Here is a 288,358-nt window from a genome sequence, read left to right on the forward strand (position 1 = left end):
TATCTGTTTCTTTGCTTTCATATACTGGGGTTTTAATGCTGAATTACTTTAAAAGTAGTACTTGTTCTTATTCTTGACACATTCATCTTTTAATGTTACAATATATTATACATTATTTATAATGTTACAATACATTCATATTTATTTTCACTGGTATATTTGGACAGGAACAGCTATTTTTAAAGTCAGTGGTTCATATCAGACTGAGGCTGTATTTAACTTAGTAGAGTGTGTTGCATTTAGCGGTATTTTTTGCCCCTGCAACTTAATCCTTTAACTTCAAAAATCAAACAGCAGGGTGTTTTCTGTGAAACAGAAATGTGAGAACAATCCCTCCTTCCCATAGTTACACTGTGTCAAAGGGAGGTTCATTCCCAGCATAAAGCATGCATTTTATGAGTTGGGAAAAATCATTTAAAAGTTTTGATCATGATATTTTCTTAGAATGAACATTAAATCACCCATTCCAAGGTATAGTTTAAAATGAGCTGACATAAATTCAGTACTGAGACAGAGTCCCTTCTGTTCAGGAACAGCAGCAGCCATGGCAGAGTGGCCCTTTAAAATTATTTTCAAAAGGTGTTTTTTAAAAAGAGTGATGCATCAGAGCCAGTGATGGAGATGATTTGTCTGGGGGTGGTCATCAGTCAAGAGGTGCACTTTCCCTGGAGGGGGAGGTGCAGTGGTGATGGGAGGAAGGGGCTGGAGTGAGGGAGTCAGTTGCATTTTCTTTAGTAAAAATTTTCATGTGCAGTCTTCTCAGCATATTTTTGTACTTCTCTCCCTTTCTCCAAGCCAAATGGGTAAAGGGGTCTCAGCTTTCAGCAGTTTAAAACCTGAAAACATGTTTTAAAGCATGGTTCTAAGCCACTTCTCAGTGTCCTCATAAATGTTTAAAATTAGAAGTCTTTTTTTTATGAGCCTGAAAGCATTCTTATGTTTCAGGCTATTGCAATTATGGTAGATTATGAAAGGTCGGGTTTTTTTGAAAATAGCTTTGCATTAAATACAGATGTGCTCTTTGTTTAAAATGTTTGTTTGGCATTTGTGTTCATTTTGATAAGATTTGGAGGCCCGAAGTGAGCCTCATATACTGCAACATTTAGTAGTATGTGTTTGCTGTCCAGCAGAAGGGTTGTTATAAATACAGTTTGCTGTTTACCTTGAAGCTGGACAAGTTAACATCTGGTTTTGCGCACAAATTATGTTTTTAAATTGTTAAACCGAATGTCATTGTTTTTGTAGCTGTAGTTTTGTTCCCCTCTGATTTTTCATTAAGTCTCTCTTTCAGCTCCACTGTTCAACTTTAAAGCCATTCCTCACATGGAAAGTTGTTCCTTCATCATCACACCATAAATAACCAAAGCTGGAGGAGTTCCATCACTTTTCTGGCTTGCAGAGTATTGCCCTTCTCCAGCTGCAGAGCTACAGTTTCCTATGTCTAACTTGACATAGTTGCTGGCAGTAAATGTTTTGCTTCATTTATTTATTAGAATTCAGCTTGCTGCTTCTTAGCTCAATTGGAGTTTCTGTCATACCTCATTAGATTCTTATTTTATCTACTATTCACTGAGCTCTTTGAAGAAAGTGTCATAAGAAGGAAGATAAGAAGGAAGAACAGGTATTTAAAGGAGCAGAATTCTGCCCATTTCATGCAGATGATGCTGATGTTTGAGGATCACCAGCTTATCTAGGCTCAGCCCTGTACATACATTGTATTTCTACAACACATCCACCTACCTGTGCATCTATTTTGGAATGAAATGTATACTTCAAATTCAGCTGTCAGTTACTATTATCCAACCTGTGCAATGCAGGTTTGGGATTGTTATGCATAAAGATTAAAATGCTATTAACTCTAGTAGGTTTACTTGTCAAATTCCTGTAGCTCTGAAAAATGAAAATCGCTGTGTGCTGAGTATGACACAGAAAAAATCTGGTCTCATGAAGAAAAAAGTCTTATGGCTTAAAGGTTGTCCTCATTTCAGTGTGCACTTTTATAGCTGATCTGTCACATTGCAGGATTTTCTCCACTTTTTATTAAAATTGCCATAATTTTTCTTGGTGAGGAGTACTGAAGAAGACCTGAGTCTGCAAGCAAGTTTCAGTGAAAAATGTGTCTCCTTTTTTCTAAACAAGCAGACATGTTCCATGGACTCAAAAGTCTTGGATTACATACATACATATACATATATATATACACACATATATGCACAATGTGGGGAAACATGCAAGGTTTGGGGTTCAGTGTATGACTCCATGAGGCTGAGCATTCTGCAGTTTTCAAGTTCTCAGAAACTAGAAATTTCAGTGCAAAAATAACTTGGTTTGCAGACTTGAGTGAATTTCTAATACCTTATTGACAAACCTTCAAGAAATCGTGAAAAATGGCAATAACATATTTCTCTACTTGTGCTTTGTTAGGCAATTTTTTGGACGTGGTGGTACCAGAGGTGGTGTAAAATATGATGCTGCTGATGCTGTCGAGTACAAAGGAAGCTTTCTCCCTTTCTTTTTTTTTTAAATTTTATTGACTTTTCTGTATAAGCATTAGAAATGATGGGATGAATTATGATTTTTGCTGCTGACAAACCCAGAAGCATCATTCTGAAGTTACTTTGCAGAAACCTCCCATTTTCATCTAGAATAGCAGTGGAAACCAGAAAAAGCAAATTCTATAGGAAAGAGATATGTGAGCAAAGTGTTCCATATGAGGCTTGCTCTGCACCCTTACACTGCTGTAGATGATGTTTATAGAAGACAGGTTTTCTGCTGAGAGGTATAAACAGTTTGTTCTTATCTAGAGTTACTTAGCTTGGCCAAGGGAAATAAGAATTAAAAAATGTCCATGCCTTCTCTTTTACTTTAATTTTTCTGCTAAATATTTCTGCTGTTGTGCCAATCCAGATTGTGGTCCAAGCCATGAAGACATTCAAGCACTTTCTAGGAGCCTTAGAGCAGATTTCAGTGGAGGAAAGGGAAGAGAATGTGTGAGGGAAGGAGTGATGATGGAGGTTGGCACAGTGTTTTGAATGTAAGTTAAGCTTCTCTATGACTGGCCTTTGGTGGAAGTGTCCTGGAGCCTTAAACTTCTCCATTCCACCCCCTTTGTTCCATCCTTCCAGACTCTGCTTCCATGTAAGGTACCTCAGTCTGGAGCACCCTCAGCTGCCTTAGGGATGAGCTTTTCAAATGGCACAGATTCCTTTGCCAATGTCCTCTCCATTTGGTGTCTCAGTTACATGCAGGTATTTGGGTGAGCCACATCCTGGCTGCTGAGACCAGCTGCTGCCAGATGTGCAATGTGGTAGTTCAGCTTTCTGAGGAAAACATCTTTTAGCTTTAGTCCATAAAAATGAAATCAAAAGCTGTATCTGTGCTTAAAAAAGTAGGAAAATGGTTCATTGCAGATGCAACACTGGTAAGTAGCAGGGTAGAAAAAGTGAAGTGTTGCTATAAGAAAAAGCAGCTGCTGAATGTGATTTGGGGTATCTATGTGCCATTGTAAAAGACTAGAATGTCCTGTCACCCGGTTGGAATTGAAGAATGGAATCAGAGAAGTTCCATGAAGGTGTCTCACACAGATATGATGGCATAAAGCAGCAGTTCAGACACACTGTGAACTGTGACTGAGATCTCGCCTTGCCTTGCCTTGCCTCACCCTGCCCCTCTTTTTCGTCATCCAAAGCCTGGGACTGGGTAGCTCTGACCACTCCTTTGCAGAATGTGTCAGGAAAACAGGTTGCAGGGGATGCTGGGCCAGCCCTCCTGCCCAAAGCAGGGCTTAGCACCAGCCCAGGAGCAGAGCAGTGGTTTTTGCTTTTTGGAAGCCACTTCTGTTGCAGTTCCCACTGGTTCACTGCCAGTATGAGAGTCATGAGTGTAAACAAGGCTCCAGTGTGTGAGCTGACACTTCAAGCACTGTCACAAGCAATTTTTTTACTTTTTTTGAAGAAAACATGATGTTTGAGACAAAAACATCCCCACAACCCCAAATAAAGTCCTAGTTTAGGCCAGCAGTCCTTCAGAAGGTGTGAGTTTCTCTCAGCACAACCCCCTGGCTTTGTTGCTTCAGGCCATGGCCAAGCCTCTTGTCTGCCCATGTGAAGCAGCTCACACTCCTTTGACTCTGCTTTTTCTGGCACTATAGGCTCCCTACTTTTCACATGCAGTGAATAGACTACTTTTTTTTCCCCTACAGTTGATTTAAGATAAAAATAAAGCATTTTATTTCCTGAATGCTCAGTAATTTTGGTGCAGGTTCAGGTTTAATCTGGCTTTTGAACATACACCTGATCAAGGAGATCCATAAACTTTCCTATTGCTAGGAGCAGTAAGTGACACAGTGAGGGAGGAAAGAAATAAATGTCCCTGGGACAATACCTTTGAAGTAATGCAGTTGCTTGCCTTTCACAGGAAGTTTAATTTCTTCATGTTTTTAGTTAAAAGCTTCTAATAATTTTAACTGCAGCAAATACACTCCTATACTTTGCTATTCAAATAAATCCTTTTTCAGCTCCAAGTCCTTGGAGTTTGAATCCTGTCCAGCCATATTCTGCTATCTGCCAATTCCTTGCTAAGTGCAAACCTGACACACTTGCCAATAAATCCACCTCTGTGCCATTTAAAGTCATCTGCTCTCTTTTCTCTGGAGCTAATCAAAGTTTGCAAGAAGACTTTTTTTTAAGGGGAACCAGCTCTAGGATTCAACCAATTTGAATTGCAAGGTAATTAAAAGAAATGGCAGTGAACTATAAAATAGAGAATTGGTACAGACTGTTTGAAAGCTCACTTATTTTTAATCTTTTTAATGAATATTTGGAGACAAAGTTTTCTAGGGTAGAATTTTGGGGGTTTGTGCTGTTTTGCATGCTACTCTCCTAATCCACTTTTTAGACTGCCAAGCCCAGTACAGCAGAGCCCAGCCCTGCTCCTTAAGTGGATTGCAGCCTGTTAAACTGAAAGCACCATTTTATTTTTACCTTGTGAGACAGCTGGGCTGATAAATGGATGGGCTACCAGCACTCCAGGAGACAACTGCAATGTCTGCACAGGTTAATAGTCTCTCATGTCTTTCAAGAGCAGCGTTTCCAGTGTCTATACAGGCATGCACACACAATCACACACAGAATTATAAAAGGATTAAGTCTCTGGAACACTTCTAACTTGTATGTTAATTTCACACTGGACAATATATTCTAATAATTTTGATTAAAATGCAGTAACAGTGTTATTATTGTCTTGCTAATATATGCATGGCTAATCTGAACCCTGAAATAGACAGAGTTCACACAAGTTCTTCCAGGAAATTGGATTAATTGTTGCATTGTTGGAATTTCTTTTTAAAAAATGTGCCACTCCTGCTGGTTAACACCACTTGTAAGGTTGAAATGATATTTCTGAGAGTGATGTACTCCAGCAGAGAAGTCTGGTGCTAAACCTTTCCACTGGGATTTGCTTACATTAGGAAGCAATGCAGGTGGCGGTCAATTTCAACACAGAATGGATTTTTCCTCCTTTCTTTCTGATAAATGAAGTGCTTATGTAAGGTGAGAGATTGAAAAAAATGAGAAAGCTGCAGCCTTGGAGGATCCATCTGAAAGCTCCACATGCAGGCAGAGGGCACAGGGAAAGTCTGCTGCAGTTCCTGCTCCCCTCAGGTGTGATGGGAGCCCTGGGTGAGGCTTGGCCAGTCTGGAAACGCTGCTCAACAAAAGCTCCTCCTTGCAGCCAAGGGTTTGGGGTTGGAAACACTGAGCATTGTGTGCAGCAGGAGAGGGCTTGCTGACAACAAACTCATTTCATCCCTCACTTGGTGATAAACTGTTCCCACATCTTCATGGTAGGAACTCTTCATCTTTTGAGCTTTTGTCCTGTGTTCATTTTGTGCATAATAAATAGGATCTGGGTTTGGGTTAGTGCTCAGCAAAGTCTCTATTCTGAAGCCTCATTGTATGCCAGAGTGCTCCCTTTGGCTCCTGCTGGTACCATCTTCCAAATGATTCATTTGCTGTCAATGACAAACATTTGATGGTTTTTACTGTCAAGTATCATATGCAGATCTCCTAACAGTGTCATATTCTTAAATTATTGTAGCATTTGATCAAATTAGCCCTTTTGAAAGGGATCTGGGTACAATAATAGTGGTTGCTCTAGTACACATCTCTGGAGAAAACTTGAGATCTGACTTTAATAGTCAGAACCAATTAGGCTCATCCTTTTTGCTGCCTTCTCTCTGCATTGTTCAGATGAATTGCATTTTCCGGGCATTTTTCAGGCAGTTCAAGAAGACTGTCAGGTCTCTGGGGCTCTCTGACTCCTGGGCTCTGCATTCTCACTGTCAGCTGTGAAAAATAATTCTGCTTTTGCAGTTGTGTCCAAGGAAAGTAAGATGATAAATCAACAGGTTAGATTTAAGAGGGGAAATGCATTATTGTTTACTCAGCACTGAATAAGGTTTTGTTCTAGGAGATATGGTTGACATGAGGCATAGGGAAGCTTCTTCTGTTTTAAAGTTTTCCAGCACATGAAGGTTTTTAGGATTCATTCTCACTTGAAAGAAAATTTAGGGGTTTGTTACTCAATATCTTTTCAGAGTCCCTGAAATATGGCAGTGATTTTGAAAAACACCAGGCTGAAAAAATTAAGACAGGAAAAAGAAAGTAAACTGTAAGCAGAGAAAAAAGCTTCAAAAAAAACTCAACAAAAATCCCCGACACGCGCAGGATCTCAGAGTGCAAGTAACTACATTCAGATAAAATTCATAGTAGAGTGGTCTTGCTGTTCAGCTACTCTCATGAAATTGCAATATAATTGAGAACAACTTCTGAACCAAAAGAAAACATTAGATCTTTTTGTGTTAAGGGGAACTGAGAAGTTCTCCCTGAGGCGAGGGAGAGGTGCAGGTATGAAGTTAACTTGGAACCACTGTTCAGTTCTCTGTGCAGCATCTGATTGCAACCTCCTTTCTTTGCCATAATGCCATAGTAGTACTTTTCCATGGAGAATAGGTTGTAGAACTTTAATCACTGCTAAGTCTGAAAATTGATTGAATCTTCAGTGTTTGGCAACAGGAGTCTTCAGTATAAGAAAAGGCATTATAATGAAGCTCCAAGTCTCTCTTCATTCGCCTTTTCACCTTTCAAGTTTTCTGCCTGTTATATCACTCATATATATGATCAGCTCCCCACAGTTACCCAGCATCCTGCTCTGAACAGGCAAACCCTATTCTAATAAACCTCTAAATGTATCCAAGTGCTGCTGAAGACTCGGACAATAGAGCAGATAGTGCCTTGTTTGCTGTCGAGTGGAAGTGATTAGTTTATTTCCAAACACCAAGCTTCTGAGAAATAAAGCAGTGTGGCAAATCCAGCCGCCTTCCTTCTTTAACTTGGCTTTGAGAACCTGCTGCATTGATGGCCAGAGCTGTAATTGGGTGGGAGAACTTTGAGCCGCTCCATAACTCAGCTGGTGGAATATTCATAAAATACACTGGAAACATTTTCACAGCCTCAGAGGCAGATCTGTCTCAAGAGCAAGATTCACTCAGGAGGGGCTGAGGTCACCGTGCCTGTGGGCTTGCCAGCTCCAGGTGAGCCAGGCACAGCCCATCCTGTGCCTCTTTGTTCATCCTTGCCTTTGCCTGGTCCAGGCTGCTGTGGCTGCCCAGGGCTGGGCTCACTCTGCTGTTCAGCTGGCACAGGGTGGGCAGGGACTGCTGCTGCCCCAGCCAGGGCTGCCTGCAGAGGGGCGCCCTGCAGCAGGGGCTGCAAACACTAAAGCAGCAGATTTAGGCAGCAGATCCTGCAAAGGAGGCAGCAGATCCTGCAAACACTAAAAATTAGATATTTTGGGAATTTCTGTGGCAGCTAATAAAATTTCAACTGCAAGCCTCTGCAGGACAGACAGTCATGATGTGACATGTGACAACCAGCCCCTGCTGGCACGTATTGTTGCCTGCTGGCCTGTCAGAACTCAGTACATCCCCCTGGGTGTCCAGAATTGCCAAGGACCCCGCCGGGGGGCTCGGAGACCCTGGCATGCTGCCCAGAACACCTGGGGATTTGATTTTGACCCCTGGAGCAAGTTGCCAACGTTGTATGAGGATGTGAAAGTCACACCGGTTTGAATGGTGTAATAACAAAATGATCACAGGGTGAAAATGTAGATTTTAGGATTTTTGGTGTGGGGGTTATGGGGGCAAGATGGAGGAATCTGGGCGTGTCCAGCCTTTCGTCTTCTTCTTCTTCTTCTTCTTCTTCTTCTTCTTCTTCTTCTTCTTCTTTTTTCTCTGTTTTCTGCTGTGATGTTGTCGCTTTGGGATTGGTTTAGAGTAGAAGTGCACTGTCTAACATGGGTGATGGGTATTGGGAATTAAGTGTAAATATGCTGTATGCAGTTTGTAGTATAAAAAGACAACACTGCCCCGAGGGCAGTCAGAGTGCCTGTGGCTGCCCTGCAGAGCGGATCTCCACTGGGCAGAAAGAAAATGTCGTAGATAAGAATTAATAAACAACCTCAAGACCGAAAAGTGAAGAGTCCAGACAGGTTCTTCAGTCACATGGGCCGAAGCAGAGACATCCTGCACATCTCGGGGCAGCAAATATCAACAGCAAGCTGAGACTGGGCAACAGCCACAGCACTGGGCAAGGTTATGGGAGGGTATGGTGAGGAGGGAGAATTAAGTGAATTATAGAGCAACGTATCTCTTCTCATTCATTCATGAGAAAATTGAGTGTGAACCAATAAAAGTCCTGTTCCTCGTGCTGATTACAGCAATCAAAACAAAAGACAAATATCAGTACAAGAACCTTGGATTTCAGTGCATGTCCTCACTGGTAGGTTATAAGTAGTTATGGGACGAAGAGTGAACCTGACAGGAAGACAAAAATGAGGAAATACAAGGAATAGTTGTATTTACATAGTTATGGAGAAAGATGTTAATTGCTGTATACAATTACAATATAAGCTGGAATAGACTGGTCTGAACTCACCCACCAAATTGCATTTTGTAAAAGGTACCAAATCAGGGCAATAAAAGCATGTGAGGACGTGAAGAAATTTTAAAATATTTCCAGAGCTAGATATTTATTAAGAGTGAAGGCAAGATAACTAAAAAGGTACTTTATGTACAATTTTTAAAATGTATTTTTAAAATCACTGCAAGGGATTAAAAGGAAAAGAGTACTTTAGAAGGAAATTAAAAGGAAAGTGTATTTGGTTCCCCATTTCAGGTTAAAGTCAGGGAGGAGCTTTTCCACCCTTCCTGTTTTCTCTTTCAGATATGGCACCAGCCCCTCATCAAGAGCCTCACCAAGTGCAGGTTCACTGGGCTCCCTGGGCTCCTGTTCACTGCAGTGGGGGTTGGCTGCTCAGGCAGAAAGCAGAAAAATTTCCTCATTGTCATTTGTGTAAAAAATCTCAGTCTCTGCAAAGAACAGCAGCATCCAATGCCAAATAGAAATTAATAAGTGAAAACTGACTAGCCACGGGTGGCCACAGTGATTTCTTGCTTTGAAACTCAAAGACCACATGGTTTGCTTTAGGTTTTTCGTCCCTCACACAGAGTGTCTCATCTGTAGCACTGGTTATTGATTGATGTTTTATAGACAGTGTAAGAAAATTAATGAAGACAAGCAGGTCTGGAGGTGTTTTCAGGGATTTCAAAAAGGGTAAGATTGTAATGTACTTTCAGAAGTAGCCATGAAAATGTAACAGCAGTTTGGTACTCTCAGGTGTGCTATGTTAAGCAGTATTTTTTGTTGTCCTTCTATCTGTACCCTCCTCTTCTCTGAATATAGAAGTCCTTTCCAGCAAAATCCCTTTTAGTCATTCATTGTATAAGAAACTTTCAAAAGGTATTAGAAATTAGCAAAAACCTGTATATTTTTTTACCAAGTGGTGAGCATCACAGTTGAGTGAAGTGCACCCATGGACACACAGTGGAATCCCTTTCCTTTGGGGGAGATATGTGAACAGGGAAGGGGAGAGGCACAAGCACACCAAGCCTCTCACTCTTCAGTGCTTCCATCACAGGCTCCATCAGTGCCCAAGTAAGAAAAACATGGCTCACTGCTGGAAACAGAACACTTGTCTCACATGAAATGCTTTGCTAGTGAAATCTGGTACAGGCTTCATGTTAAAATAATCAATGTGAAGCTCAGCTTGGTGCATTAGGATCCTTCAGCCCTCGAGCACTGGGGTTGAGGAGCAGGGCCAAGGAGCACACGGATCTCTCCTTCTCCACTGAGCCCTGGGCCAGTGCAGCAGAGGGGGGAGGATTCTGCAGATGGTGGCAAGCTAGGGAGAGCAGAGCATCTCTTTCACTGCCCAGCTGCAAGGATGGCTTACAGTCTTGGCCAAGTTTTGGAGAGTGCAAGGGTTCACATTATTTAATTTCTTTGTCTCTCGTTCACCACGTTTGGTGTGAGTGCCCTGAGCTGGCACTCAAGGAGAGAGTGGCTGTCCCTGCGGACATCCCCGGGAGCTCTGCCATGCTGGGAGGGCTATGGAGCTCCCACAGGAGCTGCAGGCAGCAGGGAACTATGAGGCTTTTCCAGCCCCTTGCAGAAGAAAGCATCAGTGGCTGTGCATGAAGCTCAGAGCAGTAGGAATAAATTTCTCAGGTCCTAGAGTTTGATCTCCTTCCATCCTGCCTCACTGTGCTGGTAGCTCATAATCCTCTTGTGAGCTAAAGCTCTCCCCTTTTGATGTCAAACCAAGTAAGCCCCCATGTGAAAGCTACAGTTCCACTTAGGGGTCTCCAGGTGTGTGATGAACAGTTGGTGCAGTCAAGTTTAATCTGTTTCTAATATTCAAACCCACAAAATCATCTAGGTCTCATGCATGGGATTCCAATCTCCCTTATTAAACGAATTAACTTCTGTCAGATCCACAGATTTCATTAGGATTCTCCTACCTCATTAATAAAAGGTATTAAATAAAATACCTTGAAATGCTGATCCTTCAGAAATGGTGGTACCTTGTCTTTCCTGGTGTCTCCTCTCTCAGCACAGCCCAAGGTTGTTTTCCTCTGGGCCTGTCCCTGCCCATAACAGAAGTGCCTGGTTCAGTGCCCTGGCCCTGTAGGGCACCTCCTCACTGAGGTGCAGGATGTTTACACCCAGTGCACCCCACTCACAAAACATCACTCACCTCACTGAGGAATGGTGGGAGATGAGCTTGAGGGTTGACAATTTTGGGGTGTATATTCCAACCTTCCTGTCTTTCTTTTTCTTTTGACTTCATAAATGCTTCCAAATCACAGTTCAACACCGACAATGGACCAAACCATCTGTAATCATGGAGATTATAGCTTGGGTTTCCCTCTGTATGATGCAGTTCTGGCTCACATACCAATGTTCTTCGTTTGATAGAGGTTTGGCAACAGAAAAAAGGGGGTCATTCCCAGTTTCTGTGCAACAAAATCTTTTTCAGGTGGTTTTTCAGGCACTTTCAGTTTTGCATTGCCATTCACTTTTCTCAGTTTTCTTGTCATGGCCCAGCTGGGTTTGTTCACATTCCTACATTTTCTTTCCTGTACCAGTGAACTTTGCATTTTCAATCAGTTTTGTTTTCAGTGACTCATTCAGTGTTTACTCCTGCTGAGGTGACAGGATGAGGCATTTTCCTTACAAGTTGCTTTCTCCTTGTTTGGGGTGCTGGTTTTTAAACAGCATTTTTGTGTTTATGGAGAGAAATATTATACTTGTACCACACTCCAGTGCTTTGGTTCAGAGTTGATGCCATTAAACTGTTCCACCAATATCTTAAAGCCTGGCATTAAAATGAAAATCTGATTCAAATACTTACCCCAGTTGTTTTTTTCCCTGTCTAATTTTAAATAAATCATATTATAAGGAAGTGGGTTCGATATCTTATCTAGACAGGCATCAGCTAAGACAATTTAGCTCCATTCCACAGCAGTTTTTGGCACATGGAGCAAAACTCTTCCAGGCTCAATATCAGGTGGGTGCAGAGACCCCACTGTGGGCAGTGAAACCACAGAGCAGAAGGAAAACATTAAATGTTTTGAAACAGTTGTGAGAGACCCCGCAGGATTTATGGCCTTTGGGGGCCTGTGAGAGGTTTATGAGGCTGGAAGGTTTCTGGGGAGCATTTTTGTGTGGGCTTTTGCAGGTGGCTCCCCGAGATCACACAGCTCTGCTGGCTGGAACTAACGTGCTGCTGGAGCAGGTGCTGCTTTGGGTCTCTGAATGGCAGCTCACATCTTTCTGGGGAATTGGGCAATTCTGCTGCAGAGCAGCAACCATGTTCTGTGATCCTCTGCACCACCAGAGCACAGGCAGGCCCCTGGCACACAGCATCAGGATGGCTGAAGATCGATACACTGTTGTGGAAAACAACTGTTTGTAAAATGTCTGTGCAAAGCCAGAAGGAAAAAAAAAGAACTTTTATTCTCGTCAGCCTCAACTGAACAAATTTATTCCTCCAGGTGGTTTTATTTCAGTAGAGCTACTTGCAGCAGTGCAGAAGGCAGTGAGTGATGTGCTGCAAAAGTCAAGTTTCGTGTGTGATCTCTCTGATTCTTCATCAAAGGCCTATTGGATGTTTTCTGATTATCAATTGTTACAAATGTTTAAATACCAACAACATAATTTTAAGTGGTTTAGTTAGCATAAGGCACAAAGACTGTAATGAGCCAGAAACATCTGCAGGAATGGTGGCCATGTCAGAGCCTCCTTTCCTGAGATGATCTTGGCAGTCCTTAGGAGCTTGCTAAAGCTATTGAGCACAGCTGCAAACAAGTGGCCTTGCCAATGTTTTGTGTGCTTTTCATCCACAAAGGCTACAACTGCCCATCTGCCCCGACTCTCCCTGTGATTCCAGTGGGAAAGCAGCACATGAGCCTGCAGCTCCACATTTGCTGCCCACAGGTGACTGCAGAGTCACCCCCTGTGTGTGACCCGTGCCACACAGGGGAAAATGCAGCCACACAGGCACCTGGCTGCTGTAACAAATGAATGACAAGTCAGTTCTTCTCACAGACTGCTGGGTCTCCCCCTCGCAGGATTGGAGGCAGCACTTCCAGGGAGAGAGAAGCTCCTGGTGTCTCCCCAGCCTGCCTTGGCAGAGCCAGGTCCCAGTGCTTTGTCCCAGCCCAGGCTGGAGAAGTTGGGAAATTCCCACCCTGGTCCTGGAGGATGGAGGTAACTTTGATATCTCCAGGCTTGCCTCACTGGCCACTCCTGCCTCTCAGACACTTTGGTCTTCTGTCTTTCTTGTTTGTATTTAATATGTGCTAGCTTAAAACCCATTTTTAATAGCTTTGGCTGCAAAGGAAAATGGAGAAGAGGGGAAGCCTCAGCTGATATTCTACATGCCATGGAGGGTTCCCCAATGCTTCTCAGACAAGAGCATCTCCTAATGCATGTCCCACCTGCAAGATGCCCGCTGCTGAGGTGAGCCCAAACATTTTCTCTGCTTCCAAAAAATCCCTGCTGAGGCTGAGAGTCATGAGCATCTATAGTATTTCACTGAATCATTTATTTACACAATTGGTCCAAGTATAAAAGAAAGATTACTGCAGAGGGGTGGATGAGGATTTTCTGAAGTGGATTTCAGAAAGAATATAGGAATTGATAATTCAGCTTTCTGAACCACAAGAACCTGGCAGCTGAAACTTAAACAAGGAGCTATTTGGTCACTTGTAGCATAACCTGCCCTCCCTATAAAGGTATCCATCCTTGGAGAGGCTGTGCTACCTGTGTTTTAAGGGATATACCTGAACACTGTTATTTCTTGGGTTTTGTTCCCCATATAGTGTTAGCAGCTGGGGAGCATGATTTATGATCATATTTTGGTCTTATTTTTAATTCATTTCCTCCACCTTAAAGTATTTATCAGCTGCTGTAAACCTGTTGTTTCAGACAGCTGCTAGATCCTAGGTGATGGAGTTTATTGATTTCTGACTCTGATCCTGCAAATCTTATTTCAGATCCATCACCTGGCAGAGCCGTGCTGGGGGCCGGAGAGGAGCAGCAGTTCTGGATCAGGGAGTTCCCGGGGCTGCCCAGGGCCGGCTGCTGCTGCTGCTCTCCCTGCCCAAAGCTCGGAGAGGTCCCGGAGCATCCCGAGGGCAAAGCCCGGTCCTTCCCCGCCTGAACCGCGGGCATGGCCGTGCCGTGCCCCGGGGAGGGAGCCCTGAGGGGCTGGCACAGCACATGGCAGCCCTGTGCTGGTGGCACAGCCTGATAGGTGGCACCCCACCCTCCCCGTCCCAGCCACCTCCAGCCCTGCTCTCCTCACACACAAATTATGATCCCGTGCTCCCCACTGCAATGGAAAGGCTGAAAACCTGAACCAGATGCACGGCCCCACCTGAGTCTGCAGACGGGCTGGAAGCAATAACTCCGGGAGGTATAAACTGTGCCTTTCATCCTAATAGGATGTTAATGGGGGGAAAGCTCTGCTGCTCCAGGCAGTGGTCTGTTAATGCTGCTGCAGCAGCTGGGAAAATTGGATCTTCTGGATCGGTTTCAGCAATGCCCACACCTGTGCATCCCCCATGCCCATTGCTCATTCAAATGTGCCCACGATGTTGTGTCCATCCCAGAGGCACAGGGTGCCTGCTCGTGTCCTCCCACCCAGCTCAGGTGGGTCCCCAGGTGTTTGCTGAGGGCTGTGGGCAGCAGCACGCAGGGCTCCTCCTCAGGGGGCTCAGCTAAACATCTGTTTGCCATTGCTTTGGGTTGTTTATAGCATTGTGATGCTCTCTTCTGCAACATTTTATTTGAAAGGGCCTTGTGATACTCGCCTGCAGGGTGCATTGGAAGTGCAGCTTGCTCCTGGTTTATGCATTTCATCTTAGGTCATCTACAATTTGGGATCTTCCCTGGGCATGTGCCCCTCTGATGCAAGACCACATATGAGAGCATCACTCACAGCTCATCACAAACTGGGATGCTCTGCTTTTCCCTTTGTTTTCCATGGGAAGGAATGTTTGGGCCAAACCAAACTTCCCCTTCTTTGATTTAAAGTAACAAATGACTTTAGAAATCAGGCTGTAATTTCTCAACATGCAGCATGGGATTAAAGAAGCAAATCCAGCCAGTGCCACCCTCTGCAGTGCTCTGTACCTGTTTTTCAATCATGGGAAGTCCACAAACACAGGACAGGGCTCAGGTAGTGTTGAGGTGAGGAGGAACAGAGGGGTGATGTGTTTTCTGCTGGGCAACCTCATCTGCTCTGATTGTGCTGGATTTTCAGCTGAGAGGAACTGTGAAGGATAATTACCACCATGGGTTACCTGAGATTACAGGGTTGCTTTCCAACTAATGACACTAGGAGAACCAAGCTGTTGTTAATATTTAATCAGACTCCTGGCTTAACAATTGGATAAATGAGCTGTGTAATTACACAATTATAGAAGACATTTCAGGTAGGAACTGTGCTGTTATTAATAGTGAAGGTGAAAGCTGGTGAACATGCACCGTTCAGTCCCGTCAAGCATGTCATTAAAAAAGATCTTCAGCACGAGACTGTAACAACATGTCCTGTGAGATGGTAAACAAAGGTTTCAGCTGCTTTTCAGATAAAAATTCCAACTGGCCAAGAGGCTTCAATGCAAGAAAAATACCAGAACAGGTGTTTTGTTGATGTTGCAAGATGTAATCAGGGGTAACGAGGGAACATTTAAATACATACACAGAGTATATAATGCCTTTATGACTTTGCATTATGTATCATTTCTCAGCAGTCAGGCAATTATTTTCCCTAGGTTATTAATTTCAAATCCTATAGGAAATGAGAGACACCTTTTAATCCAATGTAGTGCTTACCTGCCCAGTGGAACTTTTCTTTAAAATTAAATGTTGTCATATATCACATACAAGGGGTTGTGTTTGACTGCAAAGTGCTGGTCAGAATGAAAACGCAGATCCTGTCTATAATGATTTTATTAGCCTGTTCCTTTAATCCTGTGCTTTATCTCAGCTCCTCAAAGCCTTTTTTTTTTTTTAAGGTTGAAACAGTTGTGATTATTCAGTGTTCCACTACACTGACCAGTAACTGTATTTCTCTCTATTGAGTCAATTAGTGGGACAGTGGCAGTTAACATCAGAATCAAAGAACTCATTGACCAGCATGATTGCAGTAGTGATATGAATCAGAATAATGAAATTGAGTCTTAGAAATGCTTTCCACAATGAGATATTGTGAGGTGTTAATGTGTTTTCCAAATGTGAGATGGTAAAAAAAAGAAGCAGGTTTGTTGGCAGATGCTATGGGCAAAAGTCTTTTGATTCCCTCCTCTTCCCATGAAAAGATTGCAGCGATTCAGATCTGGATGGACAGATATTGCTGAATTTCTGTGTCCATTTCTAACTGTGACTAGATGCCACCACCTCTGGAGAGCATTTTGAGACCAGGGGAAGAAATGTCCTGTTGAAGGCACTTTTTTTCCCCAGAGATATGGACATTAAGAAGTCATGTAATTAGAAGTGGCGTGCCTGCTCCCTGCTCCCTGAGAGCTGGTTCTGTGCCAGTGCCTGAGCTGCCCCACGCGCTGTCAGGCCCTCCCAGCATGTGCTCACACATCAGCTCCTCTGTAAGAGCAATTTGTTCTCAGTGAGCTCATGCTGAGAGAGGAGCAGAACACTTCAATTATAGTGAAGCAGAGCCAACAGGAATAATTGGGAAAATAAGATTTACCTATATGATACGCTGGGACGGAATTATAAAGGAGACATAAAGAAATGCACAAGCAGAATAATTTCTTGTAGAATGTTACCTCGTGATCCAGTTTAGTACAACCTGGTTTTCCATCTTTCTTCTCTGCTTCACCTTGGGTCTGCCAATCCTCTTACCAAAACTGGTCTCACTGAAATAATTTTCCTCTACTCTGACTTTGTCATGCACCTTCCTACAGATGCACCTCTGCGGCTCCCAGCGTCACTCCTGAGTTTTGAACAGCCACAGACTCTGCCCTCCCTCACTGTTGGCAGACCTCTCTTGCCTGTACGTGATACCCCTGTCCTTGTGCTCCCCACGTCATGCAGTGGGTGAGCAAAGGGCCTGTGGGGTGGGCACAAGGGATTACAGCAAATGGGGTGACACCAGACCAGTGACCTGTCACTAGTGGGGTTCCACAGGGCTCCATCCTTGTGCTCTTCAACTTCTTCATAAATGACTTGGACATGGGACTGGAAGTTTGCAGTTTACACAAAACTGGCAGGAGCTGTTGACTCCCTTCAAGGCAGGGAGGCCCTGCAGAGAGAGTCCCACAGATGAGAGGTTTGGGCTCTCACAGACCAGATGAACCTCAACGAGGCAAAGTGCTGGATTCTGCACCAGAGATGGGGCAGCCCTGGATGTAGAGACTGGGCAATGAGAGGATGGAGAGCAGCTCCTTGGAAAAGGACCTGGGGGTCCTGGTGGACAGAAAGTTGAACCTGAGCCAGCAGTGCCCTGGCAGCCAGGAGGGCCAACCCTGTCCTGGGGGGCATCAGGCACAGCATGGCCAGCAGGGCAAGGGAGGGATTGTCCTGCTCTGCTCTGCTCGGGAAGCCTCACCTTGAGTGATGGGAGCAGTTCTGGGTGCCACAATATAGGAAAGATACAAAACTGTTAGAAAGCATAAAAAGGAGAGCCACAAAGATGGTGCAGGGCCTTGAGGGGAAGCCGTGTGAGGAGCAGCTGAGATCGCTTGGTCTGTTCAGCCTGGGCGAGAGGAGACTGAGGGGAGCCCTCACTGCAGTTACAACTTCCTTGTGAGGGGAAGAGAAGGAACAGGCACGGTTTTGTTCTCTCCTCTCTGGTGACCAGTGACAGGATCCAAGGGAATGGCCTGAAGTTTTCACAGGAGGTTTAGGTTGGATATTATAAAAAAATCCTTTACCCAGATGGTGGTTGGGCATTGGAACAGCTCCTGAGGGAAGCTGTTACAGCACTGACAGAGCTCAAGAAGCTTTTGGACAATGCTCTCAGGCACATTGAGAGGGTGTCATTCTTGGGGCTCTTCTGCGCCAGGCCAGGAGTTGGACTTTGGTGATCCTTCTGGGTCTCTTCCAACTCATTCTTATTCGGTGATTTTGATTCCTTCTAGTCTTTCATTACTGAAATTTTTTGATTCCTTCTAGTCTTTCATTACTATTTCATTGTCACCAAGAATATCTTTGATAAAAAAAGGGATTTGAAGCTCTTGTTCCTTTTCAAGACATGATTCCTGTACCTTGCTGTCCCCATAGGATACCTCAGAATTACTGATGAAACATGGTTTAGAGACTGAGGAACTGGGAGTTACATTAGAACATTGCACAGACAAGCTAAAATACATTGAATCTGTTTGTTTGAGAACCTTCCTTCACAGCAGCTCCATCCCACGAATTTTCCAGGCTGTATATTCCCCAAGGAAAGACCACATATGGCACTTGGCTGTGAAGCCCTCCAAGCCTTTACACCCCTGGGTATCAGATTCAGGGTATGGAAATCTGCAGCGTGCAAGGCTTTCCACTCCCACCCTGCAGGCCCATGCCAGCAACCTCTGAGGGGCAGGAGCCCACGTGGTGAAATCCCTTTGGGATTTTTCAGTGAGCAGCATGGAAGGTGCCTGGGTTTGTGCTGGGGTGGGCAGAGAGCTGCCTGTGAGGTCCTGCCTGCCGGCAGCATGGGCTGGGTAATCCATAACTTCCTGTAACAGTGTCCAGTCTCCTCTCAATGTCCTGCTTCAGGAGGATGGTTTCATTATCTATAAAGCTTTTTATTGCATCATATCCCCTTAGTCAAGACATGATCTGTGCCCAGTGCTGCTGCAGCAGTTATGATAAAGGCCTTTGCTGTTGGCTTTGGGGGAAAGTCCAAGACTGACAGGACATTTCTAGCTAAGGCAAGCAAAATTCATTTGTTAATTAACATTTGTGGCACCTTGAAAACAGAAAATGCTGCATATGTACCTAAGTATTCTTCTAATGCCAAAGTGGCTTACATTTAAACTTTTTGAAGCCATAATGACTTGGCCTGTCAATTCCTGATCAATTCTATCTATAAAACTAAAAATAAACCAGAAAAATATTGAGTCCTGTCATCTGAAGAAGACTCTTTTTCTCCTGTATGTGGGGTGTTCCCTTTTCTGCCTCTTTGAGGTCTGAAGTCCAGAAGACTGCAGAGTCAGTGATCATAAAGTACTTACAGCATGAATACATTAAACATCTACTTAATTAAAATGTTAAAATATCAGCAATGTCTCAAGCATGCTGCTTTGAAGGTTTCCGTAGATTTGGCTCACCAGTAATTGTAATTTATGCACTGTCTGGCTTTGCATGTTGCACTGGGCTACCTCCCTTGTCCTCAGCTGAAGCACGGACCATGGCAGCCTTTCCACCCTGTGCCTACCCTGGTGACACAGGACACTCTGCAAAGGGAACACCCAGGGACAAGTGCTGCACACAGAGATACTCACGGACAAGCAATTCCCAAAGAAAGAAGAACTGCTGTTATTGTGGAGCTTGGGAGCAAATTTAGCTTTCTGCAAAACTGGCACCTCTGTTTCTCCAGTCGTCATCTGCAAAGGCAGCTTTCATGGAATTTGTAAAATCATTTTGTTGCTGTCTTTTCCTTTGAAGAAAGTCAGTGTCACCCAGATCTCACAGAGCTCACAGCTGGAAGCACATGCTGGCTGCCCTGTTGGATTCTCACTGAGTTAAATGTGTTTGTTTGCATTTAACTTACTTGAAGGGAGAGAGAGTGTCACATGTACAATCTCACTGCAGAGCCAGGGGAACCCTTCCATGGGTTCATCTCACAGCCCCCAGAAGTGGTATTCAGGGCACTTAATAAAAAGTTAGAGACACCAGCTATTCCTCGGTGTAACAACTCCCAAAAGAAAGAAATAAACAGAGGCTGCACAGAATATGGATAAAATTCAGGGCACATCCTAGCTTTTAATGAAACTCTAAATATCAAATCTGCTAATGTGGGTGACACAGTCAGTGGAGAGTAACCAAAAGGCTTACTGAACTTGCTTTGAAGGTTTGAATAAAGAAGGATTTCTTTGGATGCTTCTGGTCAATGGGCATGTTAAGTGAAATGCAGTCACTGGAGTGCAGAGAAGCAGGATGGCTGGGAAGCCCAGGCACAGGGAAGATGAGCAACGAGCTTGTATTTTGGCAGGGAGGTGACTGCAAGCCTGAACTCATTTCAGCATAAAGAGACAAGTGAAATAAGGCAGTGTTGGGTTCTGCATGATCCACTTACCTTTTATCTGTAGATTTTAATTTCTATTTGTAAAAGAATAGATGGATGTTTGTGGTTATGCAACATTTTTCTAATACTCCAACTGTGGAAAACAAACCACATCTGGCACATAAAATAACAATGAAGTTATCTGAAAGATGTACTGTTCTTAAAAACAGCTACAAGTATGTGTTCAAATAACTTGCTGGAAAAGAACAGATCCAATTTGTCAGATGATAATTCATAAGCTTAGAAGGAGGGAAAAATTAAGCCAAGAGAAATATTGCACTTCAGAGAGTTCAAATAAAGAAGTTCCTTTCCACCAAACTTCTGTGGGTTTGCAAGGCATAAATTACACAAACAGCATTTAAAAACAGGAATGCAAAAATCAAAGAGCAAAATTAAAAGCTCTGTTCATGTTCCAGCCATGTAACAAGTGTGCAGCAGATGTCAGAGCCCTATGGTTAAGAAATGCTCTGGTCTGGATGCACAATTTCCAGTATGTCCTGCTGGCACACATCTGAAGGTAGGCTGTAACAAATGCACTGTCAGCTGTGTAAAATACACAGTCTGTGAGAGGGGGAAATAGTGCAAATCTGGCAATGATACTTTCCCTTGAATTTCTCTAACAAAGCTGTTATTTCATAGAATGAGGAGGCACCAGTGGTCTGAGGGCTGTCACAATCCATCCCTGTGAAGAGCCACCTCCTTTCCCAGTTCCCCTCTCACACCAGTGCTGAGGTTTCCAGTGAAGCACAAGGTAACTCACTGCACCTTAGAATGAAGCAGTTCACCTTAACTGCTGCTGACATTTGGGTTCTGAGGATGTATCCTGCTTTCATGGTCCATTATACCCTATCTGGTTGAAAAGACCTGTGTTGCCAAAGGCTGAAAGAAATAATAAAAGTAAAAATAGCATATTGGAATAGTTTAGCTGAGGGAAATTGTCAAAAGACTATGGATTTATTTCTTTGGTTTTTTATGTTTAAAGTGATTTCTAAAGCTGTAGCTTGATCATGTTCTTAAAATACGTCAGACTTTACACGTTAAGTGGTAGAAAACTACCCTGCCTCCTACACTCACAGCAGCAGCAGAAGCATGTTGTGATGACTATATAAAGCCCTTCCCACAAATGAGTTGTGCTCAAGTTAAATATTTTTATCTACCAAACGGCAATAAAACATCAGCCAATACCATACAGAGATCCCAGATGAATGCAAGACTGCACATTAAAGGCTTTGCTACAGCCCAGACCAGGGTTTTTCCATGCAGGTTTGCAGGCTTAACATTGTTTAAACAAACTCTCCTTTACATCACCTCCACAACTGCAATGGACCTCACTGTGGGAGTAAATTACACACCTGCCTAATCTGAGAGAGTTTAGATTAAATGTGAAATGTCACTGGGGGGTGGAGGGGATGGGCTGGCTGGGGAGAGGGAGGTGGCATGGGGAGATGCTGCATTTGAGCCCAACGTGGAATCAAATTAACAAGTTCTGCTCTGTGTACATTTCATTCCTCAGAATAGCTGTGAGTCTGAGCTGAATCCTGTGATGGGAAATGCTGTTTGTCAGCACCCTCCTTTTCCTACTACTGAATAGATTAGGAAAAAGCATGTTCACATTCAAGTTTCCAATATGTTTATTATAAGAAAAGCACACAGGTTTTGGAGTTGTGCACTGCAACAGCAAAGCACAGGAAGGCAGGTGTAAAATGTACTGTTCCATGTTGGCAGCCACAGTTTAATTTTTGTGACAGAGTGATAAATGACAGAAATTCACAACATTGTCCTGACTCCCTTGAAGATGTATTCTATAGAATGGAAATAGAAGCACTGAATTATTAAGAATCATCCCATCTACATATGAAAATGGTATGGTGTCATGTTAAATACACCATATCAAGAGGTCAATTAGCGACCTATTTTGAGTTAATGGAATTAGTTCTTTTTTTTATTTTACATTTTAAATGCAATATTTCAAGGTGTAGTGGAGATCAAAGGTGTAGTGGGATAGAAAGTAGAGTAATCCAGTAAAAGGCTGTTAATGCTTGTGGAGTGGCTGAGAGCAATGCCAGCAGGTGAAATGGTGCAATGGGGCAAGGGCTGAGCAGGCAGTGACCTTTTCTTCCCACCTACGCTGGCTCCTCTGTGCATGGGAGTGAGAAATTCTATTTTTTAAAGTGTGTTCCCTATATCTGAATAGACCATAGAAGGGAAAACACTTGAGCCCTGGCTCCAAACATAACCCTCATTTCACTAAATCTTACAGCACTTCTTTAAATCCTATTTGGTTCAGTGGAAACAGAATATAAAAAATTCCTGAGTGCAATATTGCAACTGGTCAAGGTACAATTCCTGCATTAGTCACTGAACAGTTGTTCAGATGCAGATTTGCCTTGGAATCGGCTCCAAGGGGAAATAGCTAGAAAGAGCTTCTCTACCCTTCAAAGGATTTGCTGCTCCTCTGATGCCCCTGGAATGCTAATGCATATGGAAATTGGCCCTCTCTATGTTAGAAGAGAGAAGATGGCAGCAAAAGGGGAAGCCTCTGGAGTGAACAAGTCAATAAAGGAGGTACTAGGAGCCTTTGGACACTCAAGGACAGTTCTTGCCCACAAGATCCAGGACCCTTGCTAACCCTCTCCTTCCACAGTGCCCAAGCATACATCTATTGGCAGTTGCACTGGTGACCTGGATTCAGCTGGAGTGGAAAGTGGAAAGAACCAATAGGATGGCTTTCCTACAACTGGCATATTCTTGCCCATGTGGCACTAATTGCTGCCAAAATATACTATAGTCTTCTTTTTGCCTGTTCTCTAGATAAGGTGCAGACTTAAATATTCAGCATGCTGGTAATGGTACATGCATGCAGGAAGGCAGTTCTGTCCCCAGAGCTGCTACTTAGCTAAAGAAATGACACATCCAGTGCACAAAAGAGGACACATCACACTGTCCAGAAGAGCCAGGTGGAAATTTAGCTCACACTCATCCCTATGCACAGACACTGCTGCTGCAGTGTCCCCACAGAAGGGATCAGACCCCTCTCCCATCAGCACTGCTGTACCAGTGAGGTGTCACAGCTTAATTTCTGTAGCAGACCAGGCACAAATTCCTCTTGATTCATCTTGTCTGGTCACAGTTCCAAAAAGTTTCCAAAAGTTTCCAAAATAGTTTGGGTCAAGAGGGGTTTTTTAAATTGTTATTATTATTATTTTCTTGATTTCTTTTTATTTTGGTGAAAACCACCATATCCTAAGGACTCCAATGCTTGTACAATGATAATTTGGAAATTGTATTGGGCGTAAGATTAAGAAGGTTGGATTTCCAGCTGGTTGAATTATGTAACTGGGTAGAACTCTTCTTTCTGCACCTATAGGACTAAAGGATGGATGTAAATTTTAACATTAGGAGGGAAACTTTTCATCCAGTGCTTTGCCACAGAGCCCACATTGCTACCTCCTTCTACTGCAGCAGCCAGATCCTGGCACTAGAAAGATGTCAGCAACCAAGGCAGCTATCCCAGCTTGGGAATATGAGCCACTCACTTTCCTGTAAGCTGGGCCACAAGACCACTCATTTCCTGGCACTTTATGACTCTTGATCTTGTTCCACAGATTTTTCCTTTACAAACAACAGGAGGAAAGCTGTGGAAAACAGAAAGGAGAAATAGGTCACACTAGAAATTCTGAAACCTCAGCAAATCTCTTGTTTAAAGTGATTAATTCAGTGACCTCTGACCACAAGGCAGACCTTCAATTTGCCAGCAGAGGATAAAAGAGTCAAGATCTGAATGAGTAAAAAGGGAATGAAGGGTGAGTTAATCCAGTAACTGTGAAGGAACACTGGAAATAAAAGTACTTAACATATATGCCTCTTCACTTTAGTCCTTCTATTGCATGCAGTTTATTTCTGGATATGATGGAACATCAAGTACATTTATATTCTTTTTGATCTCTACTGTTTGATCCAGATCCAGCCAGTGGAGCAGACTGATGCTCTTAATGCTATTAAGTAGCACAGTCTGCATTTATTTATTTTTTGGAATAGAAACTGCAAAGGTGCTTGCAAAACAGTACATGGTTAAAAGAGAATTAGGTACTCCAGTAGATATTAAAATTTGCAGCTTTCTTTGCTGAGGTTTTGTGTACTAAAATATAATTTTTTTTTTTGTAATGGAAAGAAACAAACTGGTTAGTGACATTGAACACTTTTGCCCGAGTTCCCTGCAAAACTCCCACACAGAATATAATCTTTCATCTATAGTTATAAGCCTGTAAGCTGCTTATACTATTTTTAGTCTAAATTCACCTTTCATTTGGTTAGTCTCCAGAAATCCAGACCAAATTTGCACTCGGAAATTTCCTAGTCACTTCCAGTTAACACCATTAAAAAGTGAGAAAGGAGTCTTGCAGTAAATTGCCTCAGCAATGCACACATTTTTGCAGCTGGATAGTAAGCAGACACCTCAGCATCTCCTTTGTATGATAGCTTTAATTGTACTGTTTTCCCCCAAGTAGAAAGGAAGACTTGTGGGAAGCTCATTTTGAAAATGCTACTGCCCAGCAATGCCAATGGCATGAAGACTTCCCCATAATTGTTTATGCCAGTAGCTGGCACTTTAAAATGAGAGAAAGAGTCCTTGGAGTGAGATAAAGTGCCCAAGCAGCACCTCCTGTAGTCCATTACTTAGTTAAGGCTCAATCACTAAAGGTTCACATATTGCTTGAATGATTTTCCATTTTTGTGTGTGGTTTCGGTTCCATTTGACACCAAAATATCATCTTATTACTGATGATTTGATTTTATTGTGAGAATAAATGAAGAGGTGAAGATGAAATGTATAATAAAACCCTGTCTTCCCACCATCATAAATGTTTTAAGATTCAGCCAATAATGTATTAGACTTCAGTCTTTTCCTCAACTAGAAAAACACTTCTTAAAGTGTGTATTAACTCTTATTTCTTAAGTGTTGGGATTTTATGGTTCTCAAAAAGGAGTCCTGAGAGAGCCATTAACTCTGTTTATGTCCGCACAGCAAAACTGCCATTTGAGTTGTCTTTGATTAAATCATTATCTTCTTTTTTTAATGCTTTGTTCTTTCTGCAGACGTAAGAACCCATTAGTAGCAGAGATAAAGCTGTTGAAAGTCCAAGAGACAAAAAAATGGGAGATTATTTATATTCAACTGTCTGGTAAAAGATTAGAAATATGAATCATTATTTTATAATATTGTAATAAAGGATGAGGTAAAGTTTTGGCTTTTGACAGGTACAGTGTAATAAAACCAGAACTGCCTATAATTAATATTTATTATTATTTACTGACCATGCCGAAGTGCATACTGATTTACAGGAAAATACACAGATAGACCTCTCCATACAGGAAATTTATGTAGCAAAATTAATTGTGACAAAGCTGATGATGACAAGGGGAGTCCACATGCCTACCTCACTTCCCAAGCACGAGCCTTGCAACTTCATGGAGAGCAAAATTTTCTCACCTTGTGGTAATTAAGGCTATTGGTGATTTAGTGTTTGCTCTGCTAGATCATCAGCTGCATTTTAATGCTATTGCATTACAGCTGCAAAAAATAATCTGCTTAAACTGAGAAAAAGATGCCAGTATTAGGTGTAATAGACAACAGTCTCCAGATGCAGTAGCAGGAATTACACTGACAATAGCTGCAAATTTGAGTAACAGAAAAACATTGACTCTATCAATCACAACCGAACCACGGTGGCAGTTCAAATTTATGATGTCAACCTTCTAATATAGATCTGTTACTGAAAATCAAAGATTGAAAAAATGCTGATTTATTGGGGAAGGCTCATGAAGGCTTTAATGAGAGCATCTTCCTTATTGAATAGCTACTTGGAACAATACTGTTCCAATATTGCAGGACCTTCAGTAGTTACAGCCCTTGCACATTGCCACTGCTAGAATTTTAAATGGAATTTTGAAAAGTTTAAGTTTTCCTCCAAAAAGGATATGAGACTGCTGATCTTCTAATACTAGTTTTGTGGTCTTAAAATTAATAGTAAAAATTACAGATAAGAGGCATAGAAGGTCCATTAATGTCTAAAATGTGTGGTGTTTAGGACCAAATTTAGCATGAAAAAACTGGGGGGAAAATTAATCTAACAATAAAGAAGCCTTTACTTGTTTTTGCCAGCAATAGAATCACTAATGTCTGTCATTGCATGGGGCTCTATTCCCAAGGGATTCTTCATACCCTTAATGAAGGAACAGAAGTCAAAATACCAAAGCCAAAATACGCAAATGTCCTTTTCCTTCCTTAAAAACTGTCCACCTCCAGGAAGCTCATGAGCAGTGAAGACCACTGCCTGCCATGCAGGTCACTTTTCCCTGGCCATCTCCCAGACTGGCTGTTTGAATCCATGGATGGCTTCTGGCCATCTCCCACCTTGGCACCTCAGGTACCCTCAGCCACTGCCAAGGAGCAAGGAACAGCCTACAGGAAGGGTGGGCGACTGGAGGAAGACAGTAGGACACAAACCCCCAAGCCTTGTGCTTGAAAGATTGTTTTTAAAGGAAAGTCTATCTGGATCAAGGACTGAAATCTTTCACCATTCCTCCCATTCATTACGGGCACAGCAATCATGTGCCAGCAGACTGGACCCTGTTATGCTTGGCACATAAACGGAGATATGTTGCTCCACCTCCTGGTCTCCATCTCAGATTTGAAGTATTTCTTCATGATTCCTCTCCTACCTTTAAAAGGGTTGTGGCCAATCCCATTTTCTGGATGTTGGCTGTAGCTCTGTGTGAAATGTGATGCTACCTTTATAAGTAGATGAGCCACAGTTAATGACTCCTTGCAAAACTGGTGCAACATGCAGGTGTCTGTGCTATAATCTGCATTTAACAGCTGTAGGGATCAAAGCTGTAAGGGAAGCTGGAAGGGCACATGTAAAGGACATGGAGAAACATGTAGCTGAGATTAAACTTCAGGAATTCCTTCTTTACCAGCCTTAAAATTAGTTGTTGGATCAGGCACTACTCTCCAACATGGCTTTCACATTCTTCATAAATACACAAATTTTCCAACTGATAAGCCAATAATTCATCCTCTAAGATTTGAGCCCAAGTTTAGGCAGCGTGACTTGGGGATTGAGGTGGATTGATTCCTCCTTGTCAGCAGTATTTACAAAACTGACTTTGGTTTCAAGGCACACACCTAGTAACAGCAAAGTCAAAGGGTGGTCATAGCTAGGAAAAAAGTGTTTCACATTTCAGCGCTGTAAGTACTTCTATTTTAGTTATATTATACCTTAGTTTGTTTTTTCAAATTCCCTTTATGTTAATATAAAAAGGAATTCAAGCTGAAATAGTTACCATCTGTCTGAAAGAGGGCAGGAAAACATGGTTACTAAAGAATGTTTTAAGAGTGGAGCAAAATACAGTCCTGCTAATGGTAAAATTTCTGTCATTAACATTAAAGATTAAAGGCTATAATTTACAGGAAAATATACTGCATGGCTTATCACATTTTTAATGAAGGGTTCAGAATTATAGCAGGCAAGTGCTGAGAAGAAAAATGTACCTCTTGGATTTTATTTGCTCTCTTGGGACACTATCCTATCATGACTGTAGCCCATAAGATCAGCCAAATGAGCACTAGGCAGTAAGTCAGCAGCCCCCAAAAGGTTACCAGAGCCTCTTCCTAATGTTACAGCAATGATTTGAAAAATTAGCTCGCATTAACGTTTCACCTTTTGGTGTATGGTTCAAATCTAGTATGGGTTTGTAGTGCCTGAGAATGGTTCCTATGCGTTTAATGGTGTTTTGGTGGTTTATGCAATGCCAGTGGGTGGTCCCATGCTGTGCCCCAGGGCAGGTGTGTCTGCACGAAGAAAACCCCCCAATAACTTGCCTCAATTGGTGCTAATTGGAAACCTCCCTGGCAATTTCAGCAGGGACTTCCCTCCCTGTGGGCATAGGCACTGAACAAGCTGCTACAGACTATGGCTACAGCAGTGGCTGATCTTAGACACTCTGGCTTCATCAGCAAGACTTTGAATATCTGAATTTTTAATTAAAGCAGCTTTGCCCATCTTTTGTGCTGAGTCTTCCCAGGACTTGCTCTAGCTTTAGCCCCTTCCTTCACCCCTTTCCTTCCCCACATTCCCCAGATCCTCCCAAGGGTGCTTCCTAACTCCTAATTCCCTCACCATAGGACTGACTAGACTTACATGTGTGTGTCTTACTGGACTAAGTCTGGGGACCAGGCCTGGCCCTGTTAAATTAGGGTCTGCATTTGCCCTAGAGTCATTGGCAATTAACCCATTCACCCTCTGCCTTTGTGTACTTGATCCACTTCCAGACTGTGTCCCTTGCCCACTGCCCCAAACCAAGATCCACAGGATGTGTACATGAGGTGAGAGACTGCAAACAAGGGTTTGCCATAAAGTAATAGGCATGGTGTTGTGGTTTAGAATGATATTCCCCAATTTGTTCCTCTCACTAAAATGACCATGAGCCACTCCCCTTGCTCCCTCCAATGGGAAGCCTAAAAGGCAGAGATTACAGGTTGAGATAAGAACAATTTAGTGGAAACAGCAATGAGATAAGAAAACCAACAATGGTGGACAACGCTGCCATGTTTTTATGACCAGAAGCCACCCCCTTCTTTTTGGAAGCCAGAGTTCCTTTCCCCTGGCCCTGGCAAGGATCTGAGGTGGTATCAGGTAACATTATGATCCAAACTAGGACACACAGAATGGCCCAAGAGCGTGGAGGTCTGGCCAAGTGATGTGGGCTCAGAAACACAAGGTCCAGTGCACTCCCTGAGGATCACCACAATGACTAAGACAACATCACACAATCCCAGGATGTCCTGGTTCCCTCTGTGCCTTCAAACCTTGTACCAATGGTAAACACTTGTCACATGCACAAACACAGCTTTCTGCAAATCCTGCTTGTTTTTCTGTGAAAAATCCTCTACTTGGTCTAACAAACTACTCCCCTTCCCACTCTGTGGTATTTTGCAGCTAGAAAAAATTGTCAGGCTCTGGCTGTGTATATTTCTTGGGTGAGGGAGAAAGCAATCAGCACTCATGATTTTTTTCCTTTCTTTCTTGGGTAAATAGTTCTGGTTAAATCAACCTAAGCAAGGTGATTTGCAGTATGGATTTTTCCCATCTAAGTTATTAGAATAAGTTCAGTCAGCACATTCAAGCCTAGTCTCTAGTGGTCCATAAATTTAGAGCAACACTCAACTCCCCTTCAGTGTTTTTGGTGTACACTTGAGTTTTTCTTGGCACAGAAAGAAGTGGCAGGTGGAGCGATCAGAGACTTTTTTCCCGTCAAAGTGAGATTAAGGGTTTTTTTAGGATCCTTTGTTCTGTAAAAGCCCTGGTCTAATTCACTACAAGCTATCTACAACTGAGAATGCTATTTCTTTGCTAATTTATATGTTTGGTTTAAAGCCATTCACCAATCTCAGTGGATTTTCTCTATTTATAGTATGCTTCTAAGAACTTTTTACCAAAGGGTTTTATGGACAAGAAGGGAAGGTTTTACTGGGATTTCTTTATTTTTGCATTACACTATCAAAGGCAAACAGTTTCTTCTTTCTTTGCCCTAATAACTTTTCTCAGCAAGAGAAAGTGGGACACCCAGGCTAGCTTGAGGCAATGGAAACCCTCTGGCATTTGCTCAGGACAGCACTGATTGACTTGAGCCAGGGCTAAGCTGGGTATGTAAAAGTTAAAATCCCCAGAGTGAGTGAGCAAGTGTGCTTGGGAAGGAGAAATAGGAGAAAGAGGATTTGCAATGAGTTGTCTTCTCCAGGAATATACTAAATAGAATTCACCTGGCAAAGAAAATCAGAGAAGGCACGCAGCTTTCTTGGCAGGTACAGAGGCAGCCTGTGACATGATTTAAGGGTATTTTAAAAGGCAAGCACTAGAAACAAATGGGAGTGCACTGGGATGAATTAGATGGATTAAGATTCAATGTGATAACCTAATGACCTCTGGAATAACTAATGACCTACCCTAACAGAAATGTCTGCTGGGTAGGGAACAAGGCAAACCTGTTCACTTCAATGATTTTGCTGGCACTGAAACCTCTCATTTGGGACATTCAGCAGGAACAGCTTATAAAAAGTATTGGCTGAAGTCCTCAATTTGTGCAAATTGTCTTGGTGCCTTTGGCATTGGATATGTGACCCTCTGCCCTGCTGAAGCATCTGCCTCATTCTGGTAACAAGATAGAAATCAATGCAAGCCTAAATGTGAATGATATATTGATGGCTGCTGAGACACTCTGGTTTATAGAAATGCTTTCATAGTACCAGGAACAGGACAGCTTTAATTTACACCCAGATGTGCTAGGGACTACCCCAAACTGTTTTATGTGTGAAGAAGTGACAGCAATAGTTAAAACATCTGAAAGGGTGACTGTGGTGTACAGGCATTGGTCTGGCACCCAGCAAGACTCCCTTCCCCTGTAAAAGTGAAGCTTTGCTCCTGTGACATTAGAAATAAGAAATGAATGATAGTGTACCCAAACCTCTCCTTAAAATTAGCACTTTGCCTCAACTTCTTTTCAGTCTGATAATTATTTTCACTGCATCAGTTCAATAGGAAAATTATCATGATCTTGGCTGAACAAACTAAAAAATCTCCTGGTGAATCAATCAAGAGATTGTGTAGAACATTGCAATTAATTTGTTTAATTGAAGTCCCTACTTCTTAGCAGTGGCAGGCCGATTTACTGCCTTGAAGGACACAGACACTCTTCAGAAATGAAGAGAATGCGCTGGTCACTGGAATGGAAATCCCCTTTCTGCAGCCATTTATGAGATGAGAACACCAAGACAAGTGTCCATAAATCTCAGCTTGGCCACTTGACTTGTCAGCAAGTGAGAGCTACAGAGAGCCACCTGAAGGCCTCAGTCTGTTAACTCTGCAGTGCATTCAGTGCAGCTCTGAGGGGCTCTGGGTGCCCTGTCTGGGGAAAACATGCACGTCTGCACATTCACACTGGATGGTGCATGTCACAATGGATGACATGGCCTAACTCTCAGCTTTCCATGGGATTAGAGCAGCTCTGAGAAGGCTTTGAGAAGCAGTAGACAGCACCACACCCAAAGGACCGTGCAATTATTCCAAATTCAGGTGGGATGGGGTGAGATCAGTTCCTTTCTTTTCTTATGTTCTTGCCATGTATATGTTCTGTATCAGCGCTGGCTCATATTCCCTTGCACAACTTGTTCTTTCTCATTGGAAAAGGTGTTACTGAGCAATGAAGAGCTGCACAGCCATGAAGCCCTTGAGGGTGAAACAGCACATACATGTGGGTGTGCGTGTGTGTGTGTGGCCAGCTGACTGCAAAGTGTTACCGTGTGCAGCACATGTAATTCAACCCAGTTGGAAGTTCAGAGCCTGACCTTCACAATGGCTACATAAAAATGCTTCCCATGATCAAACTCAGCTCATGATTTCATCTGTGGCACCTCTGGGCACTGCCCTGGGTGTGGAAGATGTCTCTGTCCCACCGCAAGGCCCTGGGGGACGTTGCACTCCAACAGCTGTTATCAGCTCCTTTAATTACTAACAGGTATGTTAGAAAGCATCCAAATTGTAATCAGACTGAAATAGAGTTACAACGATATCTGATCTGGGAATTTAGTCCAAAGCTTTCCTTTTCCATGATGGTTTTCATTTCCTGTAATTTAGAGCTGGAAGCATTTATGGAATATCACATGGTTTTAGTTTACACAGGAAATCAGCTGCAGTTGTGGGAAGATACTGACTTAGGGCTTTTAGGGTTTGTTTTGTTGGTTTTTTTAAGAAACGAAGATTGCTTCAGAAGAAAACATTGCAGACTTCTACCTCTGCTGTTTGAGGCCTGTGTTCTGCAAAGCTATCTATGATTATATAGGAACAAGCAGTTTATTTCTGTTACATGATGATCTCTTAATGTGAATGGAGCAATAAATGCCTTTCCTTTTTAGAGTGAAGAGAAAAACCAAATACAGGACAAGATATGGAGGAGGGTGAGGGAAAAAGATGCTAGGCAGCTGCAGCAAGAAAAACCTTTGAAGCAGAAGTATCAAATAGAATCTGCTTGAAAAGTCCAAGCTGACCAAAACACATTAAAATGGGAAAAAGTGGTTATGTTTCCTGAGTCACAGCCTGCCCATTTAATTACTGTCTGTGTGGCTCCTGAGGAGGGGATGTGGAATAACACTGCATGATGCCGCACCACCCAGACCATGCCACTAAAGCTTTCTCCACTCCTAGTTGTGAAAAACTGGTTCTTCCAATGGTGCTGGACATGCTTCTCTTTTGGACTGAGGCGCAAGAGCTGAATTTTCAGTGTAGGAAGGGAAAAACCCCTTTTGAACTGCATTTCCACTGGTAACACTTCTGAACAAACTACTCCTCTGAAAGTGCCAGCAGAGCAGCTTGGTGTGCTCTGGCTAGAAGGCCTGGACAGGGTGGGCTGACATCCCTCAGGAGGCAGGCTGTGAAATCCCAGTTGGGAAATATCAAAGTGTAAGAAAGATGTCAGGAAGGGGGGTGGAAGCCAGCAAAGTGCAATAAAAATTCATCTCTTCCCAACGGCAACCCTGTCTGCTCTATGGGTTCCTTTGGTGCCAGAGCAGAGGGAGAGGGCAGACTGTGAGAAGAAAGAGATGGACTGTGTAAGTCAATAGTGACTAATGAACCATGTTGGAAACGCTGTCACAAGCAAAGGGCTGGATTTGCAGGACAGCAAGAGCAGAGCAGTGCTGGCTGCTTGCTTTTAGCACACAGAGGTATATTATGATTTTAAATGAATCCAGAACAGCTGAGGCATTTGTGGACTAAAAGCCAACATAACCATGACCATCTTAATCATCCCCTTGTAAAACGAGCAGCCATATGCATGAAATCAGCTCATACATTTTATGGAATATCTCTTGTATGCTGGACAAGTACTTGGACTGAGGTTTATTTTCTCAGGACTTCAACTCCTGAAATATTCACTATGTAACCTTTCTCTTCATAAAACCAGAATTCAGAGAGGGGAGGGGGAATTCCCCTAAGCTGCGCACTGCATGGCACTGCCTCTCATGTTGCTGCATTTGAGTGTGCTACTGTGGATGCTATAAACAAGGATTCCTTTAGCATCTTGCATGAACAGCCCTTGTCATGACAAAGAAAGGCATTTAAACAAAGGTGACATGGCTTACAATATTTGTTAGTGAGATATCAAAACATTCGTGGGGACAGTATTTCTTTGCTACACTTCTCAAAATGCTGAGGTTAATCAAAAGGAACCTGTTCCTTGTCTTAAGCAAAATCTTATCCCAAGATACCTGCTCCTTAATCCCCAGAAAGGAATATTGTATTTCCTTACTGATTGCTCCCCAGCCAGTTCAACATCAGAGGCATTGTTGCGCTGCATTAGGACTGCTCAGGGCAGGAAAGCTCCTCCTTGACCATACCTCTCCTGGGCTCCGGCTTTGCAAGGTTTTGTGCATGTGTTCAGCCATCTGCACCAGAGTAATTCCTCAGCCCTCAGCAAGACCATCCACATACATAGTCTTGCACATACATTGGTCTTTGCAGGACTGTATTTTATGTTGTATTTTATGTTGCATCATATCCTGTATTTTATGTTGCATCATATCCTGTAATGTATTACATTGTCACTGGCTTACATTTTACACCTTTCTTCAGCTCCTGGAGCAAACAGGATGGTTCATGATGGCCAGAGAGCATTACTTGTGTTCATGGTCTCATTTTGGACTTTTCCACTCATTTCTCTTTAATCTTCTTTTATGATTCTTTAGTATTTCTGAAGACTCCAGGCTCATTTTCCTGTCTTCTCCTCTCTGAGATCTGTATAAAAGCACCAGGGAGAATTCCATAGCCTGTCATCCATTGTCCCAGCTGCTGTGTTTATAGCTGCCAGCTATAAGCAAGACAGCCCTAGAGGTCTGCACAAGATGGAGGCCAGGGTGATGTGTGGGAGGTCAGAGTGAGGTGGGGTCAGTCTCTTCTCCCAGGTAAGAAGTGACAGAATGAGAAGAAATGTCCTCAGGTTGTCCCAGAGAAGGTTTACATTAGATATTAGGAATTTTTTTTCACAGAAAGTTTTGTAACACATTGGAACAGACTGCTTAGAGAAGTGGTGGAACATATCCAAGGCAGTGTTCAAACAACATGCAGATATGGCACTTTAGGATGTGGTTCAGTGGTGAGCCTGGTGGTGATGCCAGGTTGATGGTTGGATGCGATGGTCTTATAGTTCTTTTGAACCTTACTGATTCCATGATTCAGGGCTTCAGATGTGGGCAGAAGAGAGGAAGGAAAGGAAAGGAAAGGAAAGGAAAGGAAAGGAAAGGAAAGGAAAGGAAAGGAAAGGAAAGGAAAGGAAAGGAAAGGAAAGGAAAGGAAAGGAAAGGAAAGGAAAGGAAAGGAAAGGAAAGGAAAGGAAAGGAAAGGAAAGGAAAGGAAAGGAAAGGAAAGGAAAGGAAAGGAAAGGAAAGGAAAGGAAAGGAAAGGAAAGGAAAGGAAAGGAAAGGAGAAAGAAAGAATACTTAGGCAGGAAAATCAGTTTGTCTTCTTTATGGTTTTTGGCTGAAAACCCAGAGGACTCCCCAGTGCTCCAGTTTTGCTAGTTGTCTTCTGGAGCACACAAAAATCTCTGCTTCCAGCTGTATGGAACCATAGGCTATTTTCCCATGACTGCAAAGAATGAAGTGAAGCAAGTTGGAGTTTTCTGACCACTTTCCTGACCTGCTTGTGAAGTTGTCTAAAAGCATGCACAGCCCAGAGCTGGGACAAGCAGGATTCTTTCACTGTGTGAAGGCAGGTCAGCCCAGCAAGTGTAGTCCTGAGAGAGGAATGAGGCAAAATGCAGTCTACACCATCCCATGAATTGTACTGGAAGGGAAATGTAGCCAGAGGGGAGCTCACAGTGCCTGTGTGGGAGAAGATGGGATTCAGCACCAGTTATTTGGAGAAAGGGTTGTTTTTGTCACAGTAGCTATGAGCAGCTGTCTACATGGGAACAGGACTTGGGGAGCAGGCTGATTTAGGAGAACAGGTGCTGACTCTGGTAATCAGGAGAGGAATGATTTCAAACTTGTGGATGGTGAAAGCAGGCCGCCAGGAGGGCAAGGAAGCCACCGACAGACCCAGCTGCCCCTTCCAGAGAAGAGATCTTTGCTCTTAGAGAGGTCAGCAAAAAAAATCCTGCTGAAACGAAGATTTACTTTTGGGCAATAAGCAGAAAATTATTTGATCAAGAGAGAAAAGAGCTGACCCAGATATTATGTAACTTAACTATTGGGGGATTTTTGAGATGTTGGGGCCTCTAGAGCATCCCTCACTGAACTTTTGTGCTGGATACATGCTTGCAGCAGCAGCTGCCTGTAGCACGGGGTATTCCTTGCCTGCAAGGAAGAGCCTGGGGACAGAGGCTCTGCACGAACAGGGTATGCTGGGGAACAGGACATAGACCCAGGATGGAGATCAATATTATTTCGTGGCTGATCTCAATTTCAGTTTTTCTTTATCTAAGGGAGATTTCCTGGATGCTGCAAATAAAGATAGACTCATGGGAAGTTTAATCACAACTTCTAAAGCATGAATTAGTTCCCAAGTTTGGTCCTCTCTTCCCCTCCTCTTGGGATCAACCTGAAAGCTGGAGCCAGGAGTACAGGCAGGACCTCTGTGCTCTTGCCTCTTCAGGTCCTTTCAGAGCACCTTATCTTAAAACAGTCTGCGTGCAAACAGTGTCTGTTGAAACATGATGAATTTGTGCAGATGTATTTACCATCCTGAACCAGATTTTAAACAAATTGACATTTTAATATGCATTTATTCCTGTCGCATTAGAAGAACCTGCTGGTATTATGCCAGAATGTGATATATAATGATGCTGTTTAGCAGCAACTCTGTCATTTGCTGTTGTTGACAGTAAAATAAATTAACATAATAAACATAATTTGTTCAAAAACAGCTAAGTAAAAACAGATGGTTAAAATATTTTGGCAGGACCCGTTAGCCCAGGTTTGCATGTGTGTTTAGACATTAGTTCTGTTTGCAACATATGTTACATATTTTCTTGATCCCATTTAATATGCAAATACACACCCTCTTCCACAGTTCTGTAAACAGGTCCTTTACAGTGTGAGCGATGGGGAGGGTGGGGGGAATAAGAGGTTTTTCTTTTTTTTTCTGTGTCAGGACCAACTCTCAGCTACGTCAGTGGGAGAGGAAAGTAGCCATAGTACTGTAAGAAACAAACAGGACAGAGGGTGGAGCATAACAACATATTTGTGTACTGACACAATGGCTCTGTTAGCGGCTCCTGAGACCTCCTTGTGTAAGATGCTGCTTTGTTGCCTGTGCTCCTGACCCCGCCAGAACGTGCTGTCCCCACCGGGCTCCACAGCCTCCTGCTTACCTAATTGTCACTGCACTGGCCTGAACCCCAGCAGGATTAATGGTCACATCTAGTCCCATCCTTCCCTCCCTCCTGTTTGTGAGGGCAAATGTGGGAAAAAAAAGAAAAAGAGAGAGAAAGCACACTCCGCTTTTAAAGAGAACCTGGCATTGGAATGGAACAAGCTGGGATGAAGTTCATTTTTTTAACTATTTCTAAGCTGTGGCTGGACTGCTATAGGAATGTGAATACTAAGAAATTCTTGTTAAGAATTGCTTTTGTTAGTGCTCATGCTTAACATTTATATTAATATTAATGTTTATTCCTAAAGGTTACATGTCTGTGAGTCATTTTCAAGGTATAGGGACATGGTTTAGTGGTCACCTTGGCAGTGCTGCATTAACAGTTGGACTCAGTGATCATAGAGGTTTTTTCAACCTAAATGATTCTATGATTCTATAGAAATAAAAGTAATCTTTGTGTTACAAGAGAAACTAAGAACATCATACCTACAACCAGCTGCATATTTTATATAAATTGTATTTACATGTGCATATGTACTTAATATGCCTGTAAGATGCACTTTTTAAACCACAGCTCCAGAACAGAAGCAGCACAAGACACACAGGAGAAAGAGGGACCATCAGTGCCTCTCAGTGCAGAGCTGCTTCTGGAGAGCCTCGAGCCAGCATGTGCTCATACCAGACTGCACCAGCCACACGAGGTGAGTTTTGTTAATATGTGGACTAGAGAAAGAGATGGCAGGGCAGGAAGTGCCAGTGGTGTGAGCTCTCTCCTGGAAGCCAGTAGAAAACTGTGTACACTTTGGGGTTAGGTGCATATGCACACCTCAATGCTAAGTGGCCTCAAGTTGTCCATCTCCCCAGCTTAGTAACCCTCTTTCTCACACACCTCACACTTCCAGAGGGAGAATGGCTGTTCATATCCCTTTCTCTGCTCATTGTCCCCCACACCTTCTGTACCCCTCTGGAGATCTTCCTCTACCCATCCGCTCCAAACTCCAGAAAATGTCAGTGTCTGTTTTTCTCTCCCCACACTGGCAGCTATCCCCTCCTGCCCCACATCCCTGCTGGCTGCAGCACTTTCCAGCACCCTGGAGGGCAATGCTGGGGAGGGCCTGGGACAGCTTTGTGCCCCTAGGGCAGAAGGGCACGAGGGAGAGTGGGAATAATGCCATTACCTCACATACTGTTCATGCTGCGCCTTAAAGCAGTGAATTACAGCATCCACATCATAAGCGCCCAGGGCCTCATCATGCAGGGATGTCCAGGAAGCATGGGATGCTCTCCAGGGACGTATGCAGTCCATTACTGCAGAAATACGCGGCACAAGGGAGCATTTCCAGAAGGTCCTCAAAATGTCACTGTCCCTTCCTTGCCTGGCTCTACAACATATCTAATATAAAATATTATTTGTGAAACTTCCTTTTAATTGCTGTTTAATGGCTTCTAATATATTTTGAATAGGCATCTGCAAGTTCATTTTGACATTTATTAGAAGCCATTAGATATCCATTTAATGGTGATTTTATGACAAATGTCTGACATAGTTAAAAATGTGATGGTTGATAAATTATAATGTGATGTGCTTTTGAGCATCAGGAAATTAGACTGCTTCCAAATGTGACTGTTTTTGATGTTGTAAATTAAATTTTATTTCTAAGTGAATTATGTTTGTGGGCTCTGAAAGTGAAGATAATCAGTAGTTGAAGAGGTAGCAGGGAAGCAGATTCTGATGACAGAAAGTGTGGTCAGTCAAATCAGTGCAAGTCCTGATCACTTGATTTGGGTAAAGGAAGATGATATTTGGAATAACTTGCTTTTTAGAGGAATTACTTGATCTTTCTTACCAAGGTTCTAGCAAGAACTTCCCCCTGCATTAGTCTGTTTATTTGTTTATCACTTTTATTACTGTCTCATAGAACATCACTCATTGTGGACCATCGTCCCCTTGCACCAAAGACAGAACAAGTGTTTGTTTTGTCCACGCAGTTTACAGCACAGGCAGGCCTGGGTCTGAGGGAACTGAGAGAGAATTAGCATTATAAACAGCAAAGAGTACTTTCTAGAAGGCTTCTCCTTGGCAGCATGGCAGAAGAGAGTTTTAGACACAACAGACAAATGTTTATGGGAGAATGAGATGGTGAGTGGTAGAGGAAAGATCTGTGCAAACAAACAATGAGCGATACAGGCTGCCAGGAGAGCACTAAGCTACAGGGTTAAGGCAGATCATGGCTATGGTTACCAAAGGAAATCTCTGTCTCAAGTTTCATGGAATTCCCACATTCACATGAATATGTGCACAAAGCAGAGGAAAAGAACCATAGGTATATCTCAGATTTCAAAGTGAGTACAAAACATGCAGATGTGAGAAGAGATGCTTTCTCACAGACAGCCTCTGGCTTTAAGGAGAGAAAAAATTGCTAAGACCAATCTGCATGCCTTGATGGAAAGCAGGACTTTTTGGAGATGAAGATACAAGTCAAAGGACATGGTGTCAGGCAAGGTCACCTCATTCTCCAGAGGCAATAAAGAATCTGGTTATGGTGGAGGAGAGGGTGTCTTTGGAATTTGTGGTGTTTGGGATCAAAAACATGAAGCAGACCTGGGCTCTGATGCAACTCTGGGGTCTCCTGGCCTCCCCCACCTCCTAAAGTAGAGTCAAATGCTGACAATCCTGAACTACTCTGCTGCTGGAGGGCTGAACCATCTCTGTCTGATGGCCTTGTGCTTAGGGCACTCATCCTGTCTGTCTAGTGATCGTGCCCATTGCCAAGTCCATTACACCCTCATGCAGTGGCACAGCTACCACGAAGAGCTGCCTAAAAGAAGCACCTGGGAGCTGACAGATTACATTTCAGTCTGTGTTTGGGAAGAATGAAGAATGCCCTGAAAAGAGACTCATCTGAGGGCCAAACTCCTTGGAGAGCTTAACTTTTGTCTGGCATGGTCCAACAGCTTGAGAGCCTGGTAGGACCGCCAGGCATATCTGAGTGAGTAAAAGTGCTGATGGTATGACAGCATCTGGTTTGTCACCTGTGTCTGCAGCCACTTGGGGATGCTTGATATGGTCCTGGGGAGCTATGCCTTGTTGAAGGCCACGGCACATCTTCAGTGGTGCCTGTCTGTGTCTGCCAGATGAAGGCAGCTTTTCACATTGCCACCATCAGACCACGGTCTGTCTGACAGCTCTGCACAGAGCATGCCATGGCTTCCATCAGGACATCAGGCATGGCCTCATTTAATTCCTCATGTGTGGCTGAAGACGATGGTCACATCACTTTGCAAGGCAGGGGAAGACGAGCAGGGTGTGGCATCCACTGATCCCAAATCAGCTATACTGCCTGCTCCTGCACAGGCTCACTGCTCCTAGAGGATATAGCCCTGCAGCCGTTTGGGGCGAGGGGGCTCATCAGATCCTTCCCTGCACTGTGGAGTCATTTTCCAAGCCTGGGATGTGAGCTCTGCCCAGCTACTTCACAGCACAGTGCATGGTGTACTTGCATTTTAGTTCTTCTTACACAGGCCTGGAGTCAAAAAACCAGTGTCCTCAGTAAAACTGTGCATCTTCCCAGCTCTAACATTTGGCCACTGGCTGCAAGCATGAACTAGAAGAGCTCTGTGAAGTAATTATACAGGGTCAAAACGTCTCCTAAATTTTTTCAAATCTTCCTAGATGGTTTTTTTCTAACACACTGAATGGGATCTATTTTTCAAGTCTTCAAAGTTTTTGAAGTCTTTCTATGAATAAATGTCATTTTGCCATTGCCATAAGGGCCAGGGTACTTAATACAGGTCATTCTGGAATGACAAAGGCTTAAAAAAAGAATACTTTGCATTTCTACCACCACAGTGCACGTGAGGGTCTTCAGGTTTGATAAAGCTGAGCTTTGCTCTTTTTGCCTAAGGGCTCATGTCTGCCAGGACCATTGTATGAAGTACTAAGGTGGGACTTCACAGTATATTCATCATGCCACATATGGATGGAAAGCTGGACATGAGACAACAGTGTGCACCTGCAGGCCAGAAAGCCAAACCTGAGCTGCATTAAAAGAAGCATGGCCAGCAGGTCAAGAGAGGTGTTCTCCCCCTCTACTCTGCCCTTGTGTACCTGGATATACTGGAGCACACGGAGTACTGCACCCAGGTTTGGGGATGGATCCAGGTCCTCAGCAGAAGAAAGATGTGGACCTATTAGAGCAGATCCAGAGGAAGGCCATAAAGATGGTCAGAGGGCTGAAGCACTGTCTGGTTACAGGTAGGGTACAATTAATTTCTTCTCAGTAGCTGTTACAGTGCTGTTTGCAGCGTATTTTGGACTCAGAATGAGAATGGTGTTGGTCAGACACTGATGTTTTGGCTTTTGTTAAGTCCTATTTATCCTAAGCCAGACTTTTTTTTCCTCGATGTCTCATGCTCTGTCAGTGAGGAGGTATGCAAAAGAAACTGGGAAGGAGCATAGCCTGGACAGGTGACCTGAACCCACCTAGGAGTATTCCACACCACAGAACACCATGCCCAGTATTTAAACTGCTGGGAGTTACCTGGAAGGGGGATTAATCTGGGATCAGGAAGGGGGTCTGGCACTGGTCAACAAGCAGTGAGCAGTTGCACTGAGCATCACTTGTTACTTCCTTTTTATTACCATTATTTAGCATTATTATTGTATTTTATTTAATTTTCAATTCTTGAACTGTTCTTATCTCAACATACCAGTTTTACTTCAGTCCTCTTTGTTCCACTGGGGGAGGATGCAGAGAGAAGGGAGGGATGAATGAGTGTCTGAGTGGTGCTTAATTTTCATCTGGGTTTAAACCATGACAAAGCATCTTTCCTATAAAGAGGAGGCTGAAAAAGTTGGAACTTTTCAGCCCGAAGAAGGGAAAGCTTCAGGAAGACCTTATACAACTTCTAGTACCTAAAGAGTGTTTCTAAAATGGAGGGAGAGGGACTTTTTATATGGGCAGATAATGCCAAGACAAGGGACAAACAAAATTCAGTTTTAAATGAAAGAAGGCATGTCTAGATTAAATGTAAGAAAGAAATTCCTTATTCAGAGGGTGGTGAAGCACTGGAACAGAATCGCAAAATGGTCATGGATGCCCCATCCCTCCATCCCTGAAAGTGTTCCAGGCCAGGCTGGATGATGCTCCAAGCAACCTGATCTAGTGAGTGGCATCCCTGCCCATGGCAGCAGGTTAAGTCCCTTACAACCCAAACAATTCTATGATTCCATATATCCATGATACTGTCACAAACTACCTGTAAGCAAGAGGTCTAAGAGCACATTTGGAATAGCCACTCACGAGTGCTCTGCCTTGCATTTGGACTGACCTGGGGAGTTAGCTCAAGGCAGCTGGCCTTGTTAATGTTAAACTTGCACTGTAAAAGACCCTGCCAAAGTTCCCCCCAGTCTGGTAGACAAGCCCTTAAGTGTTAAATGGCTTACTTGCAGAACAGAGAGAAAGTAGAAGCAGACCCAAGCTGACCCCAAATTCCATCACCAAGCCCTCTTATTGTGTGGCTGGGTGAAGCCCAGCCCCGTGCTGCCAGCCTGCTGGTCTGCCTGCTGTTCCACCAGGCACAGAGCACCTCACAGTCCTCCACAGGCTCCTGTGCCTCTTCCTTGCCTTATATGGAGATCCTCTGCACAAGGGAACCTGCCTTGGCTGTGCTTCTCTGGTCTTTTTCTCTCTATCTGACTTCTCAGAGAGAGATGCTGGCCAAAGTCGAACACACTATTCCAGGAGAGGAAATTCCATTATACTGGCATCATGAGCAAGAGGGATCCTAGTGCTGCATTAAAATGAAGCATGAGCCTGGGTACATCTGGGTTGTGTTCTCAGTCATGCTCCAGGTTTTCTCTGAAGTTTGGCCTAGTTAATCAGAGGCTCTATGCCACAGCCTCTCTCCCTGTGAAAATGGCTGTAATATTTTCCCTGCATCTTAAAACTATTGGGGTTGTGAAAGACTTGGTTTTTTAAGTGCAGACATAATTAAAAATGCAAGATAGGGTGGATTAATTATACCCCAAGCTTCTGGTAAGAAAAGCCAAGTATCTTGTTCTATGTTTTTATAAGGAAGAAATATGTGTTTGAACCAGGCTGTGTATCAGAGTCTGCTCCCCAGTGCTGATGCAAGGGGGCTGAAGCAGGGCTGGAGCTGGGAAAGCCATGCTGGGGAGAGCAGGAATGGGAGCTCCCCTCAACCTGTGCTGGGGCTGCTGGTGCTGCTGCTGTGATTTAGTTAAACATGAGGGTCTGTTTTGTCAAGATGCTGAATGCTGGAGCTAGAACCAGCTCAGCACCAAACACCCTGCTCTGGTGTATGGGGCAGGTTTGGTTTTTTGTTATATAGCCATACACAGCAATCATGTTCTCTCCATGCATGGATGAGTCTGCATGACTGCAACATGCATGCCCTTCTTGGCCTTGGGGGGGAAGGATGAACCCAACTGCAGATTTGATATGCTGGGGTTAACCTCTGACTCACTGGCAGATGATGCAGCTCCAACCCTATTTGTTGTTTTGAGTAAAGAGAACAGAAAAAAAATTAGCCCTGTTTGATTTGTTTCTGTAGTAGCAGCTGATCTGGATTGGACTTTATCCAAGTCTTCATGTTATTATACAGCCCAATCCCCACAAAGCTATTAAAAAAAGATGAGACCCTTTAAAATATTGTAAAAACACTGTATAAAGGCCTGCTTAAAATGTCAGAAATATTGAACTTCTGCCAGGGATTTTGGTATTTGAGCAGAAATTCAGATCCCATTACAAAATTTGTTACATAATTGAGCAATTAAAGTATCCTTAGTTAAATAACCAAAAATCCCCCAGTTTTACTGTTTTGCTAGTGAGTTGTCAAGCAAAAATAAAACAAAATATGCCAGTGTATGAGCAGCTGAGCAGAGTTCCTGCAGGAGGGAAAAGCCCACAAGCAGACTGATGGTGGTGCTGTATCTTTCTCATAGTAACGTGACCATGTAGAGAAAGGAGAGGATGGGGGAGCTTGTGGTGTGTGTAAGAATTGGCTAAGCAGCAAAACCCTTATTTTCTCTGGATAATTTTTTCCTAAGTGAGCAAATGCCTACTATAGAAATGTCAAATATTTTCCAAGCAAGGTTCCAGGTAGAGAGTGTTCACTTGCATATCTGAGAAATCATTTAAACTTCAAACTTCACAAACAGATGTCAGTGTTTTGAAGCTGCTTGACATTATTAAAGATGCAGGTGGCCCATTGGCACTACTGACCTAACTTTGGGCAGTGATGGGCGTTGCCTGGAGGTGCAGTATCTCATCACTCTTCCCAAAACTCTGGTCACGCTCAATGAGAAAAACCAGGCTAAGATGAACTATAAATCCCAAAATACATATTTTTAGTAAAAATTACGTGTGAAGTCCTATTAAAAAAATTATAATAATATTGATGTTACTGGAGTGTATGTCATTTTTCATGTGTAACAGGAAACACAGCAGATCTTTCATGTCAACTTAGACCAAATCCAGCAGACTGTGAAACTCTAGAGAAGAAAGGGATTTAAAAATTGCAATTTTGTCTCCAGCCTCCTGTTTTCCTGCTGCTCTCAGATTTCCCCAGGTGTCTTCTCATTTTCATCAGCTTCCAGCCGCTAGGACCTTGACATCTAATATGTTTTTAGAGTGCATTGCATCCAAATGACCAGCACTCAATGACCAAAACATGCCTGATCAAGACTGCCTTGCAGGGTGCAGGGTCATGTTTCTATGCCTGGTCCAATCCTGCAATGTGTCCAGCACCCTCAGTTCCCCTCCCACTGGCACTCTGCTGCAGTGGCTGTAAGAATCACAGCACAATTTGGGTTGGAAGGACCTTTGGAGATCAACTAGTCCAATCCTCCTGCCATAGGCAGGGACATCTTTCTCTAGATTAAGTTGCTCAAAGCCTCATCCAACCTCACCTTGTACACTCCCAGGGACAGGGCATCTACAACTTCTCTGGACAACCTGTTCCACCCTCATCATAAAAATTTTCATCCTGATGTCCAGCCTAAACCCTCCCTCTCACTGTTCAAAACTGTTGCCTCTTGGGCTGTCACTACGGGTCCCTCTTCTTTTTTTTTGGCTGCCACTCCACAATACTGGGAAAAGGAGCATGATGGAACATAATGTCCAAAGGAGCATTAATTCCCTTCCCCTGGGCCTCTGGAGCACCTACCCATGAGGGTGCACTCCTGCTCCCCCAACCAGGGATGCTCTGACAGAGTGCTGGGGGAGAAAGTCTTTACAATTCCTACACCCATGGTTACACTTAACTCCTGGTGTGTCTAAAATCAGACTTGGTGGGGTGATGGGTTTGTTTGAATTTTTTTGGTTTCCTTATGGATTTTTTTTAAGTGTGAGTCCTTTATGTCCCAGGTACAAATGTCTGCAGGGGCAGCAGAAGCTGTAGTGGCACCATGCCTTGTGTCTAGCTGATATCAGGTGAGGTAGATACCTGCTTGCCCTCTGCTGCCTGCACAGGACACTGCTGCTTGGCCTGCAAGTGAAGGTGGCCCAAAAGAGAGAAATGAGTGGCTGTGTGCTGGGTCAGCTTCACACCAAGTGACAGCTAAGGGGCTGGAACTTAATCTGACTAGGGAGGCACTTTCCTTAGAATTTATTTTGTCAGGCTTTTGGGCCAATGGAACTGGAAGGGATTGTTACAGGAATAATGCCAGGAGAAGCTCTGGAAAGCAGAGTCAGGTCCCATAGATTTAATGTGAACCTTCTCAAACTGTGCGAATTTGGCAAGTCGAATTTCCAAGTTCATCTGGCTGAGATGCTGATGAATCAAAGAGAGAAATCTCCATTTCACTTGGGTCCAGGTGGAGCAAGGGAACTTGTTCTGGCAGAATTCAGTGTCCCAGAAATCTGCAATGATGTATGCTGAAGTGTGTGCCCCTACCCTATGGGCAGAGTGCAGTATCTGCAATAAACTTGTACAGCCTAAACCATGTCCAGAACAAGACAGTGCTTTTCAAAAGAAGCTGGCAAGTTCTTACCATAACCTTCAGCAGTTGCAGTTCAGCCAGCTGATTTAATAAAGGACTTCAATCTATGTTCTGCTTCCAAAAAACCAGATTTCCCTTTACTGTCCAAGAAACAACAGTCGATTTAGGGGGAAAAAAAAGTTTGTAAATATGAGTGTTTCCTTCAAACTGTGTGTTAGGCTGCTTTCCTGCTCAGCTGGCACTGCTTTGAAATGCACATGTGATTATTTAACATGCTAATTAAATGTCTTGTGTCACACATGCACTACCTCTTTTACCACTTATTTGACAGCTCTCTAAGGACTTTGTGTCCATGCCTGCACTGGAGCAGCACTGCTGCCCATGCCAGCCCCAGCCTCACATATGTCTCTGGTGCAGCAGAAAATGAGAAATGAAGTAGAAACATTACCACTTTGCTTTTCTTCTGGGAAAACACTGCTCTTTGGCAGTACCCTGGAAAAGTAGTTCATGTTTGGGATACACAGAAATGCTGAGCAGCTCTTTCACACACAGTAAAATATTAAAATGATTTATTATATCAGAAATATTTTGACTGTGTTTCATGAGCTTCTATTATATTGGTTTATTAGGAGAGAGACAGTCCTCATTAAAATAATTTCCAGAATTAAACTAGAAACATTATTAGACATATTTGGGGCCATCAAAGTTTCATCTAGGGGCAAGGCATGTATTGTTCCAAATGCGAAAGTACAAAAATCCTTTTAAATGTGAGGAAGGTGACAGAGCACAAGAGTACAGTTTTCCAAACTGTGATTTGCCTCTTATCAAATCTTATTTTCAGGCTGTGCATTATTTCTGTGAGCAGTCTTACAAATAGAAATACCTTAGATAAGGTTTGGAAGCAACTAGGTAAAAAACAACAGAGTTTGCGGTAGCTGCTTACTCAATTCTGCAGTCTGAAAATAAGGGAAGGAAGGATTTTATCCCAGAGAAGCTGAGTGACACCTTTGTTGTGCTTGGCTTTCAGTTCACCTCAGGCTTCTCTCAGAACGATTTATTTTCCACTTTACTGTGTATTTATTAAATGGTTTGTGTGATGCATTATAAAACCTGGAAACATAGCAGCAAAATCCATTTTACTCATGTTTTACCCATCACCAACAACACAAAAGCTTTGGCACAGCTCATCAGCAGAGCACAGGTGAGTGTCAGACACGTTTTCTTCCCAAGTCACACAAGAAAACTTCCTGAAATGTTGTGTGCTTGTGTTAGACTGGACAGCCTGACAAGTCTGCTTAATGACACTAGAGGAGTTTTAACATAATTTAAAGCTACTTTGATCACTAATCTCACCATAAAGAAAGTTGTGGGCTTTTTCTACTTCCCCAACTCCCACCAATTTCATTGCCCATTGATGTCAATAGGAATGAGCATCCTGGGTGTGCAGTGGCAAGTCTGACATTTTAATGAGCCAAAATACAGGATCTGAACAGCACTGAATACCCTGGCCTCTATAGATTACACAGATTTAGAGGAAGAGAGAGACAGAGTGGGAAAAAAAGGCCCTTTTCTGCCTAGCTTTCTACTGACTGGAATGGAGAGAGCAATTGGCAGGTGATAGGATTGCATCCAAGTCCTGATTTTTTTTTTTTCTTAAAATGCCTGTACAAGAGAGAGCCTCCAAAGGTTCTGAATAAACATGAGGTAAAAAATTATGCCTCACTTCTACTGTGAAGAAAAATTAAGTGTAGAACAGGAATGACCCTTCCCTGGTTTGATTTTCACTGCAATCCCAGGAAGTAATTACAGCTTGGCCACCAGATACCTGGCCAACAAACACTCCCAGTATGTTGTAGGTTAATTTCCACGGAGAATGTGGTGTGGGATGAAGTCACCTCAGCACTGCCAGCATGCTGCCAGTGACATAGGTGATAGCTGAGAGCAGTTAACTATCCCTTTTTATGTCCTCTGGGCCATCCTCCACAAAACCCACACAAAGCAGGATGTCACACCTCCTTCGTTGTGCAAGCAAGGAAAGTTCCAGATTATGATGAGCAATGTTCTTCACCACTTCAGAAAAAGAGTCTTGATACCTATTTTTGTACTCAGCTTGGTTCTGGTAGGGACTTTAAGCAATATGATGAACATAAGTTTTTCTTTTCTACAGAACAAGCCTCACAGCAAAAGAACCTGAAGGTAAAGGCTACCTTATCCACTTCTTCTTTGCTGAACTATCCCAGCAGCACATGGCCTTGTTTCCTTTTTCTACCTGGAGCAGTTTTGTGTACACCAATCAGACTTCTCCTTTGGGAAACCACCCTCTATTAATTTGTACCTCTGTCCTTGCATAGAACACATTTTACCCTGTTCATACATTTATCCCATTACATCTAATCTTATCCCACATGAGCCTCACTTGGTGTTTATAGCCTTCAAATACTTGCAGAGGGTTATTAGATCCTCCTCCTTTAGTCACTATTTAGAAAGTTGTTTATGCCAAATTCTTTCAGGCTTTCCTCATCCAGCTGTTCCCTCCCACCTTTCATGTGATGTGGTGCTCTCTGAAAGCCTTCAGCCTGTCTGCATCACCCCTGGCATGGGGTGCACAGTAACGATGGCAGCAGCCCTGCTGCAGCCCCAACACACCCCACTGCACTAAGATACCTCAGTGGGCAGCCCCAAATCACATGGATCTGTCCTGGGTCATAGTGCAGCAGTGTCTGCTTATTGATGTTCCTGCTTTCCAGATTTCTCTGTCCTGTTGAGCAGTAGAGTTTCAGACTATTTTCCTTATTTCAGACTATATCAACTTTGGTTTTCCCAGGTATCATCTAATTCAATTATTTCCTGCACATATTTCCAACATCTCCAGCTTGCCCCATATTATTGCTACATCCTCCCTCATTTGCTTTTCACTGCTTGGGCCAAATTACAGTGAAAGCAGATATGAGCCAGGATGTGTATCCAGGCTCTCTGCCAGCTATTTTGCAAAGAAATCATCCAGGCCACAAGATCTCACCTCTCACAAGTCACAGTGACAAACCGTGAGTTACCAAATAGCTTTGTTTTTTCCAGCTCACCTGCTTACGTGGGCAGCACCAGCAGCAGTCACCAGCTGACCCATGCACTCACAGGGGCTTGAAGGTTTCCATCTCCTACAGTGACTTGCAAGGTGCCCTTAGGTCCTCAGGGGAGATCATCAGGTATTATTTCCAAGCAATTATTTGAGGTTAGATACAAAAATGAACGTGTCCTGATTTTCAGATGCCAAGTGTTTATAGTTTCAATTAGGGGTTTTGGCCACTGTGCTACCTAAGGAATGAAGTTCTGGGCATCATGTGACCAAGAGTGGAAAGGTTCACCACCTTTGAAATTGCTTTTGTGTTGGTGAATGAATCTTAGCAATTTGGGAATTGCTTGCATGTGTGAGTGCACGTGTGTGTGTGTATTTTAGCTTTGGAAGCAGAGATCAGGCAGAGGAGCATTATTATTCCCAGAGAGCACAGGGCCTGAAGGAGCGATGACAAGTCACTGAAAGTCTGTGGCCTTACTTGGGAGTGGGGTGGCCTGTGCTTTAGCCAGGAAGCTGTTGCATATTTTCCCTCTTCACAAATAGCCTGAATCATCTCACACCTACATAAGTTGCTTTCCAGGAGGTGACCTGCTTTCCTGAATCCAACCATATAATCAAACCGGGCTTTATTTCTGTTTTAGTTCTTTATGTAAAGTTACCCCTGGTTCATGAACACTTTCAGCAGTTGTTCGTGGCCTTTTATCATTGCACTGCTCAAATTCCTTGGGACTTTTTCCCACTTAATGACTGAGGCATTGTGTCTGCTGGGGCAAAGTGAGTGTTCCTAACTTCACCACCCCAGCTTTTAGAAAAGGGGCTCTTTAGCAGGAACCTGCTTACATTTCACTAGATCACACGTGACTCTGAAAACTAATATTTACTAAGTCAGACTCCATCCATGCAGCACTCCTGATACCCAGCTGCCTGATACTGGGCAGGCACGGAGTGGCTGATGGGATGTGGCCCACAGACCACTAACACACAGCACTGAAGTGCCTGATAAGTGACACAGGAGTCACCTGCCCAACTCCCCCTGCATGAGCCTGGTTCCCTCCAGTGTCCCCCTGCCCCAGCAGACTGACACCAGATGGTCAGGAAGATGACTGGAAGATAACAACTCTGTAGCCTGTCAGTTCAGACATCACCCCCAAATCTCTCCTTAGCTGCAATAACAGTGTTAAAGGGCAAAGGCAAGAGAGTGCTGCCTCCACCAGCCTAATCACAGCCAGGTCTGATGCTACTTGTGCAGAGGACATTAGTGGGGACCCCTGTGCCTTGGGTCCCTCAGGGAGGGCAGGAGGATATCCTGCACAGCTCTAGGCAGGAATCTGAGGAGTCCTGCTGCAATGGCAAGGGCTTAGGGTAGACATCAGTGCAGAGCCCTGGGTTACTGAGAAAACTTAAACACCTGTGGAATCCAATGATGGCATTCCTCTCCCCTCACTCTCAAGTGGAGCCATGGGCTCCTTTATTTACCGGTGTAAGGGAAAAACCTTTTGGATACAATTCACCAGATTAAATGCATGCTGTCTTTTGGATGAGGTGACTCCAGCAGCTGAAACAAACAGAGCTAGTTCTGCTGACATTTCATGTGTGATCTGAGCAGAGGTGATTGATTTCCCAGACCTTCCCTTAGCCACTGTGTGGAGCCATGAGATGGATCCAGGTGCAAGATGCCCTGCAAGTGTGATGGCTGAAAATGGATAAAAGGAAGAGTGGGCAGACAGGGCACTGCAGTGGGCACAGTGACAAAGCCATTTATAGCCGCTCCCGTGCCCTCCCTTAGCTTGCTCATTCCTGTCCATCTCCTCTTGAGATGGAGGCAGGAGCAAAAGCTGAAGAACTGCTGGGGCTTCAGCCTTAGTAAGTATTGCAAAAAGTAAGGAAGGGGGACTTTGAATGACGTAACTTTCTTGGCCCTTAAATTGTCTGTGCTTACCCAGAACCAGAATCAGGAAAAACAGCCCAGAGGCACCCCAGCTGGTGGGCTGGGAACCAGTGCAGGTCCCCTGATGTCAGTGCAATGCTGTGCCCAAGCTAACAAACCCAAGGCTTATTAGCTCAGGTGCAATGCCAGGCAGATGTGTCAGTACTGCCATCAGACCCACTGCTAAGCCTGTGTGACAGCAGGCTGCACCTTGTGTTGTTACCAGCTCTCTGCACATGGGCAGCCCTCGGCTGCTGCCTGGCTTGGGGTGTGCAGGGCTCATAACCACTACCTTGCTTCAGGCCAAATGTACTGGACCCACCTCCCTTTCCATGAAAAAGTCATAGAAGTGAAAGGGAGGAAAGTTCAAGCTTGTTTTGGTCATTCATTTGGATCTATGCTTTGGAAATAAGCAAGGAAATTGTCAACAATCATCTGTCACAAGTAGTTCACCCTTACTCCATTAGTTCCTATGCCTTGGAAAAATGTCCTTTCCTTCCCACTTGATGTTAAAGACTGCCTGACTCCTCCTAGGTATCCAAATGTGTCCTACAGGTTGAAAATTTGTGGTCCCAAAATGCTTTCAAGAGACATGATGTATGCAGGTAACTAACACATTCTGTCACTGCGCAGTGGGGCAAGAAGTCTGCTGTTGGTTAGTCTGTTTAGCCTATCCTAACAGTGTTCCCATTGTAAGGTAAAACACACTTGAGCATTCAGCACATAAAGTGCTTAAAAAGAATATGGTTTTTTGGGGACAGTGGTGGTGTTGAGGATGGGAGAGGTGGTCTCTCTGCAAACTGCTGCACTGTGATCTGGCTGAATATTTCAGCAGCTGAAGAAAAGCCCCCCTCCAACTCTTCTGCATCCAGGCACCCAAATAAGGGCGTATGTATTCAGCACAAGCACAGCTCTAAACCCCAGCCCCAAACATGAGCAGGTGCTTCTGCCTCTCTTTTCATCATCTGAGCACAGCTGATGTCTCCTGCCAATTTCAAAGGCAAGTGAATACAATGGGGAAGGGTGTGAAGCAGCTGGGGGGTGGCAGGAAGGGGGCTCTGCTTGGCAAGGTGAGCGGTGCCTGCTGGGGTGGTGGGCAGTCCTGCCAGCTCTCTTTGTGCAGCTCTGTGAGAAAAGGGGGGAAGGAAGAGGCGACAACAAGGGAGCAAGTTCAAAGTCACTGAGGCCAGCGAGTCATGGCTGATCTGTGCCAGCTGCAAGCTGCTGCTTCTCTAGTCTGTACCAACTATTTTGCTGGAGTAGGGAAGAACCACTAGAAGTGTGTGGGTTTGTGGTTGGTGGAGCTGGAGGAGGAGCGATGTGGATCTTCCTTACTGACACACAGCAATCACAAATTCCCTAGCACCTGGCACTAAGGATGTGCCTCAGTGCACAGCCACAGCCTGGGTCCTCAGGGAGAAGGAAAGAGCAGCTATGCTTTTCACAATTACTCTAGAGCAAGAAATGCCACAAAACCCTGGTGTGCCAGGAAGTCATTCCTGGAGCTGCCACATGAAACAGGACCTCAGCACCGGGCTTGCTTTGACCAGCTACCAGATAATCAGCTGTCAGGAAAAATGCTTGTCCTTAAAATTGCCCCCGCTGAAGTGCTGGTGACAGCCTGGATTCAGGCCTCTTCCCTCTCCTTTGTGCCCTGTGCCACGGTCCCCAAAGGGCCACTACAGTTCTCGCAGCCAAAATACAGTTTTGCCTTTTCATGTGCTTCTGGACGGAGCAATGTGATTCATGCCAACCACAGCTCTCCTCCCCAGGCTGGGATACGCCTGCATGGGGAGAAGGTTTGGTCAAGGTAGGTCTGACACCCCGGTGGAATGTCAGAGGGGCAAATGCGGCGGCTAAAGGCTTTTGGTCGGCGCTGTCACACCAAGCTCACCCGGGGCCGTGTGGCGATGGCCGGGGCTGGTCACACCAAGCGCTCTCCCGCGTGGCGACGGCCGGGGTTGGTCACACCAAGCTCGCCCGGGGCTGTGTGGCGATGGCCGGGGCTGGTCACACCAAGCTCGCCCGGGGCTGTGTGGCGATGGCCGGGGCTGGTCACACCAAGCTCGCCCGGGACCGTGCGGCCACGGCCGGAGCTGCCGGGCCCGCCGGGCCCCGCTGCGCACAGCGAGGGCAGCCCGGGCCCGCGGGTGGCGGCGCGGCGCCCCCTGCCGCCCGCGGGGCCGCATGGCGGCGGCGCCCAGGAGGGAAGGAGGAAAGCGGGAGAAAGGAGAGCCGAGCCCGGGCGGGGCGGCCCGCGGGGCTTAACGCCGGCGCAGAAGTTGCTTCCAGGGCCCACGGGGTGGCATGAGGGAAAAGGGCGGTGGGTAGCGCCCAGCCCGAGCGATCGGCTGCTCAGCCGTGCAACGCGGATCCCTCGCTGTGGCGAGAGGCGCTCGGTCCGCCCGAGGGGCGGGCGGCTGCGTGTTCCCGTCCCAGCCCTGCACCGGCGCTTGAAACGCTTGGCCAGATGGGGGGCACCCGGTGCAGTGCCCTGCGGCAACACAACAACAACAAGCTGCGTCCAGCTCCGGCTCGGGCGGAGGAGGGGTGAGCCCCGCCGGGGATGATGCTCTGCCGGCAGTCAGGCACCAGGCAGCCCCGACGGGCAGAGGTGGGAGCGGGGCAGAGCACAGCGCCCTGCTTGCCTCCCGCGGTGCCTGTGCGGCACTGGAGGCACCGTGTGCGCGCTGGCTGCGGTGCAGCAGCCGCTCGTCCGCACAGCCAGGCACCTGCTCCCGCAGGATCCCACGGCTGTGACTCATGTGATGCAGCATGAACACGGGTCAAGGACAAGCTCCCATTAAATTCAAAGAAGGCTGGCAGCCTTCAGCCACTCCGTAATACAAAATGAAAGTACTTTTAATCACTCTGTTCTGGCACTTTTCCAATGGTTTTTCCTCATCTCTTCCCTCCTAAGAAGGCTCAATCATTATCCCATCTACCAGGACAGTTTCCTCATTAGCATACATCCTCTTACCAGCCTTTCCTGGGCTCTGGCTGCTTTCCCACACACAGCTCAGTCCCTTCTTTGGAAAATGGTGCTTTAAAGGTTTTCTAACTCTTCTGGAAGAGTTTGGCTAAAAACAGGGAGGGCTTCGGAAAGAACCAACCCATAAGAGATCCCTCCATGACAGTGGGGAGGCCACATGCGCATGTGTTTCCAGAAGCTCCACTTTCACACTTGGTGTTTGATAAGGACCATCTCATTCTAGAGACAGAACATGGAAACAAATCTGTTGCTACCAGTCTTTCACAGACCACTGCCTCTTCTCTGTCATCAGAAATGAGGTAGATGTGGTAAGATCCTCAAAATACAAAACCACATATTATTCTAGCACTTGGTCCTATGATGAATGAACATCAGCAAGTGAGGTGTGTCGGGACAGGTGGTATCTTGTTTGTCCAACCAATATGAGCTCTTTATAAACCTCACCTTATGAAGTTTTTGCATATATTTTAAAGACAAACTGTAGATATTCTACAGTGACATCTGTCCAAACTGGTACCAAGACTGGCAGTGGTTCCAGAGGATCTCATCTTCACAGGTCATTCCTGAAGGGCTCCAGGTTGTCCCTCTATTGCTCAGACTCAGGATTTTCAAAGTTCATTCCTGTTGCTGCCCTGTGTAATTTTAGTTGGACCTTCTATGCTTTATGTCACTTCCAGCCTTCAGTCCTACATCGGTTGCTGCAGAGACTTGTCTTGGAAGTCTTTGCTTATCCAGCAGCCATGTCTTGGCAGAATGCATAGCTCTATTGAAAACAAAAAGCATTGCAAAAATTAAGTCTGTTTTGCTGGAAATTTTAGTAGTAAACCGGAGGCTTCTGGATGAAGTCAAAACCTCAAACTCTTTCTGGTAGTTTTCCTTTTGTGAAATGTTCAACCTTCCTTAGTATTTATTGCACTGGTGTGGTGCAGTATGGTTCTGCTTCTGGTTTGCAGGCAAATTTTGAAAATCTTTTGTGAAATAGAGAATAATATTTCCAAGATCATTAATAAACCACTTGGAAAGAACTGAGGTGGTGGTGGGGTGGGATGTAGGGGGAAATACACTCCCTACAACTATACAGAAAGGTACCAGCAATCATATTCCTCGAATATGAAAGTTAGAATTGTTTAAAAAAACACCCACATATTTAAATTTTAAAACTTCAGTGAAATGAGGGTAGCAGTCAGAGTTGGAAAAAGAAAAAGCATGAGAACCAGCAGAGATTTTACTTGAAAATGACTTGAGTTCAAAAACAGCTTTCAAAGTGAAACGAAAAATATTGCCTGGGCCCCTGTAGATAAACCAAGCCAAATCAATTACTTTTCTGTCTATAAGTCATGACCACTTTATAAAGTATAGAGTGAGCAAACAGAGGCACTAATAATAAAGTGTTACCACTTCAACAACATTATTATATACAGCATCTGATTTTGGAAGTAGGAAGCAGGTGCCTTTCCTCACAGGCAGTTGCCATGACCAAGGGTAGTGATTGTATTGAGGTTATATGTTTACTGGCTGCTTAAAGACAATTAATAGCCACATGTGCAAACAGTTAACAGTTTAGACAGCGTATTTCTAAATTAAAGGAATTAAACATCAGTGTTCTGCTATGAAGCACAAGTGGCTCAGCAATTGCCAGTGTGAAATGAATGTGCTGGTTAGCACAGCCTGGAACACACGGGCTGCAGAGGGAGATAGGGGAGTGTAAAATTGAAGTTGAGCAGGTATCAGTTAGTAAAATAGCAAATGGGGTCATTACAGATTGCTTTCTCCTGACTTCCCTTGCTCTTTCAGCAGTGCATGCATGCACTCTAAGACTTTTCTCTGGTTCAGTAACTTGGCAATTCCATGGGCAAGTACCTGCAGAGGAGAGAGCAGAACTTTGGGGTGGTTTAGGTAACATTTGCAGCTGTGGTGCAGGCAGCCCCTCAAGGCCCCATCCAGCTTGGCTGGCTTGATAGAGCCAAAAGCGTAGAAATGCACAGCTGCAAGGGTTTGCCAGCACTGGGCCTGGACTGTGTGTGCAGCATATAGAGCAGAGCCAAGGACCTCAGGTGCACAATCAGTACCTTTTACCATGAATCTCTAAAACTGAATCTGTCTTCTGTTTGAATAGATAAAGGAGAGTTTTATTCACATATCCCAGTTCCTTACTGCAATGAGAAAGCAGAAAATGAATGTTTCTTTTACATAAATATCATATATTTTAGCAACAGAATGTAAGAAATTTGCCCAGAGTCTGGTCCTTGCTGTGAAAATATATTCTGTGCTAGTACAAGAGGCTACACTGAGCAGGAGTGATTTACAAAGCTTTATAAAAGTGGCACTCTGTTGCCAAGAGGGAACTGTCAGTGGAACAGGACTGCATGTGAATATGTCATAAGGCTGCCCTTGTGAGAGTTGCTGTAGAAACGGGATGGGGGCATCTTTGCCCCTTGGGTTGTACATCTTTGTGAAGATCACAAGATTTGACATGAAAATGTGGAGATGCAGTCCCTGCTGCTGATCTCATGTGCCTGCTGCCTGGGCACTCGGGCACACTGCACCAATTCTCCAAGGAATAAAGGACAGGGAGCACCCAAAGGCAAAGTACCAGCTGCAGAAAACATGGTGGTGTGCGGAGTGTATGGTACCCCCTCTTTTTCACCATTCCTCTGAAATATGCTGCACTTTAGGCAGAACACAGAGATGATGATTTACTTAGCTTCAGCTCTAGAGCATGCAGCATTATGGGCTGGTTGGGTTTGCTTCTTCAGTGGCTTTCCAGCTCTTGGAATAGTCCCCACATGACTGGCTGCCAGCCCACACTGCTCTCAGTGACCCCAGAGCACAGAGACACGTGGAAGAGGACTGTCCTACCCATGGGAAAGGGCTGCCAGGTGAATGGCTGGTGAAACCCTGCCATATAGCTGTGCATTTCCCACATCTACCCCCGAGTCTCACAAACTGGAAAATCCCACATGAAACATCCTTAATACAGAGCAGGGTTTGGGGCTGCCAAAAAGAGTTTAAGGCAACCTGTGAGTCACAAAACAAGTGGCTGCATCCCTTTTCTGCTGGGATTGGTTGTACTTAACCACTCAGTTATTTGGGGTGTGCCTTTGCTCAGGGACAAGTTTTGCACTTGTTCATCTCCAAGATCAGAAATAAGTGCCCATAAAAATATTGCTAGCAAGAAGCCAGTACAACACACACAGAGCTTAATGTGAAAGAAGAAATATTATTAAAATATTTTATGATTATTATAGGACCAGGATCATTGAATTAAGATAGAGGAAAACTAACACCTGTGACAGCACCATCCCACAGTTACTGGTTTCAACAAAACTTATTCACAGAGCCAGTATGAGTGAGGAAACTGCACTGACTCTCTAGGCTGTTCTTTGGGCAGTTTTAGCTACTACCTCACTTTGATAGGAGCAGGAGTTAAAATTAGCTGTTACTGTCAGATTAGCTGTTCTTCCAGGTTCTCCTCTTACCCCACCAATCAAATTGCATGAAAACAACCCAAATCAGCATTAATCTTACAGGGTATATACATATGAGAGCAGAGGAGAGAAAACAAACCTGGCATTTCAAGCACTGCACCCCAAAACCCTTCATCCCCATCAATTCAACAGTCCAATCTCAGGAGGAAAGCTAAAAGTGTTCATCTACCTGGGGCAGCATCTCAGGCTTGTGTGGTCAACCCCATGCTGCTGCCCTGTGAGAAAGAAAGTGTCCTCAGAGCCAGCACTGACTGGCTGAGCACAGTCCTTACTTACCCTGTGCCCAAAAGGGAATTCCCTGCAGCATCAGCTGTTGGTGACCACATCATACTGGGAGGGAACTGGAGCCTCAGTGGAAAGCGGGCACTTTGGAGAATGTTATTGAGCTATTTCTCCTCATCTACTACCTGATCCAAAAGGGAAACATTGACTGGGAGTTAGAAGCAGAGACTGGTCAAACTGTTCTTCCCCATAGTGCAGCCAAGCAGGGTTGTGGGGAACCTGTCCCACCAGCCGAAACCTCTATCCCAGCAGGGCTGTGCAAACAGTGGACTCACCACAGCAACCTGCCACTGCCCCTTTCCACAAAAGCACCACAGGCTTTCAGAGAAGCTCAGAATCAGCTTTCACTAGTTCTGCACATGGGTCCACAGCTCCTCCTGAGCTAAGTACCTGTTTGGGAGACTGGTGGGACAGTGGTAGGCAAAGAAAGTTCTCCCAAATGATTAAAGATTAGTTTTGGTTTTTTTCTCCTTTTACCTATCTCCCATTTTCTCTCCTCTTCTGGCTGCCGCATACAGGTAGCAGATTTTTCAGACATAATGTTTTATTTGCTGTTTTGGCATACTAATGTATTCACGTTTCCAGCCCATTTCACTGCTAACAAATCCTTATGTGGGCAGGAATAACTGTGTAATCAGAGAACAATACTTTTAAGAGTCAGGATGGGACAGTTTAAAACCATAGGAAATAAAATCATGACTCAATGCCTGAAAGCTATGGGATTGACAGAAAACACAGAATGCCATGTTCAGTGTACTACCTTTTTCATGTGCAGACTCCCCACACCAGAAACTTTGCCTAAACATGGAGTTCTTGGGTGTCTATTTGAAACAAGCAGAGAACACCAGGTAACTCAGGCAAGCAACCAAACTAACCCTGTCCCCCTAACCATACAGGACATGTTTCAGCTCTATTTCCCATGCAGGGCTCTAAAACCTGTTCAAGAATATTTTAATTGCCCTTTGTAATTTCCAACCATAAATGGCATCCCTATAGTGGAGAGGGAAAGTTAAAGCATAATCTACAGGTCTGTCTAAGGCCTTACACTGATTTGCTTTCTGTTGTCAGCTTCACATTTCAGGAAAGCATTTTGATAAGTAACAAGTATATAATGGATAATAAAGTATTTTCTGCAAAACCTTAAAGCTTTCTTAGGCAATGTTTTGATCAAAGCACCCAGGTAGAAAGTTGGGTTCTGTGTCCTGATTCATGGAACTGGGCCATTAGATACGAAAAAGTGTAAAATTTACAGGAACTCTGAGATCTGACAACAGAGAATTGTTTCAGTGCCTGCAGCCCCCTTGCTGGCTCTTCTTGTCTTTCAGCTGAGATTCTAAAGGCTTTAGAGGTGGGTGAATGTTGCCCTTCAGCAGCACTTGAAGGGCTGACAATGTTTTCAAGAAACAAAAGCAAATGATACTACCCTGTGCCAGAGGGAAAAACAAGGTCAATCATGCTATGCAAATCAGCTCTCTGTTGGAGAGAAAAATCAAAACAGAGGAACCTGCTACCCTCATGGTACAGACTGAACATGAATAATCAAAACCTAATTCCTGCTTGATTTTATCACCAGGGAGGATGAAAGAGAATATATGGGTGCAAAAATGCTTAGATGAATAGAGCAGTGACTTTAGAAACCTCTCAGTGATTGAAAAAGAAACTTGTCACTATAAAGCCCTGCATTTTCAAACTAACAGTGTATCACATGCAGCTGAGGACCTCTGAGGAACTGGCATCTAAACAGCTTTTTGCTGGCACGTATGTAAGAAGCATTCTGGCTCTGAATACTGCTCCTAACATTTTCTTGGGTTATTTCGTTTCAGTTCTTGACAGAAACCCATACATGAAAGGAAATACTCCACTGCTGAAAATTCACCTGTAATATCTCACATCAGGTGAATAGTACTTGCGTATTTCTACATATTTAATTCATTTACTTAAGGGCTTGGTTACAACTTACCAGCCCATCTGTCAAAACAAGATTCACTTTAACTCTGAAGCAATACTTATTGCAGATCTTGCAGAAATCCACACCTCACACATTCAAAAATCCCACTTCAAGTCCCTTGGCCTAGGAGAATAACAAGAGCAGCAACAGGCACCACCCCAAGTAAGGCTAAAACCTGAGATATCACCACGAGAAGCTCTAAATGGTTGCAAGGCAGAAGGAAAGCTATGCAGACAGGAATGAAAATGTGAAACCCACTAGGATACAGAGAAGAACCACATAGCTTATTATAGAAATGCCAAATGCCTGAAAAACATTTCAAATCATAAGCAAATATTTACTTGAAGATTCTATTCAATGTCCTAATTAACGGAGTAAAAACAATTTTATCTTCAGTGCTTATTGAAAGAATAGACACAACGCTCATTTTCAATTCAAATTTTACTCCCAATTGCACAAAGGTTGAAAAGATTTTTTCAAATTTTGAAAACCAGCATAATAATTTTGGTTTCATATATAAAACAGGGAAACCCAAAGAATACAGAGTTGTGTGACTGACAGGTTCCAACATTCAGCATTAAAGTTTTCCCAACTTTATCTCATACATTGATTATTTTCTACATTATCTGCTTCTCAAATTATAACTCTGTACAATACCCACAGACATCAAAGGTTAAAATATTTTGAGAAAATACTATGTTATGGGAGGTTCCAATGCTAGTACAGATTACAGTACAAATTAATGACAAGTCAGAGCATAGCTAAGAGTTTATTCAGAAGCTTTTACTTTCGGTTCTTATATCACAAAAGACATGTTCAATGTTTACAACAAGGATTAGAAACTGAGATGTTTTTATTTCTACTATTATAAAAGTAACATAGGAGACCGTTCTAAGCCATCTTCAAAATGCAGACCAATTTTTTTTTTTTGTATATAAACTGTACACAAAAAACAAGGCACTATACATTTTTGGATAATAAAGTATAAAGGTTGATTCGCATAGTTTCTCAAGAAATCCATGCTATAAATACAAATGCTTTGTTCAGTTTAGCACCTGAAGCAGCACTGAGAACAATTCATTAACTATTGCAAAGAGAAACTTTTCAGAATGCAAAGGAGATACATATTGGTGGTATAGCTAATTCAGTACAAGCAACTGCCATCAGCTACTTTTCTGTAGTTTTGACATGGAAGTCTTGAAAGTGAATACATATTGCATTGTTAAATACATACTTGTTCTATGTGTTTATATAAATATAAATTCTTTGTAATCCACAAACTAACAAAATAACACTTTACAAAGAGAACTTCTTTAAAAACAAAAATGGCAAGTATTGGATATAGCCAAAGGACACCTGCAGCAGTAGCTCAAGAAAACTACTGTTTAAGTGCATAGGAGAATGGAGCTTAAAAACATTACCTTTAAGAGTCAAAACTGAATTCCATTTTCAAAGAGTTCTCTTGGCCTTTTATTATAATATTACACACCTCCAGATAGGTAGTCACTAATAACTTCGGATTATTTTTATTTGCTCTGTAAATGGGTACAATTCTTCTAAAGGACACAGAAAGTGAGAATGGACATCCCTTTAGTGCTCACTTCCACAAACACAGCTTAGAAAAGTCCTTTTGCCTTTTTCAGGTTAACTTGCTTCCACGATGGCAGTGCATTGTACTCCTCTCTTGTCATCTCTAATGCAACCTGCATTTAAAATGAAAGGATGTACTATTAGCAAAAACAACTGATGAGTAGCACAACCAGCAAATTACTTTCTTGCATGGTTAGGCATAGATGCACAGAGTAACAGTGCACCTATTCTCTCCTTACCTCAAAGTCCTCATCTGAAAGGTAAATTTCAAGCTTCAGTGGATCAACTCCCTCAGGCAGAGGCCTAGCTAAGAGATCTGCTAATGGATACACTGTTTTACACAGCTTGGCCAGCACGTCCTCTACAAGTATTATCTGATTAGAAACCTCAGCGTCCTGAAAGGAGAAAACAGAGAACAGGATCACAATGCTGAAAGCATCAGCTGTGCCCATGGCCATCTGCAGCTGGCATGGGATAACATGCCCTGCCTGAGCACAAAGCTCTATGTCCAGGTGTGCACACAGGCCAACACATCTGCCCTACAACAATTTCACAGCTAAAACAGGTCTGCACTTAGCAGAAGGACATCCTGTACACGCAGAATCTCAGTTTAAGGCTGAAATCTGTTTTTAGTCATGAAGCCAGCATTTTCTGCTGAGGATATCTGCAGAAGACTTACAAAACAGAAAATGTCATTTGTGTTGAGATGCCCTTTGACTTAAAGAGTTAAAGCAGCCACATGTAATTTGGCTGTGACTCTGAATCCCAGGTGAGGAAATCAGTAACAAAGCCCTTGGACCCAGCTGATCCTTTGAAAGGTGCTTTGTTCCCCTGCATTTCAAATCTGGGGAACAGACCAGGACTGCACATTGCTGCATGACTGAAACAGCTATTCTGTTAAGCTCAAAGTCCAGCACATCTCTTTCTGAGAGATGATTCAGGTAACGCTTTCCTTCTGTTTTAGCAAAAAAAAGAATATGAGAAGTTACATGAAAAATAAAAAAGCAATGCCTCTGATAGACACATTCCCAGTCAGAATTTAGCTGTGGTTGCAGACTCCTGAACTGTGTTTTCTAAGTTTATCCTCTGGATCTTGGGGCTTGACAGTGTAAACAATTCTGTAATTGTTACTGACAACACAAGGCACAATTACTAGCAATAGGAAATGGATTATGCAATGAAAAGATTTACCATTTCTGTGATCTCTGCGATGTCTTCCCTGTGCTCCCAACTTGGGAACATATTAGTGAATGTCAGAGGCTCTAGGCCAGCATGAATTAGATAGGATTTGGGGGGCTTCTTTACATTTTTTCCTAAAAACAGTCAAAATACAAAAAAAAGGATGGAGAAATTACAAAAGGTACAGTATTTTGCAATCTCACCCACTATTCAAAGTTACCTCCTAAGGGTATTTAATTTTTCCTGAAAAGCTGAAGCAGCTTAAGGCAGAAAGAATAAAGTCTCCAGAATTTCTTTTTAATTAATATGGAACCTTTTAACATGTTTTTCAGTATTTTTACACCCGTCTTTTACTGTATCTGACTGCAAAGATTAAAACATATATGCTGAAAATCCCCAACAGCTACTTCTAACCCAAATCCATTCTTATCTTACAAAAGCAGACTTAGAATAGAGTAAGCAGAGTGTGATGGTCTGAAATTAGCCAAATTCAGGTAAATGAAACCTTCTGGTATGCTCAGCAGAAGTGTCCTGCCAAGAACCAACTAAGCTTAAGCTTGGAGGCTTAAGTGAGAATGTTTAAACTGTTAACTTGTGATTCTGAGGTGTAACACAATAAATAAAGCCTTTCCACTGAGAGCAGAGTCAGTAGAATATCTTGGCAATTTGGGAACAACGCTGTTACTAGACAAATGGTTTGCTAAGAAAGAGTGGGGATTGTATCTTCAAATGAACTGATGTTTATTGATAACATTGAGGGAGCACCTTTCAGCTCAGGACAGAAGGCATGGACAGGTGTGACACACTCAGAGCAGGCACAGCAGTCTGTTACCTTTGCAGTACCGCAGCACCGTCTCCATGGCGCATTTCCTGTCTGTAGCCCACCTGATTCGAGCTGATCCAGTGATTTTGTTCTCCACAGGCCACCAGCCTTGCCACAGGTACACTTCATGGTGATTGTCAACAAGGAAGAGTGCTACACAGTCAGAAAATAACAAATCCATCATTAGCCACTTACTAGTTTTTGTAATCCCCTGAAGAACCCCAGTCTTATGTGCTTGCCAGCATCACAACAGGATCATTTCACATCTTACCAATTCCTTTGTTAATTATCCAGCTAAACTTCAGCTGGACTTTGATTCTCTGATATAAGCAATGTATTTTTACAGCAAGTTTCTGGCATACATACATACACTTGATTATTTCTCAGCATCTTCATCATGGAAAAATTACTGTTACTGCTTAGTACTGTATAAGCATCACATGCACACATTTGCCTGTGATATATCAAGTTAGAAGTGCTTACAATTACTAAGACATTGCCCAATGCAGGATACAGTCATCTGTTTTCTTGTTACTTAAGTATTTTAAAGCACATACCTGGCTGTGGGGCAGTGTAAAGATCCTCTTGCAAGAATGGCATGGAATTGATGACAGCAGGGTCTCTTGAAGGGTAAACATACTCAGTGGCTGAGAATTCTCCTGATGAACTACTGAGGCTGAACAGGCGGGGTGTGAAATTAAACTTTCCAGGATCTTTAAAGAACAAAAATTAAGAAGAGTCACAACAAAAAATGTTAAGACTTAATTGTAAAAACCAACAATTCACTTTAAAAATGACTGTAAATTTCCTGGGTTTTGAATAATCAGGAAAGAACACAAGACGTCTTGAGGGACTAGCAACAGCTGTAAAAAGTCGAGCTGAGGGGCTGGCTGCCATCAGTCTGAATCTGATCCTGGTTAGTTACTATCAGCCATTGCATGACCCGCTGTTCTGCAGCTTAAGTGAGGCAAGCCCATCGCAGAGTTAGCTGACAAATTTTCCACTTGGTAAATCAATTCCCCTGCTACCTTTGTTGGCAGTTTCAAAGCAAAGGCTGGATGGGAATGTGAGCAGAACTGCCTCTTAAATCCCTTCAGAAGAGAAGCAAAATATATTTGTAACAGTGTTAACTATTGCTATGTGCTGCCTGAATACAGAGGGGCAGCAGAAGCAGGGGAGAACAAAATGAAACACTTGGTTTTTCCAGTACTTTCCTTCTAGAAGTATTAAGTAAGATTTTTGGAAGCATTTCTCTGAAGAACTCAACTACCAAAAAATTCTTCAAAAACTTTACATTAAGTCTGACGACACCGTAGACGAGTAGAGTAAAATGTGAGTGCCAAATCCAGGAAGGCAGATCTACCTTGCAACATGCAGTCATAGGCCTTCCGATCTCTCCTCCCCAAAGCGTCCCAGAATCCCAGGGGCTCTGACCCTTCATCACATTCATGAATCGTCACCTTGCTGCTGCTGTGCAGCCCTGCCTCCAGTGGACACCTATAACACACAAAGAAAGAGTGGACTCATATTGTTCCTGCCCCAAACACAACAAACACAAACCTGCTGGCCACCCGCATTAGTGGACCCCAAAAGTACCCTATAGGCTTGTTGCACACTTCAGGCCAACACAAGCACTTTGAAAAAATTATCCAAAAACAAGACAGGGAATTTCAACAGCTAATCTTGTAGCATTTGGATCCCATTCCCAGAGTGAAAGGGATGCTCACAGGAGTTCTCAGTAGGGATTGTCACTGCCTGCTTTTGTAATGGCTGCTGTCCTCCTTGCATGCTTTCCCAAGTTAATTTCCCCTTCCTTACTCACAAGGCTGGATTCTAATCCTCCTATCAAATGCCCTTTAATTTGCTATTCAGATGTTTAACATCTCACTCAAAATGGAAAATGACTTTGTTTTTATTGTAATTAGTACAGTAGGAAGAATGTGGGTGCCCAGTCCCTGGAAGGGTTCAAGGCCAGGTTGCATGGGGCTTTGAGCTATCTGGTCTAGTGGAAGGTATCTCTGCCCATGGCAGGGCGATTGGAGTTAGGTGATTTTTAAGGTCCCTTCCAACCATTTTATGAGTTTATTAATAAATGCATTTGACCTCCAGTGAAAGCAATTACAGGATATGAGTTTTCTCCACTCCACCAAACCAACCAACCTTCACTCCTCCTCTTGACAAGGCATGCACACGCTGCATCTGTACTTAGAAGACAACTTTATTTATTTCAAATTTTCTTTGCGTAAGACTACTTCAAGTAAATTGGTAGTCTGTATAATCATCTCCAAAACATAGATCAGACACTCACTGTTCTTTTATTTTATTGGCTGCTGTTCTTCCTACATCCTTGGTGTGAGCCTGTGCTTTGCAGCCATGCCACAGGTAGATGAGAGCTTTGTTGATATTGAGGACAATCATGGATGTCCTGGAACGCAGGCTGCTGCAGTGACATGCTACTTCAAGTAAGTTTCCTTCATTGGGAACTTCTCCTCGCACACAATAAAGCCTCCAATCACCTGGAGCAGACAGGAACAGAGCAGCACTATTATAAAATCACATGGGACTGAAAATTAAAAACCTCTGCTCTGGAACAGTTGTTCTCATACTGGATGAATTTCACCTACTGCATGCCTACATTGTGACAGAATGAACTAGCTAAGCACCGGGTTTGGCTAAAATTACTTCAGAAACCCTGTGCAGAAAGATGCCTTCTAAAACCTTGCTACAAGAGCACAAGTACTGAGAGCTTAAGAGCTTAACAGAGCAGAAGAGTCAAGTTCTGCTGTTTCATATGGTGAAGAAGGGAAACAAACACAGTATTCCTCCTATTCAGCTCCTCTTCCCCTCTGCACCTTAGGAACATAAGGTCACCGTCAAGTGAAAACTGAAGCATCTCCAAGCTACACTTCCACTGAAATTCTCCTTCTGCATTCAAGGAATATGTTACAAAAAGCAATGATTGGTAATAAAAGCTTAGAGCTTTCTTTGGAGCAGAAGAACTACTCATAAAGACACTCTTCTTCCCCAGACTGTGTAGAAAAGAACACACTTTAAAGCAAATGGGCACTTGGCTTAAGTAAAATCAAACTAAAAAAAATTATATGTGCATCAATACAATCAAGTCAACATGCTCTAGGGTGACAAAATCCATTCCCTGCTCAAAGAAGAAAAAGGCTACCTTGAAACAAAGCATTGCAAAGCTGTCTCAAGAGTTTCATGGCATTCATTTTTCTTTTCTACAGAGTAGGGTAGTTGAGACTGAATACAAAGCTCTCCACAACAGCTAAAAAAGGATTTGGGGGCAGAAACTCTTAGCTAACAATAATTTACTTTGTGCATTTTCTTCTTCCTCTTCCCTTCTTCCAGCATGCACAATCATTCCTCCTTGGAAACACTGTAAGAAGCATGGTGGCTCCTTCCCTTGAAGCACTTGTACCTGGAAATTGAAAGCACCACTCTTCATTAAAAAAATAAAGGAACTATACAGACTCAGGAAAACTGGTCTCCATGGATTATTAAAAATTATATAGTTATGGCCACCCACAAAGATGGCTTTCCTTCTACTTTACAACTGCTGACTATTGTTTAAATTACCATATATCAGCATGCAATGGGTTCCATATGTGGCCTGCATATTAAAAGACTCTAGCTGGAATCCAACAACTGAGTTTCAGAGGATAATAGAATACCAAATGAACTTTAATTTAAATTGGTTTAAACTCACCATTTTTTGAATTTTATGAATATTTACAAAACCTGTCCATCTTGACCAATGTTCACCGAAACCATTATGGAGACAACATAGGAACTGAAGTAGGTTCAAAATTTGCTATAAAACTGGTTTCTGTGATAACATGCATGTTCTTTGTTCACTAAACATTGCATAAGGAGTATGAAACTGATATAGCCAATTCCTAAATCAGCTATGTTGCAGAGACTCTCACACTCTTGATCAAGGGCCCTTCTATTTCTCTCCTCTATGAAGTCCTGTCTTGCTGGTCATTTCTATGCTGCTGTTAAAAAACTAATTAAAGCAGGATCAAGGTAGAGAAACTAACTTTAAACCATCCATCTTGCATGCTGGTAACAGTGAAGCCATAGCAAAGCCCAAGTCTGCCTAAAGACAAAGCAAATTAGCCTGTCCTCTCAGCTTCAAACTGCATTTGCTAGAATGTCTGCAAACAATGCAATTAAGATGTAATTACAGAGTAAGCAAATTCAAAATTTCCGAAGTATTTTTTTGCCTTGGCCTGCAAAAAGTGCTTCTCCTTAGCACTAGGAAGACAGTCCTGCTATCTGAACATGCACTTGAAAGGATGGCATGAATCTGTGCAATTATGCTTCATCTATTCCTGCAGGGAAGGCAGAAAAGACCTTCTCCTTCAGCCTTTTTCAGAAATATCCTTAGAAGCAGTATTTGGAAATGACAATCCATAAAGGAGCTTGCGTGTCTCTGGCAATTGGAATAATGTCAAAAGTAATTCTGAGGTCTGACTATGTGTAATGGCAAGAACACGTTTACAGAAAGGGAGGAGGCAAAGATGATTCTTGTTTACTGTTCATGGCTACCCAGACAGGCAGATCTTACCAGGCTGGCCATCTAGGAAGCTCACCTGTGCTCCTCTCTCTTCATCAAGTTCCACTGTCATGAGTGCTGATGTTCCTTTCTCACTCACTGTGGAGTGCCTTCCTTGCCAAAAGAAATACACACATTTCTCTTTTCCAACAGCCCGTACTTGTTGCTCTCCTTTTTGTCTGCTTCCAACTGTGAAACAGAGAGCACATGCTGAAGAAAATATTCTGGCTATAGGTTTAAACAGCACATGGTTTCATCTCATCTGCCAGCTCAGCACTATCCCATCCAGAACAGGAAAGAAAAAATGTGCAATTGGAGGAACATTAAGTCTCCAAGCCAGAGTGTTCCCATGCAGAGCTGGCATTGTCTCCTCAGGTGGATGTAAGCCCACAGGCAGAGATGCCTGTGTTGGCTGGAGAAAGAGATGTAGAAAGACCTGTTACTATCTGGAGAAACATAACTGACAGCATTTGAGCCAATTTGCATGTGAAATGGCATGTCCAGTAATGTTAGCAGAAGAGTGCATTATGGCTGATTTTCCACATTACACACTGTTCTTTGGCAGCAGGAGAGGAGCTGCTTTCTTTTTCTCCTTAAGAGTCGGCATTTACTTGTTATGATAAGCAAATAATGTTTACAGCAAGTGAAATTCACAACACAACCACTTACAAAATATTGCAGTCTTTACAGTGAATAGAGAATAAACAGTTAGAATGAAATCAAAGATTTTAAAAAACCCAAGAGTTTTAAAACAGATTTGAAAAAAACATGTTAAAACATCTGCCTTGATTCCAGCAGTACTGAGCAGCATCCAAGTGAAACACTTAGGAGAAAGCATCCTGTTTTTTTCAAGTTGAGAATACTCAAAACACTACTTACTTTAAAATTTATGGGTTTCATTCTTATCTGTACATTCAGCCCATAAAAGTACTGCCTCCTACATAAAAATTTATTTTGTTTTGGAGTGATGGAATATGTTTTCATCCATTTGGATTAGAAGTCTGTTTACAGTTCAGTACTAGTGTTACCCACTTCTCCCAAGACTTACAAGCTTTCGTATTTTTCTTGGATTTGCCAGTATCTGATCTCAATGATCCTGACTAAGACCTACCTACATTTTTTTGGCTAAAAGCCTGAAGCTGTATAACTGTTATGTGCTTTCAACTGACTTTAATAAACTCTATTTGGAACAATCAGTTTTAGACTATTTGTTTTTAACTTACCACAAAAACCACCTATTCTTAATTTAGTGCCAGAAGGGAGAGTTCCAGTGGGCTTATTGAGCTGACTGGTTCTCAGGCTTTGCCTGCTGCTCTCAAGCTCTTTGTCAGAAAGAACACTGCTGAGCTCAAATCCAGATCAAAGGGTTTCCAGCAACAGCAGAAGGGATAGCAAGGGCAATGAGCTGGCAAGAGCTTTTCCTGTCATTGTTACTGATCTCCATAACTAGCAAAGGTTTTTCTTGTTGCTAAGCCTACCTCTTCTGCGAGACATTCAGACCACTGCCATTAGTCCAGCTGCCTAACTATTTTGGTGTTAAGCTATGGGCTTAATGAACCGTCCTGTGAACATGTACACCACCAATGGTGGGTAAAAGCAGAGATGGAAGCATTACATCTGGTGTACCAAAAATAACTACAACTTCTTTATTTTCTACTGCTTTCTTTTAAACAAAATACTAAACTTTACATTTTAATGACCTAGAAAGGCGAAATTAGCATCCCTAACCTTTCAAACTGTCTCACATCCATGGAAATCTAGGTCTGGATGCCACCACTAACAGCAGAGTTTCAGCTGCATTTCTGCATGTTTCAGCAGGATGAAATGGAATTGTTCACTAACCTGTAGTGCTCACCATGTACTTCCACTTCACCACATATGTGTCTCCCTCGTGGAACTGCCCTATGCTTTGCTTAGGCAGTCTACTATAGTCGAATTCCAGGATATGCCAGACATCCACAGAGGCAGTGATAATTTCAAACTGCCTTCCATCTTCTCCTTCTACCAGTCCATAACCCCGGCCAATATTCATTCCATCCAAGACTGTGCCCACAGTTGTTTGAGGCACAGCTACCATTAGCATGACATCATATGGTTTAGAGTCAGATCTGGATTCTTCCTGTCAGAAAACACAGAGAAGGGATTTCTTTGAGCACAGCATTTTTTTCTCCTTGCCCCACAGTTCCAGTCAAACATTTTGACTTCTGCATATTTCAGTACTTTAGTATCTTGTCATCATTTGAAGCCCTGTCAGAGCCACCTCAGCAGTATTCATTGAGCTGCCTGGCTCATATATTAATAGTAGTAGTAGTAGTAATAATAATAATAATAAAATATAATATATAAACAACACATAAGATATAGTTATATTGTAATCTATAAATAACAATAATATAAAACAACTCTGTGGGTTCACTGTAGGAGGTGATGTTCTGACCCTAGGTCAAAGCCCACAAGATAAAAAATGCCCTCTTGATCCTTGAGCACGAGCTTCCCTGGCTACCATCCCAACTAAGCCATCTAGTTTGAAATACCTAGCATGCTTATTATATGCACCTTCTGGTGAAGGGATTCACTAGAATTCTTCTCATTGAGTTTCTTCAGTTCTGTCCAATCAAGAAATTTTTCTTTGAACAGTATTGTTTCGTTATGTTCTGTGAGTCTGCCAAATACAGCCCAGTCTGGGCGTCCTTGTCCCTTTCTGTGCAAGGGAAGAAAAGATACAGAATCAAAATAAACACTGTGAAAAGAGGGCAAGAAAACTATGTATCTGCAATGAGACTAATTTGAGTTACAATACCTGGGTATGAGGGGATTGCATTCTCCGGGGTCCAGAGGATTTATATCACAATTGGAGTAGTCAAAGGTGCCATTCCACAAGTGTTTTGCCAGCTGGAATGCCACTTTTCTTTGTGCTAAAGTAACTTCTTTTCCATGCCATACATATACTTCACTGCCAAAATCAAACACCAGCACCTAAAATCAAAACCAAACAACAAAAAAAATCGACCTACTATTAGGTTAGGTGATACCCTGATCCTCCAGTTTCCTTGTGCTGAACAGAAACTCCTCCAAATATGAGTTTCTGCAGTGACAGTAACAAGGAGCACTGCAATGCAAGTAAGGACAGGCCAGTGGTCTGCATTGTGATGTCCAGTTTTTGACGATGACTGGAAGCAAGCAGGGGGAATGCTCTGAGGTACATTAGGTGGCTGAAGTCACTAGCAGATTAGAGAGCTCTTACTGCTAAAAATCTGGTTCTTTTGAATGAATGATAGCTGTCCAGTTTCAGCAGCTTTCTCTGACATTTAGACCTATGCCTTGTCCTACAGCCAGGGAAGGCTAACAGAACTTACAATATAGGCAAAAAGGCAGTGACTTCAATACTTTCAAGAAAATGCATCATGTCCTCATTTTAGAAACCTGAAATGGTTGTTGGAAAAGTCAGCTAGGGATAGAAATAAAAGCAGGTTTTATTTTGTTTTGTTTTTCCAAAGTGCTACTTGTTTTGTGCTTCATGACTCTGGGGTAAGGCACTGTTGACAGAAAATATTTACACTTCCTAAAATTGTATTTTACTTTGAAGATAATGTGAATAATAATTTCTTGAGACCTTGCAGCACACTCTAGACGGCAAAGTGTGCAGAAACCTTTCAGAAACACAGAGGACACAGTTTTCAGCGATCCTCTCCACAAGCATTTGCAGTTACTGCAAGGCGTTACCAGTTGCATGTTCCTGCACTTACCACAGGAACAGTTAGTGGCACAATACCTCTTTTGGTTGTAGCAGGGTACATTTTGGCACCTTTCCCCAGTAGTCATCCTCAGGAATGAGTTTATCCTCTACGAGGCGGTAAATGCAATTTGTTTCTATTATTGCGGCTTCGTACATTTCGTCTTCTTCAGGACTTCCAGCAGCTTAAGGGAAAGATTGTTAAAAATAACAACAAAAAAAAATTAACTCCATCTATCTTTACTAAAGAGAACCAACTCTACTATTTTATTGTGGTAGAGCATCAGATACTGTAACTATAACAATGCTTACACTGGTAATTTGTCTGTCCACCAAGGAGTTTCCAGAAGTCTTTGGCTGCGTGGGTATGGGTATTTATTCCTTCTTCTATAGTCTGTATATAAGAAGCTCTACAGCCAAGTTCCCTCTTTGTCTGAATTAAAGTTGCAAGTTCTGAAGCCTAAGAGATTAACAGTTATCTGAACAGGATTGCTTAAGTCTTTGGAATACTTGTGCAATATTCTTGCTCAGTGAGAAGGCAAATGAGATATAATACAGCAAATAGCATAAGAAATTGTTATTATTTATTGCACTAAATAAATAGACACTAGAAAAAAATTTTACATAAATGCATTCATTCTTTCATTTGCCTTAAAGCAAGACTGATCTCAGTGGACATGGGGATGAAAAGGACATCCTGCAATTCAGACTAATTTTTTTTTTAGGTTAGTCTGTATCCTGAGGATATCCTTTTTTCTCTTGCAGCTTCACAAACTACACACTCCTTCACAAATGCCAGCTTTCATTCAGTGCACGACCTAAAACATATTTTCAGGAATCCTGCATATCTCTCTGTCACAGACTATCAGTTACATGCCACTTTTTGAGAGAATTGGCACTAAGGCTCAATTTTATCAGAGACATATACTGCAAAGGTTCTAAAAATAAATAATAAATAAAACCTCACAACAGTACTGACCTTTGCTTTTTCTATGACATTTGCAAACTCTCCTACCCACAAGAAACATAAATGTGGAGTTAACAACAGGAAACAGTCTCCGCTGTTCAGTGATGAGGCTCTTGGTTCAACTAATCTTGTTTGAACATGTCTTCTTCCTAATGAGAAAACAAAGCTAATTATATTCCTTCAGCTACTACTATCAAATGCCACGATCTAATTTGTTTTGAATGAAACACAAACAATCCCAGCACATTTAGCAAAATATGTGGAAACAGACTGTTTAAGAATAATTCAAAGACTACTACTGTGGAAAAAAGTTTACTCACAGGAAACAAAATAAATGTTGTCTCCTATCAACTAATATTTCTATTATTTCCTGTTCTTGCTTTAACAACTCTGTGTCCTTCTGGAAAGAAATGAATTAAGTAAATGGCAGACAGCAGCAAAATTCCAGAACCTTTTACATTTGCTTAAGTGAAGTCATAGCACAATTTCCGTAGGCAGTAAAAAGTTTTAAAAATTTAAGAATTTTAAAAATTTTGCTTTCCAAAACCTAGCTATTTGCAGAATCAGATATGTTACTATGCACTGTAAGGGGAAGTGGAGCAAGAGCACTGTCACATCATTTCCAAATTATATTGAGCACTGGAAGAACAGGACAGTTAAAAAATTTCCACAGGGGATAGACAGAATTTATATTGAAATATTCTGAAATATTCTGCATATTGAAATATTCTGTTTTCTCTTTAGGAAACACAGACCAGTGGACCAATGCAAACTCATTTGTAAGGTTTAACTTTTTTTACACAATTACCGCTTATTTTTTCAGGTTTTGGGATCCTGAAGATTTTGAACACGCTAAGCATCTAAATGTGGTAGCAACTCCCACATGTTACATTCAGCCTATTATTTATGTAAAGTAAAAGCAGTTCCAGCATACCTTTAATTTGCAGGAGCATTAGCTTCTTGTATGGCACAGCACTGTTGTTAGAGTTTTGCTCTGTTAGATTAACACTCCGCAGGCTAATGTTGCTGAAGTTCTCTTTGCTTGCCAGGCCAGCAAGTGCTACTTCTGAGAAATTTGAATTTGTAGACACTTGTACATAAAAAGAAATTGGAGGAAAGACAGACAGATGTAAAAAAAAAAAAATATATATATATATATTAGTTGTTGCATTAAGAAAATAATTTCTGCCCATTATTTCCAGTTTTTCTTCTTCTCCATAGCAACAGTAAAGGCAGACTAACAACTACCCCAAAGATTTGTGGGTTTAGGATTATCTTAATTTCTAGATATCCAAGAGTACACTGTCAGTGTCAGAATTATGCTATTTGGTATGAATACCAGCTTTGCTAGGAACCATCCTACCCAATGTTTTGTGAAGTACTGTGCAGATCTTCAATGCCTTTTAAGTAATTAATAATAAAGGACATCACAGAGACAAAGCTAATTAACTGTAATTGCCTTAAAATTTGGCTGAGACAGTGTGATGCAACATCCATTTACATTTCAAAGTCCTAGCCATGTTTTATTGTAAACTTACAGCCCTGTTTCTTGGTTACTTTTGTTTATTGCTCAACCAAAGACAAGACACTTTTTGAATTTATAACTCATGGAAATCCTTCTCATGAGATGGCAACAAAGTATTACATATATAGTTAGTGTTTTCATCAATATAATCAATAGTTAAAGATGATCTTCCTTTACTCAAGTGTAGTAAGGAAAACTGGTACCCCAAAATGTAGGAGTGGTTGGACAAATCTTTGAATAAATTTTACAATGATGTCTTTGCTGTCCGTCTGGTTGTCAGGAAAAAGCAAATTCACAAGTAAAACACCTTGTAAGCCCTGCCACAAAGCACTGATCCTTTATGGAAATTAATCAGAAGGAGTCAAAGAAGGTTAATTCCACTTTCTGAGAGAAAATTAGGACCCAAAATTGAGGCCAGTGGATCTGAACAAAAATTCATCTACTCTTGCCAGCTCTCACCCCAGCATGACGAGGTTGGATCTGCTTTCCTTGATCTCCTGTCCTCACCCTGCTCACCCTGCAGGCATTGTGGCTCTCTCTGCACAAAGTGACTGTGCTAAAAATAAATAATTAAATCTGTGTACAGGATGTGGCTATAGGTAGCTTTCCTTGAGGAAATCACACCCTTCTCTCCAGGTCTCCTATGCAGTCTACATTTCACTTTACACTTCAATTAATTTACTGCCACTCAGAGAATCCATTCCATTCCTTCAGTTCCATTTTTTTGCATTGGGATTTTTTTTTCTTTTTTAATTACAAAGGCAAGATGGTGTCTTGTACAAATCATCCTGCTAGCTTACTTTTTTCTACTTTCATTCTCTTTGACTCCATGAAGGCAACATTCAGTCTTTGTTCAGTATATTCATGAAGAATATCTTGTCTTGCTGCAAGCATTTTCAGGGGGTTTCTTGAGGACTGGACTCTGCGTGTGGGCCTAACTGCACGTTTGTGCTCTGCTACAGAAGATGTCAACCTGAAAAACAAGTAGTGTTTATAATCATCAGGTAATTTTTCTAGTCAGAATCATCTAACGACAAGAAATCAGGATCAGTTCCTCAATTCAGGCAGGAGCATGATTTCAGAAGAGATGGATGTGCCCAGTACTAAGATACCTACAAGAGGACTTAGAGCTGAACATTTTGAACAGTGCCCTTGTGTCAGCATTCAAAACAATGGGGAAAAGGTAATTCTTACTTTGGTGCATAAGGATCAAAGATGGCATCAAAGTCCTCATCAAGGTCCAAAGGCACTGAGGAGGAAGGGAAATCCACATGGCGATAAAATTTGGAAAATGTTTCATCATCATCCAGCTTCATCACCTCTTTCACAGATCTTCCTGTAACTGTCAGCACTGTCTCTTGCATCCCAGCAACTGCAGGAAGAAAACGTCTCACCCAGTAAATAACCATACTAGAGTTTATGGCTCTAGAAAAGGTAAACATGGCTTGTTTGGTAGTTGCCTGGGTAATTTTTTTTTTGTTTGGTGGTAGTAGTTTGGTTTTTGTTTGGGTTTTTTTCCCTGTTAGTCTTTTTTTAATTGATGGTAGCAAAGTGTGTTGATAAAGAATATTAAAACAGTGTAACTGCAACTCATATGCAATAATCGTTATACAAAAGGGTAGGGAAATAAGGCTAAATGAAAACTTGGGCACTATAAATAAGTTGCTATAGTAGATGATGTAAGCATTTTAGGGTTTTGTATATTCCATCTTGCCTCCAACTGTGTAATTCCTGCCTTTGAGAAGATCTAGAATCACAAGGGGAAAAGTCACTACATCAGACTAGTGAGTGTGGCACAGTTATTATCCTATGCTAGTGTCTCCTGTACTGAAATGTGAATACATTTGTTTATGGTATCTGTTACACTACAAATAACATAAAGATGTAATAAAGATTTTTGTCTTACAAATGGAGGACAGACATATGAGATGGAAACATCAGACAACTCTAGAGAGCTTCTTAAGTAGCCAACAGGCTGTGCAGGGAAGATGATGAGCTGCTACAGAGAGTCAATTTTCAAAAAAGCAGGAAAATGAATGAATTGTGCTTGGGAGCAGCTTAGTATCCTATTTTGATTTTAATAGGACTCAACTACATTTAAAGATGTTTCACTGTATACGGCAATATGGTTCAGACTGGCTGTGTGCTCTTAGGAAATTCTGCCCTACAGAAGGATGTGCACATCCTTGTTCCTAGAGAATTAAGAAAGTTATTTAGGCATATGTGATTTATTCTACTGTACACTTGTAAGACAATTGCAAAAGCCTTTTCTTAAAATTTAGCAAAGACTGAATCACAAAAATAAAATTATCAGTAACTGCAGTCTGAGCAGTTACTGAGGTTTCTGCTACCAGATATTTCAACTAAGGGGCACTTTAATCAATTTACTAAAGTCAGAGGGTGGATATGCTGTCACCCTTCATAACTCTACCAACCTTTGTTATTCAGCCTTCCCAAGAATGACTCCAACTTGTCAAGCTTCATATCTGATTCCAACTGCATATCAGGCCTGGCTTCAATTTCTAAGCAAAGCAGAAAGCAAAACCTGTTAATTGACAGGAAGTAAATAAGCCTGAACATATTGCAGCCATTTTTCTTCCTTACCTTCCAAGGGCTTTGTAACTGGAGTGGTAGACTTCTGCCGGAAAGGGGATGCTGCTGGTGTCAGTGCACTTGGAGAAGCCAGGCCTGCACAGGGACACAGAACATAGGAAATGCAGCCATGAGTCAGCCTGCCCTTCCAACAGTGACGACAGAGAAGCTATTTGGGGAAGGCAGATGAGCCTGGCTACTTCCTACAGGCCAGCACACTTCCCCAGCCATTGTATTAGAGAAGGCAGAGGGCCCTGCCTGCTCCTTGAATCAGCAGTAGCCTCAGAAACCACCCCATTCACAAGAACAAAGCTTCATTTCCGAGTGTTTCTTAGCAAGCTAACACAAGATATAGACTGTCTCTGGAATATATTAATTTTGCTCCTTTTCAAGGTAGCAGCATTTCATTTGGTCTACATTTTGGGCTTCAGTTGTACCACAAGCTACATTTTATAAACATTGAAGTGTTCTGAAAAAAAAGATAAGTTTAGCAGGGAAGTCACCATGATCTTGCTAGGCACCTTCACCTCTACCACTCTGTTACTCCCTTTTTAAAATTTAAGAACATCTCTATGAATACATGTAACAGGGTGCATCTGACTTGTGAATGCTGTCCCTGGATTTCACAGTAGCTCTTGGGCCCTGTTGGGTTTTTAAGTACACATGGAAATTGAATTAGAAATGGAAGTTAGAATCTCTACCACATCAAGCACTATGCTCTCCTTTTGTTGTACTCTCCTCCATCCTTTTCAGTAACTATCATAAAGCAATTAATTCTGGACCCAATGGGTAAAATGAGGATGAATTTTTTAGTTTCAGTTTTCATGTGAATCTACACTGCTCTAGTAAGAGAACTGCACTCTATAGAAGTTGTGGGTTTTATTAGGTAGAAAAGCATACTGAGGCAAACAATTGCACCTATTAACTTTTGCTGCCTAGACTTTCAGTAAATAGAGAAACAGACATTTACACTGTTCTCTATTATCTATTTTCCACTTAGCCATAGTTTACTTATTACTGAACCATGTAAGTTTAAGCCTTTAATTATTTTGATCAGATTAAACCAATACTGTGCTGGGGGAACATATACTAAACATGTTTCCATTATCTTTACTGCATGTTGTAGCAATATAATTGTCATAATCGTTAAACTCCAAGTTAAATTTGGAATATTAGTAGGTAGCTTTTCCAAAAGCAATTTTTTTCCTCTGTTACCTAAGAGACTCAAAATTCCAGCAGGTTTTAAGTCAGTGGGTTAAGCCTTCCTCGAGACACACTCAAGAGGTCACGGCTCCTAAGCAGCTCTACCAGCACATAATCCACAAAACCACACGGAGAACTGCTTAGGAAAGGATCACCTTCCAATTAGGACTGGATAATTTTCAGCCATAAGAAGCAATTAAAATACAGCATCTGTGCACATGTATATAACAAAGATGTTATTTTGCATTGCTTTCTCATAATCTCTTAAATTAAAAACTCATAATGATAATTTATTCTTTCAGGATATAAATCAGTACACATCTAACTAAAATCCCACTTGGGCTACTTTTATTGATTTCACTGTCATTGCATTACCTTGCTTCTTCAAAAGAATCATCATAGCACCTAAAGAGATCCTTTCAAGATAATTATTTTTCTTATTAAGAAGAGCAAATGCTCTTTTTTCCTTCTATTCTTTTACAAAGACAAATCCATTTGCAAAAAAAAAAAAACCAAACAAAAAAAAACCAAACAAAAAAACAACAACAAAAAAAACCCACCTAAAAACAAAACAAAAAACCAAAACCCAAAACTCAAAGAGCAGGTCTGTGGACAACTAAAAAGTTTTTTTTAGTGACCCTCCAAAAAGGGTTACTCTTTTACTCTTTAAATAGTGACCAACTGTCATTTCTAGCAGTAAAACTATGTAAAATGTAAGCAGCAGCTAAAATACGTTACTAACAGAGGTAATTCCTAATACTGTTTATCTGTTTGTCTGCCAACAGATTGTGGCTTGGATTGCAAGCATTAACTCCTGTTGAAGTACTGCCCTTGCCCTACAATGATTTTTTAAAATGGTTGTAATTTAATTCAAGGCTCATTGTTGTTGCATTTAATAACCAAGTCCTTGTAACAACCCAAAACCTAGTAGTCATTAAGCACAAAAGATCAGTTTAGGTGCCTTCTTCCCAAAGCTATCATCTTCCCAGGCATGCTGTGTGAACAGCTGCATTCCTACCATGTGCAGCCTTCAGAGACTCCTGTCCACTTCAGAAGAATGATTAGATCTGGAAACAGTGACTGAATTCAAGAGATCCCAAAAAAGTCAACATTGCTCCCTTGTCATTCCTACTCTGTGGTTTTATGCAGAAACAGGGAATCTTCAGCCAAACATAACACTTCAAGCTGTTGTCCAAGACAGCATCCATAAAAACAATACTTGTTTGCTAAATATTCCCAGTGATCCTAGGAGTGGGGGAAATGCCAGCAACAGAAACAACTCGATTTCACAACTATTCTCTAGACAGTGCAGCTGGGTTTTCAAAGGAAGTAAAAAAGAATAATCTAACTATGTCCTGTGGGTTGTATTAGAAGGAAAACCAAAACATATATCCCTGTACAAATGGTAGATTTCCACTAGCCAGACAGAGCCCAGTGATAAGTGGATGGAAGTGCAACAGTGCAGAACAAAATGGATCAATACCACGCCCACAAGAAACTAAACTGAACAGCCTCATGACACAATTATTCAGTTGAAGATAAACAGTCTTCCTCTTGCTAAATACAGATGCTGCTTCTGCATTGCTTTAGTTTGACTTTATTTTGACTAGACAGATAAGAGGTGTCTTATTTATATTGGGATAATTTCATCACTGACCTTTTTTTACCATTCGGCCAGCCACAGTGAACTGTGTGGAGTCATTGGCTGCTCCTTTTCCCTTGGACTTCCAGGCTTCTTCTCGAGCTGTAATCAGGTGTTTCCTCTCCTCAATGGTCATCTGACTCTCCTGGTTATCTGCCATTCTTTGCTTTTTGGGGGAAAGAAAGGAAGAGATGTTTAAAAAACCTGCTAGAGATATAGCTAAAGACTGGTGGAACATTTCAGCTGCCAGATGCAGTTGAAGGGAGCAGGGAACAAGCTGCTGCAGCGAAGTCACACTCACTTAGTGACCCTGAAGTGCTTCACTGTCTTGCTGCCCCATTACACTGTGAGCACAAGGTTTTGGTCTGTGCTCTTTTACCTCTTCTTGAGACTACCAGCCAGGGCAGATGGCACTCCTCTACTCAAAGCAAACTATTCACTCTGTGTATGAAATAATTTTCCAGGCCGTATTCTTTTGAACCATGACTTGCTACACAGGTGACATCGCTACTGACTATGAGCAGTTGTTTCCAGGTGTGCAAATCTGCAGGTGGCACAGGGAAAAACAGAGAAGTGGTGTAACTTCAGTGGGTGATTCCTAATCAGTCTCTTACAGTAACTCAGCTCCCCAGGCAGGATTAGCAGTGTCTCCAGAGGCTGCTCGTTTTAGATCTTAAGTCAGCTTGCTCTACTAAATATTTTTCCAAGGACTGATCATCTCTACCACTCCCTCTTTCCCCCCCCAGGTCACCCTTAGCTTTCCTTTCTTGCTTTAGAGGTTGGCAGCCAACAGCTGGAGGGATTAGAAGCAGAAGGTGCACTGTCTCAGTGCCCTTCTCACACAGACAGATTGCTGATGGTACTTTAGGTAGGGAAGAAACTGAATTTACATACTCTGCTGTAGCTAGGTCAGGCCAAAGGACTGTTACTTTAATATAGTTATCTTTAAAAACTATCAACATTTCAGGGATTACACTGCATAGAAGTCAAACATAGAAGTATTTTTAGTGCATGGAACTGTCAGCTCTGGAATTACTTTCAAGTTGATTCTATTCATAATTTTTCTTTACAACCTAGCTGCTAGAATTGAAAAAAACAAATTAAAATCTCAAGCTTTAATACCATTCTAGGTCAGAGAACCTCAGAAGGAAAAGTATGCACCAGCTTGTGAACATAAACATTCTTCTCCTTTCAATAAGATATTGGTTTTTTTTTATTTTCTTAAAAATCAATCAGACTAAATAAATAATTCATTTTATATAAAAACTATTGTGACTGCAGGGGACACTCTAATATAGAGATTTTGTAGCTTTCAGCATTTACCAGGATCAGCAGACATCAGCCAGAAGAACGAAGACAAGCCAAGAAAAGGTTTGTACAAGGACTAGGACCATGACAGCCCCCCACTACTTCCCTCTAGTTCCATCTATTTCTGCAGCCTTCTGCAGTAACACTTGCTCTCCATTTATCAGGAAAAGAGCTGGACAGCCAGACAACAGGACTGCAAGCCATGATAATCAAGACTAAATACTCTGAGTTTTCCCTAGAACTCCAAAATGTTCAGTAGAAATAACAACATAAAAGTCTATTCAGTACCATTTCCTCATCTGTCAAAGTCTCTAAAGAATGCTCTAAAGAAAAACACTTGAAGAAGTCTCTTTCATTTCTTCCATTCTCTACCCATTGTCAGCACAGCCACCTCTGGGATGAAAAGTTCGTAGAAAATACCACAACAACATATTAAAGGAGACCTGGGCAGGAAATTAATAAATACCTAATGAAGCCACAAGTAAAATTTAATACACAAAACAAATATTTTTAACTTAGTAAGGATGCTGACTTCCATTATGATTATGAGGGAAGTGAGCGAGAGGCAGAAAGAAATAAAATAATGTGGATTTGGTTTTGGGTTTTTAACCTTAGAGGAGTCTTAATTTTGGATTTTGTCTCCAGCAAATACCTAGATCTTCAGAGTCTACAGAGCTACTGAAAATTCTGAAGATGCAGACCTACAAAGTATGTGAGTTAATCACTACACACATGAATTGCCAGAAAGATTGTCAGTAATTCTGGAGCTGTGTCAAAGGATAAAACGGATAAAAGAAAACAGCTGTCAGACAGGAGAAACAGACTTTTTTTTTTCTTTTTTTTTTTTTTGAATGGAAGAATTCAAGCTGTTCCATTGAGCAAAACATCTTTGGAGTTCCTAACCAAAAAAAAAAAAAAAATCAGACTGGGTACATATGTTACACAATTTGGAGAAATTCCATACTAGATCTCTTCCTAATGCATGAGGACTCCTACCTTAATCTACTAATGAACAAATAAACTAAAAAATTATAAACTAAATAGACACCAAGAAATTCCCCATCAACTTAATTTCCCTTAACAGTTCTGCTGAAAACCAGAACTATATGCCATGATTAAATAAATAATAATTTTATATAGCCAGAAAGCTAATATGAGCCAATGCAACTGTCAAAAGAAATTTCAGAAAAAAACCACCTGCTAGTTGGGAACAGTTTAGAAAGCTTTCAGAATTGCCACATGGAGCATTTGTGGAGGAATTAACTGGTCAAAGCACATTCTAATTGGGAGAACATATGTTAAGAAAGCTAAAACTCAAGAAGCTTCTAAGTTCAAATTTTATTTCTAAGTTTAAAAACCCAAATTATGATATGAAAGAAGAACTTCAAATTTGCATCTGCAAAAAAGTCAAATCAGAAATTAGTATATCAAGAATAAATAAAAATAACATATAAAAACTTAGGAATAAAACAGCTCTAATGCGATTTTTTTAATGAAAAAGTGGTTACTTTAATGAAATATTCTAATTTATTGTGTAAAATAGATGGATGTGTTCATTGACACCTTAGACAAAAAACTGGAAAAGGAGATGCCCCAAAACACAAGAACAAATTTCAAAAAAAAGCCTTTGAAAAGAGGAAAATAAATAGGATAAAAGCTCAGATGTGGACAATATTTAGAAGTAAAACTAAAGCATGTAGGAACAGGGCACACAAGCTGTTGGTTCTTCCAGACACCCATGGAAAGGCTGCTGCAAAGACAATCAATGAAGAATCAAATCACCAGCATGTAATTAATGCCATTCCACATGGCATTATGGAAAACAGGTTTAATCAAAAGGCTAAGTTTGATGAGCTCAAGTGTGATTAAATGTATTAACACTGTTACCTCTGATTTCTTTAATATATTTGAGTTAATCACAGATGACATTCTGGGGCAGTTTTTTTAGAGGAATATAAAAATATCAGAGCAGCTTACAGGCTGTAAACTGGTTAACTGACCAAACAGGGAAGAGCCATGCAGTGATCTGATTCATCCCAAATTTGATCAAAATGCGTTCATGAACATGGAAAACAAAGGATGCAGTCTCATCTCCTGAGAAGACCCTCATGATGACACCAACATAGAGAAGAACGATGAAGATAAAGAAGAGATAATCACATAGATGGTTGGAAAAAAAAAAAAAGCTATATCAGAAAAGTCTGGTAAACCAGGTTTTTAAGAGAAATGTTATTAAAAAAAACTCCAACCCAGCCAATTGGGAAGACAGAAAAAGAAGAGAGACAAAAACTCTCATGGAAAGTTGTTTGGAACAGATAATCTGTACTGGAATAACTCATCCATTTCCAGACTCCATGCTTCTACCCAGGGTGATGACAATTTTGAAAGGTTTGAATTTTTTTTTAATTAACATCAGATTATATCAGATAAGTATGTATTTTCACTGAAGAAAGGGTTAAGAGTTACATTTAACACAGCAAGAATAATAACATATGAAGAACTACTTAATATTGCCAAGAATTTTCTGTAGGCTGACAGTTTAGAATTCAGACTGTGTGTTTTTCTAAAAGATTCTGGTTTTAGTCTGGGAAGGATTTACAGACTCAATGCAAGAACAGTTAGAAACAGGGATTACTTTCTCCCACAGAAACCTTGGCTAGGTTGGATGATGATATTGGTCTTTTCCAGCACATTTCTTGAGGGTATGGCAGGCACTCCCCTGTTTATGCTAAGGAAGGGGCCACATTGTAATGGCAATGCTCCTACAATTTTGCAGTCCAAGTAAGGTCCCCTTTAGGTCACAAGAACTGAGAAAGAGTGGTCTGTTAGCATGCTGATGTGCTGTTTGGTTTTGTTGTTTTTGTTGGTTGTTTTTTAATTCAAGAAATAAGATAATTCATGTTTTTCTATGTAGAAGATCAAGACTACCACTACCTGGGGGAATCCAAACTAAGAATGAACACAAAAAAACCCCATCTGTTTTTCAAATGGGGGTTCTATAAAACAAATACTATAAATTACATAAAAGAAGGATTCAAAAAGTATCTATTTGTTTTTTAATACAAGTAACTTCTGTAGTGTAAGCTCCTAAGACAAAAAAGCATAAGGAGAATCCAACAGTTGTTCAAGTATGGTAAAAAGTCTCCGTGTTGTTTTGCTCTGCAACTTTATATGGGCCTTCATGTAAGACAACATGGAGGAAAAACTCCATGCAAAAATATGCCTTTCTGTTCAGAACTGCTTTGAGAAAAACAGAACACACTCAACTCATGTTTGGTGCAAATAACAAAGTGATTAACTGTGCCAGAAAAAAAACCCAAACAAATCTGCATGTACCTTGACACTGTGCTAGAAGGAAGCAGCTTGCTAAGAGAGAAGGATGTAGCTCACCAGAGTCAATGGAAAGATGACCACTATTTTTGCTGTTTTCCTTTTAAGACAGATGGAATGAACAGCTCATTAAAAGGCCTCCTGTCATTACTGGAGGGTTATTATTAAGTTAGAATATATTGTTCTCTTCTAGATACATAAAGCTGGTGAACTCTGTCACAGCCAAAGTAAATAAGCTATATTAAATCCACAGCTTATAGGAAAGAGGTAGCACTAACAAATTTCAAAATAGTCTAAAATTTAATGTTTAATTTAAAAAACTTACAGTAAAAGATCATATTCAAAACCAGCTATAAAAGTGAATGTGGAAATGGTAAATATGAGTCGCCTAAATGTTTCTAATATATCCAGTAGGCTCTTCTGTATTCATCATCCCAGCCCAGCAGTATCTGCTCCTTGAACTCACTGCCATTACCCATGCTGGTCAGAAAGCTCCCTGCATGCAGCACAGACTGTGGGAATGAAGAACCAATGGATTCCTTGTAGCACAGGAACCACAAGTGTGAGCTGGGAGGCAAGGGACAAGGATGCATAATATAGTAGAATTTGATTTATGTAGATCTATTGAGACCTTCCAGTGAGCTCTCCTTGTTTTTTTTTCAAGAAAACATTCCAAAATGTTTTCTTGAGTTTTTCTGCAGCTCGTTTCTTTGCCCATTTCTACCTTTGCACTTTTTACCTCTGATCACATGAACCAGGTCTAGTTTGCTCAGATCAAGGTCTAGTACTCTACTGCTCAAAGAGAACTTTGTTATGTTGCTCTGGGTATAGGAAGTTTATATTTCTCATTATCTATTAATTCTTCAAATTGTCTAAGATGGAATTGCAGAGGTACAGACGTTGAAGAACACTTCACAAGGAAGCTTCTCTAATATTTACTGCAGGAGCAGCAGAACTCTTCCCAAGCAAACACAAATCAGGAATGTTCATCATCAATCTGAGTGTAATTTTCTGTCTCACTCCTCCCTCCAAAAATGAAATAGAAATTTTATATAGCATTTCACCTTCCATCTCCAAGGATGACGGTCATCAGAAATCAGAGAGCTTGATTCTTTCAAACTAGTACTACAGACCTTAAAGGAAGAAAGAGAGAGAAGCAGGAAGATGGGATAGTCAGAGAATAGAAGCAGGACATGCAAGACAAAAAGTCCTTTACACAGGAACTAGGGAAAAGCACTATGGGAAAGTCACCTCTGAGCAAAAGCAGTTCTTTTACAGTCAGTAAATTAGATGATGTTATGTCTCACACTGAACATGCACATTACTTAAAAGGAGGTCAGGGTACACAGCAAAATTCTACAATAAATGCTGTGTAGTTCCATACTACTCCTTTTATACACCCTTTTTAGCAACTTACAAGTTTTCAGTATTATAATGAATGCAATAATGTTTTCTTCCTTTACTTTCTCATCAATACAGTCTGAAACAGATACAGAACTTTCAGAAAAGCAACCATAAGAGAAATAGTAGCACAATGTATACTGAGGAAGAGTACACACGATAGTGGCATAACATTATGTTCTTTTAAAGCTACATTTACTGAGCTGGTTAATCAGTTAAGAGGATTATTAATTTTGTACATTAAAAAACACTGGTAAAATGTCCTTACTTGAAATTGTTGAGCATTTAAATTGCGCAGACTTTTGCTCACCTGATTAATAGGTAGAAAAGGATGAAATTTATGGAGAGCAGGTATAACAGGAGAGTAAGTAGAAGCATATACAGGTTCCTATGACAAGGACAGAAGCAGAGCAAAGGAATTAGAAAAGAACTGGACTACCAGAAATGGAAACGGGGGAGAAGTAACTCCTCTTTCCCTTATTTCCTACTAAATATTTTGATCTAGAAATGTTTTCACTGTTGGAAAGCAGAGATCAAAAATGCTGTCATCATACAACAGCATGTTTACCAAAGCCATTCCATGCAGGAATTATCCAAGTTAGTAACAATATCACTACAACCCAACACAGAACAAAACAGCGCAGCTGGGAGACGCACTTTTTGTATGCTGATAATTTTTATATGTCTCTGTTTTCATGCACCATTAAATTGATGAACCATGTCAACCACAATGTGAATAACTCTGCTGCAAGTTTAATCAGACCCTGCTAAACAGCAAATCATCTATTCTCTGGATGAAAGGAAAGAATGCTTGCTGAAACTGGGAGACTCAAAAGCCATCTGGAAGGATTTGCTAAGCCCAGAGTACTCAGTGAAGGTGAGTTCACCATTCCAAACGGAGCCTACAAATAAACCCTGCCCCAGAGCTGGGCTTACCCAAAGCTGATTAGACACAGCTTTATCAGCTTTAATTCTTCTCCCTTTCTGTAGGTTAAAGCAAATGGGGAACATGGCACAGTAGATGGATAAATGCAGCTTATTAGAGTGGCTCAAAATGCAGCCTAATAATGAGTTTCAGCTTTGATGAGAATGTGATACAAGCACTTGGTGGATGACATATATGAACTGGATAAAACTCTTACCACAGCAAAAAACTAATATTTTAGTGTCTAAAAGTCACTTTTCAAGGGCTTACCCTCTCTAAGATTTTTACACACTTCATCTCAGAGTAATTTTGAAATGACTGCTCAGCCCTAGCCTTTAACACCAGTGCTGAGCTGCAATTCAAACATAATGTAAGAATTAAGCATTTCAAATGTCAGTCACTGCTTTAATGCAACTGTAGTGCAGCTGGTAATCACATTAATCAGGGACTCTGTTAAAAATGGTTCACTATAAACCAGAAATTTTTATTCCAATAAATCTTCCTATTTTGATATTATGAAAAGATTTTGAAATTAATTAATTTTTCTACTCATGAAGAAATCCAACAAACTGCAAGTGTTCCATCCAGCCTAAGATGATGAAAACAAAGATATGAAATCCAAAATATTTTTCCTAAATAAAAGAGATTTTTTTCCAGTAAGACATTCATCCAGCAAGACAGTTGTTCCCCTGATGTTAGAGCTATTCTTTGAATTGTCCAAATATGTTTTACCATATATATAAATAATTTAGGAAGTCTCACAGCTTCCGAAAATTTTTCCTCCTGTGTGCAGCAATCATCAAAACAGATGCTGGACCTCCAAATAAATCTCAGCTTCCCCCCTCATCTGTATCTGCTTGTGTTAATTCCTTAGTCTCTCTTTTTTTTTTCTTGTTTGAGGTTTCTCTGTCAGCTTTTCCATGAATTTTATGGTGTTTTTCTACAGTTTAGTCTACACACAAATAACTGTAACACATTTGGATAAATATTTCACCATGTAGACACCACGAAGAAGCATTTTGACTAGAAGTGATCAAACAGCACTATTTAATGTAGCTATTTTGTTAAGAGTATGAATCGTTCCACTTTTGTTGTTTATATGAAATCTAAATATACTCTATAAACTTCTAATTTCTGCAGCTATGCTTCAATAATCAAACCTCCAGAATAATTCAGGTAACCTTTTAAGAGAGACACACAAAAAAAACCTAAAAAGGTGTCTGACTACATTAATAGGAGCACCATACTGTAACTAAAAACATCAGGCATTGTTTTGAAGCAGCAGGGCATGACAAGTTTACACACCCATGCTGTTGATGCCATGGTGTTGATGACTGCCATGTGTGGAAATTATCTAACTAGCTCAAAATTCAGTAATCAATACAATTCCTCCATTTTTACTGTAATCCAGCAACAGAAAACACTTAAGATTCTCAAGTACAGCAGAGTCTCAAAGTTCCACAAACAGACTTCAATAGCACAGTGCTTCACGGTCCTCAAAGGATAACAGCCACCACACTGATTGCTTATCAAAACCAGTACTTCTAGATTTAAGGGCAGCTGACATGGTTGTCTTGTAAGTAGAGTACCCTCAGTAAGAGTTTACATATTTCTCATGTATCACATGAGAATCAGCATCCCAAACATCACTATAGTTCATGGAATGGTGTATCTTACACACCCGAATTTTCATCCATAGGCAGACATGAAAATCCTTTGATTTAGGCTTAAATAGCCAAGAGCTAACATGAACTATCAGAGTGGGTGACCCAGTGTCACAGAAACTTCCCCTGCCAGCACTGTCACTTCAAAGCTTGTATCCCTCCAGCACTTCATGCTCCCTTACTTGCTTTAAAAGCCTGACTGTGCTTGCTGCACATGGTAACACAGCAGGGAGGGTATGGGTGCCGAGGGGTGAGGAGAGAGAACAAAGGGTTTGTCTCTGCCTAAATCTTGGCAGCTGTTTAAAGCTTTTTCTCAACCCCACTGTCTTTAGCTAGAGTACATTTGTTATCTGATCTCAACAGTTGTCATTTTGGAGACTAGCCTGTTAAAAATGTGACCACAATTTTGCTTTCCTCCCTGGAACTATTTTTGCTTTAGGACGTCTTTCAAACTAGCAGCTGGATTTTTGAACAAGTCCACAGAGCAAAACCAAAACAAACCCCATAAACCAAGCTGCAAAAATCAGCTTTATTCTTTTCTGTCCAGTTAACATGACTGATGACTCACGTGTTCAGGCACAGATTTATCCTCAATAATGATAAACTGTGTCCTTACTTTTAATGCACTGATGGAACAGGAGACATTTTGTTACTGTTTGTCTATTCTATTTAGTAGAAGGAAACAACGAAATAATTGGATCCAAAGATTACCACCCCCACTAGCAAATTTTGTAACACAAATTTTATTTTCACCGGTCCTCTGTGAAGTACTCCTACAGAAATTAAAGGCTTTTGAGACAGCCTATTTCATCTGACTGAGAAGGGAAACCAGTCTCCATTGGTCCTGTACTCTGAGCCAGGGGACAGTCCATTTTGAAGCAAATCTCTTGGTCACCCTCACTTTCTGCACTTTGGTTCACATTGCAGACTGCACAGACTTTTGCATGAAACCAAGTCCTGAAGTGCACTCCAAGATCCTCATGTAGCACCTCTGCTGCTAAAGGCAGTCAGGCCACAGGTCCAAGCTAAATTTAGTCTGAAACAAAGATTTCACTGGACAAAAAACAAGTATGGCACAGGTAACACATCCAGCGACCATTACTGTATTGAGGTAATAATATATATATATATATATATATAAAGATTCGACCTTGCTGGGCAACCTAATTTACTCATGTATAGACATAATCAGAGTGTGCTAACAATCTGGATCTCCCTTTCCTCCACACCTTTCTACCCATCTCCCTCTTTATTCACTACCTGTTGTAAGACAGATAAAATATTGGTCCTGCCACTTCTGGCTATTCACAAATGGCAAAGATCATGCAAGATAACCAAAAGCCAAATGGCTCATGAATGCTCTTGTACCTGCATTACCACAGTAGCTCTAGGATCCAAAATAACTTGTCAAAACCCCAGTGTATGCACAGAGATAAAACAGTGCTAGGAAGGTGACATTTTTACAAACTCACCCATACATAAGAAAACATCAGAACTAAGTATTAAGGCAATTTCACTGTGGGGGCGTGGAAGGCGGAGAGGGAAGAGGGGCAGGAGAAAGAGCTTAAATCTTTATACCTGTACATGCTGCAGCAGCCTTAAAGACCCACTTACTAGTTCATTATCTTCTGATGTGAAGACACTGTAAGCACTATTACACATCCCAGGACAGTGAAGACCTCCTCATTTAATAATCTCTCATGTTGGGAGAATTGGTTTTTAAACAAGCCTGACAACAAGAGGAGCAGCAGGAGCTAGCGGCTAATATTAGGCATGCCTGTGTACTTGGATGCGTCTTCAAAAAGCAAAAGCATTTCAAGCAAGATGTTTTTCCCAAATAGGGACAGAGTTACCTTCTTCAACAGCTGCTCAACTTCTTGCATCTGCGCACTGCGATCAGTGACGGCCACTTTTGCATACTCCTGCTTTTTGCTGAGCCTGCTCTTCCAATCTTCTTCACCACTCTTCTTCAGCAATGCCAACCTACAAGGAAAAGCATGCCCACAGGCAGCTTTAAACACTGTCCTTCCCATTATCCTCAAAAGATAACCTTATTGTTTCACTAATGCTGCATTCAAGATAATCTGAAATTAGGTTTTCTAGCATTAACTAAGTTACTCACATTTCATACACATGTACAAAGCTCACAAACAAACACCAAGCCTTATACTGTACATGTTGAATGGCAATCATCTGTCAAAACACAGATATCCAGACCTGAGACAGACACTCCAGTTAATTTGTATCATCAGTGGAAATTGCCAATACAGTCAAGGGAGACCAAAGTACAACACAGATCCTCCTAAAGTAGGTGTATAAAAATGTCAGATTAATAACTGCTTTTTTCCCTCCACTCTGTCACTAAGGCACAGCAAGTGAGCAGCTTGGCTATGGATACTTATCCTGTAGATCTCCAAAGTTAAGAATATGTATCCTACCTTTGGTCTTCATTGTACTCATTAAAAAATACTCTTACAATTATTTTCTTTAAGCCCCAAGAAGAAAGAGGACTGTTCAGCAGGCACACAGCAATTAGGTCTCATCAGGCACATCAAAGGATAACTCTGCAGTTCCTGCTTTCACCCCAACTCCAGGGGCTGAGGTTACTTATCAGACTCCCTGGGATCACTTTGTATTCCCTTGCTTAGCCCAGACATTGCTGTGACACAAATCAGCAGCACCAGTGCACTAATAACCTGGTGCTAACTACCCTGCAGCTGTGACATCTATCAGCAACATTCAACTTGTTTAAAGGAGGTCTAACATTTAAAATGTGGATTACCATTAATCTCAGTAAGTGGGATCTTTTCACAGTGCTGTTTCCTAATCTTGAGCAAAATTCTGAATATAATACAAAGTGCTGACTGGCTGCAGTGGGGACAACATGTAGATTAGTTTTGCTAGAATTCTACTTGTCCATACAAACCCTGAGGTGACTACTTTTGGGAACAGGGGAAGTCAGTAAGGAATATGAGGTCTATACAGGCATGATGACCGTCAGTTTACCTTCCTCAGAAATCAACATTTATATGAGTTTTATACCCTTCAGAAATCATTCTCAGTAATCCATAAAATGTATATCTGCAGCACTTTTGCAGATAGTTGCAGTGATCTACTAAATAATTTTTTAGTTTAATTAAGTCTTATGACATACCTTTCTCAAATCTACAGCATTTCAGTAAGAATTACGCAAAACCCTTAACCCTATAGATGTTTAACAGGTTGAGTAGTTAAACCTACTCTGACCACAAGACACGGAAATTCTTTTTCAGAGATGTGATTACTGTTATCCTCACAGCAAATCTTGTTTGGAAACTCTGAGGAGAAGGAAAGGGTAGAACCAAAGAGGTCTATCCAGAAGCCAAGTTTCAGGCAGCTGCCTCCTGCAAAAACCCACGGGGTGCAACCATGCTACTGACCTCTTTGGGGATGATCAATTGGGCCTAAGGCAGTCACTTGAGAAAAACTAAGAATGCAGAAAACAGTAAATCTACAGAATACAATGGCAGTAAGAATGTTAGTATTCAAGAAAGCAGTTATTTCCTCTCTTCCTGCCCAGGCAGGCAGTGCTGGCAGGCTTCACAGTGCCTGGTTGCTTCATACCTCACAGCAAGGGATGAGTAGGGGTGAGAAGGACTCACAACAAGGAGCTGAGGTCATGGTCATTGTTTGCAGAAAGGACACAAGATTTCACTGCCCAGAACTAATCTTCTGGAGTGCATCCATGCATGTGTAAAACTGTGGAGGAGACCAAGATGGGACTGAATTGCCACCATGCAATGAGTTATCTTCAGTAGCTATGTTCTCTCAAGTCAGTTTTGCTGAGAAATGATCGGTGATAACTGAAGCTGGAAGGCATATTGGTCAGCTTTGGTCTAAGCTGGGTTTGTTTTTGAAAATGTTTAGAGCTACTCAGCATAGCAGGCAGGGGGGGAAAAGTGGGGTTTTTTGTTTCTTGGTTTTTGGGTTTTTTTAAGCTAACATTACTGCAGGGTATTTGCTCTAGACCTTTGACCCAAGCAGCCTGCTTGATCAGGGAGAGAAAAATCTATAATTCTAAGAATACTTCTGTGTCTTTGGAGATTTTGTTTTCTTCTCTGCCACAAGGATGGTTTCATAGCAGCCCTCCATGGTTCACTGGTATATGTAATGAAACAACTGACTCCTACAGGTAAGAACACACATTTACCCGTTTTGAGCAATGAAATCACCACTTAAAAGAAACATGTATGCTCTGTATGTCAATAAAAACTTCACTGCTGTGCCAAACCTAAAGCCATGCATTTCTTTTGAACAATGGAAGTGGCAGTAAAGTCAGACTGCCCCGACTCAGCAACAACTGAATGGAGGACACCCTTTAGGATGAATAAAGATGCAAGAACTACTGATTGGTTCTTATAAGTAAGCCCACCAGCTCAGCAGTACAGAGCAGTTGATTCTCTGGAAAATCTTAGAAAATAAGGCAAATATTAGGTCTAACCCTTAGATTTGTTTAAGGCCTGCTACTTACTGGTTTTATTGAATACCTCTAGTTTTCCAGTTTTTATAAATAATGAATAATCATTCATTAGTCACTTTCACAATGTAGACACACTACTTTTGCCTCCAAAAGTTCCTTTTCCAATATGAAGAAAATAAGTTCTACTCTTTTCTTGAAAGAAAAAGCTTTTAGTGTGTCTGCCCATCTTTGACAGCTTGCTCTGCATCCTTCTTTCACCTGCTACTGAGACAGACTATGTGACATCAAGACAGAATGATCCTCATCCCAGAGGTGTCAGGGTGGCCTCAAGGCAAAAGCTTTCAGAGCTGAAGGCAAAATGCAGGATAGTGAATACTGAAGGAAAACAGAAATGCAATGTGAACAATGGTTTTGCCTAAACAAAGCTAGTTGCATGAAAGGCCTTGGCAAAAATCCTAGCAAAAAATCTCCAAAATGACACATCTTGCTTCTGTGGCAATATTTTAGTATCTTAGTTGCTAGTTGTCTCCTTGAGCTAGAATAAACTGGACATAGGTTTGGTTTTCACAAGTTCTCCCTTGGCTGCACTTGACCAGTTCTTTTTGGATCAATCATAAATCCTGGAGAGCAATATGAGATATATAATTACAGAAAGGAAGTTGACTGTTAAAAGACTGCATAAATTCAGTATAGTGGGAACCAGACTATGTAAGAAAGTATTGCTGAGATATCCGTACATCAAAAAAGGATGAAAACTAAGCTTAGGCTAGATTTTTCCTGAGAAAGTGAGAATGATGGTAAGAGGTTCACCAGAAATTATTCAGATGTGGCTTTTTAAAATGGTGATCATGGCATGCACCTGGCTTCTACAGTGGAGCTGACAGGATGGCCTTTGGTGTCAATAAATGCACAGAGGCAAGAGAAGAGAGTATGGGTGTCTTTCCTCCTTAAAAAATCATGATTTTCATTCTTCTATATAATACAGGCAGTTCTGAAAATGCCAGCCATACATTCACTCTACAAGGATAGTATTAGTTCAGTGAAGCAAGTCTTTGTGGAAAATCACTTTCATCCAGACCAGCATTCATGCATCCTGCCCAAATACTATTTCATGTGTGGAAAAGTTGTTGTTCCATAAGGTGAAAGAATGTCTGACACAGCCAGAAAAATCCACTGGATGGGAAGATGAAGTTAGTGAATGTAAAAGGAAAAAGAAATCCAAGCGTAATAGTTAATCTTTAGCAGAAATGCTCTTTGATGTTTATGAATACTTGGCATGAACTGCAGCCAAGCAAAAAAACCTTAGTGGTTGCAGTCTTTTAATTCTGGAACAAGAAGTAGACTACTGTAGTATTTTGGAAGGCTGAAACATTTTGATATGAGCTCAGTCATTTACAGATGTTTGTGGAATCAGGGTATACAGACTCCTGACAAGACAGCAGGTATTTCCTTTTGTCCGCTCTGGGACTGAGTAAACAGTCTTGGAGTCCTAACAAAAGTGGTTCCTGATTGTGTGACTGACAGGCTTCAGTTCCTCAAGATACCAACTCAGCTGAGGCATTGAAGTTAGGACTGAAACAGCTACTAAAACTTGGATCTTCCCTCCAACCTCCTTCTCTCCATCAGGATCAGGGATGGTAGATCATTTACTGCCTATAAACCAGAAGTTATTGGTCTTAAACCTCATCTGCCAAGACAACTGACATATTTACAGGAGGGGATGGGGAAGGGGGATGAAAGTTGCTTTAAACAAAACAAGAGTAAACTGAAAAAGGTAAGTACAGCCTTCAGAAAGGGCACTAAGAGTGCACAGCTGCTATAGCTGCCCCTGCACTCCCTTGTGTAATGGGGTTGACAGGGAGTGGGGATGCTTGTAAATGAGAATGACTCACATGCCTCCTAGAGACACATGAATTTGGGAAGCAAACTTTGGAATTATGTTTAAAAGAAAAAAAAAGGTTCAGAATGCCTAATATCCCACTCCCCTCATTAAGTGAGGGAATACTTTTACACAGTGAAAGTTTAATCAGGCAGTTATTTTCATTTATTGGTTCTGCTTTCATGCAGAAAAACTGGAGCAAAGATAGGCCAAATAATTGTAATTCATTCACTGGGCTGCTACCAGTTTGGGACTGAGTTTATACTCTCAAAGTTTTAACTAAGTTAGGAAGACTTTTACAAGTACTACAGCAGCTATTGGCACTTCAATCCTGAACTCCCACTCTCTGCACAAGTGCAGGACTTAACATTTTGCTTCAGATCAGAATGATCTTGGGCTGGAAAAAGTATTTCTAGTACTCCTATAAACCTGTCCAACTTACTATCCTTTTAAAATCCCTAGAGTAAGTTCCAAGAAGTCAAAATGGCAACCAGGTACTTCTGAAGTAGTGGGGCAATATCAGAGTCTATCTGTGACTCCCTCTAGTCAGCTTATTTAAGGGACTCCTGTAGACCAAGAAGAAATGGTTATTAAAATAAACCAGAATCACACTTTATCTGTTGTATAACTGAAAGCAGAACCTGGAGAAGTAGATTGAGTATATAAGTGTAATTAGAACATGTATATTTTACAAATTTAATTTTCTGAAATATTCATTGATTATTTAGGTGGCTCTTTCAAAATCAGGTTATTATGTTCTCTTGAATGGTAATTCTCATTCACCATCATCTGCTTTATAAGCATGTCAGGCAGATTAGCTGCATGTTTCTGCTGTTAGTAATAATAAAGCCTAGTAATCACTACTTAGCTTTTTTAGAAACAGTTTTAAAGCTTTTTATACTATCATCAATATAATAACTATATTTATAGGGATCATTAAAAAACAAAAGAGAAATTTAAGTACCTTTCCTTAATTGACATCGTTTTGCTGGCATTATCAAGGACATCCTCAGCTGTTTGTGCTTTGCTCTCTCCCATGGAAAACATCTCACAGGAATTCTTATAAAATTTGCCTTCCAATTGTTCAGAGAGCTCCTGCAGTCTACAGGATGCTGCTGCTGCTGTTTGTGAAACTGTCCTCATGGCTGATGTGCTGGTGAGTTCAGAAGAAGGCTCAGCGTGGTCTGCCCATTCAAAAGAGAAGTGCTGAATTAGCTCTATTCTCAAAGACACTTTACATTACTAACACTGAAGAAGCAAATCTGTATTTTAAACATTCACATCACATATAATTCTCACAGGGAGAAACTTCTGGCTGAGCCAGAGCACAAAGATTAATTGTGCAGCATTACTTGCTGCCATTTGTGACTGATGCTCACAAGGAGTCACAGAACATCATGTTCAATACACAATTCTGAACTTCACATGGGTGAGGCACAAACTGCTGCTCCCCTCATCACACCAACAGGAAAAGGAACAGATGAAAGTGACAGGGAACAAAGAGCAGGGGAAGAGAAGCAGACAAAATCTAAACGAGAAAATTAACTATTTGGTAAAGCAGTTTAATGCTTGAGCAGCATACTAGGACATTTAATAGTTTAATAGAGGTGTTATTTTCTAGGAGGGTGTTGGGGGCTCTTTTGGGGTTGTTCTTTCAAGCAGCAATTAAACCACGGGAAAAAACTGCCTTGAAGAAAGATAAATGCACTATTACAGTTATCCTTAAAGAAATATAAGCGATCTTCATTTTTCTTTTTGAAATGTTATAAGCACAACACCCCTCTGATATATGGCTGCTCCTATTATAATCCAGTCTCCATGTCCCCTGCAGTCATCAAAGGCTAATTGGACAGAATGGATACTGCTTTAGAGGAATACAGGCAGAACTGTACCTTCCTATCTATGCCTGTGTGAAGACCATTAAATTCAAAATACATTAACTTCACAGGATGAACACAAAAATGCTTTTAGTGCTACAGGGTAGTGTGATGCTGTCAACCATCACAATAAAACAGAAAAGGAACACAACATCCTTCTAAATTGAGCAGAATAGAAGGACTTATGAAATGACCAAATTCACAGTTTATTTCCTAAATACTTTATTTAAAGATAGGCAAGTTTATTTTTTAAGTTTAAATTATGCTGTGCATATAAAAATTTAATTGCTCTGAGCATTTCCTGGTTTGTATTTCATCACCACATCAAAGAGAAAATAATACTAGTTTTGCAAAAGTAATTATCTGAAAATTATCCACTCCTAGTTATGATGTAGGTAATTCATAACTCTATATGCACAATAAGGCAAAAATTAAGGGCAGATAATTGACTCAAAGCAGCAAGTTTAATTTGTTCTGAATTTTGGAGGGCAGGAGAAAGGGCAAAACCAGAAAGAATAAATCTTAGCTTCAGCATATAATACTACTTCTTTCAAAGTAAATAAATCTGAATAAAACTGAGTCATCTTTAAAGACTGGAAAATAGAAAGAATTAAAAAAAAAGCCCTCTATTTATAAAAACTTAACACTTCACAGATACTTCTGTACTTCTAAGCAGTGTTAGAAAAAGGAAACATAACCAGCCTTGATAAACCTTGAAACACCATTTGCTGAATGAGACCACACCAACAGCAAGCAATTACCACACCTCTTTGCCAAGTCTTGCTTTTCAAAACACTTTCCAAATCCACCTTTTCTTCAAAAGACTGGCCTTTTTTGTCTTCCCATTTACCTTGAATGCCAGTATCAATTTCCTTCTGTTCCAGAGGCTGAAAAAGTGCTTGTGAACCAAACAGTTCCAAGCTGCCCTTCCTCAGGAAGCTGTATGTTGTCTCTTTATGGTGGTCTCCTGTTTTTTCAGGAACAGGATGTGTGGTTTCATCCTCAAAGGAGCTGTACTTTTTAATTTCATTAGCTTCATGGGCTAGAAACCTCTTTCTTTCTTCTTCATGTTTCTTTGATGGTTTTCTGCTTTCTAGTGCTTCCATGGAGGGCTGCCACTGCTCTGACTTGTGTGTGTGTTTTCCTGAAGAGTCCAAGTTTTCTGCTGCAGGGTGGAACCTGGTGGCAGCGCTCCCTCTGCCATCAGTACCTGGTTTCCCAGGCAGGTCCCCAAACAAGGGAGCCAGGGCAGAGGCCATGGCTGAAATCGATGTTGCAACTGCAGATGACAGGGGAGCAATCTTTCCACTTTCACTCTGGACCTATGAAGGAAAAAAACAAACAAACAAAAAATCCAAACCAGCCAAATAGGACTTATAGGCTCTGAAATTATCAATTTCAAAAAGCAGCCTTATCACATCAGTTCATCCAAGGTATGTTTTCATGTAAATATTGTACTCTATCAGTACAGACTAGAACAGGTAAGGAAAGCAACAATGCCCCTGTAATTCATCTGCAGATGGGTTATTCCACTCAAGGTAAAAACAACTGCATGTGAGCAGCAACATCTTTAGTAACAAGGGGTGTGTGTGGAACATGCAACCTGACATTGTGTCGGGGCTCAGGACCTGCAGCAGTGCAGGAAGAATTAGCTCAGGTTCCAGATGCCAGCTGACATGCCATGTGCCCAGGCTAATCACCTCTGCATCTCAGCAGGACTCATTAGCTTTGGCACAGCTCTGCTCTTACACAGCTCTGCAGCTCCCAGCTCTGGTGACCACTGAGTGCCAGGGAGAGACTGTTCCATGCTGTCCTAAGCCAGGGCAGACATTCCTGATGCTCCCTCCACATAAATCACCTTCATGCAGGACTTTTTCAAATATAAACATTGGCTGTCATGACTAAAGTATTTGAGCCTAAGAAGCACCTTAAAAACACTTCCAAACTTATTCTGCCAGCCCCCATGGTGGAACAACTATCTTTTCTAGTCTTCTAACATAATAATTTTGTAAAATTTTCCTAGATGTACTTAAGATGCATTTTTTTTCCCCAACATGCAGAGCTTTGTCCTCTCCAAAGGAGAAGCTATGAAAGCTATGAAAGAGAGTGACAAACATGCCTCATACACATCTGGAGAGGGGTTTTTTCAGTTGTTTTCTTAAACTGCAGAGTTAGCAAACAGTGTGCAAAAGGACAGACAAGATCACACCACTGGGAAGAAATCGGCTCAGAACCTGAAAAGTGCATGCAGATTCCACAAAATTCAAACAGTCATTCACTAACAAAGCTGGGAAGCAGAGCAAAGACTATGTTAGCTCAAAGATTCCAAAACAAGATTAAGAAAATAGTTACCAGTTTATTTTTTTTCCATTGCATCTATCAGAATTAGAAATTTAGAGGAGATCAGAAAAGTGAATTCCGTTTTAGTTACAAGATATTTACATTTTCAAATATGCATTTTGGGAATATAACCTCTAGTTATCTATTTTGAGAGTTCTCTTTTGCTTCTTCCTAGAAAAACCATACCTGCATCTCCAAACCCCCCAACACCCCAATGAACAGTTCACTGTAGAAACTCTTTTTGAAATACATTCCCATTGAGCTTGCTTCAGAGTCAACTCTGATTTCATTTGCTAGGTTCAGATGACACAACATGCTTCCTGTGATTTTCCTTGCTTGAAAAGCATGTCTGCTCTGTAAGGCTGACAAAGTAACGTGACTGTCACTTCTTCCCCATCTCTTTCAGCCCTTTTCCATTCACCACTGGCCCCAAACAAGTTGGTGACACAACCATTAAAGAGGCCATGCTGTGACAGCGATTGGCACATGGAGAGTGGATGAAAAAAGGACTATGTAAGGTCTGGAAACCTTGCTTAAATAAATCTGTCAAGCATTTATTACTACTTCTTGGGCAAGCAAAGTAGGCATAAAGTACAATTATAATCTGAACAGCCTTGCACCAATATGTTTAGAGAAATCCTGCTTTCTTACTATCCTGTTATTATAAAATATGGAAATTGTATAATCATGAATGAAGCATATAGAAAGAAAAGAGTAGGAACTTTCTAACACTCAGATTTATTCAAACACATTGAAATATGACATGCACAGGAGATGTGCTTCACTGTTAAAGTGATTTCTTTCAAAGCTATAGTGCAAAGGGACTGCTGTTTCTGCTATTGTGAAGTGATCTAAAAGACCACTTCTGGGCCACCTTATACTGAGGCTTTACTAAAAAGGCATTCCTTTGCAGTTCCAATTAGATGAAGTATTCCAGAACAGGAAGCCAGATTTCACTGCACATTAAATAATTTCTCTTTGACTTCCTGAATTTCAAAAGTATTCTGCTTTTAGGGAAAAAAATACAGATAAAAATCAATGCCTCCTCCCAGAGGAAAATGACAGGCTATGTCCTCGCTAATAACAGAAATATATTGTGCTTTCAGGAAAGAGCCTGAAAACTGCATATGACAAATCTCCAAAATGCCCTGAAAATACAACTAAAGTAAAATTATGTGAGTCTCAGTTTTTTACACCTTTGATCAAGAATTTACTTTTAGACAACGTGTAATACTCTAGTGGAAGTGACACACACTGTGAAAGGTACAACTTGCACAAGGCAGGAAGTCAATATACTCTCAAATTACTTAAAAAAAGAAGAAAACCATACCAAAAAATTTGAACACTTCAGGGAATGTTCAATGTCAGAAGGCAGCTTCCTGATAAACTTATTCCTCTGTGTGTAGTTCAGAGCAAAGGAAAGGCCAGCCTTTATGGTATCTTACTGAAGCTGTTTTCTCCAATAAAAAGAAATGCAAAAGAGCTGTGATGGCACTTACCTGCTCAACCTCTCCAAGAGTGACTGGCTGAGTCTGGTAACGAGCATTCATCCTCCTGTGCCTCAGATCTCCCCGATTCCTTGTGGAAATGGCCCTGGATACTGGCTGAGACAGTTTGTTAAACAAAGCCATCTTTTCTGCCAAGCTTAAGGTGGAAGAATCTGGTTCCTCAGACTGATCTTGCCCCATCGCCTCTTTGGCTGCTCTTATCTCCTCTTTAGCTAAAATTTTTTGGTGTGCTGATGCCTGCAAGCTGAAGAAGCAGAACTGGAAATTAGTTTTGAAGAAGCCATTGTGCAGTTTTAAAATCTCAATCTGACAGAGGCAGAAGATCTGCACGTGAAGCACAATAGCCAATGTAATGTAGCAGCCTAAGTGGGTGTGCAGTGGTTCAACATTGGCATGATGAATTCTAATTCAACAGCTGAAGATTTAAAAAAAAGTTACATTTTCATTCATGAATTCATTTGATTAGGACACAACATTTTTTACGACGGAACTCAAGATCGAAGAGAGATTTTCCAGACAATCTCTTTATACAGAGCACAGAGCTATGGAGAGACATTTAAGATGCCTTTAAGGTCCTACAGTGCAATTTATATAAAGTTCAATTTTATTGAAAGCAATTTGTGGACCATATATGATAAAAACATTTAAAAGACAGACGTAAACTCCAAGTTTGTGCTGCTTTTAAGTTAGAATAAATTGCAATGACTCTTCTAATCTGAAGTGCAACAGATTTCAGACTGTCTTTTGTTTTGAATTATCTGGGACAAATCAACAGGAAAAATCGGTTTTGAAACATAGTCCTTTGATTTTGAAAATTGACCAATGCTGAAGGCAGACATATTGATTCATAAAAGCTGTAACTGCATTTGTCTCTACAATAATGTATTTTATTCATGTTTACTATAAAAGATTTTATTGTTCAATTTCTTTCACATTTATGGAATTAGTAGTATTCTCTAATTATTTTTTTTCTGTCATGGTCTCTGCTAAAATTCATTCAGAACAGTATTCTGCAACTTTACCTATAGGTGGTGCAATTTCTTATATTTCCTTTAATTTTGCAAGCTAAAAAAATACATGTAGAGACAGACAAAGGACACGTACTGCTTGTGAAATCAAGCACTCAGCTGTGCTATTTTCATCTTAGTATGATATTACCATACAAAAAATTACAAGAGCAAAGAGGGTTCTGCTATGTTTGCCCACATGCAAATTAATTTCTTTCAGAAGAAGAATAAGCTTCTACAACAGGTTGAGTGTGGTTAGAAGGGTCCTGAAAACAGACGCTTGACAAAAAAAAGCTGCATTGCTTTATCATGCAAACATAAATGAAGTTGACGAATGTTTTAAATATTCTTGAAACAAGTATTCACTTGACACATTGAAAAGGCATTCAAGACTTTAAAGATGCATCTGCTATTGAGGAATCTTGTGCTCCATGTAACATGCATGTTTACCCCCCCAGTACCTGGTAGGTTGTACAGTGCTCTTAACTACAGTGGGACTAGGTACTCTTGTCACTACTGTGTGGGTATTCACAGAACGTGAAGCAGGGGTAGTTTCACTTTAAAGAATTGCCAAGGAGGGAAAATTCACAGGGAGAGAGAAGAAAAAAGCATTAAGAAAAGCAATACATTAAGTGTTAACTACAGAAAAGACCAAACCAAAACAAAACAGGAAAAAAACCAAACAGCAATCATTTTTAATTAACTGAGTTATCTGCTGTGACATTTGCAAAGTAATTCCAAGTATCTTGAAAGAACTAAAGACCTAGAGGAGCAAACAGGCTGTCTCTTGAAGTTATTCTTAACCCATGAAGTAAGTTAACATCTGACCATTAGGTGAACATCCATTCAATTCTCCATTGCTTAATTTCCCCCCCCAAAATGATTTTCCCTTTTTCAGGAAAATGTCATTATATACGAGTACAGTGCAAGAAAAGCATTTCCAAAAAGTACCTTTGAGATTTCAGGGTGTAAAAAGTTTTCCCCAATACGTATACGTTCCATAAGAAATTGTGCAGATTTCCCTCAGCACAAACTATCTTATTCATTTGGGTTATGAAACAATGCTGTGATTAATCTCGTTTACCTAATCCATAGGCTCCTAAACTTCCTGCCAAATTACAGTTCATACAAGTTATGCTTTACTAGTCCCTCTACGTTTAAAAGGAATTTCAATATAGTTTCCCCCGTGGCTCTCAAGGCCCTTAGCAATAAATGTTTTCCTCGCTACAAAGTTATAAGCACTGGAGATATGGAGCTTATTCGCAGGTTTGAAAGCAGGAGCCAGGGGTAGAGCCAACAGCAGACTTACGTGGCTGCAATGACCACCTCCTCACTGGTGATGGGCTGGGTGTGAGACCTGTCCTGCAAGCGCCGCAGCCTCCTCTCCACTGCTGAACTTCTGCTAGGTGGTTTGGGAATATTTTTCATTTCAAACGATTTTTCCATTTCCTAACAGGACATATGTCATAATTAAAACCATGGAAGAAAAGTTCTGAAACAATACTTTATCCTTAGCTTTCTTGCATGCACAGCAGTGAAGTTCCCAAATGCCCACCTCTGAATTAGAAGCACGATGCAACTACATAGTATGCACTATGGAGTTAAAACTAACTACACACTTTTCCCTAAATGACACTCTTAAAGCAGGCAACAGGTCTGTGTAGGCAGGGAATGAAGTAAAAAACAGTTATGTAGCTTGAACTTGGTTAACTGCATTTTACTTCATTCTAATGCACTTTGGGTTCCTTCAGCATCTTCTATTTGAAGTGTTTAATTCAGTGCAATACTCACTCTAAAAAGGAGTCTCTTTGCAGCTACGCTTAGTTTAGCTCGGTCATCCAATTTTTCTTCATCTACACAAAGAGAAAAAAAAGGAGGCTAAACATAATGAATCAATCTCATATTAAGAGCAATATTCTTTAATATGAATAATTACAAACCAGCAAATAAGCTGGCTGTTTCTCACATTTAACAAAAAACTTATTGTGAACACAGCTGTGTAAACTTCACCTGTTTTTACATGAATTGCATCAAATGAGCAATACAGTCTGACATGTAGTCTAACATGATTTGCAAACAAAAGACTTGTCTTTAGGACAGTTCAAGTCCTTTCAAACTATCTAAACAACATTTGATGAATAATCAAACTTGTTGCATCAGTCTGTGAGAACACATGGACTAAGAAAATAAAGACTGCCTTAAGGGTGAGTGAAGAGAACTGAACATCTGTCGTCTACTAGCTGGCCATTCTGATTATCACCTTGTGTCCACATTTCTCAGAGGCTAAATTGGTATCCTCAGGAGCTGAAATCAGCATCCTCCAGATCCAAGAGCCAGCATCTCAGAGCTGCAAGGAATATCAGCTTTCAAATAGCATAAGGCATTAAATCTAAATATAGCTACTCATGAGATTACCTACTTAATTTGCGCCAGACTTGCCAAGGGTGACAAGAGGGAAAGAGAGCAAGATGGCAGACTAAATTCTGTAATTTAATAACCTGTATTTTGCAACTTCCTTAGCCAAAAAACAAGTTAGCAACATCAGTTTCACAATATACTACAGGCTTTCTTTAAATTGTAAGTCCTAGACCAGTGATTAAAACTGACCAATGACTAATTTTTTTCCCAACAACTAGCTTATTTATTGTCTAAATTAGGATAAAACCCAACCCCAACTATATAGAAAAGTTTCAAGCCATTCTCTGCTTGACTCTCATGTGAAGTTTGGTCTCCACAGACAGATTTTGGACTGAAAATGAGATTGAAATCAAGTCTGTAGTAGATATGGCCCAAGGAAAAGGGGTATTTCAACTATATATCATAGGCAAAGATATTTTCAAGTGGATTTTGTTTTTATTATCAAACAGTTCTTTAGTTAAAACAAAATAAAACACATCAATGCCCATTTCTTCCTTGGAAAACAGTACAGCAACATACCGTCAGCAGTTGGTATTTCTGCATACAAAATTGACCTAGTGAAAAATTATCAAACAGAAAAAAGTTAGCTGGAAACAAGACATCAAAAATGAAATTCAAATTCAATCTGAAATAGCAGGAGAATTTATCTGTTTTTCAAGTTTCAGCAGTGTCCACTTGGGAACATCCTTTAATAAAGCATAAATGCGAGCAATTGTAGCCAAACTTAAACACAGTCAAGGAAAATTATTTCTAGTTCACCTTGCAGAAAATAAAAGTCTATGATTTGCTACCAGCTTTTTAACATAAAAAGGTACCTTTGGTGGTTTACAAAGAGAGTAAAAGATAGAGCAGAGTAGATGAAAACGAAACCCTTTATATGAAACCAAAAGCATTTAACATTCAAACCAGACAGCTACAGTACTTTATGATGATTCACTGTTCACTATTTCAAATGGGAGGAATTTGCAACAAAATTGCTTTTGTTGGGGGGAGGGGTTTGGATTTCATTTTGTAAGAAGGTACAATAAATTGTTTTTTAAAGACAAACAATAACCCTGAAAACGTTTATTTTAATATATGGATAAATCTTGTCCCTTGGGACAAGATTTGCTTGTGGTTCTGCCCTTGTTAATATCCACCTGTGCCAGAATGCTACACAGAGCTACGTACGTGCCTACCTATCTGTCTCCTTTCGTTCTGCTGATGTTATAGGTTGGGTTTTAAATCTCTCAGAAGTCTTTCTATTTTCACCAGGAGTAAAATAGCGCCTTGCCTTTCGTGGCCCACGGTCCCCATTGGCAGACACAGTACTACCTGCTGCCGACATCTCAAACCGAGACTCGCTTTCAAATCGCACCACAGAGAGCGCATAGGAAAGAAAATAGGAGAGAGAAGTAAAACATAGATGTAAGCATCTCAAAACTCCCCAGAGACCACTCTGCATGCTCCTCCGGGTCCATGCAGACGAACACATTCCAGCTACCCCACATCACAACTCGCACTAGCAAGCAGAAGCACAAAATCAGGGTTCAAACCATCTCAGCCTCCAGTACACTCTGGTGAGAGCTAAGCTGTGTGCTTTAAGTGCCGAACAACAACTGCTGTTGAGTGGGTGTAATTTTGCCAAGGACGTGCAAGTTTCACACGAAAATATGAGTGAAATGTCACCTACACTTCCGTTTTCTTGTTGGCATTAGCAGACTCCAGAAAGACATTACGGAGCTGGGCAACAGAGACTTTTGTGTCAACCATGCCAATCTCACCATTTGGTGGATTTGCTTCCATGCTCTCCTTACTTTTAAAAGGTTCTAGCTTAGTAGTCACAGTATAGTCAGACATGGAGCGAGTCAGGACCTTATGCTTTGTTGACACTTTCCAAACAGGAGCCTTTGCCTTGTCAGGCTGCAGTACAGATCCGCTCTGTATGTACATGACAGCTTCACTCCTTTCTACGTTCTCAGGGCTCTTAAACTGCTGCTCTGAGGCCTGCCTCTTATTGCATTCCAACTCCCTCTGAACTTCTGAGTTAACTTTCGGTTTGCTTGCAAAGGAGGAGCTCCCCACAGGGGTCTCCAATTCTCCTCCACCAAAGAGGCCTTCGTGGTTCTTCCCTTGCTTGCGAATCTCAGATGGCAGAATGGGCCTTCTGCCTTTGGAAGCCTGTTCCCCCTCCAAGGAATCTTCTTCAGCAGGTTTTGCTCCGTAACCAGGTGCTTCCTTCTTTTCACTCTCGGAGGCAGTGGCTGCTGAGGACTTGGTGTCTGTGGGCAGGAGGCTGCCAGCAGGGCTGTTTGCTGGTTCTTCTGCTGCCATCAGCTGAGCTGTGTGAGCAATGCCAGCAGGCTGGATATAGCCATGGATTGGCTGGCGGACGGAACTGACGGGCTGATTTAGAACCCTATCAAAGGCAGACGTTTCTGTCTGAAGAGGCATGTAGTGGGCTGGCACTGGATGGGATTTTCTCTGAGATACTGTGTCTGTGACAAGTTCAGGGCTTCCACGAGCACTTTCCTCTTTCACCAATTTCTCTCTAACTTTTACTCTTTAAGAAAGAAAAAGGATTAAAGCTGTGAACAGCAATACCCAATCTGGAAAGGAACACAGACACCTACTGTGGGTACAGACAGCAACATTGTAGTAAAATAAAAAGCAATGCATCAAAATAAAGCAATCTTATGATGCAACCCCTTCCTTCCCCAGGTCTTAGCAGTAACACTGCTCAAAAACAGTCAAGTGGTTCAGGGGCCATGGACATGCATGACTCCTGAGAAGGTAACTGTGCAAGCTCTGGGAACATACAGTATGTTCTCATGAGATCACAAGTACGTTTGCCAAACAGCACATACCCACAGTCTCAAACAAACAAGATGACCAAAACTGCTTTTTATATTATCAGAGTGTTGGGTTCAGCCTGAAATTGCAAATTCCACTGGCAGTTGTGTAGGCAGTCAGATGTTTGAAGATGTCTAAACACTGGCAAGCTTAGATCATACAAAGATGTTGTTGCATTGAGGGGTGAAAAAACACGTTATCTCCACCTAGCCCTTCAGATATTTTGCCAGAGACTGGTTTACTTGTGTTTTTGTATATCATTTAAGACATCTGAAAAATCACATGTACTATAACCTGTTTCAGTATGTAATAAAAACATTGAAAGGGCAAGTCCTGAACCTGAAAGCAAAACTATGGCATGGCTGTTGCTTTTCAGAGAGCTTGCAGGGAAAAAGGCATTTAAAAACTGAAACAGGCATTCTGTTTTAAAATGTTTCATTACATTCTAACATGCAAAACTTGCAAAAAAAAAAAAAAAACAAACTTGTTCCCAAAAGTTACCTTACTTCACTGTGTTTTCTAGAAACACCTCTGGACTTGTGCAACATCCATGCAAAACAGAGTTTTATTTAACCTTTCTAAATAGAATACAGCAGCACAGTGGGAGGCAAGCACATGCAGCCAGGGGCAGCCTTTGCCTCTCCAGCACTTTCACAGCCTCACCAAGGCTCAGACACCTCACAGGGTGAGTGTCTGTAGATGACATACACAATATTAAAAATGAAAGCCCTGTACTTCCTCCCCTCCCAAATGGGCATGAAAAAATAATTTTAGTTTTGAGGAAAGAGAGCCAAACTAGGAAACTACTGTTTGAAAGTAAGTAATCCAGCTCAAAGTATATGCAATTCCAGGCTTGCTACCAACAGACTTTTTGGAGTTTACATCATTAAGAAAAAAGAAAAAAGTAAGATTTAGGGGGAAAAAAAGGCAAATTATCTAAGAGAATACTTCAAAATATCCAAAGTTATTTGAAACACCACTCTTTCTAACATTTTGCTGCTTCTTACCTCTGAAGATTGATGCACTTGTCAGGGAAAGTTGCTTAAGCACATAAAGTGTGTTAAGTCTGAAGAAGTATGCTTTGAACTACATGTACCAAGCACTCTCCAGAACATACACACCAATGTTAGTACTGTGTTATAGGTATTACTTTAATCAGGTACATGAAAAAAGAGTCTTCCTGCAATGCTTTTCATGGTGGGCTTACTGTAAATGTTACCAAACCAGGAGAAAGCAGCTGCCTGTAGCTTTGATCATGATTTCGTTTTACTTTTCCATGTAATTTTTCTTTTACTTCTCTTGTACCATCTCCTTTGGAATTCAAGGAGTTACTTGTAGGGAATGCTAAGATGGAAGGGTGTACAGTATAAAAATGTGCTGGTTTGCAGAGCACAAAATGAGATAAAATAAGAAGTTATAAAATCTAGTGGAAGCCAGAATGATAGTAGCTGTGGAAGAAGCTTGGAGAATTTGTGCTTCTTCACCAAAATACCAATTGGTTCTAAGTTAGAATAAAAGCAGATGCTTCAGAGAAGTTTCACAGGCTTTTTATTCACAAAAAACACCACTTTCTTACTTGCTGCTGTTAAAGGAAAATTAAGGGCAAGTGTTAAATGTAGATAGTAAAAGGAAGGAAGGGGGGTTTGCAGTCTGATTGTTAGCCACACAGCTATGCTTTATGATACCTGGAGGGCCAGCTGATAAGTGAAGGTGTGTCCCCTTCTGAATCTTTCTGAAGAAACCATTCAGGTTTTGCTTTCCCTGCACTACTACAGAAAACAGAACTTCAGGTAATTTCTGAGATCTCAATACATACTCCCATTATTTCTCCCAATCTCCCTTCCCCACTGTTTTTTATTTTGATTATTCAGCTGCAGAGGACGGTTCTAGAAAACAAAAGCAATGCACACTAATCCAATTCAAAGGTGATAAACTGGGAAATAAATTATTATATAATCCCACAAACATATACAAAGTATGCTAAGTGGTAAAGATTCTGCAGAGGTAACTTTACCAAGGCACACTGTCCAAAAATTGAGAAGTGAAAGCAACTACACAATCTTATTTTTGCATTTGCCATAGCGGGTCAGTTTGTGTAAAGACATCTGTAAAAGCTGTTAAAAACATCCCTTTAATTTGTGATTTAAAGTGGTAAAGACTGCTGCAACCAAAACAAAGGAGCAATAGGAATTTAATGAAGTGAAAAATTCACAATGTTATATCATATTTCCTAAGAAATTCTCAGGAGCATTTGGAACCCCTCTGTCCTCTTGTAACCCTGTATCATAGAACTTCAGAAATGCCCACCTGGCTAGCATAAGCCAAAGACACTGTGTCACTGGGTGACTTGGCAAAGGAAAAACTTAGGGAAAAAAGTGACTCCTAATTTAATCTTGCCTTGACTTTACTCTGTTCACATTTTGGAGCTGAAAGCATGAAAAGAAAGAAGAGCTTTTAAAAGCCCTGCAGCAGCGCAAGAAAGGCTGTTTGCTTCCTATATAGTTTCGCAAAAACTTGCCTAATGCTCACCTACAATCCCTCACCAACAGTAGAACACATCAAGTACTTTTAATCTTGCAAGCACAGCCTGTCCTGCCACATTAATGTTTACAAACTCACTCCCCAGAGGTGACAAACATCCAGGATGCTTTCCATGACTTATAGCTATGTCTGAAAGAACTTTTCCATTGGAGAAGAGCCATTTGGGATAACAACCCCAAATCAAGCTCTAGGTCATATACTTCAATTTTTCTTAGTTACTCTTTTATGAAAAATAGTTGGAAAAGGTTAAGTCAACAACTCTTCTGGAGATAACAGTGTATTTGATGCAAGTAAGTTTAAATTTGAGAACTCACCTACTGTTGTCATTTAATCCAAATCTATCTTAGAACAGCAAACACCAACTGTTGAAACGCCTTCTGTTTTCCAAATGTTTTTGAATCCCTAATGGAACTGACCAAAGAGGAGGCAAAACCTTTTCACAGAAGCAGACTAGAAGCAGCTAGCTGGAATTGTTTTGAAGCACAGGAACTTCCTTCTCTTTTAATGTGTACTTTGGCACAATTTTATAGTGGGCACGGCCCAAGCAGTAATTATTTGTACTTGATCATTCATCCTTTGAAGAGTGCAATCAGAAGAACGCAAGCCACATTTTGAATTTAATCAGCCATTGCAGGAGCCAAATGCAGGCTATGTCAAATGATACCTTCTCAGTGATGGGTAACTGGATTAATTATTAAATCTTATTACTGAAGGCACAAAACCTTTCATATATATTCCAAAGTGAGCTGCATTTATTTTCCAATTTAAACTCAGGAAATTTAAATTTACCGAAACCAATTTTATAGCCTGTATATAAAGTGGCCCTGACTTCAGAATAGCAGTCACCTGAAAAACTGGAGTTAGCCTTTTTTCTTGTGTGCAAATAGCTTTATAGGGACCACCACAGAGCAACTTTAAATGGACTGCACGGACACAATGACTTTTTTGCCACTCAGAATCAGGGACAAGAGTTTCAGAGAGGTTATTCTCACATCTCTGAATATTATACAAGGGAGTACACACTGGCACTGAAAGTGTCAGAGATATTAAAGAATGGGCTCTTGGCAACATGGCCTTTAAAATACCAGCTACTGCCTACATGTGTAACCAAGCAAGAGACCAAATCACACATTTAAGCTCTTGGCTGCTTTAAGTACTACACCACATCTTGGTGGGTGCAGATGGTTTCCTTCAAAAGACAGACAGACAGAATTAGGGGAAATTTGTTTTATGCAAACACTGACCCAAGCCTCATCCGGAAAAAAATCTGAAATTAGAGATAATGCAGTCAGCAATTTGTATTATATTATTACTCACAGAATAGTTTGAGTTGGATGGGACCTTTAAAGGTTATTTAGTCCAATCTCTCTGCAATGAGCAGGGACCCTTCAACTAGAGCAGGTTGCTCAGAGTCCCATTCAATGTCACCCTGAATGCTTCCAGGGATGGGGCATCTACCTTCTCTCTGGACAACCTGTGCCAGTGTTTTACCAGCCACCTTGTAAAAATTTTTCTTCCTTATATCTAGCATCAATCTACTCCTCTTTTAGTTCAAAACCATTTTTCCTTGTCCTATCAGAAAAGAGGGATGTCTGTGTTAAAAAGTCCATCCCAATATTATAATCACCTCCTGCAGCACTGAAAGGCTGAAATCAGATCTTCCTGGAGCCTTTTCTTTTCCAAGCTGAACAACCCTAAAACTCTCTCAGCCTTTCCTCATATTAAAGGGATCCCATTGCTCGGATTATTTTTGTGGCTCTCTTCTGGACTTGCTCCAAGACTCCATGTTTTTCCTGTGCTGAGGATTGCAGATACTGTATTCCAGGTGGGATCTCACGAGAGTGATGTAGGGGGGGCAGAATCATCTCTCTCAACCTGCTGACCATGATCCTTTTGATGTGGCCCAGAACCCATTTAGCTTTCTGGGCTGCAGGTGCACATTGCCAGCTCATGTGCAGCCCCTCATCCACCAGTTCCCCGAAGTTCTTGGCAGAGCTGCTCTCAATCCCTTCAACCCCAGCCTGTACTGGTACTACTGGGGCTTGCCCCAGCCCAGGTGCAGGACTTTGCACTTGGCCTTACCAAAGCCCTCATGAGACTCTGATAAGCCTACTTCTCAAGCTTGTCCATGTCCCTCTGGGTGATTCCCATGTCCATCTTTCAGGAGTGCCAACGATACCACTCATCTTGGTGTCATCTGCAAAACTACTGAGGGTGCACTCAACCCCCTTGTGTCATTGAGGAAGACATTAAATAACCCTGGTCCCCACAGAGACCCTTAAGGGACACCACTTGTCCCTGATGTCCATCAGGACTGAGCTGTTGACCATTACTCCCTGGATGCAGCTGTCCAACCAATTCCTCATCTACTGAACAATCTATCCACAGCTCTTCAGTTTAGAGAGAAGGATGCTGTGGGGAACTGTGTGCTCTTGCAGGAGCACAGACAGAGACATCTGTAGCCTTTCCCTTGTCCCCTAACATAGTCACTCAACCACAGAAGGCCACTAAATGGGTCAGGCAGGACTTGCCTTGAAGAAGCTGTGTTGGCTGTCTCGAATCACCTCCCTGTCCTCCGTGTCCCTTAGCATAGTTTCTGAGAGGATTTGTTCCATGATCTTCCCAGGCACAGAGGTGAGGCTGACAGGGCAGCAGTTTCCAGTATCCTCCTTTCTACCCTTTTTAAAGATGGGTGCAGTGTTTCCCTTTTTCCAGTCACTTGGGACTTCACCTGACTGCTCAGATATCATGAAGATATATCAGACAACTCCCTCGAGACTCCAGGATAAATCTAATTGGGTCCTGTAGCCTTATTTTTGTTCAGTTTCCTCAGGCAGTCAGGAACATGATTTTGTTCTTATAGGGGAAGGGACTTTGCTTCCCCAGTCACCATCCTGATGTCCACCCACATATGAGGCATGGAAAGAGAGGTTGCTGTTGAAGGCTGAGGCAAAAAAGTAGTTGAGCCTTCTGCTCCATCCTTTGTTACCAGTTTTGCTTTGACCTTCCATATCCAGCTAACATACCTGTAGAAGTCCTTGCTGTGCTTTGCATCCCTTGCCAAATTCAGTTTCAGCTTCACCTTGCCCCTCCTAACCTCATCTCTACACAACTGGGCAGTGTCCCTATACTCTTCCCAAAACACCTGTCTCTGCTCACTACTGTGCATTCACTTCTTTAATAATCCATGTTGGTGTCTTTCCTTTTTTTCCTGATTTCTCACAACTGGGAACTGAAAAGCTCTTGTGCTCTATGGAAAGCATAAATGGTTGAGTTTATACCAGTTACCTCAGTTTCTTAAAACCAGTCAACACTGTTCAGCATTATGCACACATGTATAAAATTAAGTTCTCATTTACATATTTTTTAGTTGCAACATTTTAAGTTAAGGTTTTACAGTTATTATTTTCTATCTATCCACCTACCAAGAAATTAAAGACTCACACTTAGAGAAAATCATACTTCAAAAAAATTCTTAGTCACACATTATTTTCAGTCAGCATAAGAATTTGACACCATTTCTATACCACACTGAGAAATTGTAATGCAAAATTAGTGGAAACTGATTTTTTTTTCCTTTTGGAAGAATCTGGTTGCCCTATTACGTTAGTAAATTTGTCAAGTCTAAAGCAATTTAGCACGGAATTTTAACTCTCCCCTCTGCCCCTTCCCACACATATATGCCTGACATTATCTGAAAAATTGACTATCACAGTTCAAAAGTGTTTTTACACTTTGACACCAGGAAAACAAATCAACTATTATTCCAACTGACCCAAGACACTCTCCAGCTTTTAAATTTGCAAACTGTTTTATTTTGGCAGAAGCCATAAAAAAGATTAGTCAAATCTTCACTGAGAAGCAGCTTGCCTCTACTTGAAAGCTCCCAGACAACAATTACAAGGTATAGAAGAAAGAAAGTTAAGGACTTCCTCTAACAGGTTATTAAAAAAACAAAAAACAAAACCCAAGGGGATTTAGAACCATAATTCCTTCAATTTCTATTTTATGTCCTCTCCACTAAGGGCCTAATTTTAGCAAAAATTCTATAAATATAAAGTGAAACCAAGGACATAGCTAATTAGAGAAATACATAGCCACTTCCTTGTATCAGACACACACTGTGATACAATAAACCGAACTAATCTAGCCTGAGACATCCAAAGCAACTAAATACATTCTTCAAGGGTAATAAATACATTATCATTAATACTGTAGATGCTGATGCAGAAGCTGATTAAGATAAAGGAATCTACAGCAAAAAAAAAATTAGAAATCATACCTACCTTTGTCTGCTGTTACTGTGCAAGGGCTGGTCATTCTGCAAGTGGGTGGGTGAGGCTGCCCGCTTGGGTGAGGAGAGGGACTCTCGGGGGGCTGGCTTTGGTGGCATTGGCACTTCGTTATAGCAGGAAGAGTCTCGTCCAGAAAGGGAAAGGGAGACAGAGCTATCCAAGGTTGCTGAAGGCTCAGAAGCCTGTCTAATGGCACTGTCATCTGCTTTTCTAACACCCTTTTCATTTGAGAGGTCATCTTTATCTTCACGGCTGGAGTACTCTTTGGAATCAGAAATCACACTCTTTGATGACTTTGTCTCAGTCCTGGAAAAATAGAGGGTGCCATAGTCCTTGTTTTCATCATCTTGCCTTTCACTTTTCACTCCCTTTCTTTCCACGCTGTCGGGATCTTTCCTTGCCCGTGTATATCTGGATGAGTAGTCAGAATCCAAATCAGACTCAAGAGCTAATCCATACTTTTCTGCCAGCTGGCGTCGCCTCTCTGCCTTGTACCTGGCTATTCTCTCTGCTTTTGACTCTAGTTCCTGGACATCCATGTTTGCTGTACTGTACAAGGGCTCTGTATTACCTCCTGTGGTTTCTGATCGATATCTGGATGATCTGGGGTGTTTCTCTACAGAAGAATCTGAAGTTTCCTCCTCTTCATTTGATCTTCCTGTCAAAAGTACAACATATATGAGCAAGTCCTTCCCAAAACTCCAGGTACCCCACCCACCCCTCAAACTGATTGAACTAAAAGCTTTCCATTTTCTTAAAATCAAAGTGACTGCACAGACACATTCTATTTTTGCACTTTTGTCTCCAAAAGGACACACAAACAATTAAGAAATATGTATTAAATAATTCTTTAATAAGTAATAGTTCTCCATTCAAATAGTTATTTTAAAGCAATAAGAAAAATCAACATTTTTCAAGTAAGACAACTGGAGACTTAAAAGGCAAATTAAAAAAACCCAAACAACCTGACAGAGCTCTTCTGTAGAAGAGCTTCTAGGCTGATAGTGTAGCAAACATGAAGTAATTCAGCAGTGCAAGACAGACTGCCATGTGCCACTTACCTAGGTGGGGGCTGTATGGGTCAGTTGCTCGCATATATCTCGGTGTATCTTCCTCTAGCAAACGGTGTGTGACTGATCCTGGGCAGTTCTGTAGGAGCATAGGCTGTGTATCATTCTCAATTCCCTCTAAGCGCCTAGCTATTCTTTCTTTTCTGAAAAATATGTGAAAATTGTGAAAACAGGCATCTTGAAGATTCGAGGGCAGAGTTTCTACGAGGAGGCAACAAAACAAGCTGTGTGTTTTGTTTTATGGGCCAAACACTTTTTTCCTTTACCTTTTCATTTCCAAAATATCTCGGTTGTTTGGTTCAAAGAGTTTTCTTAATTCTGAAACTGAGACAACAAAACATTATGTAGCTTATAAAACAGTAAGTTTCAGAAACTTGTTAAAATGCTTTAGAATAAGAAGGAACAGTCAAATAAAGTTCAGTGGTTTGAAATAGCTTTTGTGAGGAAATGAGCATTTTCCTCTTGTTTTCATAGTTTATTAAGATTGTGCTGTCAAAAGCGCATTAGGCACATAGGTGTGACCATCAAGTACTCCTCCCCTCCACATATACTTCCAGGCTAATCCCAAATCTGCTATGCCCATCCTAGCAGTTTTCAGGATGTAGTATATACTGGACAAGTTGTATTTTGATTAGCTAAAGTCAAACTTATGTGCCCTAGTAACCCATTTAAAAACCAGGTATTATGGAAAGTCTGCTTATCCTGCCTACTCAAAGGTCAGGGACTGACCATGTTTAAAGAGAAACAGCAAGGAAGAGGTCCCCTCTTCCTTACTTTCCTCCACACCCTTATATTGATCAAATCCCAAGAATCCTAGTGACTCACTGCTGAAGTGAAAATTACCATGCACCATTATGGTACTCTTGCATGGTTAATAACTTGCTACTTTGCTAACTTTCCCTTGTAGTTTTAACTGCACATACTTTCCTTCTCTTCCCCTGAACCCTTTGCTGGTGTTAAGTGCCAGCAGACAGCTGCCACAGTCCACAAAATTGTAGTGAACCAAGGGGAGGCACGATAGATGAAGTAATCCCTATATATACCCACATATGTGCATATGCAGACCACACTGCAGCAGTGAGTGCTACACAAATAAGTGCAGTGTGGCTTCTTACCACCAGGAAGAGAAACTGCCCAGGCTGTCCAGGGAAGCAGTGGACTGGGGTGGGGTGTGCCTAACATACAGACATGCACATGCACACCTTGTAACCTTGGCAAACGTGATGCTCAAAGCTGTGTGCACCTATTCCTAAACCAATGCACATCTGGGGCTCTAATCCTGTTGACCCAGGGATCAAAAGTTAAAGCAAGTGAAAGTCTATGCCTGCTAAACTGGCAGAGATTGCCATCAGAAACACCTGATGAGTCAGGAGTGTCTAGCTGACATTGTTCCACTGCACAGGTAAACCTATCAGCTTACTTTTCTTGCTACCAGATCTCATTGCTCCAGATACTTTGCAGATAAATATTACTGAAACACCGCCCTTTTAAAGGTCAGATGCACCTTTTCTGCCTTCCCTCTACTGCAATAACTTAACATGCATGGCTTGGCCAGGGTTCCAGCTGAGCTGACTCATCCAGGAAGTTTGCTGTACTAAACACCAGTGCTCACATCTCACAGATACTGTTGACATTGACTCTCACATCAACCTTACATGCTCAAAAGCCTTAAAGTAGGACTACAGATAAAATGTGCAGGATCAGCAAGAATTAACACATTCTGATCCTGAACCAACACCAAAGCAAAGATGAGCCCTTATGTTGTGTTTTCACAGACTTTTCTCTCAATGCATGAGCAGTTTCCACTGTTGCCCTGTCTACTCAAGCTGTGCTGGCAGTGAAACTGTATTAAAGAGAGAACTTGCCCATTTGAAACCAGCCTTCATTTCAGATCCACACCAAAGGAAATGATTTCTCACAAAGACTTTGCTCTCACCTCCCCAAATCTACTGTTTCATTATGTTCCACTAGCTATTAGAGTTTTTCTGTTCTATCTGTTGGCTATATAGACACAACATTGTCAAAGCAAAACCCGTAATTGTCCGTCTTCAGACAAGTCAAAGGCCTCCAGAGCTCAGAGTTACTAAAATCACATTCCATCCAAATCCTGGTCCTTTTTTTCCCCTAGTCACCAATTTATACAGTCACCAAATCCATCATCAGAGAACAGGTCTTTTACAAGCTTTAGCAAATCTCTAAAGCACAGCTTCATTTATTAGTGAAAGTCTTCTCTCCCCCCACCCCCAGAAAAGGAAACTTGACTATAAGTTGTCCACATACAAGAAATGTGGAACATCCAAAGAACTCCTAAAGCATTAGCTCAACACTCTCTTGCTACATGCTAGCTGAAGTTCCAGAGATTCTACTACCACTTTGCAGTCCTAAAAAGAGCACTGGTCTCATGAAAAATGTCTCCCAACACCTCCCCAAACAACACAGGACAAAAATAGCATGGGACTACTCTATGCTGCCTTACACTTTTTCCAAGGTTGAGATTACAGAAGTAATTTCAGCTAGTTTGGCCAACATCTGCAGAATTTTTTGGGGGAAAGCAGTTCCAGCAATATTCTCGTTTTAGTAAGGAGGGAAAAAGAAGCACAAAAAAAGCAAAACCAAAAGAAGAAAAAAATTAAGAAAATCTTCTAGTCTAGTGGTTTCTTTTTGATGAATAAAATATTTTACTTCAAAATGTTAAAACCAGTTGGAGACATTTCACTCCCATGGACACTGGTTGGCCCTTGCAAATTTAGGTGACCAGGTGTCTCCTTTTTAGTTTACAATTTGAGTACGTCAGTGCCAGCTCGATCTGTCCATGGGATGTTTTCCCATGTGACCATCACAAGCAACACCATGGGAGTGCTTAAGAACAGCAATACTTCTACCTAAAAAGTACAAAAATCTGATTCAGTGCACAAGAAAACACTAAGAAGCTTAAAATAATTAATTTCACAGTAAAAGCTCCTTATCTAGATTACTTCATGGCAACACACTTTGTAAGCACCACTGGTCAGTTAAGGGCAAGAGGAAGAGCAGCCACAGCTCAGAAACAGCTCTGAACTTGAGGCTTTATTTTAGGATGTTGAGCAGGATGCTGTGGTAGGACACCCTCTGAGGTACACTGTCAAGAGGCATCTTAACTTTGGCAACTGTAGACCTTTGAAACAAAATTTACTTTGGAATACTTTTATTTAGGAAAAGCAGTATTGTTCCATATGTTGACCCAGAATGAAAACCAAAAAGTACATTTGGAGAGCATCTTATATTTTAAAAACTCCTTAAATTAAGGTGGAATATTTCTTATAGAAATATATATTCACAGAAATCTTTCAGAAACCTGCTGCAGAACATAAACATGTTTATACTGAAAGCCCCCAGCTGCAGAGGGGACATGTGAATAAAGCTGCAGCCATGTGACAGCACTCTTCTTTTTACAATACAGAAGCTGTAAAAACTTGATTAAGCCTTCCAAAAGGTCATAATAGACGGGGAGCATGTACACTTGTGAAGCCTGGGTAGACATGGACCAAAAGGTTACCTGCCAGAGGATTAAATTCTCAGAGATGGCAAATAACCATTGCAACAGAGGTACCACACATTTTCATTTTGAGGAAAATTTAACAGAATAGCAAAGCCTACCAGCCTCATTCCTACTTCCTCCTCTCCACAACTGGAAAGGTGATGGTCTTAAAACTAGACTGGAAAAGCATTTATCTTCTATTTATGTCAGCAAAGGTGTTCAATCCCCAAGTGCAGGCCTCAGTTCAGTCTGTATCAGTTGAAAAGTAAACATATTCCTTTAATTTCTCAACATATGCAAACCTGGATCAAAATTAACTCTAGAAAGGCTCTAGAAAATAACCTGGATTTTCAAAAAGCCCTGGACTTTAAGTAGTCCTGTTGCAATGCAACCAAAAGCTCCCAGTGCCGTCTCTTAAGTCTGGTACACACCAAATACGATGCCTTCATTATAAGACTATTTTTTTTGAAAAATAGAAACATCTTGGAAAAGAAATTAGTTCCCTGTGAAGCAACTTACAAATAAAGTTTCTCAAGTGAAGGCTCAGTTAAGTTGCTGGCCATATGACTGTAAGGCTAAGTGTAAGGAGTAATGAGGGAGTACGGATTATTACTGTCAGGTGCTGTCAGAAGTCTGTATTGCTTAAATACACATCACTCTATTCCATCATTTTGCCAACAATGTTTCTTTCTGAACATCTGTAATGATCATATTTAAAAGCAAGCATGTCACTTATATAGCACTTAAATGTTATGCTGGAAGAAGTGATCCTTTCCAGAGGAACTCAGCAACAAATGATATTAAAAGAGCAAGCCAGCTCCTTTATGTTGGAATTAGTGCATTTAGCCTTGTAGCTTGTTTGAAAAGAGTAAATACCACCAGAACATACACACACACAATTTTATTCCAAGTTCTGATGTCTGTTTCATTCACATCCTTGAATGAAAGGAATATCTTTGTGTCAGTTGCACATATTCTTCAGTTAAATGTCACCCTTTGGGGGTCAAGCACATTACGATTGTCTCTAAATAATTCAAGAGAATTAATTCTTGCCTCTACCTCAACTGTGTCAAATGATAAAGATGGAACTGCTATTTTCTTCAGAAATTACTCAGACTAAGACAGAAGTTTGGAAAATATAAAATGTCCCCCAAACTAAACTCCATATGTACTGCAGGCCTTTTAGCATGCAAGACAAAAATTCAAGTGCAGTCAATTGGTCATGCAAGCACAGTGACTCCACCAACCATGAAAGGGGCCTGGAAAGAGCTGTGACTCTTAACAAGTCAAGTTAATATTTCTGAACTCAGCATTAATCTATCTATAAAAATAAACTCTGTGAAGTTTTGGATTTGGACTACTAACCTATTGAAACAGGTAAACAAAGCTGAACTTTATACAGCAGGGATGCAGGAAGGTTTCATAAAAGAGCATTGTGGTTCATCCCCTGTTTCATCCTTCATGCATACTTCACAGGGAAAACTCATTTACAAAACATCTGTGCCTAAGTGATTGTAACTGTGCCTTGTACTTGCATGGATGAAACTTCACATGCTGTTAAATTACCACTTGTGTTCACAGTATGTCTCCCTTACCTACCTTTGGGAAGTACTGCTAAGAGATTAGCATCAATATCCTTTGTGCTGTTCGCAAGTTCTTCTTTATCTTCAAGTGAGAACTCCTTCTGAAAACTGAAAGCAACATCTGGTTTACAGAACTGTGGATGTCTCTGCTGCAAATCAAATAAATCCAAGACATAACCAATTTACTGCATGATAGTCTTATAGAGATACCAAAGAAAATATTTTCCCTAAGAATGAGCTAAGAAATAACCCAAAGAAACTCAGGAAGCCAAACCTAACATAATTTGAAACTTGTTTGGAACTGACTGTGACACATTTTTGCATTAGATTACTGACTGCCTTCAAAATGCTCTACTAAGCAAGTACATTTAATATAATCTATATTGAATGGTTCTTCATAAATATTAAAACATGTCATCAAAGGCAGTACTGCATGTACACTCCACCTAGAAACCTTCTGCACGACTACTCTGTTGTTGTTACTGCACTGTTCTCTGGATCTTACACAGTTTATAATATGCTAATAGGAGTACCAGATCATTTAATTTTATACCATGTCCTTTCAAAACAGGTATACTGCCCATTTAGATGAAACAAAATACTTCTTTAAATATCTTCATTAAATATGCAGATTTTAACTTTAAAATGTGGGTGTCATAATGGTCTAAAGTAGATCCCAACTGTTTAGAGAGACTTTTTTGGAGAAAGTGCTCCTCCTTGTAAGCAAGATTTTTTTTTTCCTCCAATCAATAAAAATAGAGAACAAATTATTGTATTCAGCCATTGTGACTATCCCAGCTGAGCATAAGAAAACTTACAATGGTCTTAAAGCCTTTAGTAAACTGTATAGACAGGTGTAACAGCTATAAATCCTCACAGTGATCCCAGGTTCTTCATTTTGTCACAGCAGCGGTGTGCTATATGATTTAATGTCATTCTGATAAGAAAAACAGCACAATCTTACTATTGGAAAATCCTTCCTGAGGACACATTTTAAATGGCTGCTTTTTTTTTCAAGGGTATGAATTCTGTACTCACTATTTCCAAAGAATAATTCTCATTGGAAAGAGTTTTAAGATATATTGACTAATATGTTTCATAAGTATTCCTGTTTATAAATATATTGTTTATAAATAACATCCCTTTTTAAGATATTGAGGGGAGAATAAAACCCTTGAAATGACAATGAAGAAACTGGGCTGTGTCACAACCAGGCACCATGCCACCTGCTGCAAATTGTCTCCAACAACTGCACTTAAAGAAATTATTCCAGGTACTGCCAAGAAAAGCAATGTTAGCCACTACAGAAAATAACAAATAGAAGATGGAGAGCTGCAATAAGCTGTCCATTAGAGAGAACTGTGTGTCCTTACACAGCAAACACATGGTAATTGAACTAAACACAAATCAAAACACAATAGCACACAGCAGCCACAAGCAGATGGATCCATGTGTCATCTGAGACTAGGCAGAGACTCAGAGAGTTAACTGGATGTTTTTCTATGCCTGACCCCACACTGCCAACACTTGTAATTCTTACTAGTCTCACAATATATTATTTTCTTACAGACACACTCCTGGAGAACACTAGATGGAGAGATAGCCAGTTCCCATTTGATAGCAGACTTTAGTTGAGGATGATTTTGAAAAATGCAAATAATATTGGCCTAAGGCTATAAACCAAGCCCAAATTTATTTTGCCAAACCAACTTAATTACTTAAGACAAAAGTGCTGAAGGATCCAGCTCATTTGAATGAGCTTCAAAGTCATTCTGACTTTTGAATACCTGGGCTTTATTTAGCAGTATCTCCACTTGCTTTCATAATGCCTATGACAATGCAGCACCTTAAGCTTCCCTAAACAAGGGGCTTTGTAGAGAAAAGCATTCACTGAACAGCAAAATCCTTGTTTAAATGAACTGTGTGTGAACACCCACCACTATGCCTAATTCCCACGTGAATTTCCAAGGGTAAAATCATGGAATCAGGACTGGCACTAGCCTGATGGTTCCATAAACAACCATATTATTGGATTGCTTGTAAACTAGTTACATTCCCCCTGCTCCTCCCCTCCAGGGAGTTCTAGTGACTTTGAAGGCAGAGCTCCTTTAAACCCTGTTTAAATGTCTGTCACTGGGTTTCCATCCATTTGTTCTTGAGCCAGTGTTGTCAGGTACCTTGCCTATTTTTCTTAAAAGAGGCTATCTGCATGTACTCAGATTTCTCAGGACAGGCTCTCAGTCTTATTGATTATCTGTTACAATGTCCTCTACTTATTCCAGTCTTAAGTAATCTTTTTTTGTATATGGTGACCAGAATTGGGTAGTCTTGATTCCAGACTTGGGTCTGAGCAGTATCTTATGAAAATATGATTTTTTAATAGAGAAAGCATTATTATATACCTAGCTGAATGCTGGGATCTACAACACATTTGCTTTTTTACATATACACTGTATTGGTTGCTCAATCCTGCATGAGAAACTAATATGCAAAGTGACAGAAAAATTTATCAGCCCCCAATGCACAACTGTGCACTTAGTATTATTACATTACATCCTTTTTCTATTACTCCTCAAGGTCATCCAGTTCTTCCTGTATGGGAGCTCCCTCCTCCTTTATACAGAGGGTGGCTTGCAGCCTTTGCTCACTGGCAGATTTCATTAAAATTCCTTAAATAACCACAAACTTCCTAAGCTTAACCCTCGCTGCACTAGACAGCATCACAGGTTATCTGCTTTGTGAAAGTCCCTTCACAGTTTCCCTTGTGCTCTCATTTTCCACTTCCCTCTGGACAGACTGTCAACCATGACTGTCTATTTTTTAAAGATTAACAATTGTCATATACTATTTAATCCCCAATTTAAGAGTTTTATCTCTTCAGAGACTTTTTTTGCTCTCTCTTGCTAAGCTGCAGGTGGAATTGCTTATTTTAAATGTTTGCACACGAGAAACCGCAAATGTTTTAATCCAATGCATAATTACATTGCTTTCCTATGCACAGAGGATTCAGAGACAGCACTGCTCTGAAGATGACAGAGTCAAGCCAAACAATTGAGTATTTATAGACACATACATCAAATTAGCTCTAAAAATTAAAGTAGGCATATTTAGGACATGTCACAGCGTTCAATAAGAACATTTATTAGGAATCTAAATTGAGTTGGAATGATGTTAAGGCAATTTCAAATAAAAAAAATATTACAGGAGGCTACTCATCGCCATTTATAAGTATTTTAAAAAAACAAACTCATAAGTAACTCCTTAAAAAGACTTCCCTTTCCTTTTTACTCAAAGGGATATTTCCAGACCTCTCCCTGCTTTATTAGTTTCTCTGCTGGAGGAGTGGAGGAGCAGTCCCAGCATCAATTCAGTTGCTTAAGCAGAGTGAGGTAGTCAGACTTGGATTGCCAAATATACTGTACCTTCAAACTCATCCAAAATCCTCTTCTAGAAATACCACAACTACATCTCGTCATGCTGTAAATTTAGGTGCAGATTCTGAGCAGCAGCACTATGAATTTCTGCACTTAATAGCTAGTCTGTGCACAGTTATTATTAAAATAATTAGGAAATACATGGGTTTCTCTAAATAAAAAAGATATAACCAGACGTTTGAAACAATTCTTTCTTGAAGTCCCTGATAAATCTGGATATTGAAAGAGGAACTTTATGTCCTTTCCTTGCTTAAAATATAGCTTTTGATCATGACTGCATTCAGGAAATGCAATCAACAGCATGAGGTTCCACCAGTTTGTTTCACACAGGATTTGTGTGTGGCTTGGCCTCAGGTCCCCAACAAACTCATTACACTCTCCATTGTTCAGGAATTCAGATGATTCCTGTTAAAACACAGGCCACAATATTTCACAATCTCAATAGTTTTTCTTTAAAAACAATGTAATGCAGGATTAGTAGAGTACTTGACAGTCTCAGTAGTTGTACTGCTCTGGCACCTTCCAGAGTAAGTGTGAGCTGCATGCTGTACATCAGGGATTCCAGGCTGAAACCTTCATCTGCTGTTGCAGCAGCAGCATATGGCTTCTAAATAGCTGTCCCACTAACCTAGTTACATCCTCAAAAGCAACCAGAAGTTTGATCCAAATGCCACTGGTAACACTGACCTGCCATCCCAATTAAAGCTATGGCATATACTGAGATTTTATGATTGAAGTACAAAACCTACTTGTACACCTGCCAGCTAGGTGCTGCTGTTCACTTTTCTTCTCTTTCTCTACTTCCAGGAGAGCTTCCTTCCCTGGACTCTGATGTAAAAGGTCCATTTTACAGCCATGTCCTTCTCTCCTGCTTTCATAGCACAGTGTGTCTTCTACACCATTTCCTCCATCCCTCTGCAGGACCTTAGAAACAACATGGCAGGGAGCCAGGTGTGCTCCAGGTGTGGGCACTGACTGAAAAGAAGCTCACAAAGATGTGCCTATGCACCTGTGGCAGGTGGGTTCCTGCGCAGCTGAGCCAATGAAACAGCTGGTTCCTGGGGCAAGGGTCCATTCCCAGCTCCTGACCTCCTCTCTGTGCCATTGTGGATCAGTCCAGCAAGCACAAATGTGGACACCTAAGGCAGCTTAGATTGGAAGAGAGAGGGAATGTGACCTGCCTTCTTGCTTAACTGTTAATTGTATCCCCTTACTCAGCCTTGTGCAAGTGTGCCCTAAGAACACAGACCACAGCCACAGCCTTGCATGGAAGCAACACCACCGGTCCACTCATCTCTGCAGTGTCCCCCTCTTCTCTCTGCTCCAGACTGCTCCTCCAAGGATGTATAATTAATCCACCCACTTCAGCCACGTGATTTACAGACAGGTAAGTGTTCCAGGCTGGTTCCCACTGGATGTCTGTACTCTGTCCATGCCATGCAAGGAAAAATGGGCATTAAAATGGGCATTGCAATGGCAGGAAGCTCTGGGCACAGTGTGACTTTCCCTTTAGCAATGTCAGCTAGCAAATTTAACATTACTTTAGAGGCAGTTGGTGTTTTCAATGCTTGATCAGAGCATCTGCTCTATGCAAAAACTTGGTCCTGTGAGAGGACCAATAATCACTTTTCCTGAGAAAGGATAAATGTAGATTCAAGCCATGAAAGTTACTGCAACTAGCCATCTTCACTGGGCTAGAAAAACTCAACCTTACCTTAATGCTCTCTTCCTTAGGAGCAGTCGTGAAGGCTTAAATCTGATTGAGTTTCCTTTGGCAAAATCTGTGAAATGGAAAAAAAAAACCACATCAGTTTGAAGATCCTGTAATGAATGGGGAACTTTTGGTACACTAGGTTATAGTTTCCAAGGATAACCTTTTTCCCCTGCAAAAGACTGTGCAGAGGCCTTCTCTCTAAGCAAAGGAGCACCAGCTGTCCAAGATGGGGAAAAACCAAAGCTTTGCAAAAATGAGTACAGATAGTAGACACATCAAGAGCATCAACATTTTATGGAACTGCCATGTTCTATTCCTAATATTTGTGGTGTAGCAATACAGCCTGAGGTGGTCATTTAAACTCACTGTTTCCCAGCTTACAAAATGGGCAATGGACATGTTTATGAAGCACTCTGCAAATGAGAAATGCAGCAAGCAGCAAGAGCCTTTTTGGCTGCAGCCTGGCAATACCATAAAAACTGCATATTCACTGCAGAAGCCAAGAGATGTCCAGATGAGGATCTGTTGCAACAGTATTACACCATCCATGACAGAAATGTTTCTGAAGATTGTCTACTGTTTGGAAGCTCCCTTTTTTTTTCTGAATAGCCTTACAACATGCATTTCACAGAAGAACTCATGTTTACACTGGGAGCAAAATTGCAGCCTTATGCTAAAAAAGCATGTAATACAAAGCCTCTGGGTTCCCAAAACTGTATGAACCATAACAAACAATGGGCAATCTCCCCACCCTCTCCTAGATTCAACCTTTTCATTTCTGCAATTAAGTGCATCACCAGAAGGTCTAAACGATGACCAGTGGCAAGAAGGAACAGCGTTCCAAGCACCCTCTCCCTCCATTCAGTGAGGATGCAACCAAGACACCCCAGAGCTCTGCCAGCCAGGGAGCAGCTCCTGGTCTGGGACTGCTGTGCAAAACCACATGGAGCTACTGACAACTTACTCCCAATGAAAAATTGCCTTCCATCCCCATCTGTCTTAAATCTACTACCCAAGACCCTACATTATAAACAGTTGGTCACTGACACAGCAATCATTTTATTTTTCAAAACCAGACCCAGACTTTAGAACACAGTCCAGACTTTAGAACAATTCAGTTGCAGCTACACTCCTATTATTCTACTTCAGAGCTGAGATTTAACTATTTCAAGGAAGACCTAACTGCAAAATTTTTTTTTTTTGCTTATGCACAGTATTTTAAGTCTGGGTAGAATGTCTCTTATTTTTGCAGAAAGGGTTTAATGAAACTTATTATAGGTGACAATATGGGTCTTAATTTAGAGAAGGTACATTTTGTCTAAGCATTTCAAAACTTCTTATCCTCTTCCATTTCCTTCTGCCACCCCTACAGGTATAAAGATTGAAAAAACTTTTAAAAAGTAACAGAAGAAAAGATGATTTTAACGACTTGAAAGAGAAGCTTAAAATGTGCAAAAAGGCATTTTCTAGGCATCTGCTGCAAGTCAGTGCAGATTTCAAGCAGCTTTGATAATAGCAGTCTTCAACTGTAATAGGCAACTTTTCCTGTTTTTGTTAACATTCATTTTCTCTTTCCATTAAGTGAAGAATAAAGCACATAGATTACACAAAAACATCTTGTTAGATCAAAACAGAATATTGTAAGAAAAACAGTGTGAATGGTGTATAAATCATTATATTTCACACTACAGCATTAAAAAGAATACTCTGAGCCATATGGATCCTCTAAAAAGGCAAGATTTACATTACTTTGAGAGGACTATGCACTAACTTCCAAAGCCCAGCTCAGTATCAGCTTAGCTAATCAGAACCAGGCATATCTCAAATTTATAGCTGTTCTAACAGGATGCAACCCATCCTAGAATTATTGGCACTGGAACAGCTGTCCACCATGAAAACCACAAGCAGACCACAGAGAAATTCTGCCTAGCCCAGCCAAAACTGGGGAGGGAATATGAGAAGGGAAGAAAGGAGCCTGCATTGCTTTCTTGGGAGCAGAGAGGGAGAAGGGCTGCTAGGAGGGGCACATCAGCCAGTTTGGCTCTTGCACCCCTTAAAGACATTCAGCAACATTCATACACACCACATCTTTAATGCCTCAAAATCATCTTAAAACTCTGCTGCATTTCACAGGGGTGAGTCCTGATCTTCCCCCACAGCCCAAACACAGAAAAACTTAGCAGACAATAAAATTCCATTACAGAGTTTTGATATTTTATGTATTTCCTCCTGTTCAAATTAAACACCATGTGGGGGGGATTAAAGTCCAATAAAACTTACTTACCACAATATGGAAGTCTTAAATACAAACACAGGAGGAAAAGTAAACAACTCTGCATCAAAAGACAATAAATATGCCCACAAAAGAAACATCAGTTTAGCAGAGTCTTATTCAATGGTTAATTTAAAGATAAAAAAACCACCCTCACTGTACTCTATAGACAGAAGAAAAATATTTACAACAGCATTTTGTTCTGCTTTTTACTGAAGAATTCTAAACATGTTCATAATCATACTATAGCAATTTAAAATATTTTCATTCAAAAATAAGAGTATTTTTACTGAAGTGTAAATCAGACTTGCTCACAAGTTTAACCATTTGTTCAGTCGAGTTCCCTCTCTCTTAGGCACAACCTACCCGATAAAACCACTATCCATAATTTACTATGTAGGAAATTTAAAATGAACAATCTAAAAAGAAAAAGTAGCTATAACCTTCCAGCACTACTCAGTATATTTAAAGGCCCTAAGTCGGTGGCATGCTAAGCTAATTAAAAGATCCATCTAATCGGATCTTTCAAAAGTGTCCTTTAGGAAATAACAAAATAGCCTGGGTGACTAACTGCATACTGATTGCTAAAGTACCTAATGCAGCTGCAGGAGAGCCAGTCAAACAACATTTACACATGCAGACATACATATGAGAGATTAAACACACACACAAACTGCATTTTCTTTTATCTGCTTGGAACTCTTACCTTGCTCCTCAGAGTATTTAACATTTCCCAAATAGCTGGAGATCCAAGGATTTCTGAACATGGTTGCACAAACAAAGGATTCGGCAAAGAGAAACTACAATAGCAGCTAATTCTGAAGCAGGCACAGCCCTTAGGCCTGTCTTAGCAATATCGTGTAGAGATTTTTCATAGCACAGGACTGGAGCTGTCAGGCTCTGCGTCCCAGGGAGTACAGTAAATGCATAGCAATAGGCTGCAAGCCGGAGCAGCTCAAGCCAGTAATCAGATTACGAACAGAAATTAGGCACATGAATGCTAAAACAGATTGGGCAGTGGTGATTGGGAGATTTATAATATTACCTCTTCAAAGATCCAGCCAAATTGCACATTATATTCCTGCAGAACGAATGCAGAACCCCTGAATCCTCATATTAAGAAACCAACCAAACAAAAAAACCCCAACAACAACAGAAAAAATGTCAAAAAGAGGAATAATTCCTTCATATCTCTAATCAGGATAAACTGCAGTGCTTATTTAAGAAAAACAGCACCCAGGCTGCCAAAAAATGGACTCTGATAATCATAGCATTATGCTTAAATGTTTTGCCTAACTATTAGTTGGAACATTTAAAACAGACAAGATTTATGGATAACATATGAGCAAAATTACTGGTGGGGGTAGGGATTTAAGAACAGACACCACAGCTCCAAATATTTTAATTTGAGACAGAAGGTGAAAAATTTCACTAAAGTACTGTCTAGCTACCTTTTTTTTTTATTAAACAGATTTGGTGGATTTTGGATTGAAGAGTTGGAACCCTTTTAGCTAATTTTGAAAGTCTGGAAATATTTGTTTGCAATGGTGCAATAACCCTGGCTTAGTAGCTCACACTGAACTACCTGATGGTCTAACACAGACACAAAGAAGCATTAAATGTGTGATTGAAACAGGTCCATGCACTTAACCCCATCCAAACAAATAGGGAAGTCTATCAGCTTCCCTCCAACAGACCTCTTCCCTCCCAAAAGATTTTAGCTGCTATCAGTATCAGGCTGAGAGAGCTGGGGTGGTTCAGCATGGAAGAGGTTCCAGGGAGACCTTAGGGCACCGTGCAGTGCCTAAAGGTGGCTACAAGAGAGCAGGAGAGGGACTTCACAAGGACTTGTGGATAGGACAAGGGATAATGGCTTTAAACTGAAGAGGGGTAAGTTTGGATATTAGGAAGAAATTCTTTATTGTGGGGGTGGTGAGGCCCCTGGAACAGGTTGTCCAGAGAAGCTGTGAATTGCCCCATCCCTGGAAGTGTTGAGGGCCATGCTGGATGGGGCTTTGAGCAACCTGGGCTGGTGAAAATTGTCCCTGGCAGGGAGGTTGGAAAGAGATGATCTTTAAGATCCCTTCCATTCCAAACCATTCTATGATTCTATGTGTAGAAAACTCTCCACAGAACTGGGGTTGTCAGGACCATGAAAAGGCAGACTAGAAACACAAGACTGAAGTTCTTGACTATTCTTACCTGTTTTTGTGATGCCTGGTACAACAGAACCCTGATCTATGCTGGGAACTTTAATGTACAGACAAGATACGAACAATGATGCTGTAAAAGACTGCAAAACCACAAGTGAAAAACATACTCTATCAAAAACCTATTAATGGCTGTTGGCTCATCATGAAGTTGTATTTAGCCTATCTAGGTCATCAAAACACTGTTCTTCATGCCAACAAGTTATTGCAATGGATAGAAGAACATGCATTCCATCTTGTCTAATGCACCTGATATTTGTTTCAATCTATTTACTTTTAAAAACATAAATCATGTTGGAGTCAACCTAATCAAAGCACCTTTTCTTAGCTGATCTTTCAACAGTCCAGAGCTCCCTGGAACAAGAGTCACCCAACACAAGGAATATGGCCTTGAAGCCTCTGACTCATCAAGTAACCTTCTCTGTTCAGAAATATTTGATGGTACACACCACATTTTTTTTCTTTGCCTGTAACCTTACCACCTCTCATGTTTAACCACTCCCAGCACTACCAACAGAACACAAACCAACACTGCTGTGCACTCCTGACCAGCTGTGAAGGGCTCCTTGTACTTGAGCCTAATATATACAAAAAATGTAATCTGCTGGCACTAGTCCAAACCTGCAATTAACATGAAAATCTGGTGCTTTATGGCCTAGGCATAAGTGCAGGTGTGCTTAAAACACAAAAATAAGATGAGGCAGAACTTCCTAAGGAGCTGCTGGTAACAATTCATGGGGAAATTCTGGACCAGGATATGTGTTGGTATAGCAACAAGAGACACTCTGCCCCCAGAAAAAACCTTCTTTCTCAACCCTGCCTGTCTGAAGACTGTTTACCTGATCTTGTGAATAGAGGCTTTATCACATGAAGCATTTTTAACCACCTGTAACTCATCTGGTCCACAGTAAGGGAAATTTCTGATAAAGCTCAGGTGAACACCACTCGTTTGATAAATATTGTGTCTACAATCTTTAGCAAGGTTGAAGGAGCAGTTAGACCTGACAGCTGAGCTGATGCAATAGCTCAAGGCTGCCAATAAAGACAGTCCTAGCCATCATTCCTCCTGCTGCAGCACCTCTGCTGGGTCCTGCTCCCCTAGCGACCCAGCCTGACAGCTACAGTGGTAGCAAAATATTCCCTTTCATTTTTGCTGGGTGTTTTTCAGGAGGTGCCAGAACAAAGAAAAAGGCCCAAGATCTTATGATCAGGAAAGAGATCAACTCTTCTGGTTAACAGAGGAGGTGAGCTCAAATGTCACCCCATCTGGCAATGTCCCCTACAACAGAGAGGAGGGGTATGGTTGTTTTTGTGGAGGGCAGGGTCAGGCTCCCCCATTGCTCTGCTATACATCATCCTCAACATTTTGTCCTGGTGAATGAGGTGCAGAAGGGAAAGCACAGAGAGCTGCAGAAAGACAGGAAAACTCTGGAATGCCTTTCACAATTGTGCAATTTTTAAACAGGCTCTTGCTTGTGCTGCTCAGATGCTGCCTACAGTACACAGTAAGAAGCCAGTCTCTCCAATTGGTCTGGCTACCACCTGGGAAGAAATATCTGTGATAGGCTTTGGTGCAAATAGGACTCCTTTTCCTACTATATACAGCTGGCAGGTTAAGAATCATGGGGCTACCTCATGGGTCCAAAGAGAGGTATTATAGGGGAAAGTAAAATATTCCATTTAAAAAAGAATCTCTATTAAGCTCTTCACAAAAGTACCTAGAGTCTGGTTTCAAGATCTCTTCATGTTTGATTGGAAGGTGATCACCAGCCATTGCTCTGTGCACAGGACCTACAATTTAACATTCCTGGCACTGCTGTTGATACTGAAGCTGTGCTGCTGTGCAGAATCTGCAATCCCAGAGTTCATTCAGTGTTGATTCAAGATGAGGGGTATGTGCCAACACTGCTTCCAATATTAAAACTCTGAGATGTTGGAGCCTTTGGGTATTACTGCAATGCTATGCACTTCACACAGATCATTTGGAATACTGAACTGTAGATAAGTGACCACTTCTGTCCCTCCTTTCCACCAAAAAGGTATCACCTGTCACAAGAGGAGTCTCTGTGCTGGCCCTTAACCAGCTTTGGAAGTGGAGGAAAACAGGGTGCAAAATCATTAAGTCAGCAGAGTCAACCAAGGGTATCAAGAAAAGAAGTCTTGGATTTAGCATTTTGCTGCTTGTTTGAAAACAGCAGGTTTAAGAGCAAATCTCTCCCGGAGGAAAAGAAGTTAATCTCCAAATACTCGATGAAGAAAGGAGGAAGAGCAGTTTGTCCTTCAAAAATGACCCAGTCTCCAGGACCTACAAGTGTGCTCAGCCAAACTGTGTTATCAAGGCCATGCTACAGATCGGTAGTACTGTTCTTGTCCCCCTCTGCCATCATTAATTCTTCAGCATTAGCAGCTTCCAACATAAGCAAACACAGACAGAACAACAGTTCAGCCTTCAGAAAGGGGGGCAGCCCAGTGGGAAGCTAAGTTTGCAGTCATCTGGGCTTAGAGCTTGAGGTTAAGCATGTATACATTTCAAATCTGAGACCGCTCATGAAAGACCAGCTGGCAGTTAAATATTGTACTGAAGCTTCCCACAGGAAGAGAAGGAAAATATCTTCTTTTTGTCTGGCAAAACTAATAGCTCTAATCAAAGCTGGCGTTTAAACGACTTGAAAAACATTTCCCAACTTCCAGCCCCAAAGCACTGAGGAGTTATGAACCAGGTCCCACCAAGATCAGGCCTTTTTTCCTCTTGAATTTTGATCACTTATGAATTTGTATTTAGAAGTGTTTAGAAGTGATAAAGAGAGGCAGATACTTTGTAGTGACTTGCAGTTATCATAAAAGCAAAAATCAAAGAAGCCCATGACAGCTGTTTGAAGAAAACCTAAAAATAAAATAAAATTTTAAAGAAATCAACAACGCAGAGGAAAGAAAACCCACAGTGAGTGCATGAAACTTTCTGCAAATGTGCTAGTTAGGTAAACAGGAATCTGAGCCACACAGAAAACTGAGATGTATAAATGATGATCTTGTATAAATGTAATGATGAAGTCATGTTTTCATCCACTCTTCAAGGGTAGAGATCTAAACGCGCTCGTGAATTTTATTCAACTGCTCTTCTGGCCAAAGTGAGCATCCTTGGATTAGCTAGTCAAAATGAGCTGTGCCAAGATCTGAGATGCTGTGGATGATTGCAGGAATGAAGGTCAGAACACTGGGCTAAATCAGATCACTCTTTTCCATCAGTCCATCTGCCCTCCCCTCCCAGGCTGCAGGCTTCTTGCCTACCCCACGCCACCCTGTCAGTTTTTGGTATGTAGATATATCTTTCCAAAGGAAAGTGGCAAGGCACTCCCTTTTCTTATTTCCCCTTCCTCCCAGCCTCCAGCAATCTCTGCCAAGTTGCTCAAGAAGTCAGCCCAAAGCTGAAAGACAGGTCAAGAATCTCCCAGAAGATAATTTCAGTAGTACAATCACTTAAAAGCTCAAGTCACGTCCCAGCAGCCCACCTTGCAATCACAGTACATATTCTGGGTTGGCAATGCCAGTCAGGTTTGTCTTCTCCATCCAAATCCCATGTATGTGGGGAAGTGGTATTTTCTCATTTCTTAAATTGAGGCCATTTTTATGAACTTTAAAAATAGGATAAAGTTTCCTGACATGGTGTCATCGCTCCAGCAGAAAGCAAATATAATCCTCTCCAAATAATCATCCTGGTGAAACGATTTATGTTTGGCCAGTGATTGTGTTTTGGACAAGTCTTCAGTTTAACTTCAGCACTGCATTGCTTGTGTAGTGTTCTTTAAAACAGCTCATATGCAAAGAGATGAAAAAAGCTGATTAGAAAGATTTATAAAGGGGACTGAGGTTTGTAGTACAAAATGTGTTGAAAGAACATGGATGGTCTTTTTGTACTGACTATTTAGTAATGTGCTCTGGGAAAAGGGAGAACAACAGGTATTTTTGTACCCACGCTAGAAATCCCCTTCCCATCTCCAGATTACCATTTCAGATTTCACTCCACTATTAATATCAGCAATTAATTACCCCTAAAAGGAGATTTTGGTATCTTTCAGTTTTGGAACACATTTCAGAATAAGGAACATCCCTACCTCTCATATCACTGTTCACAAAACTGCACGACAAGACTGTAGCACAATTAAAAGCTGTCCAAGGTTTTCCTCTTTAGGAGTAGGATCAGACTAGAGGAGCTCCTTCAAGGAAGTTCAAAGGCCAGATGCCCTTTTCTCATGTGGTAATCAGATATATCAGTGGGGCACATTATCTGAATTCAGTCACACCTATCTGTCTCTGGGCCCAAAGCCCAGAGAGAAGATGTCAGGTGTGAACACAGCCATTTCTGCAGTGAGCAAATGGCTGGAAAGGAGGATAAGGCAGGAACTCCTCTCCCAGCAATACAGACAATCTCAATCAAACAGCTCAAGGACTTTGAGGAGACATGGTGTTTTACCCAGTAAAACAGTACTGGAGAGTGTTTCACAGCACAGCTCTCTGTGGAGCAGCTGCAGCTCAGACTGTGAAGGCACAGGGTTGGTCACAGCTCTGTGGACATCCTTCACTGGAGTTGTGAAGCCTCAGCTTCTTCTTTGCTGTTGCATTGAACGAGAGCTTTGCTGCTGAGTTGGCCCTAGCTTAAACTCTTGTTGGGAGACTGTTAAACTTGTGTCCCTCTAAAACAAGCAGCCAAGGTTTCCAGGATGGGTTTCCCCATCCTCTGACACTTCTAGCCTCTGCAACCAGTACAAGGCTGTCTCCTTGCCTGGAGCAGCAAGTGGCCCCATGCAGTTAGGTGACACAAAAAGCCCTGCCACACTACTGAGTTTTCTCCTGGCTGCTCTTGAACACCTCTGCATGTGTGTAAAACCCAATAAGGGAGCAGAGAGAGGCACGCATACCCCAAGGAAGAATTTATAACAAAGTTCTTTGTCTCTTCATGACAGTCATCTAAGGAAAACACCAATTTTGTTTACCACTGCAATGTGACATTTCACAGGCCACATCCTATCCCTGCATACTTACCCTGAAATATAATTTTTCAAGCCTCAGGCAGACAGCAGCCTTGCAGACAAGAAACCCAATACCCCAGCTCCCATCCTGTTTATGGCATGTTGCAATGCTTTCTCAGAAAATTAAATATTTATTAAAAGAAATAAAGCAAAATATATACTTTATTCAAGAGCTGATGGTCAAGTAGGACAGCTCGACTGCCAGTACTGTCATTGCACTATGAAAAAGGCACATGTACCAGGCTTAATTTGCAACCAGCATGGCTAAGCAAAAATTAAAGAGAAAAAAAGCTAACCCAGTGATGCTGCAGTTCTGGAGTCTGTTCTCTAGAGAGCAGGTTTAAATTCATGGCAGCTATGGTGTTTTTCCCTTTATTGCCCTTATTCACTCCCAAGGCCCCTGCAAAAATCACCAACATTCTTGGTGCTCAGGGGGGTACCAGGAAGTTAATCACAAGTCAGAACTGAAGAGCCTTCCCAGAGCTGCCTGGGAAAGTTTGCACAGCATCTGCTTGTCTAAATCTATGGAGATTACACTAAAGGAAAAACGTAAATACTTTTTTAAAGGCTTCTTCCACGTGAAAGTCAGATTTTATGAGGTGGGTATGAAGAAACCTAGCTTAGTCCCGGTCTGTACACAGACCGTGGGTCCCAATATACTCTTTCTTCTGGGAGTGAGATAATTGTTTTAGCCAGTAAAAATCAGTTTTCCAATAAAGGGCATAAAACTGCATAATAAGAGAGGAGAAAAAAGTCCCAAAGTCATTAAAAAAAAAAAAAAAAAAGTTCCTTTTAGTCCGGTACTCCTCTGAAAACAGGCAGTGCAAGGAATGAAGACATACTTCCCAGCAAAGGCCCACAGAGTGTTTCAGTATATGGACTGACAGCATGAACTGCCTTCCTAAGGCTATAAAACCGTGCCAGGAACAGAACTACAGCCACCAACATTTACACAAAAGGATTTCACTTTTCAAAGCCACCTCAGGCACGATTGTCGCTATTTGCAGGCAGGGTGCAGTGGCGGTGGCAGGCTCGGGCACAGCAGCTCGCTGTCAGCTATGAACAGAACTACAGCCACCAACATTTACACAAAAGGGTTTCACTTTTTAAAGCCACCTCAGGCACGATTGTCGCTATTTGCAGGCAGGGTGCAGTGGCGGTGGCAGGCTCGGGCACAGCAGCTCGCTGGCAGCACCGCGGTTCTGGGTCGCATCTCCCGGGGTCTGCGCCGGATCCGTTCTGGGCTGCGCGGCTCATCCAGCATGTTCCGTCCCCAGACACGGCTCTGCTGCTTGCCTAATAAGGCCAGGCGTGAGTTGACTGGCTGGCTTAGAGGTCAGCCAGTGTTTACCTTGCGAGCCAGCAGCAGCTGGAGCCTCCCAGCCCTCCTGCGCTCCATCCCCGCGCTGGCACGGCCGCGGCAGCCGGGGCACATCGGCACTGCCGCTCACAGCTGAGGGGGACACGCTGTGGTTTCACCACACAGCATCAAACTGCAGGGAGTGCAGGCACAGTTTCCACCACAGCACATTGCAGGACCACTAGACTGAAAAAATAATCAGGTTTCTCACTGCATGAATTGCTCGAAAGTAGGGCAGCGGTGTAGGTGTATGAACAGCCACCTTCACAGCTCCAAGGCGGCAGACAGGTACTTGTCAAACACCAGAACCAAGGGAACTAGATGAAAGCAAGGCAGAAATACTCATTTGAGCACTACTATTTAATTATGTATTACTCTTGATCAGTTATGGTGAGATTCACTGCAATTCAGACAGATGGCTTCAAAAGTAATGATTTACCCTCCACAAAAATAGCTATCTGGCCAAATTAAAAAACCCTTCTTCTGCTGCTTCCCTTGTGTTTCAGTCTATTTTTCCCTTTACAGCACTCCTAAGGCAGCTTCAAGATGCCACATTTGGATACTGTCCTACCCATTTTCCCAGCACAGTGTGAGGAAAGCCAGGAGACAGCTCTGTGGTTAGAGCTGGCAGGCAGAGGAGAGCGGCACAGGTCACCTCCTACCACGGCACTGCCACGAGACCCCTGCGAGGGGACACACACAGTGGCTTCTCCCTTCAGCTCAGTACAGACAATGCATTTCCATCCTTCATCAAAAACCACCTTGTAAAGTTTAAATACCTACCTAGTACTATCAGATGGAATCATGTTTTTATCACATGGTTCAGCTAGAAAATTGTCTTGAGCATAGGGAGTAAAACTAAACTAAAAACTAAAAATTATGATTAGTTTTTAAAAACTTAACTATGATTATCACCCTACTGAAACTAAACTATGAAAAACTAAACTATGATTATCACCCTACTGAAGTAACCAAACTATCACAGTTATGTCCTGCTCCTCCTGTGAACCTGGGGTCCACACAATTATAATTAAAAGGGATAAAATATATGGCCCATTCACTCTTAAAACAGTAAATTTTTTAAAAAACTGCTGATAGTTTGTAAGCTTAGCCATTATCATTTTGGGCTGAAGCTGTGCCCAGGTGCACACACAGATCTTGGCTCAGAGTTGCTGACTTTCACCTCAGACTGTTCTCACCCAAAATATGTTTCACTTATACAAAGAAATGGGGCACATACATTCAAAAAAGGGCCAGTCAGACATGATTACACAAAGGTAAGTCCTAAAATAAGCCAACTCACTTTGTGTCCAATTTGCTTAGATCAGCAGCACAATATGCTCTTATGAATATCAATAATGAATGCTGGAGGAGACTAAACAACACACAAGGAATGAGAAGAACTGCTGTGTGAGCATTAGACCTTTTAGGAGTTTTAGGAAGAAGTCAAGATAGCTCTGAACTATAAATTCAGTCACATTTCACAGACTTTCAGGCTGGGATGAGAGAAAATCTAGAGGAAACTGCTTTGCTAGAGGAAATGGGTTCATCTATTCATTTCAAGTCTCTCTGAATACATCCTGACAAATCCAAAGTACCAGGGGAACACTTCTTCTGCTCTTGGTTAAAAAGGAGAATCTCAATAAACTTAGGCACATCTGGAAGGGAACACTCTGACACCCTCACAGGTGATTGCTTATCTGTCACCAGTTAATTTAGTTTGTGTAACTGCACATGAGCAAAGGCTTTCCAATGCTTTTATGCTTTCACTGTTTTAATTTTAAATGGGAGATAATATTACATCTGACTTTTCTCCATTTTAACACTCCCATTTTTCATCTTTGCTCACAGACAATATGATTTCCAAGACAGGCTTCAGGAAGGAATTCTGGAAATACGGCAGTATCTCCTCCCCTGTGCTAAAGATGGGGGAAAAGGTAGAATTAACATTTTAAAAAATCTGTATTCTGAATATTTTAAACGCAAAAGGATACCTAAGTGGTAGGGAAGTCATCCTCATGAAGAAACCTGGCTTTTTCACTGCTCAGGACAAAGCACAGTAACTGCAGTCAGTTAAACCTGATTGGTGTAGAGCTGGAGAGTAAAATTCTCACTGAACTTTTCAAGAACAGGCCAGAAAAGCAATTTCAGCAAAACCTGTACATGCATAGCAAAGGTGATGCTGAAAGAGCAGAATAATGGCTCACATAAGATCTTTGCTTAAATCAAGGCTGAAGAATACTTTCCACACTCAGTCCCCCAAAAAGGCCACCTCCTCCAGTGACCTTACAAGAATCAGCTGCCACCCCAGCTCTGTCACAGGAGAGGAAACACATCCACCATGTAATCACCAGCTATGTGCTGCAGGCACACATTCACTGAGAAGACAGATGGGGTTTCAGTGAGGTAATGGGGCAGTGTTCTTCCCCTGGTCTACAGATGGTAGGTCAAGCTCGAAAGTAAAACATCATGGCTTTGTTGAAATGAAACGAGCAGAGAAAACAGCCTACAAATGAAAGAACAAGGGCAGTTCCTTGGGGAGCCAAGAGGTTTGTTACAGCCCAGGTTCCCAGAGCCACCTCATGAGCAGACAGGGAACAGCCCCCAGGGCTGGTGCAATATTGATGCCTGTGTGATGGCTGAAGAGAAGTGCTCAGTCACACCCCAGCTTTTACTGACACATGGAGGAGCTCAGCTGCATTTGCTCCAAATTTCCTCCTCCCAAGACTAGAACCACCATTCCCAGCTTGACTCCTTTTAGTTTCCCAGCTCTCATCTTTGTCAATCCCTCACTTCTGATTTTATTTCTGCTGCCTTCTGTATACTTCTACCTTCTTCCTGTTCCCCATTCTATGGGTAATTCTCCTGCATTTCATTCTTCAGTGTTTCCAAATGTACTTCCACTTCTCCCCTGGCTCGACCCAGTCTCCTCACTGGCCTTCTTAACCCACTTCATTTCATCTCCTGCACAAACCCAGCCATTTTTTTGAGAAGGGTTTTGTTCTCCTTCTTCAGGAGATTTCAGTAAAGGTCTGTCCAACCTAGCACACTTTATTAGGAGAGAACAGATCACAGGAAACTAAAGAGCTGTTTTAGTGAGACGTGAACCAAGTGCAGTGCACAAAGCTTAACTTCAGCAGCACACTGTGGGGCAGCCAATAACCAGAAGGTCACAGTGTAAACATGCTGATACTCTTGGACATTTTTTTCTTGCAGGTAAATTCCCTTCATCAGTCAACTTGTTTGTCCCATGAATAGCATCAAAGGAATGCTGCACTGTTTCAAGAGAGGCACTAAGCATGTGTAATGGAAAGAGACATCCCTTAAAAAAGAGAAAAGACAGGCAGCTTGAACAAATTAAGAGCTGGAAAGAAAGGACTCCCTTGATGTCTTAATGGCCATTGGCTGTTACAGTAATACACCAACAACCAGTTACAGAAAGGGTGCTGGACTAGAGCCTTGCAAGACAAAGAAAAAATACCTTGCCTTGCAAGGTATTTGTCTAAAAGTGAGGCAAAATCCCTGCTGAGGAACAGTGTATAATCGTGAAAATCAGAGACACACAGAGTACAATGTCTCCTAGCACAGTGGGACACAGCCCTGTGTCAGGGGATGCTACAGAATGCTCAGTCCCTAGGACCTCAGGAGGGGCTGCAAACCCCAGCAGGGAAATGGGGTATGTTCTGCAGTAAGACTTCTCCCTGCCACCACACCACACTGTCTCCAAAGCCAGGACCTTGCAGTTCTCAGGGAAAATGAGACATTGCAAGCCTGGGGGAATTCTGGATACAGGGACCCTAGGAAGCCCCACTGTTAAATGCCCCATCATCCTCACATGCTCCATAAAGGCTGGGCCCACAGTTTGTGATTCAAGCAAGGAAAGGCAGCCATCCATGAGCCTCAGTACCTTGACAGAGCATGTACTGGACAGACACGTGAAATTCTTGCACTGAGTTTATTGTCAGCACAGACTCCTGCCCACAGAGTCTACAGAAAGGCATTCTTATGGCATGAAGACAGTCCTCCTTCCTACACCAGGGAGCCTCTGGGAGCCATGTGGGAACTCACTTCAGCCCACCAGCACTACTGGCATATTTACTATGAAGTTCTGTATCTACATTCCACACAAAGGATGTTGAAGTCCAAGCAAGATGCTCGTTTTCCTCACTGCCTTTCTGTACCTGGCCTGACTTGTAAGTGCTAATGGAAAAACTGAATACAATACAGCAGTAGAAGAGTTAAGTAACTCAGCAGCTTCTCTAAATAATTTAACAATTTGTAGTGCAGTTGAGCATACACATAGACTGCTTTGACTTAAAAAAATCATGTTCATAAATAGTCAAGTAAACAAAAAGAAGAAAAAAAGTTCAGTGAAGGCTACATTTTAGGACATTCAGACTATCTTGTAAAGATACTGTTTGCCAGTGGCTGTAAGTCAAACTGCAGCAGTATTTCAGACTGCCATGGAAAGTATGCCTGCATTAAAACCCAGCACAAGAAACTTTAAATTCCTGACAGCATGTGGCCATGCATGAGATCACTGTGAAAAGCTACAACATTTTCTTGAGCTCTTTATTTTTGTTTCCTGAGAAGCCATAATCAGCAGTTTATACCCAAAGTCTAGATGTAAAGTCAGAAGAGGCTGGACTAAGTCCAGGAGTTGCATTAGTTCATAATATACAGGAAAAGAACAAAATCCTATCCAAGGAGATCCAGGGCACTAGAATGCTATTTAATGAAGGCTGAACAAAACTAGAGCACTGCTCTAGTGAGGGCACTATATAGGGATTTCTCTGGGATACCATAATTTCATTTTTATAGTCAAATTCTCACTTTCTGCCCTCAAGGGCATGTGTGCATATGTGTGAAAATATCCTATTAAACAATTTGGCATATGCAAGTTCTCAACTGGTTCCTTTTGTGGGAGCTTTTTTTTGGCTAAGAAGTAATATCATTATTACTTGCAAGTCATTATGAAGAACAGTGTGTGAGCATCCAGCTTCTAGTATTTCAAGGGTCTGTGGGTGCACAAAACACACCTGCATAGAAACTGGGTTTTACAGGAAGAAATGTTTCGTTGGTTGGGTTTTTTAATTTTTTTTTTCATCTACAGACTATTAGAACATTTTATGTGAGAATAAACACACAACTCACCTATCCTGTCATTTTGTCTTGCAATCAGAATGCAAAGAACAGCAGAAGTCAGGTAACTTGGTAAATAATCTCAAAAAATTACTTCTGAAAACAGAAGGGCAGGGAGGAGAAAAAGGAGTAAACTGAGGGATGCCAAGGTGAATGAGCTCTAGAAATGACAGAAATCTACATTTGGTGTGGACTGCTCTCAAATTTTGTTTCAAAAGTTGTTTCTCTCTGGAAATCATACTGTTAGTTATGTTTCTTTTTCAAATCAGTGAAGCAAATGACTGAGTGTGTCCCACAATCACTACTTTCTGGAAAATACTTTAATGGGAACATCCAATAGCAAACTTTGTTAAATATTGTAACAAATTTATCCCTCACTACACAAATGCAAAACTAACGTGGTATTTTTATTTTCTTATCTACAGGGCTTAAGTGCTTCTGCTCATTGACTCTTTTTTCCTCTTTAATATCCTCTATAGTAGGAAAAACAAACAAACGTGGGCTCCGTACAGAATTTTTCAGTTTTTAAATTTGCAGACTGCAGCAGGCCTTTTGCTTCCTTTCAGTTACCCTCATAAAGAGACAGGAGTGGGAAAAAATATCTCAGAACAGATTTGGGCTCCAATTGAGTTGGAAGAATCTACAGTTAACCCATTTCTGTAGACTGAAATTGCTTCAATTAACTTTTTTCCCCTTCCCATTTTTAATCCCATCAAGTGTTATGCCAGCTAATTCTCTCTCTTTCCAAGCACAAGTATTATTGATTAATCAGGATGGAGTCCTATAAATACTCATATTTCAACTTCATAGAGCATTCTGGCTACCTCTGCCATAAATAAAAGCTACTTACACAACATGCAGCCAATATACAAAGAGCAGCTGTTAGAACTGAGCCATCACACTCCATTAAGCTCCAGTCAGATAACAGCTTTTCTGTAACTTGTCCCACACCACATATCAGCCTAATACTGCTACTCCTTTTTGGTCAAGTATTAAAACAGTATATTAGTTTTAGCTTCTAATATTTCCCTCCCTATGAACTTGCTACAGAGAGGCCATACTCAGTACCACCAATCCCTCAAGTCTAAGGGTGATCTGATGTCCAGTGCAGGTGTTCAGGACATTCCCTGAGACTCATAAGACAGGTTACTAAAGCACTGGCAATACTGCTAAAGTGGTAGTGGTGGAGGGCATTCACAGCTAATTACAGGTAAACTCTTGACAAATTTGAGAGCAAACCACAAAAACCTTAGTTCCAATGCTAGCCACGTGATCAAAGAGTTCTGTGACCCCAGTACCCCATGGAAGGGATATTTTAACATACTTTAATCTTTAAAAGTTTCCATAAACCACCTTCAATAAGCTAAGGCAGAGCTATGCCACATCCTACAACATCAAGGATCCTGGAAGGCGCTGCAGTCTCTCCCACTTGCTGTGTAACTGCTCCCAGTACCTGACAACATTTTTCAAATTGTTGGTTCAGCAGGTTGGAGGAAGCTGTCTTCTGGCAGAGAAAGACAAATGCTAGTACACCTATACCCTTTCCTGGCAAGTAATTTATCTGAATTAGATTAAGCTTTTCTGACCTCCTCCAGCTACCCAGGGCTTGGGTTAAATTCCAGGGTTACCTATCCAGCCCTGCTGTACAAACGGGACACAGCTGAGTAAACAGCTCTGCCCTGCTAACAGACAGCAGTGGGACCCAGAAAAATGAACAGCCTGGTTCCTGGGGCTCCTGACACCACTACAACACCATCAGTCGTTTTGACCATCATAACTGATACTGAAAGTCAGTCTAGCATGACAAAGGCAGATTCTGTAACTTTAAAATATACACAGAGGTTAATTTAGAGAGCATTTGTACAGACAGCCCATTAAACATAACTAAGAAGTCAGATGAGCAAGAGAGAAGATTGTGACTTCTCCTTGAACATATTTAATCTGTCATTGCTTTAACTATAATAATTATCAATTTAGGATACAGCACTACAGAAAAATATTGACAAGCTTTTTTAAAAGAGTACCAAGTAGTTCTCCTCTGCTCTCCACAGTGTACAGTCCAAAACATACAGACAGTGAGTGCATCATCAGATCTGTACTGAAACCACATTGATAACACAACCTAATGCAAATCTTAGAAACAGCACATTGCCAACTCTGATAGCAGCACAAGTAAAGCATCTGTTATTCTACAAAGCCTTGAAACCTATTTTTTTAAACATTTCAACTCTGAATTTAGCTTCTGCTTGAATAAAAGAATAGATTTTTAAAAAGCCCTGAGTCCACTAGCATTCAGGACTTTTTGGTAGAATAGATACGATCAGATTTAAGAAGTAAATACTTTGTGCTTTAAAAAACCAATAAACAATAGAGGTTTAGTTGTTGGTTTTTTTCTTTCAGCCATTATCTCTACAAATATGAGCTTGGTGTTAAGTAACTTAAGTCAGCAGTGTAGGCTAAGGGTGGCAACCAATTGACAAAGAATGCCTGAAACTAAATTTGTCTGATAAAGTTCCTTTAGGTAAAACCAACTATTTGTCTACAAATGACTGATGTGGCAATCATGATTCTCAAAAATCCCACAAAACCAAAACCTTACCAAGAGAGGACAAAGAACTAAAATTTCCTATCCCCAAGATACTAGGAACAGTCATGAGCTCATCAGGCACTGGTTTTATAGCTTCCCCCTGTTTAACAGGCTGTGAAGTCCTTATCTCTTTCTACAGTATAACAATCATCTTCCCACCCTCCCTCCTTCCCTGAAGGAATATCATACCAGCCAGCTCCTCTTTGGCAGTTCAATGCATGTCTGATTAAACAGGGTAGTTTTTCATAACTTCTGTTTAACCTTGAAATCTGCTGCTTCTATTTCAGACCTGATGAAGTGCTCGTGTGCCTGCAAGCTTGGCTCATTTTTTCCCCCTATACCAGCTGGTCTAATAAATTACCTCTTCCTAACAACCTCATGTTGGCTATGTCCTTAGATCATACACAGCTAAACACTATTATGCCACTTCAAACTTGTGTTAAACCACGATAAAGAGTACTGCTGGCTTAAGAAATAATAAAAAAACCAACGTTATTCAAACTACTACCTTGCATTACAGGTAGTCATTCACCTTGCCCACTCCTCACAGAGATGAGGAAAGGATCACTTTTAAATGGTTGCCAGGAACATGAGCATTTGCTGTTTAAGCTGCTCTAAATGTATAATAGAATATATAGACTGGGCATTTTAATAAGTTTGAGGTGACTCCAGGCCTGATGGTTAGGTTCCCTAAGTGTGTGCCAGAGAGAATGAGTTTAAAACATGCAGTTTGCACGATGTAAATTTTAAAGCAACTTTTTTGCCTAATTTGAGAAAGGGAAGGGGGTGGGGAAGGAGCATTTTGTTGTAGAAAAATCACCTCTTTTCAATCCATGGGTAAAAAGTCCTTTATTAAGGTCGGGCAGTTGGAGGCTTAACTCCCGTTTCAGACATGCCTTTATTTGGAAACAATGCAGGAGCAGGCAAGGCAGGGCTTTTTCAGAGATGCTGCCTGGCCACAGGCAAGCTAACAACAACTTGGCAAAATGACAGGCAGCTCTGCACAATCAATACAGCCATGTGCTCCTTGAACAAAAGAAAAAAAAAAAAAAAAAAAAAAAACACAAGCGTGGAGGAGTTTACGGTTTGAAAAAGCAAACAAACAAAAAACCCCTTTGTAATTGCTTATTAATCATTAAAGGAGAGAGGCCATGCCAGAGCTCCATACAAATCCCACAGGGATGAGGCTCACCCAGCTGCACTCCTGGGACTCTGGAGCGCAGTGCAGTGTACCTGCTCTGGAGCACCAGCAGCAGCTCCACAGCAGAGGCCACAGCCCTGCAGGCACAGGCAGAGCTGGCCATGAACAGGAGCTGCCTGAAGTGTTGACAAAGGACTCGATGTAAAACTCCAACTGTAAAACACCACCAGTGTACCAAAATGCAGGAATTCAGGGCAGCTCCCACACTGGTGTTGGCACTTGGCTGCTCCCAGGAATACCTGCAAGATGGCTCCCTGAGATCACATCCCCCTTCTTCCCACAGACAGGGAGAGAGACTATTTTTACACAGCTGCTGACCACTTAGACAAAAATAAATGGAAGGATAACTTGAGGCCAGTCATCTTCCTGATACTCCTCTCTCCCAGGGATCTCAGGAACATTAGAGGCAGAGGAGACCAAAGGAGAAGAGCAGACCCCAAGAATTTGAAGAAATAACCTAACCTCAAGTGAAAGATCATGATCTGCATTTTCTTTCTCCACCCTGCTTTCTCTCACGCCAAGAAGAACTCTCAGCTAGAAAAGCTGACATATCTTCAGAAATTTTTCTTTTTTCCTTTTGGAAAAAGGGACTCCACCAAGCTCCATTCAGGTTTTCTTCCCTACTTTCCTCCTCCCTAGTATTGCCAAGGTCAGATACAGGAGCCATACAAAAAGGCATGAAAGCAAACAGAAAGAGGAGGATCTATTTAAAGGTACTTTCATCCTCTTCAGGAAAAACCTTATTCTTCCAGAAGTTAAAGTTCACACTCTACACAATCTTTAGCTTGCAGTTTTCCCTACACTCCTGAAGCATTGGCTCAGTGTGTTGAACTGAGGAAAAAATATCCACTTCACTGCTGATCCCAGCACTGGAGCTGGGTGGACCACCACTCTAAGCCAGCCTCTCACTCCCAGCCTCTCTAGACCAGTGTTCACAGAGACATCTGGCTTCTATGATAGGAACCACTCAGATCCATCCTCTGATGGATGGTTGACATGAGAAAGAAGGGGAAATACTTACTGAAATATTATTTTGCTAAGGAAAAGCCTAGCTTTCCAACTAACATGGCTTTTCTTTCCAGTGGACAGATTTGTGATGAAGGTTTGGCATCTGTTCCCTTCTTCCTCTGTGACAAGAAATGTTCCTGTCTCCTGCATGGATGCAATCAGCCCAGCTTTGGCTGCCAGCATGTGACACCCAAAAGCCTTTCATGCACAACAGTCTTGCACTTTGTTTTCCATCATGAAATACATCTTGCAGATGTATATTTTTTTTTTTTCCACCTGGTCTCATGTGTAGAGGCCACATTGTTAAAACATCTTTAGTAAGCAGGAAGAAGATGGGCAGGACCCAGTTTCTGTGGCACAAATCCTTCTTGAAGGAAAAGGACTCAAGACTGAGCAGTGTGGAAGACTTCATGCTGTGAAGTGCAGGATCAGGCAAGTGATAAATATCCTTTCCTCTCAGAGCACTCTGAAGGCCTCTGTCAAAAAAGGCAGCCTGTGTTTTACACCCAAAAGCAGACGCTGCCTCTTTAGTCACCCTACAACAAGGGCTGCTGAAAGCTGAGGTTGAGAAATTATTTACCTCCTCTCAAGATTGCATCACATCTCACTAGACATTACCAATTTCCTGTTGCACTGCCAGAACTGATGAGAGTTCTTAGAACTATTATTTCTGATAAGATGCATTTCAAAATGTAAGACCTTTTTCATATTCGTGGTCACAAAGCTGCGTCTCTATTAGACTTACTGACTGCTGAAGAGCTGCCTCTTAAGAAGATTTCAATTTCAAAGCAAGTTGGAATGATTTTCTAAATTATCCTACACTTTCAGAATCAATTTCACCTGTTTTGAGATTCACAGTTGCTTTCAGGCATTTTGCTTGGATTTAAGAACTGCTTCAGCGATGTTTACAATGTTTTTTTCAGGTGTTTCTTGACCAAACCAAATTAACTAGTTGGTTTAGATCTTAATTTTATACAACACCTAAAAAAAAAATTCCAAGAACTATTTTCTTCCTCTTCCTTCTATGGATTGTGCTATTAAAAGTGTCCTGTGGTATAAATTTTGAGTTGAGAAACACAGTAATGTGTTCTTCCTTTTCACCTTTTCTATTTAAGAAAGGAAATATTATTAGAAGCGGAACAGTAACATTAATTTCAGTAAGATCCCACAATTTAGAGCTTTAACCTCCTGATTCTGGGGTAGCTATAATTGTGTTCAGTAGTTTTGCTCATTGCACTACTACAATACCATAGGAAGAATCACAGAATATTCTGAGTTGCAAACATCGCACAAGGATCATTGAGTACAACAATGAATGGCCCACATGGGGTATGAAGCCACAACCATGGCCATTAGCACCATGCTCTAACCAAGTGAGAAAATAAATATGAGGGATTGGCATTGGCATTTCTCCTAGAGTTTTAATCGATGCTGTCAAAAAATGCAGTAGCAACTGATTGCTGCCTTGAGTAACTAAAGGTAGTGAAGTATTGGTATTCCCTGTAATAAGGCTCATGAACACAGATTGCATATAACAATTGGCAATTTTCAAGAGAGCCACCACAGCAGAGCAGCCCAGTCCTGCAGGGCAATTTATGACAAGTGAATGCGCCACAAACTAAAATCAATTCAGTGACAAAAATAAGTTCAAAAGACAAACAGCAACTCAACCATTGAAGCTGATTTATTTCCACAGTAGCTGGATGGAAATACTTCCTCTTCCCTGCACTGCTAGACTTCCAGTTCAAGGAATATATTAAGAGATTGAGAACCTACATCCAACACTGTGGCTCCCTCTGATTGTTGTTGTATTGTGTTAAAACTATTGTGAGAGTATGTTCAGCCTAGTTAGCCAAGAACTTTACCCCCTCTATAATTAACTCTGGAATTTGACATCATCATCCCTCAAGGTTCTCTTAAAATTTTAATAGCCTGGTTTATGAATATTCATTTGCCAGCATTACACTTCCAGGGATTTATGAAAACCCAATGGCATGCCAGTGCTCAAAGAGGTTCTATTACTTCTGCTTCTTCCTTAGCACATTTATTACAAGTCAGAAAGTGCATCAAGGCTGCAGTTGATCCAACCATCTGGGTCAATTCATAGACATTAAGTGGCACAGCAGACACCTAGTGCTGCTGCTCAGGGTGCCCATTAATCCCTCCAGTGGACATGATGCTTCTTCACAGGCCTCATCAGTTCTAGGCTATAAAAACTGTTTCTGCCTTATCTCCTCCTGTTTCTCTCCTCCCACATGCCACTGCAATTACAAGCCAAGCACACAACAGCCAGCCCTTGAAAGGCTGCTCCTATGTAAGAGAACAGTTGCCCAAACCACAGAGTTTATCAGATGTGTACAGGGAATTATTCCCCATAGTCAGCTTGTTTCAGCAAGTGCTACAGCACAGATGGAACTGGCACACTGCAACAGCTAAATAAAGTTTGTGACACTTTGGTCCATTACCAAGAGGCATAAACATTTCTTCTGTGTCACAGGCTGTCATTTGTTTGACAGTTTTTTGTGTTTTCCAAATTGTGACAGTGCTGAAGTTTTAGGCCACTGGCTTGGAGATTACTGTATGTCACAGACATGTGAACCAACCATCCCCAGATGTGAAGCATCTCCAGTTCTAAGAGGAGAGCTCAATAAAAGTTCACAATGCAGCTTGATCAAAAGCTCTTATGAATCTGAATAGCACAACAAATATTTAGAGCACAACTTGTAAGGAATGTGAAATTCAAAGCTACATTTAATGCATTAAACCAGATGTATTATTAAGCCAGAAGCTTCCTCCTAATAGTTATGCAAATTGTAAAACACAACTAGAAAGCCAAATAGTGGCATTTCTCCTACATATTCCTTAGCTATATTTCTCCTTTGTCAGCAAAGAGGCAGCTCAGCAAAGCTCAGAACTACTTTTGTCATTTCCTGACAAAACAAATTTAGTTAGAACTTTCTGAAGTTATTGTCAAGCCTTACTTTACAACAATTTATGCAATTATGTGATTTTCCCCTCAGCACCACTGCTTCAGAACAAACAAGGTAAGAGGTTTGATCTGTTGTAAATGAATATTCCAAGCTTTTGGTTTTTGTTTCTGCTTGAAATATTTACAGAACAATGAAAAGCTCTAAATTTGGAAGAGTAACTTCCAACAGCAGCATTTGGCAAATGCAATATTTAAAGGCATCTCCAAAGAGAACCTCTAGACTATTCAGTAGAAAAAAAGAGAAGAGAAATACAAATAAAGAATAACAAGTAATAAAAAGGATATAATCTCTGCAGGGAAAGGGAGGAGAAATTAGAGATCAGCGACTGAAACAGTGGAAAAAAAAAAGGTCAGAAGTCCTGAAGGATGTAATCATGATCCTATTTTAAAAAGGGAAAGGCTAAAATTGTGACTGATACAATGGCCTAGGGGCCAATCCAGAAAGTCTGAAGTCCCATAAATAAAATGGCTTTGTAGAACATCATCACTTGATGCTTCCTGTAGCTCCCAGGTCACAGCTTTGGCCTTTGGTGTTTGGGAAGGCTACTGGGAATTCTCACCAGCCCCCGGGGGAAGGCTCTGCACTGCAGGCAGTCCTGGCCACTGGGCAGGCACAGCAAGCACACATCACTGTGGCTGAATTACACCATTTCTGCTTGGCTTCTGGAGGGAAACCAGCTTATTTAGACTTGTTTTTCAGCTTCCTAGCCTTCTTTGGGGAGGCAATAATTTATGCTATGACTTCAGAACACAAAGACCTATTGTCCAAGTCACAAGATGCCTGCTTGCCCTAACCAGGAGAGATCCTTTGTGGTGCAGGGGGAAGGGGAACCTTTCACTTTTATGGGATCTCCCTTAGAAGCAGAATGGGGATTTTTTTTAAAAAGCAACAGAAGTTTAAAATAATTTACTTCAAGAATCTGACCCAAAAGCTTGATTGTTGCTTTGCTAAGAGCTCCAAAAGTAGGTGAAAAAAATCCAAACTGAGTCTGGCCTGCAAAACTCTTACAGCACCATCAACCTCCTCTATTTATTTACTTTTAGTGGATTGCCAGTTAAATCTCTAGCTTGCAATCAAATCGGGTTTGGGTAGCTGTCAACCCTTAAAGCTGAACAGCTACAACACCTTGCAGGAGGTTTTAAGAAAGACTTTTAGCTATGAAGAAAAACATGATGGGCTGGATAAAGCTGAATACCCAATTTTTTTTGGCACCCAATACTCTTGTAGGACAGACAGCCATGTTGGCCAGCTTCAGGGTCCTGAATTGTGTACATATTTCCAAACATTTTGAGCCTGTCTGCCTTGCTGGACCACCCACAGGGAGTACAGCTTGATAGCCGTGGGAACAGTACCACCAACTACATTGGTTTTTACTGAACTCTACTGAATACACTTAACCTCCAGTGAGCTGACAAAATCACTCCTCTGTGGAGGAAGATCCACACATGTCTGCACAGCAGGAGATGCAGTGAGGCATCCTTTTGCAGGCAGAAGGGCTCATCTCAGCTCCATAGGCTTTCATGGCTAGGTTTTGCCCAACAGCTTAGCCACATGCAAGGGACACACTTGTGCTTTGCTCCCCAGGTAACAGTGAAAGTGCTTAACACAAAAATCTGTGCTCATGGAAGCAACATAGACACCAGAAAACATCATGGTAATTCAGCTAATTGGTACATGTCACAAGAAAGAAGCAATTCAGAAGTGTTAATCAGCCTAAAGCTGGTTTGAACTCAAACCATTCTTTAGACTCTGCAGTTGAGCAGCAGGCTGTGTTTCACAGACTGAGTCAAAGATATGAATAAGGAGTAAAACACCCCCAGGTACCTGATGAGGCGTTGCCAGGGCACAGGTCATGTAAGTGAAGCCATGTTGAGAACGAGTCATTTGCACCTCCTGGGGTGTAATCCCATGATGCAATATTTAGATTAAATCTTAGACTATTAACCCAGCATATCAACCCTGTCAGCTCCCAGCAGAGGTGTCTGAAGATCCTGTTTAAACTAGATCATTTATCCAATCAAGACAGGAGAAACAAAAACATGGGAGAGCTCCTCCTGTGACTCTTGGGGATGGTGCTGTGCCGGGACAGGAGTTGGACTCGATGATCCTTGTAGGACCCTTCTAACTCAGCTTATTCTGATTCTTTAAGTGCTTCCCTTGAAGACACCTCTACCTTTCCATCTCAATGCCTGGTCCCTAATCCTTGATCTCAACTCCTGCTTCTCTCCTCTCTGCCTTGCTGAAGTCCTGCACAGGGAGCAAGTGGCCTGCTGTGGAAGGGCACTCATGACACCAGGAAGTACAAGAGAGTGAGCCAGGCAATTATTGATTTATCTGAAGCGTTTGCTGAGAGGATTATGTGTGGAGTCACTTCTTTCCTGACAATTGACTTCCATGGAGTTGTGCTGTCATGACATTTCATTGTCTACATTCAATTCTTCACAGGTACTTGAAATCACTTATAAAATTCTACTCAATTACTGGGCCCTAGGTTTCCATCAAAAACATTTGTACATTCAATATTTCAATACAAATGTGCCTCTTCTGTGCTGGCTTCAATTAAGATTTAAAGTACTTGTAATATCAAATATAATTCTTTCATAGTTGCAATGCAAAACTATGCCCCAATTTTACTTATACCTATTTTTATTTAAGTCCAAACAAGCCAGCACAGGCAGTATATGAGCTTTGGTCATTCAAGAAAAGAGTTTACATATATCTCAAATCAAAGGTGCAGAATTAAGTAATTTCAAGTAGAAAAGTGTTCAAACTTAAGTCCTCATGACACTCTTCCAGAAGCATTACACAGAGGCAAGTAGATCGTGGGCAGTTTTAATATTGGGCTAGAAGACACAGCAGTAGACTTGGTACAAGAACCAATACAGTGCCTTAAAATAAAGCAGAAGTTCTCTTTTGCATAAGAATATTAGCCCAACACTGGCACAAGGCGTTTTGCTACGTCTTACCAACACTTGCTTAAGTCTCTAAATCAAGCAAACAGGCTGTCAGGAGCAGAGTATGGCAAACCTCACATCACAAACACTGACATGTTGACATCCCACCTGATGAGGTGAAAGCAAAGCACTGAGGAACCTCACAGAGCTCATAGGGACTCCAGTTTTTATCTCTTCTCTTGCCATCTAACCCGAGCCAACACAGCTCCCTCCTCACCTGTCCTACACGCTCACTCCCACACTGAGCAGCTCTTTCCAAAGCCTGATCTTCCTCTGCTGCTAATTCAGCACCCACCTGACACTGCCATGGTGAGCAGGTCTGAGCAACCCAGAGGACCTGAGAGAAGCAGAAAAAACTTCTGACAGAGCAGTTTCCTGATCTGTGTGGCCATGTACTCAACTGATGCTATTGGAGAGAGTGGTTCCAGAGCAAATTGGAATGGAAAGGCAAGAGGGAAGGATTCCTAAATTGGTATTTTAAAGCAAGGTTGCCACTTCCACTATTCCTACCTGCCAATCCAAACCATCAGCTGCCTAAAGTAATCAGAAGAACAAAATTGGTAACTCTGGTCTTAAACAAAAATTGAACAGATCTCATTTTGAAACTTACCCACCTGAAGCTTCACTCCACTTCAACATAGCCCTAAGCACCAGTCTACAAGCAAATAAATAGCAAGGCCATTCCTGGTTTAAAGAAGGGCAGCTACAAAGAACACAGAGTCTCATGGATGATTTTATGTTTTCTTTCCTGCAATTAGTAATTGCTAAGAGCCCTAACTAATATGTCTGGAACACATTACTTACTCAGAGAACAAAATGTTGGACAGAAGTGTCGATGCTGTGTTTTCTCCTTTGACTTAACACTTACAAATCCTTATAGCCAGCAAATATACATAGTCCAAATAGCCAGAAACACGATTAACACCAGAAAATCTAGGCCTCTATGACTCAATCTGAGTAAGTGCCAGGATGGATCATTTTCCTTTGCCCACCTAAACATAGCTCTTACATATAAAGGGTTGTGACTTCATCTAATGACTGAACAGCAAAGGCTGCCAGCCTCTGATCGGAAGAGAAATACCAAACATTTGCATATACAGGAGCTTTTTTTTTTAACTTCACAGTTCTTTCAGTTCCTTTCAGAGTTCTCTGATCTGAACACTTATCTCTTATCTGGCACACTATGCTGTAAATGAGCATGCAATCATCAAACCTGTGCTTTTGAGCTGTGATGTACTTCAAGACAACAACTTCTTGGCTACTTTTTAAAGCAACTTAACCTAGCCAGGTTTTCTACATCTTAAACATGCCATTCTCACCACTGCAAGATCTCCATCTGGACAGGTCACTCTTCAGATGCACAACAATCTGGAGCCCTGATGAAGGCTTGGTATAGATTCCTACACTCCAAAACCCTGCTGGCACCAGCTCTGAGCCTGCCTGGCCCTCCACTGCGCCACTCCGCTGCTCAGGGCAGCAACGTGTTTGTGTCTGTTTGCCCTTCACAGATGTGTACACACACCTATCTACCTGCCTGATCCCCACTCCTCCAAAATCCCTGGCAGATGTCAAGGGTAGATTTACATGTTATTTCATAAAATTCACCTTTGTAAGCATATGTGGTCAGTTCAGTTAGTCCTTATTGCCCCAAATAAGCCAAAAGACCCTTATCCTTTCTAGACATGTCAACAAGAGGGGAAAGAAAAAATAAAAGTTGTCCACACATCAAATAGAAACAATTTTTGCAAACAGATGTTTCTTCCACAAGTGTTTGGGTGCAAAACCACTGTAGCCAGTTGAAACACAGTTCTAGATGATTGCTACATAAGCAGAATTGACCACAAGAAAACTTCTAATGGTTTTGTTCATTCTCAGAACAGTTGGTTGACTGAAAATGCAATGTTGATTTTTTTGCAGAGCTACAGTTTCCAATAAGTCCACACATAAACTCACAATGCATTTTGACAATGTCAGAACTGTCACAATTACATTTGCAGCATACCTTTAGATATCTGTGTACTGATAAACAGTATTTTAGTATGCAGAGCTCTATAACAAAAACATATCCTGTACTATGTTTTAAAGTTTAGTTTAAGGAATGGAATTTAAAGAAATATGGGAAACTTCAAGCTGAGAATTTGGTTTTTAAATCTGAAATGCAGACTTTAAAGACCTGAGTTAGTTTTACAGGTATGAAATGAAGTTTCCCATTCTAAAACCCAACCTTCATCTATGAATGTGATGTTTCCTTACTTGCCAAGCCAGTCCTTACAATCCAATCAGAATGAAAGGATGGGGGCTGAGTTGTGTTTTCAGGGTACAGCTGTGTACAACTCACACAGCTTTTGCTGAGTGCAACTCAGGGAGCTAGCACATCTCTTTTGTTTGAAACAGGTTAGAAAAACTAACTCTAGGGCATGCAGTAAGCTTTATTTGTCTCAGCTTCATGTTGCTTAGAATTGCCAACACTAAAGCCTTGAGCCTGCTTTTCAAATGAATTATATGCTCTGGATATTTGACTACAATAAGAAATACATCATTCAAGGTTAGCTTTACTCGCCACAAAAAATAGCTGCTTCTCTTCACAATGAAGAGGTAAAAAAGTGAACCCCAGTGCTGCTGGAGCAACAGCTGCGCGGGTTGTTCAGCTCCAGTTGCCTGTGCTAAAACATCTGGCAGGTTTTTTTATTGGAACTGAAGGCAGGCAGGTGCTACAATTATTGACACCAAAGCCAAGTGAACCCAGGTCTCAACTCCCAGACCTAACTTGTGGCTGCAGGGTGAGCCTTACCCAACCCTAGACACCACTGGAATGCCAACAGCTGCCTGAAATGCTGCTTTCAGTAGGATTTCCCCTCGGTTTCAGGGCCAGTTGCCACTTAATGGAAAATGACATTGACACACTGTCCATTTTTCACTGTCCTAATATAAACAGTGGGGGCAATTATTTTCTAAGAGTAAAGAGTTATTCTAGCTGTCTCTGAGGCTTAACTGGGCTTCTTGTTAGAAAGGGCAAGATTGAAAAAGTCACATGTGAAGCACATATGACTTGCATATTCTCTAGATCATTTGGTGCAACTGTTTTGAAACAGTGATCCACAGTCCTTCATCCTTCCACAGAGAGCTGATGGGAGACAGTGCTACCTTTGTTTCATTTTAGGGAATAGACAGTAATTTTGTCTAAATCTAAGGCTGATAGAACAGAACAGGAATGAAATCCTGCACATCTTTGCTGCCTGCCAAGAGTTTTACAGGTATAAGCCACCAGGAGCACATTTGGCAGTCATTAACTCCACAGAAATATCATTTACTGCTCACAGTACTTTGGCACACAATCTCTGGACTAACACCTGAATGAAGCCCCTTTGTAACAGACACTGGTAACAGCATGGCATTTTTTGGTGTCAAACAGCTCAGTTCTGTCAGGAAATTGCACACTTCCTTCATAATGGTCTGATGGAGGCTCAAGTTGCTTTAGAAATGCATATGGCCTTAAATATTATGACACATGATGCTAGATGTCCAAGTTCCTTGTGATGATTTTTTTGTGCATATGAAGAGAGACATGGGAAGCCAAATAATTTTTATCTGTGTCTTTGAAAACTGACTTCACTTTTTTTTTTTTTAACTCTGAAACCTGGCATCATTAGAGCAAAGAGAGACCATTCCAACAACTAAATCCAAATAAATCACCAAAGAGTTAATGCATAATTGCTGTACCCTCTGTACTGAAAGACTCCCTTCAACAGACCACCACGTGAATCAGTGACATCAGAAGCATTTTTACCACCAGTTACCCAATGCATTCTTATCTGCTGAAGGCAGACTCCAAGTAGGACATGTTTTGCTCATTAAAAATCACGACCTTCCAATGTGTCCATTAACTCTCAAGTGTACAGTTGGGAATATAGCAAAAGCAGGGCATTAACAAGGTGAGACCATGGTGCACACTAATTCCTTTGCAAGCTCACTGTTCCCCTGCAGAAGCCAAATGGAGGCTTCTCCATGCAGAAACAGAAGAGAGAAGCTTTTGCATTCAGCAAGAAAAACACTCTGCAGACTGCAAGGCCTCTGCATAGTCAATAATCTCAGCCATCCTGTTCCTGCAGACTATTCCACAGCTTTTGCCTCCTGAAAATTACTGTGAAATTTCCATCCACAACAGCCAACACATTGGGGAGCAAACACGAACTCAAACAATGGCAATTTGAACTAAATAAGCTTGTGCAATTTTCTCCTCTGTTCATTATGTTAGAGGTTTCACAGACACCTGATCTTGTGAACATGTTCTAGGAAAACAGAATTACAATATTGCATTTAAAAACCCCAAAACCACAGACCACAAATTCCACACATTCTTAGTCACCTTTTGCATAAACAAATGTACTAAACTACATACAGCTTTCAAACCACTTCATCAACATAGAGACAAGAGAAACCTCAGCTCATACTGTGTTATGATGTGTAAGACAGACACTTTCCAAACAGAAAACTGGCAAAAGATTCCAGTGACCTGCCTAAATGCCTTGGTCACAAATGGCCCACCGCCACCATCTCTGAGCCCACCTGGACTCACTGTGAAGGAGCAATGTGCACTACCTTTTTCATTTTCCTCTACTAGACAGTTCTGGGGAGTTCCATGTACAGTTACAGTGTAATCTTTCTTCTCTGCATAAAAAAGTAAACATGGCATAGTTAGAGACAGATTAAAACTGCTTTATGTCCCCCCTACCTTTATCCCATAAAAAGTATCAAATACAAAGAATTTAGTGAAGAAATGTCAGTCCTGCTGAATAAAGCTCAGAGAAAATCTGAAATCCTCCTTCCTACTCGAAATTTTTTGCCAAAAATGTCATTTAGCAATGCAATCAAGACAAAACAACATGGGAGAGGCAGAATTAACTTTTAAATTGAGATAGGGAAGAAAATTTTCCTGCTCTAACAAGTTTAAACCTTTGTCGCACAAAGAGAAGCAGATATTGTTACTTTCCATCAATCAAACTCTTTCCTTCATTTCACCCTTAGTGCACTTAAGTCTTAAACTCAAGTTAAGAGCTACTGCACACTCTGTGGTGTCTAACTTCCATATCTGAAGTATCTGTGGTCTGTTTTAAGACTTTAAGGCATGGACACCTTCTAGCAGGTTACAGGAACACAACAGGCATTTTAAAATGGTGGAGCCATTTACAGCAACTTGCTTTTTAAAAGATAACTAGGAAAGGAAAAGAAAATCAGATCATATAAAAAAGGATGCTTATTAAAAATACTCATTTTAGTGGAAGCAATGAAAAAACATTTACAACTCAGTACCAGACTGAAGCACACATCTGTTATACAGTACAAAAATTAAGAAGATGTCTGAAGGAGTATTTTTATCAGGCAGTTTCTTCCTAACCCTCATTGCTTCTGCAGGTAGAAGGATTCAATCTGCTATAAAATATGCAGATACAGGTGATTATTTAGATATATATCTAACAAAGTCTGTGGGAGAAAGATTCACTATATGGGGGAGTTTATTCCAGTACAATATTCCTATCATTGAACTCATAAAGTGGTTTTAAAATAGTAATGCTCCAGACATGTTCTGTCTTCTGGTATTCTCCAGGCTAAAACAAAGGTTTATGTAATTCAGAATAAAAAATTCTAGATCCATTTGAGAGAAATACAGATTTATAATCCTAATAAAATGGAAGGAGGCCTTAAACTGCTAGTTCCTGAAAAGGAAATTGAGAAGCAGAATTTTTTTTTTTTTTTTGTCAAGGACATTATTCTTGTGGTTTTGGTGATTAAAATACAACACCTGGAATATCCCTGAAGCAAGGAAACTCACCTCCCAATTCCCCTGTCCTTTATGCTCCCCCACTTAAAGCAGGCTGGAATAAACCCACTCACATTTCAACCTGACAATGCTGCATATTTTCTGAAACAAATGGCTGAAGGAACTGTGAGCAAAGATATTCCTGCAGGAGAAGAAGGTAAAACAGTGCCAGTAACTTCTACCTCTTCTACCTGCAGTGTCCTGGTAATGTTTAAAATTAAGAGAATGGAAAGTTGGAGCAAGTCTTCCTCAGAATGCTCCAAGTCTCAAAATAGAGCACAGTTATCCAATGCAACAGTACTCCCATGTATTTATAGAACTTCTTAAACACAAGAGAAAAATACCACTGAAAGTTTTGTTATTATAGAAGTGTTCTTATAGCCATTTGCAGTACTATGGCTAAGGTTAACACAATAAAACCTAAAAAGAAAAGCGAAACACATCACACAAACCAACCAGCAACAGGACTTTCCATTCATAGCAGAATGAACTCATCTTCTAAGCAAAACCACGAGAATAAAAAGACAAAATGCCTTAAGGAAGGGTGAAGGACTGGCATGCACAGGCATAAACCCACTTGCATTTGAACCTGACAATGCTGTGAATATTCACAAACAACTGGCTGGAGCAACGGTGTGCAAGCTGCCCGAGTGAGGTGCTACTTACTTCAGAATCCTGTAAAAAATCCACTTGTCTGTCTTTACACAAAGAGGACAGAAAGAAGGTACAGATGCAGCAAAAGGGGTCAAAGTCTTCTCAAAATAGTTACTGATAACGCCTGTAGGTCTCTTTGGCCAAGAACTTCATTATTCTTGTTATAAAGAAGTTTCTCGCGTCAGCTAAGATTCTTTTCCCAAGAACCTAACACTCACCCACTTAGAAAACAGAAAAGTGACTTCACAAAAGTTACCAAATATCAACATGCATGGCTGGCAAGTACATGTGCAGTCAAGATGATTCAGATAAGTCAGATAAATTTAGAACAGCGCTTTCCTAAAAGCATGCGTTCACCAAATGCAGTAAATATGCAGGAGCTATATCCAAGTGCTGATTCCAAACATCAGAGCAAAAAATTTATTAGTGAAAGTCTCCTTTTAAGAGTTCGCTGCCATCTGAAGTCCTCAACAGTGTTATTCCTTGATCTGCCTTTAGTATTTCCATCCATCACTGGGTTTATCCACATAAAAAGCTATAGGCTCTCCAACCTCTGAGGACTAAGCCAAATGCAGTGTGGCAACTTCACATAGGACCAGCCTTTTATGGTTGGAACAGTAGAGCTTTGATACAGCTAATCTACCATAAATAGCTCTTGAAACTCAGAAGGATCAAATCAGCTGTTGCAACAGTCCCAGCCTGTAGCTGCTTCAAATCCAATTATACTGTCAACCCTGTCTTGCAGCTCTCCCTTTTATTCCCCCCGTCCAAAACATTTTCAGTCCTCCTCCTGGCAGAAATTAGAAGCTGCTAAGGCAAACACAGAAGAATCAAACCCATTAAACAAATTCTGAAACAGATGCACAAGTATTCTTACAACTACCTTAAGGAAGACAAGTTCTGCTCTCTTAAAAAAACAGCTTAAGTATTTGATGCTCATAAAAAAGAAGTTATCAGCCCTGGCTTATAAAGCAAACACATAATTTGAAATAAGCAAACAGTTCCAAGAGCAGCAAGCACAGCTTTAAAAGGTGGATGAAACTAAGCAGATAAACTTCATGGAGCACTATCCACGTCCCAGATTAAGGCATAAGGCACTAAATTGCTTGTGTATTTTTTCTGTAACCTAAATATACTTGAGAAGTACTAGGATACCCTGTTATAAATCCTTGAATTACAATGTTTCCTTTCAGGTAGTTAGCACCATTTTCCCACAAAGAAGTTGAGAACTATAATTTAAGAATTCTCGCAGCATTAAAAGCTTCCAAAATATATGTTTACTAACCATATAAATTGGTATAACTGAAAATTACCACCAGAACTACAGGAGCATAGTAATTACAGAGAAACCAGTGCAGTGACATTGTTCTGAGAAAAAAAAAAGCAGGTTTGGATCCAACAAAACATAGGTGAGCAGTATAATCCTCATGGTTCACCTCACGGTGCAAAGAAACACAGTGCACAATGCAAGCATGTAGGTATATGCAAATAAAAGGTATTTTTTCAAACATCTATTATTAACATCCCACCAGTCTTTCCAAAACATCACATCCCAAAACATCAATTACTCCACTGCAGTACAGGAACTCTGGTACTTCAAAGGGGAAGAAGTGTCTTGTGGGCAAAGTCTGTATCTCTACCTCCCACAAGCACGTAAATTCTGAACATTGCCAGGGCATCCTCCCAAAATACTGGGCAGGACATCTACATCTAGGCATCCACCCTTCTTATTCAAGCAAGGGTAGAAGAGGATTGCCAATTCCTGCTTTGCTAACTGCTTTAAGGGCCTCTAGAAGCTACTCTAATGCAGGGGCTAAAATATAAAAATCATCAGCTTCTACTTAATGGAAAATTGTCAGCCATGCACCATCTTATTCATCTTCACGCTTGTGTTAAATTTTATCATCTCTGTTAAAGGGCCTGGGTTTTAACTGATTTGCAAAGCATATAACGTACCTTGAACACAAAAAGAGTCACTAGCTGCCTACAAAGAAAATAACAAAATAACTTCAATTAAGTGTGGGTGGGTGAAATGAACTGGTTTGCTCTCTCCTTTAAATTGTGCATGAATAACCCAGCTGGGTTACCTTCTGGAAGTCTCAGTAAAGTCAAAGAGCTATACAAAGGCACAGACATTTTTCTCTTTAGGACCTAGAAAATGCCCAACTGAATCAATTCAGATACAGGAGCATTTCATTAGCATGGAGTAAACTCAGCATGTTACACGTAGATAAAACAGACCAGCAAGATCTGCCTAAGTTTATAATTTTGAATAGAGCTCGTAGAACATTACAGTAGTCACATTATACTTCTGCATTGTGGTGAAAAAAAAGTAGCTGAACCAACTGCTGACAAAAGTTCAACAGAGCTCTTAAAAATGCAGCAGGCATGCTTGCAGCTGGTATGGAGAAAGAGCAGCCGAGAGCATGCTGCCACAGCACAATCACTGCTGCTTTGTGCCCTATCCATAACCATTAAAATCCAAGGTCTTTTATTACTGTGGAATTTGAAGGATGCGAGTTATGACATGGAAACACACCCCCCTCTCTAGAAGCAAGACAGGGATTGCTTGTTTCTTTTATAGAAACCACTCTACATTCATTCTCCATATCACACAAGAAACTATGTTGAAGATTTCATGTTTGTACCTAATTAAAAAAAATAAAAAATAAAAATCCTGCATGTGCTTTTTCATAGAACATAGGCTTCCTTGACTACAAGCACATAAAACAGAGCTGCCTACCACAGAAATACATCAGTTTCTGTCTCTTCCTCCCCAATACAAAATTTCTGTAAACACAGAGCAGAGGAAGCCACAGACAATACATTAGTTAACCAATATTCCTTTACAAAAGCCTAACATCTAGAATGCATCTTCCAGACACTATCAGCTCTATCATCAAAGAGAGGGAGACATCAAGCACTTCTCAGGCCACAGGTTCTGTCCCAGTGAAGACAGAAGTACAAATTAACAGACACACTTTTGATTCTGAGGTCAGGCTTTGCAGGAGAGGCTATGTGCTTCAGTGAGTAACAGCCAAGAAATAACACCAGGGTAACACACAGTGAAGTGCACACAGCGTGCAAAGTCTGGGTTCAGCATTCCCTGATTTAACAATTCAGCTTCCCAGTTTACAGATTGCTTCTTTTCAGCTGGTGGAGGGGAGCAGGGGAGGCGAAGGAGAGACTTCCCAGGGAAAAAAACCAGACAAATTTAATAAAAAGCGACTTACCAGCATCCATTGTTAGAATCATGACCCCACTTGTGTGTCCCAGGAAGCAGGAAGCCTTACCCATCCAGTGTATGAGAATGACTCAGAAGGACAGCATGGCTTTGTTTCAGCTTATATCTTCTGGCTCATTCACCCCTCCTCCCTTTCGTGGGATAAAAGTGTTGCCTGTGCCTGGCCACCCATTGGCTCAGCGAGGGGAACCTACCCATTTAGCACATTCAAGTTTCTGTGAGAGCCTAAAATGACTCACAGAGGATTTTTTATTTATCTTAAAAAAAACCACCAAACACCAACAACGTTAAAAAAAAAACAAAACCAAACCCAACACAAACACTTTCTTTCTGGGAGAATAAATCCTTCATTCTTTCACTATCAGACACAAATTACAGTGATGTTATTGCCATGGGGAGGAACAATTCCCTGTACTCTGAATTGAGAAGGTGGCACGTCAGGGAGGACAGTCCCACAGTTCTGCTGCATTGTCTGTCCATGGAATAAAGCCACACATTTTGTGTCAAAGCCTGTGCCCTCTAACCCAGCTTATCTTCAATGCAAACTGTATATAATCCCAAAATTGAGTTTCTCCTGGTTTGCCAGGGAGGATTTGCTCTTCCATTTTATTTTTAAGGAGGTAGAACAGTAAAAGATTGTTGTCTTACTGAAGACACACACCCAGACTTCCAGACTCTACAGATTTAACTCTGCAGTGAGGAAAATTAAGTGATATTGTCTTAATCTCCAGGATTCTCTGGGTGCAATAATTGGCACAATCTAGTCTCTGCCTGAAGAATTTGGAAAGCTGTTACAATCTGTTTGTGAGCATCCTCCCTAGTGAGATAATAGTGTTTAAATAAGAAAAATCTATCTGATCAAGAGATATCACAACCCATGATATTGTTAACTCTGTTATTGTTAACTCTGTTGTTAACTTTGATCAAACCACAGGACAGCTTAAAAAGTGCATTTGGGTGAGCAGCTGGAGGGGGAAAGGAATTTGTTTCTTTTTATATTGCAAAATCCTTAAGAACTTGCAGTCAGACCCCGAGAGGGAGGTGCTGTGTCTTGGCACCATAAACTGTCAGCAGATTTGATATTTGTCCTCAGGGGTTCAGCAAGCACAGAGAGGGGAACACCGGTGCTCCTTGCCTCTGATAAGAGCCACCTTTTCTAAATAAAGCATGGACATATTGGGCTCCTGTCTCACCACATTACTCACCACCAGATAACCTAAGATTCATAACTCTGAGATACAACCACAAGTGTATTTTGGAAGTGTTGCTTGTGGTTGTTGAAATAAACAGAGTACTCTCTCTCCTGCCTCCTTCTGTTTTTAGAAAAGGTATCAGTTGCAAGTCACAAACACCGAGGTTTGTAGACGCTACTGATGAAGTCAGAATCCACAATTCAAAGAAATCAGCAAAAGCAGCACAATTGTATCATCCCTTCTCAGATTTCTTGACTCTCTCTTGCCTTGCAGTGTGGCTTTACAGCAACACACCTGAGTCATAACACTTTGGGGGGGAAACACATGCCTAAGGCTGAAAATTTCTGCAATAAAAGCTTTGGGAAGATGTATGAGTAATCCAAATCCCAGAAACAAATAAGAAATCTTTCAGTGAATGGAAATTAGGGACAAATGACCCAGGTGGACAGGTTGCTCCTCAAAAGCCATACCACAGAAAGAAGTGCAGTGGCAGAACTGAACTGATTGGCTTCATCCAAAGTTTACAACTCTCAAATAGTCAGGACACTGTTTTGTCCATAAAAAATAGCTAAGGACATTTAGCAACAGCCATGCAGAGGTCATGTGCAGAGATACATGTTAACTTTTGGGACTGATACCAGGCATAGCTTCTTTCTTACCAATAATTATGTCTGAAGAAAAATGCAGCAGTAAGGAAGATGCTTTTGCACTCTTCCTATTCCACTCTTTTTCACCTGACATCTTCATTAAAAATTTCCAGTGGTCTAAATAAAATTTGTGACAACAAAAATCAGTTTTGAGGATGCCTTCAAGAAATGCAATCCCAAGGACTGGGAGGAACTTATGGAGAAAAGAGTTATCCTTACCAACAAGGTAGAAGGGGAAGAGCTGGTAGAGGAAAGAGCTTTAAGGACAATTATAGACCTCAACTCTCTGCACAAGACACCAGGAAAATCCATCCTCAGGTAAACTGAGAGTGAGTAACACTGCCAGAGAATACCAGGCACTACAGGTCTTATGCCAAACAAATACATTTTAAGAAAAGCATTATCATAGCTGTGTAAGAACAAACCACTTTTGACAGCATGACATTTCCTGTAAGCTTGGCTTTAGCAAGAAGTCCAGCACCATTGTCCTGGAACAGTAAAATGCAGAAGTTCAAGCAAACTGTTTCCAAAAAAAAAAAAAAAACAAACAAAAAAAAAAAAAAAACAAAACAAAAAAAAAACTCCAACTGCTGGGTCAGCAAAGCAATGGATTGTGAGGTACTGCATGCACTATTTTTAAAAGTGGTGCAAGCATTAATAATTCAGCTTACAAAGCATTTGGAAAATGAAAACCATGAAAACTGAAACCATAGTAGAGAGGAACAATCTTACTGATTTCCTAGAAAAAAGGGAAACACATCTATTTGCTTTTATTTTCATAAGGGAGAGGATGAAGTTTTCAGTCAGGCCAGCAAGAACATTAACCTGAAGGGGACTGCTGCACGACACAGGATTTACAAAAGCTGGGCATCTCCAATGTTCCAATTCTATTCTAGAAGGCAGAAATAAACCCACTCACTGTTTTTCAAGCTATATTAGCCAGCAAGGGTTGGCTGTAATTTATGTAATTAAAAATACACCAGTATTAGAAGGAACACTGTATGTTTCTTCACACATAAGCAAGGCTGTTAAAGTGTCCAGCAAGACAGAACATGAACTTGCACATGAAGCCTTGGCTTTGTTGACATTGTGGAAGCTATGAAATACAGACAGCACATGATAAATGGCATGCTGCTAGCAAAGATAGCACACTATAAATTAAAAAAACAAATACCTGTCCATAAATTGTTTCTGTTGTAATGTTATGAAAAGAGGGCATAAGTGACTCATCTGACTGTGCACACTTCCCAGCTTCTAAAGTCAACTGGCCAGTCCTAGATGCAACTCCAGCAATGAAGTAGAAAGCTGGTCATGACCTCCAGAAATCACCATTTTTTCCCCATCATTTTTCAGTCAGATAATCTGAAGTCCATGTAATTGCTTAATGAATATATGTTATAAGGCAGTAACAGGTACAGTAAATACTGCACAGAATTCCAAGATGCTGTGGAAAAACATGAACACATCCATCTGAAGACTATATCCAAGTAGCCCATGGCTTAGTTATCTGACATGGTCCAGCTATGTCACACCAAGTGTGTCAATTGCATACTGTTAACAAACACTAGTTTTGTAAACTCTGTACTAAAATAAACCTCTTTTTTGTTGCTGATTTTTTAAAAATACAGCAGAATACTCATTCACATGGTCTAACAGCATGATCTTCTGAAGCCTACAACCATTTTATGATACTATATACTAAGAAACAAGTTCAGCAAGAAATTCTCTGAAAGCTTGACTTGAGTCTTTGTTGAAAGAAGTCCATATTACCCTTAAAAAACTAAATACCCATGATTGTTCACATAATTTTAAGTACCTGCATTAGTCTTGCAAGAGCACCCTACTTCTGCTCACCTTCATTAAATTATTCTCTGCATAGAAATTATGCAGCTAGTAACTGTGATTTGCTTGCTCTAACATTTTTGGAGGAAACTTTATTAATATGCCTTAATCCTGAATTGTCAAGATTCAGTTCATGTTTTCCATGATCATGCTCCAAGCTCAAATCTTCAGCAATCAAGGTTAGGTTTTGCTTTTCTACTGCAAGGCCTTTACAACTTTTCAGGCTTTCTAGCACATGCAAGAGTAAACACTGTTCCCAGTCCCTCACTTTCCTTCTTTTTAAATATAATGTTAAATCCAGCAGAGGATGATTTCATTCAAGTTTCCACTCTTTACACAGTGTTTTCCCAGACTTCAGAAGCTATGACAAGTTGCAAGGAAAACAGCTTTTACATAATTCTGGAGCAACAGCTGAAATGGTGCCTTCCATACCCCTGAGAGAAAACTTAGGCTACATGTGGCAAAAGAATATAACAGCATGACAGCTCTTGTCTGGCAGTATGACCAGAATTAGGCACCAATTCTCTTTAAGGAATGTTATAAGATAGATCATCTACATCCTAATTTTGCTGACTCAAAACCACTGAGACCTTCCTGATCACATCCAAGAAATCACATCTCTCCAGTAACCAAAATTACACAATTCCCCAAAAGCAAGATTAATCCTGAACTTTAAAGAAATTTTGCAAGCTCTGCCTTAGTGGGACCAACAGAACTTGCTATGCACTTCCACACACAAAAAGTCCCTTTTGTTCTTGGTTTGTGTTCAAATAGGGAAATGCTTTTCCATAGCTAAGAGCTGGAAAAAGTCCTGAATCAAATCTAAACTGCAAATATGTAATCAAAAGTCTGCAACATGGAGAGTGGGCAACACGAAAGTGCAGATCTGTAATTAATTAAAATATTACATTTGAAGGAATTGTACATGATCTAGAATGGCTGAAGCTACTCTGTTATACAATATTTGGAAGAAGGAATAATAGAAAGGCTGGAACAGGAGGTTCACATTAGCTGCCTGCTGCCTCCCAGTGAATTTTCAGAAGGAGTTTCAGGAACACATATTGCTACTTCCCCATTCAATAACATTTCTTCCCATGGCAGCATTAGCATCCCCTAGGTTATAAAATACCAATCAGCTTTTCTGAAGGTCCTATGGGCTACTCTGGAATCTTAACTATAATATCACTGCATTTTGTTATGGTACATATGCACTAGAAGGCACACACAGATCCTTCTTTAAATGTTTGATACTAACACCTCCAAAAAAAAAAAAAGGAAAAAAACCCAAAAACCAACGAAACAACAACCCATAGTTCTTGGTTCAGATCTGTATGTATTTTATGTATTTTTCAGCAAAAGGTTTACCTTAAATCCCAGCCATCCAGGCCTAACCCTGTAGGTACAAGTGCATCACCTTGTCCAGGTGCTCACAGTCCAAAGTCAGCCCTCCTACAAGAAACAAACAAAACAAAGCATGGGTTAGAGCCACAATGCACCCCAGGCTATGGCAAACATTTCAGAACCAGCAGGCAGATGCACAAAGGGGATGAACTGATTGACTGCAAGGGCTGAGGTAGCTTGGAGCATTCTCCTACCTTGCCCATTCATATAGACAAGAACTGAACTTCCCCTTAGCCACCCCACAGGAAGCCTTTATTGTTATATATTCAGTCTTTCTATAAGGTCAAGCAGCACCAGAGATAATAAAAAAACTAGAAACATCTGCCAAAATACTATTACCCTCAAAATCCTATATTTTAAACATCATTGGATGCAACTGAAAGAGCCAATTCTCTTTCTAGAACCACAGCAACCAGGAGACAGACCCAGACTTCCCCTAGTGTAGAGCACTGGACCTATCAAGCAGTTCTGCAAACAACACTGCCACAAGGCCTGATTTCTGATCCCCACACCTTGAACTACAACTGGTTTTATTTTATTCTTTGGCAAATACAAAACACCTCTGGCTGTGCCTGTACCATTGTTTGCAGGATGATTCAGCCCATGTGGATACTCATGTTAAGTGTTCAAGCTAGATTATTTCAAACTAGCTGAATTTTCCCAGAACCACACCGTCCTTAAAGATGCCAATCCCCCAAACATATAAAAACCTAAAGTAACCAGCTGCTCTGGGCTTCTTACTCTATTCTGTACCATATGCAGTTGCTTCTTTCCACAGAGAGTGAAGAGTTCTCCGATGCAGACCTGAAGCAGTCTGTGCTATTGCACAAATTGTCTTCCTCCTCTTTCAGCAGCTAAGTAAAATAACATTTTTACTCTTGCTCAGCTCAGGCTCAGCTCACCTGCATATGTTTAGGTGCCAAATATACTGTTTTCACTTTCAACTTTCAACTGCTTTATTCAACTTTTTTTTTTTTCATAATCTATTAGGAGGTACAAAATGAAGTCATGCTATCCTATGTGACTAGAGCAACAACTTTCAAGTGCAGCAAGGTCACTGCTCTGCTTCCTGCAGCTGCTGAACATGTCAGACTCTAATAACAGCATCTAGAGAAGAGGTCAGAACAAAAATAATTCATTGAAAAGACAGATAAGACAGAAATTTTGCCTGAGTTGGGAAAAAAACTGATTTTGGAAGACAAGCAGACCCCCAAACATAGACTACCTTTGAATGCATAGGGACAGGTAGGGCAGCAAATCAGGCAGCTAACCTGTCCCTAATGCTATATAACTGCTCACAACAAGTGAACAAGGTAGTTTTTAAGATCTAGCCACATTTATCTCTGTATTTCAGGAGGAAACTCACTTAAAATTTCAAGAATATGGTAAACCACATGCTATTGTTTTTGCATTTCCAGCCTCCAATCCCCTCAAATAAGCTACTCCTGCATTTCAGAAGGGTAAATGAGTGGGCACTTCAGTGTGGTAGGAAAGGTGAAGAAAATGATGGTTAACAATGGATAGCTGGAAGAAAGATAAACTAAAGTTTTTCCACCATCACATAATTCTTGGTTCCAAATTCCTTCTTGCTACTTAACCATAGGGTTGCCTGATTACTTCTGCTGTTCCTTCTGCTGCTTCCTCTTTAAGTATCAGTATTAAAAAAAAAAAAAAAAAAAAAAAAGAAAAGAAAAAAAAAAAGAAACAGAAAATAAAGGATTTGAAATCCAGCTATCATTTTGGTCAACTACTTCAGAGACTTCCTGGAAGTAATTGTGAGGTGGGAAGAGGGGACATTTATAATACACAGAACACATTAAACCTGGTGCACACTGCCACTGTCCCACCACTACATTTTATTAATTCCTTCTTTTTTTTTTGGCAAATTCCTCATTTTTTTGGCAAATGCTACATTTGTATATTGGAACAAGAGAGAAGACCAGGGTACTGCAGTTTTGAAGGCCTGCAGCTTTGAAGTCTACCCTTTTAAAGGAACCTTGAATAACTGGTGGGAGTTGAAATATCTTGACAGAGTGGTTTGGGGTTTTTTAAACATACATATATTTGCCTGTGTCACTATGTGCTACAGATCTTTGATAGTGTCAGGAGTCTCATGAGAAGTTTTGGCAGGAACACAATACAAACAGAAGACCTAACAAATACAGAGCACCTATCAGGAAACATTTGAGATCGAAATCAAAATGTGAGGGCTGGCAATTGAATTCTAATCTTTTCAAGACTGACCTTGGCTGCAACTTTTTGTGCTCTCTCTGCAGTTCATCTGAGAGATTCCTGGCAAGCCACTTGAACTGCACATCTGATAACCCCTGCAGTTTGAGAGTTTAGAACAAAAGCAGGAAAAGACACTCCAAATACTAATTCTTGCCACTTTCATGGGCTCTTTATTACACTACAGACAGATTCCCGAGTTAGTCAGTACATCGTGAAGGAAAGAGAAATGAAAATATCATCAGGATACTTCATATTATCAACTAGAAAGATGGGCTAGTGGGTGATCATCTCTGTTTAGCCACAGAGATCCATCATTTTTGATCCAAGAGAATAATCAAACTCACATTTCTTCTAGACAAATATTCTTCTAGGTGCAGAGAGCATCAACACTTGGACTGATTTAACACTTGACAGCTGAGCCAAGAAAGAATGTCACCATGTGCAACAGACAAATAGCTGCTCTGCAAGAATCTCAGTGATCCATCAGGTTCTTCACTGGGTTGGCTACAGGACACCTACACCACCTTCTTTTCTTCAAAATAAGCCTCCTAGTTCCTGAGCTCCTACATGCAGAACAGACTCTGGTGAGTTCCAGTTCCACTGAAACAAATTAAGGCTGCATGCCTCCAATCAGAAAAGGATAGGAAAAGGAAAGCAATTTTTCAGATGCTTTATTTGTTGCTTGATGACTTATATCACATCAGTTTTGCAAAGCCACCACCTTTTCAGGCTCTTGCCCAGCCAAATGAAACCTAACACCACAGAGATGTTTTGATAAAGCACCATTCTGCAAAACCTTGGTACATTTTCATTTCTGACAGGAAGAAGAAATGCAGCCTGGAAAAACTTGGGACAGAGCTAGAAGAGTGCAATATCTTTCCTTTGAAGCCAGGAATCCTCACAGAGAGTTCAATTAAACCAGAGTCCAGCAGCTCCTTCAGATGTTATCCTTCTTCATGCTCCAGAGGCAGGTAACACAACATACTGGGCAGCAGCCAGGTGCAAAGGAGATTTTCAGACTTTTACTGTGTCTCCTTCCAGTCCCACCTCACCAAAAAGAAAGGCCACAAAGATGTTCATCAGTCCAAGTCTCTTGAACACTCAGAATATCACTTAAAGCCAACAAAATTCCACTCTGTGCCTGCACTTACACCCTTCATTAATGCAAGCCTGTAAACTCTTAACAGCCCATGTTCTTTTATTTTTCTGAGGCATTTCAGAAGAACTCTGCACAAGAGCAACAGGATACAGGTACTTCTGTTTGTAGTAATTTCTCACAGAAAATATCCAAATCCAAATCCACCCTAGCGGGGTATTTCCACCATCTTACTTCAACTGTCATTTGTGATGCAGCCTGTTCCAGGCAGCAGGGCTCTCCTTCAGTGCATTTCCCTCCCATTTCACATCACATAACACTGCTGGAGTTCTGCTCTGGTGCCCCTGCCCAATGCTGTCTGCAGGAACAAATTGCTTTTGCACATTCCAGGCGTTTAAGGAAAGAACTGAAGAAGAGGTGCTGAGGAAAGAATCTCTGCAAGCACCATGACAGAATCACACTTGACTGTGCTTCCCTCAAGCCCCAAAAGTGAAGCCACCCACCTGGAAGTGACCAGCTCAGTGTTCAGGAAGCTGACACCTACTCTGACAATATTAGATGCATTTGCAATTCTCCCAGTGCACAAGCTAAGGATGACTCCTGTAAATACCTTGGCATACAGAATTATGAACCAAAAAGCCATGGCATTGCAGTGAAAGATGAATGTTTGAGGTGCACACTGGAGCAACTGACTGTGCACATTCCTGCTGATACCACATCAAAGTACTCTTACTGATATTTGCCTTGTATTTGCTAGGCAAGGAAAGTTAAAAGTAGGAAGCTCAAAAAAGTCCTTTAGCCAAGAAAGTCACAAGACACTTCAATGTGAAGTTTTTTCCATAGTAACAGGCTACAGTTTCTCTTAGAATCTGGTTTCAAAGTTGATGAAATAGGATTCTGCAAGAAACTCTATACCACAGCACAGAAGCTCCCATCATACACTGACCTCTAGTGTAATAAAGACTCAAAACATCACAAGTCTCTTTGAAGACTTAGAAAAATTATCTTTCTTTCCCCAGCACTCAGAAGAATATTTTCATGCAATAAAACAGACTGAAGTCAGAAGGGCCTCCCTGGAATACTCTCAATTGTTTAAGAAAACTGGAGCATGGGTTAAAGAAGCTACAGAACTTAAATTGTTCAACGGATGTGAAGTTCCTGCTGTGTTTACATAAAGTAATTTACATCAAAGCTGCATTTAACTTCTTTGAACCCAGCTGAATTTAACACCTACGCATTCTGAATGTGCAGAATTGTTTCCTAACTACAGTTTTACAAAGCTAAATTAAAAAACATTTAAAGGTGAAACACTCAGCTTGGGCAAGTCCTGTATCAGCCAGATCACAATTAGACCACCCCAGATTCTGCACAACTCTCCAAGTGCCTCTGGAGAGGGTGGCTGACTCAGATGTGCTTCCTGCAGCCAGCACTGAAGACACAGAGGTTGCTGGAAATGCAATATAGAAATCTGCATGAGTCCTCACTCCCTGAAGACACAGGGCTCACAGAGGTATGTGGACATGGCCCTGAGCCCAGGCAGACTGGGGTGAGAGAGGAGATGCTTGGTTTGGGTTAGCAGCTTTTTAAGAAGGTAAAAACACAACCTACCAACACCAAACAAAAAGCACAAACAAAAAAATTAAGTTAGTTTCAAAAACTGTTTCAAACAAAAATGTTTTCCCCACAACTTTTAAGATTAAAGAATCTGCAATTTTTATGAGCTAACTAGTTTTATGACAAGAATTACTTACTTAGACCGTAGCCAATTCTAAGAGAACAGACCAATTGAAATGGATACCCAAACTATTCAGGCATGTATGCCACTTCTGCCCACTCCCTATGCACCTGCCTCTGGACAACAAATCCCAGAGACGCTTCCTTTACTTCAGATCATTTCGCAAACCTCCTCAAAAAACAAGGAATCATCCAGAGGCTGTTTGTGATAGTGAAGTGATATTTTCAACATGAGCAAGCTTTCCCAAGCCTGGCATATGTGGCTCTGCTGGAGCAAGAGCTTTCACCTGCACTCCAGAGAAGGAGCTCTTATAAACCATCTCTTGAACAAGATGTTAAAAGCCTCAGAAATATTAAATCCAGAAAGAGTTAAGCACAGCATGATAGCAGCCATCATAATGTATAAATGAAATATTCAGAAGTAATCTCAGAGACAAATGTTTGAAACTAAATTCAGATCAGCCAGAGGAGGCCCTTTACATTTGCAGTTCCAGACTTGAGTCTGTGAAGACAAACTAGGAAGTGAGGATCACATTGTTAATATTGGTTTCTAGCTGTGAGTATCAGAACTCAATAAACCCTTATATGTAATAACAGTAAAAAGATAGCTTTAAATGACTAAAAGATAGCTTTAAATGACTTAAAAACCCCACTACTTAATGATGTGTTCAAACCTACACAGTTTCAGACCACTTCTGAGATACCAGCAAGTCACTAGGAAGACAACTATTAATATCTGCCGCTACTTTTCTGCACAGCAGTGAGCTTTTTACCAGACCAACACTTGAGTTCCACCTCAACTTCAGCTGTCACCTGGGTCCTGACTGGGATTTTTGGAAATACTGTAAGTTGCACTCTAAAAGTGGCAGCCCCTCTGTCAGAGCAAGGTGATACCCCCAAAGTGCACAGGCTTTAATGAAGCACAGCACTCTTCATGCACCTTGGTAATCACTCTAGGGGAACAAGGACTTCTAGCTTCTGGCCCACAATGCTCCAGGTCAAACCTTACCCACAAGAATTCATTTTGTTTTCTTTATCACAATTATTTTATAAGCAAGAACTCTCACTGCAGCTATAGCATGGAGACAAACAGAAGCACTCAGGATTCACAGGGATACTGGTCACCAAGTTAGATCACTTCAGGCAGAGTTATGGATCAGATTCATGTTTTAATATGAGAGCTCCTGCTTTGAGCCACTTGGCCACACTTTGTTTGCAATACAAGGAAGCCAGCTCAGCCACCTACTTATCTCACATGCAGCCCAAACATCACTCAAACAAGAAACTACATTGAGAAATCCCTTTTGTTTATTAGAAATCCCTTTAGAGTTTAGCCTTATGTCCAACTCTAATTTCTATCCAGGAAACAGTTTACCACCAGCTAGGAAAGCACAATTCCACTCTCCCAGCTCCAAGGAAGGGAGAGCTGAGGCACAGAGCACACCGACTCCTGAATTAGTGACTGGAGAACACTGTGAGCGAGCTCCAACAGCTTCAAAACAGATCCTTCCCATTGTATTTGACAGAATGTGTCCTTCCAACTATTTTTTTCTCTAAATTCTTGTGTTTAATTCAATGCATGTGGTGAGGGGAATGACTTTCAGAACAGCGACGTGCAGCAGTACACAGATGTTCCACATTTGTCATGTCACATGAACCTTGTGGCTAACACCCAACCTTTAAAAGTCTAAAAAGCCTCCTACATAAAAATCCATATGATATATTTGTTCCTAGAAGAACACCAGATAATATATTAGATTGCTGGAGATAGGTTTCTCCAGTATTATCCTTCTTAAAAAACAAAACAAAACCAAACCAAAAAGCCCACCTGCAACAAGCTTTCTTTGATTTCAAGAAGTTAAAAAAACCCCTCAAATAAATAAAACAAAAAAACCATAACCAGACAGAGAAATTAAGTCAAGTGGTAGGTTGACAAGATTTGTCATAGCTAGAAGAAAGCCCCTCAAATTGAATTAACTGTAGTGTATTGTGCAAAGAAAATGCACATGTTACACACAAACACATCCAGAATATTTTTTGGCTAGTCCTCTTTCTAAAGAAACTTTAAAAAGACAGAAGCGACACAGACAGATTTATAACCAGCACAGAGCTCCAAAATCTTCACTCAGAAAATGTCTTTGTTTCTTTCCTCCCAAATGAATTCTAACAGAAAAATAGAGGATAGAAATTGATGCCAGAATACATGACCTAAGTCCTCATACCCCTACTTTCAGCACTGCTTTCATAATGTACATCGCTCAAAATGCTGTACATCCAGCAATTTGTGGGCATCCAGCAGTTTGTGTGCCCAGGATTGGTGAAATGTTCCATTCTAAATTCTAAATAAAGATTAGGCCACTGATAAAGTATCAGCTGCAGATTGTGTGAGTTATCAAACAACTGTGACCAACTGATTTTTTTACAAAACTGGCAATATAATACCATGCAATGATTTGTTTCAGGCACTAACTCCTGATCTATCTTTACTAAAGGACAATAGTCCTTATACAAAAATGTGCTGTAGTTGACAGATCACTACTTGTACAAAAATCACATTTCTACAGGAACGCTAGCTCAAGTTAATTATGAATTCTTCTTGGAATGCACCCAGTTTACACCTGAAAATCTACAGTTATGACCAGCTCAGTATGTTTGGATTTTGGCATACACTAGAAAGCATCTATTAATTCATACATCAGTATTTGCAAACAAACAATAAATTCAAGTAGAATAAATCCAAAGCCACTTCCTGCCAGTTACTGCATTTGACAGACCTGTGGTCAGCACCCCGTATAACACAGAGAGGTTTCAATTTCCTGCTGACAGAAGCTTGTGTGACCTTGGCAAAGTCACCAGGGCTGGTCTGTGGCTCCATGGCAATCTCAGCCAGCTGCTGCCTGCCAGATTCCCACTCCTCTCCCTTCCCTGCTCCACAACATTTGACCCTGCACTGACTCATTTCAGACCAGCAACCATAAAAATAATTCAACTGCTCTCGTAGGTATCAAACACAGATGAGTCAGTGCAAGGTCAGGAGAGCAGAGCAGGCCAAGGGGGAGCTGGCACATGGGGGTGACAACGTGGCAGCCAGCCCCAGAACCCAGCTCCCAGTCCATCACTCAGGATAAAGGGAGCTCTTCAATTTCACAGGGGTCTGGTGAGCATAAATAACAAAAGGTTAAAAAAGCACTGAGATTCATATTAACTCACTGGAGCAATTTTTTAGATTATTTGTCTAAGGAAAGGATTTTTTTTTTCTACAGAACACCCATTTTGGTGTAAGTCTTTGGCTTCCATCACTCAAATTTCTAAGCTCTGTAGGGACTTTGAGTCAGAGAATTAGTGAAGTAAAATAAAGCTTACAGAGGGATCCATGCTGATGCAGAGACTCCAGGACAGGTCTGTTTTGCAGGAAGCTCCAGTACAAGGGATGTAAAAGGGAAAAGGCACAGAAGGAGCCTTCCCATACAAGATCACCTTTTGTTGCTGTTTCTTTCTGTGATTCCTTCTGTATCTGGGTGTGGAGCATTACACAGACTTATCTGAACAAGAACAAATTGCTGTATCAGAAGTATGCATAGTGCTTTATCTCAACTGGACAAAAACCTAGCACAAACAAACAAACAAAATAGAGTCTTGAGGATGTTCCCTAGATAAGGTGTCCCCAAAAGATGGAACTTGTTTCTCCTCTCTCAAAAATGGAGGAGACACAATCCACTCTTAAAGCACCCCAGAAGGAAGCTACAGTTTCCAGTGATCTCCAGAGTGCTGGCTGTATCTCTATGGCTCTTTAGGGCTGGCTGTCTCAAAGACCAGGCAGGACAAGCCATTAGGATGAAGTCCATCAACTCCATGGCTGAGCACCTCAGCTATCTCTCTCCTCCAACACCCATGTTCTGGGGAGCATTTTTTTCTAGTTGTATTCTTCCTACTGCTTCTGTTGGCACAGCTGGCTTAGGGGAAGAATTAGATGGGATAAACGGGATCAGAACAGAAATGTGTTAATAGTACCAAAGCAGGACAAAAAAAGGTCACAGCAATGCTCACTTTATTACCATAATTAGAATACAGCAGAGAAAAAGTATTTAGCAATATATGTTATCTAGCAGAACAAGTAGCAAAAAGCTCACTGAACATTTAAAGGCTATTTTGAATGGATTACTAAAGTGACCTGATGGAAACACAGCTATATGGGTAAAGAAATTCAGCACATATCTAACAATAAGTTTACTTCTTAAGGCATACTTTGTACAACTTTGCCATGTATCACCTCACACATACTTTAAACAATTAAGCATTAACATTTACCCCTCTGCAAAACCTTAAGCAGCCTCTGGAGCCCTTAGTCTCCTTGTTTATTTTATGAAATCACATCACAAATAATCCAGTCTTATTCATGAGCAAAGCTCTGGAATTTTTCTCACTTAGTAGTCTACATAATTATGGTAGAGATTATCTTGGCCTGGGGGTTTGCATAGTTCCTTGCTAACTGTCTCTGCTGTTAAAAAGTTTACATTGCTTAACAGTTTATTTATGGACTTAGGTTCTTTTGGTTTAAGATAACTGTCTCAAATTCTAACCAAAGCCTTAGATCAGAGCAGTTCTGTGGTGCACTTCATTGTAGCCAAGAGCAGTCTGGTTAGTCAGTAATAGAGCTGTGAATGCTTTATGCAGAATACAATAGTTGGAATTCACTGGAAGCAATGGCATTACCATTCAACTTGCCAGTTTTGCATAAACCTGCTCAGAAGATACCTGTGCTGTTGGCAGGGTAGTGAATAAACAATGGGGAGAAAAAGCAAGCATGATATGGAGATCTTGGAAATGAAAGTTATGTATGTTTATTACATCACAAGAAGCACTTATGGTAAGGTTTCGCATTTTCAGAGTGAAATAGTCTGTGCTGACAAATTCGGTTTTGAAAACAGAACCATAAGTACCATAAGTCAGAACACCGGGAAGGCTGGAAGAGCCACAGCTTGATTTGCATATTTAGCTGTTAGCAGCAAGAAGCTTCCAGCAGAACAAGTGACAGAAGAACATCTTTGCCTCATGTAACTCCTGGGAAAGCTGATTCTCACAGCACGTTTGCTGTGATCCCCTGCTGGAGCCTTATCACTGCTGGCAGGCTCAGCCAGCACTCCTCTCCTCCACCACACAGCTGGGAAGGCATCCCAGCAAGCACAGCCCTCCCTGCTCCACACCCTGAGAAACTGCAGAGCAGGGACACCAGCGCAGGGACATCACAGCAGGGACATCCTGCCCTGCACAGGGGTGTCCTCTCTCTCGCTTTTCCCCCGTGGAAATTCCTAACCTGTCTGTCTAGGGCAGGTCTTCAGTCTGACAGCCAACAGTGGGCAAATGCTTCCTCTGAAGCATACACAGCTGATACATTTCTTTTTTTTTTTTTTTAATTGAGGTTTAGACAACCATGTTGCACTTTAAATGAAGAGTGAGGTGTTTTTTAAGGCTAGTAACGAGCCACTGAAAAGCTAAACACAGTGTTAAAAAGGCTGTCAGACAGGTAAGCTGCTGGGCTAATGCAAAAATTAACTATTTGCATCACTGCTGAAATGCATCTAAATTCAAATTAATTTCCCTACTTAGAAGTGAAAAAAGAGCAGGAAAAAAAAATCCCTAAAAAAACCAACCCTCACAGCACAATACAAACAAACAGATTAAAATTTCAGGGTTTACAGCACATCTAGGAATCAACTCTTGTCTCCAGTATCTTCCTTGCAGTTTAGAGTATGTGCTGTGAAACACCCACTTCATGTGTCAGGCAGCTGGCAGCCCCAAGTGGGCTGTGTTTATGTTATCTCAGCGACTCCTAAGCTGCACTTGCACAGCTCTGCTCAGCCAGGCCTTGGTCAGAAACTGGGGCTGTGCTATTTGCACTCCTTCTGAGAGAGCAACCTCTGACATGGGCCAGTGTGCAACAACAGCATGGGAACCTCCCTGACATTGTGCCCTGGGACAGAAACAGTGGCCAGAAACACAGACTATAGTTAGAGCTTCAGTCATGGGGTCAGAGGGCAAATTGCATTGCTTGAGCCCTCACAGGCACACTCACTCCTTAATCTGCAGCTTGAATTCCTTCTACATATCAATTAGATAGACCAGAATAAAAGCCAAGCACTAGCTGCATGAACTAGCTCATCCCACAAATCCAGTTTTTAAAAAGCTCTGCAATTCCTACATGTTCTAGGCAGTTTGAGAGTGGTATCCCAGTGATAAACAGACCAGGTTTCACCCAGATCCCTGTACACACCTGACTGTACATTGAAATAACCTCAGCAAAGTTGACAAAGATTCACCTGGCAAAGAGAAGATTCCTTTTATACCTGTAAAGCAGCTGCCACTAATTCAAGTCACAGTCATCCATCCTAACACAGGTGAATGTCTAATGAGACTTGCAGTCAGTTGCCTGCTCAGCTGTTTATCTGAGCAAGAACAAATGCAACTTGCAAAATTTTCCCATAAACCCCCTAGAAATGGAGCACAACTGTAATTAAATAAATGCCAATTTTAGCCAACATGAAATATGATCTTAGGTTTAAAGGTTTCAGTATTTAATAGCTCCTTAACAACTAAAATGTGACATCGGAGATGGTTCCATTACAATGCCTCTCTTAGCTCCTTTGGCAAGGGCATCAATTATGTAGGACATCTGAAAGGGCTGCAAAACCAAATTATAATGTTCTCAGTCTTGATGAGCAGCAATACTCATGAAAGCAATATTTTATTATCATGTAAACCAATGTCTCCTGCCAACCTAATAGTACTATGGAGCAGATTTCCACACACACACTTATTAGGTTGTCTTCCGAGTCCTCAAAATGAATTTTTGAAACATTTCTTCAGACTCAGAGATATTTGCATGCTCTGACTTCATAACAGTAGCAGTTTTTTCCTTTAGAATACACATTCCATTATGCAGATTACAGTTCTTAACCATCTCTTAAAAAAAAAAAAACAACCCATACATTCAATAATTCATTATTACAAGGTAAATATTATTTGATTTTCTTAGACTCATTTTTCTGCCATGTTATCTCCTTATTGTAATTTAAGTCTATGGCATTCCTAGTACATAAGCTTCAGTGTTAATACCAAGCACTGAGATCTAGAGTCATTCCTTCAAGCCAGTCTGTTCTCTTTCTCCAAAACAAATCAATTTCACATCAATTTTGACACTTTACTGTCTCCCTGAAATACATGAGAAATACTGACAATGAATTTTTAGAATGTTTACAAACATAGTCTGGAGCACATTTTAAGTAAGGAACTGCTCAGTTTCCACTTAAATTAGTTACTCCAAAGCCATTAGCAGCATGAAGTATTCATTGCTTTAAAGATGCTCAACTTTTGCATGCCAAGAAGTGGAGTGATCACAACTGTTTTTTACAGGACCACAGAGGAACAGAGTTGCTGCATTCAAGGACAGAGACAAGAGCTGAGAGCAGAGTCACCTCTGAAGTTCCAGTTCATCACAAAAACCATTTACAGTTTTGAACCTGCCAGCATTAATCCAGAGACAGATGTCCATTTCTGCAGTTCAAGAATTAAGGGGAAAAAAGTATTTTTAAAAGACAGTTCTACATATAATAATTGTACAGTTTTGAACATCAAGTACTTCAGATTAGTGTGCTCTCAAAAACAAATTTGGCTGCTTTCAAAACTCTCAAAAAGAGTTTTGCTGGAGTTTTTTTAACGCTCATTGGGTCTTTACCTACAAAGACAATATTTGTTGAGACAATATCATTCACATAACTCATGCCCTCCTTCCAAACACACACTATTTCTCCACTCTGGCAAAATGATTGATTGGCGCCAAAAAAAAAAAAAAAAAGGCATATTACAATGTGCATGCCTCTCCTTTTTTTGGCCAGAAAAGAAAGATACTGCCAATATGGCTAAAGGAGAAGATTTGGTGAGGTCAGGCAAAGGTTGAAGTGCTACATGAGAATGTAAACTGTGCAGACTCATAATAAAAAAGTAGTCCCTTAAAATTTACCTGCCTTCCAGTAGCCCTTTCCCTAAAGCTAGTAAGAGGTCACATAATTAGGAATCCTGTTTTCCTCTTTTTTCCACAGGCTTCTCTCCTAGTCAGGTTATTATGCATCATCCTAAAATGCACAAGCACATCCTCCAACCCCAACAGAAAATAAGTTACCTCAGCTATTGGGACAACTTGGATCAACTGGATGTGGCTGGTGTCTGGCAGTGAAGTCTTTGGAGCAAGTTAAGGAGGAACACCCACCAAAGAAACTTCCCAAATACCCAAGAATCAACCAATGATAGAAAAAAGAGCATAAAATCCAAAATAGAAACAGTTGAATTTCCTACCAAAGGCAACAGTCACTGCTAACCACAGTTTCTAGGAAGATTCAGAAATGGAAGGAACATGAAACATTTGGTTTCCCCAGACAAGTCAAAGACATGACTAATAATGCATGATCTTTAACCAGCAGGTCCTGCACTAGTCCATTCAGATCACCTCTTTACAATGGACTCAAGACAGGACATTCCCCCATGTTTAGATTTACCTCCTGGACTTAAGCATCTTGTGAAAGCATGACTGAAAACAACTCCCTTATTAATGGAACTAATTTCATTAAAAATAAATTTATTAAGAATTCCTAAAGTTAAAAAAAAATCTGTTTTTCAAGCAAAATAACAAAATGAGGGACATGTTGGATTCATGCACTTCTGTTCACCTATGTGAATTTTCAAAAATGCTCTGTTAGTGACCACACTGGAAAACAGAGGAACTCTTACAGAACTGCAATGGTCTTCTGATCTGCAACACCTCAAAGCATCTCAAGCTTCCTTGGCAACAACTGAGATTTCTTCACTGAGCAATTATGGAACAAGGCAGAAGACTTGCCTATACATGAGAGAGAGAGCTGTAGTTCCAAGGTCTTGCAAATGGGTAGTACCACACAAGAAAGAAACAGAAATTGAGCAAAGGCAGTAGACAAGATGAAGCAAGACTCTGAAGACACCTGAAACATAGCAGTGAATCTTGTCAAGCAGGTGCACACACAAATAAACCCTTGTTCTAAACAACAGCACTGAATACAGAAAATATTAAGAGGATTTAAAAAAACCAAAACCCAAACCATAAACCAAACATAAAAGACAATACTCAGGTTGCCATGAACAACCAAATAAAATCAGCTCTTGTGCTCAAAGATCAACATAAGTATATTAATTAAATAGAATGAATCTAATCGATGGTGCAATTAGCCCTGGAGAAAATATAAAGTAGTATTTTTGAGCATGATCTGAACAATCCCAACTAAGTTCCAGAAGCACATTTCAGAATAAGGCTCCTCCATGTCACATCAATCAAGTTACATATGTTGGTGCTGTGAGACATCAAAAAAAGCACTTAAACAACAGAGTGCTGCAAGCAGTGCTCAGCTAACAAACCCTGCAGCCCTGCTGAGCAGCGAGAGCACCTTTGTTAACAATTAACACAGCAACATCTCTGAACAACATGGACTTTGCTATGGAGATATATTAACTTTGAATCTAAGTCTCAGATCCAAATTCTGCAGTGTTTTGGATGATAAGCTCACCAGACAACAATGTAAAAACAAAAATTAAAAAATCTAATGAGAATCTTTTCAGAACACTCCGCAACCTGTGAAGAGGTTTGTTTGTACAAGTGAAGTTCAAAGCAGTCAAGCAGTTGCACTCTGCTCACTGCCAGATGGCTCTGATTTTGTTTTTTTTATTTCATCTACCTGTAATGCAGAACACACTCTCACATCAGGAGCTTAACAGAGTCATGAGTCTTCCCTTCACACACTGGATGTGCATCTCTTGCCAGAATGAAGATTTTGAGAAATCAAATTGTTTTGGTTTGGTGGTTTGTTGTTTGGGTTTTTGGTTTTTTTCTTTACCTCAAATACTTCAATCCAATACTCTATAATGAGGAAAAGGTTTCTTATGATGTAAAAAGACAGGGCAAAAATGTATATATGAATTAGCCTGGAGAATACACTGGTAGTACAGCACAGGTCCTCTAAAACACTGGAGCAATTCAACACCTGCAGCAGGCAGCAGAGCCAGCTCAGGTGTCCTTTCTAAAGGAAGCCCAGCAATAATCTAGAGATCTTGGTCTGCGAGATGCTGTCTTCAGTCACAAGACTCTTGTACTGTGAGTAAGGTGTGCAGGGCCAGGGGCTGGCAGTGAGTTTACCAGGCTGCACCTGGGATGCCATGCAGGCAGCAGCAATAGCTCTGATAAACTCAGCTGGCACTTCCCGGGAAGCCAGGGCACCTGGAACTGACCATCCACCAAGCTGTTCTGTTAAATCTGACTACTTTGTTTCAAGCCAGTGTTTATACATGACCAGCTTGTACCCTATATTAAAGTGGTTTTGAGACATTAAAAAATCCTGGAGTTTATGCAAGTTGTCATAATATTTTGTGGCCAAATATGCATTGGTGGCACTACTGAGCATTTACAGAAAAGGCTAGGGATCACCTCATTGCTGGGAATGTTTTCAACCAGACACTTGTATTCTGCTAACTCAAATAAGAAACTTATCTTCCTTGTGCCAAAGTAAATTCCCAGTTGCAAAACTGGGTGGAAAAGCAGCCCTTCACTGGTGATCACAAGCCAAAGCCATCAGGTTCAATAGCATGTATTACTATCCAGTAAACCTTTAAGTACTCAGCCCGAGTTTAACAAAGCTTCCCAAAACTTCCTATGTTTGCATAGACCCATGTACAGTTATTTCAAATCTCCTTACTATTTATTCCCCACTCTGTTTAATTTTCTCCACCAGTACAAAGAGACATGCTGTCACCATGACCATTCTAACTCCAAAATGCCATAACTCAGTGTAATTTTAAAAGATGCTGGATGTGGCATTTTTCACAGTCTCATAGCATTTTCACAATCTGACAAACAGTAAAGCATTTACAATTTTAGGTTAGTAAGAGTCATACACAGTTACAATCCAACAGAGCAAAGCAATCCAACAGAGCAAAGCAACTGCAATCATTTCAGGCCTTTCCCAGCTGCAATTTTCCCTGGGAAGTATAAAGCTTCCTTTAAACAAACAACATGTGAAAACAGTGTGGCATAGGAGCTACAAACACAAAGGGAAAAAATACAATTCCAGCATTTTAAGCTTCAAATAAACACTATTTTGGGGTTCCATTTGAAAGCTTTTAGTTTGTCAAATCAGAACTGAGAGGTGCCATCAGAAAACTCATGTTCATCTACAGACCCATGCTAGGCAAACTGAACTATGCAGAGAACATCTTTTTTGTCCAGTCTGACACTGTCCCCGCTGCACCAGGTCCCACATACCTTGGAGGTCTGAGACCTTTCTTGGTTCACTAACAGCAGACACTGATCTACTGATCCAGCAACCAAAACCTGAGAGAAAGCAGCTTACAAAGCTGAAGGAGTGGACTAGAATCACCCCAGAATAATCAGCACATGCATACAGCTGGGAGCAGGAAGGAAAGAGGGAAATGGGAGGAGAGCTGTTAAGAGTAATAAAATTTCAGCCCCAAAAATGGCATAATTGAAAGGCCACAGACATAAAGGGGTTGCTTTGAAAATTGTGACACAGGTTTCAAAGCTCATTAAAACTGTCCCTAGAACAAAGTTTTCAGAGTAGGGTTACAGTGGGAGAAGGGAAATAACTTCTCTAGATTAAAAGAGTCTGCCATTCTACAGAAGAGTTCTGAGGCTCCACAGAGTTGCCTCATTATCCTGTGCACAGAATACTTGATAACACTGTAATAATATTGTACAAACTATTTACAATAAAAGCCTGCAAACTGAACAACTGTTGGGACATAAACCAGAGTTGAGAGAGCAGCTAACACTGAGGCTGCTGGAAGGGAAAAGTCCCAAATCCCAAGGAAGTCAATGTGCAAGCCATGACTCCCAGAAGCAAGGGAGGAAGCTGAGGGTGGGAGGATGCTGCTCAGGCTGGGTCCCAGAAACCTCGGTGTGAGCATGAGGCAGTGTTAACACTGTTTGTGAGAAACATGCATGTATTTTGTGCACATCCTTGTGTACAGAAAGTTACACCTGACCAGAAAGAAAAGTTAATTTGGCCTAGTTTAGCAAATTATTGAAACTCTGCCAAAGCATTGTCCAGAAGACACAAGAAATAGCTACTGGCAAGCTGCTGCTCTCAGAAATTACAGACTTCCAAGGAGTTGTTTAACTTCTGTGTTATTTTTAGGTTGCAGAAAGAGCAAGGGCTACATAGGTAGAGCATAAAGGCAAGAATTGTTCAGGCTTGGGGAAATCAGACTCTAGACACATCATGACAGATGTCCTGCCTTAAATAGCAGCAGTAACGTTCCAGTACTTGAGAACCCAGCTAACACTCCAAAATAGTAGAAACTATAAAACATTGATGAAGATATGATAAAGCTGTTTCAAACAAGTAGTCTGCACTGTAAAAAAATAAAAACAAATAAACATTTTTATCACTGCTAGCTTATGTGATTTGCTATATCCCTACCCATAGTCCTTTCTTCTGTCATTAAAACAAATAAAAAGAATGTGCCTGTGTAATTTGAGTTCTACTCTTGATAGTGTATTTGAAAGGAATAAAAATTAAGTAAAACTTAGTTAAGAAAGGGTTTTATGTGCAGTTTGATTATAGCTTGCATACCAAATCCAGAATAGGGACTTGAAAAAAAAATATAAAGAGGAGTAGACTGAAAAAGACTAGCACAAAGAAAAAGAGGGATGCTCAGTGAAGTCATAGAAGTAATTTTTCCAGTCACCTGAAACTGAAGCTCCCAGCCTGTAGCACACATCACATACCAGAGGTGTACAAGCCAGGCTGACATTGCACACAAGTGTCCCAAGGAGTGCACACAAGCACAGGGTGTGTCTGTGGGCGTGCACTGAGTGACTCTGCCCCAGGAGCTGCCCCACCACCAAAGGCAATTTCAACTGCACCAGTTTCAGAAACCCTAACAAAGCAACTCATCAAACACATTGCTGTATTTAATACAGGGATCATGTTCACTTGCTGCAACTGTCAGACTTGAGGGGGTAAAAATAATTGAGCAATAAAGATGGTCTCAGGCTTGTAGGCATTTGAGAAGCATCCCAGCCCCAGCAGCATGCACAGGGACTGCAAGTGACTGGAAACATCTGAGCAAGGGATCTTCTGTTTATCAAAAGAGAAGCATTTCTTAGAGCACCTCTCCAGAGGCCACACAAAAATACCCCAAAAACCTAGAACATTCTGCACATTTAAGACACAAAACTAATGACTGTTTTACAAGAGTTACAAGTTTTCCGCAGTAAGAATTTGTGGTTTCCTGTGCAAGGAAGAATGCCAATTCATACCAACATGTTCATGGAAAAAGCTTTTTCAGGGCTTCCTTAAGAAACAAACCTCTGTAACACCAAGATTACTTGCTTTGTTTCAGAGGTGATTGGCATGATTATAAGTTCTCATATTGGTCTTGCATAAGAAACATTTAATGAAGTAACATTTGTTTTATTGGAAGGGCACTGTCCTCATTTGTATGTTACTCTAGGAGTCTCACAAGTCATCATAACTTTTAAAGGCAGTAATAAGGGTGCCCCATTTCTTTACTGCATTAGGAAAGATCTTTCAGCTGAAGTTCAGTACAAAACTACTCTCATTCCCAGTTTCCTTCCTTCACACATACATATGGGTCCTTTGGGGTTTTGCTTTTGATGTCAGCAGCTCCTTGCTGGCAAACACCTCCTGGGAGTCCAGAAAAAGCACGTTCAACCAAATATTGCTTTAAGAATTTCTTTTAAAGGCTACTAGGTCCTCTAACAGTAGGTCAGATGAAACAAAATCACTGGTAACTTCTTTTTCACAGCTCTCTATCTCTAACTGTAAGGCAGGTTAGGTTCCCAAACCTAAAAATTTATATCTCACCTGGAATGTTTCATCTGCCTTCTCCCTGCCCACACAAATCCCTTCAAGTTATCTGTGGCTGTACTATCCCAGCAGGGTACACCACACAGTGCACTTCAGACATGACGTTTATTACAGAAGTATAAGCTGAGCATTCCCCTCTTAAACCACGAATTTTAAGAACCTGAAATGCATCCCTAGCAGTAGTTAGCTATGCTGTAGTTTGCTTTTATTAATGTAAGCCCTAGAAAATTGTTTAACTGGGTTCAGTGCCGCTTAAATTCAAAGTTAATTTTACTCAACACAATTTAGTTTCAAGCTAAAAGAATTAAGCTTGCATTCCAATCCAGGAATCCATATAAACAACTCACTTCCATACACCAGGCTTTTGCTTGCAGTAGGAAGCCACAATCACTTTGTTGCCAACCCACAGAAACAGTACAAAAATAGGCATTTGCATGCAAGTTGTCGAGTCAGGCATGCAACAAATATTATGGAGAGAAGACAAACAAGTGTATTTCAGGAAAAACAAATTCTTTGCCTGTCAACCATTGGCATTTCTGCAGTACAGCAGGAAGGAAGAGGACGGGCCCAGGGGGAGCATCCAGAAGAGGTTTGGTGCAATCCCATGGTCAGGGTGTTTATAAGTTCTGAGAGTCTTTACTCTCTGAGCTTTGCAAGGGTCAAGTTTTGTACAAACTCCTTTGAAGTAATATTTGTCACAGCATATCCTTCAAACCACAAATGACAGAAGACTCTGACTAAAGTAGTTTCAGCCTAAAGCCAACAGCGTGATCTAAACAGGAATACCTCAGCTAAGTTTTGTGGAGTGAGGTGGGAGAAGAAGCAGCAGTACTGGAACTTTTCAGCAGTTTACAGCTAAATGCTGATCACAGATGAGAGCACAGCCTCATGTGCAGCTCACAAACGAGGCAAAGCATCCAGAACTCCAGTAGCTGTAACAGGCAACCCTACCAACAGAGCCTAAGCCAGATCCTTACTGACACACTTTACCTGAGTAAATATATTGTTTTCTTTTCGTAATTTTGTTCATTATTGCAACTCTTGCCTAAGCAATCTTCTTTAAAGCCTTGAATCTTTTCAGTGATAGAGACAATCTTGTGTGGTCTCTAGGGAGCTGAGCATATGGCTGAGACTTGAGCCACACAACCTGTGAGATAACAGGCACCCAAACTCATCAGCGGGCAGGACAACCCACACTAAGAGCTGCAATGACCACCCTGGAGAGAAATAACTTTAAGTGCCAAAATTAAAGATCATAACTCTCAAAGCTTGCAGCTTAGTGAAGAAGCTCTATTAGAGCCACTGCTCTATTTCTGTCTTTAAATTGACACATACTATAATTTTTAGTCCCAGAGAGCAGTGGAAGAATCAGTGGAGTGAGGCAGGCACAACAGCACTTAGCACTGAGCAAAGGAAATTATTAACAACAGCAAAAGGAAAACAAAGGTGGAAGGGATTAATTCAAGCTACGTTTTCAGAAAAGCAATTTTTCTGCTGCTAGAAATGCTGCTCTCCTATGCCATCAACAAGGTCTCCTCCTTCATTAAGCCTTAGAGTTTTCAGCTTTCCTGGAGTTAGAAGGTATTACACAGACAGACATGTCTTTAAATTGCCTAGGAAGCCAATTTAAGTTTAGAGGAAACTTTAAAATAAATATTTTCCCCTGTAGAGGATGGAGCAAATTTTAGCCAAGTTAAAAACACTGGCAGAACCTTTCATTTAAAGAAAGAAAGAAAAACACCTAACAAAAAGTTTCCTCAAATGCTTTATGCCTTCCCAAAACATTCACCAACTTCATTAAAAACAGTCTCAGGAGGTGGATGAGACTGTAATCCCTTCCTTTTCCCCCTCTATTATTTTAAACATGTTTAGCCAATTTAAGCCCATTTAAAAACTTTTCCCTTCACTTCCCACCACATTCTGAAAGAAATATTTATTTCTCCTAAAGCCTTCAATAATTGAACCCTAATCACTAATCAAATACTGTCTTCCTCCTCTGTTCAACTGAGGACAAACCAACACTTCCTTACTTTCTTACTTCTCAAAATCCACTTCTCCCAGCCTCCTCTATGTCCATTCTCTAAACTCATTCCAAAGGAGTTTAGAGAATTAATCAGCAGCACTTAAAAAAATTAAAATGTTAAGATGCTCTCCCTAACTTTCTGTGTGACAGAAGCTCCTTCTCCATCTCCTACCCCTCTCTCCCTGCCCTCAGTATCACACTCAGTTGTCTTCCTCTATTTTTGAAGTGTTTTTTTAAATCTGATGTTCTGAAAGAGAAACCCTTCTATCTGTTTTCTAAAGAACCGTTCATACATGCAATTATTAAATCCAGAACTCATGTTCATTTCTACATTTTCCGTGTTAGCTAGACATTTTAATCTAGTATCTATCACTCTGCTCAGCTAACATAACTATGTATCTGGTATGATCACTTCAAACTGTAAGCCTGTATTTCTGCTGTGACTTCAGACAAATAATGATTTAGTGCTCCAACACTGACTTTGAAAAATTAACTTTCCAGAAGACAAGTGAAGCATCTAGCCAAATAGTGTTCCAACTTCTTTTAAGACAATTCCATTAGAATGGAAAAGTTCAAACTCTGAGCTATTTGGAGATACGAAAAACAGATCCTGAAACATGCCACCTTAAATCAAGAGACTTTTTTTATGGTTTTGCTTTTGTTTTTGCAGGTCAAGGCTCCCTTATGAAGCCAGAGTCATCCTAAGATAATTTAGGTAATGTTGATGTTTAACATGAACATGAAAGCTACAACCAGCAAGGATAGAGCAGGCCTGGTGAAAGGGTGGAGAAACAAAGAGGTAGAAAAAAGAAATGTATTTACAGTCACCTGGAAATTTCCTCTCTGAATAATAGGGTATTCAGGCCAGTTACAATGGGTAACTTGGACCCTGGGGCAGAGGTAGTCTTGCAATCTTTTCTGCAACAGGAGCAAGAATGCACAAGTCATTCCCTTCCAGTTTCCTTCACTATGAAACAAATAGCAAAACCATGAAAAAGTAAATTTATATTTTTCAAATACAAACTGCATTAATAATTATTTCGGGTGAATACCTGATTTATCCCCTTGTATGGGAGTAAGGTACACTAATCAATGGCCCCAGCATCTGAAAACTTTGCTTTATCACTATCTTTAGCAGTCTCTTGCAGCAATGAAGGATACACTCCTCCTCACCCCAAGTTTCAAACTGACAGAACAGGTTAAGTGGTTAGAATGGTAACTTTAGCCATTAACAGAATTATCTCCTTTTTCCAAAGGAGCTAGAATTTACTCTGACTTTCAACTTCTGTATCTCCAGGCAGATAGCTACAGATTCAAAGCTGCAGTAAAGAGGAGTTCAGTCACACAAAACATTTTCCAGACATTTGCTATCACTTTCATGGCAGGGAGAGCAGGCTGGAAAAGGCAGGTCTCAGCCTGTGGCTCCTCACCTGGACTCAGCGCTCACTGAGTTCAAATACAAGATATTGCAGAGTCCCTGCTCCTTCCTTGACATCCAGCCTGAGCAGTGCTGCCACTGAAACAAAAGTTCCCAGATCCAGTAAACAAAAGGGTTGGCTGACAAGAGAGCACAGGATGCCCTGTCAAACTGAACATTGTTCAGAGAAGTGGTTAAACAAATGAGCTGCTGACATGGCTTTAAGGCACACCTTTTTGTAACCCAGTTCGTTCTGATTAGTTACTGCTACAATCTGTGGCTGTATTTGTAAACACAATTTGGTTTCGTATTTGTTTCAAATCTACAAAGCAAAGATTTTTATTCAACTAGTGACAAAGAAAACTTCTAACTTCGATGTAGCAAGAACAGCCTGCTTTTGTTTTAAGTCCATTTGAAGCAGGAGAGGGGCTCCAGCATCTAACATTTAACAAGTCAATTTTATCTCCACTAATACTTAACACCAGAGAGACAAATGCAGCTACAGTTGCCTGTATTAAGCAGCTGGCAAGCTCAGAGATGGAAAAGTTGCAGAACAGCTGGGGAATGCGAGACCCTTTTGAACAGGCTGCTATATGATCCAAAATAATGGTACATGTTTACACACAACACAATGGCAGCAACAGCCAAATGCAGGTCTGGCGAATGGACTTCAGCTGCTCCTTGCCTCAGTTGAGCACAGCAAGCAGATAAAAAGGAGTTCATCTTCACAAAATATGGCTTTCATCTTAAAAGGCAGCAGTTTGAGCCCCAAAACAGACAGCTGACCCTCCAACTGGACCAAACGGTACAGGATTCTGTATTAGAAGTTACCCTTCTTCCACTTCAGAGGAGGACGCTGAGTATGCTAGAAAGGAGAGTTTGAATAAACACAAGTTTACATCTATTTATATCTTTTTTTACACTGGTGGTGCACATTGGTGTAAAAGTGAATTGGCACCTGAAGAGAGCACATCCCACTGCCCACCTAGACAGAGGGGTGGCCCTTGTTTCCTGCCTACTTATGCAAGAACTGATAGCATGTTGCAAGGAGCACTCACTTGTTTCACAATTGCCATCTGAAGATGAAATTATTTTGTACGTGACCTCGTACAAAAATTGCATCACCTCATTTCAAGTGATCTTCCCAGTTTTCAAGTCTCAGAAGCACAGTATCAGTGGTACCATCTGTCTTGCTGAAGACAAACCATTATTAATTAGTGCTAAGGAACTGACTTAATTAATATAACTAATTAATAAATATAATTAATTAATGTAATTAATTTATATTGTAACCATATCAGTCCTAATTATACCAGGCACCAAAACAGAGTTAGTAATCGAATGCTTCGACTCACTGCAACTTGATTAAAACTATTGTAACTCGAAATATTTTTTGACTGAGAGAAGGAGATAGCATTTAAAGACCTCCACTTCTACTTCTGCACATGGCCATTGAAGTTACAACCCCAGTTAGGAGCTACTCAGAATAGGATGGTTAAAACTGGACAAAGACAGCTGTGATGGCAACAATAACAGATGCACATACAATTTTTAACTTCCTCTGCTTTTACAAAGAAAAATGCTACTAGCAGCCATCATAGAAAGCAGGATTTTGAAATATGGGCTGTAAGACTACCTCATAACTAATGGGACTCTGCTAATGGCAAACGTATCTCTCAGCACACTTAAGCAACAAAATGCCATGTCTGTACACTTCAATTTCAGACTTCAGATAAAGAAGTCTTTCTAGTGAAATTAATTTGTGAATTAAGCCACATTTGTAAGGAAATTCCCCATATTAATAAAGAAGGAAAATAGGTTGAGCCCTGAATCATAATCACAGTAAAGATGCATCCTGTACCAAAACAGTACTATGCCAGGTACCCCTCCTGCAGTCAAAGAAATGACAGGCACACTACCTTCAAATCCTACCATCTGTAAAGGTAAGAGCACAGATGTGCTTTTCCTGCTGCGCTGACAGTGCATGGATACAAGCACTGGGAGCAATGGTTTGTATCCCCCGGGGACCTCAGCGACCTCCAGAGCCCCATTTGCACCAGGGGCCTTTTCTTCAGGGTTTAGAACTTCTTCTGCAACCCTGATGTTCCCAGTTTTGAGCACATCCCACTACTCTAGTGTCTCTAGAATCTTGTTCTCAAAATAAAAAATTAAGAGTGGATGCTTAGAACTTTGCAGGATGTTGGGATGAGTTATGACATCACCAAAGCTGGGCACAGTTCAGCAAACAGATGATGTTTACCTGTTACAGGTAATGCACTGACAGCATGTGATATGGGATTGATCTAGACCATCCATGAGATCACTGAACCTCTCACAAATTACTCTCCATACTTATTGTATTGGATCACTCTTTCAATCAAGCTCACAATAATAACAAAAAAAAAAACAAAACCAAATTTTAAAACCCACAAAAGAACCAAAGAACTCTAGTTTCTTATCAACTAGTCTCCACTGAATGAATTACTGCTTTAAAGGAGAAGATATTTATCTTAAAACTCCAATACTGTGCTTAGCAGGTACAGACAAAATAAATGTACTTCGAAATCATTCTTTGATTCCACTCTCTTCCTTTGTAGCCAAATCATATACTGTAACTTATTTTCAATTAAGAGAATTTTTGTGTGCATGAATGGTGTGAGTTGCTGTATTTCTGAGAATGCGGATCTTTTTTTAACATGCATTTCACCCGTGGATATAAACTTGGGTATTTCACAAGACAATTAATTACCACTGGTATTGGCCAGAGAGGAACTGAAAAAACAAATATTCTAATAGCTTATTCCTGGTTTTACTATAACTGCCCTCAGAGGTTGTTTTAGAAATTGTTGGCAGGTACATCTACACCAAAGTGTACTTGCCATAACAAAGATTTCCCTCCATGTAGATCTCCTGACAGCCATGTCCCAACAGGCTCCAGATCATTCATGCACATACCACGTATTGTTCAAAGCAGACTTGCTTTAAGCAAGATTAAATACCTGTTCAGTTTGAACTGTCCCAGTGCCAGGATAAACTACTCTGAACTAGTTCAGATGATTATCCCGCTGGGCACCAATGGCCTTTGAAACTCCCAGAACCCCGGATTCTGCTGCTTCTGGGAATTATGCCAGGAGCTGTGGGATAGCTCTCCACAGAGGACATTACAAATTAAATATTTTAGAAGTGTGCCTGTGTTTACATGGAGCAAGGCTGCAGTTCAGCATATGAGTCAGCATGGTTTGCATCCACTCAGAACTGAGCAGTGCAGTTGGGAACCATAAATTTTCTAGTGAAACAAAGGGTGTGAAATGATTCCCCCAGGGGAATACAGTCAGGCCGCACCTAGCAAGAGCTAACACTCACCTGAAGACAGGAATTTTGTTCAGAGCTTTACTGGGAAAAAACCTATGACTTTCCTCTGGTGACTGCAGAAGTTTCTACACAGGACAGACACTTTGGTCCTGCCTGTATCAGAGAGGTTTGTAACGATGCCATGGCCAGATAAACTCACAGGCATGCACACCTATGCTAGTATACAACTCTTTAATTACAATTAACTACTTAAAAGTGAAAGCTGAAGCATATTTCCTATCAGGATAGCAAATCAAAATTTTAATAGCCTCTTGCTTAACACAGTAACATGTAACAAAGCCTCCACACAGATAAACAAAGCAGAACTGAAACTGAGCAAACTACTTTAAAGCATCTCACCATGCCATTACCCACGGCCAGATGCATTTAAGGACAGGACCAAAACCCTTTTATTGTGGCCTCAGGAGGCAGAGGAGAACAGGGTGACATCTCAAGCCTCTCAATGTCCCACCAGGGAAGAACATCTCTTGGCAGGAACAGCTGTCAAGCCTGTTCTTGAGGAGCAAGGCACATCACCACTATTCCTTCCCAGTCTCCAGAACAAGCACTTCTATCTCATGAAGGCTCCAAAAGGACCATAAAGCAACCAGAACTGTTTCTCTGAAAACTCAGGCTGGACCTCTGCCACTGCTGGTTACACAGAGCAAGCAGACAGCCCATCCTCAGCTCGAGCTGCACTTCCAGGTGTGAGGCAGCAACACCTCAGTGTAGTAACACTGCACACAGTTCTGTTGTCATAAACCTCATTACCACGTGCATCAGTGAAGAGTGGTTTCAGTTTTCCGGTGGCTGTTGTTTTCATTTTGAACAGATGAGATTAAGATATTACAGGCTGAGAACATTCTTCAGAATGATACAGTCTGGTTTACTCTTCCAGAAACACATTTGTCCATTATAAAAATAACCAGACTTGTTCAGAACATATTCCATATCAGAGGGACTGCTTGCACAGCTAGAAGAAGTAGGCACCAACCAGGACAGGAGTAATGTCTTTCAGTACATGAGATGCTATCTGAGCTAAGATCAGTCTATGATGACACTTATAACCGTCAAAGACACAATATCAAAACTAAATGAGTAATGTTCACTTCCTATTTTCATTCCCAGGCTTCATGCTGCTGCCCCCTGCCAAGTAATAAACTTGAGTACACTCACTCTTCAAAAGACCATTTAAGTCTCTCTTAAAAGAGTCATAATCCACGATCATGATCCATCAGACTGCAAGAAGTGTTATTAGTAGAGTGGATGCAAAAGTGTAATTAAGTAGTCAGCTCTGCAGCACTGGTATCCATGCTCTATGTAAAACCCTACAAGCACTGCACTGATAACCATCAGTATACCCTACTCATTCTTCTCCTATTAATCACAACACCGCATTGTTTCCCCCCTTTCTAAACGTCATATTGTTTTCTGGAGTTTGGACAAGTCGGGACAAGCCAGAACCCCACTGCTGAGCCATTTAAGGTGAGTGCTCAGTCTCTCCGAAGCAGTTCGGAGGCTCTGGGCCGAAGCGGCCCCGTGCAGCACTCCACAAGCGCCCTGTTGATTCCGTGCGCCTTTCCCGGTATCCTGCTGAGCTGCAACCAGCCAGCATCGTGAGTCCCTCTTTCTCTACATCACACGTGCGCGCTGCCGCCGCCGCCGATGCCTTTCCTTTTCCAGCTGAAAGAAGAGACAAAACTCCTCCAAACATTTCTGAGCCCCGCTGCCTTGCGGCCCCCGCGCCTCGGGCGGTCCCGGGAGCGGCCCCAGCGCCGCGCCCCCCGCTCGCTGCCCCCATGGGCACCGAGCCGTGCCCGCAGAGCCCCGCGCCGCCGGCGGCCCCGGCTGCAGCCCGGCCCAGGAGCAGGTGCGGAGGGCGCGGGGCGAGCCCCGCATCCCCACGGGCTGCCGCGCCGGGAGAGCCCCGCGCCGGAGTGACAGCGCGGCGCCGGCGGGAGCAGCGGGCGAGTTTCGCGAGGCACCTCCGTTGCCAAAGGCGCTGCCCGGGAGCGCGGGGAGCCCAAGGCGCCTCCGCCACGGCGGCAGCGGCCGTGCCCGGGGCAGCGCCTGTGCCCGGGGGCAGCGGCCGTGCGGGCTCCCCACCCGCGGGGAGCGGAACGAGAGAGCGGCCGCCGCCACTCACCTCGCACCCGGCGGCTCGGGGGCAGCCGCTGCCTCCGGCGGCCTCGTCCGTCCGTCCGTAGTCCGTCCGTCCGACCGTCCGTCCGTGCCTCCGGCCGGTCGGCGGGGCGGAGCGGGCGGGGGGAGCGGCGCGGCCGCGGGGGGCGGGGGCGGCACCTCCGGCCGGCGGGCGGGGCCGGGCCGGGCGGGGGCGGCCCCGGGGCTCGGCGCCCCCCGCAGCCGCCGGGGAGCGGCGGGGCCGTGCGGGGGGCCGTGCGGAGCTCCCGGGGCCGTGCGGAGCTCCCGGGGCCGTGCGGAGCTCCCGGGGGTGTGCGGAGCTCCCGGGGCCGTGCGGTGCTCCCGGGGGTGTGCGGTGCTCCCGGCCCCGCGCCGAGCTCCCGGCCCCGCTCCGCACGGACCGGACGGGACCGAACCGAACGCGCTCCCGTTCCCGCTCCCGCCGCTCCACGCCTTAAAGGAGCCGCGCCCGGCGTTTTCGGGTCCCTTTCACCGAGCGTGGCCAATAGAATCCTTAATTGTTCAAAGGAGAGCAGGCCCAGCGATGAGCTCCGGTGCGGCAGAGGGCTGGGAGGGCTCGGCGCCGTCACTCACGGTTATGGGTAGCTCCTGCATTAGCAGCGTTTCTGGGCAGCGTTTCTTTCTCTGTAGTGTACATTCAGAGACACACCACTGTTCTCTTTATTAACTTGCACCACCTCTCCAGGCTGTCTCAGCCTGATGGAAGAGTTTGCTCCTGCTGGGATGCAGCAGATCCTGGAAGACCTTGGGGAGAAGGTGTCTAAAGGAGCAGTTCGATAAATGTCCTGCTCCTTCCCTACTACTGGGGCCACATGAGGTAGAAGTTGGGAAGTCATCACCACATTTTATTTAAACAGTGAAACTTTTTTCCCTTGGATGTATTTATTTAAAATCAAGGCATCATTAGGAAGGTTGAGGAAATGACATGTTACAGACTTCACCTCTGATGCAGCGACAATGTTTGTCCACACAGTGAAAGGGAAACATATCATTGAAACTGACCGATATTAAACATCCCAGAGGGCAGAATCTTTTTATCTTCCTTTCATTTCAGTCTTTAATCAAATATTTTGTAAGTGAATTTTATGGATAATTCAAGACCTGCTTGATCAGGTCTTACAAAGCAACCTGTAACCTGATCAACAACACAGAGAGAATAATCAAAAATCTAAAAATCATTTGAAGAATGTGTTAAACCCGACCATTTAGGTAGACGACGTCCAGAACCAAACACAGTAACATGCTTCTGTTCCATTCAGTTGCAGAGAAGAGCTATCTTCTCTATATCTGTGTGAAGTCTGTGCAGAGAAGCAGGAGAAAATCTTAAGGTGTGGAAACGTGCTGAGATGAGGCAAACCCAAAAAAATTCCAATCAATGCTCAACAAGTACTTTACAAGGCACACTACAAAATCTCTCTGCAGCGCCACAGCAGCTTTGTGCCCTAGATGAATTCAGAATGGATATTGAGGGCTTAGCTTGAAACATAACTGGGCTTTATAGCTTTGTGGCAGGGAGAATTTTCTTAATTGCCGGATAATGATGTGGTGTGGGCACATGCCTTTTGCCAAGTGGTTATGAATTACTTTGTGCAGATACACAAAACCCACATCAAATAGAAAGCACAGACATGTCCTTCCAGTCTGAAGGAGAGAAGGAAGAAAACTACTGTGTAAAGGAGGTCAAACATAAATCATAGCAAGGTTAAAAGCCATGGATTAAAAAACTGACCTTGAAAATACGGTTTATCCTGCTGCCTTTCAAGAAAATTTGTCCTGTTGTTCAACACCCCTGTTTGAAACTATCAAAGGCTTACCTTTCCTTATGAAAAAAAAAGAGGCAGCACCATCTCACTAGAATTGTCAAGGTTTAGAGATGGAATGCTAATTCTGAAAAAAATGCCCTTTAACACAGGCCCAAGAGAATTATCTGAGGCAACAAAAAAGTAATTGGAATGCTAAATTTGCTTTTCTTGTAGATGACATGAGGCTGTTCTTACTTGTTTTCAAATATCAGAATGGTTTCTTGATGGAACTTCTGTAACTGAAAACCTGCAACCCATTTAACCAGAACTCTGTTTTCACCCGAGCTCAGAGCTGATTTGTGTGTCTGGATTTAGCTTTAGGCACGGTCCCTGCCATCTTCTGCCAGAGACTTTTCTCCTGCAAACCTAATCCATGATCCAGATACATGATTATTTCAAATTTAGATTTCAAAAGGAGTAAAAGATTGATTTTAATTCCAAGGGAGAAGAGGGACGCACAATGATGTTGTCGAATCTTTTGTTCCCAGAAGAATCAACAAAAATTAACAGTATGGAAGAACTATAATTTGGGTCAGACCAACCATCTTAATCCATGTCTGCTATTTTCTACTCTTTTTTAATGGGTTAGACATAAGCATGTTTGATTTATTACAAGAGTCAAAAACATCTGTACTTTGGGGCACAAGCAAATACTTATTTGAACAATGGGCTCCCTGGGGAGGGATATAGAAAAGAAATGACATTTTTTTGCAAATAATTCAGTGTTTTCCACTCCATAAAGTATTTTGCTTTGTTTTGAAAAGTGCTCTGCAGAAGACACAATGACTCAATCCATTATAAAGGAGTCCAGAAACTTTCACCTTTATGTGACTGTGAGTCTGTGAGCCAGGATAGCACTGGGGAAATGCTGATACCATTTGCTGCCCTCGGGGTGACCCACGTGAAAAGAATTGGTCATCTCGGTCCCATTGGCAGCATACAAGCATTCACATCTTAAAAACATTTGGAACTAGTTGGCAGTCTGAGGCCTTGTCTGTACTGAGGATTAGTTCTGATTTCAGGAATTATTTTAGCTTCTGGTAAAAACCAACTGTAGATCAAGTTGTGCAAATTGTGATCTGTGCTGCCATCTGCATCAACGAATGGCTGATGTGGGGATTAGTTCTAATTGCAGATGAGGCTGAAGGAGAGGAACCATGTTCTGAATAGTTACATATTCTGGATCAGCTCTCATGATGTGCTTCAGTAGTTTATTTGAAGTTTTTCAGGAAAAAAACAAGTATCAAAAATATCAGAAGATCAATATCTGTACCGTTTTCAGTTCAAGCCTGCAGTGGCCGGAGATTCAGTTCTGTAACCAGATGCTGTGCTCTGTGTGCATCGACATGATTAGAAACAGGCTTGAAAGTAACATTTAAAGTCACTAGTAAACTTCTCAGACCTCAGGAAGCCAGGTCTGGGAATGAATGCTGTGCCCTCTCCTTTTAAACCATGATCTTGAATCCAGACATCTCTGCACTTGAGGGCCTTTCCTGCCGAGCCTTGGAGCTGCCCTCTGTGGCTGAGCACAATCGACACGCTGTGACAAAGATGCGCCTCCCTGTAGAGCCCAGTGTAAACTCCCAGTGTCAACAAAGAGGCCAGAGCGGAGACACTGAACTAAGGTCTGCTCCTGTGAGGTTCTCACATATGGAGAAAGCAGAAAATAAAATTAAAAAGTAACAATCCACATTTCAGCTGCTTCTCTAAATGAACATATTCAACAATGTTGCAGTCTAGTAGCTTTCTGTGCCTGTGGTAAAGCTATGCCAAGCTACAGTAAGAAAGCCTAGGGTCTTTTAAAATAAGGTGTGAAAAACTCTGTAGCAAGTGTAGAATTTTAGAAAAGAGCCAAAGCCTCTGTCCACCCTCAGAAGAGCAAAACGACAGAGCTCTGGCAACCATAGCAGCCACCCCCGATTTATTTACGAGTTCCTGGAGCTGGTCCAGTGTAATTATGGACCTGAACTCCAGATCAGATTCACTTGACATTTGAGAAAGTCTGTGGAAAAACAGCAATAATAAACTGATAATAACCATTCATCTCATAAGCAACAAAAAATAAAGAGAAGAGAAAGGGCAGGTGGGGAGAGGGGGTGCCAACATAATCCCCAAAAAATCTCCTGTTTGTCAGGAGATACTTTCAGTACAAACTTCTATGTATTTTCTAAAAGGAGCTGTGGAGAATGTTGGAGTAAGTCCTGCCTTATGTCTGTGCTATTGCGATGGAAAAAAATTAAAATAGGGGGTGCAAAGGAAGTTGGGATAAGTTAGGACAGCAGTTTCTACAGGTGGAGTACATATTTTGTGGCCCACATGGCATTTATACAAGCATGCTCATCACCTAAATCATCTCACCAAGAAGTGTTGAGTTTGGAAAAAGATGTTTGAAGAAACTGTGCTGGAGCATATGATTTGTTTTAAATTTCATGCACAGTATATAAATACATTTTTTGTGCTTTACTGTTGGTCTCTGATTCTGCTTGTTCATTTCACTGTATAACATGGATGAGTACCAGGGTTAAAAAAAAATCTTTGTATGTAAAAACATCTGAAGTCTTATATCAGCATTTATATTCCCCTTTTCAGTCCTTTCTATTTTAATCACTTTATATCACTTTCAATTGAGGTTCTGTAAGACTGCTTTAAAAACCCAACTCTCTGGTTATTTTCCAAAAAAAAAAGAGTATTTTTAAAGTAAGGTAAGTTGGTTAATTCTACTGAATTAAAAAGGCAGCTTCTCTGAGAAGAAAGAGGGCTGACATTTAGTTTACAGTTGTCTCGAGTATTTTGTTACAGGTGATGGAATTGAATTGCAAGTTATGAGTGAATGTTTAGCAAAGCAAGAGCAGTTAGTTACATTTATGCTACATGCAAACAGCTTTTCTTTATGTAGATTTCAGAATGTATCACCTACATATGTGCAGGTACAAAGGACTCCACATATGTGAAAGGTTTTCCTCAGAGGAAGCACTCCAATTAGCTGCTTTCATCAAACAACAGCAAGCAAATGTCAAAGTTCCCTGGCAATCAATACCAAGGCCAGTAACACGAGACAGTGTCTGAGGGAAAAGGAATCCTGGGTGAATGAATGGGGTTACTGGCCCAGAACATGCTGCCTTCAAGTGACCTGCTTTGCTGTGCTCACCTCACTCCTCAGGAGCATCTGCTCACAGCTGGAGTGAGTGGCTTAGTTCTGAAGGAGAAGGAACATTGGAAAAGGGTCCCAGTGTGTTTGGAACAAATGCAGTTCTCAGATACCAAGTGCGCGTACACTTTTTCAGGTTAGCATGGATCCCATGCCCTGATGTGGTTTATCCTGTTCTCCCTGCTCTGACAATGGTGCCATGTATTTCTGCTTAGGAACTATAGGTAGAATTGGGGTTGGTTGGTTAGTTGGTTGATTTTGGTTTGGTTGATTGAATTTTGGCTTTTTATTTAATTTCTTTATTTGGCATCTCTTCAACACATTAGGTTATTGAGTTACTTCTCATAGGTCTTGAGGAGGTGACTTAGTCTGAGGCACTGGAATAAGGACAATAATAAAAGTTTGATTTATATGATAGAATTTTTTTTCTTACCTACCTTGTATCTGCCTTTTACCAGACATGTTTTTTTACGTTCTTGGCAATTTTGTTGGGGATGAATTTGAGAATGCTGACAATTGTCTGGAACAGTCTCACCAGAATAGCAACTCTGCCTGAGCTGCTGGATATCTGGAAATCCTAGACACATTCATGTGCATTGCAGATCAACTCTACAAAGTCTGCAGTACTTCCAGTGTTAAACCTTCTGAGCATATGTTGCCCAGCTGAACAGCACAACCCATACTAAACCCTCTTACTGAGCAAAGTCAGATTAACTGTATAATTTATGCACTGCACCTCTGCTATTTGGACATGCCAGGCTTGTGGTGATTTTCTGTTCTTCTCATGCTCATAGAATTCTACAGAGTATTTCTTTGATACAAATAAATTGACTTTTTATTTACTTGTTTGCATGTCTCCCCACAATGAGACAGTTACCTGGAAAAAACTGATTTTTGCTTGGAGTCAGTCATAAAATTCAGCAAGACTGTTTTAGTTTGAGGATGTACCCAAACCACTGAACTCAGTAGAGTGTTGGAGCACAGGGTCATGCTGAATGAAGCTTTCAGCTACTGGCAGCATCTGAAAAGCATCAAGAAAAAGCTGAAAACCTCTGTACAAGTCCTTCAGAAAGTGGCTGGCACTGACATACGGATTTCAGAAAAGGCAGTGGGCCTGTCTGTCATGGAGTTTTCTTCACGTTATTTGGTGTAACAGTCCTCACATGGAGATCACAGTTACAAAAATACAAATTCTAGTGCTACTAGAATAATATATGGGATTTTGACTGTCATTCCTCATCTTGGACTTCTAGTACCATCCAGCAGTCTTATAGCAGATAATAAAATGTAAAACAATTAACATGCAAGAGGAACAAAAATAGTAATTCCATAATGACGAGGAACATCACCATTAGCAATTGCATTTTGCTGTTCACCAAAACTTAGAGAGTTACTGGCATCAAATATTCATGGTCCATAGTGCTTAAAAGGAGCTGGACAGCACTCAGGGGCACCCAGTGACTGCACAAAGCTGTGTGTCCTCTGCACAGACACACTGCAGTCATTTATTTATCTGACATGTGCCTGTGGCACAATGGAGATGATAATCTCTGATGTTAATGGCTTTGAAATATGCAAGGGACCTAAAAGCAATTCCTCACAATTCCTCAGCCTTCCAGCCTCGGGGAGCTGTGTAATTGTGGCATTACAGAGTTTGGAGTCTGTGGTGGCTTTCTGTAATGGCACAGGCAACAAAGGGATGGAGCAAAATCCATGTGGGTCCATTCACATGCAGGACTTCTCCACGTGGAAAAAACCCTGCAGGTTCCTTGTTTTAAGTCCTTGCACTTGTGTAACTGAGCTTACCTGTTCATTTCTTCCAACTTCTGTTTCCACAGAGTTGGTGTTCTGCAAGGGTTGCACTTCGGTTCCCAACACTTCAAGGGAATATTCAATTTATAAGAAATGATGTAACTAAAAATACCAGTACTTTAAGCAGTTCACTCACAAAGTCTTAACATACATTAGCCTTTTTTGAAAGCCTTGTATGAAAGCAAGGTCTTTACTTGCAAACATCTACAACTAGAGCTTTAGCTGCTTCAGTGTGCACAAACTTTGATTGCTTGTATGGGAGAGCATGAGAGCAGAGCTCCCACTGGGAGTCCTTTTGCTGCAGAACTGCTTGGATTTAGAGAAAGGATTGTTTTGCAGTACTTTGTAGTTACAAGGATTTTATTTTACATAGTAAGTCATTAAACAAGTTGTATTCAAGGGGACAACAGTATTTGGGAATGTCAGTTTAATTTTCTTAATTGCTTCAACTGGAAAAGAAGGAGGAGAATCAGAAACACTAAATGTTTAATGGTGATATTTTAAAGTTAAGTGTTTTGACTTTCTATTTTAAAGTGTCAGGTCAATTTTATAGTTGGTTTAATTTTTAAAAGAGCTGCAAAACAGTTAAATAAATTTAGGCATGAAACAAAACACCTTGGAAAAATCATAGCTTGGAAAGTTTTTAAATTTTCCCTTTTTTCAAAAATATTGTGGCTCACTGAGTTAGAAGTCCATGACCCATTGTCTTTGTGGGAGAGACATCCAGTAATCCTCCACATGAAGCTGGATTTTCATCTCATTAGCTGGAGCAAGAGTCATTGTGGCTGAAGGAGATGGAAATGTATGGTCCTGAATGATCCACTAGCAATAATAAGTTTTCTGGAGCACTCTTGTGATTAAACACAGACTTCCCATGAAGATCCACAACTGCAAATGGTTAGAAATATATGAAAAGCACAATCTTTTAAAATTAATCCCTCCCAAGTCTTACAGCTGCCAGTGCCATGTAAACATAAAGTGTGATTAATGTTTGCACTCCCAAGGAAAGCCTGAGTTTGTTGCAATATTTCACTTGGATCCTGCAGTTTAATAGTGCATTCATTATTTATTTTCCATCTCAAAGTCATGTGTCAGCAGCAGCTATGAGGGCCACAAAAAATCCCCAGAAACAATGGAGACACTTCTTATGGGCAATCCAGATCTAAGGGTGAAAGACTGTAGGGCTGGAAACTGGGGCTTAGAGTGACTTCTGTCTACAAGAATGAAAATGTTTGCAATCTCATTTGCAGTGTTTGTCTCAGAAAAGCTACATGGGACCCATCCTCCTCCAGGCTACATCTCATCTGTGAAATAAAGATCTCACTTTTGGCTTGCCTGAAGCAACTTTTCAGAGAAATAAAATAAGGTTATTTGAATAGGAAAGCCCTAATTTAAACAAGTAACACTCTGTACAACTCAGAGCTTTTTCAGCAAACTGAATTCATGAAGGAACAAAAAGCTAAACAGAGATGTTTTGTCTCGTAATGAAATGCCCCAACCTCTTCTAGGCCTAAATAAAACTTTAAAGGCAGGAATTTTATAGAAAGACAGATTTTATGAGGCAAATTCCTGTTTACTACCGAAGTGATAGAGAGAGTACTTTGGTGACCTAGATGTTTGTAATTGCACAATTGTATTGTGATGTTTCAAAAACATCAGCAATGTCACTGTGTTGTGGGATGTAAATATTGTCTTCAGTATAAACTAATTTTGCTAATACTCTTCTATATTCACTGGTTGTCTACAGCATGACTCAGGACTGGCAAGATTAAATGGAAAACAGTGTGGGCCATCAGCTCCAACTCCCAGCCACAGGAATGGAGGACAGTGTCTTTCAGCTGAAAACTCAGTCTCTGGTTGTACACAGTTTGTGTGAGAACCACTGCACACATCTCCTGAGCAGTCCAGAATATTGTCACTAGATTGTAGGCAGTAAGGCAGAAGGTACAAAAAAATGTTCTCAAAGATTTGCGTGTAAGTTCATTTGCAGTGCTGACAATTTCACACACTTTTCCTCCAGCCCTGGAGATAGTGCTGCCAAAGATCTGTGTCTGGTAATAAGCAAAAGCAAAATGTGAAAACATAATCCCAGCAGTAACACTTTGTCAAGGAGTAATTTCCATAACAATGATAATTTTGTAAAGATCAGAAATTATTTAGCCAAATCAAGGACAAATTATTTTCTGCCTTCTATGTTATTTGTTTGTTTATTTATTTAGGCCCCAGTTGAACATATTTGTGCAGTGTTTGAGAACTCTGAAACAATACAGTAGTAATACTCAGAATTAAATAGTTGTAGTGGAAGATTTTAAGTTAAGCTGAAGTGATTTGCCAGTTTTATGCTGAACCCACAAGCTGTGATTGATAAAGGTTTGTAGCAAAAGACATTGGTGCTCAAAGCTCTGGGATTGCTTCTCATTTTCTTCAGGTATTTAAGGATCTACCAAGTGCTGCAATAGCTGGGGGATGGGTAAACATATTAAAGAAAAATTAAAAGGCTGGAATACAACATGATCTGGCAACAAATCTCTCTTCATTGATGCACTCCAAAGTCTGGGCACTGAAGTTGGAGATGAGGAGGGAGTACCTTGGGAAAATCCATGGACATCAGTTGCATTAATTCTGAACCCCATCATGTTGCTGTGGCAGTGTGGAAGAGCCAGAACAGAACCAGCCACACAGAAGGTTTTTAAAAGCTCAGCAGGCTTAATGTCATGGGAAGGTCATAAGCACTGAGCTGCCAAACTGCACTCTGAGACCTTTCTCCTGCTGTGAACTAATGGCTACACAAGGTACAAGGCTGTGGAAAATCAGGTTCTGAAGCCACCCCTCATTAACTGCAAAATGTTTGCATTTTAGCCAATTAAAATGTCTCAGTGTGTTCAAATAATCTGTAAATCCATGATCTTGAAGCCTGTCCAAGACCAATAAAGAAGGCCAGTACTGCCACAGAGACGTCACAAGTCAAGGAACTTTAAATGTGCTGCACAGGTCTATATAATGAACACGTTTGGGTGGGATTGCTTGTGGAGTCACAGATTTGGCCTGGCTTGAGCAGACTTAGCTCACTGTTTTGGAAACTGCATCCTCCTATAATAGGGTGGGATCTTCTTCCTGTGCTTCTCTGGGTTTCTGTGTCAGGTATCTTTACACCCAGGTCCAATTCCTCATATTCTTCTTAATCATCCTCTCTAAAGCAAATAACCTTCCCCAGTCTGATATGAGTGTAATTATATTTCATTACTACACAAGCAAGCCATGAAAAAACCATTAAAATGCTTTATTTTAAGCTAGAAGCAGCAACAAAAATAATAATACTACTCTTCCCTGACAGTGCTTGCACCTATGAATGGATGGAATTTATGATGTTTCATGTGTGCAGATCACATAAAGATCAAATCAAATCAAATCAAATCAAATCAAATCAAATCAAATCAAATCTAGAAACATAAGTGGAGAAAATTCAGATAACTTAGGAGAGACTGACTTACCATAATGAGAGTACTTCTGTAAGGCTACCAAGTTATTTTTCCTAGTGGAAATAATGCCAATAAATATGGAAAGGTGGGAGAAAGGTGTGAGATAAATGAGATAAATATCTCATTGATGGGGACAATAAGTCAGTAAGTTTGTTCTTCAGATGTCCACTGCTGTCCTATCTTCTGCTCCTTTGTGACCACTGGGGCCTGAGTTAAAATGAGCAGTTGTGAAAGTTGGTGGAGAGCTGAATTTCTGTTTCCACTCTTGTAAGGCCTTTTAGTGCTGCAGGAAAAAGCACAAAGTGGCAAAGGAGCAGCCTGCTGCCAGCAGCATCTGAGATGTTCTGCTTGGTGCCAAGAAGGTGATTCCAGGGCAAACTCCTTCCCAGTCCCATCGAGACAGACGATCATCAGGTGAGTGTGCTGCTACCTTACTTGTAAAATGTGCCAAGTACAAGATGTGGAGAGCACTTAAATAACATTTATGGTACTTTTTAGTAAAATTTATTTGAAAACAGAAACTTGAAGCAGTTTCCCAATCTATTCCTAGTGCTGGGAAAATATTTTCTAAATGTTCTCCATTTTGAAAATGCTGAATCATCAGTGGGAATATGTCAAGGTGGAAATTTCATACTGGAAATATTCATGCTCAGTAAAAGGAAATTTGGTTAAGGCTTATTGCAAAGGTCTTAGAAAAATATTTTTCTTATTTATTCTTCTTTCAGAACAGCTTTTATTATTAAAAAAAAACAAGAAAACAAAAAATAAATTGATATTTTATTGAATTTTAACAAAGTTATATATTTCTGTTGACATGACTTTTTTGGAACATATTCCTTTATAGAAATTTATGAATTCTCTGATCTTTTTCTCAGTCCAAACTTGGTTATGCTTCAAAATGTCAGAATTTCCTGTGAAACAGAAGTTCCAGTTCTGCCATAGTCTTGTTTGTAGAGCCTTTAGACTAGGAAATAGTGGTTAATTACCTTAACCCAAGTAAATCCAAATTTGCAGAAAAGAAAGAAAGAGGAAAAAAGAGTTGTGAGAAAAAATAACTTAGGCATATTTTTATGATGAGCATGTCCTCAGTAACTCAAGGATACATGCAATAGTCCCTGTGACAGAAGTAGCTCTTAGAAACAAGAGCTTTCCAACAATAAACCTGTGTCTGCCCTCAGACACTGGTGTGTCAAGGAGACATCACTGGCATGGTACAAGCCACTCTTCTGGTCACTTTTTTCCTCAGGCTGAAATGAGAAGATGGATTTTGTTTAAATCTGTGGCAAAAATAATCACTTATAAAATCATGGAATGTCAATGTAGCCATTTGGGGCCTTTTAAAGCTGCCTTGCTTTGCTTAGCTGTGCTAGTTCAACTGCTCATTACTGGCATGCTTAAATATTCATCTACAAGCTTGGAAATCCAGTCTCTCTCTGAACAATTTATTCACATAAGGCCTGAGACTTTTATTTTTCCAGAAAATTTAGCTAGTGATTCCTCTCTTTCTTAAATCACTTTTCAGAAGATTAAAAGACAGAATATCTAAGAAGGACATAACATCATAACATTCACCTTATTAATCTTGCCTAGGAGGATATTGATATTTTGAGCCATCTGACAAAATCACTTCTCATTTCTAAAAATGCCTTGGTCAGGTTTTATGCTGTAAGATGGACAAAGGGGAAGAGATTTGTAGGCAATACTAAATACAGCTGGTTAACTTCTGGGTAACAAAGACCTGAGAGAGAATGCAAAGATTAGGAGGAAGGTTCTGTGCTACTGTAGTTTTTTTTTCCCAAAGTCAAAAAGGAAACAAAATAAAGTTCTTGAATTTGTTTCTTCCAAGAATATGTAAATCTGGATGCATGAAGAAGTAACATACTATCTATATAAAGTATTTCCATTTCCTGGCTCCACCCATCTGAATTTACTGGATTTTGGCCAAACAGTTGTAACTGCCAAATTTCTCTCTAAAAGAAAATCCATCTGAGCAGAATTTAGTATTGGCAGAGGATGTTTGGAGACATGTGTGAAAAATTACAGACCCTTTAAGGGAAGAAGTCACCCAATTAAAAATGTGCAGAAAATAATCTATCATACATTCCCATCAAATCCCTTTTGATTTCAAGTACCAAAATAATGACTGGATCAGATCCCAGTTGAGTCTAGAGCTGGCTGAACTGTTTGTTATGGATTTACCATTATTTTTGGAAAGAGAAAAAAATGTGAGTTGAGCTTTTTAATGATTTAGCATTGCTTTTCACCTACTTTCTTTGTGGAATACCTTGCACAAATAATTTTCAGTCCTTTGGCTCTTTGAATTAGTTTCCTTTGAGCATTTCCACACATATATCTTTGTTGTGTATTTGTACTCTCAACTATTGTTTTTCCTTGATTGGATGACTCTTAAATTTAAAATAGAATCATAAATCAGAGGATAAAAATACCAAACTTTAACACATTCTGCTTCTAGAGGATAATTACTTTTGTAAAATATATTAAAGTTAGTAACCACAAGCACTTGGAGGAAATGCTAAATAAGGCAACAGATTAATATTACTACAAATTAACAGAACACATTCTTCAGCTTATTAGCAACTCTATTTACTACTTGGGAATTTTTTTGTGTGTCTTGCTCTGTAAATACTGACTCAACTCCACACACAATAGGTGTGATACTGGACGTGTAGAGCAAAATCCAGTGCAGTAGATTTTTTTCTGTTTTGCAGATAAATAGAAAAGCTGCAAAATAATTCTTTGAAGTTCTTTCACCCTGTTTCATTTTGTAATTATCATCAAAACACTTTATTGTTTAAATAGCACCTTTTTTAAGAGGAAAAAAAAGATCAAAATAATCTCCTTACTTCCAAACTCAGTATTTAATTTTCAGCATTCTTGAACAGAAACCTTTGTGTGGTTTGACCTGCTGTAAGCATCACCACCCTAAACACATATATCTTTCTGAATAAAGTGATTTGACATCCATACATGTCTCTTTCTCCAAATTTTCCGTAAGAATGCAGTTAGACAAAATGCTTAACTCAGATTTGGCTACAGGCAATTATTTTCCCCCCAAAAAACCCTCATCCAATCCTCCCAAACCTGTTTTTTGGAGTAAGTTTGAAATTACTTCACATATTGAACTCCTAAATTCATGATTACTTGACAGTTCAACCTGAATTATTCCACATATTTGGTCCAACCCCACTTCTGAGGCATGCCCTAGAGAGAGACATGATCATATAGCACTCAATTCTCCATGTCCATAAAGATTTGAGTTCTATTTTTTCATCCCAAATTATGTCTGCTTTATCATAGCTTCAGGGAATGTTACAGTTACCCTTTGCTCTGCTAACCAAGAAGACTGTGCTTATTATTCCTCACATTTCTTGCATGAAGCCAGTCCCTGTTTCTGGGTGGATGCAGGAAAAGTGTCCACCTCACCAGATGGTCACTGGAAGTCTGAACAGAAACAGCCCAATGAGTTTCCAGCCTTGTAGCTTCTGTGATTGATTAAATACAGATCTGTGCATTCCAGAACGGAAAACAAACAAAAACACATCCTCCAAGAGCATCTTCTCTAACCCCTGTGATACAGAGCTGAGAAATCATTCTTACATATGGTAATGAGAGATTTGCAAAGATCTTGGCTTCATCAGGAAGCTGCTGGACCCCAGAAGCCTCAGGCACAGGCTGTGACACATGGCAATCCAGATACAACCAGTAAAGATAAAAGGACTTTATAATAAGTATATTTTCTGTAGTTTACATTTCTATATTGGCAGAACTAACTACTTCTTGAAACAATTAAAATTTTTTTTCCTTGCACAATTTGTGGTATACCTGTCCCCTTGTGTCTGATTTGGTAACTAGTTCCAATATTTTTCATAGAATCAAAGCACAATTTGGATTGGAAAGAGCTCCTGGAAGTCATCTGGTCTGATCCCCTGCTTAAAACAGGACTAGCTTCAATATTCAGTCAGGTTGCTCAGGATCTCTTCCAGTGGAGATTTGAGTATCTGCAAGGATCAGATCTCTGCAAGCTCTTTGTACAGCTTGTTCTGGTGTTTGGCTGCCCTCAAGGAATATTTCCCTAATCAGAATTTCCTTCTTGCAGTTTGTCTCTGTTGCTTCTTTGACTGATGACCTCTAAGATAAGTATGTCTTATCTTCTGTATTAAACCACCCAATCTCTACTTAGGACAGAAGTTAGATTCCCGCTTTCAGCCTTCTTTTCTCCAGGCTGAACAAACTCAATTGCCTCAGCCTCTGCTTTTCAGCCGCGTGCTCCAGCCCCCCCAACCACTGTAGACCTGTACAAACAGATGTTACATTTTTCATATTTTCTGCAGTCTCTCAGTGTTGCCACTTTCAAAAATCCCAAGCCATTGAAATTAAAATACATTTTTATTTGTGTAAATTCCAATGCATTTGCAGTAATCTGATCATCCCCAAAAGAGAACTGCTTGAAAAATAGGACCAGCTTTTCATCTGATCTGTGGAAAAGTGACTTACTCCAATGAGGCAGCCAAATTTAACAAGGACAAAAACCAGATTCAGCAACCATATCAAAAGCAGACATGCTTTCAAGAGACTTAAGACTCTTGATACCAGCCCAGGCATCAGCACAAGCAACTTCCTAACTCCTGGCTTAAAGGTGGATGGAGAATGCATTTCTATTCTAAAACTGTTCAAAATCAAAAAATGGGAATGAGTGTATACACAGGGTTAAAAATTACATATACATTTCTGAAGCCATGTAATGAGGGAAGGGCAAAGACAGCATGAACAAAATTAGGGCACCAAACCTCTTTTTGCCAGAAACTACAAAGAATTAACACAGAGTATAAAAGACATGACTGCAATTAAAATACTGATTCCTCTTGGATTTCAGTAGAATGGCACCAAGGCAGACTGGCAGATATTTCTCCATAAAGAATTCTCAACTGTACATTCAAACCAAAAGAGGATATTGTCTGAGCCCAGTCCTACTTCCATGATCATATTTAAAATGCCAGAGCAGAATCTGTCACCTGCCTTTATCCATCCCCACTCTTGCACGGGAAAACCACAGATTTGGTGCGAATCAAACATCAAGGCAGCTATGAGCTGAAGTGAGGAGTGAGCACTGTCCTGAGGGCTGGGGTCACAGCCTGGGGTCCCACCAGTCCTTCTGCAAATAGGTCAGCAGCCAGTTTGTGCTCCTGCCTGGCTGAGAGCTCAGGCCGCCAGCGGGGGGAGAGTCAGTGAGCCTGCCAAGCTGCAGTCAGTGCTGAGAGCTGGCTTCCTCCTGCCAGTCCTTCCTCCTCCCAAAGCTTCCTCCCCCAGTGCTTCCTCCTCCCAAAGCTTCCTCCCCCAGTGCTTCCTCTCCCAGTGCTTCCTCCTCCCAGGGCTTCCTCCTCCCAGTGCTTCCTCTCCCAGTGCTTCCTCTCCCAGTGCTTCCTCCTCCCAGTGCTTCCTCTCCCAGTGCTTCCTCCTCCCAGTGCTTCCTCCTCCCAGTGCTTCCTCCTCCCAGTGCTTCCTCTCCCAGTGCTTCCTTCCTCCCAGTGCTTCCTCCTCCCAGTGCTTCCTTTCCCAGTGCTTCCTCCTCCCAGTGCTTCCTTTCCCAGTGCTTCCTCCTCCCAGTGCTTCCTCTCCCAGTGCTTCCTCTCCCAGTGCTTCCTCCTCCCAATGCTTCCTCCCCCACTGCTTCATCCCTGCTGGTGCTTCCTCTCCCAGTGCTTCCTTTCCCAATGTTTCCTTCTCCCAATGCTTCCTCTCCCAATGATTCTTCCTCCCAATGTTTCCTCTCCCAGTGCTTCCTCCTCCCAAAGTTTCCTCTCCCAGTGCTTCCTCCTCCCAATGTTTCCTCTCCCAGTGCTTCTTCTCCCAGTTCTTCGCCAACTGTGCTTTCCAGAGAGTCCTGGGATGGGTGCTGCTGTTTGAGGGACACCTGGGAACCCACAGTCTCAGCTTCCTGCTGGTCTCTGTTGTGCTCCTGGCAGGGAGGGCTGAGAAACTTCCCCAACCCCAAAAATTTCAGCCACGAGCCAAGACTGAGCTGGTGCCAACACTCTTCCTGTAGCTGACGTGTTTTTATTTTATGCTCGTAACCAGTGACACCACCAACATCAGCTGCAGGGGAGAAGAGAGTCTCTGCCAGGTATGGGGTTGTTTTTCACATGTAGCAGGATTTGAATTGTTGATTTGAGGAAGTGGTGTTGATTAGTTGTGTCACAGTCCTGCCCATCTGGGGACCAGTGGGAGTCCTTTCCCAGGCAATGGGCACAAAGAGCAAGTCAACATTGAGCTGGCTTAGTAGTGGCTTAATCTGACTACATTTCTAGGTTTTCTGGATTTATGCCCAGAAAGCAAACCAAATATATAATATAAATTACTAAGAAAAATTACTATTATCAAATAATATATTATATAAACTATAACAATATACATTTATTTTATATTTTAGAGCTAATATATGTAGCTAGCTGGGCTGCTAATGCCCCAAACCTCTTCCCAGGTGCCTTGTACAAAGGCAGGACTTCTCTCCTGCTTTGGTGAGTATGCAGCAAGTGTAGTTATGGTTAATATTTGCCCTGCTACATGTGTATTATGCTATTGAAGAGCATATGTGCAAGATGTCCATTAAGTTCCAAACATTTCATATTTGCATGACCCATGCCCAAGAAAAAGAGAAAGCACTGCAGCTACACCAGCTTACTTTATTTGGAAAAAGAGCCTCAAGTCTCATCCTGCAGGATTCTGTTAGTTCCTTGCTGTCAAGATGGTAATTTCTTTCTTTCTCTTTCTTTCTTTCTTTCTTTCTTTCTTTCTTTCTTTCTTTCTTTCTTTCTTTCTTTCTTTCTTTCTTTCTTTCTTTCTTTCTTTCTTTCTTTCTTTCTTTCTTTCTTTCTTTCTTTCTTTCTTTCTTTCTTTCTTTCTTTCTTTCTTTCTTTCTTTCTTTCTTTCTTTCTTTCTTTCTTTCTTTCTTTCTTTCTTTCTTTCTTTCTTTCTTTCTTTTTCTTTTTTTTCTTTTTCTTCTCTCTCTCTCTCTCTCTTTCTCTCTTTCTCTCTTTCTCTCTTTCTCTCTTTCTCTCTTTCTCTCTTTTCTTTCTTTCTTTTCTTTCTTCTCTTTCTCTCTTTCTCTCTTTCTCTCTCTCTCTCTTTCTTTCTTTCTTTCTCTCTTTCTTTCTTTTCTTTCTTTCTCTCTTTCTCTTTTTCTTTCTCTCTTTCTCTCTTTCTTTCTCTCTTTCCTTCTCTCTCTCCTTCTCTCTCCTCTCTTTCTCTCTCTTTCTTTTTTCCTCTTTTTTTCTCTCTTCCATTTTTCCTCTTTCTTTCTCTCTTCCATTTTTCCTCTCTTTTTCTTTATTTTTCTCTCTTTGTCTCTCTTTATTTCCTTTTTTCTCTCTCTCCTTTCTTTCTCTCTCCTGTTGGCCTTGTCACTCTGCCTGTTTTGTTTTAAAAAAAAGAATTTATGCAGAAGTTTCCAAATGATAATTATCTGGGGAAATACTTGTGTTCTCTGGAAGCCAGTATTGTTAAATACCTGCGGATTTACTTCAAAGGAGAGTAAAGTTAAAATACAGAAACACTGGCAAATTAGCTCATTTCTAATTTTCCTCTGCCTATTTTAGATTTGTAGCTACAGACAGGCATTAATGTAGGACAAACTTTGGCTTAAGGAGACACCATTATTTCTATGAGACAAGGGTCAGAAACAAGCTCTGGAAACCATTTGTCAATAAAACCCTGATAAAACTAGGAAACTATTCATGTGGTTTGTATTCCCACTAAGTCTTGTAAAGCTCTATTTATCATGGTGACAGCCACCAAATAAATCCTGCAATTATAAGGGACACTACTAAACAGTTTTGACACTGCACTGTTGAGTTGGAACATCAAACACCCAGCTGAGCCATGTTCTGGGAAGACACTGGAAATATCTCATTACCACTTTGTGAGGGGCAGCATATGGACTCATGTAAATGAACTTTACTGCACAAAAGTGAGGTACAGAGCAAAGCAACCAATGATGCTTGCCACCTGTTCAGCATGAAAGGATACCTTGAAATTAAAGGAGAGTGGGAAAAGGAGTCAGATGTAAAGGATACTTTCCCTGAAGATGGTTTGCAGTGGGTTGTTGTCCCTGGAGAAGGAAAGATAGATCTTACCCAGGCAGTGACCCTGCACATAGACAACAGTTGCAATGTTGCCACCATGTATGCAGTTCCTGATCAGTTTAAAACATTAAACAGTTGGTCATGGGGAGAAGAATGCAAACAGCCCTTGAGCTCAGAGCAAGGGATTTGAGAAGGAGAGCCTTCATTTGAAGCCTGAAAAGGTGACAGCAAGTCCTGAGATGGGTGGTTAAGGACTGAGAGAGAAGAAAGCTTTGGCCCTCGGGTTCTCTCTGGCTTTTCCTTGTTGAAAAGCTTTGGGAAACTCAGGCTGCCTTGGCTTTTGGGTTAGAGAAAGGCCTGGTTTCTCTGCCCAAGGATTGCGAGATTGCCTGATTTTCCGTGAGAACTTTCACCAAAAGAACCTGTGCCAGCTGCCATAGCACTTCCAGGGCTAGTCTGCTCAAGGCTCTGCAGAGGCAAGCTGCACACTCCCCTGGTTGATTCTTTTCCCAGGCCAGGAGAGGAGCCAGCACAGACCCCTTCTAACAACTGTGCAGAGAAGGAAACTGGAAAGGCTGGTACCCAGCATTGTTTTAAGTAATGCACTCTAAGAAGAAAGGGAAGCCGTCAGTTTCCTGCTCTGTTGCTGTTGGATGAGTGGGCTCAGCTTTTCCTCTTGCTCATCTTGTGCTTCTTTGTTTTCCTTCTTCCTCCATCTCAAAGTCCTGAGTGCACTAAAAGGCTTGAATTGACCCCACCTTTCCCGTTATTCCAACAGTCCCTCTTGTCTCCTATTTCAATAATATTTTCCCCATGACATCCCCTGAAACCAGGTTTATGTAATATAAGTACAGTAAATGAGTCAGAAAGAAATGGAGCTAACAAGCCATGCATCTATCATCACCCCCTCCCCTGATTTGTCTCTGGTATTATATCCCACAAACTTGACCATTGTTTGCTCTTTCAACTTGCAAGTTATTAAGGCCAGGAACTCTATCTCTGCATGCATTTGGACAGCACACTGTTCAGCAGGGACCTAATTTCTGCTTGGGGCATTGCTATTATATTAATTACAGTAACTGAGAGTCTCAGGTGTGCTTGGGCTGGAGTTGAACCAAAAGAAAAAGCAAGCCTCTGGACTATAAGAAAGGCAGAAGCTTACTCAGCCCTGACAGTGGAGTTTCTCACTTTTGCCAAACTTGGAATAGCCATTTGTATTATTTTCCTGAAACAGTACAGCAGATTCCTTGTAGGAAACCCTAGGGGTTCAAGCCCAAGGTTTTTGTTAGTGAGCTGGGCACAGAGCTGAGGAATGCCCTAGAAACAGCTCCTTAGATCACTCCTGGCATACCTGGGTGAAAGCCATCTGCTAAGAATTCCTTAACACCACAACCTACTTGACCTGCAGTCAGAGTCAGAGTTTTGTTCTGTCCAGAGCTTCACCCTCCAGGCTGAGTACCTTGTCAAGCCCACTTTGTGCACAGTTAGCTTCTGCAGAGAGCTTTTAACTCCAAATAAGGCTCTAGTGATTCCTTTGTGTTGTCACTACACATCCAGGTATGACTGGAATTGAGCCTTGCCTCCAAGGCAGTCTGCTATCAGCTTTTAGAAAAATAAATTATTTTGTCCATACATCTGCATGTATTTTGTCAGAAGTGGTGCATCTATTGCTCTGCTAGGCAGTAATCTCAACTTGCACCTTGTAGGCTGAGATATAGTGGGTGCCACTTACCTTTGTACACAGGCATCAGTCACTTGTGTCACGTGTATGGCAGGGCTGCCCAAACAGAGAGTGACAGCTCCTTTCAGTGCAGTGACAGGAAAGCCCTTTAAGATTTGCTTAAAGCTCACAATCACTGGCTTCCCTTGGTTTCCAGTTTCAAGACTGGAGCTGTGGAGCTCTGTGTGTTTTGACACAGCAGAATGTACCAAGGCAGAGAGCTGAGATGGTGAGAATGCACAAACAGTTGGCAGGTTCATTAACTCACTCTCTGGAAATCTGGAAATATGGCTATGGATTAACCTTGAGTTCAGGAGACCTGGCTTATTCCCATCTCTCTGCTGCTAGCTCAGCTCAGCAGCCTGGACAAGAGATTTCACTTCTCTGTTTCACCTTCTACTATGTTTGTTCTGTAGATAAGTAGGCCTGGTTACTCAACCCCCACTGAATTCCTTTTTCAGATATGGAAACTGATTCACAGAGAACTTGTAAAGTGCTCTGTAAAGCTTGAATGGAAATGCCATCCCCACACTTACCAGCCTAACTCAGCTGAACTGTTCCCTAAATGGTTTCACAAAGCAACATGGCAAACCAAGTCAGACAATAGAAAGATGGAGATTTTAGTTTCTGGATGTATTCTCAGAAGATCAGATCCTTTTCCTAATTCTGCTTTTGTAGCTGGCATTGTCTCGAGGAAAATTGACAGCTTGAAAACCAGAGGTGGGAGGAAAAAGGGGATCTTGCTGGCACTATGAACAGGGTCAGCACTCAGCTTGAGCAGGACCTGCTTTGACCTTGTCTGTCTCTCTTTTGGAAAAGACAGCTGGGTAAAGGGAAGCACCTTTGTATAACTTTTGAGAGATTTCTCAAAAATTGCAAATGTCACAAAGCTAAGCTAACATGAGAAACTCTTGCACTTTAATCACACTGTATTTTCCAAATTTAGATAGTGATTCATCCTATTTAGTTTCTCCTGACAGTGGTTAATGGCAGATATTTCAGAAAAACGTGCAAGTAACTTTATAAGTAGATAGTCAAAGGTTAGGCTGCCCAAGACAAGTTTCTTCCTAAAGTTGGCTAGCTGACTGATGGCCTGATCCAAGAAGGTTTGTTTCCCCACAGGAGTTTTTCAAAAAAGGTGCAATGATACACTGATTCCCTAGATTGCCTAATCACCCATTGAATTATTTGTTATTCCAAAGTACAAGTTATTAGAAACAGAGCAGGAAGGAATGTTTTGAACTGTCTTGGTTTCTAACCTACTCAGATGAACCAAAGCACTGGAGAATTATTTTAAGTGTCCTTCAGAGGGAGCACTAAGAAAGTGTGATTCTTGAAAGCAGTTTCAGTTGCATCCATTTTGGGATTTTGGGGGCCAGCCTCTAGTCTCTATGTACTCCTCCCTCAAAAAAAAAAAAAAGAGTAGTCAGAAGCAGGTTTGGGTAGTTTTCATAATTTTCAGAGTCTGGGCTCAGTCAAGTACCTGAAAGCTGATGTTTGTTTGGCATTTACATATACCCCATATTTCACCAGATGAAGAACCAGTAAAACACTCTCTCACATAACAATTTTCAGCTCTCTGACTTCTGGCAGTGGCCAGAAACCCTGCCAAGTGAACTTTTTCTTGTGATATGTCTGCTTCTTTGGTCCTCATCCCAGAAGGAAATAAGAAGCATAATAAACATCTAAAAACTTACTCATGGGAGCATTTCAGGTGCATTTCAGTTATGGTCTGCCTCCAAAGCAGGGTCCTTCTCTAGAAACATCCTTAGCTGGTGACACTGACAGCCCATGGGATGGGGTAGCTCTCTGCAGGTAGTTGCTTCAACTGCTTGTGCCTGACTGGAGTGCCTCTCTGATGAAAGAGAAACATTCAATTTTAAACATTTTTGCTGCAACTATTAGAGGTTTTTTTCTCATTCATAGTTTGCATCTATCTTAAAACAGACATGAGCCACGATTGTGTGCTCTTCCTATTTACCTCTTTCAACCAATATATTTCTGAAGACTTGAAGAAGAAGAAAAAAAATGCCCATTCTCAGCTTCTCAATCCTTCTAAAAAATTCCACAATAATAATGTCCAACTTTCGGATGTTACTGTAGCCTTGAAAGGATCATCTATGGGGACACAATGGAGCCAGAAATCCCTACTGGTCAGTAGCAGCAGCACAACTGGTTGGTCACCTTTGCCTATGTGTGTGCTCTGGAGAGAACAGCTTGTCTCCAGTGAAGCCTTCTAAAGCCTACCTCTTCCCAGCTTTCCAAAGCATTTCCTGTGCCTTGATGCTGTGGCAATCCCCTTTTGTCTTGTATAAGTGCACTGGAACCTCACTGTAGTGACCTTCATGTAAGTGATTTCATGAGCTACACTTGGAGATCTAGTTGTCAAATTAGTTGGATCTCACAAGTTAGTGCAGAGACAAACATAGCCCAGATTGGCTGAAAACTGAGCTAAAAGGATTAGCAAAGGTGGTTCATAGGCACCTTTCTGCCCCTGCCCATTAGCTTGTGCAGAAGCTGCTGTTGGCCCAGAGGCATTTAAGGTTCAGTGACATTATAAGAAATGAAGAAAATGAAGAAATTTTTGGAGAACACCAGAATATTTAATAGAGCCAGATGAATAATTGGTTCTAAAAGTGAATTTAAATTCATTTGTGGTGGAAGTTCACATATTGAAAAGCTGCATCTGCCTACTCATAGGAGATCTTCCACTGCTAGATCATTTCTTTGTGTGAAGGAGATTTTTCCACATCTAATTCACCAGCCACACTGAACTCAAAAGGAGTGGCAAATTACAAGCAAGGTGGCAGGGGTTTTGTTTCTACTCCAAATTCTGGTCAACTGTCTCAAGTTTCTCCTGCATTAAATATTTTGAAGCCTCAGACACCAGCTGGGAGTTGGGCAGAGGAAGAAAGCAGACACACAAAAGTTAATGAGATGCTGAGCTAAGAAGTTGATGTTCCCTGCCTAGGTAAGGGAAAGAGACCAACTCTTGCCATCACCCAGGGATTTTTGAGTGTAATACAGCCTTTGGAATTTATAATTCAGGCAGACTGGGATAATGTTGTTCTGTCTTTTGCTATAATGATCTCCCAGTGTGATAGAGTTACAAAAAGGGCAGTACATAATGTTGTTCACATTCATGTTTTCCAGGCCAGTTAAACAGGCTTTCATTTGTTTTAGAAGGAATCTATTCAAACTTTGGCAGAGCAAGTCAATAATTGTGTGTTTCCTTTTTTCCTCCCATTTGGAATCCAGGCTGGATCACGCACAGAGATGATGGGGGGGAGGAGAAAAAGGGACCTACAAGAAGTGAGATGCCTTCCACCATTAAATGAAGCAAAATGATCCCATTCCATGCACTGCCCTCCACAGCAAGGGTATTAACACAGCACTTCACCCTGTAACAACAAAACAGAGAGGCCTTGCCCACCCTGCTGCAGTCCCAGCTCTGGCCCTTCTCTGAGCTGCTTTTTATCCACCCTCTCCAGACACATGCTCAGGCTGTGGCCCCTGGAGCCATCTGTTCCAAGGCCTGATCCAGATTTCTGGCCCTCCTCTGCCTCCTGCTTCTGACATCTGCTCTACCTCCAGCATGTTCTGGGTGTCACTGCCACTCAGCTGTGCCTTCCACAAGCCACTGCTTTGCTCTGCACTTGCACCAGCAGCTCACTGCACCTCTGCCCCATAGCAGCCACCAACTTTTAGTACTGCATGACTGAAATGAGCTGAATCCTGAAGAAATTAGGCAGGCTGCACGTAAAACAATGCCTACATTTTTATAAACTTGTCAAGTAGCCTCCAGCTGGTAGGTGGTGAATGGAGATGAAGGATACAACCCTGGGAGTGCAGACTCAAGGAAATATGGAAAGTTGTGGTGGGACTTTCAAAAGGCAGCATCTGCTCCCCAGACTCTGAATGAAGTCTAGCAGGGAAGAGGTGTGCCAGAATCTTTATCAACTGCCCCAGTAAGGTGAGCAGTTCCCATGTGCAGAATGCATCATATGAGCCTGGTCTTTAGAGGATTTTGTGAATATAATGGTGAGGTCTGAATAAAAACCTGATAAATTCCTCGAGGATAAACTGTAGTTCATGGTCCAATCCTTTTCCTCATTTTAGTCACTGAATATTCACACTTTTTCTTAGTGGCAAGTTGAAAAAAGTACACTCAGGTAGCATGCACAATGGCAGGGTAGTTGCTGTTACCCATTTCACTCTGAAAGATTAACTGTGAAAGATTAGCACCACTGACCAAAAACCTCACCCTCAATGTTGGGAAGGAAAGGAAGAAAAACAGAAAGCCCAGTGACTAACAAAATTGTACTGCACCAATCCACTCCTAAATTTGATCTCTTGCAGGTTGGATCCTCAATCCATCTCCTTTGTTTATGCCTCAAGTGTAAACCTCTTCAGCTCACATTGTTCTGCTCCAAGAGCTAATTCCATGTGAGTCATAGTTCTGGAATGCCAATAAATATGGCTATAGCCATGCTTTAGTTTGTTGCTGCAGATCATTTTTAGCACAAAATTAGGCCTGTTCTTATCTTTGTTTCTGTAACTCTTCTCAAAAAAAAAAAAAAAAAGGAGCTTCAGGCCTGGCTGTGGCCTTTGGGTGCAAAAATCAAAAATGGGAGAAAAAATTTAAACCAACAGAAATAGTTCATAGCTTGTTGAACCAATCCACAGAGAGAGATGTGTGTCCTTGCCTCTGAAGCCCCCTGAAGTGGGAAAGTCTGTGCCCTCTAGGAGGACAACTCTGTTTCTGCTGAGCAGCAAAGTGTTGCTATTTGCTAATTGTGGTAGGATGAGAAGGAAGAGGCCCCAGTGGGACTGCTGTTAGGTAGGGGTGTATTTCCCAAAATCTGTTCCAATGACATTTTTATGGTTAAATTTGTTGTTCATGAGTCAGTTATGGAAATAAAGAGTGAATATCTAATAATCCTGTTTCCTCCCTCCCCCCCCCCCTTTACCTTCTTCCCTTTCTACCTTCCTCCCTCTTTGCCCTCCTCCCCTGCCTTGCCTTTTTTTTGTTTCAAGCACAAATAATTTTTTTGCATTTGTTTCTCAATATTAAGTTGTCAAAAAATTCTTCAACTGAAGTGAAATCCCAATCAGAACCATGGCAAAACCTTTTCCTAATAGGGTTGTCTGTATCAGCTAGTTAAGGCTGTCCCTGGGGCCTGGAATGCAGTGCAGTAACTGAGATATCTATTTATAAACCAGCTGAAAGATAATTGTGTTTATCTAATATTTAATCATTTGTATGAATTTTTACAAATAAATCAGTCTGTTGGATATTGGCCTAGTATGAATAATTTCTATCCAGAAATACAAAGCAGAAAATCACAGGCAAAGTAACATCCAGGCCCAATTGGTCCTTTGCAGCTCCCTCTGGAATTCACTTTGGTTTACATCATGCTGAGGACAGCAGGGCTGTTTAGGCTGCAGGTTTCTAGGCCTGGCTTGAAGGGCATTGCCCCTCAGAACACTGTGGTGTTGTGCTGTCCCCTCTGACCAAGGGACTGCAGCTGGGGAGGCAGGATGTCCCCAGACCACTGCCCTGGCACAAAGGGAGGCAGGATGTCCCCAGACCACTGCCCTGGCACAAAGCAGATTCTGACTCTTCACCTACTGCTCTGCTCTTGAGCAACACTTCCTAATGAATGACCCTTTATCTCAAAATTGCTTCTAAGTGAGTGATGCTGGATGGGAGCCAACACGTTTTCTCAGCTACTGGAAGGTGTTACTTTGTGAACATCACTCTTTTTAAATCTCTTTTTAATGACACTGAGTTCTTGTTTCTAACTGAAGTAACATGCAGTCCCAAGGCCAGTTTTTAAGCCTGGGCTCCTAAACCTGTGTTTATTCTCTTAGCAAGAGTATTCATTCACAATTACTTCCCAAAGAGATGCAGGTACACATCAGTGCTGCTTCCTGAGGACAGATGAGTGTAGGAGGTCAGCTGCAGGGCAGAGACATCCCATCAAATAAGGAGGGACACAGAGTTCTCTTTGTGTGCTTTCTGGGAGAACAGGATTTCTTCATCCATGATTTCTACATGAACCTGCCACAGTTTCACTGCAAGCTCCTTGATAAGATTTAGGTAAAGTAAATAGATTGCATTTTGTTTGCAGCACATGATGAAAGAGTGGGTATTCAGGCCAGGGGAAGATCCCATTAAATCTACTTATACTGGGTTTATGCTTATGCAGTGCAATGCTTTTACATTGTTCTCCAGGGAACTGTGCTGGGATTGTCATTGGTGAGGACAGTGCCCTTCAGCTTCCTGTGTCTGACAAAACCCCATTTCCAGCAACTGGGTGGGCCACAAAAGGCAGCTTAAACAAGCCTCCAAAAGATACTCAAATTTAAAAGAAAATTAGTTTTTCATCCTTCTGTTGTGAAAGTTAAAGCAAATGCAATGCAAAGAGCATTGTCTTTTGCACTGAACTAGTCTAGTGGGAAAAGCCTTTTATAAGTAACTGTAAATACATAACTAAGTACCACATATATAAAATTTAATTTTATGCATGTGCATTAACATACATATATATGGATCTATAGTCATATGTACTGAGATGGCACTGGAATTTCTGTCCAACACAAAGAACACCATTATTTTTTGAACATTCCCTGAAAATTTGTCACCAAAGTGGAACCTTCCTTAGAGTATAGCTTGTTACCAACCTTGGCTTCATAAACAGTAATTACTATCTTTGTCATCATTGAAAGCAGCAGCCTAAAGGGGTCTAAAATTTACTGCCAAGAAAGAATTTAATTACCTTAACTGTTGTAACTTGCAGATCAGTCAGCACAGCACCCCAGGATAAGGTCCCTATCTTGGGATGATAAAAGATAAGGCCTGACTACAAGGCCACGCTGTGCCTGAGAGCTCCTTGACTCAAGTGCTTTGCCCAGCTGAGCTCAGGATGTTTGCTCCAGAGCCATGTCCATGTCCCTGCCCTGCCAGCAGCACAGCCTGAGAGCCCAGCACTGCAGCCCCAGTCCTGGCTCCAGAGGCCCTTCCAGCCCTGACCTGCAGCAGCAGCAGCCAGGTGAGAACCAAGAGGTTTCTACATCGCTCTAAGTCGAGCTCAAGACTGATTTTGATTGATCTGTTTCATGTGTGAAATTCCTCCTGGCATATAACCTAAGAAATATGATCCAGAAATATGATCCTTCAGTATCCTACCACCTGTCGTGTGATGTATGGAGCCACTGTAATCCTACATTCACCCTCAGGGGAACATTTTGAGGCATCCAGGCTTTGATCTGTACTTGGATTATGCAGATGTTTCAAAATGACTCTGAAAGTAATGGTGAGTGTTTCAGCTTTTTGTTTGGTCCTGGAATGAGTTGTCCTGCTGCTTGGAGCCTCCTTAAGGCAAGGACCTAATGTCAGATCAAAGGTTGCTATAGCACACAAGGATCAATGGATCCAGAACTGCTACAAATTAGCAACTGGGGTTAAAATAAAGAGTGGAAGTATTTTTCTTAACCTCATTTGAAATTGTTTGGAGTAATTATCCTGAAGTACATTGATAAAAATAAAAGTCCCTTAAAGGCTACCAGTTCTGCTGGGATCCCTTTTAAGCCACATTGTCGTTGGATATCTGATGAGGACATGATGATGTCCTGGGCGCAGAATGGAGCTAAACTGATCTAACTGCTCACAGAAGGACCACCTCTGCTGCCTGTGACAGCTGTAATGAGCTTCAGTGGTGACACCCATGGATTTCTTCTGGTTAATGAGGAGAGAGAATGAACCCACTATATACTCAGACAGCGTGAGGTGGGAAGGCAGTCATCCTTGCAGCATGCAGATGTCACCACTAGATCCTTCCCCCCAAAGCCCTCTGCACTTCTGGGTGCTCAAAAGGCAGGTTCCAGGGCCAGAAGGCCTTGAAGAAGTTTTTGTAGCTGTGGCCCTGCTTCCAGTCCTGCCCCCAGCTTTAGAGCAGCACAGCCAGCCAGCCTCCTCCTGCCTGTGGGGTGGCCTTGGCCCTTTCTGGCCCTTGTGGGGTTGCCTTGTTGTGGTGGCCTCCACACCACAGAGCTGCAGAGAGCTCTGTGTCACCAGGCTGCTGAGCAGAGCTGGGGAGCTGGGCCAGGGGTGGCTCTGTGTCACCAGGGGTGGCTCTGTGTCACCAGGGTGCTGAGCAGAGCTGGGCCAGAGGTGGCTCTGTGTCACCAGGGTGCTGAGCAGAGCTGGGGAGCTGGGCCAGGAGTGGCTCTGAGCTTGTGCACACAACCAGGACCTGAGCTGGGTAACTGGGCCTGGGTCCAGGAGAGGGAGAGGGTCAGGGATGCCTTGTGTTTCTGTATTTGTGGGAAGTGAATTAATGTGTGCAAAATTCCATCACGCTCACTTAACTCATTTGAGACAATATCACAAAGATCCAGTTCTGAATGCATCCAGAGCCCTGCTAGCCTTTATTCATGGTAACATGAAGTTTCATTCCAACCTTTGATGCTCTTCCCCACTCCCTCATTATTTAAAGTGTGGTTTTGCTCTAAAGACCGCCTGTATAAAATTGGCATCTGCTTCCTTAACAGATATATTCCATGTGTGAAATCAGAATACCGGTCTAGTGACTTCAATGGCAAGAATTTTTTTCACATGCTCCTTTTTTTGTTGGTGGTAGAGAGGCTGAGTTGCACTCTTGAATCTCAGGCAATAGCAGTATTGCACTTCCCTTTTAACACTAAGCTTTTAGCCAAATGAGGAATAGTGGAATATTTCCTTTATAAGGAAAAGTGACAATGAAGAAAGTCCTTTTGGTACACATCTGTTAATGCACAAAGGGTATGCACTGGTCACAAATCACAGGAAAAATCACACAAAAGGGGATAATCTCTTGCTTTACACTTCTCACCCAGTCCAACATCCTTTCTTTCTTGCAGAGCTTTTTATACTGCACTATTGGGATGGGGTTTTTTGAGGGCTTCTTTTACATCTTCTCTGCTAGCTCCCCTTGGCTGCACGGCCTCTTTCTCAAACACATAAGCCTTTGTGAAAGAGAGGCAGTAAAAACTCTCCCCCCTTCTCTGCCTCATGTGTACTTTCATCTGGGGTAGTGACACATACTTGTGTTTGATGTGGAGGTTCCTGTAGGTTTAATTATATGGTTTCTTGTGGAATGTAATCGTTTCTTCAGCTATCAAGTGGTGGTCACTGTGTCTGACCAAAGACAGTATTAAACTTCATTAAGTCCTGCTCAGTCAGATTCTGCTCTCATTCATCACTCTGCAATCCCACAGAAGACAAAGAAGGTGCTGGGTGTGGAGAGATGGGGTACAGTGACATGCAGCACACAGGGGTAATGCAGCATAGCCTGGTCTCAGGCTGTTTGGGGCTGGGCATGGGACACAAGGAGGGGAACCTCAGCTTGACTTTCGCATCTAAAGTGAATCTCTTTGCTTAACAAATCAGAAAATTATGACTGTCTGAAACAGAACTTTGCCCAAAAAATCAGAATAATGGTATTAAATAATTCAGTGATCGTCCAATATTTCACTTGAGAAATCTAACACAGGTTTTGTGAAATTGGAGGGAGCTGATTGTTTGTTCTGGAGAGGTTTGTTGGGGGGCAGGTGGATTTAAGGAAAGGTAAGCTGGCTAACTACTGAGCCTTTGTAAAATGCTTGCTTGGCATACAGGCACCAGGGATGGTCCACATCTGCAGGCTGGTCACACAAATAATGAAACATCTTTTTGGGTCTTACTCACAATGAAACAGAAAGCATGCAAAGAATACACAAAATTTTCTCTATGTAAAGACTCGAAGGCCTGGCAGCTACAATCCTGGGTTCAGCTCCATTCCTACTTCCCTATCTGTTGTAGGAGAGCATCCTGTGCAATGCTGGAACCTCCATGTAGGTCACCTCCTCCCTACAAACCTGGCAGTAAAATAGGTGCCCTCACCCTGAGCTGCCCTGTGCCCCTGTGAGCCATTAACATCTCCCTTACGTGGTGTGGGGCTTAGAGCAGATGGGGCTCTGACTAATACCATCTACACTAAGTCCCCTCTTACAGTCCCTTCCACTTTATGACAGACTTTATTACTGCAGCTGTGTGCTGGCCTCATGGTTTCAATGATTTTTCTGTAATACTCTCAATCCCTTCTCTGCTCATTGCCCTGACTGATTGGTTCCTTACTCTCACATTAAATTATGTTACATTTTTCTGCAGCAAACTGCATTATGCTGTATTACAAGCTGGTATTTACCATCTGCTGGTCCAATCTCACTAACAAGCCAAAGCCTTTTGAATAAAAGACATTTTAGTTTGTACTGCCTCTAATACCACTATTCTCTACAGACCTGAAACACATAATTATTTCATCAGGTATTCTGCAAATAGATCCAAGCTGATGCCAGGACATCCTACAGAACATATCCGTGGTGAAATCTGCAGGATTTGGCCTTTCCAAGGCAGAGAGGTAAGACAAGCAGCAATTGCAGCCTTTTTGTTGCCCCCTTACAGTAATTAAAATCTCCTTTCACAAGTGCACTCTCCTTCTTTCTCGTAATCTGGTTTTTGATGTTGCTCCCAGTTTGATCAGTTCTAGAAACCAATTACCACAGGCTTTCCCCCAGGGGACTGTTAATTGCTGCCTGCCTCAGAACCACTGGACCATTACCCTGACTGTAGTTTTTTAAAGATACTCAATACCACTGTCCACCCATTTGCTACATCTGAACCTGATGGAGTCCTGAGAACCCGAAATGCCTCAAACCCAGAAGTCTCCAGCTCTCCCCCCACTTCCCTCTGTAATGCCAGAGAGAGAACTAAGCCTCCCAGCCAGGTTCCTCACATGGAGAAAGGTAATGTCTTTCAGTGTCTGATTGTTCCACTGAGTCTGTTTTAGCTTCATTGATTTAATTGATCCAAATTTGAAATATAAATTAGCATAAAAGATAAACTACTAGTTCAGTCTTTGGCAGTGGCAGTGGAAGGGAAGAAAGGGTTGTGATGATGCTCAGAAATGGTGATGATGCTCAGAAATGCTCAAGAGTTTGGAAGCATCTTCTTATCCCCAGCTGAAATGAAGCTGCTGTGAACTGGGACTTTGGGAGAAAATTAAGAAAGGGTAAAGGCAGCCCCAGGCTGGGAGGATATTGAGAAGGTCAAAGCAGAGCAGGTATCTCAGGCTTTGTCATGAATTCACACGCAAAAAGACACCTCATACAGCAAGACACTCATTTTAAAAGGAGCTAGCAGCCCAGGGAATTTGTGTCTGAGACTTGGTGCAGACCATTTCTTCATGCTAACAAATGTGTATTTTCTGCCATAGATGGGAATGTGTAGCCCTTGAGCCCTGCTCTGCAGCTCCCTTACCGAAGGGGTGCCTCTGGTGGCAGCTGTGCACAGCAATGTCTGTGTGAGCCCCAGACTCAGCTGCATTCTCCTCAGCCTGACTTCCACGCTGCTCAACACCCCCTGACTGTGCTTGCAGTGTGGATTTTTAAATGGCTTGAAGTGTTACTAAAGCAGGACTTGTAAGGAAAGAAAGAGCTTCTGCAGACTGAGGAATACAGTGTCAGCAAAAGAAAACTGTCTCTCAGCAGAATAACTGCATGTGTCAAATGATTCCTTATAAATATGTCTGTGCCACAAGACAAAGCACTACCACATTCATCTGATACATTTCAACTAGTTTAAGGCTTCAGTGTTTACACTGGTTGGCTAAACAATATAAGCTTACACATTTAAATATTAAAATACACCACTCCACGTAATAATAAAAAATATTAAAATATGTTACTATTATAATACCACATTACAAGATGTTGTTATTGCATGTAATATAATTATAAGCATGTAAATAAATGCATGGGTGTGCTTTGAATTGTTCTGCACGCTTCTGTTCCAGAATATGGGCTCAGCCTTCCCCCTACAGCTGTACAGAATATGAAGAATAATAATCATGTGATTTTTCTGCTCACATGAGTCCCACCAGTGATTGTGAGCAACCCAAGGGATAAGGAAATGAGGGAGAAGAGCCTTCATAGAAACTTGGGAGCATGAAGGTGAAAGGGTTTCTAGAGGTTTATGCAGTGCTTTGGAAAGTTTGCAAAGAAGTTGTGGTTTCACATTAGTTCCCTTAAGCATGTGCAGGCTGGAAATTACAGGGAAATATTGGAAACTGCAGTGGCACCAAGTGTGATATGGACTATAGGAGTATGCAGTCAGCTTTACTGACAGAAGTAACATCTTCCAAAGGGCTTGGGAAATCAATTCCTAACCCTATTTTGTGAGGAGGGTAAAGTGTGGAATTATCATGACTCAAATACACTCTAACCATGTTCTTTCAGATGTTTCACTCAAGAACAGTTTGATGTTTAGTATCAAATTTACTTATTAGTAAGTATTTGACATTGCATGGATTTCTGATATAACAGAGTGATACAGCAGTGTCCTGAAATCACAAGGCAAACACAATAAAGCAGGTTGGATATATAAGTTGGATGGTAATACATGATTTCCATTGCTGGCTGAGAGCAGCTCAGACCCATTGCTCTCTTCAGGGCTGGCTTTTAGACTCTTTGTGGGGCCAAACCACAAATTGGTTTCCCCCATGCTGGTGTGGCTGGCTGAGGAAGTCAATATAGCTGTTAATCATTTTAGGAAAGGCCATTTTCACAACCAGTTGACCCACTCAACAGATACAGCTGATTATCTAAAATGTAGGCCACCCTCTGGACCTCTTTACAAGTTCAGCTTCCTGTACTACATCTGTGGTCACTTCCTGTGTGGTTTTCTGAGCTTCACAAGTACATCATCCTTGCCTATCTTCTTTGAGCCTTTTTCCATGGATGAGTTTTGTGAATTGCCCACAGAAGCCCCGAGTGCCTCAGAGCAGGCAGTGGTTCCACCCACAAAGTGAACAAGTTCATACATAAAACATTCCTGTTAGCAAAGGACAGAATCCACACTCCTATGTTTTAGAGACAGGGTCTCACCATCTAAACCTAACTTTTAGTTGTTTTCAACCAAATAACACAGGCTAAACTCTTAGTTCTGGTGGCAATCAGCAGCACCAGTGCATAACCCAGCCTGACCCTGTGCCCTGGGCACTGCTCCGCCTGCCAAGGCAGCGTGTTCAGTCAGAGCCTCTTCTGTAAACTGTGCTGTGCGCTGGGCAGCTTGAGTGCCTGCCATCAAAATAATAGTGTCCAGCATTTTTTTTATGGGTGGTCATCTTTCTGGGCTTTGTAAGCCATTTTCCCCGTCTGGAGACCATACATGGCTAAGATTTATGTATATTTATTTTTGATGGCCTATTCGCTAACCCTACAAGATTGTGCATGAAACACACAGGGTATCCAAAACTCCTTTATCTCAGGATGAGGGAGGAGCAGAGGAAAAGACTGAAGATTAAACAAGTGAGACCAATATTAAGAATCATTTTTTATTGCATTCTTTAGAGTGAATACACTTTTACAACACATTTTTCTCCTAAATGATGTGTTCAGGCAGAGGCCCAATGTTGTAAAAAGACACATAATTGGCACTCAAACAGGTCTGAGTTATTGCTTGGTTGGTGTAATTTTACACCTGTCACTGCCCATATATTTAGAAAGAGTGAAAAAGCCAGAGCTGGGCTGTTTCCCTGCTGCTTGCCTTCAGGCCGTGCTGACACGCTGGCTGAATTTACAGCACGCCTTGCAGAGGCCAAACAGAGAGCTCACCTAAGCACAGCCTGGAGGGAGGGGCTCAGCAAGTGCCCCCTGGCTGCAGCCCCACAGCAGCTGCATGGTTTGCAGGTTGGCCCAGCTCCCCCTGACTCACTGGGGCCAGTGTCCATCTCAGTGTGGCCCTTCTTGCCCAAGGCCAGTGGGCAGCAGGCTGAGGTAGCCACCTTCTAAGGGCACCTTTATTACACAGCTCTGTGTTGGTTTTGGTTTGGTTTTGGTTTGTTTTCTTCCCTGAGATTTGCTGAAAGTACCTAGCTTGTGACCTCAGCTGTTTTTCTTGAGCCTCAAATGTGCAAATATAGTAGAAATCAAAAAGAGCTGCCAGCCAAGAGTGCCCAGATGTCAGTAGCATTTATCTAGAAGAATAACAGCGCAACCCCAATCCTCCTTAATTCACTTTCTGGTGGCTGGGCACAAGAGGCTGGACAGGACCAGTTAAAAGGCGTGTCTCTCTTCCTGCTATCAGTTTTAGGGTCCAAGTGAATTGCAGCTTGCCCCAGGCTGGTGAGCTCCTCTGCCCAAAGGCAGAAGCCCCCCTGGAGCCAGAGTACTTGACCACAGTGCTCCAGGAGCTCACTGCAGGTGTCCCATCCTGGGGAGGCCAGAGATGGGGGAAGCAAACCAGCTGGAAACTCAGCTCATGAGCCCGGCTGTGCTAATCCCCTCTGCAGAAGTGTTTGTCCAGGTACCTCCGGGCCCTGGACACTGCATTGTAATCCTCCTCCTTCATTTCACCCAGACAGATGACTGCTTTTTAATTCTTCTTTTTCTAGTTAGTAAGTGAGTCAGAAGCAAGGCAGTTTTCTGCAGAGCTCCAGCAATGATTTTCCTCAGAATCCCGTGAATCACATCCTTTCCCATGGCGCAGCTGACCCCAGCAGTGGCTGTTGCTGATGCAGCTGTGGGTGGCAGGTTCAGCACAGCTCCTCCCATGCCAGGCTCCTCAGAGTCCATCCAGCCCTCCTGCACTTCCCAGGCAGGCTGGGATCCCTCTCCTTATCTATGATGGAGCTCTGGTTTGCATGGCAGAGAGATACTGAGCTCCAACACAACCAGCACCACTTTGCAGCTGTTTTCTCATCAGATTCATTCAACTGAAGTTGGCCAAGCAGCATTAATAGGTTGGAAAATTGGGGTATCATCTATTTTTAATAGTTTTACAATGCTGAAAAAAGGGTGGCCTATCTGGCTGTAGGGCTGATACACCTCTGAATGCAGCCTGTTCAATCAGATGCAAACACACAGATTTAAACATCATGAGATTTTATACAATTACTTACTTTGGTTACTTTTCCCTCTCAATTTCTGAGAGTCATTAATTACATTAATTTCACGTTTTCCAAGTGAGTTTCTTTTCCTGTTGTGCTGAAAGGAAGAAAATTGTGTCCTGTGAACTGACATTTGCATTTCTTGCATGTCCAGATGGTAAAACTCCAAGAACACCTGAAGTGGCAGGAACTTTGTGACACAGTCAGGCTATCAACAAGTCCCCTGAAGCCAGAGGGGAGCAATATAAGAAACAAAATTACACATACCCTATTTTGTCCCTTCTCAGCTTAAACTTTTCAAGTTCCTGTGGCCCTAAGTCACATAAGAAAAGATCTCACTCCCCCCACCTCAGCTTAGCATCATTGCCTTAGTGTCATATTATATTCACACTTGGGACAAATATTGAAGATGGAGACCTGGTTTTTACATTTTTATCTGTAAATTCTAGCCTAAAAATTTAGGGAGACCTGCAAGCCCAAACTACTCAAAGTCAAGAGGGGCCCTTCGAGAGGGAAAGATTTCCCAGAACAAGCTTTCTCATTGTAAAGGCTAAAATTATAGCTCTCCTGTGATTTATAGTGCAAAGGCCTTCAGTCTTACAGAGCACCTGGAATATTCAGCATTAATTCAGAAACAAAGCTGTGTGTTGTTGATAAAGCCTATCTCTGCAGAATCTGTAGTATCAGGGTACCTGGACATATTTTACACATCAAGAGATTATCCTGAATGTGCTACTAATGTAAATCTGTTTGTTGTTGTTGGCATAATTCACAAGCACGAAATGCATGTGGCTACAACAAAGCCCTCTGGCTGCTCCATCAATTACTCCTCATTTTCTAGCTCTGACTTGTATATGCTTATGTCTTCCCAGAAATGATGAATGGTGAGAGATGAGAAAAATTTAATTTATGGTTTCACCTCAAATTAAGTCTTAAGTGGCACATATTTAATCTTTAGCATTGCAATGAAGCTACAGATGCAGGGAGGTTCTTCACCATGCAAACCTCCTGTGAGAGATCCTGACCATCTTTACCCTCACCCAGATGTGCCACAGTTCAAGCATTTTGAACTTAACTGCTCCTCTCCTTTCTCCCTGATCCTCAGTTCTGCTCCTGGGGCTCCCCCATCTCTCAAGACCACAAAACCAGTCCTGGGCAGTGTGTGCCCCCTGGCCTGGGGAAAGCTGCTGTCTGCTAGCAGAGCAGGCCAGCCCTGAGCCCTGCATCCCTCTGTCCATGAGTTTCCTTTCCTGTCTGACTGCACACTTCCCTCCTCAATCCATGGCATGAATGATGGAGTCAGCATGAATAAAATGAGAGACCAAAGTTAGAGACATGGCAGTGATTCCTCCTCTGCTTCTGGTCTACTTTAGACGTGTGGACACTCTCTGGACCTGCAGTTTCCATTTGGGTGCTCTTTATTCCTTTAAATCTGTTCATTTGGCCTCCACTTTATGACTGGCCAATACTCTGACACCTTCAGATATAGGTATTTGTAGCTCTGGTGTCCTTAGCCCTGAGAGCTATCCTGAATTCCCTGCTCCTTGCAAGTTAAAACCATTCTTTCTGTTGTCTGACATCATGGGGTTGCTGGTTAATTTTTATTCTTTCAGGGGCAACTGGGTACTGAAGCAAATAAAGCCAAGGCTTTGTTGAATGATTTCCAAATGTAAGTGACAGACTTGCAATAGGAAGCAGCAAGGCACAATTCCCACCTGGGACCTTACCATCTCTGGCACCTCTGCAGTCCCTGTTTTGCAAGTGTTTGAACTTACTTCTGTGTTTGAACTTATTCAGCCTTCCCTTCTGTCACTCCTCTTCCAGGTAATCTCTCAATGTTCAGTGTACCAGACCATTTCCCATTTCAGGGACTTCTGATAATGCCCTGCATTTCAGTTCTTCCTTTTTGCCTGTTCTTTTCTGCTGCTACCTGAGGGAAATTGTTTCACCCATTACAGACACATCATAGTCCTGGAGTGTGGTTCATTGAGCTGTATATGGTCCTGTGCAACTGTCCCTGCAGGAGGAGACCCAGGCTCTCATTCTCTTTCTTCTAAAAAAGATATGATGAAAGAATACTAGAAAGACCACCAGAACATAACAAGAGATAAAGTCCCTGCCATCAAAGCCCCTAGGCAGATGTTCCTCATTCTGGCAGCTTGTGCAGAGAAAATGCAGCCATGGCCATTGGAGAGTGAAAGGTTAAATGAGGTGTACTGAATGCATTGCTGGGAGAGGCCAGGGAAGTTTAGGGGTTTTATGCCATTTTTTCCCCTGGCAATCTCATGCAGCATCTCAGCACTGCTAGTATATACCTTGTGCTGCAGGAGGATTTAACATCCCAGAGCCTGCTTTTGGGACACGCTGCCTGCCCCTGGAGACAGCCCATGGCTCAGGCTGGCTGTCCCCAGCAGCACTCAGGATGCCACAGGGCTGGGCTCTCCAGCTTAGATCAGCAGGAGCAGCCCAGTGTAGCATGAAAGCCAAAACACGAAGCTGGAGGAATGTACACAAAGGAGAAAAGGCAAAACAGTGAATTTTGGGATAACTCCTGACCGAGGCTCACTGGAAATGTAATCATGACCAAGGCTCGTTTGCCAGCATTGGTAGCTGGGACAAGTGTTTGGTCTCATCTTTTTCTATCACCAAACGAAGGCATGGAGCTCTGCATGGAATAATATTAAGGGTTGATTGATTGCAGATTAAGAGCCTGAATAAAAGCTCAGTGACGTCAATGGAAAGATTCTCATTGGCTTGAGTCAGCCCCAAGATGCTGCTCGGCCGATGAAATGGATTTTTTTTATTTTTTAAATGTAATCATAACAATGTAAAACCTCCTGTTGTACAGAAATATCTCACATAAGCAGCATTAAAAAGAGATCTGAAACAAAAGGATGGATTTAGATGCCCAAGACTTTCAGCACAGATGTATGTTCACGCGATGTTTCATCACAATGTACTTCACTTTGCATTGGAGAGGGAAAGCTCAGGTGTGCTCAGACCTCTCTCATAAATGAGATGTTCTTTATAAAGTTTTTTCTATACTTCCAAGGACCTGCCTGTCACTGGGAAGGTCTTTACCAGCCCAAAGTGATCCTTGTGGTCTGCGTGCTCGCAGGAGTGTGTCATGCTTGGCACAGAGACATCGACTGCAGGAAAGGCAACAGCCCTGTGCCCTCTTGCAGTAGCATATGCTACCCATAGGAAACACACACACACAGATTCATACAGCTTTATGTTACAGGTTATTGTCCTCTTTCTTCAAAGCTAAGGAATTTTCATGAAGTGTGTATACATCTGGTATCGGATCAATTCAAGATTATGATAAAGAGATTATTTATAGCCCCACGTTGACATTTGTTTATTGTATAGATGACATCAGCATGCCAGACATTGCTTTAACTCACTATTTCCCACTTTTATTGCATTTGTGATCCTTTATATGGCCACAGAACAAATCATTAAGGAGGATTCCATAAAGGATAATGAGTACCATAATACTTCTAAGCCTCACGTACACTCTTTAGTTGGACTCAAATTCTTTTCATCTGTCAAGCAAAGTTGCAAGAAACAGGAAATAGTGTATGTTGAATGACACATTTGCTTGTAATCTCAGATTTTGCAAATCCCCATGGTGTACCTGTGTTCCCCTTTTCTTCACTAATGAATTCTGACACTAAAACAGATGTTGCCCTCTAAATTCTCTTACATTATTTTATTTCCCAGCAATGCTGGCTGCTCCAGATACATTCAGTAAGAGGTAAATGCTCTAATATGTGGACACCTTTGTCATGTCTTTCCTTTTCCCTTCCCTTCCCTTGCTCTTTTCCAGATCACAATGGATTTAATCCTGCATAATGCAAGAGTGACAAGGGAATTACAGCTTTTTTACATAAAGTAGTGATCAAATTTCTATAATTTTCTACAAATAAATAATTTCATTGAATAATTTGCTAAGGTGGGAAGGAAAATGTAACTTTTTTTTTTTTCTCAAATTATGAATTTCTGTTATATTTGCAGTTTTACTACCAAAGCATGGAGCTGGACCTGAGCCTGAGCCCAGTCACAGATGCCAAATTGGGAAAGCAGCTTTGCACTGCCAGGCTGCCCAGTCCCCTGTGACCCCTCCAGCACAGTCCCCAAACCCACCAGGGACCGCCCAGCATGGCACTGCCACCCCAGTGGCTGCTGCTGGCCCAGCCATCCCCCTCCACACCAATTTGCCACAGCCCAAGATCCAGCCAGCTCACCCCATTTTGTTGTTGGGGCTGGAGCCCTGTTTCATACAACTTTATAGATTTGGTCATAAAATATCTCTTTTGAGTAGCTGCAGAAAGGAGCTTCTACCAGGGGACTTGGTCTTGCCAATTTTCTTTCTGTGTGCAAAATTTTACAGAAGAGAGAGGTTTATTTGTGCAAAGAAGGAAATGGATTGCATAGGCTCTGAAGTGTTTATGTAAGAGACTTCACTAACCCTGATCTTAGAGTAATTGGCTAAATTAAGTTGCCTCCGATTTCTTTGCTACATGGCATGAAATGCACTTGTAATTAAAGCACAGATGTTGTGCCGCAAAATCATTTCATGCCTCTGTACAGCAGATCTGACAGTGGAGTCAGAGGCTGCACAAACTGTGTGAGGGTGGCCCTGTGATTGTCATTCAGTCTGTCCAGATTTCTGAGAGAACACCCGTTTGCCAGATGAGAACCTATTGATCTTCTTTTTCTTGAATAACCTCTGTTCTTCTCCCCACTCATCACTTTTCTTTTAATTTTCTTTCTGCCACTCCTTAGTTTTTCAGAACTTTCACATTTTTATAATGTCTTGAAAGCTGAGGGTAACAAGGTTAAATTTTAAAAAGTGGGGAAAAGTGCTACTCTGTGGCCACCATTTAGTCTATTATATTTGGCAGCAAATAAGAAACTAAAAGCTAAACTACCAAAAAGATGAAATACTTCAAAAACATTCCACAAATTGCAAAAAGTGTAAAAAAAATATTCACTTCAGACTTTGCAAAATGAAAATATTTTTTATTCCATTCTGGTTAGATTTTTTCCATTCTAATTTCTAATTGCAGCAACTAAAAGTCATGGGTGCTTAGGCCTGAGCTGTCCCTCAGCTGTGTGGACTGCAAGAAGAAGGTTCACAAGCACCCCTGGGAGGAGAGGCATGGCTGTCTGTCTCCCATGGGTAAAGGCCTTGGCAGCCACATATGGAGGTTTCCCAGGAAAATGCATGGATTCAGAGTGATTCTTGGAGTTTTCCTTCCCTTTATCTCATGGCCAGCACGGAGTCTTTGCCCTTTTCCTCTCCTCTGGTTCCCCTGACCACTGACAGTGAACATGACCACCTGCAATGGTAGTGGCTGTCCCTTGATCCATCACTGTGGCACCACAGGGCAGTGCTGAGCGAAATCTCTGTCACCTCAGGCTGGGATCAGGAATGGCAGGAGGCCAAGGCTCTGCCCTGCCCTTGGGAGCTGTGTTTGCATTTCAGTTTCAGTGTGCAGAGGTGTGCAGCCTGGTGAGCAGATCCTGTTTGGGGACAGCTCTCCTGTTGAGCTGGGCCTCCCTGGGACCAGCTGTCCCCTGCCAGGACCTCTTTCCTCTCCAAAGCAGCGATGCTGAGGGTGCAGCACGTGAGGAGAGGCATGTGTTGGAACCCAGGACATTCCTCTGGCTGTCCTGGAGGACTTGAGACCCTGGCAGGGGTCAGAGACCTTGGCACGGAGTCAAAAACACCTGTGCCTTCGATCTTAGCCCATGGAAACAGTTACCAACTTTGTGTGATGATTTACACGCTGCAAAGATTTGAAAAGAGTGATAGAATAGAATTTATCACAGGGTGAAAAAGTAGAATTTTGGGGTTTTTAGAATGAGGGTTCAAGAGGCAAGATGGAGGAATCTGGGCATGTCCTGTCTTCTTCTTCTTCTTGTCCTCCATCTTCTGCTGTGATGGTGGCATTTTTGGATTGGTTTAGGGTAGAGACAGACTGTCTAATATAGGTGATAGTTATTGGAAAATTATTGTAAATATTGCACATGTAGTTTTTAGTATAAAAAGATAACACCGCCCCAAGGGTGGTCAGTGTCAGTGGACAGACCTCTGCAGGTCAGAAAAAGAATGTATTAGATAAGAGAAAATAAACAACCTTGAAAACCAAGAGCTGAGGAATCCCAACTTCTTCCTCAATCGTGGGGCTGGGAAAAAAAGACTCTTTAATACCTCAGGAGCCATTCCAACAACTGAGAACCCAAGAGGTGAGCAGAGGGCTCAGCTCAGCGCAGCTCTGCCCCATGGTGTGCAGTGTGCGTGTCACACAGCCAGGGCTCTCCTGAGGCTGGCACTGCTGGGCTGTGGGAGGTGGCCCTGCTGCTGGCTGTCCCCAACAGCCCAGGGGACACCCCAGGGACTCTCACCTGCATTGCTCAGTGCGCTGAGAAGCAGCACAACCTGGTATTAGCCATCAATCATAAATAGGGGGCACAGCAGGCTCTTTCCCAGGGGTCATCTGCCTATAAGTGCTGCAAATCCACACTCCAAAGCCATCACTTCCCTAAAACAAATAAGAGTTTTCCCTGAGCAAAGGATTGCCATAAGAGTGCTGCAGGATCTGCCCTTTTGGCACCTCCTCATTCTGTCTTTGCTGCTGCCTACACATGCTCAGGAGACACCTCCAAAGCCCAGTTTTTGCTGTGTTTGTCTGCTAGCTGCCAGCTTTCCAGACTAAGATAGGATGTGATTTGGCTTAGGGACACATCACATGTAGCTTTACATCAGAAATGGTAGTTTGCCAATTTTAGGTATAATTAACAGACCGGAAAAAAACCCTAAACAATAGCTTCAAGTAGCCTCAAGCCAGCTTGTGGGTAGAATATTAAATAGACTACATTTTTCAGAGTGTATAGAGAAAATTAAGTCTGCGGCTGGGTAGTGGCTCCAGACAACCTGAGGGGAGCTTTGAAAGGCTCATTAGCTTGCAATGCTGAGATGAAAACTTTGCATTTATTGGGATGTTGGAGCCTCAGGAGTAATTCCTGGGCTTTCACAATTAAGACACAGCCCAATAGCTCCTGTACTCACTTAACTTGAGAAAGAGAGAAGATGGCAGCTGCTGGTGTGAGGCTCATCAGTGGCTCATGACAGCCTGTCCAGCCCCCATGATTAATAGGATAGTCATTCACATGAGATACTCTCTGGGGATCCAGGAGATTTGGGTTCAGTTGTCAGCTTTGCTATGGATTCCATGGAGTCTGGCTTCTCTTGTTTGCAATTCCCTCTCTCTGCCTTGTCATGCCTCCTGTGTTATTGAATGTAATGACTTCAAAGGAGAAAGAAACTCCTCTGGCAAAAGAGGCTGTCAGATCTCGATGCCACTTGGAACTAAGAAACACTTGTGATATAACTCAGCAGGCACTGAACTCAGTGTCAATTACACAAGAAAAAACAGCGAGGGGTTCAAAGCAGGACAAGAATAGAATGCAAAATATAATAGGAAATAATAATAATTTACGTGCATGTGAAGTCATAGGAACACAGAAAAATAGAGGAGAAGAGGCTCCAACAATCCCTTTTTTCTTCTCTGGTCTCTAAAAGTTTCACTCGTAAAGAATTCACAGTTATTTCTGTAGCCTGCTTTCAAATATGTCCACTCCCTCCATCAACACCACATTTCCATGTCCTGCTTATGAAAATGGCAAAACATGGCATTCAGTGCCTGGCTAAAGTGAAGGTGCTTGCCCTCCCCCACAAAGCCTGCTATTTACCCCAAGGAGAAAATAACTGTATTTCTGACAATTCCATACAGAGTCCTATTTATTGCCTTGCTAATGATTTTTTAAAAATTGAGACTATTAAAATTAACTACTAAAGACGAAGCCTTGACTCTTTTTTCCTAATATGTAACTAACTAACTGGTTACCTGGTTGCAGCAAAGACTGATTAAAAAAAATGCAATAAATTTAAGTCTTTTACCAACAGTTGCAACATTGTTGAGCAGTGAAGCAGGATGTTCCCTGGCTTTTTTATTTCTACCAGTGCTTCTTTTAAAGAGATTCCTCTTCCTCTAGATGTCACCTGGTAGCTACTGCTTGATGTGTGCTGTGGTTTGCTGTGTCCTCTGGAAGGACCTGCATGTCCCCCAAGCCTGGGCAGTCTGTCAGCCATGTCAGCTTGTCAGATGAATTTGCTGCTTCTCTGTGAGAGTTCTGGGTCCTGGACACTGTAGGACACCACCAGTGGCAAAGCCACCACAGTCCTGCCCCCTTGTTCCTGGCTTGTTCGGGCCTCTCTCTTGCCTCAGCCTTGCCTCTCTTTTTCATACTTTATACTTAATTCACACAATGTAGTTACCACAACTTTTGTTTCCCTGTAGCTCCTGAAGCCACTTTTTTAGCCAGGCTAGTCACCACCCTAATCAGGATGTTCATCCTTGCACACTTACCATGACTTTCTTGAGGAAATGCCATCTCTCCTTGGCCTCTTGTGTTTCTTTCATCCCCTGGAACCTCCCAAGCAGTCATTTTCACCATTTTTTTAATCATCAGATATCCAATCTCTGTTAGACAAGTTCTGTGCAGGTCTTGTGGGTGTACTTTTTCATTCCTATTCTCATAAAAAAAAAAAAAAGAAAATCCAGACAAACAAGTAAAAAATGTAGATATTTTCTTGTCTCCATGAAGGATTCTGGACAGACTGGGGAAGTTTTCAGCCTGAGTCTAGGGATGAACAAATAAAAGAAAAAATAAATATAAATCCAATAAATAATATAATGGACCTTTTCTGGGAGAACTTAGAATAAATCTGAGTTACTTAGACATATGTTTATCATACAACTATTTCTAGGAACATGGTATGTATCAAGGAGTATAAAATTTGCTTTCATTCTTGTGCAGACATATTATAAGGTGTGAGAAGAATGTCCTAGTCAACAACTGTGCTTTTATTTCAAAAGCTGGAATATATTATAATATAAGAAAAGCCAGTAAGTAAAGATATTTCAGGAGGAACATAAACAGCTAATCCAAAAGTTAGAGTTTTCATTGCAAAGGACATTTTACTTCTTTGAGGTTTTTTTTTTTTTAATTCCAGAATTAATATTGCAAATGAATCCTAATTGTGAAAAAATACAAGATGGTAAAAACATCTTCAAAGATCTTATATAACAAAAATGAAGACATTGATTGAAATAGACTTTTGGGAATAGGTTATAGCTCATAATACAAAGAAAAAGACTAATGATGTCCAAATAGAAAAATGTTCACTGTTATGAAAATTATATCTCCATTTTTCCCCTTCAGTTGATTTTATTAATTGAAGGCCAAAAGTATCCTCAAGACAATTAACTACAGTCAATGTTTTGCAAGTAATTTTTTTCCATTGGAAGACTTCCAGCCAGGTTTCCATTTCAGTTCTGTAGAACACATAATTGATTTTTCCATCTAGTTCTATTCTATTTGGTGCATTCAGATCTGAATTAAGCTCTCTGTTTATTGTGGGTGACATGTTTTATTAATTTAAAGGACAACTTCTTTTTTCCAGTTTTCTCGGTGCAGTTTTGCAGTTCCTACCCACAACCTGAGTTCCAGATCTTGATGCTCTTGTTCTTGCTCTTGCATTGTTGCCATGACCTATCTGGTGCTTGTAGCTGTGACTCTTCTGAGGGCTCAGCAGGCACAAGGACAGCTAATCTGGGCTGGGAGAGCATGGATGGCCATGGATGGACACTGTGTTGTGGCCAGGGTGTGTGCTCCAGCCTCCAGCCCCTCTTGATGACTGCCCATGAAAGGCAGCAAGGTCCATCTGCAAATCCCAAGGTGGAATTTAGCCCTGACAGACAAACCCCTAAAAGCAGGGGTCTCTACAGGCGAGGGTGTCTGCTATCCTCCTACTGTCAGTGGTGATCTGGTTGATGAAAAGTGTTGGAGAGCCTTTGGTGATCGCATTTGGGCATCTGAACTCCTGTTGACCCAGCTGGTGTATTGGCCTGATCACTAAGGACCACAGAGGGCCTTGGACCCTGGAACACCTGGGGGTACAAATGTCCTGAGCTGTGATCTGAACCTGTCTCTAGTTGCTTCATTAAGTGGTCAAATCCAAGAATCGTGGCTCTCATGTTTTACTGCAAACTTTCCCTTTGCACACAATGCAATGGCCCAAACCCTTCTAAGAACTTAAAAACAGGAGTAAACCCGCTTTTTCCATCCCCCTATTGGATGTGTAAACCTAGATCAGAGCTGCAGAGCCACTGTGGTGTGCTGGTTTATCACAGTTGTACCCATAAAGATACAAATTGGAATGGGGGACTGAAAACCTAAAGCTCAAGGTAAGATACAGGGAGGTCCCAAACTTTCAATGGTGTATTAAAGATAATATTTTCAGCCTTTTAAGGCGTAAGAATAATCTTCTCTCCTCATATCATTTCACTATTTCAGATAGATAGAAAGGGATAGTACAGCACAGGAGGGAACTTGGGTTTCCTCAGGCACAGAAATACCAGCAGCCACTAAACAGAGGACACAGCAGTATCTGTGCAGCAGAGCTGCAAGGCTCTCTTACTTCTTGTCCTCATTGGTTTGACTTTCTCTACCTTTACTGTGCTCTGCACCAGCAGTGTGAGGGAAATGGTGGCATCAAAATAGCAAAATTCACATAGGCACAAGTTATTTTTTAGGTATTTTCCACTGGCTCTCCAGAATTTTTAAGGGGCACTAGCTGAGGACAGTTTTGATATTTCTCTAATCTAAAGATGGACACAGGAAAATTGGTGAGCAATCTACAGCTGGAACCAGCAACAAGTAAGACAAGGGAAATATTTTCTTCCACTGCCATTGTTAAACTCATGTGTGAGCAGTCTGTCCAGGAAGTTTGAGAGTTCTTCAAGACAAATCAGTGCTGGTTGCATAATTATTGGCAAAAAAGAGTCTCACTACACATCTGTCTGGCCCAGCTACAGGCCTGATCAGGAAACCTCAATGAGCATCTCTTCAGCCTCTTCCACATCACATGTACCTCTCCTAGTGCTGACAGCTGCAAAATAAACGTGGGGTTTCAAGGAGTAGAGCATGTGAGTGTTCTTTTGGATAATAATTTGGTTCCAGTTAGAGGTCAATATTCCCTCTAATGTTCCCCTAATGATGTTAAAATTTTTAAACTAATAAATACTGCCATGAAGAAAATATCTAAAGAAAATTGTCCTTTACTTTTTTAGTTGCTCAGGAATTGTGAGAAAAAGGGATCCCAGGAAACCAATTTCAAGCTGTCTGCATGGCATTTAACTCAATGTTTGGCTATCTCAACAAGCCTTTTTTTCCCAACTTACTAAATGCCATGTAGCTTAAAACTTGCAACTGTCTCAGCTGCTTATTCACCAACAGCATTATTATTATTATTATTATTATTATTATTTCATGTCATTCAGCTGTAACAGTGAATGAGTGACAAATTGTTTTATCACTTTATCAGAAAGAAAGGTTACAGTGCACCCAAAATCTGATGACTGTTACTATGTAGATTTGACTTTGTAATGCCTGACAGAGGAAGAGGCAGGCAAGACAGCTGACAGCTTTCTGCACACACAACTTGCTGAACAATTCCCACATAAGCTTTGCCTGTTCTCAGCCAGTCCATGTTGCATCCTCTGATGGAAATGCCCAAGACCTAAGATATTGCAATTCACTCTACGCTTTTGACTCTGTCTAACATGTAAATACAGCACCAGTAAGAGTCTTCAACACATTTCAGAAAGGAATCCACTCATCAGCTTCTTGCTGTGAGTGCAAAACCAGGTAATTAGAATACACCCCCATGGCAGATGGTGCACAAAGAAGATTGGTAGCAAAATCTGCTTCAGTTTCTGAAGAAGAGACAGATGACACTTCTGATACTGTGCCTGTACCAGCCACAGTCATCATCACAAAAAGAAATCAAGGAATGGGTACACAGTGATGATGGAAACCTGATGTTCCCAAATGCAATAAATCCAAATGGACTTGCAAACAGCAGGGAATTGTACATTTTTTTAATGCTGCTGCACTGTAAGACATAAAATAAGTGACACATTACTGTAGAAGTTCTTGTCTTTATTCTTGTGCCAATTTATGCTGATCCTGTTCTTTCAGACATGCTTGGTTGTACTTTGTTAGGCTTTTCAGTGGCCTATATTATTATTCAAGGTCTGTAAAGTGGCATATTTATGCATATTCCTGGGATTAGTTTTTTGGAAGGAAGAATGCTAAATTTTCCTGGTTTAGACAATGAAATATTTAGAAGAGGAAATGAAGCACAGCACCCATTCTGTCTGAGAAAAAAAGATTTTTCTGCAAATCAGATTTGTACTTTTTGTGTACAGAAGCAGATTTGCCATCTCAGTAAAACACAAGAAAAGCTGATTTGTTAACAAGAGTTACCACACAGCACCTTTGGAACTAAACAGGCACTTCACCATGCAGAGGGGACAGGAAAAGGGTATCTATCTTTTTGACCAGTTCAGCACTGGCTGTGTATCATTGGCCAGTAAGCAAAATTGCTGAGTGGAAAGGGGAAGGTGTGTGTGGGGCCATACCTACACACTGAGCATTTCAAGGAGGGGCTGCTTTGCACTATCTGGATGTTGTCCCATGTGCTGTCCAGTGCATATTTGGAGTGCATTCCCACTTTTTTTGAAAGATTATCCAGCTTATGTCCTCCAAAACCTCTCTCTCATCCCAAAACATAGAGACTTCTGCTTTGAAAGTCTCGTCCTGGTCTGCACTGTTGTTAATAGAGACAGACAGTTCAGGGGTCCCTCATGTCCATTTACCTGGCACAACAGAGACACTGAGAGAGCTGAAGGGCTCAGTGAAAACCCACTTTTATAACCTATCTGGCAATAATTCCACAACCTCACTGTTGTAATACTGATGGCATTGTCCAGCTTTAATGATGATTACCTCCAGGTCCATGAAGTCTGGTTCTTTTTAATTTCTTGAGCCCCGCAAACCAACCGTGACTGCACAGAACACACATTAAGGGTTATTTTATGTTCTACATCCATGTAAGGGCATTTGTCATGAGGTCTCCCCTTGCAGAAACCAAAGGGATATTGGCACAGCCCCTGAGCAGAGCCAGCTGCCTGCCCCACCAGCACCTTGGGGCCCACCCATTCCCCTGTAGTGTCAAGCCTTACCAGTTGAGACCAGGCAGAGCAAGCACTCAGACAGTGACTGATTGAATAGGCGTGATGGAGTATCCAAGGAGGCTGCCAAAATGCCTCATGATTAATCAAAATCTTAAAAAAATTCAGGGAATCTGAGTGCTGCAAAACCTCACTCTGTTTTTCATCTCCTGAGAAGGTAAACACGTGAGCTTACTCAGCACCAGAAGTTAATCAGCTTGGGAGACCCTGGAGCCAGCAATCCTTGTAGCCATTCCAAAAGCAGACTTCTGTCTCTTTTCTAGTGCACTCCCTCCATGGACCTTCCTAGGGCACATCCCTCAGCTTGGTCGCCTGACCCCTCTGCTCCTGGCCATCCCCTCTCGGGATCTCTCGCTGGTCAGAGTGACCCCAGGAAATGTTAGAAAGTCTCTTTTCCCAGCCCAGCGCTTGAAGAAGGAGTCAGAGCTCTTCAGTTCTTGGTCTCAAGGTTGTTTATTGTTATTTATCTATAAAATATTTTCTCCTGTCCAGCTGAGGTCTGTTCAGCACAACAGTCAGAGGCACTCTGCCTGCTCCCAGGGCGGTGTTATCTTTTTATACGAAAAACTACATGTACAATGTTTACAATTACTTTCCTATCCTATCACCTATCACCTATGTTAGACAGTGAGTCTCCAAATACCTATCACCTATGTTAGACAGTGAGTTTCTACTCTAAACCAATCCAAAAGCGCCAACATCACAGCAGAAGATGGAGGCCAAGAAGAAGAAGGAGAAAGGCTGGACATGCGCAGATTCCTCCATCTTGCCCCCTGAACCCCCATTCTAAAAACCCCAAAAATCTATTTTTCACCCCGTGATAAATTCACTATCATTCTACCTAAACTGTTGTGGCTTGCAGATCTTCATACAAGGTTGGTAATTTGCTCCATGGGCCATAATCAAAACCACAGGAGTCTTGGGCTCTGTGCCAGGGTCTCTGAGCGCCCTGGCAGGGGTCCTGGCAATCCAGGACAGCCAGAGGGATGTCCTGAATTCTGACAATCCCCCACCACCCCCATGTGGCTCTCAGGGTCCCCTCCGAGGGCTGCCCTGGGAGGTGCATGGAAAAGTGCCCCCCATTCATTGCACGGGGGCAACAGATACACAAACACCCAACAGCAGAGGAGGAGAACTCTCAGAAGCACAGAGAGCACCTCAGGCAGGGGAGATAATCTCTTTGGCTACAGAAGTGAGAGCAGCTGAGTTAGGTCAGTTTGCAACACAGTACTGTAGGTGAAATCCAGCTCTTATCATTCAGAAGTTCCTCCATGCTCTTTCCCTTCTCTCAAGAGAAGAAGCTTGAATTATTCCTCCCTCTGTCACCTGAAATGCATCCTGATGATTCCAACTATCTTGGAACAGGGCAGCTGACTGCTCTGCTATTTATTCCAAGACACTAAGACCAGAGACCCAGCAGCCAGCATACCTCAAACACAGGCAAAGGGCAGGCAGGAGCTGCCCTTAAATTAGGAACATAAAAGTTGTAATTTTGGACAGGAAGATGAGCTGGTAATACTAGTTTTATTTGTGGTGGGATTGACTAAAGGAGAATGCAAAGTCAGGACACTTTGCCTGGGGTCTTGCACCCCTGACTGTCCCCCAGAGTACTTCAAGAAGCCTGTGCCATGCTGAGCAGTTTGCTAATGACTATCAACTGCTTCATTTTACATACACCTGACTTGAAATGTGCTGACTCTGAATGTTTGCTTTTTTCCTGCCCAGCAACATCAGTCACAGGATGCTGGAAGCAGCTGGGAAAGCAGCTGGAATGCCAGCCACCACCCAGGGCCAGGGTTTTGTGGGGCTCATTTCTGCCCACAGCTGGCTAAAATACTCCATGCTGCAGTGCAGGAAGACATGGAAAACTCTCTGGCACATGTGGGCTGTGATTTCTGCTTACCCAGACTGAATAAGCAAGCACCAAGACAGAATATGGCATTTTTCTTTTAATAATTTAAGTTTACATGCCAATGCTTTGAAATTTAAAACAAACATAGGAGGAGGTAATTTTCTGCATGGCAGGAGATATAAAATCTTTGGGCTTGGGTTTGTGAGTAAATGGCAAATGCTGTTCTGTGAGACCACAGACACTGACACATGCCTGCAAGCTGCTGCTCTGTCTGGGCCCAGAAATGTGAGGGGCAGAGCTGCCTTGGTCTGGCATCACAGCCATTTCTGCCTTCTTCTGATCTCCTGTTTGCTCAGTTTCCCATGGCACTTTCTCAGCTACACTGTTTGTGACCACACTGCTTGGGGTGCATCTCCTCCCCACAGAAACAGAAAAATGGAATAAAATGAAAATAATTTTTTGGTCAAAGTTTTGCTAATTTGTAGAGGGAGACAGACAGGAAATTTGCAGACTGACATTGCAAATAATGTAAACTCCTTATTTCCTCCACAGCTGGCTGGAACCTTGGCTCCTTTCACACAATGAGGGGAAATGTAATTTTCTGTTTGTTGTATTGTTGGAAGTTTTAGTTTTTACAGCTGCTGTTTGACTCCCTCTACTTTTTATAATGGGCTCTTTTTCCTCCTGGTATGCAGGTTGCCTCCCTAAAAATAAAGCTTTAGAGGTTCTGCATCACAGTCCCAGGCTCTCAGGTCCACATTTGCAGAGGGACTTGCATCTGGAAAGAGCAGATGAATCATCATTCTGGGGTGCACCTCATGGCCCAACTCTCCTCCTGTCACTTCCCAATGCAGGCAACCCTTAGGGACTCCTCTGAAAGATGACTGAAAACAACAACATCAGTAATAGCTGATCTGGATGTGTCTCAAATATTTGCTCCATTATATAAATGCTTGTGGTTATCCCACGAATCATCCTTTGGACAAATGTTTTGAATTATCTGTTTCCAGGAACAGGCTCTGGTGAATGGTTTGGAGCAACTTTCCCAAACATGTTTGCTACCTCAGCCACACAGATATCTCTGGCACACAGGTATCCCCTGCCCTGCAAGCCTGGCTGGGCTGCAGCACAGTTTCTGATGGCACCCCACGGGATGGGCAACTTTGAGGTGTTGACAGTCTCCCAGCTCCATTCCTATGTTTTCCTCAGGATGCAGCAGCATCTTGTCATCAAATCTCTCCATATGAGAAAGTTCCCACACTGTGGAATTTGATCTGGCCCTTGTAGCAATCTCACCTTTGTTCCAGTGTGCAGACCACAGCCCCAGCTAACAAAGTCCTCAGTGCCTTACAGCACTGACCTGGCTAAGAAAATGGGGAACAATTTAATCACAATAAGGCTGCTATGCAGACACAAAGGCAAGATTAATAAACCATTGTTGAGCCCAGGCTAAGTCAATAAAGTGGAACTGATTGGAAGCCAGGAGAGCAGCCAGGTAATGATTAATCTGTATGTGTGATACTGATTTTAAAGACCAGCTGTCACTTGAAACCCTTGCAGATGCATGGGGTGTCTGGGAGGGCACCACAGACTGTTACCTTACACCCTGCATGGAAAGCAGGAAGAGCTGCATTCTTTGTGATTAACCCAGCTTGAACTTTGAAATCTGAGACCCAAATATTTACAAGAAAATTACAACTAAGAAAAAGTGTTGGTGTTCAAAAGGTCCTTTAGTTCTACAGTGTGGGACAAGCTTCCTATGGGGCCTGGGGCAAGACCCTTCACCTCCTGGGACTTCACTTTCCCATATTCAGAGTACAGTTCTTCCCCAAATATATTTCCTTTGCATATCTTATTTCCAGGGCAAATTGGTACTCAAATTTTAAAAAGAAAAACAAAAAAACCCAAACAAACAAAAACCCCAAAAACCAAAAACAAAACAAAAAAAACCCAAAACAAACAAAAAAAAAGGAAGAAGAAAAAAAAGGGAGAACTAAGAAATACCAAAGCCTAAAAGCCTGAGAGAGTTTTCCTTTATTTCAAAGAAGAACACAGCTGGCCAGAGAAGTAGCAAACCTTTCCAAGCTCAAAATAAGTCTTCTCCTAAATACTAGAAGTGCTTTGTTACTCAGCCCACACAATTATTGTAGGAGAAGACACCAGTTTCCAGGAATCTGGAACTTCGCAGCTCTCAACTTCATTTGTGGGGAAAGAAGGTCTTACATTCTAAGGGCTTTAACAGAGCTGTTCTCCCTGGGATTGGCTGGCTGGTTAAATAATCCCCTTTCCTCACTCCAGAGAATCACCAGGCTCTCCAGAGGACAGGGAGGGTGAGGGACGTGCACCCTGGGTGAGTTGAGGACCCAAAGGTGCAGCATTCCAACCCGGAGGCAGTCGTGGGGAAAGCCCCAGTGAGGCACCCACAGGATGATCCCACCCTGCATCCACAAGTCACTGACAGAGCAGATGACTTTACCCTTGTGGAAGTGTTCTAACTTAGGGATAAAATATTGTCTTACCCTCTGCCCTGCTGCTCAGCCTAACTCCAGCATTAGCTTTCATAGCTATAACAAACCTCCCAAGCAAACAGCTTTTAAGCTCTGCTTCCAAATCAGGCTGGATAAGGAGTGAGCAAGCTCAAATTGGTGCAGTGGCCAACCCATTGTCCCTTCCTCTGCCTCTGCTCCCCTGACCCTTGAGAGAGATAGGATTTAGTGTTTCCTCTTTACAGCTTCCCCTGAACTGAGTGGATATTAGTCCCTTATCCATTTGCATGGATACTTTAATTACTTAGAGCCTGGACAAAGCCTCTGGAATGTTTAAATCTGTGGGGTATGAGTGGAACTCTTCTGGAGGAGGACAAATGCAGCCTTGCTGTGACTGCACGAGGTGCTCCCAGCTGTGTCACCCATGTGACAAACAGGGCTGAAGAAGTTGCTTTTGCAAGGTGGCAATGGCTGGTCAGACTCCACAATCCCTCCAAAGTGCACAGCTCCAGTAGCAAGCAGAGCTGGCAGGAGGGGAGGAAGGCAAGGGAGGTGACGGAAACTTCCCAGGGCAGAATTATTAAAGAGCCTGAACAGACTCTGGTACTTCCAAGCACAAGTAAACTTAGCAATGAGGGCCCTGTTTTGTCTCATGACAACACCTTCAAAAACATCTCAAACATTTGTTTTTCTTTGTGCAGCCTCACATGCCATCACCCAGCACCAACAAATATGAGCTCCTCGCTTTCTAAGCACAGCCTTATGAGGAAATATTGTCACAATGAGCCACAGCTTGAGCTGTGGAATAGCAGATGAGTGAGAGTGTGTGCAGCAAATTGCAAGGAGGAGCAAGACAGGAGCAATTGCAGTGGCTTCCAGGAGTCCCATGGGGAGAAGAGGCTTTCAGATACTGAAAAATTAAGGAGATCTCTTAGAAAGAGCTTGTGAAGTTTTTAAAAGCTGTTTTATGACTCTTTAGACAGAGATGACCATCAAAAATGAGCAGGTACATTTTTAATGAGGTACAGTGAATGTTATTGCTGCTGCAGCGGCACCTTGCCGGAAGCTGTGCCCCAACATGGTCTGTCTGGTGGGGCAGAAGCTTTGCAGAGTTCACATGAAATGTGGAGCCAGCAAGCCTTGCCCTTGGATAAGTATCTGCTCTGCTTGAACAGGCCTGACTGGAGAACAGGTGCTCAGCGTGCTCCAGAGTTCACACCTACTGGAAGAAATGGCCACTACTCATCCCAAACCACTGCTGGTTTTGCACATCCTGGCCTCAAGTCTCAGGCTTTTCAGAAGACTAATGCCAAGGACAGCAACACTGGCTGAGAGAAGCAGCTGATGTCACATAGACTCAAAGCCATGGATTTCATGGACCTTAAGGGCAGAAGATCAAACTGCCTCCAAATTAGGTATTTAGCCAATAAAATGTTGCCTTGCTGTCACTTGAGCCCATAACCATGAATTAGACAAAGACACACAAATCCTCAGGGAATAGAGTTACTAATTGCTACCAGTAAAAGATCAGGAATCACCTCTATAGCATCCACACAAAATTCCTCAATCAAAATCTCCCTGCAGGATAAGCAGGCAATGTCATCCTTATGTCAGGGAAAGGAGCTTCACCATAGGCCCAAATCAGGCCCCAGGTGTATAAACAGGGAGAATGGGGAATTCTTTGCATATTTCACATCCTGTCTTCTCAACTCTACAAGGTGTCTCTCATGACAGCCCTGTGTCATGACGTGCATCCCTCCCAACGCCCCCCCAGAGAAAGGAATTGCATTGCCCTCATCCTAACAGAGACACCTTAGAAAAGAACTCCCATATTCCACTCCAAAGGACATCCACGGGACCCAAGCAGGTCCAGTCCTCCTTAAGGCCCTATTTCTCTCCATCCTGATGTTGAGCTCCTGCTAAGGCCCTGTGAGCTGCCACTGGAGCCATGGCCTCAGTCCTAGTCAGAGCCACTGCTTGACAAGACCATACATCCCTCCCTGGGACAGTCACCAGCATTTATCTCCATTTCCATTTGCAAAGAGCAGCTGGTTGGAAGGGAGGAGAAGCTGGACCCTCCATGTTGCCAGCAGGACTATCCATCAGCTGTGAGGGTCACAGTCTCATATCTGCACAGGAGCAGGGCATTTGTCCTGTGCCTGGCCACCAACAGACACTCTCCTGGAGACCTCCACATGCCCCGGGCCTCTTGTGGTTGCAGACTTGGCAGCTGGTACAAGCTGGCCACAACACACAACTTTCCCTAAATATTATGTTTTTCAGGGTGCTGGTTTTAGCTGTTATATTTGGCAGTTTTCCTTCATTGCCTTTAGCAGCAATGACTTACTGATAGGAGGGAAAATTTGAGGACATTAGTGGATTATTCCAGCTCCCCTACTTTGTTTCCTACACACACATGCCACTCCCTTACTACCAAACCCTGAAGAGGGGCTAGGTGGTAAGGACTGGTACTCAGAGAAGTGTATATCTGTACTTTTCTCCTTGCAGAATATTTCCAGGATCAGACTTTCTCTCTGTGGTTTGGTTTGTTTTGACAACATTCACCAGCATCTTGGTAGGATGAGATGTGGGCTAGATCAAGATCTTCAGATTTCCCTGATGGGAGACATGTACAGAGTTTTGTCCTTCTTAAAACTGCGGGCTGGCATTCCAAAACTTCCTCTTAGGTGCCAAAAAGGTAGCTACAGGCTCATCAGAGCTTAGATCCTGTGTGCTGTCCACGTGTAAGGATCTCGATGGACAGATGTTCCTTGCCAGTTTCTTAAACACTTAATCTTATTTCTATAGCCACTTTTGAATGTTTCACCCACACAAATGGGTTGATGGTCAGAAGAAAGAGGAAATGGGAGATGGAGGGAGGTGGGAAGAGGAGAGAGAAGATTAATTGCTTCTTCCTAACACCATTCTTTGATCTCTGAATATGGGCTGTTATCTCAACATCAGGATTTGGGCTGAAGGTTTACAGGAAAATCATGTAAAAACATTCCCTTGTTCTAAGGAAACGATGCATGAGTGGAAATAAAAACATAAATATCCAACTGGGACATAAGATGCTTACCAAGGCCACCCAGTGAGTTGGCTTTTATTCTGGACCAACTCTCTGTTCTGAATTTGTGAATATCTTTCGTCATGAGATCCTTGGCTCCAAGAGATACCATGACCTACCACTGCTATGCTGATGGCAAATTAAGTCCTCCTGTGCTTCATGTGCTGAGCTGTGCTGCACTCCCCTCATCAAACCTCCTCCAGAAATAGTCAGGAAGTGCCTCAGGGTGGAAAACATAGGGCAGGAAAGTTCTTTGGCAGGACTGATTTGTGAGCACAGGAGATTGACTTCATCTCACTCAGCACAAGCTGCTGGAAATAACTGCTGGGGAACAAGTCCTTCCCATTGCTGTTGTCACTAGAGCAAGTGAAAGAAAATGGAAGAAGTATCCAGGGTCTTCTGACCTGTGGGCTCCTGGAGGGTGAAATGAACCCCACTCTCTGGAGCTTTGCAGGTTTTGGCCTAGTTTGCTAAGAGCAGGAGTTCACTGCCACCCTTTGTCTCTCAGCTTGTTCTTCAAACCTTGACTTACCTTCTGGGAGCTCCCAGTGTAGCCCAAACTAATGTCATCTGGGTTTTACTCTGAAAATGGAAGTCTGTACAAGAGGGCTGGTTATTCCTAATTCCTGGTGGTTTGAGACCAGCTGGTGCAGCTTTACAGAAGCAAGTGCTGAGTGCCCTTCCAGGGTCCCTGTGCATGCTCTGCAGTTCAGCTGCAGAGACATGGAGCTGCCCAGTGTAGCTGCAGCTGCCTCCCAAACACCACTTCAAGATCCAGGAGAGGCAGGGCACTTCTTGGGCTGCACACAATGGATGCAAGTTACAGGACAATATCTGTCTCCAGGAACTCACAGTCCATATTGAGACAAGACTGCAGTGAGAGGTGTCATGACACCTGGGGACAGAGAGAAAGGAGGATAGGAAACAGGAACTTTGCTTTGATGCTGGCCTTTTAGCACAGTGCCTTTTTGTTTAAAGCAAACTTTCTTTTATTTTCTGTAATGATGTCCCAGCACATCCCACTTCAGTCCTGTTTATCTCTGTCAATATCTGGTGCTTATATTGCATTTCTAGATACATAATTCATCAGCTTCACATACGGTTTTAATAACCAGTGGGTATCTGCACAGAGTGGTTGCAAAGAGCATCTGACTGATTGCATTGCAGAAGGATGCCTGGAAATGGGGTTGTTTTCCCAGATCAACATAGGCAGGACATATTTGAGACCATTTTTTTCTCCACTCCTTCTCATCACATGCATATTTTCAGGACTCAAAATCTGGACAAGCAGAACATCACAATGTCAACCAAGAGAAGATGTAAATCTCCTTAAGTAATTTTTAATGAAAAAAAATATTGAGTTTCTCTGAGTGCCATAGTTTCTGGGTGGCTGGTTTTGACTTTAGCAACCCACACTTTAAGGGAAATTTTACAGTCTTAATATATTCCAGATGCTCTCCTAGTCCCAGATGAAAGCTCTGTCGTCGTTTGCTGCTAATATTTTTGTCAGCAGTAGAATTTTATTGTAATACCCCATCTTATTTGTAGTCACTATTAGTCATGAGAGAAACTTCCTCTACAAATAATCCTTGGGTCACTTCTTGAGTGTCCTGTCTCACTCTATTTAATTAAAAACCATTAACTGCTTGTTGTGTCCAGGACCTGTCCATATAATGCATTTATACAATGACTTTTACCTGATGAAAACCATTTGCTTCTAGTAGTTGGACTAAAAAAAAATAAAGTTATACTCTATAATAACAATAGCTGGCTTTATAACAACTCTCTGGTGAAAGGAAAACAAGAGATTTGCTTTGAAAATAAACCTCCATGAACTTGGATCGACAACAAGGGACATGCAGGTTTACTGCAAAAACAAGGAACATATTTCATGCTGTTCATCTTTGATCAGAGGGTAGTTTCTCACAAGAAGAATAGTATTTAAATGTGGCAATTTTGATCCTTTGTAGTGACTGATGGTCTGATTACAGAGGGAAGGGGATTTGGGGAAACAGTAGAGCAGATTATCAAAACACAAGTCTTCTGGATGGAAAGCTGAGGACCTTCATTATTAAATGAGAGGCAGCTAGATTTTAAAAAAAGTCCCTACATGATGGGCTCCACATGATATTGAGATTGTATGCAATTTGGAAGCCATTCTGCTATTTTTGCCTCACACTTTCTCTGAAGATTACCGTGAATTTTGAAAAATCAAGTCATGTTGCTCCTGCTCTCATCTCACCTCCTTCCCTGAAGGCTGAGAGGAGCCATGGAGATGCAGGCTTTTCCAAGACTGTGGCCAGCTCCTGAGCCAGCAACTCAGCACCAGCAGCAGGGTCCTGCTCTTTGGAAAAGGAGTCTTGTGCAGTCTCTTGACAGCTCAGGGTGCAGACAAAGCCTTTTTTAACAGAAGTTTCTTTCTAAGTTTACAAACATGGTGACAGCAAGATTCAAAGTGCAAGCTAAAACATTATTAGGGGATAATTATTATCCAGAGACAGCAACTCAGATGACAGCCATAATGAGATAAGGATTTGTCAGGTTTCTTCTGTCCTGTAGCTGCAGCTATGGTTGTATCTTCATGAAGTGGTGAGCAAAAAAATCACTCTTGGTGCAGCTGAGCTCTTCCCTGTGTAAAGCTCTTCACAAGAACACAATGGAAAAGAAGGGAAGAGGGTGATATTCTGTAGCTATAGTGGATGTAATGAGCCTGCATATCATAGAGGCCTGAAGAGGTCACCACTCATCCAACTGTCATTGAGACACAAACGCACTGCTTCTGAATTCCTTTGATACAGTGGTGCTGAGCACTGCTGGCAATGTCAGTGACCACATCTAATTAGGGACAGTGCAGGTGATCAGCAGCTGAGTGAATTTCACAGACTTACACTGGAAGGAAATAGACCTCACTAAGTGGACTATATTTTATATATACCTCCTTCTTTCACTTTGGCATCATTACCATCATCCATGGGTTGTTATCACACAAGCACAAAATCTCCTGCAATGCCTGACTGAGAGATGAATGATTACTGATAGCACCAAGCAGGCTTGGCAGAAATTTATGAAGCTCTGCTCTTTTTTGACACTTGTGGTTAAGATGGTCATTGGGAAACCTCATCTCTAGCTACAGTGAAATTGCACATCAGTGTTACTACTGACTTAAAATCCAGCAGACTACTGAGCTACCCTCTGACAATGAACAGATGACATCACCACTGGATATTATGTACTGCACCATCTTTGAACCCTTTATGGCTTGAGTTGCTCTGATATTTTTGAAGAGAGAAACCTTCTAGGCAGTTGAAACCAGTATGATAATCTGTCTTTTCTTTGTTACTTTCTATAAGCCCCATGTCTGTAAGCCATAGGCTGATAGCCACTATGTGCTTGGCACTGTGGTTGTCACACACTGTGAGCTGCAGTGTATTAGGAGTGAGCCAGGAGAAAGAACAGATTTTGCTGGATGCAGTTCAGCTAATGGGCTGAATTGCACATGATCTGATGGTGAGCATCACCTCACTGTACATTCATGGACCATTACTCAGCAACCCCATGTACCACATTTCTCCTGTGGTCTCAATTCAGTCTTATTCCCTCATATTTCCCTTTTTGAATTTCATTCTTTCTACCATGCCTGCCACTCCAGCCCTGTAGACCACCACCCTCCACCCTCTGGAGCACCCCTGAGCCCCCCACTTTCAACTTGTGCTCCCCATATACAGGCTGGGGTGATGGTGTCTTACAGCAAGTAAATAACTTTTGTAGCTTCTGTAGATATTCCCATTTGGCAACACAGTGGTTGTGTACCATAGCCTGTAATGGTTGGAAATAAGGCACAAATGTGGAACAACTCTTTGTTCAATAGGATAGTCAGAGGCACTATATTTCTATTAGAGATTAGTAATTTCCCTTATAAGTATACACTGCTATTGCCCTTCAATATAATTCAGGAGTTTTTAAGGATGTTTAAGATGTAATACAGAATTTTAGTCTCTGGGTTTTTTTTTTCAATTCATAAAAATCTGTCTGTAGAGCTCTGCTGCAACCTGTTTAGACAAAGAAAATACTATTTCTGTTCCTGCATATGAAGAGAGAAAGGGCATAAAAACTCTAAGTATTTTAATAAATTGAAGAATATGACTGAAAATAGAGCTTAGACCAGTCCCCAGTACAATTTTCTTAAACATGGACAAGCTACTTGGTAATTTGCTTTCAATGTTTTGTCAGAAATTTTTCCATGAAAGTGATTGAAATGATTAATGAAATTCTGTTTGCCGCAATAAAAATGTGAAGTCAGGTATTTAAAAACCAATACATACATAGAATGATACTGCTTTACACCTTTTCTGCCTTGACATTATGCTTTTAAAGTACGACTTGAACACAAAAGAATTTGCTATTTTGTTCTTTCTTCTTTTGTTTGTTCTTCACAAGTTGTGTGAAACGTGTGAGTTCACTAAGAGCTCTTCAAGAGCCTCTCCTGTAATGTTTACAGTAAGTCAAATAACAGTTGTTACTCCCCTCAATTATCCACACAAAATGGTTTTTTCTCTTGCTTTCAGCAGTGCAAAGCTCTTTTGTCTATCTTTGAGGGCATGTCTCTCAAGAGGACAAGAATGTCACCCCAGTACCCACTGTCATGGAAGCAATTTACCTGAGAGGTAAATTTGAGTTTACTTGAGTAACCAAAGTGCTCAGACCCAGTTTTAGCTGTGCAGCTTTCTCTCCTCTGCACTGCCTGCATGAGTGGCATCACAGCCCCAAGTGCCTGGGCCAGACTGCCATTTGCCTTTGGTGTTTTGGGACACCAATATGTCCCCACATTGCACACAGTGAAAAGCCAACCCCCTGCACATAGTATTCATTGAACCTTTGCAAGAAAACCTGACATCAAATGCAGGAAGGGAGTATTTGCTCTTTATATACCCAGCCAGAAATTTTCTTCCATGAATGCCATTCTTCTACCTGGTTTCCCTCTCGAAACAAAGGTCTGCAATATTATCATGTTGTAACTAGCAAAGCCTCAAGCCCCAGTGATTCTCATTTCATGTGTGAAAAACATGATGAAAAATGGAGACCCTCATTTTGTGTTTTGTTTGCTCTGCAATTAAAGTCTGTAAAAATCCCCGCTGAACTCTGAACACAGAAAATCCAGCTTAATCAGCAGTTGAGCAGCCTGGTGTCACCATGTGAAGTCTAGCCAATTCTTCCTTTCCTTCTCATGACCCATGAATGAAATAAATGTTTTCTGGTATAAATATCTGGTGTCCCCCCTGCACAGACAGTCATGAACTGCTCTGCCAGCAAGTGATCTAACTGGACTGGGTAACTCTGAACAACCACTGGGGCTTTTCCCCCAGGGCAGGCACTGAGCTGGGTCCTAGTCCTTTGAGCAGCCCCCAGGTCTCATGTGACAGGGAGAAAGAGCCTCTTCGGGGCCCTCATCCTGTCCCAACCTGTCTGAGCTGGCACATGAGCTGGAAAGGTGCTGGCTGGAGGAGAGGAAAGGAGTCTGATAGGCAGAGTGCAACCACACCAGCATCATTTCCTTTGGAAAGCAGGCTTGTCAAAAAGAGTACAGGCCTTCTTTTCCTAGAATGATTTCTTTCTGCAGCTGCTAGAAGCTTAAAGAAAAACTTCATCCCTCTTGGATTCTCTTATTTTACCATATGGGCACATATGTGACTTATATTTGTCTTATTATACATTGGCATAAGTCATGGGTTGAACTGGGAGCTCAGGATACAGTTGTGAAGGTGTCTCTGGGGAGCAATGCACTCCCTCCTCACGGGTGCAGCAGCCTGTGAGCACCCCAGGTGGGGCTGTGCCCAAGGGCCAGCCAGCCATCCTGCTCATGGAGATGTGAGAAATGCTGCTGCTCCAAGAGAAAACAGGGTGGTTGCCACAAATGCCAGGGTAAGACACACTGCTTGCAAAAGCCTCTGCCAGAGGAGCCAGGAAGAAGGGACCATGTTGTGTCTGTAATTCAAAATTATTTTTGTTCATATATATGCAAGAAAAACCAGAAACTTGCTGTTATTTTATTGACTTTAAGCTGTACAGAATGGGTACAGCACACGCAGCACAAACCCACAGGCCATATAACATGTAGGAAATTAAGGCTCTGGGACTGAGTTAGAGATGCAGAGAGGTGGTGCCACTGCAGATGGGGTGAGCAGTGACTCTTGGTGGGCTCAGAGCCAAAGCTGCCTAAGGAGCTGCACAGATTTCACACTGAGCATGGCTGTCCATCCAGCTCTGCCAAACAGCCTTCAGAGCAATCGGTCCAGGTGCACTCTGCAGAGCTTCTCTCGTTTTTCCTGCCCAGTAGACCCATTCTGTTTCTGTGCCAACCACAGACAGAAAATGGAGTTTCAGCACAAGCTCTTTGGTGAAATGAAGCCAATCACCCCGAGTTCATGGTATACAGTACACTCTCTCTGCCAAAATGGAATGCAGTTTGGAAGGGCAGAACCTTATCATAAACAAGCTATTGTTTTCTGTGTTTGAGTACAAGCAGATTAGTGATGAATCAGCTTTTCATGAATGCCCCTCTTCATCCCTTGTCTGTCTCTCACCTGTGTCTGCCTTTCAAGACAGATGGAGTAACTTCCTTTGCAACTTCAGTTCCCATTGCTCACTTCTTGTCTTGCCACTGGGGAACACTCCCAGGTAGGGCAGCTCATAAATAATTTTTTTCTAACAATTGCTCAGTGACATGTGCAGCCTATTAACAATCCCACAATGTTGAATAAGGACCTAATTCAAGCTGGTGACCCTTAAGCATGAACAGAATACACTGAATAAAGACAGCTGGGTTATAGGTTCTGCTACTTTTGTAAAACATGCTTTATATTAAAATAAATACATTAAATGTGAACTTAAATATGATCCAAACCAAAATCAATGCAAAATCCAAGTATGAATTGCCAGACACACAAAACTATCAGTCAGCTGCATAAATGGGTAAATAAATCAATATGCAATTGTCATTTCAGGTTTAAAATGTATAATGTAATGAAATTAGAGGCATTAAGAAGATTCTGCTTCAGCCTTACTCTGCTCCAAATTCATTATTCTGAAATAGTTCAAAGTTTCTTTATCTGAAAGTAAAGACTAGTGTAATCAGCAATATGTTTCTGCAAATGGCATATGCAGTTCCTCAGGACTTGCATCATTAGGGTTGTGTTAAAAAAGCCTGGATACTGCAGAGTAAGGACTTTTTTTTACAGAATGGAACCTTATTAAAAAACAAACATTTCTTCCCCCCTGAAGGTCATGGGAACTGTTTCCCATAGAGCTTTGCCCAGGAGTTTCTAGTTAAATGGCAGCCATTTTATTAAAATGTCTGTTTTCTGTCAAGGAAACTTAGCACATCTTTAACTGTCAGAAAAGGCTACACAAACATGTGCTATAGCAAAACACAGAATCATTATATACATTTGCTATATACATTTGCTAATAACATGCTCTGACTCCACTGATAAAGACAAGTTTATCCAGCTCTGGAGTTACCACTGTCAGCATTAGGGAGCCTTGCACTTGACTGGAGCTGAAGACCAGGAATACTGCAGGAATAAAGTTATCTCCACCCTCACCTTAAGGTTAAGCTGTGGTAAATGACATTGTGTTTGTTATTAATGTCTTATTTTGAATATGCTTGTTATGGTAAGAAGATAGGGGATTTCTTTTCTTAATTGCAACAACCAGTCAAGAAAAGAGCCTGGAGTCAGACCTTGTGGGGTCCCTTCCCACATCAGTACAAAGTCACTTCTTCATCCTGGCAAGCCATTTAGCTACTCCATCCTTCCCACACTGAAACTGATACACTCCCTCACCACATCTCAGCTCCTTCCTGAGCTCCCCACTGGGATCAGCTTCTCACATGCTTGCTCTCCTTTACTCTCTCTTCCAGTATATACAATTATTTGAATTTTCTAACAACACACACATGTTATTATATATTTAAAAGAGGTAACATCAAAGAAACAGAGTTTATACTGAGGGCAGAAGGTGATGAGGTATTTCCTGGGTAAGTTCATGCTACAGTCTTAGAGATGTAAGATATTGTTGTTTTGGGGAGATAAATCTTTGGTAACCTTAGTGGTTTATGTAAGTTCATGTAATGTGTGATGTTTTTTAACCAGTGCTTAGTATGCAGTATGAGTTATTCGGCTGGGATTTGTATGGCAACACAGTGACAGGAGAGCAGAACACAGGCTGTAAACTTATGGTACACAAAAGTTTCTCAAGTTCCCACTTGAAAAGACAGAGTTCTTCAGCACAGCACAAACACCATTTGATACACCTGCCCTGAGGCACTGCTGAATCCACCTTCAGCAGCTTCTGCTGTCAGGCCAAAGATTGCTTCCCTTTGAGTTTTTGCAATAATTCAGTAATAACTGAGTACCAGTTAAAATGCTATCACAGTATAAATATTTATTGCTGTTACTGTGTTTTTGAGACAATTATTAAATTCACAGCTATGGACAGCTGGAATTGGAAGAAGATGTTCTGTGACTGCTGAGAGGCCCAAGAAGTGGCAAAAGAGAAAGCAGGAAAGATAGGAGAGATCCTGGACTTCAGCAAAGGTCTGGAGAGAAAGGAGTCACTTGGTTTGTACAAACTGCCAAGAGCCAGGACCTGACCAAGAGACATAGGATTAATAACCAGGCAGAGAAAGGGAGGTCAGGCTCAAAGCATGGAAAATTCTGTGGAGAAAAAGGAGAGAGGCAGGAGTAGGTAGAAGCAAAACTGATGCAATTCTGAAGCAAAGAGCATTCAAGCATTGTCCTACAAATGGATAGTTTCCAGGTATTTCCTTTATTACTGGATGAAGCCATTTGTGAGGAAGGGCATGCAGGGATGTACAGCCTGAAGTGGAGTGAGAGCATTCTAGCACCACAGCAGGCAGAGATTTGTAATCCTGCAGGAAACTTCATACAAAAGGGCCATATAACACTCCCTTTCTTATTATTGCAAACAATAAGAGAGCTGTCCTGCATGCTCCTGCCTGGCACACTGTGAGGGAAACACAAGGAAGCCATGAAACAGAATAAGCACTAGAAGGAGCCAGATGGAGCTGCCTTGTTAGAGAGCAAAAAGAAGGAGCCCTAAGAATCACATAGGGAAAAAGTAAAATGAAGCAGAAAGCCAGGAGGAGTTGGAGGTCACATCCAAACTGGGATGCAGACAGCTTGGAGAGCAAGCCAGGCAGAGCTTGCCATGTAGCCTAATGACTCACCACCAGTGGGTCTGGGATATTTCCATGAAACTTATTTCTTCTGTGGGGGATCAAGGAACTGCTGGTCTGGATCACACTCCCAGCCAGAACCTCCTATGGAATGACAGCTAAGGCCACAGAGGAAGGAACATTAGGGAGGCTGACATTAGAGAAAAGATGTTGGAAGGAAAGGTTTCCCCAGGAGTGAGGTGACATTCTGCCCTATGGCCTCAAAGTTGAGATCCATTCCACTGTTTAACTCTAGAATGTAAGTGGTCATTACTTGTTTTCAAACCAATACTTATTAGCTGGAAAAATATCTTTGAAAATATCTTTAATAGAGCATTCCCTCTAATTCCAAAGTATAGAAACTAACAAGTTTCTACTTCTGTGTCAGGAATTCTCACTTTCCCCCTGGCTTCTCATCTCAAAGTTGCATTGTTTTAGCTGAAGAAAAAGTTATTTCAGGATTAGCTGTAAGAAACATCTGAGATGATCCCTGATTGAGCCATAACCCAGGCCTGTTTCCACAGAAGTTCCTGCTAACTTCACATGTCATGCTTTCCTTTTATTATTTTTTTTTTCTAGTAAGAAACATTCTTACATTTTATGCTGAAATTAAATTTTCTTGGAGATACTTTTCTAGTGCTGTGCATGGAGATTTTTGGTTCTTCTAAATCTAAGGAAGATTTTAATCTGTAGCTATTATTTTTGTTATTTAATCTGTAGTTATTATTTTTGTTTCATTTGGCATCTACATTTGGGAAAGAGCCAAGGGAGGAAGTGACAAATCCATCAACCTAAGACAGGAAACACTGATTTCAGGGCTGTGCCTATCTTGTTAGAAGTTCCTTTTCCCTTTGGCTATTTTATATTAACATCCTTTCATGGGATAGTTTCTCCATTCACATCATTAAAATGTACCATCACAATATTTATTCATCAAAAACTGACTGGAATAAGTCTAATCTTGCCTGTTATATTCCTCACCATGTTTACACATCACCCAAGACAGCAGACCTTCATGGGAGATGGGGGCATGACTCTGGGTTAAACATAACACAATAGTACAGCCTTACCAAAATAATGAATCATTTGTCTAATTGCTATCCTGCTTATAAACTATTTTGCCTGGAAGACACTAAGTCATTCACAAATACTACCTTGTCTGTGTATGTTTCTGATATATTTCTGTAGAATCTTTCCTCTTTTGCCTGAGGCACGGTGGAAACCAGCAGTAGTCACTCACTCCAGCACCTTCCCCATGAAAAAACCTGTGTATTTCAGCATTAGAGAAAGGGAAGTTTTCAGTTTGCTTCCCTTAGTAGCAACTTTCAGTGTCCTGAGATCCTTATTACAGAAGAAAATCAAGTGAGAATAACAGCATTAAGTTATTAAGTTGTGCCTAGCAAAACAGAGACTCTTGCCCTGAACAGAGACTCAGAATAGCAATAAAAACATTGCAAAACAATATAAATACCAGTGTGATTAAAAAGTCTCCCTCTAAAGCAAACAAGTCAGAGCACACAGAAGGGGTGTCACATCTAATAGCTGCCCTGAGTTGCACAATATCTAACTTCTATTACTAGGAGTTCTCAACATGCCCCAGAACAGCTTCCACCAAGCCAAAGGCACTTTAGTCCCCAGTTACTGCTCCCAAGAGGGTTTGGTACCTCTGTGTGTGTCCCCTGAGTCTTCCTGCTGCCTTGCAACACTGGCAGGGGACCCACAAGGCTGTGGGTGATTAGCAGCAGAGTCTGGAGCGAGGCTGTCAGAAAGAAAAGGAAGATTAGGGTGAGAGCTGCCTTGAACCAGAGCCAGCAGTCCAACCATGGCACTTACACAGTAAATAACCCTGATGATAACTTTGCTCACCTTTCAGCACTTGCCCCTTTTAAACAATTCTGTAATATCTTGTGCCCTCACTATTAACAACGTATCATTGTGGGTGTTGACATTAAACCTGTTTGTCAACAGATCCATTTACATCTCATTTTGCTGGCACCCCATGCAAGAGGCAGTAAGTGAAGAGCATTTTAGCACAAGTGATGAAAGATGTCATTGCTGGTGCCCTTTTGCGCTGCCTGCACTGCCATGAAGTATAGCAACCATTAGTAACAGGGATTTGAGTGTAATATCTGCTTTCACCCAGCAAGGTCAAAAATTTATGGTTCTGACCTTTTCTCTCTCCTCTGATGGTGGAGTGGGCTTGGGTCATGTTCACAAGAAATGACATAAAATCAAATGGAGTTGATGCAGATTCAGTGTGAAGTGATGAGGAGAAAGGATTCCACCTCTCCCTGATAAAAATGACTTCAATACCTTTAATAATGAGGGCCATGAAGTTCCACAAGCTTTACAGAAAAGGTTGTAAGGGTGTTGAGTGTTTCAAAGGTGCACACAAGACAAGGTAATTATTCCAAGGAGATCTACATTTATTCTTATTCTCTAGTTTCTCAGATGTGTTGCTCAAGGTCTCAAATATTTGTTTCAAGAAAAGCAAATCTTGTTATGGCATAAAAATCTGTGTTAATTAAACCAGCCTAACTCCTAAGTGCTGTGCTCTTAGCAGGCTACAAACCACTTTGATTTTGTTTGGGTTGGTCACTGTGCATACACAGCTAGAGAGACTCACCAGCCCTCCTGCTGCATTCCCCTAACCTGTCAGACTGCTGTCCGTGCTGACAAGCCCCAGAGGTTCAATGTACTCCTCATACTTCCCCCTCATTCTTATTTTTAAGGCCAACCAGAGTTCAACCATTCAGTTGAGTCTCTTTTCAGCACTTTCAGGGTGCTGTGATGTGCACAGCTGCTGTCCAGTCTGCAGCACCCTCGTCTCAGCCTGTCACCAGCAGCTCAGCATGCAAGGAGCAGGAGTGCTGCTCACACCACTGATGGAGGGCAACTGCCCAGCCACGGGGAGGAAGGGTATTTTAGGGACTGTTGGCTCCTCTCTCACTAAGCATGACAGACAAGAGTCACAGAGTTCAGCCAAGATCAATCCTTCTAGTTCTTATGACTGGATTAGCTCGGCCCGTTGCAGACACAGCGGCTCAGTGAGAAACCAATTTCCAAATAACAAGTTGCCCTGAGGTCTCATTATCTGGAATGAGTTTTTAATTTTTTTTTCCTCCCTCTTTGGTGAGTCTTTTTGGTTGCTTTTGGGGGTATTTTTTTCTGCAAAGAAGTTCAATGCCTGTCCAGCACACACACATCACAGCTATGCAGAGATTCAAAAATATATTGTCTATGAGGCTGTAGTACAGCTGGCATTTAATTTTGGTACAGCTTGGTTTACTTGTAATTTATTTTCTAGCCGTTCTCCACAACAGTGAGACTCCACTTCGACAAGGAAAGATTTAGAGCAGTTCTGGACACTCATAAAACACATTTATATGAGAGAGCTGCAGCTTTCCTGAAAATTTTCTGTGCTGGTGCTTTTTTGGCTTTGTATCTGTAGATGCTCCCCCTGGCTGCAGTACCAAAAGCCAAAGCAAAAGTAGCCTTCCTTGAAGAGAATCTTTCCCAAACTTTCTACTAAGGATGCATAACTTCATCAATTCCCTAAGTTTTAGATCTGAGTTTGGGACTTCTACCAGAGAACAGAATATCTATTTGGGTGCAACCTATCTATTTTAATGGGCATACAAACTGTCCTCACTGCCAGAGACTCCAGTAAGCCCTGCTGTTTAACAGTGTCTTTGGAAATACCAAGTCATACGTAAGCTATGAAATAGTTTGTTATTGTTATATAAATATTTCTAACACATCTGAGCACTAAGCAATTAATACAAACACATTTTGTCTCCTGTTAACTGAATCCCTTGGTATCCCTTGTTCCCTCTGTGGTTCTTGTAGTCTGACACAAGATACAATTTGTACCAGCCTGCCCAGGGCAAGGAAGCAAGAAATAAGTTAAACGTTGCATATATTTTCTTACTGCTTGTTACTTCTACAGAGAACTTTCTCTCTGCTGTGCAATTTCATGTCCAAATTTCCTCCCCAATACCACAGGATGCTGCAAGTGCTAACTAAAAGAAATTCAGGGTTAAACACAAAGAGAGGAGACAAATAGGGGTTAGGTTAGCAAGTATAACAAGACAAATAGGAATAGCTGTTACAACAAGGGTTCTAATCCCAGCAAGACCACTAGGAAACAATATTGTATCCAGTAATGTTCCTTGTCAAATCTAATGGATTATAGGTACCTCAGCTTCTCCTTATATAGATACTCCAAATTCACTTTGTTAATCCATGAGACAGATAAACTAAACACCTACCTCTGGCCATCTGACTGTCCTTGCTGCAGCTCGTGACCTGCCTTGCATTCCGCTGTGATCCTCTATGTCCATACTCAGCCCTTCCTCTCCAGCCAGGAATGCAGAGGCATGGAAACCCTCCTAGCTATGGGGCACATTCAGCATTGCAGGTACACCCCCAGGATTGGCTCAGCAGCTTGTTGTTTTTGTTACTACAGGCAGCCAACAGTATTCCATGCAGTCTAACTCCTCTGTGAAAACTGCATTTTTAGCACCATTCAGTTTTCAGAGTGTTGGCTTTATATGGAACAGGTGGACTCCTAGAAACCATAAGAAAACTGAATCTTTTAAGTTTTGCTATTCCTAGATGACCACTGGATTGAGTTCCATGCTTCTCCTTCTTGGGGTCTCCCCCAGCCTGCTGAGCCCCTCAGGCTTAGGGGACACTGACACCTGGGACACCATGTCAGGCTTATCTGGCATGAGAGCTACACCCTGGCAGTGGAATAAGTCTGTGAGCTGCTGCTGTGAAACACACTTACCCCAGTGCCTGGTTTTCAGTGAAAGCAAGAATCAATTTTGGTTAGTTTTTTGGTGAATTTCTTTCCCATGTAAAAAAAACCCTAGTTTTTACATCATTATATAGTTCTTTACCTGCTTGCTGGATATCAGCATTGTAAACATCACCACTGCAGGAGCAGCAGGGCATTACCACTCATTCCAGAATGTGACACAATGCTCAGAAATACAACATTTAAAGCATGGGTTACCCCACTGAATATTTTATGGTTTTTGTTTTGCTTTTTGCTTAGCAATTAGAAAGTGCCCTTTGTTTGTGTTTCGACAGAATTATTGCAGTAGGACACACTACCAAAAAAGGCAAGAAAAGAACTTTCATGCCAGTCAAGAGTTCTCTTTTTAATTTTCTAGCAAAGACAGAGTTACAAAATAGGACTGTTTCAGAAGCAGGCAGTCTGGAGTTTGGTTAATCAGGAATGAAAAAAAAACCTACAAGTGATAACTTGCTTTTGTAACAAAGATTACCTCAAAGCCAGGAAACATTACGTAGTAAACCTCTCCTTGTTTACATTTCAGAACAGTTGCTAAAATATTGCTTCTCTGTACTTGAAAATAACCAGAGCATGTCTTCCTCTCCTGCCATCTTCAGGATGATTTCAACAACAGATCAGCTTCCCTGGCTTAGACCTGAGCTGCCATGCATGTTTGTGTCCCTTTTGCTGTTGGTCTGGAAAGGAAAGGTGGAAGAGCTGGGGGAAACCAACTCCATCCCACTCTCCCATCCACCATCAACACAGCCCCCAGAGCAGATTATTTTCTTGTCACTGCATGACTAATACAACCACAGGCACTTGAAGTGCATGGGAATTTTTCCAGCCAGTGTTCAGAGAAACCTTTCATCTGGGGAGGGTCTTATGACATATGGACATATTTTTTGCACCATCGGTGCAGCATGATGGGCCCCAAATCTGGCATCAGTGGAAATTACTCTTCTTGAAACGTTCATATACCCTGTATTTCCCACCAAACAGACTACACTGATGACAGTGACAGTCCACGCATTTCTGCATTTTCTCAGGCATGTCTTCTGGTTAAGCTTTGCCAAAAATGGCAGAACTGATCATTTCAGGGCTGCTGCACAAGAACTCACAAGACAGACAGAAGCCTTGCTAGGCTGTGCAATACATGCCACAGCACAATACCAGCAGCATGTGGTGGCAGCTTTAGAGGTTGGAAAGAGCCATTTTAACCCTTGCACATGCTGACACTGCATTTTCAGCTTCTCCTCTGGTTAGCCAGGAGCCTGCAATTCCCTGAGCAGGGTTAACCAGCTCCCTGCTGGGACCCTCATTAGGAGCAGCTGAGGCATTGCTGTTTCTTCTGTACCTCTTTTCACATCTGTTTCTATGTTTCTGAGAAGTCTTGCCAAGAACCCCCCAATTTATTTAGCTCTCACATCTGATTTGATTTGAAGCTTCTCAGTCCCTCACTCTTGCGTCTGGTCCGATCACTGGAGCAGAAGTCACAAGATTTCTTGAAAAGAAAACTGCAATAAAAATGCTGATTAGACAAAACTACTGAAAATCTTCAAGAATTAATTTACAGACTATATGTGACAGCCTCCCAGAATGGCATCCTTCCAACTGCAGTGTTCCTATCACTCCAGTCGATGATGGGACAGATTAGGCACTGAATTCCTGACAGCTGATACATTGGAGCATTTATATTTATGAGAAATGTTGCAATTTGGTAGGCTTTGACCATTCCTTTGAACTTTGGAAGTTCATATTGCCTGGCAAGTTTGCACCTCGGTGAACAGCCGGGTGCTGTTCAAGACCTACCCGACCCCAGCAACAATACTTTTTATTTATAAATGTGACCTATGTGTGCTTCAACTACACAAGCTTGATAAAAATCCTCTCCCAACCACAAAAAAACTGAACAGCAAATTAATTACTAGCATAGTCTCAAATGAGTTCTAAATAAAGGACACTGTGGTTGTCTTCAAGGGTGATATTTTAGGTATGAAACTCAGTTTCATGTTGGAGATCCTCCACTCTGTGGGGCCAGACAGGCTGCTGGCACACAGCCTTGCCAGCCCAGTGGGAATTGAGTTCTGCAAAAGCCTCTGAATGATGCTACCAGCAGCAGCCCACAGCTGATGTCTGTGAGCAGGGAGCATCACTGGCTACTCAGTAAGATAAATATGTCAGTGAGCCTTACAGAAACACTGCAAAGTCTCCACAGGATGGAGTGGCAGTGTGTGGCTACAAACCCAGCTACTGGCTGGCAAACACATGGGCCAAAATCAGTCTTTATGATTTGAAATAAGGGGAATTTGTATTTAAGCTTTAAGGCCTAATTCCTGCAGACTTACTTTCTAACTAGCTTCACAATGTCCAGTCCAAGTTAAGGAAATAAAAAAAAAAAGCATCCGATGAATGAGGAAAAAATTTCTGCTGTCTGACTCTTCAAGTTTTGAAGAATAACTTACGAAAATTACAGTCAGTGATTGTTCAGGTTGTAAACTGAACCTTTGGTTCAGTTTGTAAGTGGATCCCTGGTATTAAAATACAGATTTAGGACCAAACTTACAAGAGAGGAGATTGTCTTGTTTGACTTGTTTCCTACAGAGGTCAAAGACAGGCAGTTATTTTTTTACAAATCTAAATATGTATCAAGTGATGGTTAAAATAGGAAAACACCCCAGGAGCTCTGACCTCTCTGCATAGGTGCAAATCTGTAATTCAGCTGGATCATAGCGGAGCTGTATGAAGCTGAGCGCAGGTCAGCAGGTGGCAGGCGGGACCCAAGGGCAGAGCGGGGCAGGAGAGGAGGCTCCCTAGGCCCGGGCTTGGAACGGGATCTCTGCCCGCGGCTGTTCAGAGCCGGGACAGCCGGGCCAGGCCGGGCTCCGCGCTGGCACCGCCGCCGCTGAAACAGGGCCTCGTGCACTGATTTATTTTAGAAAGTCCAGGGCACAGTTACTGGGCAGCCTAAATATAGCTCCACTGAAATGGAAAAACATTCTGGGATCGGTCGGGCACAAGCAACAAGCGTCCCCGCACCTCGGAAGTCGGGACGTGCTGTGCAGCGCGCCAGGCCCGCTCCGGGCGGGGCGGCCGAGCCAGGGACGGCCGAGCGGGGACAGAGCCCGGGAACGAGCCGGGCGTCCCCTGAACACAGCCACAGGTACATGCAGGAGTCTGCAAAGCGAGCTGGCTTCGACCAGAGTAATGCCATAAAGACAGGAAAAAAAAAATCTCTAGAGAAAGCAAATGGTAATTACATGTTTCTAGAGCTCCCATTCTCCAAAAACTCTGAAGCAAGATGTGGAGGAAATATGGTTTTTACTTGTGTAAGCAGTTCTTAGCCAAATGTCTTCTCTTTCCTCCCCCTTCACTACTTCTCGACAAATCCCTTTCCTTACACACAAACAAGGCTGTTGCCATAGAAGTCTTCTTGACTCGGTTAAAAAGCGATTCAAGAGGATCACCCGGTGGCTGAAGGGGCTTATGCTGAGGGTAAGGAATCAGAAAGCAGGCTGCAGTAAGGCAGCAGAAAGCAGGCTGGGGTAAGGCAGCAGAAAGCAGGCTGCAGTAAGGCAGCAGAAAGCAGGCTGCAGTAAGGCAGCAGAAAGCAGGCTGGGGTAAGGAATCAGAAAGCAGGCTGCAGTAAGGCAGCAGAAAGCAGGCTGGGGTAAGGCAGCAGAAAGCAGGCTGGGGTAAGGCAGCAGAAAGCAGGGTAGAGTAAGGCAGCAGAAAGCAGGCTGCAGTAAGGCAGCAGAAAGCAGGGTAGAGTAAGGCAGCAGAAAGCAGGCTGCAGTAAGGCAGCAGAAAGCAGGCTGCAGTAAAGCAGCAGAAAGCAGGCTGCAGTAAAGCAGCAGAAAGCAGGCTGGGGTAAGGCAGCAGAAAGCAGGCTGGGGTAAGGCAGCAGAAAGCAGGCTGGGGTAAGGCAGCAGAAAGCAGGGTAGAGTAAGGCAGCAGAAAGCAGGCTGCGGTAAAGCAGCAGAAAGCAGGCTGGGGTAAGGCAGCAGAAAGGCTCTCCAGGCTCTCTGCTGGCTGGGGCTGGGGGAGAGCCCCAGCTCTCCTGTTACAGCTTGCCAATCTTGGTCTCTGCTTTTGCTCAGAAAGTGAAGCTGAACAGGAAATTATTGTGCTGCGTGACACAGAGAAGTACATTATGGAGTATTAGGAAGATTATGTTTATAAAATCTTATTTTACCACTTTAACAATTAAAACCTTTGGATTTGTTTTCTTAACATAATTTTCATTTTCTGCAGTTATTGATGTTTTAATGCTCTCCTGCTTTTGCACTAATGCATAACCTCCGTGTCTCCACAGCAGCCCTGGGGCTGAGGGAAGGGAAGGCAAGTCCTGACACAGGCCAAGCATGTGGGGGAACCATGCCCTTGTGCCTCTTCCCTCCTGAGCCCAGGGCAGAGCAGAGAGCTGGGGGCACATGAGAGGCTTTGTGTGCCACAAGGAGCAGGTGGGGAGGCTTGTAAAGCAAGGGGCTGAGTGGGCCCTTCCTCCAGTGGGAGCAAATGTGCTCTCACCTCCTTCATCTTTCAGAAATGGTCTGTAGCAAAGTGCTGGTATTATAAGAGGCCCTGTGACACTGGGAGTGCAGTTTAAACCAGTTCATCCATTTCCAAGAGTAAGGCTAAAATAAAATACACGCTGCTCAGCCCACTGTAAACATTAACAGCCCCCTTTGTAGCCTCTCTGACGAGCCTCCTCCAGCTACCCCTGTGCTGCAGCAGCAGTTTGGCATTGCCATTACAGATGTATGTCCTTCCAAGAACGTTCCCCAAGTTAAAGGTTGTGGGATTCACATTCTCTGAACCTGAGAGAAGCAGTGAGAGAAGCAGAGAAAAGAATGATCAAAACAATTCTTATCTCATTTTCCGTTCCTGTGCTGTGCCAAAGTAGAATGCAATCTGGAGACTGTTTACCCAAAGTGATGGTGTTTTGTTTCTTTGGCCTATGAGGGCCAAGCCTGTGTCCAGCCTGTCGGTCAGCAGACAGTCACAAGATTTTGTTGAGTTGAGCCGTTGAGTGCTTGTGGAGTTTCAGTTTAGATGCAGTGTAATATAGTATAGAATAATATAGTATAATAAAGTAATTAATTAGCCTTCTTATATCAATGGAGTCAGATGCATCATTCTTCCCAGACGAGGACTCGCCTGCTTTTAGAATGAAGGGTAACTCTTGCCTCAGAGAATTTGCACTTCTCACATGCTTTATGGAGACAGAAGCTGCCCAGCTCTCGAGGTGCCCCAGCAGTGAGCTTGCCCCACTGCCCTTTGCTGCTGCATGGCACTGGCCCAGACATGTGCCACCAGAAGCCATGTTCCTGCTGCTGCAGGCACTGAGCAGCTGTGGGCTGCCCCATGGTCCCCCTGGGCCAGGCACATGTTCCCACACAGGGTCCCAAATGTCCCAACAGAGTGGAAAGGGACAGGATTCAACATCCTGCCTTTAGCTGGAATTAAAGGACAGAGGAACCAATGGGGTCTGCCCAAAGGGAGAAGGGGAGGATGATGAAGAGGAAGGAGTCATGTCTGTTGGGGTGGATGGGATATCTGGAGAAGGCAAAGGACAGCCACCTCCTCACCAGCTCTACTGGGTGCTGGCAACTGGCTGCTGAGCTCCAGCTGTGGGGTCTGGGGTCTGAGTTCTGACCCTGCCCTGGGCCACAGGACACAGCATCCTGGATTACCTTGTGAGGAACAGGATGAAACCCACCTCTTGATTAGCTGTTGGTTAGTTAGGCTGCTGTACCCTGGGTGGGACAGAGGTCCTGTAGAAGATGGAGCATCTGGCTGTGAAGGACGTGACACAAGGCAGCACAGCAGGGTTGCACTGGGGTGAGTACTGGCCTCTCCTAGCCCAGGGGCTTCATTTGGGAGCTTCAATATTTAGTTGACATATTTTTGTGCTATTTTAAAACACACCCTGAAGTTCAACACAAGCCACTGTCACAGGCCTGAAGCTGAAAGGCAAGACAGGGCTCATGGTGTATCCTGTGTGCATGTGGATCTAATTATCGGGGGGGCATTAACAAAATTATCTCTGCCAAGGCTTATAGAACTCCCAAGACATTGTCTGAGAGAACCATCTGACATTTTTAGAGTGTTAAGGCTATGGATTTTTCATATTTTTTTAGAACTAAACATGTAAAATGCATACAATATATTTCTCCATCCTAATTAGCATTTTCATTGGCTTAACTGTGCCTGGCCCTAATAGTTCTGAGGCCCACTGATTCCACACACCAGGAGGGCCCCACAGAAAACAGATACACAAAGACAATGCAATTATGCAGGATTTTAAGCAGCTTCCACTTAACCAGTGAGTGGTGTAATACTAGTCTAAAAGCTTCAATCAGCCTTTGAAGTAAAATTTAACTGCTGAAGGAGAGAGACAGAGAGAGGATAAGGGAGAAGAAAAAGCCCAGAACAGACTGTGCAGACTGGAGCTGCACAAAAACTGCTGATCAAACACTTTGATTAGTTGAGTGCCATGACTTGAACTGAAGGAGAGCTGAACCTCAGTTTGAAAGTTGTTTCCTTCCCAGATGCAAACTCAAAAGATCACCTATCTGCTTGGTATTTAATTTGTAATATTGATGTGCCAAGCTGCTCCCACACACAGTAAATCAAGGAGCAAGGAGTTGAAGATAACTGCCAGCCCATACGGACAGTGACCTGCTTCATTTATTACCCAATGAACTGTGTCCATTTGCAGATAGAAATGACATTTTCCTTGCTTGGTGGCACTAGGTATCTTATTACAGCAGGACTGTCAGGGTCAGAGACCTACTGACAGCTCAGGATAAAAGTACCCAGTGCTTCATGGCTCTAATTCAGTGAAAGCCAGACTGATGCAGACATGGACACTCGTATCTCTTTAAAGAACAGAATATACTGCAGTGATGCCAGAATATCTTAGATGCTATTTATCTGTGAAAAAATATGTCTGAAAAAAAAGAGTTTTGACATGCTGCCCATGCCAAATGTGAAGTTTTTTGCTCTCTTCTGGAAGCAAGCAGGGTAATCCTGGGGATGTGCACCTTCCCAGGCCTGCTGGGACACAGCAGGGTTGTCAAACCCAGCCTTTGCCTTTGTTAAGACAGGCCAGAAGCTCAAGAGATGAAAAGCAGGAGATACCTGTTCCATCACCCACAGCAACACTTCCCCACGAGCAGCTGTTGAACAGCTAATCAAAAAAAGCAAGCACAGACTGGTCTAACACTTGAAACATGGTGTTGCCTTTATGTGTCACTGTCATCCATCCTTGCATGCTCCAATGCATGCAATCTTATTTTCAGGTGAGGCATTGGAAAAACTATTGCCTGTGAAGCTGAGCAGGGCATCATGTGGTGACGCAGCCCTGTAGTGTAGCACTGCCTTTCTCAGGCCAGAAGCTTTGCGCTGGATTTCAAAATACTCAGGACTGAGATTTTTGGGCTCTGTCTGAACTCTTCTTGATCTGCTTGCAGTTTTGTTTTACTTTATTTTGCTTCATTTAGATGTGGCAGTTAAGTTTTCTAAGTGACCATGTGTGCAAAGTTAGTTGGCTTTACTTTTGCACATCTTTGCATGCTATGGCCATAATTTTACAGAGGCTGTAGTTATTCTATGCAGAGTAAGCTATTTTTGATCAATACATATATACAATAATGCAGTGTAGTGGTGGTAAAGTTGGCCACCACATCTATGGAGAAGTGGATCTCCATAGCACAGGATGCATAGGCATGGGATTGCAAGAGATGTGGCACAGGCAGGCACTGGTGATCCCACAGCTACAAATATCCCTCCCTTCAATAAAATTAAAATTGAGTTAGTTCAATGAAGTGTGGAACTGGACAAACCTGGTTTTAGAGTAAAATAAGAAAAATAAACAGTACTAAACATATGTAAAAGGCATTACATATAGTAAATTCCAGAGCACATGGAGCTCAGACCAGTGCACAAAGAGAAAGGTGTGAAAAAAGCAAGTTAGAAAACATGAAAACTACTCCAAGTGGATCCTAGATCAAGAAAGAGAACTCCAACCTGAACATCAGCCTGAACATCAGCCTGAACATCAGGATCCTCCTTGCAAAACACTCTGGATGTCCCTGACTCGCTGTTATGTCCCAGCCCTACCGGACTGAGACCACCCACCTCAGGGCATGGAGGACACCAGGCCTGACACCAGGAACAGGGGTAGAAATCAGGTGTGTGTGAAAGAATTTTAACTGCACTGTTATTCTTTCTTTCTTTCTCTGTATCAATTAGATCTAGACTAGAAGTGATTTTCAATTTACTGTTCAGGTTCCCAATAGTATATGGTGAGCTTCTCCTTCACCTGCAAACAAGATTTTTAACATAAGAATTTCTGGAATTTATTAAATGTGGTAACATTAAAATGATAGAGAGTCCATGGATAGGAAAGGATCTACTGATCTCTGATCTTCTGTGGGTTTGCTCTGGCTGTCACAATTCCCATGACTGAGATGTGGTATGGGCTGGCTTCTGGAGGTCAGACCAGGCACGGCTGGGAGCTGCACAGCACAGCAGGTTCCTGGGTGAGGGAGAGCTATTTCAGCAGAGTGGGAAGTTTGCATCCACCATGAGGAAATCCCAGGAAAGGGAATATGAATTTCCTCAGATCCCACCGAGGAAACAAAAATCCTGGGATAGATGAACTGCAACACACATTATTAGTGTTAAAATACTGAAGATCAGGCCAGAAAATGCTATAGCCAAGTTGATTTGGAAGGGTTAAGCTGGATTTATGAGAGGGAGTCTAGGAGAGGATGGTATGTGTCTAATTTGTAACTTAACCCAGGCTGCAGTGATATGGAGACACTAGCTGTCAAACCCTTCATGGACGCATAGAAAACATTTAACATGACTTAACAGGACTTTTTGAATCAAGTGATCTTGAAGTTTGTTTTTCACAAGCTTTGCTGATAGTGTTTTCTTTATGGACATTCCCCTGTGAAATTGTTGCCAAAACTCAGCAGGATGAAATTTCTTCTTCATGTACCCCGAGAATGTTCTCACTGCACTTCTGTGGGGCTAATATAGCAGGTATGCAGTCTTTAACAGTCTTTAATCAAGTCCTTTTTTTTTTTTTCCCCTATAAATGAGGAAAGAGGTATTTGCAGTTTCTGAGTTAAGGCACTTAGGAAACAGCAAGTGCAAAAACCCAGAGGCTTGGGAAATCTGGGACCAGTGTTCGATGCATTATCATGCAAACTGCATCGCATAGAGCACTGACTCCAAGTTCTGTAATCACAGCTTTTATGAACTCCAGGAGCTGTAGTGTGCTTTGAAAACCTACCTGGATGCCAGATCCGAGTTAGCCTAACCAGCTCAGTAGAATTAAACATATGGATATCATCCAGCTTCAATAGAAGCACAAGTCTGTGGCAACTCTTCAAATGTGCAAACATTTTTGAAGGCCATTGCCAGTTTTCAATATCACAATTTTTAGTCTAATATTCAGACCTATTCCACCTGCTTCACAGCTACACAGAAACTCTGGTCTTTGCTCCAAAGACATTATTTTCTGTACGTATGGATCTCATGCAGGCAAGCCTGATGCTAGAATTAATAGTCTACTAATCATGTTAGCTTTTACTTTTCAGCATATGCTGATGCCATGTTTCTGCAGCCAAGTTATCTATAGCATGATGGATAATTTTGTCTGCTTCTAGTTTTCAAGTAATACTGGGAACATTTTAGATTTAACCAAAAGAACCTGACATTATTCTATTATTCTATTATGGTTTTGTTCTTGGCATTGCTTTTGTGGTTCAAAAACATTCTCAGTGCCCATCTTTCAAACTCTTGATAGAGATTGGTTTGGGTATACCCAAAGTTTCCAGTCTCTATCATCATGTGTCAGCCTCCCTCAAAGGGATAGGCTGGTTTCCCATTACTTGCTGCAGAACCTGGACTTTCTGTGCTGCCAGCTCAGCACCAGGGTTGCTCTCACAGTGTCCAACCTGTTGCCTTGTACAGGGAATACTGGGGAGGACAGAGGAAGAGGGAATATCCCTCAGTGAATCTTTCTGGGAAGCAGACTAAGTGTAGGACCCACTGACTGCTGAACTGCCCTCCCAAAGCAGCTGTGTGGAGAAGAGCAGGCACACTGGCTCACCTGTGCTGGCAGACACAGGAGCTGGCACATGCAGCATCTTGTGGCACTCTCGTGGTCCTTGCACAAGTTGGACTGTGTACTGTCAAAGGAAAGTGCTGTGAAATGTTTTGTGGTGGTATGTTCCCCCTCCCATCCTGGCAAGATAAATCACAGAGCAGGGGGAGTTCATTAAGTTCCATGTTTGTTGATTCAAGCAAGACAGAATGAACTAAGACTGATTTTATTTGGCTGGAAAGGGCTGAACAGCAGCTAATATTGAACACCACTCATGTGAAGCAGGGACATTGGTACTGAAAGAATTATAATTTAATGTGAACAGTAATAAAGCATTCATGAATAATACATTTTAAATTATTACCTAGATATTGGCTGGCTGGAGCTCCAACCTTAGCCCATATTTCTCTGGCAGTATTTAACCTTGTCACTAATTTAGGGAATTAGAGGCACTTGAAATCCTAGCTGGAGGGGAAATATGGGTAGACTTCAAATACAATCCTTGTCCCATTCACTCACTGTTTTCCTTTTGCTCATACAAAGGAGAGTAACAGATAAAATGAAGTCTGTGAATGAAGTCCATAAAATTAGGTCTACACTCAGTCTATGTCCTCTCTACACATTGAGATGGGCCTTCCACCAGCCCAGGCCATGCTGTGCTCTCAGGAGCTCGTCAGAAGTGCAGGAGCTGTTTTCCTGTGACACTGCAGGAGCTGTTTTCCTGTGACGCTGCAAGTACCTACAGCAGCACTTCTGCACTTCATTGTGCCCAATGCAGCAGACAGCAAATTCAGCCCATCTCCTTTTAACTGTGAGAGTTTAGATTGGGATTCACATAGAAAACATCCCACTAGCCAGAATTTTCCAGGCAATGGATGGAGGAGGCAGATAACACTGTAACACATAGGCATGTAAAGGGACACACTTCCCTTTTCCCATTGAAAACACAAGTAGCTGTATCCCTTTCCAACACTCCTAGCACTTTGCAGGTACCTTCTGCACAGCTGATTCTTGCAGCACTGCACCTCTAACAAGTGCTTTAGTAACACAGGGTACAGCTACAGATATTTCTGAATGGAGGTGTGAATTTGCAGTGTCAGTGTAGCTGCTAGTGGCAACTTCTTCCTCTTGCCTTGGAGAAAATTTCCCTTTATGGTTAATAAAGGGAAACTTTTCACTTACCATAGGCTGTGAGTGGGATCTTGCTGTGGAAAACATTATGTGATATACATGCATCTCCCCACAGTCACTTGTTTGTATAGCTGTACCTTTAGAAATAAGAGCTGCAACCCAAGTAGGGTTTGAAAAGAGTCCTGCTGCTGCCCAAACAATGCTTTCAAAGGACTTTCAAACAGTGTGTCATGAGGGATTTGTAATTTGTTTTGCCATACAAACCGCTGTGGCACCCATTTCAGCCTGGGTCTGAAGCAGAGTTTGTGGTTAAAAACACTGCGCAGCTGTAATACAACAACAAAGCAGTTCCTCTGACTAATGCTGGCCACAGTCCTAGGGTCTTTTCCCTTGCTTTCTCAGCCACACCCTTCCCTGAAATCTCCTTCTGGGTTATGCAGCTGACCGCAAGTCCATGGGGTTAGTCTATAACGGCAAAATTATTTTCCAGACCAGAACATTTACAGTTTGATATCTAGATAAAGAGTGACTAATTTTTGACTCATGAGTAATGCCTGACCTTACTGATGTGCCCCCAGCTGGTTTTCAGAAATTGAACTATCAGGGGAAATACTCATCCTCAAATTCCCAAGCGCCATAGATGTCATGTGGCTGTCACCAGAATGACAAATGTGCACCCACACATCCCTCCCCTGCTGCACCCCAGAATGCTGTGGCCCTTCAGAAGCTGAAACATCTGCAGCCTTTCTCCTGAGCCTGGGTGCACACACAGGTGACAGCTGTTACCTTTCTTGCAGCAGCTGTACACACAGCTCCTGCACAGCCACCCCTCCCCTGCCAAGCCATGCTGGGCAGGACTGTGCATTAATTCAAGATGTGATAGGGTTAAGCAGAACAGACATTGTGTGCAGGGTGTATTCTGTTTTCATCACGCTATTTTGAAAGTAAGGGAATGCATGAGAATATGTATTTGCTGCAAAAATTGCAATAATTTGCCCAATAATTTCCCTCTTTTTTTTTGTTTTAATAAGAAAACCACAAAGTCTGCCACCAAATATTCCCCATTTTTTTTGAAATTTCCCCCAAACTGAAGCTCCTGTACAAGCCAGGCACTTTCACAGAAACAAAGGCAATAAAAAAGTTGGATCATTAACATTGTGCAGAAGCCCAGTTTCAGATGAATGTGTTGGAAATGTTCATACTTTCAATATCTTTTCCTCCTTACCAGTAGGAAACCATGTAACATAAGGAAAGAAGGTGGAACAACACATGGTACAACATGGAAAAACTGCAGTAGTTCTCCTCACTGCTCAGAGATCTCCCTTTAGCAAACTTGCAGTCCACCTTGCAGTCCACAAGAGTGCCTATGTGCTGCACTTGAAGTGATGAAAATCCACAGGAACAGGTGTCTTTGGCTAAGCATTCCAGTAAGTGAAATTTATTGTTTTTATATTCCCTTCTCCCATTTCTCAAGCGAGGAATCTTCCATCACTAAATCAACATGACCCAGACTGGTGCAGGAAGATAGAGAACAGGACAAGTGCAGACTTTCAAAAACTAAAATAGAGTCAAAGAGGTCCTCTGCAATACTGAGTTTTACTGTGGTACCAAGATGACTCAAGAGAGCTACCCTGGGAGGCTAACAGAAGAAGGAGGCAGCAAGAAAAGCTTATTACTGGTATCAATATGACAAGAATGGGTGAAAATCATCCTAGACTTGAAACAATCTGATCCCTCCACCCCAGTGCATTCATCATCACATTGGTCACAGATAAGGGCAGGAGGGTTTGAGGGTGAACATTTGCTTTGTGCTTTGCTGCTTTCTCTGTTTCCAGGGCCAGAAAGAATAAGAGCATCACCTATCATATGTCAGTCCACTGGCAATTTCTCACTGCTAAGGAGAAAACTGGGTTTGGCAACACCCTGTGTCTTATGGATGGCCCAAATGTCCTTCCCAAGGGAGAGGACAGAAATAGCCCCTTCGTCCTTCCCACATCACCTGTCCAGGCAGGAGTCACTAGATCTGCCCCTCCCTGTGAGTGGCCCATCCAACTTCTTTACATACACTGTAAAACTGAAAATCCAAGCTAGGTGCATTTGAAAACAAAGCAAACCAGATAAACATGAGCTGTTTCACACTAGACTATGGGTATATTTATGTAGAAGACTGAACAAATAAATTAATGGTTTTTTTCTTATAATGTTAATACTCCCAAGAACACTGGAGATCCCAGCAAAGTCATCTGGATGGGGATATAATGTAGTGCAGATGTGAAAGTGCTTGAAGGGAAAGAGGGAGCATCCAAGCCTTTCCCAAGACTCTCCTAACACCCTTATGACAGTGATCTGCCTCAGTGTTGTTGTTGGCATGGCTCACTCAGCAGCCGTCACATCCCAGCTTCATAATTGAAGCTACAGGCCCAATTCATTAAAAGAAGATTTACTGGTGTTAGGAGGGTTTTGTCATAGATTTTGTTTTCATAAATGGGGCTCTCTAGTGCATGTGATTTACAGAGGAAAGAAAAATCTGAATTATGGGGAGAATTGCACGTGAGCAAGATTCTTGGAGCGAAAATAGTTTAGTATGGAAATGTGACACAGATCTGGAGAAGGAATTCAATCTCCCCTCTTACCTGCTGACATCCCAGGAGATGTCTCAGCAAGACAAAACCACACTGGGCTTGTTGTGCTGCTCTGTACAACACTCTGCTCCTTCTACTCTCCAGTGTGTTCCAGCAGCTCCAGGGGAGCTCCCAATGAACAAGGGAGTCCCAGCTCCTGCTGCTCGCTGCCTCCCCAGTGTAGCTCTGCTGTCTCTGAGAACCACTCAGCTAAATGCTGAGGCCCTGGAGATATCTTCTACACTTGGAGTGACTTTCCAGCCAGACTGGAAAGTACAGCCCAGCAAGATTAGCAAGGGAGCTGCAGCTCTAGTGTGAGTGGCTGTGGAAGCCACAGTGTAAGAAACGTGTGTGACGTCCGGGTATGGCATAATAAATGATAATAGCAATAATAAATAATGGCATAACAAATCATAATAGCAAGCAGGGACCTAGTCAGTGCAAGCAGCCAAGTCTTGAGTATGTCTCATCCTAAATGGGTGTCTAAAACCACAGGCTCTCCAATAACCCCCTTCTTTTCATTGCCTACCAAGGGAGCCAGGGTGGTGATTGGACCCAGTTGAGGTGAAGTCCCTCCATGGATCCTGATTCAAGCTTAATTGCAACCTTGTTGCTGCCCACGGGGCACAATACAAACAGCACAGCTATGTACAGTGCTGTCTGTGCTGGCAGAAGCAATGCAACGACTCAATCCAGGTGGGAAAATCCTGAGGACAGACCAAAACTTTTCTAGTCCCCTTCCCTCTTCCCTCTCCCCTAAAAACAGTTTATGCCTATTAGCCTTTATGTCTAGAGAGCAAAACAATTGAGTAAAAATTCCTGTCCTTTCACTGAACTCTTTATATTTGTTATTAAAAGACAAGTAAATTATTATACAAAAAAATGTGTAAGTTTCTAATTTTTTATGAGTTTTTTCTCTCAGAATTCATAAAAGGCTATAATGTGATTAACAAAGCCAATGAGTAATGTACAACTTAGTATCGTGGTCAAAATCCACGACAGTCAGGAGTTAACAGACCTATAGAAGTGAACAAATAAAAGTGAATGGCTGTTATTTGTTTTGATTATGATGTGATGTTATAAGTATTTTGCTCTTGCAGATCTGATATGCTGCAGTGACCTACGTGTGACACATAGCTCCTCCAGAGAGTGTCCTGTATGCAACCAAGCAATTTCCCTGGACAGACCTTGTATGTACAAATGATTTTCTGGAAACATTCTTTCACATCTTTACTTAGTGATATCATATAGGCCAGAAAAGCTTGTTGACTTTTTAATAAAAAGGAAGTGTGAAGTGAAGCATTTATTGCCTTTAAGTTGTTCATACTTGTTCAGGAATCAGGAGCTGTTTTCCAGGAGGCCCTGCAGGTGTCCGAGTGCACATTGAATTTGACATCTATTGTTTATGCCAAGCAGTAGATTTTTGAGGAACAATTGGAAACATTGAGAGAAAAGGGAAATTTTGGACTTGTGCAGTGGGAGTGATCTTGCACAAAACCTGAAGCTAAATTTTACTTGCCCAGTGGGAGAACAAGGTGCAAAACCACTCTTATGAATCATTCCTCATTCCTCATTCAGTGCCTAAATAGTGCATATTAGATATAGGTTGCTCTTAAATTGCTTTTGACCAGGGAGTTATCCACTGAGTAATTTTGATTAAGCAAAAATATTGTAAATAGTCATAACTTGCTTGTGGTCAATTCACAGAGAAAAAAAAGAAAAAAAAAGTTAAACCATCCAAATATTATCTTTATTCCAAAAAGTTTATTATATTCTAATCACATGGTAACATTCAGGTATATCTAGTTAAACCCCACTGGCAAGCCATCAGCAATAGAAACCAGGAAAATCAGCCTTGATGCTTCAAATCCATGTTTTTCATTTGCACACCAAGAACCATGTAGTAAAGAGGAAGAACCTGAATTTCAAATGCAAGCTGACTGGCAACAAGCAGTTACCTTGGACAAATTTCACAGCAGTTGTTCCAGGGATCTGATGACTGAAAACTGTAGTTTTAGGTCAATCATATTTCATAATCCAGTTTCAAGGCTGAGCTTTTTCTGTGTGGAACAGTAAAACTAGGAAGAGATTAGGAAACCTGCCTAATAATTAGCATTCCAGCCTGTCAGAGTCATATTATGGCACATAAAACTTTGATTAGATGAACAATCCAAAGGTTGCCAAGATAAGGATTCAAAAGCCAGGCAATACCAAAAATAAGGTCATTATACTCAGTTTCAGAACTTTGAATGACACAGCCATGGTATCCTTCTGGGGGAGTCATCACTCTCCTCCACAGAAAACACATGGTCTGTGTAATTAGCATGTCCATGAATGAAGATCCCATCTGTACTCACCAATATAAATTATGACAGCCAGAGCTTGCCAGAAAATTGATTTTTCTGTTTGACGTGTGTCTTTCCTGGTTTTTCAGGATTTTTAAGCCTGGCACCTCATCTGCCCAAAGTACAGCTACCACTGGCTCTCAGTGGTACCACCCACCTCTTCAAAGACTGCTTGAATGAAGTGCCCTGCATCACCTGGGACAGAGGGACAAGGACAGTCCATCTTTTTGGAGCACTACTGTCCTTTCTATCCTTGTCCTTCCTGGCTACAATATGTGCTTCCCTTCTTTTGTGCTCAGAGAAGATGGACTTTGTAAGGTTCTAAAATCACAGTCTAAATGTACCTTGAAAATTGCTCTGGTCTTTCAAAGATTGTTCTTTTTCTCCATGTTCTGCACTATAGTCAGTTCTTTTGGCATATTGCAAGACTTTTCCAAAGAATGGAAGAACTGTCAGTCATCCCATCACACATACAAGAAAGACCATCCAAGAATTTCAGGGCATGAAAAATCCAGCATTTTTTGATCCTTAACTTGGATCTTGAAAGTAACTTAAGCTGGATATCATGGAAAATCTCCTGCTGAAACATTTTTAAAAGATTGTCAAAATCACAAACATCAAGACTAGGGATTTATAAAAGAGAAAACTCTTCAACCCAAATAATGAGTAGACTTGCTAGATCTCTCCAAAATAGCACTTTCTGTAAGACCTAAAAGCATTTCTCCACGAAGGGTTCAAAGCTAATAAACTAAGGACTGGTGTATTTTACAGACATAGGACTGTGGAGAATGCTCTACATCTTCCTCTAGACATTCACTGAGATTAGACTGACACCAAGAGTTGTACTGAACTAAATCCACAGCCAAAAAAGTGATAGTCTCTTGCTTAATGTGAGTAGCAAGTCTCTTCAGACTGAATTGCTGGATTTCTGTTCTACACTAACAATCTGTAGGACTAATTCACAGACCATAACTGATCACTTATTAGATTAAGGTGAAAACAAATACTCATACAAATCACCTTCTTTCTTCCTACAGATAGCTTCTTCAAAATGTTACTGTTCATTTGTAGAAAGCCCTGTTTGGAAGAGAAAGGAAAAGCATTACTTTGATACTATCTGTATGAGCATTGCCTCTCTTTACCTATTTTTCTGAGGGCTAAAATGTGGGAACTGAAACAGGAACTCCAAAAAGGTTCTGATTTAGATATGCTTGAATATTTATCATCCCAAATTATGTTTCAGGTTTTTTTCTTTATGCTCATGTCTGTTCTTTTGAATTTAGTTTTCACTGACACATGTTTCCCCCTAAAGACTCTTGCACTGCAGGAAAAAGAGCCCCTCAAAGCTGGTTTGTGTAGATTTTTAAAACTGGCTTTCAAAACATGCTAAGCAACACACACAGCTGCAGTAAAGGGCGCTAGGCTTTTGATCTTAAAAAGGAATCTAAGTTTGAAAAACACTCATTTTATGCAAATAAATCTGTGAAGAAAAACAGTGTAAGAAAAATCCATGCCCTTTAGAGACCCAAGAAAGCAGCTGGCTCTGCAGGAAGCAGCCTGCAGGTGCTGGGAACTAGCCAGAGGGTCAGGCTTGCAGCTGCTGTACTCAGACCTGGCCTTTAGTACAGTGGGAGCAGGAAGATGTGCCTGAGGAAGCAGTAGTTGTCCCTGAAGAGGGTTCACCCCTTCCTGGCTCCAAGTAGAAGGGGCTGCTTGGCTCTTTCCATCACATGCAAATTTCTATCAGACTGGATTTTGTGTTTCTCTAGTAAAAAAATACTTAATTTGAGAAATATTTATTTGACGGTTGTGTCTGGCAGGCATTTCCCTCTAGGGCAGCCTGTGCTCTGATTTTGGTCAGTCCAGTAAAAAAGAGTCAGATAAATGCTTCTGGAGACCTGCAAAGGAGAGACTGATACATTACTCATTTGAAACAATAGTAGCTTCTTTTTGCAGAACTTGTACTTTTTCTTTTTTTTCTTTTTCTGCTATCATGACTATGGATTTTTTTCCCTCTTCAATACCTTTCATATGAATATCCTACCTTATCAAAGGAAGTATTAGAAGCTGAGGAGAGAAGGGGAGACAAAAGAAATGCAGTTGCCGTGTTTCTTCCCACCCAGGTAGATCTGGATTACTTGCCCTTCATCTCCTTAGTCTGTAACTCCAAAGGGAACAGCATAGGTATAAAAGTTTATGCCATGCTGTGTGACTTGCTGTGTGAAATCCAAGGGCTGTGTAACAAGCCAAGGCTGACACAGTGCAGACAATGTGATTGCACTGCCTGCCTTTTGTGTCACTACAGAGAAGGAGGTGGAGCAAGGCACTTGCACATCTCCCAGGAAAGAGAGGATGGGTAGACAGCTGGAAAAACAAACATTTTAAGAAAAACAGATGACAAACAACAGACAACCCAGTCATGAATATGTAGTGCTAGTGCAACATTTTCCTACCTTCAGGTCTCAAAACAGATCCACCACTTTATAAGATGGGAAGCACACAAAACCCATTGCCATGTTTACCAAATGTGTTTACATCAGTATCAAGGGTGAAAAATTACCTCCATGCTACCGCACTCTTGAAACATTCCTTTTTCTTTCTCCCAGCTCATGTTGTGACATGTTTCAATATAAATGTCCCATAACCAACGTTTACTGAATTCAAAGGTTGGAGAAAATCTAAGTCAGACTTGGAATTGAGATGGATTTCAGGAAAAAATTGTGTTGATTTGGCAACTGCTCTTTCAAACTTCAACCAAAAATGTGTAAGTGATGTGTGAGGTTAATGAGCAGTTGAACAATAATTATTCTATTCAGTGGGTGATCCCAGTCATCCTGGAACACAGCTCCCCATGAAAGAAATGCCAAGACAGCTTTCCTCATCCAGCATGAAGCTAACATGCCTAATCCCTTCCCAGTTATTCTTCAGCCATCTCCACCCAATCAACAATGAAGAACAAAGCCAACCTCCACAGACTTTTTAGCCCTCAAGCTATTTTCCATACAAGTGTGAAGTGTCAAATTTGCTGGGTCTGAAACCACAGGATTGGGATGGGCCAAGTCAGTTGTAGAACAAAGTTAAATGGGATTATGAGTTACATGTTTGTGACTGGAATATAGGATGGTTGGCATGAAAAGAACTGTGGAGCTCTGGCTGCTAGCATTTGGCAAGTGGGAAGAAACTGTTCTTGAAGCAATTTTGAAAACAGTATCTTATTGCTCTGCTTCCATGAAAACCATCATTGGAATAAACCCCATGTCTTTTGAAATATTCATTAAAAATAAAAGATTCTCCCTTGCCAGAAGAGTCCAGTAGCCTGAAGTATCTAAGTCCAACCTCATAATTTGGGTTTGTACCAGACAGAGAAGATTGTGGCTGCCATGCATTGACTTTTATTCCTTTTTATTAAAGTTTCAGGGAATGTCTCTGTCTTTCCTTCTAAAAAAATCCTATTTTGTATTTAAAAAATTGATATTCAGTAGGTGTAGGAGAAAGTGTCTGTAGAGGCTATTAGCTGGTGTAGACTGAAGACTGATTACTGGCATTCCAGTTCAAAAAGAGGAAAGAATTAAAAACACAGGGTTTTGGCCAGAGTGCAAGGTGTAAATGAGATCAAGCCAGGTATGACACCAAGGGCAGGGAGGGATGGCTGTGGGAGGGATGGCAAGTAGGATGCTCTAAAGAGGTTTACTGAAGAGTCAAATGTTGGTGATGTTGTTTTGGCCGAAGTGAGAGTAGAAGTGTTTTGTTCAGAACCAAGGGCACGTGTCAGTGAAGCAGACACAGAAGTTTTCAAAGGTCAGTGGTAGCTGGTGAATGTGGTGACACTGCTGAGTAATTTTGTTCATGTAGTGATCCCTTCCTAATCCTGGGAAATCCTCTTACAGTGAAGTTGCGGTGCCCCTGCCTTTGGGGAATCTGCTGAAGCAGCACTTACGTGTCTCAGGGATGCTGAAAGGATAATCTGGTTGGTGGCAGTAGATGGACTGGCCACCTAGAAGCAGAACAGCAGGTGCTGTCATGGGTGCCTCTGCAGGTCTGACTGGAGCTGCTGCAGTCAGGTACATCATCCCAGGTAGGCCTATCCTAAGGAGACTTAAAATGGAAGTGGTTTAGCACAGGCATAATTGGTACCTGATGTAACTCTTGGGGGGCTTGTGCAAGGCCAGGAGACTTCAGTGATACTTGTGGGTCCCTTACATCTCAGGGTATTCTATGATTCTATGACACATGCTCACAGGTAAATCCCAGGAAGTGTGAGCTCTGTTGAAAGGTTTCTAAATTTCTTGTCCCTATCCAGGTCTGCCAAATGATGCTTCTAACAGTATGTCACAGCCAGACCAAAAGGCTGGCACACCTTATATACCTGGCCTCCCTACCTTCACCTCCCACCAGCTTTCTCTGTCCCTGGTCCAGGCTCCAGTTCAACAGGACTTGGACCCATCAAGTCTCACCTATCCCACCTGCCTGCCACCCTCCCCACCCTATCTCTGAGTGCTCCCGCTACACTTTCCTGCCTCAGCCTGTTTCCATGCCGGCTGCCCGCAGCCCGTGTCCCTCGGTGAGGGTGTCGGGCCGGGCACGGCCTCTCCCCGCCGCTCCCCGAGGCCGCGGGCAGCGCCCCCGGCGCCATTTGCCGGCCCGCAGGTGGCGCTGCTGCGCCGGGCCCGCGGCCGGGCTGAGGCGGGCGCGCGCTGGTCGCCTTTCGCCTCAGACCAGAGCGCCAACATGAACAAAACAAAAGCGAAATAAGCTTTCACTGACGAACAATCTTTGGCGGAAAAGAAACAAGCAGGTTTCTAAGAAGGCTGCCAGGCGCGGTGGCAGCCTTACCCCCTCAGGAGCGGCGTGTGGCCTCCCGGACGGCACGGCCGGGGGTGGGCAGCGCGGGCTTTTCCCCGCGGGTTGTGGCTTAGGGTCGGGACACGCCTGAGAAGGGGTCGGGGTGGCGCATAACATAGATGACACGAAATTGAGACAGACGCACATCAGAGCCGTGACTTCTGTCTCTGCTAACGTGAGGAGAATGAAAGGTCCCTGAGGAGGACGTGGAGAGGGAATCTGCTGCTGCCTTCCCAGCAATTTCTGCTGAGGAGCCCCGGCTGTCAGAGGGCGAAGTGGACATGCAAGCCAAGAGCCACACTCGGGTGGGTTTGTGGCTGCTGGGAGACCCGAGCTCAGCTGCAGCCATTCCAAACAAGGCACTCTCCTGAAAGCAGCCTGTTTCTTTACTGCCCTGCCTGCACATAATTGAGGTACTTTTACCCCATCTCATCTCTGTCTCTTTGCATCACCACCCCACAGCTATGATGAACTTCTTCAGTTATTTATATCGTTCAAATTTACTGACACTGCCTAAAAAAATTCCTCAGGGCAGAGTTTTAGGAAATTGGTCAGAAATCTCAGAAACGGAGTCATTTGGGATGGGTTGAACTTTGCTTTTTTTCCTCCAGCTGCCTGCTGTGTGTTTGTCAGATAGGGATTGAAGTGAGGAAGGGTCTTGGAGTTCAAACGCCTTCCCTGCTGCAGCGATGTGGAGCGTGGCACAGGATGCAGCTTATCACAGATAGCAGCTGTGTGTATCAGGGGTCTCCACTTCCCTCTCCCATGCTCGGCTCCCTGCCTCTCCCGTGCACGCTGTGTGAGAAGCTGGGGTAGGGGATGGATTTCAGACCCATTAGCAGCTTTCCAGACAGCTAAAGTCAGTGTCACGGGGCACATCCTGCTGATTCAGCAGTGGAGGGCAGTTCCTATCTCAGGGGGAAGGCGAATAAAAAAGAAATAAATCTACTTTACCTCAGGAGCCATGAGTTGCACCTTTCAACCCTGTCTAGGTGAAATGTGGACTTAGATTACAAAACTATACTGCTTCACTTGCATGGCTGGAGCAGTGTAATTTCTAAGCCATTAACAGGACTGTACAGATATAAATGCAGTCCCAAGCATTTACCAACCACTGCACTTCAGCCAGAATGGACACTCCATAGAGCTGTGTCCACACCAGGATTTGGTGGTTTGAAAGGTTGATGGTGGGGGGAATATTCAGATACTCAGATCAAAACCATGAAAAACTGCTTTTGGGCTGGGGGGAAAAGGGGGTGTGCAAAGACCATTTCTGAAGATTTGAAATCAATCCGCCATTGTTTTGTTATTTTCATTTCTCCCAAATACTCTTTCCAAATCTTAGCAAAAACATTTTCCCAGGATTATTAAAACACCAATGACATACCAAATAATATTTTGATAATAAAACTGCAGTAAAAGGCACAACGTTCTCAATGAACATCCTCTTATTGCAGGAGTTGACAAAATTCCTGAATTTTGTTTTTAACTTCTCCAGGAGAATAATGGATGATTTTTACATAAGGAATGTTTCTGTTTAAAATCTGTCCCAGGAACCTGGTAGCCTCTGTTTGCCTGTCATGAATCACCTCCCTGTTGTGCCTGTGACCCTTGGGGGCAGGGAAAAGGGCTCTGTATTTTTGGCACGGTGCTGATATCCGTCAGGGGACTGTTGGCTGAAGTGTCAGAATTGTATGAGAGCCGCGTAGGTTAAGGAGGATGTTGCAGGAACACGGAGGTGTGTCTGCACTGAGAGGGAAAAGGAGCTGGAAAATAATGCAGAAGGCAAAAAATGGTTTGTGGATACTTGTCAACCCCAGGCACTCAGGAGAAGGCTGAGAAGGGAAGGAAATGAGAAAAGCAGCATATCGTGAACTGAAGAGAGCAGTGACAATTTACACCAGCCTAAGATCCCCTCCACAGTGTTTGTACTCCTTTCATGTGGTGTTATCAGAGCTCTTTGGAAGAGTTTATTATCGTGTTCCCTCAGACAGCAAGCAGACAGCCATCCTGTGACCCACATCCTGAGTTTTACAGCCCTCCTTGTCCTGTGCCATCTGGGGTATTTATAGTGTGACCCACCACTGGGAGAGCAGAGGACTTCCTTTATACTCTCAACATTACGCTACAATAATAACGAGAAAATGGGACAAATGACAAGCTTTCCTGCCCAAAAAATGTCATAACCCCCTGCCACTTCAAATGATGTGAGCTGGCCAGGTCACCACGCTCATGGCTCTGTGGGTTTCAGGGTACTGGTGTTGTTGTGACTATGCTGAAAGGCCGAAGGCTGTACCTGGGGAAGTACATGGAAGGAAAGTCTAAATACACTGCAGACTAAATCACACAGGGAAGGGGTAAGAGAAGCTGAAGCTCCCTGGTTAGGGCAGCATCTGCAAAGTGAGCTACAGCTGGCCTGTAAATACACTGCTACAGAGCATGGTATAGCACCTCAAAGAGATTTTAGAGTTTTTCCTTTTTTTTTTTTCCCCAGGAATTTGCCTTGATCTTAATTATTGTTACAATAAGTGATATTCTTTTAAGGGATAAAAGGAAGGAGTTGGCTTCCTTCCTTTCTGCATCATCTCCTGAGGTATCACACTTCTGCAGGCTGGTGCTAGCACCTCACTGCATAAATAGTGCAAAGGGATTCCCCAGGGGGCTGTTTTTCTTTCCCCCAAGAAAGGGACGATTTTGAGAGATAAAATAGCTTTAACTGAACGTGGTAACATACCATTGTTGCCCAGAAAGGTCAAACAAAGGGGCTGTGAGAGGTCAGTGGGAGAGATAAAGAAGATGAGGTGTGTGGAGAGTAAGATAAGAGCTGAGGGTCTTATGTGATTATCAAGGGTCAGGCATGTGTGGGCTAGAGTGGCAAAGGATGAGTGAGCTTGTGGCTCTCCCAACTAGAGCTGGAGAGGGGGTGAAGGGAAGCCATGCATCGAGGAGGTTTTCTGATTGACTTGGCAAGGAAACTTCTGAGCGAGAGCTGAGCAACCTCTGCTCACCCTTAGCCATCACTACGCTTTCCCACTGATGTGCTTTGCAGGCCAGGGTGGGCCTGAGCACCATCAGATTTGCTTGGCAGGAGCACTGGGACTGTGTTGGCCAGCCCCAGTCCCTGTTTGGTAGCAGGAGCAGAACATGTGCCCCCTGAAGCATGCTATGAGAGTGCTGGCCAGGTGACATCCAGGGGCAAAGGTGAGAGGTGCCTCCCTGCTGGAGGGGCTGGCATCAGCCTTGATACAGCAGAGAAGGTGGGTGGTAGCAAGTGCAGAAATGTCTCTGCTCTTATGCTTTCACTTTTCCTATGGGGCTGTGTGTGGGTTCCCCAACATATGGCCAGCCCCTTTCTTCAAAATGTTGGGTCTCAATGGAACAGGAGAGTTTGGACCCAGGGCTTCTGCAAATGGGCCCATTCTGTTAGGTACATGTGCAGGAAGTAATGAACAACATGCTTGGATTGATTCAGGGATCAAAACCAAGGTAAAGAGTAGAAACAAAATCCCCCATATATCAGCAATGGAAAAGAACTGCAAGCATTCTCCTACCAGCAGAAGAAATATAGGAAAATTGGTTTCTAGACTCAGATTGGGTAGAAGGTGGGATTATGCTGGACTAAAGATTTTTATACTTCAAGCAGGTGGGGAAGGAGGGAGTATAGTGAGATCACGTTGACTGAATGGTGAAGGGGAGAGCAAAACTGCCACAATGATTTCTATCTTCAGCCTCCCCAGATCTGTTGGGTCTTTTGTTCCACATGTTTGTTGGTGACATGTGAGAGGTACTGGGATGAATCCACTGCTTCTACACAGCAATACATGTGAGTGTGACTGTAAGGTCCAACCTGCCTGTGAGCCAGTGACAAAAGACGGAGCTGCACGTTCTAGCCATGAGCAACCTACAGTTTTGCCTGGGGGAAAAAAATTG

At 41.9% G+C, this 288,358-nt stretch overlaps 1 protein-coding gene across 16 annotated transcripts; it reads right to left on the reverse strand.

Annotated features, from left to right (window-relative positions):
- Nucleotides 1–60,056: 60,056 nt before the first annotated feature.
- On the reverse strand, nucleotides 60,057–193,829 carry SVIL (supervillin). Of its 16 annotated transcripts, XM_030971343.1 has the most exons (41): nucleotides 193,708–193,829; nucleotides 165,748–165,831; nucleotides 124,234–124,300; nucleotides 119,102–119,193; nucleotides 114,252–114,309; nucleotides 113,977–114,128; nucleotides 112,907–113,573; nucleotides 107,765–107,848; nucleotides 104,920–105,789; nucleotides 104,426–104,590; nucleotides 103,767–103,801; nucleotides 102,621–102,682; nucleotides 102,139–102,278; nucleotides 101,291–101,386; nucleotides 99,814–100,066; nucleotides 96,825–97,296; nucleotides 95,062–95,281; nucleotides 89,613–89,742; nucleotides 85,481–85,558; nucleotides 84,834–84,902; nucleotides 79,147–79,297; nucleotides 76,299–76,382; nucleotides 76,130–76,216; nucleotides 74,889–75,066; nucleotides 74,495–74,667; nucleotides 73,104–73,259; nucleotides 72,182–72,318; nucleotides 71,515–71,662; nucleotides 71,242–71,387; nucleotides 70,270–70,445; nucleotides 70,026–70,170; nucleotides 69,312–69,588; nucleotides 67,507–67,658; nucleotides 66,224–66,329; nucleotides 65,202–65,409; nucleotides 64,257–64,390; nucleotides 63,451–63,606; nucleotides 62,903–63,046; nucleotides 62,083–62,204; nucleotides 61,131–61,286; nucleotides 60,057–61,004 (listed from the first exon to the last, which is right to left on the reverse strand). In XM_030971343.1, the coding sequence occupies exons 5-41, from the start codon at nucleotides 114,257–114,259 to the stop codon at nucleotides 60,918–60,920; spliced, it is 6,624 nt and encodes a 2,207-aa protein (XP_030827203.1). In that variant the 5' UTR covers nucleotides 114,260–114,309; nucleotides 119,102–119,193; nucleotides 124,234–124,300; nucleotides 165,748–165,831; nucleotides 193,708–193,829; the 3' UTR covers nucleotides 60,057–60,917. The 16 variants fall into 16 exon arrangements, with proteins under 16 accessions (XP_030827203.1, XP_030827199.1, XP_030827198.1 ...); XM_030971339.1 differs by lacking the exons at nucleotides 165,748–165,831; nucleotides 193,708–193,829 and adding an exon at nucleotides 160,690–161,379 and having other exon boundaries at nucleotides 107,765–107,845; XM_030971338.1 differs by lacking the exons at nucleotides 165,748–165,831; nucleotides 193,708–193,829 and adding an exon at nucleotides 160,690–161,379.
- Between the last annotated feature and the right edge of the window lie 94,529 nt (nucleotides 193,830–288,358).

The sequence above is a fragment of the Camarhynchus parvulus genome, chromosome 2, assembly GCF_901933205.1.
Source record: "Camarhynchus parvulus chromosome 2, STF_HiC, whole genome shotgun sequence".
Lineage (NCBI taxonomy): Eukaryota > Metazoa > Chordata > Aves > Passeriformes > Thraupidae > Camarhynchus > Camarhynchus parvulus.

What these genes read in the sequence shown, in the direction of transcription:
- SVIL (XM_030971338.1), bottom strand. Translation starts at nt 160,753, where the DNA reads ATGGGTAAGGCTTCCTGCTTCCTGGGACACACAAGTGGGGTCATGATT. An exon ending in TGCAATCCCCTCATACCCAG is followed by an intron (nt 70,171 to 70,269) that starts GTATTGTAACTC and finishes TCCCTTGCACAG; the next exon opens with AAAGGGACAAGGACGCCCAG. An exon ending in GCCAATAAAATAAAAGAACA is followed by an intron (nt 64,391 to 65,201) that starts GTGAGTGTCTGA and finishes TGTGTGTTATAG; the next exon opens with GTGTCCACTGGAGGCAGGGC.